Genomic DNA, 270,027 nt, shown 5'->3' with positions numbered 1-270,027 from the left:
AGCTTCCCCCTTCCAGCACACACACTAGATTAGAGGAGAAGGGGCCTCTCAGACCAGATTCCTTTCTGTCATGTCACTCATAAGCCTTCGGTGGCTCATGATCAAATCTAAATATCTAGAAGCTTGAGGTCTTGCTGGCTCACTTGACAAACTTGAGTGCTGCTTTTGAGTGTTTCTACCTCCTCAGGCCTTCCTTCTCTTCAGTCTTTCCCATCATCCTCCAGGCACTGAAGAAATCAGGTACTGAGTGCACAGGTGCACAGCCCTGTTGTGCCCTCAATTTGCTGAATTCCCTCCTGGACCTTTGTACCTGCTACCTCCTTCAGGTAGGCGCGTGACTTGCCTCCTCTCTTCCCTGAGCACCCACCTAAATAGCAGTCTTCACTACTCTATATTCTATGCTGTATCGTTTTTCTTCATAGTACTGACCACTTCACATATTTCTATTTGTCAGTTTGTCTATCTTCTCTCCTTCCTTACTCTTTGAGAACAGGAACTTATTCTGTTCATTGCTATATTCCCAGTGCCTAAAAGAGCACCTGGCACATTGTAGGCACTTGTGCCCAGCCGGTGTGGCTCAGAGGTTGAGCATCAACTTATAAACCAGGAGGAGGTCACGGTTCAATTCCTGGTCAGGGCACATGCCTGGCTTGTGGGCTTAGTCCCCAGTGGGGTCATGCAGGAGGAAACCAATCAATGATCCTCTCTCGTCGGTGATGTTTCTAGCTCTCTCTCCCTCTCCCTTCCCCTCTGAAATCAATAAAAATATAAAAAAATAAAAAACGGCCTAAAGCCCTGGCCAGTTTGGCTCAGTGGATGGAGTGTCGGCCTGCAGACTGAGGGGTCCCAGGTTTGATTCCGGTCAAGGGCATGTACCTCGGTTGTGGGCACATCCCCAGTGGGAGGTATGCAGGAGACAGCTGATCGATGTTTCTTTCTCATTGATGTTTCTAACTATCCCTCTCCCTCTCTGTAAAAAAAAAAATCAATAAAATATATTTTAAAAAGATGGCATAAATACTTGTTGAATGAATGGGTGAACAAATTATCTCCTAAACTAGGTTCTAAGCACCGTAAGGGAAGGCACCCCCATTTTATCATCTTTGTGCCCCACGGTGAACACTTGTGAACATTGACAGCTTATGTAAGTGACTGAAACAATTATAAGTATCTTGTATAAGCCAATTTAGCCGAACATAGTGAAATAGGGATTGGGAACACTGCAAGAGCAAAGTTCCTAACCAGGCTGTCGCCAAGGAATTGTGTGGTCTGGACAAATCTGTATTAGCCTCCATTGTCTCATTTGTAAAGGCAAGGTTTGGCCTGGATTTTGAAATCTCTTTTAGCCTTGACATCCTGTGGTTGTAAGTTTAGGGTAACTGCACAGTCATTTGGCAAATATTTACTGAACTAGGTTCCGGGCACTAATTGAAAACACAAGACCCCAATCTCAGAGCTCCCAGATTGAAAGAGCAAAATAAAATAGGGTCAGCTGGGCTGCAATAGGAGCTGAGTCGTAAAGAGGCATGGCCTGGAGTGGAGGCTGGGAAGGGCATCTAGACTAAAGAAATGGATGTGCAAAGGCAGGAGGCATGGAGACAAGGGATATTTTTTTTTTTTAATATATTTTATTGATTTTTTACAGAGAGAAAGGGAGAGAGATAGAGAGTTAGAAACATCGATGAGAGAGAAACATCGATCAGCTGCCTCCTGCACATCTCCTACTGGGGATGTGCCCGCAACCCAGGTACATGCCCTTCACCGGAATCGAACCCGGGACCCTTCAGTCCGCAGGCCGATGCTCTATCCACTGAGCCAAACCGGTATCGGCAGGATATTTGTAACTAGAACATAACAATTTTACACGAAGAATTGTTTGTGACAAATGGCTGTGGGTGCTGAGAGTATATCCTGCATCCAACAAAGCTAAGGGTCAGTTCCAGCCAGGAAAACATTTACGACGGAAACAGCCAGATCAGGCATGCCCACACCTTAAACTGTTCAAGTTTAGGAAATGACCCAGCAAGTCCTCTCAATACTTCCTGTGAGATCTGAGTTTTCCCCCCACCAACCTGTGGTGACTCCCAGGTCACCTCACACCGTGTCTACCTGCCAGCTCGCGACTGGCACAAAGACGGACCAATCGATTGCTGCCTGGTGGGGTTTGGGGGGAGGGGGCAAGGTCTAAGCCGGTCAGCCTCGGAACGCGGCCCCGGCCGTGGCCCCAGGCAGGCCCTTTCTGGTTGAAATGCCCTGTTACCGGGCTGGCTGCAGGCGAGGCTGGGATTTGCTCTCCTCTCATTGGTCGGCCGAGAAGCGCGGGGGAACCCTTGTTACTAGAGAAGAGAACGAGAGCCCATTGGTCAGGTCACCTCACAATGGTCGGGCAGCTCGCAGGTTCTGCCAATTGGTTCTTTTCTGCCTGGGGGGAGGGCTGTCGCCTGGACCCCAGCAGGCAGCTTGGCGCCCTGGAAGGAGCTCAGCCGCGCCGACCCCTGTTCCCATTGGCCCGTTGGCTGCCCTGGGACCACCCCCTGTGCCGAGGTGGGCGGAGCATCCGAGCGCGTGCTCCTGCGGCGCGACCGAGGCCGGCGGGAGGGCGACCCGGTTGAAGTTGTCGCTGCCCGAGCTGAGAGCAAAGGCCCGAGAGCCTGGCGTGTCTGCCGCGGGCAGCCGTTTCCCAGGAGCTCTGCATCCCCGACCTGCTCCAGTAAGTTCGAGGCCCATGTGGCGTGCGAACCCTGCAGGGGAGGCGAAGGGAGCATCCCTGTGTACCTCGTCTGCGTTTCCTTGTACCTGTCCCTTAATCGTTTATCCATCACGTGCGTATCGGGTCCTTTACTTGGCATTGGGGTCCATCTGCTGCCCCACCTCTCCAAACCCTTATTTCTCTCTGACGGTGCTGGGAAATACTGTGCCCTAAAGAATCCGGATCGAGAGCCAAACGGAGGAGCGGTGAGGACGAGAGGGTGAGACCCCGGAGGCACGATGTTCTACTATCCCAATGTGCTTCAGCGCCACACGGGCTGCTTCTCCACTATCTGGTAAAGGCGGCTGGGCCGGGGGGAGGGGGGGCAGCTGGGAGGGGCGCCCTGGGATCCCCACCTGACAGCCCCCTCCATCCCCACCCCCACTCTGTCCAGGTTGGCAGCAACGCGTGGCAGCCGATTGGTAAAGCGTGAATACCTGAAGGTGAATGTGGTAAAGACCTGGTAAGGCCCAGAAAAGGGAGGGGTGACCTGGTACTGGTGTCGGTTAGGGGTGGGCAAGGTGGTGGGGCCGGTTCTTAGGGCAGGCACAGCGGTGACCAGGGCACGTTGTTTCCCCAGCGAGGAAATCCTCAGTTATGTGCTGGTACAAGTGCAGCCCTCGCAGCCCGGCCTGCCGCGCCCCCGCTTCTCCCTCTATCTCTCAGCCCAGCTCCAGATTGGGGTGATCCGGGTCTACTCACAGCAATGCCAGTACCTCGTAGGTAAGGCTGGGAAGGCTGCACAGAAGTGGGGCAGAGCTGAGTGGCCCTCTAGGGTGGCTCCCCACCTTGCCCTCCCTGCCCACAGAGGACATCCAGCACATCCTGGAGCGCCTGCACCGAGCCCAGTTGCAGATCCGAATAGATATGGTCGAGGCTGAGCTGTGAGTGTCCCCTGGGACTGAGACCACCCAGCCTTTGGTGGGGAACCTCACTGCTGGCCTTCGCCCATCTCAGCCGCAGTCCTCGACAGCCGCATTCTCTCTCAGCCCCAGCCTGCTGCTTCCTAACTGCCTGGCCATGATGGAAACCCTGGAAGATGCTCCAGACCCCTTTTTTGGGATGATGTCTGTGGATCCCAGGCTTCCCAGCCCCTTCGATATACCTCAGGTGGGGCCCATTCTCCCAGGACACCCTCAGAAGGGTGACAGTACAGAAGGGGAATGCTATTCCTGGACCAGTCTGACACTGGGGTTAGGGGGAAGGGAGCTGCCACAGCTCTGCCCCACAGGAGTCAGTGCCGGGGGCTGTCCTGGTGGACCAATCCAGACAAGCCTGCTCCACTTACGCAAGACCAACCTAGAGGCAGCTCTTATCCTCACTCATCTCCACACTGTTCCCACTGCCGAGGCCCTAATCCAGGCCTTCGTTGTCCCTCGGCACTAGGTTTCCCTACCCATGTCCTTCTCCATTTATTCCTAACACCCCCCGCAACTTAGACAATCTTCCTTTAAAGACATCTTCAGTGATTCCCCACTGCAAACAGAATACTGGCATGTAGGGCTCTGTGCCCTGGCCCAGAGCTAGCCATCCCCAGACATCTCAGCACATTCTCTGGGCATCTTTGTCTCCCAACACACCAGTCTGGCCCCTGGTCCCAAAGATGCCACATTCAGTTCTTTGCTTAAGTCCATAATGGTTACCCTGTTCTCTACTAGTCAAAGCCTACATATTCTTATAGACCTCACTTGGGTGCTACCCTTTTCCATGAAGCTTCTATCCCACTCCCAGCCAGAACCAAATGTTCTGGAACTCAGCCTTGTTTTATCCTTTGTGTTGGCCCCTGCTAGGGTCATATACAAACTTGTCTCCCCTCTGGACCATATGCTCCTTAAGAAGAAGAACACTTTTTTTCCCTTCTGCCCCCCACAACTTGATATAAGGGTGCTTCTAGCACAGATTAATTGACAAAGGCTAAGTAACTGGTGGGGGGACGGGGATCATGTGGGCGGGAAGGGAGGAAAGGAGACCAGATGGCGAGTGGGTTCACTGCGTGCCAATACAAGAATTAGGCATTAAAAGGTATGACTGTCCATGTGTGAATGAGATTGTGAAAGTGGGAAAACGGGGTTGAAGTTGAGCCCTATACTTTGTCTCCGATCCCTCTCCAAAGATCCGACACCTTTTGGAGGCTGTGACCCCAGAGAGAGTCCCTGAGGAGACCCCTCCCGAAGTCCCCATAGAGCCTGGGAAGCCAGGTGAGCAGAGAAGGACTTCTTTCTGGTGAGAGGCATAGAAGCTCTAACAGCTTAAGAAATAACCTTCTTTGAGCCTTAGCCGGTTTGGCTCAGTGAGTAGAGCGTCGGCCTGCGGACTGAAGGGTCCCAGGTCCGATTCTGGCCAAGGGCACGTGCCTGGGTTGCAGTATCGATCCCCAGTGTGGGGCATGCAGGAGGCAGCCAATCAATGATTCTCTCTCATCACTGATGTTTCTATCTCTCTCTCCCTCTCCCTTCCTCTCTGAAACCAATAAAAATATTATAAAAAAAAAGAAAGAAAGAAATAACCATCTTGGAGCTTCTCTTCAGGCCCTGGCCCTGGCCGGATGGCTCAGTTGGCTAGAGCATGGTTCTATACATAAAAAAGTTGTGGATTCTATCCCTGGTTGGGGCACTTACAGGAGGAAGCCGATCCATGTTTCTCTGTCTCTCTCCTTGCCTTCCTTCCCCCCTCCCCTCACTCACTCTATAAAAATAAAATAAAGGTATCCTTGGGTGAGGATTGAAAATACATTTTTTTTTTTAAAAGCCCAGCCAGTGTGGCTCATGGTTGAGTATTGACCTATGAACCAGGAGGTCATGGTTCAATTCCCAGTCAGGGCACATGCCTGGGTTGCAGGCTCGATCACCAGTGTGGGGTGTGCAGGAGGTAGCGGATTGATGATTCTTTCTCATCATTGATGTTTCTATCTCTGGGGCCAGGACCTGGACTGGAAGTAGCTCTGCTGCTTCTTCCACCCTGAAATCAATAAATACATTTTTAAAAAAGAGCCAGTTCTATGAGATCAGAATTTTTTTTTTTTTACTTTAAATATACATTTTTTATTGATTTCAGAGAGGAAGGGAGAGAGAGATAGAAACATCGATGATGAGAGAGAATCACCGATTGGCTGCCTCCTGCACGTTCCCTACTTGGGGGGATCGAGCCTGCAACCTGGGCATGCGCCCTTGGCCAGAATTGAACCTGGGACCCTTTAGCCCGCAGACCAACGCTCTATCCACTGAGCCAAATGGGCCAGGGTGAGATCAGAATTATTATCCCGATTTTACAGATGAGAAAGTGAAGCCCATAGTGGTTAAGTAACGTATCTAAGGTCAAATGGCCAGTGACTAGCCTGGGCCTGACTGGAACTCAGGTTGACTTGACTCCCGAGTCCATGCTTTTGCCTCACATGGGTATGGGAACTTGGAAAGAAGCAGAGAGGCTGGTGTGACTTCCCTGCCCCTTCAGACAGGACCCTGGTCACTGTGCTGACTCCGGAGGCCATCACCCTCCAGGAAGCAGAGCCCATACGCATGCTGCAGATCGATGTGAGTTGTACCCAGGCATACAGAGCCTGAGTCCTGCTTCTCAGCCCAGCCCTCCTTGCATCTACTTCTCTCTGCCCAGAGTCCTGCCTTCTCTGTCTCCATTTCCCCTCTCCCTGCCCCTGGCACTTGAGTGCCCATTGGGCTACCTCGACCCTGTCCTGTGGCATGCTTCTCAGACTCGCTCTCTTGGATCCACTTTCTTTTTTCAGAAATGGAATTGAGTTCCCTCTCCATGTTCTTCCTCTCACAACAGGGTGAACGAGACCTCCCAGAGGTTAGCCGTCGAGACTTGGACCTGCTCATTGCTGAGGAAGATGAAGCTATCTTGTTGGAGGAACAAGGCAGGCCTGTCTAGCAGTGTGGGACGTGCCTGGTGCTGGACAGTCAGGCCCCGGGCATGGGCAGTCTGGGCTTGGGCAGTGCTCCTATCTCATCCCTTCTGTGGTCTGATCCCTGATCCTCTCTCTCTGCAGTGTCCAAGGAGGAACCTCGAGCCCCAGAAGTGGAAACTATCGTTCCCCCTCTGTCACCTCTAGCTCTTCCACAGTAAGGACAGGAACGCCTGGGCCTAGTAGGGGGTCAGTGCTGGGAGGAGTGTTCTCATCGCTCTTGCCATTTCCCGTCAGGGTGGAAGAGGCTGCAGAGCCACTTCCAGGCCAGGTCCTGGCCCCAGAGGAGGTGAAGCCAGCAGCCTGGGAGCCGGAGGCCCTGCTTGCTGGTGAGTAGCCATCACGCCTGGATCCTTCCTGGAGGCACCTGCACAGCTGTTGCAGACGGGCCCTGCATTCCCTCTTGCTAAAGGCAGGGCCCTCTAGCGTCTTGCCTGGGTGGCTGTGAGGGCAGAGGGTATGGGGCAGAGCCAGGACCTAGCATGTTGTTGCAGAGGTGACGCCCCCGCCCCCGCAGGAGCTGCGTCTCCCAGCCCCACTCAGCCCAGAGGTGAGTACGAGCCCTTCTAAGCCTTCTTCTCTTCACTCTCCTCACCCAGAGCCGCTCACCCATAATCAGCTTCCCCAAGCCCCAGGCTACTGCTAGCCTACAAAAGCCTTTGTACATCCCTAGCCAGTTTGGCTCAATGGATAGTGTGTTAGCCTGGGGACTGAAGGGTCTCGGGTTCGATTCTAGTCAAGGGCACATGCCCTGGTTGTAGGCTTGATCCCCAGTAGGGGGTATGTAGGAGGCAGCCTATCAATGATTCTCTCTCATCATTCATGTTTCTATCTCTCCCTCTCCCTCTCTGAAATCAATAAAAATTTATTTTTAAAAAAGCCTTTGTGCAAATTAGTAAAAGGTGGCGCTGCTTATACCACAATTTAACCAGCTGAAGGGTAGGAGCTGCACATGCTCCTGGAGTGCCCACCCAAGCCCTTTCCTAGGGTACCTCGGGGGCCTGTTTGCAGTCCCACCAGGATGTCAGAAAAAGGAGTAATTGGTAGCTTTGCCCCCCCCCCCTCCCCCTCTGCAGAGGAGGCCCCCAGCCTCCCCACCTGCTCGCCGCCGCCGCAGTCGCCGCCGCCAGTTATTGTTCTGGGACAAGGAGACTCAGATCTCCAGGGAGAATTTCCAGAAACAACTGCAAACCAGAGCTCATTGCTGGGAGTGTGTGAGTGCAGCCCAGACTTTGCAGGGGCTGGAAACAGGGAGGGCCTGGGGTAGGTACATGCTGGGCCTTGTAAACTCCTGGGAAGGCATCGGGAACATCCCCTTAAGTGCATGCATTGGGGTCTGCCCAGCATGTGTTGGCACCAGTTAAAAATCCGACTTTTAGCAATGAGCACGGCAGGCAGGGGCATGAGCCTGGAGGTTGGAAGGCCAGAAGCACTGGCATTGAAGAAGTAGAGAGGGGCAGTGTGGAGCGACTCACTCTTAACTGGGCTCTGACCTTCCCTATCACGCAGCCGATGGTGCAGCCCCCTGAGAGGATCATCAGAAGCCCCACAGAGCTGTTTCAAACCCCAACTTACTGTAAGAGTGATGGGAGTTGGCATGTGGGATCCTCATTCTTGGTGTTCCTCGTGCCTCAAACCCTGTCCCTGCTGCCACCTTGTCCCCACCCAGCTGGCTGGCTACCCCCAGAACTGCTGGCTTTCTGGACCCGCTGTGCCCAGCCACCCCCAAAAGCACTCAGACGAATGCCCCTGGAGCCTGAAGAGGAGGCTGCCGAGAGGGAGGCAGCAGCTGAGGAGGAAAGGAGAAAAATGGAAACCCCGAGTGATATCGAGGTAACTGCGCCCTCACTCCTTCCTGAAGGACCTGCTTTGCTTAAGCTCCAGCAGTCTGCCTTCTGCCCAAGTGAGCCAATGGCATCAGGCTCGGGTGGCCTGTCCCAGAGCCAAGGCCATTTCAGGGCGGGGACTGTTTCACTTCTGCCCCAAGTGCTTCTGTGATGCTTGGGGTCTTAATTCTTTCTTTTGCCCCCAGGTCCTGAGGGAGGCCCAAGAGCCCAGTGGGCCCCTTATGCTGTCTTCAGGTAAGCACCTGAAGGGGCGGTGAAGACCACCACCCTAACCACTGTTCCAGGAAACTGGTATCCCAACTGCTGACAGTTTTTGTCAGAGGGAGTATTTAACACAGAAAGCATAGGTTGGGTTTCAGTTCTCCCTCCTGGGTGCTTGTAACAAGTCACTGCACAGCCCTGACATCCAGTTCAATCAGGTGGCCCCAAGGCCCCAGCTGCTCAGATCCAGGCAGACTGAATCAGGACCTTCTCTCCCCCAACAGAGCTCTCCATAGAAGCAGCTGAGGAGGAGAAGTCTCACATCAGCCTCATTCCCCCGGAGGAGCGATGGTAAGCAGCTAGGCCTGGTGAGCTCAGGCACAGCCCTGGCCACGTGGGGTAGTGCTAGGATGGGCATGCCCCTGGCCACCATCAATCACAGCTACTTCCCTGCTCCACCTGACTCCCCGTGTTCTCCTAGGGCCTGGGCTGAGGCGGAGCAGCCAGAGCCCCCTGTATTGCCTGTGGTGCCCGAACTCCCCGAGGTGCCCATGGAGATGCCTTTGGAGCTGCCTCCGGAGGCAGAGCTGCTCTCACTTGAGGCTGTGTACAGGTAGGTACCAGGGAGGGGTTGCCTCAACTGGGTGGGCCTGGTGGGGGCCTTAGCTAACAGTTCTTGACCCCTACAGGGCAGTGGCACTGGAGCTGCAGGCCAACAGGAAGCCAGATTTCAGCAGCCTAGTGTCACCTCTTAGCCCTCGCAGGATGGCTGCCCGGGTCTTCTACCTGCTCCTGGGTGAGTGTGGGCATGTGTGTGTGGGAGACACACTGGCTAGAGGCCACTGTAGGGACTCCCCCTGACCAGCTCCCTCTTTCTGCCTTGACAGTGCTCGCAGCCCAGCAGATCTTTCGCATGGAACAAGAGAAGCCATACGGGCGCCTCCTGATCCAGCCGGGGCCCCGATTCCAATGTGGTTAGAACAATTTAGAAGCTGCCAAGAAACCAGCTACGTTAAACCCTGTCTTGCCCTAGACTCTGCCTGTCTCCTTTCTGGAAGTCACCTTTGTTCTTCCTGCTCTCAGAGCAGAGCTACTGTTTAAGCAGAAAATGAACTGCCTTTATTACAATATGTTGTCGCAGGTCAATTTGTATTGTCCCACAGCATAGCAGATCAAGCCCCAGGGACAGCTCCATAAGGCAGACAGTAAGCAGGGCTGGGGCCCCAGGATCTGGTAAGGCATGAGGTGGAACTGGGCTGAGAGGTAGTCTTGGGGCCCAGGCAGGCTGTTCTCTCTGGCCCAGCTGCAGCCCACAGTCTAGATGAGGCCCAGGATGGCCTGGAGTTCCTGAGCCTTGTCCCCAGGCAGTGAGCCCAGTGCTGTATGGAAGCTGTCGGTGTGCTGTTCAGCCAAGAATGTCAGGAGCAGCAGCAGTGTGGCCTTGGTGTCTGGGAGGGGTAAAGAGAGAGATCCAGGGAGGACTGGCCCCCAACCCCTAGATGCCCCAGACCCTCTGAGCCTTGCTGCTCCTTGCCTCCCCATCCTGCCCATGAAGGCCACCCTCACCTGGTGGGATCTTGTCATCAGCCTGAATGAGGCTGCAGATGCGCAGGAGCTCAGGAGCCACATCTACAACCTGTGGAAAAAGAAGGGCCAACTTGGACAGCAGCACCCTGAGCCCCAGACTGGGTTGGGTGTTAGGGGCCAAGGAGAGACAGTCTTTCTCCCACCAGGGCTGCTGGAGCCCGACACTAATTCACAAGAACCCAAGATAATTGTAAAGCATGAGAAGGACCCATGAAACACTATGATGATAATTTCAGGGGTGGGGAGTGGGGAGGATTAGGGAATTGTGATTAAAGATGATTGAAATCATGGCCTCAAGATCAAAAGCCCAAACACCCAGGAGCTCTACCAACACAATATCTAAAGGGGAAAGACACAGGAACACTAGGACATCAGTCCAAACCTAGCTACTTGGTGCAGTCAAATCTCAACAGAACTGGACTGGATGATGAGTGGCCCAGACTGGTACCCAAGCTCCATGAAGCACAGCCTGACAGGGCCCTGTTCTAGGAAACCAGCCTAGTCAAGTTGTGACTTCTGGATCAGACCAGAGGATGGAGGCTCCCTGGGGAGAAATGCCATGTGGAGAGAGGAGCACTTCCTCTTCATGGCAGGCCTGCCTATCAATCCTTGCAGATCAACGAGAAAGCAGAAAATGGAGTGTCAAAGGGCAGCTTAAACCACCACTCTGCATCACCTACAGCTGAGGCCAACTCTGCCTGTCACTGGGAAGGGAGCATTAAGACCCCTGACGCTCCAGCACTGGGGTTACCTGCTCAGGGCTGCTCTGGTGCAGGAAGCTGAAGAGGTGTCCTATGGTGGCCCACTCCTCCAAGTCCTCCTTCAGTGGCAGGGCGTGCAGCAGAGCAGCCAGCACCTGGACAGACAGATGGCTTTGGTCTCTTGCCCTGCACCCTCCTCAGCTTCCTACCACTGCCCAATGCCCCTACCCCTCACCTGGGGCTCTGGTTTCCTTGTGGGACTGGCCATCAGTAGGCGGGCCAGCGCCCCACAAATGTTATCATGGACACGATTATGGCGCTCCCGTGCCAGGAGGGGCAACAGGAGCCCCACCAGCTTGGAGAAGTATCTGATCCAAGGTCAAGGAAAAGGCACTCTCATCCCCAAGCCCAGGGGCACTCCCCCAACCCCACCCCAGCCACTTTTGGAAGCTGAGGATACTCCTGGGCAGGACGGCCCCCATGCTCAGCCAACACGCCCAGTCCAAAGATGGCATTGCTCCGCACTTCAGGGTCTGTCTCCCGGGCGGCGTTCAGCAGCACGGGGAGCAGGCGGGACACAAACTGGGCTGAGGCAGCACCCAGGCCCTGAATGGACTCCGCCAGCGTCCCCACTGCAAAGGACTTCTCTGCCACTGTGCAGCCCTGTTTCTGATGGGAGGAGTGCAAATCAGCCTGGGACTGAGACAGAATGGGGGCGTTGGGCAGAATGGGGTTTGAGCACTCACTGTCTTGCAGAGCAATAATGGTAAGAACCCAGCGAAGAAGGGGGCAAAAGCATCTCCCCCTGCTGCAGCTGCCAGGGCAGGAATGGCCTCACCAGCGTACTCTAGCAACATGGCATCGTATTCAGCCTGTGGGGCCAGAGCACCAGGGCCAGCTCTGAGACTGTGGCACCTCCCACCATGCTCCTCCACTGCTGAAGGTGGTCCCTGTGAAAGGACTGGCCCCTCCCAGGCTGGGCTTGTTTGTAGCCCAGCTTTTTTTCTTGGCCCTCCTACTCTCACCTACCAATCCAAGCCCGCCCTGAATCCCCCACTCCAGGAAGCCTTCCTTGAATCCCCACTGCCTGAGTGGGAGCAGGGTTGTATCACTCAGAACCATTACCAATCTTTTAGTAGCCCTGGCTCCCCTAGGCCAAGTCCAAGTGCACTGTCCACCCTGCCCTGTGGAGACTACCAGACAAATTACCTGGTCTCACAGTTTGCATCCATAGCTCTCACCTGGTCCTCGTCCTCCTCCTCCTCCTCAGTGTCCTGACAGGCTGTCTGTAGGACGAGGTAGCTCAGCTCAGCCTGAGCTTTCTTGTCCCTTCCCCTCTCCATTGGGTGAGGGCATGGGGAGCTGGACTTGCAGCCTCTGACCATCCCCACCTGGGGCTGGGCCACCTCTTCATCCTGCAGCCCCCACTGCCTTGCTCACCTTCCTCTGCAGCACAGCCTTGAGCATGTTGCAGAGCTCAGCAAGGCGCCCGGGGGGCTGCAATGTGAGGCTCCCACAGCTGCGCAGCACCCCAGTCAGGGACTCCAGCACAGCCATCACCACTTGGCGCTCCCGCTCCCCGTATACTGCCTGCATGTAGGACGGTACCACCTGGCCCAGGATGATCTGCAGAGCTGAGGATATGACTGGCTGAAGTCCTGGTCAGGCCCTGCCCCTCTACCCCCCAACCTCTGGTACCACAGGCCCCAGCCTGGCCCCGGCACCCTTCTCACCAGCAGTATTGGGTTCTGAGAAGCTTTGAGAGGTCTTGTGCACCGCACAGCAGAACTGTCCCAGAGCCTCATGGGCTGCCTTTCGCACATTCAGGTGAGGGCACTGCAGGATGAGGAGTGGAATGTGCCTGCTCCGTGCAGGGGGAACACAGGGCCCCTAACTCTCAGTCCCCACCCACTTCACCCACTGTCCACTCACCTCCAGAAGTTTAAGTACTTCTTCAAAGACACTCTCCATGTAGGGAAGGAAGGCCACACTGTGAACAGACACATGGCCATGGGGAAGAGGCTCCCAGGCAGGGTACCCAGTGCCAGGGAAGGGCCGATACTCACCTGGTGTTCACAGAGATCTCCCCCAGGGCAGCACAGGTGTCTTCCTTCTCATCAAAAAAGGCATTTTCCACACTGTACCTAGAGTAAGGTGGGGAGTTAGCAGTGATCAGGCACCAGCAGGAGCAGGTCTGGCACTGGCCCCTTGTCCAAAGCTAGGATTCCTCTAACCATTCCTACAATGGCACCCCTCCGCACCCTGAGATCTCTGAGTCGTCCTCCTCTTCCTCGTCCTCATCCATGAGTTCCTCCTCCTCCTCTCCACCACTCTCATCATCAAACAGAAGAAAGGAGCTGCTGCTGTCGTACTGAGGCTGGACAGAAGAGGCACGGCAGGGATTTTGCCTCAGCTGGTTTAAGGAGATAAATCTCACCCTCCGGCCAGCCTTCCCCAACCACCTAGCCCTCCCATTCCGCTCACCACAATGCCCTCCGTGGAACGCAGTGACAACAGCATGAGTCTGGTGATTTGTGGCAGGTAGGGTGCCAGGCCCTCACCCATCAGCCCTGATAAAGCTGCAAACAGGCTGTACCTGGTGGAGGCAGGTGGAAGCTGTACAGTCCTGCCTACTACAGCCAGACAGGATGGGGGAGCCAGGGGAAACCTATGGTCCAGAACCAGAGGACTGAGGTCTGGAGTGGGGACAAATGAGGGCTCACTCACGTGCAGCGCCGTAAGTCAGGGTCGTCTACCTGGTCACACAGGCCAAGCCCCAGCTGGCAGCATTCCTCAGCCAGGGGCCTCATGGGCTCCCCAACTGCTCGTGCCAGCACCCCCAGTGTCTCTGTGGGGGCAAAGACTTGGTTAGCACTGGGATGTGGAGCTGGTCAGAGGAATGCATGGCCAAGGCCTGGGACCAAAGGTGGCAGCTGGAGGTAATTCAGAAATCCCACCTACTCTTAGATACAACGGGAATGCCTTCTTCAACGAGCAGGAAGACACCCGGGCTGCCCTGGGGAGACCTCTGTGAACACCAGGTGAGCACCAGCCCTTCCCTGGCACCGGGAACCCTGCCTGGGAGCCCCTTCCTTACCCAGGCTCTGGATCCGCAAAGGCTGAAAGTCCTCATGGCCTATCATCAGGAAGCCCCGCAGGTGCTCCATGACGGTGGGGAAGTAGGGCAGCAGGGAGGCCTGGGCAGCCGTGGCTGAAGAACAGAATCAGGTGTGGGATGTGGGGGGTTCCGGGATCAACTGCTACAGGCTTTCTGGGTGAACCCCGCGCCCTCTTTCCTGCCTCCTTCTCCTCACCAATGGCCCCCAAGGCGCTCACAGCCAGCTCCTTGGCCCGGGGGCTGCTGGGGTTCCTCAGAGGCTGCAGCATACATTCCATAAGCTCCGGGAGGTAGGGCTGCACTTTCGGCCCTGTGGGAAAGGCCACCCCTCTCACAACCAAACCAGGTCTCCCCTTCCGGGCGTCCAACTGGTTCTAGGCTGACACTCCTTGTAGCTCTGCCACACCCTTTTCCCCACCACAGGCCACAGTTCTAGGAGTGGCATATCCTGCCCTACTTCAGCCAAAGCTATAGCTTTGTCCCCTACCTCGAACCCCCAACTGCCATCACTACCTAGGTTCTCCACGAAATTCTCAAGGGCATAGCAAGCCCTGGCTAGATGGTGTGTATGCCCAGGAGACACCGACTTCAGGTAGGCAAGGAGCAGTGGCATCACCTCCCGTGAATAGCTGCTGATCTGAGGCTGTGGGAGAGAGCGAGTCCTGAGTCAGCTCAACCGCAGGGCACGTACCTATACCTAAGTGCCAAAGGCAGAAGACATGAGGCTAGTCCCCGGGACGAGTGGCTATCCACATGCAGCCCCGCTGACCTGTAGGTTCTCTGAGAACTGGCCCAGGGCAAACAGTGCAGCATTACGCACAACTTGCGACGGGTCCTCTAGGCCCTTGCACACAATCTGCAGTAGTGGAGGCAGCAGTCTGGATGAGGCAGGACAAGAGAACATATTCTGAGAGATCTAGGCTGAGCTGTTCTCCTGTTTCCCCTGGGAAAACCAAGGGTTTTTCCATCATTGGATGGTAGGTACCACCCCCTGGTCCCTGTAGCTGGGACAGCAATTTATTTTTCAAATCAGAATACTTCTGAGATTAGAGGGTAAACATTACTGATAATTAGGCACGAATGACAAGCATAGACCAGGACTACCATGGGCCACGTGGTCCTCCTTCCCATGGTCTACCCTCACTGTAAGACGGAAATAAACACCTCTGCCTGATGTGGTCGCTAGCTCCATCAGACAGCACAGCCAGTACCAGGAGCCCAGCCTTGCGCTGGTATGGGTTCTCACTCCGCAAGGCCTCTTCCAGCATGGGCATCTAAGGGAGCACAGGACATTCTCCTGAAACCCCAGCACAAGCCTGCCCATTCTTGTGGCAATAGGCCCTCCACACCCATAAGGGCCTAAATATCCTCCACCTTGGGGGACTAGGCACTCCTGGGGGTAGGGACACTGGGGCACCAAAAGAATGGAGCCACACTTACCAGCGGGGTAAAGAGCTTCTCAGGGGGCAAATGTAGTGCCAACATGTCCACAACCTAAAAAATGACAGGGAAACTTTGCTGGACTCCATCTCTGCCCCCCAACCTCCCACAGCCACCTAAGACCCTGCCCCCCTGCCCCCTTTGTCTCACATCCCACCTGTACAGCAAAGTGCTTGGGTGTCTCTCCCACCAGCCCAATCTCCAGTTCTTCCTCCTCTGCATCCCGGTCCTCAGGATCCAGCTGGCCCAAGGGGGGCTCGGCAGCCATAATGGGGAAAAGGGTGTGCAGCAAGTTGGGCAGGAGACGATTCTTCAGTAAGGCCTTGAAAGGGAGGGTGGAAAGGTGTCCCTGAGAATCTGCTCCCCAGATGGACTCACATTACAAATTCTAGCCTTCCAGGCCAGAAAGGGGTCTAGCAGGAGAGTCCAAATCTCCCAGCCAGGAGCCAGGATGAGGACAGGCCAAGTCTTAAGCATCTTAGCTACGGTACTTTAGATACTCCAAGATGGTAGAAAAAAAAACAAGAGTGAGATGAGGGATGGAGGTGGCATTGTGTGTGTCAGAGGGCACTCACCTTGCTCTTGACTTTGACCAAAAAAGTGAGGCTGCAGAGAATACGCACACGAACTGCATCACCCAGAGCCACGTTTCCAGCCACCTGTCCAGAGACTAAGGCGAATCAGAAACAGACACACACACAAAAAATCCAGAACAAGCAGCAGGGGCCATGCCCACCCAGGCTCACCCCAAGGCAGAATGTGAGGATCTCAGAGAGGTGGGGACTGATGATAGGCATCTCTGACTCCAGCAATTCATCCAGGGCCTCCAAGGCCTCACAGGCCTTTGCCTGCCACACAGACAGACAAGTCATAGGGTTACCATACTATTATTCAGTGGACCAGGCTGGATGCTCCTCTTCCCTTCCAACAGAGGTCCTCCCAAATGTCCTCACCTCATCTACAGAGATCAGAGTCTGCACGGCCGTGATGAGCTTAGGCACTAACATCCGTGCTAGAAGCTGGAGGACAAAGGATGAGTTGAGTCACAGAAAACATGATGCAGCCTAGTCTTAGGCCCCAGAAGCTGGCAGCTGCCTTGAAATCTGGACACAGGAGCAGCCCAGGTATAGCCACCCAGTCTCCCCTCTCAAGTTAGGAAGGACAAAAGGCAGAGAAAGAATCTAAAGTAGCTCTGTGTCCTGCAAGGGTAAGGACATAAAGGCTTGACGATAGGGGGCCAGGGAAGGCGAGGGACCACATCTCACCACATCATCAGGGCCGAGATAAGGGGCCATGGCGGTCAGAGTGCGCAGAGAGTAGAAGAGCAGCCCAGGAGAGCCCGCCTCACCAAGGGTCTCCTTCAGAAGCCGAAGAAGCTCCCGGTAATGGAGTCGGAAGGCCTCAGGCCGGGAGGTCACCACTACACTTAGCAGCATAAGCCCCATCTGTCCAGGAGTGGGGGATGAGAGGGAAAAACTTAAGTGGTCTATCCAGCCTCTTGGCCCCTCCCTCCTGCCAACCATGTGACAGTACCTCTCTCTCAGGGACGTGGGGACTGTGGGTACTGTGCTGAAGAAGCTGCATGAGCTGAGGCCAGGCCTGCAGGCCTTCCTTCCGAAAAATAGTGGCTGAGAGCTGGGCCAGGCTAAGGCTCACATTGTGCCTGTGAACAGGAGAGATTCCCCAACCCCAATCACCCTCCAATACCCTCCCCTGCACATGCTGGCCCAGCCTCCATGGGGTGGCCAAGAGAGAAACTTCCCGGTGGGGACGCAGGGTCTTTGCCAGGTTGGGACACATAAGACAGAGGCTCAGGGCGAATCAACAGCATGGTGGGGGTATAATCTGGTGAGCTTGACTTCATCCATACTGAATTTCAGTTCCATTCTTCGGCAGAACATCATGGCACATTCTCAAGAACTTCCGTCTTCAACACACCTTTAGAATTCTTGCTCTACCCTTGGACTAAAATTGAAGTCCCTGCCCCCCAACTCCCAGCCTGGAGTTGAAAGAGAGGGCAGAAACCCGGAGTGGGTGTCAGCCTGGGGCCAGTCAGGACCCGGGAGGAGGTGCGTGGGTGGGGCAACTTACTCTGTCTCTCTCTGGAGGGTCGTCAGGACCAGGGACTTGAGGCTGGAACACAGGGGCCAGCAGGTGTTTGGTCCTCTGCCCGCCCGCCCCGTCCCGCCGGGCCCCGCCCCGCCGCGCCGCGCCCCGCCCACCTCTCCCGGTGCTCCGCCGCCAGCCTTCGCCAGCGGGTGTTGAGTCGTCTGCGGGTCAGCACAGCTGCGAACTGGCGGATCTGGGACGAGGAAGCAGGCACGTGAGGGTCTGGGCAGGGGCAGGGCCCTGACCAGTGGGCACAGTGGGGAGCTCGGCGGGAAGCGGAGGGGCCTCACCTGGGGATCGGTCGCCGAGGCCAGCAGGTCGCAGAGCGCGGGCAGTGCGGCGGGGTCCCGAAGGGCGGTCTGAAGCTGTTCGGTGGCCTGGGGGAGGCGGGGGGTCAGAGTCGGGTTTTCCCCGCAACCTCCCGCTCGCCCCGGTCTGGCTCCGCCCGCCCTGTACCCGGCGGATGCGCTCGGTGTCTGGCAGCAACAGCTCCCGCAGGATCTGTTCCAGGCCCGCGGGCTCCATGGCAGCAGCCGAGCGGCCGTTACTTGGCCGGGAGGTGGGAGGGTCTGCACGTGGAGGCTCTGAAACCCACTTCCGGCGGAAAGGGCGTTGCTCCGCGACCCTCCCGTCGCCAGGGTGATTCAACTTGCTTCCCCACGGGAGCTCAGGCTCCTCCACTTCCGTTGGGCTAAGCGCGGCTGAGCCGCGGAAACTGCACCCAGCCGACGTAGGTTCCTCCTGCCGAGAGTTCCCAAGCTCCGTGGAACACGGAATTTCGTGAATTCCGGGGCCAACCCGGCTTCCTAAGGAACGCGGCCTGTAAAGCCAGGGCTCGAGTTCCTATATCCAGACCAAACCTTCCAACTACAGGATCCTTTTTCTTAATAAATTTTATTTTGATAATTGTAAAAAGAAAAATCAGGACCAAAATGAAAGGCAACTTAAAAAGTTCAAATATATACTTCTTATATAATAGAGATTTATAATTTCTGGAACTTCCCGCGGGAAGGGAGGCGCAAAGGGCAAAGGGAAAGGCAACAATGCCATCACACTATTCAGTCAATCAGGAGAGATGTTGGTAAGAAATAAACGAAACGTGAAGAAAGGGAGAGAAGAGCAGTTTTGCCACCCAAAACTAGTCCATTTTGAGGTTAACATAGATATAACGGATGAACTTTAGGGAAGAAAAAAAGGAGATGGTGCCCAGCATGAGGAAGAAGATGTAACCAGTGAGTAAGGAGTAGCCAAAGAATTCCACTGTCTGTACGGGCCCTGACATGTTGGAGCGCCTGGCATAGTAGAAGACTGAGTAGAGGAAGATGAAGAGCCCAGTGGAGCCAACGCTCAGTACAGATCGCCACCACCAGCGGTAATCCTCTCCTGACAACTGGAAGTAGGTGAGCGCAATGGAGATGCAAGCCCCCACACTCAGCAGGATGGCAAAGACAAAGAAGAGGATGCCATACAAAGTGTACTGCTCCCGACCCCATACTGTGGCAAAGATGTAGTACAGCTCCACAGAGATGGCACTGTGAAGAGAAGAGACAAGACACTGCATTAAAGGGCTGTGCACTGGCAGCACAGTGGCCAGGCCAAAACCTAGCCATCACCCCTCCATGTTACTGGGTCACTTGTGGCAAGTGGGTCCAATCTACTTTGCCCTGGAGTTCATAGTTTGTTGGGGATTCTTTTACGTATGATCAGCTGCTTTCATTTTAAGAACATCTTGACTATTTTATTTTCCATTGTATTATCTGCCCACCACTAAGAGGTACTCAACAAATCGAATGAGTAATCAAATGAGCTTTAACTCACATAGCATTTGCAAACACTAAAGTCAGAAATCAGGAAGAGTGTGAAAGGAGCAATTTCTCTAGAGAGCTTTACAAGTGAGACACCTCATATTTGTACTGATTCGAACTCAGTCCTGCTTGGAGAAAGGAGGAACCCTTTAGTGATCTCTTAATGGTACAGCTGAACCAGAGATTATCACTGACATTGGGTTAGGGCATAGGGTGAGTGGGGAAAGGAAAAGTTCAGGTCAGAAACCTGAAAGTGATGGCCATAGGATAAAGGGAGGATACCTGAAAGGCAGGAAGCCTCCAACAGTCATATGGATGAGAGTAGACTTGTACCAGGGCTGAGGCGGGATTTCCCGGGCGATGTTCTTGGTGCGACAAGGTGCATCAAAGGGGTTAGCATTGTTCTTCCCGAAGATACCACCAATGACAGTGAGGGGAAAGCCCACCAGCAGCCAAACCGTCAGAAGCAGCAGGATGGTGGTGGCTGGCAAAGCCTGGGTCGAACCATTGGCCCAATGTACTGAGTTCACCACACTCCAGGTCAGGAAGAAAGGCACTGCAAGGATGGGCCCCCAGAGAGAGGGTCAGCATTAGGAGCTACATCCCTGGGGCACCCACCCAGACTGCTCCCAGGCAGATGCAACCCTTTCCTATTCCATTCCTTGTTCCTTATCTTACCAACACCCCCATCCATTATCATTAAGGATCAAGGCAGCTTTACATAATGACCTAAGAGTGACACAAGTCCACCTGCCCCCCAAGGGCCTGTCCTGCTGTGGCATCAATGAGTCTCAACATGAAACATTCCTTTCCTTCAGAAAGCCCTGGTTCAACCATAAATGTGATGGAATATGAATCAGACCTTCAGCATTGGGAACATGAAAGTTTTAGAATGCAAATTATTACTGCCTTTGAAAGGATACGCCAACTTGAAGGCTAGAGTGCGGTAGCCCACATCAAAAATAAGAAAATTAAACCCTAGCCAGTTTGGCTCAGTGGATAGAGTGTCGGCCCGTGGACTGAAGGGTCCTGGGTTTGATTCTGGTCAAGGGCATGTACCTCAGTTACAGCCTCGATCCCCATGCGGGAGGCAACCAATCAATGTGTGTCTCTCACATTGATGTTTCTCTCTACCTCTCCTCCTCCACTCTGAAAAATCAATGAAAAAATATCCTTAAGTGAGGCTTGACAAAAAAATAATAATAAAATAAAACTAAAAAATAAATGCGAGTATCAAAAAATAAATTCAAGGTCTTATCTCACTGTAATAGTTGAGATTACAGGCTGGAGTTGGAGTTGGAGATGAAGAGCCCAGTGGAGCCAACGCTCAGTACAGATCGCCAATTGGAGTTGGAATGCGTGGGTCTGAAACCTGGTTCACTACTTTTTAAAAAATATATATATTTATAGATTTCAGAGAGGAAGGGAAAGGGAGAAAGATAGAAAAATCGATGATGAGAGAGAATTATTGATTGGCTGCCTCCTACATGCCCCCTATTGGGATTGAGCTGCAACCCAGGCATGTGTCCTTGACCAGAATCGAATCCAGGACCCTTCAGTCCACAGATTGACGCACTACCCACTGAGCCAAACCGACTAGGGCTGGTTCACTACTTTTTTCGTTAATCCTCACCAGAGATATACTTCCATTGATTTTTTTTTTTTTTTTTTTAGAGAGAGTGGAAGGGAGAGGAAGAGACAGAAACATCGATCGGCTGCCTCCCGCATGTGCCTCAACCAGGGCCGGGATTGAGCCTGCAACTGAGACATGTGCCTCTGATTGAATCCAACCCGGGATCCTTGAGTCCACAGCCCAACGTTTTATCCACTAAGCCAAACCAGCTAGGGCTGGTTCACTACTTTTTAGGAGTGTAATCTCAGACAAGCTACTTAATCTGTCTGAAATAAAAAATGGGGGTAATATTAACTACCTCATAGAGTTATTGTGAGGATTAAATGAGATGAAAGCATGCTGAATACTTACCACACTGCCTAGGACATTTTAAGGGCTTCATATTTTTAACCATGCAAAATAAATGCATTCTTGTCTTTTGAATGGTTTTCTTATTGTTTTATGTGTTTTTTTGTCTTCCTATTTTCATTCCCTTTGAGCCTCTGTTTCTATCCCAGGTTCCATGATATATTCTAAGTTCCTAAGTTGGCCCAACAGGGAAAGGGCAATTCTCACCAGAGAAGAGACTGGTGGTAAGAATGATGTTCCACACCCAACGCTCGCCTCCGATCTGCCGGTAGAAGTGGCTGGACACATAGCCAGAGATGCAGCAGGTCAGGGCATACAACAAGATGGCTGCTGAGTTAATGGCCCCATGATGGTGCACATTGAACATGCCGAGCAGCGCCATGACAATAATGCCTGCAGGGTGGTAGTGGAAAATCCGTGTTAGGGCTCACCTATCCCTCTTCTGGCAATTTCAGAGGAATCAGCCCCCTTCTCCCAGACCCAAGGCCTCCAACAAAACACTATCTCCCAGTTCTGTCGTCCAGAAAACCCACAATTAGAATATACACATCCTTGCTAGAGCCATCCCACCCTTAGTCTGCCCCTCACCTTAGATCTGCAGATTCTTTCTGAAAAAACCACCTACTTGGATTTAATCCTTTAGAAATATCTCTGGTTAATTTTTATCACCTCACCAGTGCCAAGGGCCAGGAACTGGGCACCCACACCAAGCACAGCGCAGAGCAGACCACGGTATGGAGGGAAACGGAAGACATCTGTATGGATGATTTTCCAGCCATTGTCACCTTGGTCAAAGTCGTCACCAGAACCTGCGGAGGTTGTCTCCTCATCCAAGTTGTACCGAGCCAGGTCATTCCGAAGCACACGCATGAGAATGACGGCCACAAAACCCACCAGTAAAAACACAAGCACCATGGAATTAATGATGGATAACCAATGGATTTCCAGTGTTCGGGGGAAGAAACCACCATCATCACCACGGCGCCTGTCACTCCGGCGCTCCACTGAAGTCTCAGACCAGCGCACACTGTACGTGTGGGTGAGGCCCAGGAACTCATCAGGTCGTAACCCATCTAAACTGTGGGGCTTGACGTCCCGCACTGAGACATTGGCAAATATAATTCGATCTCCATGGAATTCCAGGTGAAAATCCAAATGGGTCCAGAGTCCTATCTTGTGGCTGTGAGGCAGGAAGCCACTCTCCTCCATGTAGCCCACAAAGCCACGGAGTGGCAAGTCGTCCACCACAAATTCAAAATAGTACAATTCCTCGATGGCCTGGCGCAGCTGTTCCACCTACAAAAGCAAGACAGGAATCAGACAAGGCCTCCCTAGCACAGGGTTAGAGAAGGGTTTTTCAACTTTGGCACTGTTGACATTTGGGGCTGAATAATTCTTTCTTGTTGGATGATGTAAGATACATCATCCCTGGCTTCTTCTCACTAGAGTATCATCCCTCGATAATGACAATCAAAAATATCTCCAGGCAGTGCCAAATGTCCCTTGGGAGACAAAATTGCCCCCTGTCTTGATCCACTGGGTTCGACCCTATAATGTTGTGATTCTCCAAAAGCAAGTATGACTTGACAGGGTTAAGGCCTAGAAAAAGGAGAGAGGCAAGGTGGAAGAAGGTCTAGAGTAGATTAAGGAAAACTGTCCAAATAATAAGATTTGCTAAAGAAAATAGTATGACAGCCCTGGCTGGTGTTGCTAAATGGTTAGAGCATTAGCCCACGCACCAAAGGGTTCGATTCCCCGTTCAGGGCACATTCCTGGGTTGTGGTTCACTCCCCGCCCCCCACCAGGGTTTGTGAAGGAGGCAACCGGTCGGTGTGTCTCTCTTACATTAGTGTTTCTCTCTCCTTCCTTCCTTCCTTTCCAGTCTCTGAAAAGCAATGGAAAAAAATACCGAGTGAGGATTAACAAAAAGAAAGAAAAAAGCACGACAGGGAAGTTTAAGTAGAGTGTAAAGGAGCCAATTACGGAAGGGCTGAAAGGTGAGTATGGACGGAAATAACTGTAGCAGTGGTAGTTGGGAGCTTACTACCAGAGAAGCTTGAGTCAGGAGCCCGGGGCTCCAATATCAGCTCTGCAATTCCCTATCCATGTAGTCTTGAAAAAGTCACCTCTGCGCAAAGTATGTTCCTTCATCAACTGAATGCAAATAATACCACCTGCCCTGCCTGTCACATGGGGCTGTAGTTAAAATCAAGTCAGATCTTTCCATAAAGATGCTTTGAAAACCATAAATGTGATGCGCTGTTATTAGTCCCTGGGAGGGAGGGCTAAGTTCTAGCCAATGCAGAGAGACTGACCTGTGCAGAACTGAGCTGCATGTGGCACAGAATTCTCTTTTCCACATTCTCCCGAAAGCGAATCTCGTACAAAGACTCGGCCATTCTGTCACCATCCAGCACTTCACCCAGGCTAAGGCTTTTGTGCCGTATCTTCTCAGGGCAGCAGACTGGAAGCTGATAGTAGTGGTAAGTCTCCTGAGGGTTATGGTAGGGTCCCACTTTGTTGACATACAGAATGACAGGGTCGCCGGCTTTGTAATGTGTCACACCTGCCACCCCCGTTGTGCTCAGCAGCAGCATCAGGAGTGGCAACCACTGGCAGCTCCAACTTCTCGGGGGCCCTAGGACTGTCATCCTTAAGGCAGTGGAATCTGTTTGGGAGAGTGCTGAGGTTATGGAAACCAGCAATCAACTCATGACGCCCCAAGTCAAGAGCTCAATGATTGAATTCCTCCCATTGGCGCATCCGACCTTCTCTCAGAAAGCCATCTCCAGATCCCCTACACCACACCATGCTTCTATCCCAAAGACTGGGCTGCACCTCTGCTCTCTTGTCCTCAACCCGGGCTTCCCCCGCTTCCCGCCGCCCACCTGCTCCGGGCTCCCCTTCCCCCTCCCCCCTCCCGCCCGCGCGCCCAGCCCGTTGCCATGACAACGCCGCGCTGCCTCGCACCTCCAGCACCTTCCCGCCGCAGTCCCGGGGTCCTCACCGCGCGGGAAGGGCTGGCCGAGGCGGCGCCAGAAGCCTCAGCGGCCCCGTAGCTGCCCTTGGGCTCCCGCTGGGGTCTGCCCCAGAGCTGCGCGCTAGCGGTGGCCTGCTGAGGACCTGGGGACCGACCTCCATGGGGTTGGCCGCCGCTGTGCCTGATCGTAGCGACTGCGGTCACACCACGTGAGACCCCGCACTCCGCTCAGCGAAGTGCTCGCTCAGGAGCTTTGTGAAGCGGCAGGCCCGGCCCAGCTCTGGCGACCGCTCAAGGCTCAGCCTGCCTCTCCCCCGGCCGGGGGCCCTCCTGGCGATCGGGAGAGCAGCCCAAGACACGTCAGTCTTACCACTTCCGCTCTCACCCGCGGGGCCCTCAGCCCGGCTGGAAGCGTCTTCCCAGACGTTAAAGGGGACTAACCCCGCTGACGGTTCCTGAGCAGGGGTGCGGACCGGGCCTGGCTATCAAGATCAAGGCGTCGTTTCGGGAAAAGAGTCGTCGCCGGGCCGCCCTCCTGTCCCCGGGAAGGTTTGGGCGGAGGTCTTGAGAGCAGTTCCCGCGTGCGCTCCCAGTGACTGTCCAGGACGTGGAACTCGGGCGGCGGCCGTGCCCACACCTAGTGGGCGCCCCGAAGCGTTTGCCGGCTGCACCAACGGCCTTCGCCACCGGCCTAGACCTGAGCGGTCCACGGCCCCCAGCCCGGGCCTGGTGAGGCTGTGGGCACAGCCCACACAGGGTCCTCGAGCCTGGATCTCACCTCCCGCCCCCCGTCCTGAACGGCCTGTCTTCCCGAGGCTGCAGTGGAGGCCTCCGTGGCCGTGCAACGACCGTTCATGTTTGACGATAGGCAGGCCTGCGCGGGGGCCGGTGCGGGGGCGCAGAGAGGGTGTCTGCCCGGTCCCCCTGTGAGCTGGGCAGTCCGACAGGGTTTTTGTTAATTGCAGGTAATGAACCTTGCCATGCGTTCGTCTCCTGTTTTTGTTCTTATCTATGTATATGTATTTGGACTGCTCTTAATTTTGTGTTGCAGACTATTCAAGGGTGTCTACCTGTAGGGGCGTTTCCCTGGAGATCGGGCCCAGGGGCAGAGACCTTCCTTTGGCCACCTGGGAGCAGCATGTGAGGAAGCTGCAAGTCACAAGTGGCTTCTGGCCTGAAAAGTCCTTCATTTGCCTACATCTGTCCCCTCTGACCCAGCCCTCCTTCCTACGGGAGGTGAGGTTCCAGGAAGTAGGGGGTTGAGTTTAGAAAACGATTCTTGCAATTAGAAAAGTAGCTTAAGCCCTAGCCTGTTTGGCTCGGTGGATGGAGCTTCGGCCTGCGGACTGAAGGGTCCCGGGTTCGATTCAGTTCAAGGGCACATGCCGGGTCTGTGGCTCGAGCCCCAGTAGGCGGCGTGCAGGAGGTGGCTGATCAGTGATTCTCTCTCATCATTGATGTTTGTCTCCCTCCCTTCCTCTCTGAAAAAAGTAAAAATGTTTTTTGTTGTTGTTTTTTTAAGTAGCTTAAGTGGCTTTGGAATAGTTTTTAAGCAACAACCTTCGTTCTCTAAAGCCAGAAACCTGGGCCTCTTTCTCAATTACCACGCCCCCCTCCCCCCAATCCCCAGCCCCCAGATCAATGCCACCAAGTCCCTTCTGCTTATTTCATGAATATCTTCCAAATACTTGCTCTCCCTGCCTGTCTTGATTCAGGCCCACCCTCTCACCTAAATTACCATGACAGCAGCTTATTAAAAACATAGCTATCTGGGTACCACCAAATCAGGATCGTGGGGGAGTGGGCATCACTATTTTTTAATAAGCTCTCATTTTGGTGCACATCAAAATTTGATCATGAGTATATAAGGTGAAGTCAAAAAAGCTTGGCATGGCCTGGCTGCCATTGCTTAGTGGTTGAGCATTGACCTATGAGCCAGGAGGTCATGGTTCCCAGTCAGGGCACAGGCCGAGGTTGCCGGCTCAATCCCCAGTAGGGGGCGCATGCAGGAGGCAGCCAATCAGTGATTCTCATCATTGATGTTTCTATCTCTCCCTCACCCTTCCTCTCTGAAATAAAAATTTATTAAAAAAAAAAAAAAAAAAAAAGCAAAAAGCTCGGCATGTAAGGTCACTCAGACCTGGACCTTAATTGTTTTTTTAGGTACATTCCCCTTCTGTAATCCTATCCTGTATTCAAGTTAAAATTCTTTTTTCCTTGTTTAAAATTAATTTTAGAGAGATGAAGGAAGAGAAACATCAATTTGTTGTTCCACTTATTTATGCATTTATTGGTTTCTTCTTATATGTGTCCTCATCTGAGATAGAACTGGCAATGTTGGCGTTTTGGGATGATGCTCTAACCAACTGCTCTCTGGCCAGGGCTCATATTGAAATTCTGAATGTCATGTTCTCTCAAGCCTGCAAGCCTCATGTGGTTCCTTCTGCCTAAACTGCCCAATCTACCATTCCTGACCTGCCTGGAGGCTTTTGAACAGTGCAAGCGCCATCTTCTCTATAAAGCCTTCCCTTTCGTCTCCTTCCAAGCATTGTTGGTAGCACTTTAACTGTACTGTTATTTCTCATGTGTGTCTCCCTTGTTAACTGCTAACTCCTTACAGAAGTTTATCCATTTCGCGATCCTCTGGACCTAGCAGTGCTCTTGTATATAGTAGGTAGCTTAATGCACGTTCTTCAGATGAAGTGGGTAACTCCTCCCACCCCTGCCTCCTTACCCCAGTGCCCTGGACAATGCTCATCTTGATAGAGTAAGGATATGTAGGCCAGGTTGTCAATAAATGGGGATTTACCAGTAGCCGATGGCATAATCTGTTGTTGAAGTTTTTGTTTTATTTTGGAGGATGGAAGATAAAAGACATCTGATTGTTCCCTTAGTTTTTCCTCTGCATGCCCCCGTTCCTTCCCCCCAAATCTCAAATCCAGACAACCCCTTTATGATCACAACCTCTTGTCCTGGCATTCCCACCAAATTTGTTCTTCCATTTCACCGAGACCTAGAACCCCTCCCACTACCCCTTTGGCTTTTTTCTATCTTGTTTTCCAACCCATGCACCTTAGATTCTGCATTCCATTATTTCAGCCACATTCTTGTCTGTGTTTTGTTTGTTTGTTTTTAATATATTTTTTATTGATTTCGGCGAGGAAGGGAGAGGGGGAGAGAGATTAAAAACATCAGTGATGTCCTGACCGGTTTGGCTCAGTGGATAGAGCATCGGCCTGCGAACTGGAGGGTCCCGGGTTCGATTCCAGTCAGGGGCACATGCCTGGGTTGCGGGCTCGGTCCCCAGTAGGGGGCGTGCAGGAGGCAGCCGATCAATGATTCTCTCTCATCATTGATGTTTCTCTCTTTCTCCCTCTCCCTTCCTCTCTGAAATCAATAAAAATATTAAAAAAATAAATAAAAAAATAAAATAAAAACATCAGTGATGAGAGAGAATCATTGATCAGCTGCCTCCTGCATGGCCTCCACTGGGCATTGAACCTAGAACCCTTCAGTCCGCAGGCCGACACTTTATATACTGAGCCAAACCAGCTAGGGCTGAAAAAATCAATTTTTAAAAAATAAAATTAAAAACACAGGCAAGCCCTAACTGGTTTGGCTCAATGGATAGAGCATCGGCCTGCGGACTGAAGGGTCCTGGGTTTGATTCCGGTCAAGGGCACATGCCTGGGTTGTGGGCTCAATCCCCAGTGGGAGCCATGCAGGAGGCAGCCAATCAGTGATTTTCATCATTGATGTTTCTATCCCTTCTCTCCCTTCCTCTGAAATCAATAAAAATAAATTTTAAAAGGTCAAGGTGGGGGGGAAGGAGACATATGTAATACTCTTTGTAATACTTTAAGCAATAAAACAAAATAAAAAAATATATTATTGTTATAGAAAAAATAAGAATAAATAAATTAAAAAAAAAAGAATTTGTACTTGATTCTAAGGAGAATGGGAACATATTAAATTGTTTTAAATGGGCCTAGCTGGTGTGGCTCAGCAGTTGAGCATCAACCTAGGAACCTAGAGGTCCCTGGTTTGATTCTGGATCAGGTCACATGCTGGGGTTATGGGTTTGATCCCCAGTGGTGGTTGTGCAGGAGGCAGCTGATTGATGATTTTCATTATTGATGTCTCTCTCCCTTTCTCTATGAAATCAATAAAAATATATTTTAAGAAATTGTTTTGAATGGATTTAAATCAGGTTTATGCTTTGGACTTTAGGGTGAAGTAGAGTTTAGGGTCATGGAAAGCCAGATAATGTATTTCAAGGTTAAGAGGTGGAGTCTACTTCTCCACACCTTCAATCTGAGTGATCCTTGTAACCTTGTAATTGTCTTTACTCTTATAAAGATGTTGAAGTGATGCTTTGTGATTTTAGAGCCTAGCCTTAATTGGTCATGTGACTTGTGATTTTTTTTTTTCTCTTGAAATTCAGTGCCACTGTGTGAGGGAACTCAGGCTTGTCTGCTGGATAATGAGACCATATGAAGCAGAAACAAACCATCCCAGCTGAGATGAGACCAATTAAGTCTAGCTCAGTTTGCAAAAATAAAGTTGTTTTAAGCCCAAAACAGAAAAATGTATGAATTTTAAAATTAGATTCTTTAGAATTGCTTCTACAATACCTTGCAATTCTCTTTAATATTCTCACACTCATTGCCCTAGCGCCAGTTTGGCTCAGTGGATAGAGCGATGGCCTGTTGACTAACCGGTCCCAGGTTCAATTCCTGCCAAGGGCACATGCCTGGGTTATGGGCTCTATCCCCCGCCCCCCAGTAGGGGGCGTGCAGTAGACAACCAATCAATGATTCTCATCATTGATATTCTATCTCTCTTCTTTGAAATCAATTTTTTTTAAAATTCTCACACGTTTTTTACGCTGGATATAAAGTCTGGGAGCACAGGGTCTACTAGCCTTGTTGCTTACTTTATCCCAGTACTCAGCACGCTGCCTGGCACATAGTAGGTGCTCAATAAACCTGAGTGGTTGGCCCTAGCCGGATTGGCTCAGTGGACAGAGCATCGGCCTGAGGACTCAGGGGTCCCAGGTTCGATTCCGGTCAAGGGCATGTACCTTGGTTACGGCACATACCCAGTAGGGAGTGTGTAGGAGGCAGCTGATCGATGTTTCTCTCTCATCGATGTTTCTAACACTCTATCCCTCTCACTTCCTCTCTGTAAAAAAAATCAATAAAATATATATTATAAAAAATAAATAAACATGAGTGGTTGAAGTGACCATATCTATGGAGGAGTCTCACCAGATTGTGAAGGTGCTCCAGGAATGAATATGTTCCAAACCACTTCATTCTCAAGCCTTGTGGCCAGTGGTGAATAGGTGAATTGTGATGTGTGCGGAACATGGGACCTTGGGGAATTCCGTAATCAAGAGGAGAATGAGTAACAACAGCTAGTGGAGACAAAGAATTCTCCCTTTTCCCCCCTCCATGTTCCCAGTGGAGAGCTGAACCCAGCATCCCAGATTTGTGTGACTGCACAGGCAAGCATTTGGAGACTAACTTTATTTTGGTACCCTAGCCCTCAGTGGCTCAAGGTGTTGGTTTTCTGAGCAGACAGGAGGCTCTTAAGTAGCAAAGCTCCCTGCTCTCAGCAAGCCCAGCACATGGGGAAGGGGGACACCCAGGAGGCGGCACCGCCCACTTCAGCCTACCGCTCTGTCATGGAGGAGTACGGTTATGAAGTGGGCAAGTCCATTGGCAATGGCTCCTATGGGACAGTGTATGAAGCTTACTACACAAAGCAGAAGGTCATGGTGGCTGTCAAGATCATTTCAAAGAAGAAGGCCTCTGAGGACTATCTTGTCAAGTTCCTGCCTCGTGAGATACAGGTTAGAGAGGGTACAGGAAGAGGGAACTGGTACCAAGCTGCTTAAGGCTTCTCAGAAGAGGTATGGCTAGGAGGGGATGGGGCCAGAAACCCCCAAACCAGAACTGATATAAATTCCATCTCTTTCCACTCATTCACCTTCAGCCCCTCAAAAAGGAGACATGCAAAGCACAGGGTTTGCCCACAGGCCACCAAACCCTCTTTTGTTCCTGTTGCAAAGTTCTATGAAAGTAGCACTGAGAGAGCAGGGGGCTGGGAGCACAGCCAAGGTTCTCCCTTCCCAGGCTTGATGGGTCCCTCTTCTGGGGCCAGGTAATGAAGGTCCTGCGACACAAGAACCTCATCAACTTCTACCAGGCCATCGAGACCACGTCCCGAGTGTACATAATTCTGGAGTTGGCTCAGGGCGGCGATGTCCTTGAATGGGTCCAGCGCTACGGGGCCTGCTCTGAGCCCCTTGCGGGCAAGTGGTTCTCCCAGATGTCCCTGGGCATCGCCTACCTGCACAGCAAGGGCATCGTGCACCGGTGAGTGTGCTGCCACCTGGACTGGGGCCTTTGGGCTCTCAAGGGGGTTTTATGCACATTTCTGCCGTTTTTTTCCTCCTTTGACCTCCCTTCTCAGTATCTAGGCCCATTCATCCATATTTTTTAGCTGGTCAAGAACATTTATTAAGTACCCACTGTGGTTAGAGCACTTTATGCAATGGTGAGCTCCCAGGGTCCTCAGATACCATCCTCTTACCTCTTTGGGCTCTGCTCACAACTCCATGGCTTTCCTTCTACTTTGTTTTCTCACAATGGCATCTCTCTCGCACTATGCCTTTCCCCATCTCTAGCCTCTGACCCCTGGCCCTTCAGTTCTGAGTCTAATACTAAGTCCTCTCCCTGACCCCCAGCTTTTCTGCTCCTTGTAGGGACTTAAAGTTGGAGAATTTATTGCTGGACAAGCGGGAGAATGTGAAGATATCAGACTTTGGCTTCGCCAAGATGGTACCTTCTAGCCATTCTTTGCGTAATAGCCCTTCTTTACACCAAAGGAACTATTTTACCCACCTCAGCCAGACCTACTGTGGCAGCTTTGCTTATGCCTGCCCAGAGATCTTGTTAGGCTTACCCTACAACCCTTTCCTGTCTGACACCTGGAGCATGGGTGTCATCCTCTACACTCTGCTGGTTGCCCGTCTGCCCTTTGATGACACCAATCTCAAGAAGCTGCTGAAAGAGACTCAGAAGGAGGTCACTTTTCCACCTAACTTGTCCGTCTCCCAGGAGTGCAAGGTGCTGGCTCTCCCAATCATACTGAGGACTCCAGGGACCCACAGGGAGGGAACCCAACCTAGGCCTCCCAACGCTAGAGAAGGCTCTTCCCTACCAGAGCCATCTTGCACTCTAGCCCCTGCCCTAGAATAGTGGGAAGGACTTAAAGGGCCAACCACTGGGTTCTGCACCTTAGATGTGAGTGGTGAGCAGGATTCACCTATCTTTTTAGGCCAGAAGAGGATTATGCAAGGGATCCCCCCAATGAATCCATCCTTCTCTTCCCCTCCAGGGAGTTAAAGGCTTGGTTCTTCAGGATAAAATCAGGGCCACAGCCCTTCCATCAGAGTGGTGTGATGGGCTATCCTGCTTCTTTCTTAGGTCCCCTGTTCAATGCCTGTGTGGCATAATGGGAGGCTCAGCCAAGACCCCTCTCTCCCCTGCCTAGAACCTGGTCTTCCAGACGCTACGTCAACCCAACAAGCGTGCCACCATCCTGGACATCATCAAGGATCCATGGGTGCTCAAGTTCCAGCCTGAGCAACCCACCCATGAGATCAGGCTGCTTGAGGCCATGTGGCAGCCGCTCAGCACGGCGAGTCGTCGCACATCCTTGGAAATCAATATCTGAAAGTGGCTGAGGCAGGGGTTGAGAGAGGAGCAAAGCAGGAAGGGTTTGGGGCTAAAAATCTTTTATACCAAAAATAAATCTAATTCTGATTAGTTTCATTAGTTGGGGTCAAAGATATTCTTTCCTTAGGGAACCTTAGCAGGGAACACTGCTGAGGGTAAGAGGTGATTTCTGCCCAGAGCCTGTGACTAGTAATCTTGATAGCTGTTAAGTCCACATTGTCATTCACAGTGTAGCTTATATTTGGCTCATGGGGGAGGGTGTGCTCAGATGAAAACATGCTTTAGAGAAGTTCATTATTCTGGCTAAGTACATGTTCACTATTTTACATTTCTTTGCACTTTAAATGGTCAAGTCATAGGGTAGAGGCCCTGGTTGCTCTGTTTGGTCATGGCTCTGCCTCTGTCTATAGTCTAAAGGGATAGCATTGTGTTATCAAGCTTGGCCAGTGGTGCTCAGTGGTTGGAGGTCACAGTCCGATTACAGTTTGGGGCACATGCCCAGGTTGCAGGCTCAATCCCCAGTAGGGGGCAGCTGATCAATGATTCTCTTTCATCATTGATATTTCTTTCACTCTCTCCCTCTCCCTCCCTCTCTGAAAGCAGTATTTTTTTAAAAAAGAAAAGTAATGGTTATCAGGATATATGAAGTATCTTGTTCTTTGTCACTCCTCTAAATTCACTATTGAAACAACCCTAGTGAATCATAGCCACATACACTATTGCTCCTAGACAGAAAAGTGTCAGTTCAAACCAAGTCTACTAACTGTGGGTTCTGGATAAAGGAAAGCTACTTTCCCCTTTATCCCTGTATTCTCCTTCCCTATCATTAATAATGGGCTTTGCAAAAAAAAAAAAAAAAAAGGGGGGGGGTAGTAAATTATGGGGCTGTCTTGTCAGACGCTGACAAGGGAAACTGATGAGGGAAGATGCAGAGAAAGCTCCAGTTCTAAGATAAGCAATAGATGGCAGTTTCCTCAGCCACAGCTCTAGCAACTCTAGGACAAACCAACTTGCAAGATGAACCTAGTAGGTAAGATATTGGAAACATTTATTCTATGTTACAATGCCCCTTCATTACTCCTGTTAGTATTCATTGCCTGAAACAGCTCCAAGTTTCAGGTATAGACAAGGCCGTATAAGCACTAGGATTCCATCTGCCCAATTTTATTGAAGACAAGGGCACTGTAACTGCTATCAAAGAGAAGGGAGCCCAGGGGCTCCTCCCACACCAAGATCCTTCTTCAGAGTTGATACAAGCCAGGGACTGGAGGGCAGCAGACCCTTTCTCAGGCAGGGCTATACCACCACCCTCAGCAGTGCCTCCCAAAAAGGCTATGTTCCTTTAGCTCAGCACTTGGCACTTAAGGAAAAGAGATCAACGAAGGCAGCATCAGGAAGATAAGCCCAGACTCATCAGGATACCCACTCAGCCAACTGCTTTAGTGCGTCCTCATCTTCATCCGCCTTGGGAGCTTTGGGGACAAGGATATCCAGAGAAAGACATGTTAAAGCCTCAGCACCTTCCAATCACCCCTTGCTACAGCACTCAGAACCTGCTGAATTCTCTCTCCCCAGCAAAGAACCTAAAGGTTTGGCTTCTGCTTGCTGGGCTGCTGCTAATCCTGTATCTTTGTGCACATTTTTAAAAGGTGCCTGTTTTGCACAGCATCTGCAGCCCTAAACCAGGGTACACAGTTTGCTGAGTGGAGCACAGACTGGATTTCGGTCCCCTTTCCCCTTTAGCCAGGTGCCCTTACAACAACCTGTGCAACTTTAGCAGCAGCCCTTTCTGCCTGGTTCCTTAAAGGCAGGATAGATGAGGAACTCTCTCCCCATATCTATCCCACCCTCTCAAGTTCTTGAGACATCAGAACAGCCCTGAGTACCTGGCCCTGCAGGCAGATGTGTAGAGGGTACACTGGGCAGTTTGACTGGGGGTTCTTCCTCCTTGTCGCCCACATGTAACAACTCCCGAGCCAATTCCTCTTGTTCCAGCTCCTCTAGTTCCTCCAACAGTTCATCCTAGATAAGATTCAAGACGAAGAAAGGAAACTTTTGCTTCTAAAAACATATCATGTTCCCCTCTAAACTTGCCCCCCGATTCTCTTGGACATTGTTTTTTGGATGGTCCCATGCCTCCTCCAAGACTTCCTGACCCTCACTCCCAATCACCTCATCCACATCATCTGCAAAGCCCACAGGCCGAGAAATGGCATCAGAAATCTGCTGGGCCACCTCCTGTTGTTCTGTGATGTCGGCCATCAGTTCATCCACCTTGTCAATGTCCCTGAGAAGAAGATATATAGCCCAGAAATCAGGCAACTGCCCCCCTGACTTTCTGATCTCACATGAATGAAGCCCCTTGTCTGTGGCCTCACTGATAAATCCATGGCTAGCAGGTATAAGAGATCCCTGGAAAATTGTAACTAGGCAAGTTACAATGGCAAACTGAAAAATGGCAAGAATCCACATGGGAATGGGGGTGGGGCTGGGAACAGATTACACTCCCTTTTCTGAAGAACCTTTAGAAAATTAGGAAAATCATTTTTCCTTGCTAGAAAGCTCTGGCCAGAAAAGAGATATTCTGGCAAGAAGAAAAGGAGGCGGACAGAGGTCTAGCCATCATAGGTGTCTATACTCTAGATTCACATTCGGAGAGCTTTTACGATCCAAAGCCTAATACCAAGCTACTCTCCTGTGCTTGGGCCCCCTCCCCCCATACCCACATGTCCTGGTAGGCTTTCTTCATGCCATGGGCAGCAAGCTCCATGGTGCGAAGCACTTCTGCATTGGTGGTGGCATTCTCAATGGCTTCACGCTGAAACTCCAGGGTGGATAATGTCCCATCCGTTTGTGCTAGCTGCTGTTCCAATCTTTTCTTCCTCCGCAAAGCCTGTAGGGCAGCTGACCCAGCCCACACCTTGAACATCAGAGTCAGAAGCCCCTGCTTCCCACCTGGGTCCTCCCTATTGGCACCTTTCCCGTCACCTCTCTTATTTTTGGTCCCATGCTTCTTGGCTGTTTGGAGCTCCTGTTGAATCTTCTTTTCCAGAAACTCCTGTTTCTTGATCAGTATCTTCTCCGTTTCCTTCAGTTTCTGTATCGCCTCTTCGGGGGTTGGTCCCTTCTCCTTCTTCCCTGGAGTCCAATAGAGAAGGCCCATATTGTGTGAAGGGGAAAAATTAACCACCAATCATGGAGTGCACGGTATGTGCTAGGCACTTGACTGTGTTATTTTAATCCCAAAATGACTCTACAACAGTGGTTCTCAACCTGTGGGTCGCGACCCCTTTGGAGGTCGAATGAGACCCTTTCCCAGGGGTCTCCTAAGACCATCCTGCATATCAGATATTTACATTACGATTCATAACAGTAGCAACATTACAGTTATGAAGTAGCAACGAAAATAATTTTATGGTTGGGTCACAACATGAGGAACTGTATTTAAAGGGCCAGAAGGTTGAGAACCACTGCCCTACAACGAACGGACTATCTTCACTTTACAAATGTGAAAACAGGCACAAAGACACTAAACATTTTTTGTCTGAAATCACAACTAGTAAGAGATTGAGCAGTGATTGAAATGTGGCAGTATGACTTCCAAAGCCAGTATTCTTTTGCTGTCCAAGCTGCCTTTTCAAGTCATTTCCAGCTTTCAAAAAAGTTTTATAGACTTTATTTCTTAGAGCAGTTTTAGGGCCACAGCAAAATTGAGTGGAAGGTACAGATATTTTCCATTTGCCCCTTGCACCCACGTATGCATAACCTCCCATGATCACATCCCCCACCAGAATTGTCACTTTTTATAATCACTGTTCCATTTGCTATCCTAGGAGATACCCAAGGTCCTGACACCACAGGTTTAAATGGAATGAAGTACAGGGGGCTAGAGAAAAAAAAAAATTAAAACCTGATCTCAATTTTTCCTTTCATCTTCTGCACTTCTCAGTTCTTGCCCTCCGCCCACAAATCTGATGGCCCTTGCCTGCTTAAAGTCCTTCCATACTCTCTACTGCCCACAGGATAAAATCCAAAGCTTTAAAAACGAGACACACAAGGTCCTCTCCCACTACACTTCCTTCTGCTTTCTCTTCCCCTTCAGCCCACATATTCATGGAACTACTCTTCCAGCTAAATATCCTCTTTCCACCTTTGTTTTGCGCACACACGCGGTTCCCTCTTCCTGGGGCAGCTCAGTTCCGCACCTGGCATGCTTCTAGCCTGCTGGACCCGGACACCTGCTGCTTCTATGCTTCCCTGGTTCCACGAACATCACCGTGTAGTGCACACTCTACTGTAAATGCCAGTTTTGCTTGTCTTCCCCCGTCAGAGAGGAGCTTTGAGAAGGCCCCTTTCTTCAGCACCGCAGCTCCCCTCTTGCCCAGCACCAGGAGAGCACCAGAGTTTTGGAAAGGACTGGAAACTGGCGTCGGAACCTAAACCGTGGGAGCCGGCACTGCCGCCGTCCTCCACCCCGAGCCTTCCCGGACCCAGAGCTCTTCCTTCCGAGGTGGCGGACGGCGGGCCGGCGGCGCCTGGCGCTCTGACAAGGCGGGGCCTCCTGCACTGCAGGCCTTGCGGGCCATCACCGGGATTTTCGGGAAAGCCTGTCCCTGGGTTTCTTCCCCGCCTGTCTCCCCCACCCCGTCCCCTTCCCCTGTGGCCCGTGCTCACCCCTCCCGAAGAGTCGGCCGAGACCACTCATGGCCCCTGCCCGTCCGGCCTCTGCCCCACGGCGTCCCGCACACTTCCGCCTTGTTCCTGGGAGCCTGCATCCCAGCGCTCAGAGACCCGCCTCGGCCAATCCCTTCTTGGGGCTCCGCTGCGACATCACCCGGCGCCAAGGAAGCCACTGCTGTCACGTGACGCGAGCCACCAGCCCCAAACCCGCAAGCTCGGTTCGAAGCAGCCGCTTCAAACAGACTGTCCAACCTACGAGGGAAGGGGGGCGGGGGGAGGGGTAAGAGATCAACCACAGGACTTGTATGCGGAAAAGGGGCGCGCCCTACGAAACTCTCCGCAGGACCTTGGTATGGGCTTAACCAATGGACACAGACAGGGGTGGGGGTGAGGGCATGTGCGGGGGGGGGGGGGGGGGGGGGGGAGCGGGGAGCCGCCTGGGAGAGATCAATGGGGGGAAAATACTTATGTAATACTTTAAACAATAAAGAAATTTTAAAAAAGAAGTACAAATTAGTAGTTACAAAATGATCATGATATAAAGTACAGCAAAGGGAATATAGTCAATAATATAAGTATGTATGGTGTCAGGTGGGTACGTGAAATATTGGGGGGATCACTTTGTAAAGTATATAACTGTCTAACCACTATGCTGTACACATGAAACCAAAACAAAATAATATTAAATGTAAACTGTAATCAAAACTAAAATTTTAAAAATAAAAAATAAATCCACACACAAATAAAAAAAATAAAGCAGCCACTTCACTTTGAAGAATAAAAAGGCTGCCCCCCCCCCCGCCTCCTCCCCCCAAAAAAACTGTTTCCTGGAAGGAAATGTGCAGGGGACAGTGGAAGACTTGGCTCTTCATGCCCTGGACAGCTCAGGAGAGGGAGTGGGGACAGAGTCCTGGGTTTGCCACAGGCTGTAAGGCAGAACCTGGTGCAGCCTAACCCTCACACTCTGGTAGCCAACCCTGGTCCACACGCGAGAAAAACCACTCCACGCTGTGAGAAGATTTCTGGTCACACAAATACACTTTATAATTTACACGTGCACCTGAAAATGCCTTCCTGGTTTCCTTGAGTTTTATGCCTCAAAGGAGGCTCCTCCGCAGGACTGGACCTCAGGGTCCAGCGTGGGCCTTTGCAAATGTCTCTAGTCCTTGAGTCAGGACTTGAAGACTCATTCCATTCTGAACATGAATGCAGGTAACACCTAGAGAGAAAAGAGATATTTTACCCCTCGTTTCTCCCAGGAACCCTTTCTTCCCCCTTTCCCAAATGGTTATTCTCACCACTCAGTACCCAGTTTGCTGACGTCTACAATATTCCGCTTCTCATCATCAAAGAAGATCATCTGGGAGAAAGGAACTCCAGTCTTCTGCTGCAGCCTGTGCAGGGCAGGGCAGGGGAGTAACCAAGCTGGCTTCTTAGTTCTTCCAGTCTCTCTGCTCTTCTCTCCCCCTGCTTCTACCCTCATCTCCCTCATACCTCTCAAAGTGTGTGACCTTGCTGCCTTGATAGATTTCCCTTTGAACAAAGTATCTGGCAAGGTCAAAGAGCTCCAGTAGCTGGTTGGCCCCTTCTATTTCACCTGTCCTGCAAAAAGGTGTAACAGATGCAATCAGGAGAGTGGAGGGCCCGAGCTGCAAGTGAAGTTATGTATCACCAGCGGGAAATCAACTTGCTATTTCCCCAGGATGGACGGATAGGCTTTCTAGGTCCTTATTCTACTTCCAATACTTCCTGACATAGGTGGCGCTAAGCCAACGCTGAATGAATAAAAGGCACAGGGGAAGTCATAATTTTAAAAATGTACAATACCTGCAAATTTTCCACCGCCTACATTTTTGTAACCAAGGGTCTACACAAGAAGTCTCACGCATGCATCTGTCAACATTAGATTGAGGGTTTTTTTTCAGTTGTTCTTACCGTGAAGCAGCTGCCATGGGCACCCCAAGGCCTCGAAATCGGTCCAGGACCTCGGGCACCTCTGGGTACAGTCGGATGGTCCTGCCTTGCCTATCTCGTACAGTCCCATCACTGGAGAAGGCGAGAATGCACTCAGCTCCGGCGCAACCCTCTGGCCCGTCCTCCCCAGCCCGCCCTCACCTGCTCTTGTGGAATGGGGGGTCTACGTGCGTGTCCACCCAGAATGGCCAGAGCGTGTAATCTGCGCGGGGAAGAAAGGGAAGGTTCAGCCTGGAGGGGGCAGGGACTCGAGAACTGGAACTGGGGTTTGGAAAAGGAGCGCGCCCTACGAAACTCTCCGCAGTAGGGCCCCTCACCCAGATCGAAGACAGCGAGCTTAGGGAGCGGCGCCATCCCCGGCGCCCACGGGCTGCGCGCAGGGAGGCGGGGCCTTCTCTGGGGCCACGGAGCAACCCTCCGGCAGCGGTCGCCTGAAGGCCGTGCAAGGGTGCCCTCTGATGGTGGAGGGCGGGAAGGACGGCAGCCAGCGCCAACCGACCGCGCGCGGGACCACAGCGGTGTTTCTCCTTCCCTTACTTCTCTGCTTCACGGTCTCCCGAGGTTCTACTAGAGGCAGACCTTTCTCTGGCACCGGTCCCTCACCTCACCTCACCAACTAAGACAAGTGGTCCATCATGGCTGTGCCACTCCTCACCCAGCCTCTGTTCTTATCAGCGTCTCTCCACAGGATTGGGCCCAGAGCCCTCAGCAATACTCCAGCCATAAAGAATGTATCTGTAACACCCTTCAGGCCTTTCTCAGGTCAGGCCCAAATGTCCAGGAGGTCCACAACAGGAGATAATTCACTCTCCTGGTTCCGACCATGTCAGCAGGATGATAGATGTACAACCAGTTTGGGGGGAGAAACTGATTTTCATTGTTTGCCAATTACTATAAATATTCTACCATGGCCAGTTTCAAGCTACCAACATGAAGTTACTTAATTTGGGGTTGTAAAGCGATGCCAATAGTTAGCTCTCATGAACTGGTGAGACCTGGCACCACTGACAGTCTGGTAATCATTCTGAGGGCACATTCCCTTCCATTGTCCTACTCTCTCAGCCTGGTATAACTGGGTGTGCATTGAGTCCATTTTGACTTCAGTCATGTTTGTATAACAGAAGAAAGATTCCAGGAGGCCAGGAAATATTTTATTGGCAACCAGGGACATAGCCATAAGAGAGGGAAGTACACAGGACTGCAACTAAAACCCAACAGCCAGCAGGGGCCATTTGGGACAGGAACACTGCATCCTGGGGTCCTCACAGTCTCCTACCCGTAGACACACAAGACTGGGCATCCAGGAAAGGGGGCAGTGACTCTGGTGTCCCAGAGAGTGACAAGGATATATGATGCCTCATCACGAGAGACAAGGTAAGGAGGTAAAATGGAGAGAGGGTCCATCACTGCCTAAAGCCACCTCCTCCTCTTAGAGCCAACACCAGGTGGAGGACTGAACCACCTAGGATTTTATAATCAGCTGCTGTCTTCTCATCATTCCTGCAGGAAAAGAAGGCATAAAAAGGATTAGAAAAATCATCTAGAACAGGGCTTAACCTGGGTTTCATGGATCTCTCGGGGGGGGGGGGGGGGGGGGCTGGGGCTGTCTATAAACTCAGATGAGAAAAAAAAGTTACATCTTTATTTTTACTAACTCCTACCTGAAATCTAATATTTCTTTAAATTGTGAACATAGGCAAAATCCATAGTGGTATTAGCAATATGGGTAACCTATTAACAATAGAAATTAGATATTTTCACACATTACAATTATTTGCAGATATCTTGAAAATATTTTCAATATAATTTGCTTCTGTAATTCTATGTATTTTATTTTATGTCTGCAGAAATCTGATTCGGAGAAGGGGTGCATAGGCTTCCCTAAATTGTCAAAGGGTCTAGGCCCCAATAAAGAGAAGCAGGCCGTCTCCATATTGGCTCCCTCACCTTCATTAAGATTGCCACACCCTCATTTCCATTCCAAACTCACATCTGTTTACCACTGTAGATAAGCCGCTGCTGCTGTGGAGGGATTCCCTCTTTCTCTTCCACACGTTCCTTGATTCGTTCCACCTTAAGGAGTACAAGTAGTCAGGGGCTACCCGTGGTAGATACGGGTAGGGCCATGGAAGTGGAAAGAACAGAGCTATGCAGACAGCATGAAAGCAAAGGACTAAGTTCATCAGCATACCCAAACAAATGTAGAGAGATAGGCATGAAGATGTGTTGGGGTATTACCTTATCTGTGGGTTCAATGTCAATCTCAATCTCCTTTCCGGTCAGCGTCTGAAACAGGCAAGGGTTTCATGAGTCCTACAGGCCACTGTATAATATTTTTCTTAGGTAAAAATGTCCTATCCTGGTCTCTGGGGATCTACTACCTTCTAAGAGATGTACATTCTTGGCAAAGCTGCTCTGAAGAATTGGAAGGCGTTGACCACATCTAAATTCATCAAACATTTTTAGGCTGTGGAAATGTTTGAGAGGGCAAGATTCTGTGAATCATTTGACCTTAGTCCCACAGGTCATTTCACATCCCCCACCCCACCCCACTAGAATCCATGGTATTTTTGCTTGACATAGCAATGAGAGGTATCCTAAAGATAGCATTCCTTTGAGTCAGAAGGATGTTGTTGTATATCAGGGTAGAAATTAACATTTAGAGAATTCAAAGAATTCTCAAGGATATCAGAGATCACCTCTGATTAACTTAATACTAGAATTCAACATTCTATTCTCCCATATCTTCTCCAGACTTCTGTGTAAATCCTAAATTGCAGCTCTGGTCTTCTTGACTTCTTCCATAGGCTAAGGGCTGCTGACATCCAAATACAATATACTAACTGTACACTTAAAAATGATGCCCTAGCCCTAGCAGGTTAGGCTCAGTGGATACAGCGTCGGCCTGCGGACTAAAGGATCCCAGGTTTGAATCCGGTCAAGGGCACATGCCAAGGTTGTGGGCTCGATCCCCAGTAAGGATCGTGCAGGAGGCGGCCAATCAATGATTTTTTTCTCATCGTTGATGTTTCTTCTCTCTCTCCCTCTCCCTTCCTCTCTGAAATCAATAAAAATTTATTTTTAAAAAATCTAAAAAAAAGAAAAAATGTTGCCCTAGGCTTAGTGGATAGAGCACCAGCCTTTGGACTGAAGGGTTGTGGGTTTGATTCTGGTCAAGGGCATGTACCTTGGTTGCAGGCTCGATTCCCTCCCTTCCACTCTCTCTAAAAAATAAAAAATAAAAAAATCAATGGGAAAAATATCCTCGGGTGAGGACTAACAAAACAACAAAAAAGTACTTACCGTACCAGTACCTATGAATTATTTTCATAGATGAACACACAGAAAAGACTAATCAAGGGTCTAGATCTTATTACCAATTGACAAGAAAAACAGGTAGAAGAGGAATGTATTAAAAGACAACATGGAGATGTAATCAGCAAAATCCAAACAGAAGGAAACTCTATGGGACAAACAATATAGTTTATTCAACAAGAAAAAAGAGAGAAAAGGGTGCTTTACAGGTTTGAAGAGTTTAAAATACATATCAACCAACTGTAATGTATGACTTTAGTTTAGATTCAAACTAACTATAAAAATAAATGAGACAAAAAGAGTATATTTGTTGATAGTAAAAAAATCACTGTTAATCTTTTAGGTGTGATCATTATGGTTATATTAGGAAAAAAGTTATTTTTTACAGCTAAATACTGAAATGTATGAGTAACATGCTGGGATTTGTTTCATAAAACATCAGCTAAGGAGGATTGGTGAGTGTAAATAAGATGGACCATGAAATTATAGTTTTTGAAGCTGGGTAAAGGGTGCAGTATGTCTTTCTCTATGCTGTGATATATGTTTGAAGTTGTCCATAATTAAAAAGTAACTGAACAATTTTAAAAGATATTCTTTATATATCATGCGATACTAGCTTCTTCCCTCAGATCTGCTCACTGTGACCCAGGAATGCATTCAATGCTATTTAACAAGTCTATGATGAACTTAAGCCCAACACACTGCTTTAGGTGCTGGAGGGGATATAAAAGAAATTAAGTGATCCAGCCTTTGCCAACAATATTTTCAAGTGAAGATTTACAATCAAGAAACACTGAGCCATATAATTAATAGAACCAGCCTATATATACAAGGAAATGCCATATTGAATACTACAGTCCAAATACAAGGTGCAATGTCAAAATGCTATGGTGAGTGAAAATCAGCACTGATTAATTTAAACCTAAATACAATAACATTTCACACTCACTATTATAACTAAAATAAAAATGGCTGATATGACTAGCAAGGGTGCAAAGCAGCTGAAAAGTTCATTCATTGCAGGTGGGAACGTAAAATGGTGCACCTGAAGAACTGTTTAGCAGTTTCTTTTAAAGTTACATTATCAAGCCCTGGCTGGATAGCTCAGTTGGTTAGAGCATTCTTCCGATCAAGGTTGCAGATTCGGTCCCCAGTCAGGTCGCTAGAGGAAGCAACCAATGAATGCATAAGTAAGTGGAACAACAAATCAATGTTTCTCTCTCTCCCTAAAATAAAAAAAAGAATACATTTTATATATATATATATATATATATATATATATATATATATATATATATATATATCTCACATGACCTACTAATTCCATTCCTAGGTATTTATCCGAAGGGAAAACATATGTCCACAAAAAGACTTGTATAACAATGTTCATAGGACTCTTATTCATAATGGCCAGAAATAGAAACAACCAAAATGTTCATCAACAGTAGAATGGATAAACAAACTGTGACACTGCCATCCAAAGGAGTACTACTCAATTATAAGAAGGAAGTAGAGACATACTCAACAACAGACATAATGCTGAGTGAAAGAAACCAGACACAAAAATTATGCATTGTAATTCATATGAAGTTCTAAGACAAGCAAAACTAACCTATGGAAACTTTTAGAGAGTAGGAGTGGAAATGTTCTAGATCTTATGGTTACATGAGTAGAAACCGTGGTTAAAAACTCACTGAACTGAACCCTTGAGAATTTTGTGTTTTATTCTATGTTAAAAAAAAAGATTTGAGCCAGCCAGCTGTCAACCTATGAACCAGGAGGTCATGATTAGATTCCCAGTCAGGGCACATGCCCAGGTTGTGAGCTCGATCCCCAACGTGGGGTTTGCAGGAGGCAGCCAATCAATTATTCTCTCATTAATGATGTTTCTCTCTCTCTCTCTCTCTCTCTCTTTCTCTCTCTCTCTCTCTCATTCTTCCTTTCTCTCTCTGAAATCAATTACAAAAACATATTTAAAAAAATATTTGAATGAGAAAAATAGGGCTTAGATAGTAAAGATGATTGCCCAAAGTTATCTGCTAAGAGGGTACTAATGCAGGATCTGGGGTTAGGGAGCAATATGATGAAGAAGTTTAAAGATCTGTACACTATGATTTTGTATATTATGTCTCAATTTAGACTCTAGACTTTAGAGAGGGCATGGCCATATGAAAACCTGGTTGGAGGCATCACACATGAATAAAGACATAAGTTAATGAGACCCCAGACCAGAATAAGTGTAATGGGAATGAAAAGAAAACCAAGCAAAAAGAAATATCAAAGGAAAAATTAGGTTCTAAAAGAGAAATTACTCTAAAGAACTGAGTTCCAGATACCTGGTAGATTTGCAGGATCAATATATGAGTATTGGGGAGCCAGCTTAAGAGAGATGATGTATTTAATTTTAGAAAGATGACGTATCAAGAGAAGATTTAAATCAGAAGGACCTGTAAAGGGCTGCAGAAAAAGATATGGAAGAAGTCAGCTAAGGGAAGAGAAAAGTTGAAAAATTAGTAATTTATAAAGGAGTCCTGCCAATAAAACCTATCATTTATATAACTCACAGCTAACTAACCACTTTTATATGTATTTAATGTATACAGAAATGTAGCAAACAACCACCAAAAAAGAGAGATGAAGGACAGAGAAACCCACTTAAAGGTAAAAAGGAAAGTGTTTCAGGAAAGGAAAATGACAATTTCAGAGAAGTACTAAATAAAAATTAATTCAAAGAGACAAAATCTAGAACCTTGCTACTCAAGCAACATCAGCATCACATGGGAGCATGTTAAAACGCAGAATCTCAGGTCTCATCCCAGACCCACTGAATTAGAATCAGTATTTTCACAAGATCCCCAGGTGATTCTTAAACACTTTTAAGTTGAGAAGCCCATCTATAACAGTATACTTTTAAACTGCAGGTCTCAACCATCAATGGGTTATGAAATCAACTTAGGATAGGATTGAAATGTCAAAGCAGATCACACATAATAAGGTGTGTGTTTTTTTTGGGGGGCGTGTCTGAGACATGAGGTGAAATTTTTAAATGTAGATTGAGATTTTAAAAAGAGTTTCCAAAACACTGAACATCAAGTATAGTAATAACCGTTTGTTGGGCTAACAGTATACTCAGGGGACACAAAAAACCCTATGCATTGAAAAGAAGATAAAAGCACTGATCTGCTAGTGTTCTTCACACTTTTTGACAGTGACCCATATTAAGAAATACATATGAACTAGTAACGCAACACTTTTACCCAGAAGTATACCCTGACATTTCTATTTTCTTCTTCTTTTTTTTAAATTATTGCTCACGACCCACTGAACTCTTAAATTGACTTCACAATTAGCGACTCTTTTATAGGCCACTCCTCAAGTCTGAAAAACAATATAGTTTGGCCATGCCGTTTGGCCTCAATCCGTAGCTAAGAGGTGGTTTGGAAGAACTGAAGAGGTTAAGAATGGCTATGATATACAGCAAATACACTAAGGAGCTGATGAAATAACGATAGACTTACTCAGAAGTAAAGCAGTCAAACTAATGTTGCACTGCATCGATTGTTAATTTTTGTCTGTCTGCAGGTACAAAAGAGGAAATAGCAGGTAGGACTGGTGAGGGTTGGGAATTGAAAAATAATGGGAGTTGAGAGAAGATGAAGTTAACCCTGCCAGTACAAGAACTGGGGCACTGGTAACGAACCAACCCGCCCCCGTCACGGAAGGCAGGCTGGCCCAGGATGCCTGGCTCAGAAAGGCAGGTCCTGCCTAACACTCCCAGTTTGGGTTCCTGAAGGCTGGCTGAGATACCAAACCTTGACGACAACCAGCAAAGACTAACGATCTAGCCTTGGAACCACCCTCTCCCCCTTCCTCCCCTCACCCCGGTTCCCAGGCTGACGTTTTTGTGCTGTGCTCGGACTGGGAGAAGCAGGTAACCTGGGCACGAAGCACGGAGATCTGGGCTTATTCCAAGAATCTAAGGGAGAGTGGAGCCAAGCTGCTGCTAGGTCTTCTCCCTGGGCGCGGGGGGGTTGAATACAGCGAGAACCCTGGCAAAGGAGGCCTTCAGGGTCATGTCACGTCTGGCGAGAAAGCAGGAAAGACAGAAACCCCGCGGTCACTTAGCTGGGCCAGCCCCTCGCCATCAAAGACGTGAAGAGTCCCCCCACTTCCCATCACCCCTCGCGCGGAGCCCCGAGGGTGTCAGCGCCCTCAAGGCTCGGGAAAGGCGTGGTTTCCCTTCCCCGCTTCTCCCGTAAGGCACAGCGGCCAGCCCAGTACCACTGCGTCTTGGCAAAGCTGGAGATGCTCCCACCTTCACTTTAATTAGCATCTTCTTCCGATATTGGGTCTGCACACAGATAAATTGCTGCTTCTACCGCTGCGGTGGCTGCTGCCGCTCCCCAGCACTCTGTCGGTGGGAGTCACTTCTGCTTCCGGGTCATTGGCTGGCTCCACCCCCCCTTCTTTCCCCGGGGTTCCCCAAAGGCTCAGAAATGCTCCCCGCGTTCCCTTTCGGTGGCGTCCTAAAGAAAAAGAAGGTGGCTAGCTTAATTAGAGCAGAGGTGACGCCTCCGCGACTCTGAGAGTCCCCAGCGAGCAGGGTCGTGGTAAGACGGGGCGGAACGAACTACTTCTCCCATCCTGCCTGCGGGCAGCTCCGCGCGTTGCACCCTGGGAGTTGTAGTCTCCTGCTTCTCAGGCCAACGGCAACCTCAGTGTGTGAGTTCCGTTAACAGAAGACCTCGCACAGCCGCCGCCGAAGCTGGAATTCCTCAGTTAATCGTTCTCGCCCGCAATTAGCGGAACCTGTTGGCGTGGCCCACAAGGCTTAGCGGGGCTGCACGAGGATCGTTGCTAAGCAAGGGGAACTTCGGTCAACTGCCACCTTGGCCACGGCCACAGGAAGTGAGTACCCCTATTCCGGAAGCAGGTTGTGGGACCCCTTCCCCATTCCTCTCGCCCCCAAATCACTCTCTTCCCTCATTACTTATTTGCCTGGAGAGAGAAGGAGAAGTAATGTAAAGAATGTACCTGTTTGGGTCACTCACGATTCCATCCCGATTTTTCTCCCCTGGGATGGAGACCCCGAGGGTAATCGCGACTGTGGGACCGGTCGAAGATGGCAGTCTTCAGGGACCGACCACGCCTCGACCAGTGCCCCGACTTTGCACGATTTAAGCGAGGAGAGAGATGAGCCCTGCCGCCAGCCCTAACAGGGCCTTAAGGCTTGTTATTGACTCAGCTCCCCCGTCTCGTCTTTCCTTACCTTCCAACCCTCAGATTCGTTGCTACCCCGAAGCCCCCGCCATGCCTCACATAGACAACGACGTCAAACTGGACTTCAAGGACGTCTTGCTGAGGCCCAAACGCAGTACCCTTAAGTCTCGAAGTGAGGTGAGCCCGCTTCCCCTGGTGGGCCAGGACTGAGGAAGATTCCTGGCATTTTTCCTCATGCAGTTCTTGTTTCTTGGTTGAATGAAATGCTCATTTTTCCTGTTCGTATCTGCAGGTGGATCTCACTAGATCCTTTTCATTTCGCAACTCAAAGCAGATGTACACTGGGATCCCCATCATTGCTGCCAATATGGACACTGTGGGCACCTTTGAAATGGCCAAGGTCCTCTGTAAGGTAGGACTTCTCTTAAGCTGCTTCCTCAGTGATGTCCAGCTGTTTAGACTGAGTGCAGAGTTATTGGCGTTCCCTTCCCCATCCCAGATCAACTCTCTGGCAGTTAACAATCTGGATGCTCTAATTTACTATTTTCTCCAGTAAGTTCAAAGAGCCATGTAAGTTAATGAGATTCAAAGCTAAGTTTTGATCCTATTTTTCTGATATATAGGGTGTCACACTTTTTTTCTGATCAATTGATATGTTTTTATTGATTTTTAGAGAGAGGGAGAAACATCAATGAGAGAAAAACATTGATCAGCTGCCTCCTCCATGCCCTCTGCTGAGGATTGAGCCTGAAACCCCCAGCATTTGCCCTGACCAGAACCGAACCAGTGACCTCTTGGTGCATGAGTTGATGCTCAACCACTGAGCCACATTGGCTGGGCCTGGGCGGCAGTTTTAAGCACCTTGCCAACTTTAGCCCCAGGTCACCCCCTCCAAATCACATGCATCTCTCCTGTTACATCATTGTTAGGAAACTAAGCATTCACTGTTTTAGTCCAGAAACTAAATACATGTTGAGCATTTAAAAATTCCTAACTTGCCAAAACCGGTTTGGCTCAGTGGATAGAGCGTCGGCCTGCGGACTGAGGGGTCCCAGGTTCAATTCCGGTCAGGGGCATGTACCTGGGTTGCGGGCATATCCCCGGTGGGAGATGTGCGGGAGGCAGCTGATCGATGTTTCTCTCTCATCGATGTTTCTAACTCTCTATCTCTCTCCCTTCCTCTCTGTAAAAAATCAATAAAATATATTTAAAAAATAAATAAATAAATAAAAATTCCTAACTAGAAGATCCTAGAGAGAAGCTTATTAATTTTATAATATGCCTATTCTTTTTTTTTTAATCTTCTTAATTTTAAGTCCTAGGTTCCTTGGAGTTTCTGGGATGTGCCCAAAATGGAATGTGTTTTTCTTTTCTTTTTTTAAATATATTTTATTGATTTTTTTACAGAGAGGAAGGGAGAGGGATAGAGAGTTAGAAACATCGGTGGGAGAGAAACATCGATCAGCTGCCTCCTGCACACCTCCTACTGGGGATGTGCCTGCAACCAAGGTATATGCCCTTGGCTGGAATCGAACCTGGGACCTTTCAATCCGCAGGCTGACACTCTATCCACTGAGCCAAACCGGTTAGGGCTGTTTTTCTTATATACAGGTTATTGTTCACTTTCAAAGTAGAAGATGCTACTCTTGTCAGTAATATTACCTGCTTCTATATTTGTAGTTGAGAAGGTAGATAGTTACTTTGGGTACTCTTGAGAACATGCACTCTTCTGGTTAATCCATGTAGCCCTGGTTGATGGGATTCTGTTGCTGCTTGAGGCTCTTAACCTTCAGGACTTCATCTCCCTTTCTTTACTTCTGAGTCTCTGTGGAATGTCTGCTGTCGTTTCTCCGAGGTTGGTAGTTATGGTTTTAGCACTGTACTGCTGTTGCTGTGCACTAACTATTTAGGAGTCCTGCTGTTGCCCTGTTGAGTTGAGGAATGGTGAATCTGACTGCAGTATTAGTAGACATGCTGTAACACATGGAACTTGTGGGCATCGTTTTAATGTTTTGTGTTGAGACTGGCTTTTAAATACTACTGAGTGCTAAAGAAATCAGATTTTAGAGATAGAGTCAAGTCTCACAGTAATAATTAAAAGGTTGGATGCAAGCATGCATCTTTTTTAGATCTTTAGTTTGGTATGTAATTGGATGTGCTTATCATGTGACACTATGCCAGCATATCTCTAAGGTCTGCTGACCTCCTAGAGTGATTTTCCTTTGTCAGCATGTTGATGGCAGAGTGTTGCTGAGAATTCAATACCAGCTAGGTAGTGTTGGTGGTGATCTTTGATTGAGTATAACAGTAACACTTCCTTACTGCTGGCTGATGCATAACTTCCTTGGATTTCTTGCCAGTTGCAAGACTTGTGCTGTCTTAGTTAACTGCTGTCTAATTTGTTTGCATGCCTGCACTTTTAAAGCACAAACACCAGCATTCACAGTGGCTTTTGAATGCCTTTCTCAAAGTACTCGGATATTCTGTTTGCAATTTGTTGAGCTAGAAAATACAAGTCCAGTGAGTCATTATGTCCTTGAACTTGGTTGACTGAAATAGATCAAAAGAAATAAACTTTTCAGGTTGGTCCATGTCTCAAGAAAATTTGTCCTTTACTCCAGTGGAGATGGAGAAAGGATGGGGTAGCATCTAATTGGCTCCATTAAACTTAAGGCCTTACCTTTTGTGAGCATTTAATATATATACATATTTTAGGGGGAGGAAGGGAGAGAGGGAGAGGGAAGGAGAGAGAAACATTGATGTAAGGGAGACACATCGATTGGTTGATTGGTTGCCTCCTAGGTATGCACTGACCAGGGGATTGAACCTGCAACCCAGGTATATGCCCCAACTGGGAATTGAACCCCCAACCTTCCTGCATATGAGACGATGCTCTAACCAACTGAGCCACCCAGCCAGGGCACCTTTTGTGAGCATTTTGACTCACTGAATTGCTGTGGGTAAACTGACCAGAGATTAGGCAGACACTGGCTCTGTCTGGCGTCTTCATGGTTCTTGTCTATTCCTTGTCCTCTTGCACCAACAGCTTGTCCTGTCACTTTTTTTTTTTTTTTTTTTTTTTTTTATCCGTCACCTTTTAAGTCAGAAGCACTGTATGTGCTGGCAGGTGAAATCCAAACCAGGTAACTTAGTACTTTGGTGGAAGTGTTTGACAGTACTAACTATGGTAAGAAGGCCTACTGAGATTTGTAGGGAGACAAATGGTTGAACAAAAATCTCACCTCAACCCCTGAGTTCTTTAAGTTTCTCTTTCCAGACCTCAGTCCTTTTCTCCCTCAGATAGAATAGTGTAAAGGCCTACTTCTAGAAAAAGAAATCCTAATACAGTTCTCTCCTTTTTGATGGCCCTTTCTTCTCCTCAGTTCTCCCTCTTCACTGCTGTCCACAAACACTATAGCCTGGAGCAGTGGAAAGAGTTTGCCAGCCAGAATCCTGACTGTCTTGAGGTAATACTGGCCCTCCCGTGATCCCTTCTTATCCCATTTTCCCACAATTTTTTTCTTGGCTTCCTGGGGATCAACTCTTAGACTGCTCTTCAGGTTTTTCCAAACATGCCACAGCTGTCTAATGCCTCCCATGCCAATGCCCCTGCTTCTCCCACAGCATCTGGCTGCCAGCTCAGGCACAGGCTCTTCTGACTTTGAGCAGCTAGAACAGATCCTGGAAGGTATTCCTCAGGTGAAATATATATGCCTGGACGTGGCAAATGGCTACTCTGAACACTTTGTTGAATTTGTGAAGGATGTACGGAAACGCTTCCCTGGACACACCATCATGGTATGTTTCTATTACCCTGTAGATGGTACATTCCTCTCCTTCTTTCCCTTTTGTGCCACTCCTTTTTGTTACATCAGTTCATTTCTCCTCTGCTGCATTTTGATTTTCCTGGTCTGCTTAATCATGTCACTCGGTGATTATCCAAGGTGCCATGCTTAAAATGCTTATTGGTCATTGCAGTCTCTGACTCTTGATACATTGTCTTTGTAAATCCAGTGTTCCTGATGTTACTCACCAAATCATGTTGTGCTTATGCATTGTACATACCTGTGATATATGTCTACCTGCCTACTGAAATGAACATACTACAGTCCTATTAAAGGGATCACATGTAACGTATTTTTTTACAAGCTTAGGGGAATGACTACAAGACCTCATTTTCTTCACAGCATTGAGGGAGCTCTCTTTTCTGTTCATCAGAAGCATATACACACACACACACACACAAAAACAAAAGCAGCAAATGCAGCTATGTAGATGGGTATATAGTCTGCATCATCATGTCTTCCCCTTTCCCCTAAGCCAGAGAGGTTTTATCACTTAACAGCTTAAGGGCAGGACATTTTTGGGTTTCTGGTAAATCAGAATTCATCTTGGTCCAGTTGGATCCCAGCTTTACCCTAATGCAACAGTGACAGTGGTGACTAACCCTCTTACCTCACCTGGGGAAGCAGGATCCTTTGAAGTGGCTGATCTAAAAGCTCTCAGAGGGCCCAGCAGAGGGAAGCCAGTACCCTTTGTAATAATGTTGGAAGGACCTGGTCCAGGCCTGCTACATATGAGAGCACACAACTTCTTCATTTCTGACCCTAAGAATGCTGTTTTGATTGCTCTGTCTTAGGCAGGGAATGTGGTAACAGGAGAGATGGTGGAAGAGCTGATCCTCTCTGGTGCTGACATCATCAAAGTGGGAATTGGACCAGGTAAGCTGGCTTATTGGGGGACATTGGCTCTTTTCAGTGGCACAGAGCTATGGAGCACTTCTCTCTCATCCTTGTCATTCTTCTCAGGCTCTGTGTGTACCACCCGGAAGAAAACTGGAGTCGGGTACCCACAGCTTAGTGCAGTGATGGAGTGTGCAGATGCTGCTCATGGCCTCAAAGGCCACATCATTTCAGTAAGGTCCAAGGGGAGAGCAGGGCATGAGGCTGCCAAACATCTGGGTTTTCTACTGGGTATGGAAGCTCTGATAGAGGTGGATCAGGACTCCCGGGTTCCTGTCAGCCTTGAGGTGGACTGTTGGGACACTGCTGAGAGGGCTTGGGAAATCCATGCTGTTTCTTCACGTTGCTTCTTACTTTGCAGGACGGAGGCTGCAGCTCTCCTGGGGATGTGGCCAAGGCTTTCGGTAAGGACACTGGGAGGGCACCGGAGGAGGATCCTATAGAAGAGGATGCATCACCTTTGAGGGTCTAGGTCGGATCAGGCTAAGGCTGAGGAAGCCATTCAGGTTCTTTCATAATATGAACTCATGGCCCGGAAGCCTGTGGTGGTGTCATCTGGGCGAGCCAGCTGAAACTCTGATATGGACTCTCCCAAGTGTGGGCCAGGACCAACCATCTGCACCAGCCCCTGGGCTGTTGGGCAATGTAAATGCCCCTCAGAGTTACAAAATCCAGCTCTGGAGAGTGGGCTGTAGATCTGCATTTTCTACAGCTTCCCAGGTGATCCTTGCTCACACTACAGTTAGAGACCTTTGCTCTTGGAATACTTGAAGTGAGTCTTGTTCAACTGGGAAAAGTAAAGAGAAAGACAGCAAAAGCAGCAAAAAGAGAGAGCAAAGCCAGGCAAGGAATCTCTAGTGGCTTTAGAATTTAGTGTGAGTTGCTTCTGAGGGTGGGTGGGCGGGCACGTGAACATCTGGGCCAGATTCATCTCTTTTCCTCTCATTGATAGGGGCAGGGGCTGACTTTGTGATGCTGGGTGGCATGCTGGCTGGGCACAGTGAGTCAGGCGGTGAGCTCGTCGAGAGGGATGGCAAAAAATACAAGCTCTTCTACGGAATGAGTTCTGAAACAGCCATGAAGAAGTATGCTGGGGGCGTTGCTGAGTACAGGTACGTGTAGAGGCCCAGGAGCTGAGAGTTCTTGGAAGGTGTGGCTAAGGAGGGTGGTGGCAGAACCCAGGGCTGCTGAGAGATGGATGGTATAGTTCTTGGGAGAAAAGTGGTGAACCAGGGCTTAATGCAATGGACTGGGGAAGAGTCATTTGGCTTAAGGAATCCAGAAGGAAAAAGAAAATTTTTCCTCCTTTAAGGTCCTCAGAGGGAAAGACGGTGGAGGTGCCCTTCAAAGGGGATGTGGAACATACCATCCGAGACATACTTGGAGGCATCCGTTCCACATGTACGTATGTAGGAGCAGCTAAGCTGAAGGAGCTGAGTCGGAGAACTACCTTCATCCGTGTCACCCAGCAGGTGAATCCAAGCTTCAGTGTTGTGAGCTAGGTCTGAGCAGGTCTGCCCTCCCAAGGCACCAGCATCAAACTGCAGGGCCTCCCACGCGGGCCCCTCACCCATCCCAGCTGCTGTGACTGTTATGTGATCATCTCACTCCTGAGAGTTCCTGCAATAATGTGTCTGTCTGCATCCACAAAACGCACTCACTAGGGAGGAAGCAAGGAAGGCAGGCTGAGAAAATGAAGTTGATAATCAAATGGGAATCTGGAGACTCACCTTCTGAAGATTACTAAAAGAAAAAGATAGTGATTCATACAGTACATAAAGGTTTTAGATATGGCCATGGTCTTAAGAGGCAGGCTTTTAGAATCATGTTTTGCTAATCAGCTTCATTAAATGCAATCTTTGAATATCTAAAAAGCTCTTAAGTGTTTATATTTTTTAAGTGTCTCTATAAAGAGAGATCCTAGTGACTGTAAAGAGATTCTGGGGCTTTCTACACAAGCCTGGCGTCTGGGTGCTGGCTCCAGGAAAGTGGAGGTGGAGATGGCACTGACCCAGTGGAGTCGAGGACAGTAAGTACTTTTTCTGTGAAGCATCTCCATTCAAGTGCTAACCCTCTAGATAACCTGGCAGCATGAAAATTTACAGAGTATATATTCTGGCATCAGGACACACAGATATTTTCAGAATAGCAAAAGGAAATTTCTCATCCAGGCTCTCAGCCCTGGTAATCTCTCTGATACACCTGAACAACACTTTCCAAAGGAAGTAAAAGAGCAAAGGGATTCTTTTAGCCTGGAGAGGCCAGTTATGTTTCTAAGGAATGATTTATACTGACCTTATAGAAGTCTTAATTCCCCTCCCTCACAGCAACACAGTGTTTTAACAAACAGAAAGTTTAATGATCAAGCATTACAAAGTAATTTGGGCCATATCGTCAAACAACCCAAGCCTGGGCTTCCACTTTATCCCCACTAAACTGCCTGTAGAGGTGAGGAGGAAGGAGACAGGCAAGATGCAGATGGCATTCTGGTCCTATCAGAAGAGTCTATATGGTCATGGGAAGGGGCAGAGACAGCACTGGGACTAGAAGAAGGGAGATATTCACAGAAGGTGGGGATTAGGGTGTCAAACTTTGTCTTCTCATAGTTTTCCAGAGACAACTGCAGAGAAAGGAGCAGGGAGATCCTGTCACCTGAAACATTCCCTGAGCCCTCCGTATTCAGGGAGCATGGGTTTCTGTCTTGTTCTGCCCCATCTCCTTTCCCCAGCTTTCTGTTCCTCCCTACTCACCATTCCTCCCCTCTGGCCATTTTCTTCCTCATCAGAGTCCAAAACCAAGTCCCCTATGGTAATGACAGGGCTGCACAGAGATGGGGGACACACTGCAAGAGGGAAACCAGAATCAAAGTACTCCTCTAGGTGAACACAGGCCCTCAAGCGTCCCGAGAGAGGAGGCTGTCTGATCCAGGCCTGACTCAGTATACCTACCTGGCTTCCTGGCCCTAGGAGGTGATAATGACAGTCTCAGGGGCTCCATGGGGCAGTCCCAGCAATCCCTGGGGTGGGAACAAGCAAAGAAGAGAGGATGGAGGGAAAGCAGGCAAGGCATGTGCTGTCAGTAGGCAGAAGCAACTGTTCCACTCACTCCTTTTGCTCGGAGGCTGACAAGTCAACTGGGTTCTCCTTCACAGTCCCTCCGCCCAGGGTCTGGGGTGGACTCCTAGACTTTCCAGTGGAGGCTGTTCTTGTGCTGACGTCACCTGCTGGAACTGCCACGTGTGTCCCTTGTTCTTTCCTGTTCTCAGGTTTAGATATGACCTGGGTTGGTGAACCGAGATTCCTAAAGGGGAATAGCATGACTGTGGGGCGCTCCTTATGGCCTACCCTACTGGATGCCCACTGGGACTGGGTTCTTCGCTGGCCTAGAGGGGCCAGATTGAAGTGGTGGCCAGCCAAAGGTTCTGGGTGCTTTCTTGAGGCTGCTCCGTGAGGAAGGTGTGGGCCAGGCTTGGCTTTTGGCACAGGCTGATGGAGTGCTGGTCTTGGTTGCTGAGGAGGACTGGGCTCCATGGGCTCTGACATGTTCACTGAATTAGTAACAGAGCACTCTAGAAAGAAAAGAATGTTCCTTATAAAGAGAAGAGATAGTAACACATAAACTCAGTCTGGTTTCCTGGGTCTTAAGCCAATGTAATCCTTCCAAGGGGCTGGCTGTCTCAAAAGGCCTCAGCCTACATATTCCACCCCCAAATTCCTAATTTTTTCCAGATGGCCCTGGTACCTGGAAGTGGCCACCCCATGTCCACACTATATTGGCTCAAAGCAAAAGAAGAAGTGATAGAAATTCCAGGCTGCATCCAACTCAGCACATCCTGAAGCTGTGGGCAGGGAGAGAGCATGAAGACCACAGACCTTGGTCCAACCACCCCGCCGCCCTCCGCCCTCTGTGTTTAAGCCTAGGAAAACCTGCTGTGTCTGTGGGGTAGGCAGTGCTTTTTCCAGCCGACACAAGTATTCAAAAAACAGCTTTTCCATAGCAGCCAGAAAGGGTTCCCCATACTCTTGTTCAAGTTCCTGCAGACAGAAAAAAGCAGGTCAGGAGGGGACTAGAAAGCCAAATCATAGCTTCCAAATTCGCTAGTCTCACCTGCAACTTCCAAGCCAGATCCACAGGGGCCTCTGCCAGCAGCTTCACCTGCTGGCAAAAGGCTTCCCGTGCCTCCGAGATCTTCTTCAGATCCTGCTCTGTCTGTTGAAGGTAAAGCGGGCAGACACATTAGGGGCACCGAGGATTCACTGTGGGTGGGGACGGTTCCAGGGATTACTTACAGCTTTGGGGTCCCGCACTACAGGTCCAGACTCTGGAAAGTGGTGATGCAAGACATTCAGAACCTGGGCCCAAGGCCGGCCCTGGAGGATCAGGTCCACCACCACCTGTGAGTGGGACTGAGCTCAGAATTCCCACTTCGGGGCCAGCTCCCCTTTTGCAACCGCTCCCACCCCCTCAAGCGGTCTGTCCTAGTCTGATCCTTGCATCCCGCCCCTTCCCCTCTTCCTGTTCTCGGTCCCACCGGCCCCAATACCTTGGCCTTCAGGCCCATACACAGGCGCTCGTGGTGGCGGTAGCGAACCAAGCCAGGAGCTGCGGCGCGCAGACACCGCAGGAACTCCAACACTCGTGGGAAATGTTCCACGCGGCGTCGGCGCACGACCAGCCAGTTGGCAGCGGCAGCTACGCGCAGGGCCGCGGGGCCGCACCCCGGGGGCTCGGCCATGGCCGGCGCGCTCGGCTGCGGGGGCCGGGCTGAGGTCCTTCCCCAAAGGCCTCTGGCTCCGCCCAGGGGCGGGGCTTCCGGCGCCCCCAGGCGCTCGGCTGTGTCAGGGGCGCCGTGCGCTTCGCCGTCCGACTCAGCGCCCTCCCACAGGCCGCCAGAATTTTGTAGGTTTTCTCCAATTTGGGCGGGAGCCGGGCTGAAGAACCTAGCGGCCCCAATGGTTCCAGGGCGCTCGCTCTGCCTTAAACGGCGCCGTTGTCTCGAACCCGAGGGCTGCCGCGCTTCCGGCCCAGCGACCGGTTTCTCTTGCCCCGGAAAAGGGCGGTAATGGGAAACCAATGGGTCACGGGCGGGGGGAGAGGGGAGAAGACGGGGAACGCGACAGCACGTCATAAAGCTCCGCCCCGGCGGCCGCCCCCGCCCCGCCCCCGCCGTCCCTCTCTGAGGCTTGCCTGTCCGGTGTGTGAAGCGGGGCATGCGCTGTCCTCTCCGTCATCTTCACCCCAGAAATCCCTTCAACCCCAGGCCGCCGCCCGGCGCTGCGAAGCCTCCGGCTGGGACGCCGCTGCCGCTGAGACCTGAGCTGTTCCTCCGACCCAGCAGGAGAGGGCGCCACCTTCTCAGAGTTCGAAGGACACATCGGATTGTTACCTGGTTTTCTTTGGTTGGTGACACTAGTAATTCATGTGCTTTTCTGTATTTCTTTTTGTATCATGTAATTTAAATTTTTTTTTAAAAAGTAAAATAGTTTCATTTTTCTGTTTTCTGCTGTGCGCTTAGTCCAGGCAGCCCCTCACGGACCGTTTTACTCGTCTGTCCCCAGTGTCTACTTATTTCCACCGCCAAGTACAGAACCTGGCACACAGTGTATATTTTTTTGTTGCTCGAATGAATTACCTGCCCTGACTACCTTACAGGGCTTCAGTGAAACTACCCTTTCCTTTGAAAAAAAATATATATATATATATATATATATATATATATATATATATATTTTGTTGATTTTTTACAGGGAGAAGGGAGAGGCATAGAGAGTTAAAAACATCGATGAGAGAGAAACATGGATCAGCTACCTCCTGCACACTCCCTACTGGGGATGTGCCCACAACCAAGGTACATGCCCTTGACCAGAATGGAACCCGGGAGCCTTCAGTCCGCAGGCCAATGCTCTATCCACTGAACCAAACCGGTCAGGGAGGAAACTACCCTTTCCATGGGCTAACTCCTTCCCTAGAGCAGCGGTTCTCAACCTTGGCTGCACATTAGAATGACCTGGGAATCTTTAAAATCCTGATTTCTGGGCCCCATCATCTGGAAATTCTGTTTCTTTGTTACTAATGTTGTGGCCCCACCCCATAACAAAGAAACAGAATTTCCAGAGGATGAGGCCCAGAAATCAGGATTTTAAAAAGATTCCCAGGTGATTCTAATGTGCAGCCAAGGTTGAGAACCACTGCCCTAGAGGAATAGCTTCCATATCCCTCCGATCCCAAGGTCTGAGGTGATTCACATATTCGACTGTCCGTGGGACATTTAGTTGGAGGTCCCCAAAGTACCCAAATTGGATATGTGTAAAATTCTAATAATCTCCTTTTTAATCTTACCTTTATTCTTTCTGTAAAGTTCTTCCTTTACGTAGATCTGAGTTTCTGACCTATATCATTGTCCTTGCTGAGAAATTTTCTTTTAACAAATCTTGCAAGTCAAGTCTCCTGGTGACAAAATTTTTGTTTGCCTGAGAAAGTATTTCTCCACTTTTAAAATATAATTTTGCTGGATACAGAAGTCTAGGCTGGTGAGATTTTTTCCCTTCAATATGCTAAGCATTTCATTCCATTCTCTTCGTACTTGCCATGCTTTCTGGAGAGAAGTTTGTTGTAATTCTTACCCTTCCTCCTCTGTAGGTAAGGTGTCCCCTCTTCTACCCCCAGGCTTCAAGGTTTTCATTTGGTGTTTTATTTTCTGCAGTTTGAATATGATATGCCTAGGTGTAGATTTTTTATTTTTATCCTGCTGGGTATTTTCTGAGCTTCCTCCATCTGTGTTTGGTGTCTATCATTAATTTTGGGAAATTCTTGATTATTATTGCTTCAAATATTCTGTTCCTTTCTTCTCCTTCTGGTATTCTCATGTGCATTTTGTAATTGTCCCACACTGCTTAGATATTGTTTTGTCTTTTTCTTTACATTTCTTTGCATTTTCTAAACATTTTGGAAATGTTTATTGACATTTATTCAAGTTTATTGATTCCCCAGCCATGCTCATCTATTGATCAGCCTGTCAAAGACACTCTTCATTTTTGTTACAGTATTATTTATTTCTAGTATTTCCTTTTGGTTCTTAGTTTATATCTTTCTGCTTATACTATCCACCTGTTCTTAAATGTTGTCCACTTTCTTCATTAAACCCATTAACATATTAATAGTTTTAAATTCCTGGTCTGATAATTCCAATATCTCTGCCATATCTGAATCTGGTTTTGATAGGGGGAAGGGCATATAAAAGGAAGGGCATGTAATAAGAATAGAACCACTGCCCGGCCAGCATGGCTCAGTGGTTGAGCATCTACCTATGAACCGGAAGGTCATGGTTAGATTCCCAGTCAGGGCATACGCCCGGGTTGTGGGTTCAATCCCCAGTGTGGGGCTTGTAGGAGGCAGCTGATCAATGATTCTCTCTCATCATTGAGAGAGGGGGGGGGGTGGAGAATAGAGCCAGTTGTTTAATAGTTATTCATCTTACTAACTATAGATAAGAGTTTTCTTACAGGCCCTGGGAAACTGGAGGATGAAACAAGGCTATAAAAAGATAAGATGCCTCTATGGGTCCATTACTCAGAAAAGAAATACATTTTGAGAACAGACCAAGGACAAGACTCGCTTTGATTTGGTTGCTGTGCCCAGACCCTGACCCCCTCCGGGAGTTTGCCCCGGGAATGCTGACCATTCTCTGGTTCCAGGAACGGGCTGAGCTGTTTGTAACATCATAGAAGATTAGCCAACTTGTTATCAGACTTTGAGCTCCTGAAGGCCAGACTGCAGACCCTACCCCCCTCCTTTCCCTCTTATACTCGCAGCTGCACGTAGTTAACTTCTCCTTCACCTGTATATAATCAGTCAGCAAGCCAGGGGGATGAGAGCAGAATTTCCAGGGTGACCGACTGCCCTCCCCATACTGCCAGTATTATTGGAATAAACGCTCATATATGATTCAACCTGTCTCTTCTTAATTTGGTTCAAGTAGTGACAGGCAGCCTCGGACCCGTTGTGTCCAGTATCAGTTCTGACTCTTGGTCTGTCTCTTCACAGTGTACGTTTTGTCTTTTAGTATGCCTTGTAGTTTTTTGTTGAAAGTCGGATGTACTGGTAAAAGGAACTGAAGTAAATAAGCCTAGTCAGTGTGACGTTTTAAGTTTACCTGGTTTGGCAACCGTGCCGGAGTACGCCAGATGGCCAGGGCCTGGGTGTCCAAGGACTATATACAGAAGCAAGGTTATAGCAATCTCAGTACACTGTGCCCTTCTATAACCCAAATTAGTGAGGTCACTACTTGGAAAGAAGCTTCTTTTGTCTAAATAGTATAACACATGTTACTGACCAGCTGGTGTGCTAGAGAGAGGCTGGAGAGGCTACTGAGGTTAGAGAGCTCAGGTGCTGCTGCTGTGTGAGGCCGTGGCAGCGGCTGCCAACTGGTCTAGAGGCAGCCCACGGTTGCTCAGATAATAGCTGTAGGTACAGAGGCTGCTGCTGCTTTGTGGGAAAGATGATTTGTTAACTAGCTGGTGTGCGGCTACCTATTGTATAGGACTTTACTTTGGAGAACTACTTTGTCTAATGGCTCCTTGTTAGCAATGGCTACATGGCCACTAGCTTCTACAATAAAGATTCTCTTATACATCCACACTTCTCATGGCTTCTCCATCTACTACCCGGCATCCGTGAAGGTCCAGTCCCTGGCAGAGGGGCTCGGACCCAACAGTGGAGGAGTAGAGCAGAATAAAGGAACTGAGTTCCCAACAGTTAGTCTAGAGAGCAGGGTTCAAAGAAGGACATGCTCTCACAATTCACACTATGAGCAGGATTCAGGAGTAAGTACTGCAAAAATTAGACCTTTCTCTGACACCTGGCTAGGTGTTAGTCTGTATAGTTTACTGTTAGCTGTAGGAATCAAAAGCTAAAATTTCCTCTGGTGTTATTGTTCCCCTTGTTGTTTTGGGGGTTCTCTAGCAATGTCTTAAATAAGGTCTGAAATGTGCAGGTCTTTCCATAGTATTCCTGTTATTATCCAGGTAGATCATCATAATAGTAACTGTCAGGAAAGAGTGAAAGGTGGCCTGAGGATTAGAAGGAATAAGAGATTAAGATGGAGCCCGGTCGGTGTGGCTCAGTGGATGAGTGTTGACCTATGAAACAGGAAGTCACGGTTCAATTCTTGGTCAGGGTACATGCTAGGGTTTGGGGATGGGTCCCCATTAGGGGGCATGCAGGAGGCGGCCTATCAATGATTCTCATCATTGATGTTTTTGTCTCTCCCTCTCCCTTCCTCTCTCTGACATCAATAAAAACAAATTTTTTAAAAAAGAAATCAAGATGGAGAGGTAAAGGAACAAAGGGATTGTCATGGCAATATGATTTTGACTACATGTTGGAGCTGTGATCACATTAAGGAATTTTGAGGTATTTATTTTTTTAAAAAAAGAGGATATTTAACATGGAGAGTATTCAATATTTTTACTCTGGAAATTTGTTTTTGGTTCTATTGACCCCATCTGGCAAAAGACTCTTTCTGACATTGAATTGATGGAAGAAATAAACTTATCTGTTCCTTACATCATTACGACCTAAAGATATTTCCAAAGTACACGGACAGGCTGACTCACACTACCACAGAAAGCTTTTATAAAATGGCAGTGATATTTAATACTTGCTAAGGTAGCTCCTGTGGACCTGTGTCTTGTACAGGATCTTAGTCCTCAACAGAGAATGTACAGTAGTGTACTCTGAAGACCATCAGCTAGGTCGGGGGCCTCTGAATATGCAGCACTGGGGGGCAGGCGCCTCTGCTGAAACGGGGCAGTGGCTGACTGAATGGGATGTAATCTGTGCAGTCAAAATTGAGGTGCTATAAGTGAGAGGAAATCTATTGCCAAACCTCTCAGATATTGCTCCCATCAGAGAAAAAGTTATTCCTTTTGAACCACATATCCTTACATTTCTTTTTTTTTTAATTAAATCTTTATTGTTCAGATTATTACATTTGTTCCTCTTTTTCCCCCCATAACTCCCCTCGTCCCAGTTCCCACTCCACCCTCCGCCCTCACTCCCCACCCACTGTCCTCATCCATAGGTGCACGATTTTTGTCCAGTCTCTTCCCGCATCTCCCACACCCCTTTCCCCCCCAAGAATAGTCAGTCCATTCCCTTTCTATGTCCCTGATTCTATTATAATCAACAGTTCATTCTGTTCATCAGATTATTTATTCACTTGATTCTTAGATTCACTTGTTGATAGATGCATATTTGTTGTTCATAATTTGTATCTTTACCTTTTTCTTCCTCTTCCTCTTCTTAAAGGATACCTTTCAGCATTTCATATAATACTGGTTTGGTGGTGATGAACTCCTTTAGCTTTTCCTTATCTGTGAAGCTCTTTATCTGACCTTCAATTCTGAATGATAGCTTTGCTGGATAAAGTAATCTTGGTTGTAGGTTCTTGGTATTCATCACTTTGAATATTTCTTGCCACTCCCTTCTGGCCTGCAAAGTTTCTGTTGAGAAATCCGCTGACAGTCGTATGGGTATTCCCTTGTAGGTAATTGAGTTTCTTCCTCTTGCTGCTTTTAAGATTCTCTCTTTGTCTTTTGCTATTGGCATTTTAATTATGATGTGTCTTGGTGTGGTCCTCTTTGGATTCCTTTTGTTTGGGGTTCTCTGCACCTCCTGGACCTGTAAGTCTATTTCTTTCACCAGGTAGGGGAAGTTTTCTGTCATTATTTCTTCACATAGGTTTTCAATATCTTGCTCTTTCTCATCTTCTGGCACCCCTATAATTCTGATGTTGGTACGCTTGAAGCTGTCCCAGAGGCTCCTTACACTATCTTCGTATTTTCGGATTCTTTTTTCATTTTGCTTTTCCAGTTGGGTGTTTTTTGCTTCTTCGCATTTCAAATTTTTGACTTGATTCTTGCGCTCCTCTGGTCTGCTGTTGGGTGTCTGTATAATATTCTTTATTTCAGTCAGTGTATGCTTAATTTCTAGTTGGTTCTTTATCACAACATCTAGGGTCTCATTAGATTTCTTGTAGATCTCATTAAGTTTATCAGCAGTTTCTAGAAAATTATTGAAAGACCTTAAAAGTGCGATTTTGAGCTCTATATCCTCCATTTCTGTCATGTTTCTTTGTCTCCGCATTTTTTATGCTTTCTTGGTGCACCCCCTTGTGGTCTTCGTGCGCAGTCTTGTTGTAGTTAAGCCTTGATTGTTGTAGGTAATACTGGAGGGGATTTGACCTCCAGGCCAACTGGCTATGAGAATCAGCTGTGTCTGCAGTGGGAGAACTTCTGTGCTCGATCTCTAGGGCAGTGCTAATCTAGCCTTTGCCTGAGGCTATCCGGCAAATGCCTCTGTGCAGGGCTTGGGCGGGGCGGGTCCCAGGGGAGCGAGCAGTTATGGCTGCTCTCAGTCCCGTCCCCAGGGGCTCTGCCTCTCAGAGTCCCAGTAACTGCTGCAAACCTCAGAGAGAAAGCTGCCTTCGTGTTCCAACCGAAGCCAGACAGTCCCGCTTCTCCCATTTGAGTCTGGGTCCCTAGAGACTCGCCTGGATCTGGAGCTCAGAGTCTGAGACTTCCTCCTGATTGAAACAGACAACCGTGCCCTCAGCCGCCAGCCCGCTCTGCATGCACTCCGCACCTTAGTATTTTACTTCCGCACTGCGCCTCCTCTGAGTCTCGGTATGCTATTCTCTTTCCTCCTAATTGTAGAACTTCCACTCAGCCAGCCTTCCTGTGGTTCTGGATGATGTCCGTTCCATCTTTTAGTTGTATTTTTGAAGTGGTTGTTCGAGGCAGCAAACTCTGGCGTTAACCTATGCTGCCATCTTGGTTTTTTTCCACATATCCTTACATTTCTTATAAGAAATTCAGCTCAATTATAATATGGGACCATTGTCATAGATATGATCCTTCATTGACCAAAATGTCACCACGTGGCATGACTGTTGTCTTGTTTATTCCTCTAGACTCCGTTGTACCACAGGGTCTTTGCACAGGCTGTTCCTTTTGCCTGGAGTGATCTCCCTTCCCTCTCTGCCTATCCTTCAGGGTTACCTATTCAGGTAAAGCTTTCCTAACCATCACCAGGAGGCTAGGTCGCACGCCTTTACTGTGAACTTCAGAGCTATCTTCTCTCTTTGTCTCATGCATTTATTCATTTAATCTGTTTTTTCTCAGACTCTTAAGTTCCATAGGGCAGGAACTAGGTTTGTCCTGTGTTCTAGTACTTAGCCCATTCCTTGGCACATGTTATTAAATATTTGTTAAATTGGATGAAGGAGTGGATCCATTAGCTAATCACCATGGCTGGACCCTACCAATCAGAGTCTCTGAAAAAATTCTGTGGACAAAATTTCTTCCTAGAGTGGACCTTAGAACAGTGGAAGCTAGTCATTATTTAAAAAATTAACTTTGTTTAAAATGAAGTGCAACCACTGTAGTCTGATCCATAAATTTGAGAAACATTTATGTCACATTTTGTAAAAAAAATTTTTATGTTTGTGATTAGTTTCACCTTACTTGCTTATTATCAGGAAGATTTGGTGTGTTTTTGTTGTTGTTGTTGTTAATCCTCATCTGAGGATATTTTTTCCATTGATTTTTTTTTTTTAGAGAATGGGAGAGAGGGGGAGAGACAGAGAGAGAAACATCAATGTGAGAGATGCATCGTTTGGTTGCCTCCTGCACGCATGACCTGGGCCAGGGATTGAGCTTGCAACCAAGGTACCTGCTCTTGACCAAATCGAACCCATGACCCTTCAGTCCTCAGGTGATACTCTAACCACTGAGCAAAAATAGCTAGGGCCCTTTTGGTGTTTTTTCCTCGCCCAGAATTTCCCAAGAAATCTGACCAAAGGTGCAGGCCTTGTAGCTTCCATGCTTGTTAGGGGTGAGCTCTGCTGTTCACAGAGTCTGCCATACTTTTTCCCCTCACTCAGTGTCCCCTTAGAAAACCAGCTGCAGGGGTTGGTACTTGAGCTCTCAAGATTCCACACCTATTTTTATTTTTTGTGCCTGTGTTCCTTCTTCCTTTTTTACTTCTTATTTTTACACCAGTCCTTTTAGCATTTCTTGCATTGCTGACTTGGGGGTGATAAACTCCGTTGGCCTTCTTTTGTCCGTGAAACTCCTTATTTCCCCTTCAATTTTGAATGATAGCCTTGCTCGGTAGAGTTCTTGTATTCAGTCTCTTGCTTTGCATCACTTTGTAAACTTCATTCCATTCCTTTCTGGTCTGATGTGTTTCTGTTGATAAATCATTTGATAATCTAATGGGAGATCCCTTGTATGTAACTTTCTGTGTCTCTCTTGCAGCCTTTAAGATTCTCTCTTTGTCCTGAAAGTTTGCCATCGTAATTACAACGTGTTTTGGTGCGGGTATTTTCGAGTTCATCTTGTTTGGGACCCTTTGTGCTTGTGTGACTTTTTTCTTCCCCACATCAGGGAAGTTTTCTGACATCATTTCTTCAAGTAGGTTTTCTAACCCTTGTTTTTCTTTCTGTCATTCTGGCACCTCTGTTATTCGTATATTGCTTTGTTTCATGTTGTCCCAAAGCTCCCTTAGACTCTCCTCTTGTATTTTAATTTTTTTCTCCAATTGCAGTTCAGTTTGGGTGTGTTTTGCTTACCTGACTTCTAATTCACTAATTCTCCTCCACTTCGCCTAGTCTACTGTTGAAACTTTCCATAGTGTTTTTTATTGCAGCAATATCACTCTTTATTTCTTCTTGATTCTTACATAAGTTGTTGATTTTTTTCATCCATCCGGTTTATGAACTGTATTACCCTTATTCTGAATTCTTTTTCTGATGTATTACATGCCTCCGTTTCACTTAGTTCCTTTTCTGGTCATTCCTCCTTTCCTTTCCTTTGGGGGTTTCTTTGTCTCCCCATTTTTTTAAAAATATATTTTATTTATTTTTTACAGAGAGGAAGGGAGAGAGATAGAGAGTTAGAAACATCGATGAGAGAGAAACATTGATCAGCCGCCTCCTGCACATCTCCCACTGGGGATGTGCCCGCAACCCAGGTACATGCCCTTGACCGGAATCGAACCCGGGACCCTTCGGTCCGCAGGCCGACGCTCTATCCACTAAGCCAAACCGGTTGCGGCTGTCTCCCCATTTTTGCTCTAAATATATCCCAAGAAACTAGAAACACCAATCTGAAAGGATATATGGACCCCTATGTTCATAGCAGCACAATTTACAATAGCTAAGATTTGGAAACAGCCTAAGTGCCCATCAGCAGATGGGTGGATTAAAAAACTACACAATGGAATATTACGCTGCTGTAAAAAGGAAGGAACTCCTACCATTTGCAAGAGCATGGATGGAGCATTATGCTAAACCAGTGGTTCTCAACCTTCTAGCCCTTTAAATATAGTTCCTCATGTTGTGACCCAACCATAAATTTTTGTTGCTACTTCATACCTGTAATGTTGCTACTGTTATGAATTGTAATGTAAATATATGATATGCAGGATGGTCTTAGGCGACCCCTGTGAAAGGGTCGTTCAACTGCCAAAGGGGTTGCGACCCACAGGTTGAGAACTGCGGTGCTAAGCAAAATAAGTCAGTCAGAGAAAGATAAATATTACATAATCTCACTCATTTGTGGAATATAATGGACAACATAAACTGATGAACAAAAACAGATCCAGAGACAGAGAAGCTTCTATCAGACCGTCACACCTCAGAGGGAATGTAAGGAAGGGTGGGGGGAAGGGGGAAAGATCAACCAAAGGACTTATATGCATGCATATAAGCATAACCAATGGACACAGACACCAGGTGGGTGAGCACATGGGTGGGGAGGTGGGGGGGGGGGGCAAAGGGGGAATAAGGACACATATGTAATACCTTAATAAAGAAAAAAAATAATTAAAAAAATATTCCACACCCAGATCCACACTTTGCTCCCTGAGCCAAGACGCTATAAGAGCTTCCAGCATTAGCCACAGGTTTCGCTAAATCAAACCCATCCACATGAGGTTCAGGGATCCTCATATCCAGCTCAGTTCTCCAAGCCCAGGATGGCCCCCTTCCCTGCTCTTGAGCTTCAGTTGAAGCTACCATAGTCCACACTGATCTTCCCAACTTTAAATCTTGAGGCAGGAAGTAGTCCAGTGTTGCTTTACACTCTGGAAACCCTAGGCTACTGATGCAAAGACTCATCTTCTCCCTAGTGATTACCTTTGATTTATTATTTATTTATTTATTTTGTTAATCCTCACCCTAGGATATTTTTCCATTGAATACACACACACACACACATTATTACTTTTCCATTGATTTTTTAAAATATATTTTATTGATTTTTTACAGAGAGGAAGAGAGAGAGATAGAGTTAGAAACATTGATCAGCTGCCTCCTGCACATCTCCCACTGGGGACGCGCCCTCAACCCAGGTACATGCCCTTGACTGGAATCGAACCCAGGACCCTTCAGTTCGCAGGCCGACGCTCTATCCACTGAGCCAAACCGGCCTTGGTTCCATTGATTTTTTAGAGAGTGGAAGGGAGGGGGAGAGGCAGAGAAACATTGATGTGAGAGAGACACATTGATTGGTTGCCTTCCACACACATCCCGACCAGGGCTAGGGATCTAGCCTGCAGCCAAGGTATGAGATACGTGCCCTTGACCAGAATCAAACCTAGAGTCCTGCAGTCTGCAGTCTGAGGCTCTATCCCCTGAGCCAGAACAGCTAGGGCCCTAGTGATTAGCTCTGTATACCAGGTGTCCCAGGAGAATAGAAACAGGTTACTAACACTCAAAGTAAATAACTGCCTCCTCATTGTCCAGGGACACCAACTAAGAGAGCACCTCTAGTAGATTTCTTGAAACCGAGACAACATCTTTTCATTTAAAAAAAAAAAGTACAGCCCTGTTGGTGTCGCTCAGTGGTTGAGCATTGACCTATGAACCAGGAGGTCACAGTTCAATTCCCAGTCAGGGCACATTTTGAGTTGTGGGCTCGATCCCCAGTAGAGGACATGCAGGAGGCAGCTGATCAATGATTCTCTCTCACCATTGATGTTTCTATCTCTCCCTCTCCCTCTCTGAAACCAATAAAAAATATATTAAAAGTAATAAAAAATTAAAAAGTGCACTTGGTTATATAAAGGATGATGTGAAGGAAATAATCATCTAAATAAATATAAATGGCATGAAATAGGTTTCCCTCGGTACAGTTTCCTGAGGTACCGTCCCAGTAAGAGCTCTGCTTGCATAGTTGTTACTGAGCCCCCTGGGTGCCCATTTATCTCTCCCAGAGCTGCTCTCATCATCCACTGTGCATTCTTCCTGCAAATGCCCCAAAACAATCCTCCATTGCGCGTCCAAGTTTTCAGACCCTCCATTACCCTCTGATTAGTTAATCTTTCATTTAACAGATACTTATTGAGCACCTCCTACATATTGTAGACTGTGAATCAGCCATGAATAAGAGAGAGAAGGTCCCTGCCCTCACAGGGCTTACATTCTAGCAGGAGGAGACCTAGAGGCCCGAGGCCAGAACAGATTAAGCTGGGACAGCAGGGATTCTAATGCCTACCTCCAGAGAATTAAAGGAGGTGATACCCATAAAGCACCCAATTTGAGCTTAACTCATCATGGGAACTCAACATGTATTTCTTTCCCTCTAACTATTTGGAGGTTAGCATTGCCTTCCCATTGTTTTTTGTTTGTTGTTTTTTGGGGGGATTTCAAGCATTTTTTGAGCTGTAATAAATATAGGGAATGAGGGTAAAATGAACAAATATGAAGCAAGTTACAGAGTTGTTGGAATCTTAATGTCTCACATTTTCTCCCAGGTGTTCAATGAAAAGAGAAACTGTTGTGTTGCTGCTCAATCTTTCTGGAAACCAATTTAATAAAATGTACCAAGCATCTTAAACATGCCATCTCTTGCAAATTATTGCTTTTAAATTTGTAAGTAGCAAACATTTTCTGTGCACCTCTGTGCTAGGTCCTGTTTTAGGGGGTGTGAACAAGACAGATAAGGTCTTAACTCTTATGAAGTTCACATTTTAGAGAAAAGAGACAGCATGTAATACATAAATAGACACTAATATTAAACAATACGTGCTAGGCAGGACACAAAATAAAACAGTGGTATGCTAAAGAGACGGGGAGGTGGAAAACGAACCAGATTGATGGTCAGGGAAGTGCTCCCTGAGGTGGTGACAACTGAGCTGAGACCCAAATAACAGGAGCTCCCCACCCCCTGGGGGAGGGTATTCATCCAGAGGAAGAGCAGGGGCTAAGTTTTAGGTAGGAGGTGGTGAAGCTGAGAAGCAGAAGGACCCCGGGGCGGAGGCAGAAGAGCCAGGGCATACAGTGGAAATGAGCTAGAGAGGTCTGCAGGCCAGGTACATCAGAGTAGGACTTTGGGTTGTCCAAGGGTGATGCGAAAGCAGTGGAAGGTTTTAAGTAAGATAGTACCAGGATTTAATTTAGAGTTTAGAAAGCTCATTGGCTGTGTAGAAATTGGATTGTTCAGGTTCAAGAGTGGAAACTCACCAGGAAGCTGTGACAGTTCTGTAGGGAGAAAGCACAGTGATAGTGTAAGTGGAGAGAATGACAGATTAGTAATCTTTTGGAGGTGGAGCTGAGAAAACTTGCTGATGAATAGTGGAGGAGAGGAAAGAGGAATAAGGGGTGACTTTATGGTTGAACAACTGGGTCATTATAGTAACAATAAGATGGGACAAATTAGGGGGAAGAATGGTTTGGGGTGGGATTATGAGCTCTGTGGGATCGCTTTTAGTCTGAGATAGAATATAGGCTATGGAGCCAGACTACCTGGTTTCTAATCCTATTCTAGATTGTTGAATGATTTTGGACAAACTACCTAACCCTTTGTGCCTCAGTTTCTTCATCTAAAGAGGTTTTGTGAGGGTGACATGAGTTATTACAGATAGATTAATGCCTACGTTCTTACTCACTCAGCAGGCATTTAGTATCTGAGCATATAGCAAAGAGCAAATCAGACAAAATCACTGCTCTCGTGGAATTCATATTTTGGTTAGGGGAGGGGACACAAACGCAGTGTTAAAGTATTTGGTATGTTGGATGAAAATAAGTACTAAGGAGGAAAATAGAGCAGGGAAAAATGGTAGTGAGGAGTGGGGTGAATTGCAGTTTAAAATAGGAGGCCTTACCATGGTAGTTGAGGAAAGATCTCAAAGGAGGGAGGGTGCCAGCCATGTGGACATGGGGAGGGAGTGGGGAGAGTGTGCCCGACAGGGGCAAGAGCAAGTTCAAAAGTCCTCAGGGGGAAGTTTCCAGAAACAACAAGAAAGGTGAATCTGAGTGACAGGAGGATAAGGGGGTAAATCAGAGGGCTCTGAAGGCCACAGGGAGGACCATGGCTATTATTGTGAGCCCCGAGGGGTCACTGGAGGTGGTGAGCAGATCAGTGACATGATCTGACTGACATTTAAAAACATCTCTCTAGCCTGGCTGGTGTGGCTCAGTGGTTGAACGTCGACCTATGAACCAGGAGGTCACAGGTCAATTCCTGGTCAGGGCACATGTAAGGGTTGTGGGCTCAATCCCCAGTAGGAGGCGTGCAGGAGGCAGCCAATCGATGATTCTCTCTCATCATTGATGTTTCTATCTCCCTCTTTTTAAAAAAAGCATATTTTATTGATTTTTTTTACAGAGAGGAAGGGAGAGGGATAGTTAGAAACATCGATGAGAGAGAAACATAGATCAGCTGCCTCCTGCACACCCTCTACTGGAGATGTGTCCACAACCAAGGTACATGCCCTTGACCGGAATCGAACCTGGGACCCTTGAGTCCACAGGCTGATGCTCTATCCACTGAGCCAAACCAGCTAGGGCTCCCTCTCTCTCCCTCTCTGAAATCAATAAAGATATATTTAAACAACAACAAAACACAAACAAAACATCTCTCTGGCTGCCAAATTGAGAATAGACAGGGCAGGGGAGGGCTACTGAGAGGGCTGGTGCTTCACTCCAAGTGAGGGAGGACTAGGATGGGGCAGTACCAGTAGAGAAAATTTGATAACAAATAATACAAAGAATTCAATATAGAGAGCACCAGATGGTAATATGTGCTATGCAGAAAGACAAAGAAAAAAAAGGAGTATGCGCTATGGAGGGAAATAAAGCAAGAGGAGTATAGAGAGCATGGAGGATGTTACAACTTTATTTCTAATTTTTAGTTTCTAGTTATAAGACAAAGTTTATTTAGAAAGTTGCAGAGATAGTAGAAGTGAGCCAGCTGGGCTTCTGGAACAAGTTACCGCAGCAAAAGAAGGGCCCTTGGAGCTTAGGAGCCAGAAAGGCAAAGGTAATGCGCCTGAGGGAAGAAGAGGAAGGGAAAGTGCAGGCATGTTCCCGAGAGGAAAGGCGGGAAAGCCAGTGAGGACGGTGCAGCTTCAGGGTGGGATGGTGGGGAAGACCTCACCAAGATGGTGGAGAAGAGGGGGCAAACCACGGAGCTGTCTGGGGAAGAACTTGTCAGGCCAAGTGCCAAGTCCTGCAAAGGCCCTAGAGTGGGAACATGCTTGGCACTGTGGGAAGGAAGGAGCAGAGGATTGACACAATCAAATTCACCTGCTTATTCTGGCTGCTGTGTGAAGAGCAGTGTGTCAAAGGGCAGGCGTGGGTGTGGGGATACGATTAGGAAGCAGAGGCAGCGATGCGGGTGAGATAGGAAGGCAGCTGGGCAGTGCGGAGCTGTAGAGGTGATGAGGAGCAGCCAGATTCTGGACACGTGGGCATGGGAGACAGACCCAACAAGATTGGCTGACAGGCTGAATGTGGGATGTGAGAGAGAGAAAGGAGTCAAGGATGACTCCAAGGTAGTGGGCCCAAGAAACTGGAAAGATAGAGCTGCCATTTATTGACATAGGGGTGGCTGTAGGAGAATATACGAGGGGAGGTCAGGAGTTGATCTTAAGAGTTGTTTTGCTTGGGGCCGTCTATGAAACACACTGTAGAGATGTTGAGAAGGCCGAAAAATTTACGAGTTTGAGGTTCAGTGAAAACAAATACAATTTTTGGAGTTAGTGGTCCTTAAAACCACAAGACCAGCAGAACTCACCTAGGCAGAGTGGAACTGGAGGAGCGAGAGCCTGGGGTGGAGGCTGGACTCACTCCAACACCCCGAGGCTGAGCAGCGCGCTCAGGAGGCCCAGGAGGGCGGCTGGAGGTGAAGACTCTCACCCAGTCTTTACCCAGGATGCCAACCACTGTTTACCGCTGGGAGAAAGTGCTCATCAGAGGTGACTTGGGGGGAAAGCAGCATATGAAACACAATGTTAATAGTTCTTTACTGTACATGGTAGTGGTTGAAGACTATTACTTTCTTCTTTACAATTTTCAATATTTTCTTAATTTTCAACTGTGGACATGTATTACTTGTATACTAATTCTTAGACAAGGATATTTGAAAATGAACAGTGGAAAGGAGCTTTGCTGCTCAGTGAGTTCTCCAGCCTATTTCTACCCAAGCATGTGCGTACAAAAGGGAACTCAGGCCCTTCTCTCCCTAGGGGGTGCCGTGGAAGGGGCAGTCCCGGGCCTTCAGAAGGGCTTGGCCGTAGAAGCACCCTGGGGTGAGGGGAGATTGGTCAGATAGGCACTGGAGGCCCAATCTGAAGAGCTGCTGACCTGCCAGCCATGCTTCTCAGAGCCAGGGGCGCCAGAAATGCCGCGGGTGTCCCTGGGACAGACAGTAGGTTCACACTGCTTGGCCCAGCGTGGACGGACAGATGGACAGAACAGCACTTCATTAAAAAAAGGTTTATTAGTTTCTGTGCTGTCCAGTGCAAGTGGAGATAGGCTCCCTCCCCGGCCTCCCCGCCCGCGCCCCTGGGGAGCCGCTCTACAGCAGACCCCCGCCTTGAGGCAGTGTCCTTGTTCATCTGACTCCAGTCCCGTGGCTCCTGGCCCAGGGCTAAGCCCCGCCTCGAGAAGCCATAGGAATAGTTTCTCCTGAGCGACTGCTGCCTCCGGCATCTGAGAAGACACCCCGGCTGCCGGAGGCTGGGGCCACGTCCACCTGGATGACACCGTGCACCTGCGAGAGCTGTGGGCTGTCCAAGCTGGCGATGAGCTGGCGGGGCCCTGGTCGCACAGGCACGAACGTCTGGCGCAGCGTCACTGTCTCGTTGCCCCCAATGTCCCTGTGGGCAGAGACAGGGTCATGGGCCTGGGGTGACTCGGGGCGGAGTGGGGAGGAAGGACTGGCGGGGCAGCCAGGAAGGAAGGAGCAGAAGGTGGAGCCCTTCAGGCACAACAGGGATCCCCACACCCAGGACCAGGACAAAGCCTGAGTCCCAAGGCCACCTCCACACAGATCAGCAGTCACCCACACAGCTGCCTGAGTTAGAAATGTCCCAGTCATCCCGGCTCCTCCCTCCCCCTCCCACAGACACCTGGGCAAACTCTTGCACCACCTCCCCCTCATCTCCATTGCCAGCTGCTGCTAACCAGACCATCCCCGCCCCACATGGGGTTTCTGAGACCAAGGACACTTCAAATGGAGACTTTGGGGCTCAACGCAGTCTTGCCAAATACTTTCAGTTTTGCCAAGGAAGAAAGTGGAGGAAAATTAATTATCTTCTGCCACAATCATCTTTCCAAAGGAGCATTTTAATCCCCAAAACATTGGGAAAATGTTATCTCAGAAAAAAAGGGAAGTCTTTCCCAAGAACATACATGTTTGTGTGTATGTCTGTGCATCACACACACACACAACACACACACACACACACACACACACACACACACACACTACAGTGCTTTTATTTTCTCCCTTCTTAATGGATCTCTGAAAATCTATTCCCAGACCACACCTCTGAGAATCAGTTTCACCAGCCTTCTAACTGGCCTTCTTGCCTTTCATCTCATATTTCCATTCTATTCTCTGACCACTCGAACTTGAACTGAACCCTTCAAGGGCTTGGCTTCCTTGGTGCTTAAGGAATGAGACTGCAGCTCCCTAACCTGACACACAGGCTCACTGTGACTCAGCCTGCCGGCCTGCACGATCTCATCATCCCCCACCATTCCTCCTGCCCACCAGCCTCCATGGGCTCCTTCCCTGCCCTGAACCCACCTCCTCTTTTATGCTTTGCCCTGGCCGCCTGTGCAGGCTCACCCCACCTGCTCAGTGAGGGCTCCTTGAGAACCTCCTGCCCTCAGGAAAATGAACCTGGCCCTTCTTTGCAATCTGCATGTGTGCTTTATTTACTGACTGTGATTGTACTTATATCACACCTGCTCATGCCTGTTAGCATCTATCCTTTCCTGCCTCTGCCTCAATCCTTACCTGTGGCCCCCACTCAACTCACGTCTGCCATGGAGACCCTCCCTGGAGCCACACGGGTGCAGACACCCCAGTCCTCCAAGAGAATGAACCAATATCCGAACTTCAAGGATAAGCTCTCCTTGGGGCAAAACATTTAGCTTGAAGCCCGATTGCTTGCAAGAGGTGTCCCTGGGCCATTCTGTACTCCTTCTTGTACCACTGCCGGTTGTGTGGTTTAGGACATGTTACTGAACTTCTCTGATCCCCACTTTCTGGTCTACAGATTGAAGTGAATATAAAATAAGGGGTGGTAGCAGATGGTCTTGAAGATGCTTCCAAGCTCCATGCAGGAGGAGAGCAGGGGGAGGCAGGGAGATAAAGTCTAACTGTTACGTTACAGACCTAATTGCTAGACCTCCTATCATAGCAGGTAACTAGCAATTAAGTCTATAATTTAGTAGGTATGTTATACTCTGGCTGGTTACAAATTTGTGTTTTTAACTTGTGCCCACTTTTCCATCAATACAGAGGTAAAACTGTTTAGGCTCAGACCAGTCTTTAAGGTCTACTTGCCCTGCACTACAATCAACCTGTACTATTCCAGAACCTGGCCTTTATTTGTAACGTTATTTCCAAGAGAAATTGCTTTGCAGTTTCCAGCATGGATGTCAGGATTTCTCCCTGCCCTGGGCTCAGTGTCAGGTGAGCCCTTTGCCACACCCCTGCTTCGGAGTTTAAGCTCAGCGCATCAGCTGCTAACGCTGGAATGTGCCTGTAACAATGAGTGCAGGCACCGAAACCAACTCCCTTAGACATCCCGAGTTAGCACTGTCCTTCCATTATGCACGAGGTCAGCCATGGTGCCAGTGCTCGCAACACCTTTTAAAACTTCTCCTGGGCTTTTCTTCAGAGTCACTGAAAATCACACACATGCCACGAGACCCAGACGCCCGTGTCCCCGGCCCCCTTACAGCCAAGCTTCATTTCTGATTGAAAGGGCATTATTCCCCACCCTGTTTGCCCACCTGATTAACTCATCTTAGCTCTAGATGACTTCAGGCTGTTTCCCTAAAGTTAAATGCACCCCCAGGGAGACCGCCCTAGGAATATTCTGGAGACTAGGATTCAGGCTCCGGGGAAATTCCCGAGAAGGGTTTGAAAGAGACTTTCAGCCTGTCCTGGTGCCGGGCTGGTGGTGACAACAGCCATCTGGAGGAGTAAGTCCTGGAATGTTTATTAAATGGCTAGTCACCACTCTGGGTGGCACACCTTATGCTATAATGGGGCTCCATACCACAGTCTTTGATGTGCAAACGGGAACAAAGTAACACCCATCTTGGAATCCAATGTATCTGAACCAGCAGCTCAGGGACTTCCCCTCCGGTTCTCCATTGTCCTGGTGGCCCTGGCCTGGGCCAGCAGCAGCTGAGGAGCCACGGGCCGCCCAGGGAGGACCTGCCTTGAGAAACCACCTTCCAACCCTCTCATGGGGGGGAGGCTGGGACCTTTAATGGGAAGGGGGCCTTATACAAGCCCGCAGGGAAGAGATGGGGCAGGTCTCCGTGCTTAGCTCGGTGGCCCTCTCCTTCTTCCCAGGAGGAGGCAAGACTCAAAAGTCTGGCAGGGCTGCCGAGGGGCGTCCAGCTCTGGGACCTCTCAGAACAGGGGAATCTCCTTCCATCACTTGCAGGTGAGAGACGCCTGCAGGGAGGAGCTATCTGGGAGCCCCAGTTCCACTCTCTTAGCTGCCAGAGACTCTTGTGGGGAGATAAGGGGAAAGCGCTCCTTTGTGACATATGACATCATCCAGGGTTCGGGCTGGGGCAAAGATCATGTCTGTTAGCATCTATCCTTTCCAGCTTTGGCCTGTTGGCAAAGGTGGAGGCCACCACCACGCAGAGCCTGCTGTGACTGAGAGTGCGTGCGTGTATGCGTGCGTGCATGCGTGAGTGCGTGCGTGTGTGCGTGCGTGCGTGCGTGCGTGTGTGAGTGCATGTGTGCGTGCGTGCGTGTGTGTGTTGGGGGAGGGATGTTCCGCAGGGTGGGCAGGGACCCTCTGCTTCCCGCACCCAGCCCCTCACACAGGCCATCTCTCTCCCTCAGGCCCCCAGAACGCTGATCTGAAATGTCAGCCTCTGGCCTTCTCTGCTTTCCCTCTGTACTGTTCCTGGGGAGGGACAGGGCACTTGGGCGGGTCTGTGTCAGAGATGACAGCACAAGCCCAGGAACCTAAGCATGTGTGAGGCCCTCACACAGCCTCGCCTGGCTCAGGATCAGGTCCAGGAGGCTGGTAAGGGCCTGGGGTGCAGGGCCTTCGCCTCTGGAACTGCTGCTCAGCCCTCATGGCTCAAGCCAAGCAACAGGCTTAAGCGTGTTAACGCGACGTGCGCCACGCAGAAGGGCGTCTGGCCCTTACAAGCCATGGGGCCTTGTGAGACGTGGCCATTAGGGCCCCCATCTGTAAGGTGGGGGTGATAGTGGCAATAATCAAATGAGCACTAACTTTGCTCCAAGCACTATGCTAAAGGTGTTAGTGCAGCATCTCATTCAGTTCTCAGGATGACCCTCAGAACCAGGTACTATTGTTTTCCCCACATTACAGCTGAGAAAAATGAGGCTCAGAGGAGCAGTCACCCGCCCAAGGGCACATAGCCAGTGAGTGATGGAGGTGGGACTTGAACCTGCTCTGGGATCCCAAAGCTTTGCTTTTAATTATATGATGATCTCTAACGCACCTTAAAGGGTTTTTATGGTCTCCTAAATGAGAAAATATTCCTGAAAGTGCTGGTCAACTCCTGAGCGCTGGGCAATGTGAGTGGTGAGTTACTAATAATTTCTATGTGAGTTCTAGCTCCCAGTGAGACGGTGAGGCAGGGCGGGGACACAGCACAGCACTGCACACGCAGCAGGTCATCTTAGACCTGCTTGGACTGAACTGAGTCAGATGGTATTGCTGGCTGGCCCCAAGCTGCTTTCTCGGACCCTGACAGATGGTACCATCCTGACCATCCTGAGAGGAAGCAATGTGGGGCCCAGGCTGCCCAGGAGGCAGACAAGGTGGCATCAGACTCACCCAACGTTGAGGATCTTGGGTCTCTGTAACCCGGAGCCCTCGAGCCGGAAGACTACGTTGGTGAGGGTGATAGGCAGGGGGTTCTTGAAAACAATCTGTACTTCGCACTCCTGGCCAACCATAGCTGCTCCCAACAACTGAGAGAAAAAGAGACCCGTCCCCACATCAGAGACTCCGGTCAAGTACATGGGGTCCATACACCGCATCAGAGAGGGGTCCAAACCTTCTCGAGTCCCACACGTCTGCCCCCGAGAGGAGGCTCTGCATAAGCCGAGAAGCCACCACAGAATCGGGGAGATGCGATCTCACTTTACAGAGAAAACGGAGGTCTGAGAACCCAGAGCCAACCTCTGGTCTCTTCCTCCTAGAACTGCTCGTCAGGCCGTCATGTTCCTGACTTAGCACCCTGTCCCCTTCCGCTCTAGTTTCCCTCAGCCCCAGGCCACCCCTCATGCTCTAGCCAGCCGCCCTCACCGTGAGGGAGAGGTCCGGGGTGCGCAGACGGAAGGTGTGCTGCTTGGCCAGCACCTGCCCGCTCTCCTTGACGTGGCCTGAGACATTGAGCAGCATGGCCCCCTGGTCCACAAGGTGGGGCTTGTATTCCTGGTAGGCCACCGGCATGGTCACACGGTCCGCTGGGGAGAAGAGGCATGGTGTCACGGAGGCCTGCCTCCCCAGACACGGCCTCCCTGGCTATCTAGGGGGCAGGGCTGGGGAAGGAGCACTTACAGGCCCCTGGAGCCAGCACCACTTCCTTCTTGTTTTCCTTGAAGACGGACCCGGTGACACCGGTGTAGAAGGTGACCGAGAGGTAGAGGTGCAGCTTCACGGTGCGGCTGCTGCTGCTGCTGCGATTGGTCAGCACCACGCTGACCGCCAGATCCTGCCCCATCACTGCATCCTGGGCCTCCACCTGTATCGCCACGTCCTCAGCTGAGTCCCGGGTGGCGTACACATTGGGTTTGCTGCCATGGGCGGTTGCTGTCTCCACTGCCTTACGCTCTGCTTCTGAGCCTGGGGGTTGAGGGTCAAGGGTGAGGTTACGGCTCCTGTGAGGGTGGGTGAGTGCTCAGTGGGCACATGCGGCCTGGGCCTGCGCTGGCCGGGTTGGGGGATGGTACCTTCTGGGTGCTTATAAAGGTGGGTGACATCCTCCTGCATGTTGGAGCCAATGGCCTTTGTGACGATGAGTGTGCCAATGGCCTTCTCCTCCACGTACACAATCTTGAAGCTGCCATCGTCCTGTCGCTGCCAGTAAACCTTGTCACTGTTCACCTACGGGGAGAGGGCAGGGGGGTGTGAGCTGCAGTGAGCGAGCCACAGGGTCTGAGGTTGGACCTTCCCTGGATCCTCCAAGCAGCAGGGAGGGTTAGGTGTGAAGGCGGGGAGCTTCTTGGCAGAGCCAAACAGGGAGGCTTTCCAAGCTGAGCCAGACGAGGCCAGAGAGCAGGGAGGCTGGTCTGGGAGGCTCCTCGCAAAGCACTTGGGCATTAATAACAGTAATCCCTTACGCTCGTTTGCTGACTTTATGACTTGTAAAGCCGTTTCATACCCATTATTTCTTTTGATCCTGAATACAGGAAGCACGACAGCCATTATTATTCCCTTAGTGGAGGAAACGAAGACTCTTAGAATGACTTTCCCAAGGACACACAGCTGATCAGTCAGCGGTGAAGTCAGGAGCAGAGAACCCACGACTACGCCGGGCCTTGGCCTGCAGAAGGCATGTGGAGCACAACCCTCACCTCGGCGAAAATGAAGGGTGTGTCGTACTTCATGTAGACCAGGCCATTCTTGATGGACTGCAGGGAGCAAGGGCCACAGCAGAAGATGCCTAGGGGAGACAGGGCAGGATGGAGGTGAGAGGTGCAAGGATCCTGGGAGGGGCCCACCCACTCAGGCCTAGTGCCCACTGCCTTGGGGTCAGCTGCCAACCAGTCTACCCAAGGGAGGGCAAACAGAAGAGTGAAGTTCCATTTGGCCTCAGTCAGTGGGGGCAGGGGCGGGGCAGGACCAACCCTGGGGACAACCAAATCATTGACACACTCTTCTTCCATTGGCTGAAGTTGGCTGTTGGCTGTCTGTGATCCCCAGAGGTCAGAACCCTTTACATCAAGACAATTCCAGAGCCCACGGTAACTCTGCTTGCAGTCTGGGAGACCAATGACACCCCAGACACCATTCCAGAACAATCCCTCAGCTCTAAGCCCAATGTGCCCTCTCTGGGGGCGCAGGGGGGAGCTGGTGGGAAGTAGAGTCTGGCCTCATCATGCTCAGGAGGGTTTTTTAGAGGAGATGGGCTAACAGGGAAGATGCTTGACAGGAGAGGACACCATCCAACAGGAAAGACTCTTAGAAAATACCTAGCACTACAGTCTTCTTTTATAGCTGGGGAAACTGCGTCTCAGAAAAGCAAGGTAGATGCCAGGATCTCACAAGACAGCTGGATACAAGAGAATGGAAGGAGCTAATATTTACTATGGTCTGGGAATGTGGCTAGTCTCTCTAACATATGACTTCTCATTTGATCCTCCCAACCACCCTGTATGGAATATATTACCCTCATATTACAAACAAGAACACCAAAGCCCAAAGATGCAAGGGCCTTTCCCATGAGGACATATCTAAGAAGTAATCAAGCTGGAATCAAGCCCTGGTCTGACTGGCCCCAGGGCCTCTGCCTGCCGCCCTCCCCACCACTTTCCAGAGTGGGGCCAGAACTCAGGTCTCGCCGTGTCCTGGGCCAGGCGTTTCCAGCATCGCAGATGCCTCTGGGTTGCTGTTCACTCAGGGGACACTGTTCACAGAGATGATGGAGCGGGAGAGGTCTGTCCAGAGACCAGAGGAGAAACGTAGGCTAGGTGAGGGCTACCTGACCCAGCGTGAAGAAGGGGAGGCGGAAGGAAGGCAGCAGGGGGGCAGGCTGGCTGCCTGGGGCTGCAGTGTTAAGGTGAAAAGGGGCAGGTCCTGTCTGAGAACAAAGTATATGACAGGCCTAATTTTTGCAGTCTTTTTTTGACTTTTGAACCATTTGAGTATATTAACCATTATCCTATCTAATAAAGAGGGAATATGCTAATTGACCCTCAGGCTGTTGCAAAGATGGCAGCGCCCACAGCCAATAAGAAGGGAATATGCTAATTGACTGCCCGCCCTCAAAGATGGCAGCACCCACAGCCACAAGATGGTGGTGTCCAGTCCCCTCAGCCCTGCTGGGGCCGGCCCGGCCGCTCCGTGCGCCTGCCTCTGGAGACCCCCTGTCCCTCAGCCCCCCAGCCGCCCAGGGCCAGTCTGAGACACAGGCAAGCCTTGGATGGCGGCTGCCCAGCTGCCCAGGGCCGACCAAGACTCAGGTAACCAGGGCCGGCCAAGGCATGTGCTGCCGGCAGTAGCAGTAGCAGAGGTGTGATGGGGTGTCGCCTTCCCCTGATTGCTGGTTCGCCTCCTGCCCCTGAAGGCTTCTGGACTGTGAGAGGGGGCAGGCAGGGCTGAGGGACCCCCTCCAGTGCATGAATTTTCATGCGCCGGGTCAAGCATATAGTTATGCAGAAAGGTAAAAATAAACTAAAGGCCACATGGCTAATGAGTCTAAGAACCATGGGGTTAAAGGACCTGGCTCCAAGGCCCCGTCCAGCGCTGACCCTGGAGTTTGTTACCCAGGTTGGGGATGTGGGGACAAAGCCAAAGTGGGGTTCAGGAGCCAGGCAGGGCCCCGACTCACCACTGCTGGTCTCCTGGGGTGTGGCATCCACAACCTGCCAACCATCAAAGCCCGAGGGCAGATCCGGCCTCTTCATCCAGCAGTCATTCCACACGTGGAAGTTCCTGGGCAGACATGGAGGGAGCCTGGGTCTGAGCAGCCCGCCCGGCCACCCCGCACCCTCTCAGGGTCCAGGTCTCAGGTCACTGTTCTTTTTTTTTGTTCCTTTTTAATCCTCACCCGAGGATATGTTCTTATTGACTTTTAGAGAGAGGATAATTTTGAGAGAGAGAAAGAAACATCGATGGGCCATGGCCGGTTGGTTGGGCATTGTCCCATGCACCAAAAGGTTGCTGGTCAGGGCATATGCCCGGGTTGTGGGCTCGATCTCCAGCAGGGGGTATATAGGTGGCAGCACATCCACGTTTCTCTCTTACATCCATGTTTCTCTCTATACCTCTCCCTTCCTCTCTCTAAAACTTGATAAAAAAAATCTTTCAAAAAAGAAAGAAAGAAAGAGCCCTAGCTGGTTTGGCTCAGTGAATAGAGCAGGGGTCCTCAAACTACGGCCCGTGGGCCACATGCAAATACAAATATTGTATTTGTTCCCATTTTGTTTTTTTACTTCAAAATAAGATATGTGCAGTGTGCATAGGAATTTGTTCATAGTTTTTATTTAAACTATAGTCCGGCCCTCCAACGGTCTGAGGGACAGTGAACTGGCCCCCTGTTTAAAAAGTTGGAGGACCCCTGGAATAGAGTGTTAGTCTGTGGACTCAAGGGTCCCCAGTTAGATTCCTGTCAAGGGCACATGCCCTAGTTGTGGACTCGACCCCAGTAGGGGGTGTGCAGGAGGCAGCCAATCAATGATTCTCTCTCATCATTGATGTTTCTATCTCTCTCCCTCTCCCTTCCTCTCTGAAATCAATAAAAAACAAAACAAAACAAAAAAACATTGATGGGCTGTCCCTCCTATGTGCCCCGACTGGGGATTGAACCCAAAACCTAGGTAGGTGCCCTGTCCAGAAATTGAGCCCAAAGCTTTTTTGGGGTACGGGAGGACATTCCAACCGAGACACCTGGCCAGGGCTCGGCTCACTGTTCTTGGCAGGGGCGAGCAGTCCCCCAGCCCCAGCCCCAGCCCCAGCCCCAGCCCCAGCCCCAGCCCCAGCCTCACCAGACAGAATCGTGGTTCAGGTGCTCGAGCGGCTTCATGTTCTCATCGAAGTAGATGTCCATGGTGAGGGACGTGTCTGTGTCATGCGCTGAGTTGAAGTTGGTGACGGTACGAGTGGCCAGGCCCAAGCAGCGCAAAACTGCAGAGAAGCCAGGGTTGGGGGTTCAGGGCCCAGGGCCCAGGGCCCAGGGCCAGGGCAGGGGTGGGGGGCAGGGCAGGCATCAGGTGAGGAATAGCAGGGGGAGAAGGGCAATGGGGTTGCCAAGCTGGGTCAGCGGTCATTGGGGTGAGGAGGCCTTTGGGTCAGGGTGTGTTGGGGTTAGGGGAAGCCGGGCCACCTGACTGGCTTTGCCCCTGCCTGCCTCTTCTCCCTCCCCTCCCCTAGGCTTCTCTCCGGTTGTTAACATTAATTAATGATAATTAAGGCCAGCCTACCATCCACCCCCACCTGCCCCTACACTGTAGCCACAGCTGGGCCTGGCTCATGAAGGTGTAGCCCGGCTCCCCACCCTCCTCCTTGTCCGGCCCAGGCCCCTCCAGTGCTAGTCCCTCCACTACCTGAGGTGGTCACACCGGCAAAGACCCAGCACTGGCCGTAGGGGACAGAAGAGCCGGTGCGCAGGTAGCTGAGGAGGATCTCCACGCTGCCCACCCACGCTGACGGGTTGGTGCCTCGGGAGTAATCGCCAGACCAGTTCCCAATCAGGACCCCATTGTCATCTAAGGAGTTCACCTGTCCAGGACAGAATGGGATGGGAGGAGCTGGAGGAGAGGCTCAGGATCTGCCATGTGGTCATGGCCCAGCCCCTGGCACTACAAACACTCTCACCCCTAAATGCCTCAGGATCTAGCTGAGCCACGCCCACCCCTCCCAGCGTCATTCCCCCCCTCCCCCACCTCTGGTCTGACACAAGAATGTGAATCCTGGGTGTGCCAAGTATTGGGTTTGGCCCTACATTCCATAAGAGCTGGGACAGGAGCCAGGGAGGGTGGGGTGGGGGACAGGCAAAGGAGAGAAAAGGAGTGAGACCCCTTCCCGGATACCATTTGCAAGGGCAGGGCAGGGCTGGGGTCCTGGAGGAATCAGAAAGGCCCGAAGAGGGAGGCCAGAGAGGCAGGAGGCAGACACACAGTAGGGCTCAGAGCCATGAGGGTGCTCACCATGGCAGAGATGACCCGGGAGACACTGACTGGGTCCCCACGGCCTCCATATGGCATGCCCCGCCGGTCCAGGATGTACAGGCAGGCATCCAGCACCCCATGGTCAAACTGGAAGGAGGGAGGGCAGAGGTGACCGCAGCCCGAGGTGGCCACGCTGGACCCTAGGCCAGCCTCTCCTCTCCCACCCCTCCCCACCGGCCTCTGGCTGCCCGAGTGCACCTGGCCCTGGCCCGCTGTACCTGACCGTAGTTCCACGTCCGCTCGCCAATTTGTGCCTCAGTCCCGTAGTAAATCCTCCCAGACTCATTGAGCACGTACTCCTGCCGCCAGTCCTCACGGTCCACGTACACGATGTCCTCTGCATCCCCAAAACACACATGCCTGGTTCCCTCCAGCCCTCTCCCCGGCCCCCTGCCCCGGGCCAGCTCTGCAGGACTCAGGTCCATGGAGGAAGAACAGGGACCCCTCTAGCCTGAAAGCGCCCCTCCCAGGAAGGACGGAGGGAGCATGTCAGACATGGTGGGAGGAGGGTGGCTGTAACTGGGGCCCTTCACCAGGAGAAGCGAGGCTGTGTGACCTTGAGGTGGTCACCTGTCTACATAGGACCTAGAGCCCCTCACCTGGAAAAAGGGAGGCTGGCTTCTCCCAGGGCCAGGCCCCCAGCTGGGTCCTCGGAAAGGAAGCCCGACCTTCCTTCTCTCCTGTCTACCCCCTGCCCCTGACTCCGGCAGGCTCACCTGGGCACCAGGGGTTGAAGAGGATGTAGATCTCATTGTGGGGGTCGAAGGGCAACAGGAACTCTCCAGCCTCTGAATGTGTGCGGACTGTGAACTGAAACTTGCCGATGATGGCGTTGGGGGAGGTGTGGACCCGCAGGTTCAGATTCTGCCCACTGGACTTGGTCACCTGGGCCTTCCAGCCTCCACTGCCCCCCTTGCCCACCGGGATGATCACATGGGTGCCCTTGCCCACCTCGGGGTTGTTTCCTAGAATGGGGAAAGCAGCAATTAGCTGGTGAGGCCTCCCTGCAGTTGGGGGGACGAAGCCTTAGACTTCTCCCAGCCCCACCCAGGATGTGTATGAGCCAGTGAGTGTGCCCCTGAGTTGGGCCATCGCCTTACAGTCAGAACAGCTCTGTCCCCGCCCGATGCTTGTCCACATGCCAGGACAGAAACCCAGTCCAACGTCCCAAACCTGTTCCCCTGACACTGAAGGCAGAGGTGGGCAGGAGAGACCAGGCCACCGTCACCCTCTGCCTGCCTCCTGGCCCAGCTCCTGCCCTGCCGGGCCCAGATGCCTCCACCTCATGGGGAAGGGCAGTCCAGATCCTGAAGGCCAACCCTGCCTGCCCCCTGGGCTGCCCCTTCCAGAGCCCAGGGCATCCCTGGTGGAGGTGGTGGGTACTTGGAAAATTAGAGGCGGGGTGGGCAAGGCCGGGGCCTAATCAAAGGGTACGAGGAGTCACCCGCCCCCGGCAGCATGGTAATCACCAGCCTGCGCAGTCAACGGCCACCAAGCAACGCGGTGAGGGAGGCACCTGACCTGGGCCACGGAGACAGAGGAAACAGAGGGACGGAACTGGGCAGAGAGGGCAGAGCAGGATGGAGAGCAGAACCAGAAAGACACACAGGGCAGCAACACCCAAGCAAACATCCGAGGAGAAAGAGTATTGAGAAAGATGCCCCTGGAGGCTTGGAGGTGAGCTTAGGAAAATGGGAACACCAAGGCTCCCCTCAGACACACCCCCAGGGACACACACACTTGCACCCGCCGGATCCAGCAGAGGGTGAGGAGTGAGGTGAGGGAGGAGCCCGAAGATGCCCCTCTGACCCCAATACCAGGACTGGGAGGCCCTGCTCGCCAGCCCCGATGTCCGAGTTTCCACCCTTCCCACTGCTGGCCCCACTGACCGATGTGCAGCTCCAGGATGACACGATCGGAGGACTCGTAGGGCCGCGACAGGAAGAGCACCATGTGGAAAGGCTGCCCGCGGCGCAGGATCAGCTCATCATACTCGAACTCGTCCGTGTGGTGCTCTCGGCGGTTCTGGTCCGAGCGTGAACACATGAGATCCACACCCGTCACCACCAACATGCCCTCTGCAAAGTCACAGCTCCTGGTCAGCAAAGCGCCCTGGGGGAGCCCAGGCCCCCAGCATTAGCCTCCCAGGCTCTCCCAGATGCCAGGGGGAGCCCCAGTCCCCACTGAGGCCTGCGGCTCTCAGCTCAGGCGGACAGGCCAGCCTCACCTCGGATGGCACCATCTCCGGCCGCGTTCACACCGCTGCCCCGTGAGATAGGCCGGGAGCCAGGCCTTCGTCCCCCAGAGCTGGACCCTCCACCCCTGGAGCCAGAGTCTCTGTGGGGCCCAGTCCCCCAGTCATCGTCCGCCCCACTCCGGCAGGAGCAGCAGCTGCAGCATCGAGCCCAGAAGGAACGGCTTCCTCTGCGGGACCGTCTGTCCGGCTCCGGCTCCGGCTCCGGGGAGGGTGTGGTGGGGGGCTGCCAGGGGCTCACGCCCCAGCGGCCCACATCGGAACGAGGACCGTCCGTCATGTCTGCGTGGAAGAGGCAGGGAGGCTCGGGTCAGTCACCTCTCAGGTTTCCTTTCCCCAGGACACCCGGCCAGCCCAGCCAGAAACCCGCCGTGCAGAGGGCTGCTTTGATGCCAGCCAGTGACAAAGATGGGCTTATTTTTGATCCAGAGATTCCCCCAGACCCAACCAGAGGCCCTCCCTGAAGGCCCCGCTCAGGCTTTACCTCGGAAACCTCCGCCCTGAAGGGGGGAGGCGCCCCCCTCCCCAGACACCCAGCAAACCAGATGCCCAGCAGAGAGACCTGCTCAGACCATCCTCAAGACCCAGCAGGCCACACACACCCCCCTCCCGTCCTGCTCCCTCCAGACTCCACTCCTCAGTCTAGAGTAGACCAGCGATGGCGAACCTATGACACGCTTGTCAGAGGTGACATGTGAACTCATTGTTTTGGTTGATTTTTCTTTGTTAAATGGCATTTAAATATATAAAATAAATATCAAAAATATAAATCTTTGTTTTACTATGGTTGCAAATATGAAAAAATGTCTATATGTGACACGGCACCAGAGTTAAGTTAGGGTTTTTCAAAATGCTGACACGCCAAGCTCAGAAGGTTCGCCATCACTGGTCTAGATAGAGGTCCGTGGACCAGCTGACCACATTAGGAGTCCTCCCTCCCTCCCTCCTTCCCTCCCTCCCTCCCTCCTTCCCTCCCTTCCAAATATATTTTTATTGATTTCAGAGAGGAAGGAAGAGGGAGATAGAAACATCAGCTGCCTCCTGCACGCTTCCCCACCAGGGACCAAAACCACAACCGGGCATGTGCCCTGGACTGGAATCAAACCGGGGACTCTTCAGTCCACAGGCTGCGCTCTACCCATTGAGCCAAACTGGCTAAGGCTCTTTCCTTTCCCTCCCTCCCTCCCTTCCTTCCTTCTCACTAGAGGATACTAGTATCCTTCCATTACTTTTCAGAGAGAGAGAGAGAGAGAGAGAGAGAGAGAGAGAGAGGAAAGAAGAGAGAGAGACGGAGATGAATTAGTTGCCTCCCACCCGCGCCCGAGCCGAGAATCAAACCCACAACCTTTCTCTCTACTGGGTGATGCCCCAACCAACCCAGCCACCCCGCCAGCGAGGACCCATTTCCTAGCAGAGATTCCCCACCCAACGCTTCTGGCAAAAGACAAGCGGGCGGGGAGTGAGGCTTGGGGTCCCCGGCATTCCCCACGTCGGTCAACCCGGCGCGGGCACCCGGAGCGGCGGCTCGTGGCGCTGGAGCCCGCGCTCTCCCGCACATCGGAGCAGCGTGGCTGCGCCCGCAGGCTGGGGCTGGCCCGCACCCCCTCCGCGGGGGTCGCATCGGGACGCGCGCGGCCCCCAGACGGCGTGGTGGGGCGCAGCATCCCAGAGCCCGTCGGGGCCTCACCTGGAGGCGGTGCTGGCGAGGGCAGCGCGGAGCGGCGGAGTGGCGCGGCCCGGGAGGAACAGGTCCGGACTGATGGGGCAGGACAGACGCGCCGGACGCCGCCGCACGAGTGGAAGGTGTGGGGCGGGCGGGCGAGTGGTTTATGTGGGGGGAGGGCGGGGCCGGCTGCTAATAAGGGGAAGCTTGATTGCTCCATCGAGGCCCAGCCCCTCCGGAGGTAGGGGTGAGAAGTAAAGCCCCGTCAAAACCTCGTTGGGGAAACGGGGTGGTGCAGGCTAAGGGTGAGGCCAGGGAGGGCTGGGGTCGGGGTCTGTCAGGGCTGAAGCTGGGGGAAAGTGGAAGGCTTTGGGGGGACCCTCACTCCAGGCTGACTCCTGCCAGACTGCGAGCTTAAGGAGCCCCTCCGAGGGCAATGGGGCGGAACCCTTTCACCCACACCCCTGTCCAGCTGACCCCCTGTTGTCCAGCTCAGGCTGCCTGCCGGTGGTCTCATAGCCCCTATGAAACTGGCCTGGTCCTGGTATGCATCCTGCCCAGGGAGGTCCCTGAATCCCAAGGTGACATCAGCAACCGGGCCCTCAGACTGGCTCCACCAGCCAATCCATGACCTGCAGGCTCCACCAGATCCTCTGACCCCCGCCCTCTTCCTCCACGGCCCCTGGCATGAGTGGGCAGCTACCAGCTTCCTGTGTCTCTCTCCAAGTTTGGGATTGGAGGGTGGTCAGAGTAGTTTTCTCCCCTCGGCCTGGGGGTTTGGGGGAAGCGGAGACCTAACTCTGAGGTTTGGGTGAGAACTGAGGCCCCCTCCCCAGGTGGCAGAATACCTCCCTCTCTCACTGAGAGGAGTGTCTGGTCAGCTGGAGTCCTGGGTTCTCCAACCCTGAATTCTTCCTGGGAATCCTGACCAACCAGCTCTAGGAACCTGCCCTGTGTCCATCCCAACTCCACCCTGGCACAGGGGAGACACCCAGTAGAGGCGGCCAGATGTCTTCAGGGAGGCTTTCTTGGAGGTTCTGCAGGTTGGGCCCCTTTCTTGGGGCCTCTTCCCTCCATCCCACCCGTGTCCCAGCTCTGCCCACCGGCCACTGAACAGAAGACAGTGAAAACAGGGTTGGCAAGAAGACACAAGGAAGTCAATCGAGGAGAGACTGAGTTTGATGATGCATCAGGCAGGGAGGTGCCTCAGGGAGTGGGGACAGAGGCAGGGAGCTCTCCACACTGGAGCTGACCTTATTCAATCCACCTTCAAGCCCCAGCCCTGCAGGGAGTCTGCCCCACCTCCAACACTTTCAGACAAACCACCAGGGGAATCAAAATCCCAGGCAGATGTGAGGCAGGTCAGCCAAAGGACTTTGTCCAGGGGCTATTTGTTCATCACTACAGGTAAGGAAAGGGGCAGGACCCTGAGGGCCGGATGTGAGCAAATGTGGGCCCAGACAAATTTCCAGGGAATCAGGAAATTGTCTTGTCACACTCTCTCCCTCTTGTTTCAATCGATTTTTCTCTTTCCCCACCCAGCCAGGTTGACTCAGTGCCCTAACCCAAGCCACTCCTTTTCCTCCCTCCAGGAAGCTCAAGTGTCTCAGGGATTTCAGTCAGGACAAGGTGTGTGTGTGAGAGTGTAAATGCACAAAGGTACATGTGTGCATGGGCCTGTGTATTGGGGGTCACCATGGGAGCAGACACTGGGTTCAGTACCATATCCATATCCATACAGAAGCAAGAGTCTGGAATCCCAGAGCAAGGTGTACAGGCAGCTTTGGCTCTAGCACAGTGGTTCTCAACCTTCCTAATGCCGTGACCCTTTATTACAGTTCTTCATGTTGTGGTGACCTCCAACCATAAAATTATTTTCGTTGCTACTACATAACTGTAATTTTGCTACTGTTATGAATCGTAATGTAAATATCTGATATGCAGGATGTATTTAGGCGACCCCTGTGAAAGGGTTGTTCGACCCCCAAAGGGGTCGCGACCCACAGGTTGAGAATCGCTGCTCTAGCACTTGAGCTCAGCAATCGTGGGCACTTCGTAACAGCAGTTTCCTCGCCGGTCCAATGGGCCTAATCATCTCATTCTGAGAGCTTATGAAGATCAAATGGGATCAAGTATTTTCAGTGGCTCTTCAACCAAAGAATGGAGACGGATACTGTTGTTCTAAGAGGGTGGAGCAAAGCCGCTCTGACCCACTCCTCTGGGAAACAGCCTTCTCAGCTGTGGTGAATGAGAGCCAGAGCCCCTGGGCAGAGCGCACCTGGGAGGGGCAGGTCATGGAAGGGACTTTTATGAGTCCTTCCATTTGGAGACTTAGAGCTGGTTTGTAGCCTAACACCAATCAGAACCTGATCCTAAACCTGGTCCCAGACTGGAACCCAGACCCAGCTCCAGCCCCAACCAGAATGTAAATTCAAATCCAGACCTCACCCTGATTTTGCCTAAACACGGAGACTCTGATTCTCCATGACAGGAAATAGCAGGACCGAGCATAAAATAAACAGGGTGAGTCAACACACCCTAACTCTCTCCCTTTCTTTTCCAGAAAGGTGGCAGTAATGGTGGTGGCCGCGGTGGCAGCAGCAGCAGCTCAGCAGCCTGAGACGCCTCTCCATTCTTTATTCAGTCCTAATAAGGTAGAGGATGAGGACGGGGGCAGGGTCTCTTAGGTGAGGATGCTGCTGACGGAAGGTAGCAGCTCGGCCAGGTGCTCCAAGGTGCCCACTGTTTGGCACAGTGGGTTGCCCTGCAGGTTGAGGAGCACCAGCTTGGGGCAGGAGGCAACAGGCTGAAGTGCTGCAGGCTGCTGGAGACCTTGGGCAGGAGAGTCAAGGAAAGGTTGGCAGGTTCCCCCAGATCTGGTCTGCTCCTCTGTACCCATCACTGTTTTCCCTCAGAGCGGGGACTGCTGCCTGCCATCCTGGTTGGTGGGCATCTCAGACACTTCCCTGGAGGGAGCAAGGCTCTGGGCGGGGACTGCAAACACCTGCCCACAGGGACCAGGCAAGAAGCACAGAGGAGGGCTGGGTGTGGCAGTAGAAGGAATGGTGGAGACTGTGGCCAAGGAGAAGGCTAGCCCTGGCTAGCGGCACCCATGTCTCAGCAGTGAACCAAGACTGCCGAGTGAAAGTGCAGTGAGGATAAAAAAATGCTTTGTTAAAAATCATACTATAAATAAATAAATGGCACCTAGAAGGAAGGATACGGTTGTTGCACAGTAAGAGCTCCTGCAGCCGGGGCAGGTTAGTGACACCGTCCAGGGACTCTATGGCATTATCGCTGGCTTGCAGCACCTGAGGAGCAGGGAGGGTAGGGAAGACAAGGCAGGCAGGCAGGCAGCTATCAGCCTGAGACTGATACAAGCAACTGGGGAGCCCGGGGTGAACAGCTCACAGTGCATGGAAGAGCTCCTAGGGTCAGGCTGGGTGACAGAAGGGGGAAGGCAGGGGTCATCTGCAGGGGCTGGGAGGACTGGGCAGTCTTTGTAGGGCGAGTGAATGCTTTACCTCAAGACAACGCAGGGCAGCCAGGGCAGGGGGCAAGGCTCGGAGACGATTGTGCGACAGGTCAAGATGAGTGATCAATAGCAGCTGTTCCAGATGGCAGAGCACCGTCAGGTCCTGAGGAGATGGAATGATATCCCCAATGGGGAGGGGCCTCAGCCATCATTTATGAGGTACTTGCCCTCTGTGCCCCACACAGGCCCTGAGGAGAGGATGGGGCAGGTGGGAAGCTTACCTTACAACCCACCACAGTACATGCTACAAGTCAAGGATGTGGGACAGATGTGAGTGCTGTGGGCGACGTGGCCAGTGGAGTGAATATTCGGGGCAGGTACAGGGGACAGAGGAGGGCGCTGGGGGAGACACAGACACTGGCAGGAGTGGGCCTGGCGAGTCCGGGGCGGGGTGGGGAGGTGGGTTTGGTGGGAGCAGAGGTGGACTGCAGTGACGGGATAAAACTGATGTGTTGGGAAGATTGGTTGGGAAGGACTTCAAATGGAGGAAAGCCAGTCTGGACCGTTAGTTAGGAATCTCTGGGAACTGTTCAGGCTTTAGGTGCTGGCCTGTTCCAATGAGCAGAGAAAGAAATGTCCAGAAAGGCATCTGAGCCTGAAGGCCGGACAGACAGGGCCTCAGCGGAAGCCCCGGAGTGAATGGAAAAGCTGGCGAGGCCATGGGAAGGGTGGGCCAGGGGATGAGGGCCCAGAGCAGGCACACGCACAGTCCATACCTTGTGGCTCAGGTGCAGCACGCGCACCTCTGCATACTCCATCTTGAGCACGCTGTTCTCCAGCAAGAACTTGCTGCGCAGGTCGTCCAGGTATGCTGCCCGCATTGGGTCCACAGCCTGGCGGAGACGGGGCCGGCAAGGCATTTGTGTCAGCTGCCTCCCTCCTGCCCATGGGGCCTCCCCCGTGTCTGTTCCCGCAGGCCCGGCTTGCCTTGAGGGTCTGGAAGTACTGCAGTGTCTCCTTCTCATACAGGAGGGGGTCCAGCGCCCGCATCAGCAGGATGATGGTGAGCAGGCACCCTGAGGAGAGGGTGGGAAGAGGAGCATGTCTCCTGGACCTGCCTTTGCTCCCATACTATTTTTTTAAAAATACATTTTATTGATTTTTTACCGAGAGGAAGGGAGAGGGATAGAGAGTTAGAAACATCGATCAGCTGCCTCCTGCACACTCCCCAATGGGGATGTGCCCGCAATCAAGGTACATGCCCTTGACTGGAATCGAACCTGGGACCCTTCAGTCTGCAGGCTCTATCCACTGAGCCAAACCGGTCAGGGCTGCTCCCAAACTACTGAGACCCTCCCTGCTCCCTGTCCCCCCAAGAGACACAGAAAGGGGCTCCCTGAGAGGAGCAGGATCTCAGGAAACAGGGCCTCACATTTATTCTCGGGCTCCAGCTCCTGTAGCTCCTTACAGGATTTAAGCTCAGACTGTAGCACCGTGGACTTCTCTATCGACAGCTCACACCTGACGGTGGGCAGGGGTGGAGGTGGGGAAGGGATGATGGCCATAGCACTGGGGTCTGGGCCATCCCCCTCTCCAGGCTGAGACCATCTGCCCGAGAGCACCCTGCCTCCCATCCCAGTTGCCTGATGCCCAGAGCCCTTTCTTGTAGGCGTGCTTCCCTGTCATCACCTGAAGAGCTGCTCATCGGTGGCCGAGTCCCGGCACCAGCCCTCATGGTGGCCTGAAAGAAACAGTAGGTGGTAGGAGGGGAACACCCATGAGAGGAAGAGGGGGCAGGGGGCTGCTGCAGGTTGCGTCACCTTTTAAGAGCACACACTCCTTCTGGACATCGCCTGCTGTCCAAATGACACGAAATGTATGTTGGGGCAACTGGTCGTTGAGGGAGGCAGCGGGCAGGTCACAGAGCTGGGAGCACTGGGTCAAGGAAACCCCCAGCCGTACCACTTTTCTGACTGTCCCACCCCAGCCCTGCCTCAGCCCCCACTATGCCCCATCAATCCTGGGATACCCAGACAGGGCTGGGCCGGTTCCTGCCATCTGGAGTCCTCCACTCCACAGCCAGGGGTGATTCATCAACTAAGAGCAGCAAGGTCTCCATCCCAGAGTCCACCTGGTACAGGGGACAAGGAGAGACCCTGTCAGCCCAACAGCACGAAGCTCACAATCCACAATGTTCTCTGGCAAAAGCTGTAGGACTCACCAAGAGGGGCCGGGAGAAGGAGACCGTCAGGCAGGCCTCATCCCGGCTCACGTGCAGGCAGCGCAGAGCATCCTGGGGGTCAGCTGGGGTGGAGAGATAGCTTCGGGTCTCCTGTAATCCTCTTCCATTCCTTCTAAGCCCTAAACACCCAGCCTCCTCCCCCACCGCTCACCTCGTCCCAGGAGCCAGCGGTGATAGAACCAGGCGCTCTGATCATTGGGGTCGGTGAAGAAGGCGTTCTGCACCAGCTCCAGCTCTGCAGAAGCCAAGGAGGCACAGGGCTGTGGTTAGGAGCCTGGTGGGATCCTGGCTGTCCCAGCATCCCACCCTCTCCTTGGAGTACCCCCAGTCCTCAGTTGCACTAGATGCTGGCTTTGTACAGCGGCTGTACACATCAGGTTTATTTTCCCCACTGGACACTCAAGCTCCCTGCTGTCGGGGGCTGAATGTTACGCACCCCCAGAGCCAGGCACGAAGCAGGTGCTCAACAAGCCGAAGCGCAGGCTCAGGAACAGGACTAGGCTGGAAGGGCAGCGCTGCAGTTCCTCCCCAGCACCCTGACCCTGCTTACCTTTGAGCAACACATCCTCAGGGAGGCGCCCCTGTGGTCCAGAGTCTGGCTGGGGATGAAGCTGGGGCAAGAGGCAGGAGCGGTAATGCCAGGAAGAGTAGTTGGAGAAGTTTCGAACAATGAGGCTGTCAGTGAAGGCAAGCTCCTCTGCAGGGGGCACAGCTGCCTGTGCAGCCACAAAACGCCGGTAGTCCCAGCAATGAACTGGGGGGAGGGGTTACAGCACAGCTCAGAAACAGGGCAAGAGGAGCTCCCTGGCTCGTACCTCTGAAGTTCCCAAGAAAGACCTCTATGCATCCCATGCTGTTTGGCTCCATCATTCCTTTGCCATCAGCTTAGTGGGCCCATCCTGGTCATCCCTCCCCACTCTGGGCCTTACTGTGGCCCCAGTACCAGGATGTGGGGCAGGTGAGGGCTGTGGGGACAGAATCTGCAGGCACGTACAGTTCCGTTCATCAACCTCGAGGAAGCGGGCACACAACTCCAGCTCCCGCGCCCAGTTGGGCTCTGGCAGGCGGCTCAGCAGCCAGCAGCGATGGTGCCAGGTACCATAGGACTTGGGGTTCACCCTCAGGCAGCTCTCCAGGAAGCCCAGTTCTGCCTTCACCAGAGCGGCCAACTCCTCAGGGGACCTGCGCCCAGAGAGGAATAGGGATCAGGGCCCTCCAACACCCAACTTCAGCTCACCCCTGACTTTCTGCACCCATCCTCCACAGCCCTCTGGTTATGCCACTCCTACTCTACCGCTGGGCCCAGGCAGGGCAGGGGTAGGGCTAGTGTCATCTTCCCGGGGCCCTGAACCCCTACACACTTCTGAGCCTCCAGCCGCTGGAACACCTCGCGTCGACAGTTCCAGAGGGTAGCGAAGTCAGGGTTGGCTCCCAGAATCTGGCTTGTCAGTTCCAGCACTGACTCATCCAGCTCGCCAGCCTGGCGCTGAGAAGATAGGTAGCAGGGTCAGAGATGGTATCATTCACCCACCACAGGGCTAAGTAACATAAACAGAACTACATTCCATAAATCCCATGCCATACAACAGGTAGTATGTAAAGCACTCCATGGGTTTACATGTATTCTCATTTAATTTCCACAAAAGCCTTATTGCAATTATTAGGCTTATCACAATCATGTGCCCCATTTTACAGATGAGCAAACCTGAGGCCCAAAGAGATTGGGTAATTTGCCCAAGGTCACACAGTATTAAGTGACAAAGCCCAGATATAGGTCCAGACAGTCTGATTCTGAGGCCCAGCTCTTGGCCTCTGATCTATATACTAGGAGTGGCCACGTGGAGAGAGGGCTACTTCTGCGGGCCCCACCTTCTGGAAGACGGTCTGGGTGGCCGACCGGTAGAGCTTCAGCTTCTGTTCCCGCTCTAGCCTTTTGGCCTCGGCCTGCTCTTCTGAAGTCTTCACCTTCAGGCGCCCGTGCTACAGGGATGGGCGGGTTGGAAGGGAGCAGGCTGGCTTGCAGGAGCAGAGCCACCGAAAACCCACTGCAAAGCCCCAGGTTGACACAGGGAAATGGAGAGGCAAGGCCACTAGGGGCAAAGGCATGGGCGTGCTGAGGTGAGCAGCTGGGCTCAGGGTTCTCACCATGGTGTCGGCTCAGGGGCTCAGGGTTCAAGACCAGAGGGGTCCAGTGGCCGCCTGTGAAACCTGGGGGAAGAAGTGTCAATCATGGGAGCCCCGCCCCCGGTTGTCTCCCGGAAGCCGCACGCGGGCCTGGGCAGAGACCCCCCGGGGTGTAAAGTAAGGGGTTCCGGACTGCCATTGCACGTCCAGGAGGAGTTGCCCACCGGACTGGGACTTGCACCGGTGCGGCCCTGCCTACAGCCCTACCCCCCGGGGCTAGATCCGAGCCCAGGCATGGAGGCGATCGGAACCACTCCGCGCCGGGAGGCTCTGCCGCCCGCCCTCCCCACAGCTCCCAGGCGCTCCCGCCCCCCGCGGGCGGACCCACCTGCGCCGGGAGGCCGCTTGGGGGACTTGGAGCAGCGGCACCCGCCACCGAGCCCGGACGCTGGCTAGAGCGGCGCCCCGCCCCGGCTCCCCGAGGCGCAGCGCCCTCTGCAGGCCCGCTGAGGCCCGAGCTGAGTAGGTGGGCTCAGAAGGCGCGTGCGCGGGGTCCCACACCGCCAAGTCTTAGCCCTCCGGTGAGTACGAGTGCGCATGCGCGGCTGTCGCCTGCGCATGAGAGCAGCGGGCTCTGTGGTTCGTGTCAGCTACGCCAACAGCAATTCAGTCGAAGAGGTTTCTCTCCAGCAGAGAAACATGCCCACACCTCCTAGTTGCCAGGTCTAGTGGATGGAGTTTCCTGTCCTTATCTTCCATGACCTCTGCAGCATTTGACGCTACTGACTTCCTTCGACTTGACACTCTCTCCTGGTTTCTCCTCCAGCACCTTTGCCCCTCCCTTCTCCCCTAAAAGTTGTCGATCTTCAGGCCCTTTCCTCACCCCCTTTTCACTTTACATACTGTTACCAGGAGAACGTTCACAAATCAAGCCTTCACTGCTAGGAGTTGGAGCTCCCCAGAGCTCTGTCCTGGGCCCACCAGGTCTTCTGACCCCACTTTTCCTGGGTGACTTCACCCACACGCATGGCTTCAATTGCTACCCGTAAGCTGATGTTATTCCAACTTATATCTCCAACCCAGATGTCTTGCAAGCTTAACAGATTCAAAAGCCTACTAGATATTACATGGGTGTCCCAGAGACACCTCGAACCCCAAATGTCAAAAGGTATCATTGCCTCTCCTCCATCCAGGCTGAATTTTGGCTTTTATGTTTCCCTATTATACTGTGAATGGTACTATTCCCTCCACCACTTTTCCTTAATACAGTATCTCTTAAATACCATCTCTATTCCCACTGCACTAAGAATTTAAGCTCATTTCTTCCCTGGATTGTTGAATGTCTTTTCAATGTTCCCCCATCTCCACCTTGTCCCCTCTATGATCAGTTCATCCTCTGTGTTGCTGGATCAGTCCTTCTAAAATGCAGATTTGATCATGTCACATTTCTGCCTAAAAGACTTCCATGTCTCCTGACAAATTTTCAGGACAGACTTTGGATCTCTCAGGGTAGGACAATAGGCCTTTTGGCACTTGGGCCCTGTCCCTCTGGCCTCATGTCCTACCTGTCCCTGTTAAAAAAGTCTTCATCACAGCCGAATGCACTACTTGCAGTTTCCCAAACATATTAACCTATTCCCTCTTCTTGACCCTCCTTCCTTTCCTAGGTAACTCCTGTTCATCTTATAGATTCATCTCAAATGTCACCCCTAGGAAGTTCTCCAAAATACCCCAGCCTGATTTAGAAGACCTTCGTATGTGTTGTTAAAGATAGTGCTTATAGCCTGGCTGGTATGACTCAGTTGTTGAGTGTTGACCCATGAATCAGGAAGTCACCGTTCAATTCCCGCTCAGGTCACATGCCCAGGTTGTGGGCTTGATCCTCTGTAGGGGGCATGTAGGAGGCAGCCAATCGATGTTTCTCTCTCATCGATGTTTCTATCTCTATCCCTCTTCCTTCCTCTCTCTCTCAAATCAATAGAAACATTTTTTTTTTTTAAAAAGATAGTTCTTATATGCCCTGGGCCTACTTGGTTTGTACACCAGCCTTTCCTATCAGATTCAGAGTTCCTGGAGGACAGGAGCAATATGTTTGGTCTTGACTCTTCGATACCTAGCCCTAGTTCTTAGGAGTTATTGGATACTTATTTGAAAGAATGAACAAAACACCACAGAGGGTGAGGGCTGGCTTGGCTGGGCCTAATAGTGAGTACTGTTGGCATTTAGGGATGGAATTTGTGTGGCCTGGACCAGTTCAGGAAGGTTTCCTGGTCGAGCCTTCATGGGGTTCAAGGTGACAATGTGTATGTGTGTGTGATGTATTTTTGAGAAGTGTATGTCCATGTGACATATACATGTTTATAAATCACATTTGGGTAAGAAAGTATGGCTTTAAATTCTTTATATTTCTTCCACGCCATTTTTAAAAACAAGATATTTTTTATTGATTTCAGAGAGGAAGAGGGAGAGAGAGAGAGAAACATCAGTGATGAGAGAGAATCATTGATCGGCTGCCTCCTGCACGCCCCTTATTGGCATGTGCCCCTGACCTGAATCGAACCTGGGACCCTTCAGTCCACAGGCTGAAGCTCTATCCACTGAGCCAAACCAGGTAGGGCTTCCACACATTTAATAATACCTACCTGCTAGGGTTGGAGTGAAGAGGAAATAAAATAATGTATGTAAAGTGCTTAGAACAGTGCCTACACTGAGTGAGGGCTCAGTAAATAGTAATAGTCGTAATTTTCCAATTTTTGTGACAAATATGCAAGGAAACTGAGACTCAGAAAGATTAAGTAACTTGCTAAAGGTCACCAACATAGTGGCCAATTGGGACCTATGTCTGGTCTGGTCCAGCCCTCCCATATCACCAACAGCCTTTTTTGGTCACCACCTGCTTTTGCTTCCTGCTCAATACACATGTGTGCAACCAGCTACCCGGGAAGACAGGTGCCAACAGGTGCAGATAGGCCAGGTATGGTCTTACATCATAGTCACGAAGAGAAGCGGAAAGGGGTGGGTGAAGGCTGAAACAGGCATGATATATTTTTTAGTAATCAGCAATCTTAAAACTGGGAAAGTTGAGTCAACCAGGCTTAAGGAAGGAAGTGAGTGTTATGAACAAATCTGCTTCTGAGAAGGTAGGTCCTGTTTTTGGAAAGAGGGCAGGAAAGGCATTTCAGGCATGTACTATGACAGGAAGGTGGGGAAGAGAAACCAAACAAACTTAGCTGGCTGGCAGACGGAAGGTGAGCCAAGTACCTTTAAGAACAGTGGAAGCAATGACAAGCCTCTTGCTTAAAGGCAAGATGAGCTGTCAGGAGTTATATTTAGCCTCCTGTGTAGGATAAGTGGGAAGCATGCAGGTGTCTCAGAGCTATGATCTCAATGATGTTTGAGGAAGGAATTTTACTGCCTTCTATGTAGAGAAAGGAATGAGTAATAAGTGAGTTTCGACGGAGCCCCAGACCTCTTATTAACGTACTCACTACATATGTGGAGTAGGTATTGTTATCCATATATCACAGGAGGAAACAACACATACAGTGGGTTCACAGAGGTTACGTTGCTTGCCCAAGGTCACACAGCTGGGAGGAAACACAACCAGAATTCAACCAAAGCCTGGGTCCCCGCCCACTGCATAGGTGGGAGCAGCCATTGCCAGAGGCTCAAACTTGAACTTCTTATGGCCTGGAATCACCTCCTGCCCTACCAATCCTTTCTCTACTCCTACTCCCCAACACACACACACACACACACACACACACGCGCGCGTGCGTGCATTTACAATGCCTCTGGGACCCTGAGTCACAGACCAGAGATGGTTTGGAGGGAGGAAAGAGACCATGAGCCCTGGGTTAGGCCCTGGAGGCAGGCGAGTAAGGAAGAGGCAGGTACCAGAGCTGTTTGGGGGCCTGGTGCAGTGTGTGTGGGGGGTGTGTGTGTGTGCATTAATCAATTCAATCAGCTGGTAGGTATTTAGCATCAGAGCTGGGCCTGCGGGCCCAGGGATGCAGTGCCAGGCCCCAAAGACTCGGTCTCTGCCTTCCTGGAGCTCACAGCTCCGTGAAGAGTTGTGCTCGACTAGAGCTTTCTGCGCTGTGGAAATGGTATCTGCACCGTCTCATGTGGTCTCCACGAGCCCCATGTGGGTGTTGAGCACTTGAAATGTGGCTAGCGCAACTGAGGAAGTGAGTTTTTAACTTCATTTAAATTTATTTATTTTTTATTTTATTTTTAAACGATATGTTTTTATTGATATTTTAGAGAGAGAGAGGAAGGGAGAGGGAGAGAGACATAGAAATATCGATGAGAGAGAAACGTCATTGATTGGCTGCCTCCTCCACGCCCCTCACAGGGGATCGAGCCTGCAACCTGGACATGTGCCCTGACTGGGAATCGAGCTTGCGGCCTCTTGGTTCCTGGGTCGATGCTCAACTGCTGAGCTACACCGGCTGGGCTAAATTTATTTAAATTTAAATAGCTACATGGGGCTGGTGGTTAGTATTGGACAGGACAGGTCTCATGGGTGAGACAGACATGTCAGCATATAAGCTAGAGTAAGACGGGGGCCCATGGGGGCCCATGGAAGTGGCCCCTGACTCAGACTGAGGTTAAGAGGAGCTTGTTCTAGATCTGGTGATAGGTAATGGTTTACATTTTTCCTTTAACTCCTGATGCTCTTTCTCTTCCTGTAAAACTTGTCAATGAGGTACACATAGAGACTGAAAGTGCACAAATCGTAACCGTACAGCTTTGATCCTCCTATTCTAAACTTTCCAGCCAAAGGGCTGTGAAAGGGGGTTATCAGGTCCCAGAATCCAGGGAGTGGAGGTGAATGTGAGAGGGGGTCAGAAAACCCCTCCTCAGGGGCATTCAGGCAGACCCTGAAATCCAGATATAAGTCCCCACAACCTTACTGGAAGGAGCCTGGAGTTGAGGAGGGGGCTCGTGAGAGGAGGGGATGGTGAGAGGAGGGCTACTTTTTAAAAAAATATATATTTTATTGATTTTTCACAGAGCGGAAGGGAGAGGGATAGAGAGATAGAAACATCAATGAGAGGAACATCGACCAGCTGCCTCCTGCACACCTCCCACTGGGGATGTGCCCGCAACCAAGGTACATGCCCTTGGCTGGAACTGAACCTGGGACCCTCCAGTCCACAGGCCAACGCTCTACCCACTGAGCCAAACTGGTTAGGGCAGGACTACTTTTTTAAAATATATTTTTACTGATTTCAGAGAGGAAGGAAGAAGGAGAGAGAGATAGAAACATTAATGATGAGAGAGAATCATTGATTGGCTGCTTCTTGCACACCCTACACTGGGAAGCAAGTCTGCAACCTGGGCATGTGCCCTGACCTGAATCAAACCATGACCTCCTAGTTCATCGGTCGATGCTCAACCATGGAGCCACACTGGCCAGCCAGAGAGGAGGACTATTTTTGAGGAACAGTAGACGGGACTTGGTAGCAGTTGGGACTGAAATCTAGGGGCAAAGGTGACTTTGAAGCAGATCTGCAGGCAGAAGAGCTTCTGGAACATGGGTGGGGGCAGGGAGTGTTAGGTGAGAAGAGAAAGGCTACTTCTAACATGTTTGGTTTGCTGTGGAGCTGTCCTGAGGCAGCAAGAAATAACTTGCCTGCAGAGGGGTGGGGGGGGGGGCAGAAGTTGTCAGTGTGGGGGCAGGTAGTACTTATACCCATTGGGAAGGGGCACTCCAGGAGGGGGAGATGAGAGAACCCACAAACAAGCTGTGGTAGAGTCATGGCGAGGGCTGGACAAGGGTGCAGGGCGGAAAAGCCTCAACGGGGGAGCAAAGGAAGAAATGGACTCTGAAGAGAGGACCTTTAACAATATTACTTAGAAATAATAGGAGAACCAAGATGGCGACATAGTTAAACACCGGAGAATGCTACAACCACTTCAAAAATACAACTAAAAGACGGACCGGACATCACCCAGAACCACAGGAAAGCTGGCTGAGGGGAAATTCTTCAACTAGAAGGAAAGAGAACAGCATACAGAGACTCAGAGGAGGCGCAGTGCGGAAAATACAAAGGTGCAGAGGTGGCTGAGGGTGCGGTTGTCGTTTTCAATCGGGAGGGAGGCTCAGGCCCTGAGCTCCAGTTCTGGGCAAGTCTCTAGGGACCCAGACTCAAACGGGAGAAGCGGGACTGTCTGCATCTATCAACAAGTGAATCTAAGAATCAAGTGAATAAATAATCTGATGAACAGAATGAACTGTTGATTATAATAGAATCAGGGACATAGAAAGGGAATGGACTGACTATTCTTGCGGGGGAAGGGGGTGTGGGAGATGCGGGAAGAGACTGGACAAAAATCGTGCACCTATGGATGAGGACAGTGGGTGGGGAGTGAGGGCGGAGGGTGGGGTGGGAACTGGAAGGAGGGGAGTTATGGGTGGAAAAAAAGAGGAACAAATGTAATAATCTGAACAATAAAGATTTAATAAAGTGAAAAAAAAATAATAATGACTGATGCTTTATAGTCTTGTTGAGGAGAAACTGAGGTTCTGACCAAGATCATGCAACTCATAAGCAATGGAGCTGGTCTCACGTCCTGGCGGTCCGATTCCAAAAGACACACCCTCACACACTTTCCCTCCAGCCTCGAGTTGCCCACCGGTGTCCGCTGTACCTGGCAAGGACAGTGTGGAGGAGGGTGAGAGGAGAATGGAGATGCCTCAGACCACCAGGAAGCTGGGGTGGGTGTGCTGGAGGGTCTGGTGGGGAGGGAGCCAGCAAGGGGAACTTGGGCCCGATGGTCCAGATCTTCTTGGAGCCCTAGATCGGCAGGCTATCACGTGACCAACGCTCAGCTGCCTGCATGTGGACAGCCAGGCACCTGAGGGGAAATCAACGTTGGGTAAGTCTGAGGGGCAGCCTAAGTTGTGGTAAAAGAACTGTAAGTTGCAAGAGCCGCACAAGGCCTGGGTGGAAGTGCCCACTTCTTATCTCTTGTAACAGGGGCCCGCTTCTGCCCCAGCTCCTGACTGTAACCCTGACCTTCGAGAACAGGATGTTAGAGCTGGCGAGGGCTTGACAGATCATCTGGCCCCTGCTCATTTCCCAGCGGCCCTGCAGTGGAAAAACTGTTTCCCACCTTTGTAGGGAAAACCCAGTTCTTCCTTGCCATGAGGCTTTCACCGCTGGGTCTCCTTTACTACCCACACAGAACACTTCACTTCTTCTTCTTTCTTTTTTTTTAATAAATCTTTATTGTTCAGATTATTACAGTTGTTCCCCTTTTTTCCCCCCATAGCTCCCACCCCACCCTCTGCCCTTACCCCCCCACTGTCCTCATCCATAGGTGTACGCTTTTTGTTGCTGGGTCAAAGGTCATACACATGGAAAATGTAGCTATTTCCATCCGTGACGTGTCCCTGTGTTCAGAAAGTTCTCTCACAACTTGTTCACGCTCTACTCAGAAAGGGTACGGAGACACGTAACGGCTTTTAAAAAAAATAATGTGTCCTCTTATGTTTAAAATGAGGATTTCGCTACCACAAGTGAGGAGAAAACAACACTACAGCTGCTCTCGCCCTTCTCGCCCTTCGGGTGATAGTTGTGTGTGGGGCTGCGCGCTGGTTCGTGGGTCGTCGAAGCCTCACAGGGGCCGTTTCAGCCTCACAGGGGCCGCCTCAGCCCCACAGGGACCGTCTCAGCCCCACAGGGACCATCTCAGCCCCACAGGGACCGTCTCAGCCTCACAGGGACCATCTCAGCCCCACAGGGACCATCTCAGCCTCACAGGGACCGTCTCAGCCTCACAGGGACCTTCTCAAAACACTTCACTTCTGACACTTTGGTCACCAAATGTGTGGAGGTTTTTCCCCACAGCAAGCAATTCTCTGTGACACCCGCTGGGTGTCCTACAATTTAACTGCCTACCTGGAGGTAGCACCAGAACCCACAGGTTAAGGGCTCAGTACCACAAGGGTACTATTCCCCCCCCCCCTTCCTCCTCAGGTACTTCAGATCCCAATTAAAGGCCCAAGTTATCACCTGTGCCTCTGACCAACGGGCTATAGATTGGAGGTTCCAAGGGCCCCCCTCCTTGAGTCCGATTAATTTGCTAGAGCGGCTCACAGAACTTAGGGAAACACTTGTGTTTACCAGTTTATTATAAAAGGATATGATAGGTCTGGCTGGTGTGGCTCAGTTGGTTGGGCATTGCCCCTGCACTGAAAGGTTGCCGGTTCGATTCCTGGTCAGGGCACGTGCCCCGGTTGCAGTCTCCATCCCAGGTAGGGAGTGTGCAGAAGGCAGCTGATCGATGTCGTGCTCTCATGTCGATGTTTCTTTCTAAAAGAATCCATAAAAACAATTTTTTAAAAAAGGATATGATAGCCAAAACCGGTTTAGCTCGGTGGATAGAGCGTCAGCCTGCAGACTGAAGGGTCCCAGGTTCGATTCCGGTCAGGGGCATGTGCCTTGGTTGCGGGCACATCCCCAGTGGGAGGTGTGCAGGAGGCAGCTGGTCGATGTTTCTCTCTCATCGATGTTTCTAACTCTCTATCCCTCTCCCTTCCTCTCTGTAAAAAATCAATAAAAATATATTTTAAAAAAATAAATTAAAAAGGATATGATAAAGGATACAGACGAACAGCCAGATGAAGAGATGCATAGGGTGAGGTCTGGGAGGGTCCTGAGAACAGGAGCTTCTGTCCCTAGAGTTGAGGCGCATCACATTCCGGACGTGATGTGTTTGCCGACCTGGGGGCTCTCCGAACCCCATGCTATTGGGGTTGTATGGAGGCTTCATGTGTAGGCATGATCAACTATAACTCCATTTCCAGCCACTATGCCCTCTCTGGAGGATGCTGGGTGGAGCTAAGCATGCCAAGCTTCTAATAATGGCTTGGTCCCCATGCCACTGGCAACCAGTCCCCATCCAGAAGCTCCCCAGGAGCCCCCCAGAATTGCCTCATTAGAACAAAAGATGCTCCTAGTGCTCTTATCATTTAGGCAATTACAAGGCTTTTAGGGGCTCTGTGCCAGGAACTTGGTACAAAGACCAAATATATATTTCTTATAAATCACAATATCCCACGCTCATGAAATCGATATACGTGGTGGCAGAGTCAGGGCTAGAAACCAGGTTCCCCAATGATCATCGCAGTGCTTCTGCACCCATCGGCTCCATCTCAGGAGAAGTTTAGGAACAAAAGGGTGACCTGTGGGTGGGATGATAGGACAGTAGATATAGTTATAACTGATAGGACATTCACCTCCAAATAAAGTTGATTAATGTGCTTAGGAAATTCCCTAGATGATCATATAGGTGCCATTCCAATATTTGAAAACAACTAACACATGGCTGGGAGAAATGCTGGGTGATGGGACCTGATCTAAACATAATTTGAGAGGCCAGATTTGCCCAGATGGTATTGACTATGGATAGAGGTAGAGTCTGGGGCTTTGGTCCCCAAATAATCATCTGCATAAGAGCAAGGTTTGTGGGAGGTGGGATAACACTGGTGTGTATAGACAGGGAGATTCTGTTTGGCACATGGCTGGTCAGACTCGATCCTGTGATTTGCTTGCCAGAAGCACTGACATGGCTTTGAGCTGCGTGGAGAGAGCTGTAGGACCCAGAACGATGGCGCCCATAGGCCCCAGATCTGTGATGGGCAGGCCCTGTTGGGAGGGTAAGGTCTATTTTAAGAGGATAGGGACAAACTTCAGGGTCCAGAGGGAGAAATCAGGCTGGTGAGGAGAGCCCATGCCCAGAAGGAGGACATGGAGATGTTGAACTGGGGGACAGGACTCACGGGGCAGGTGATAGTGGTCTTCACACTCCTGAAGGACTACTAGCTGGAACAGAAACTACATTGATTCTGTGTATCTGAGAGCAAATAAGAAAGACCAGTGAGTGGATATAGACTCACGAGGAAAGACTTTCTAATAATTAAAGCTGTCCAAAGGTGGAATGGACCTCAATGAGTGGTGGTGAGCTCACCATCACGGGAGGTAATCAAGCATGTGTTGGTCAACCAATTTGTGAGAATGTGTTAGAGGGCATTCAAGGATCAGAGTCTCCCTACTCTAGAGTTCTGCAAGGTTTTGATTTTGGGGATGGACCAAGAACCAAAATAACTCAAAGTGCAAGAAGATCCTTTATACCAGCGATCGCCAACCAGTGGTCCGCAAGGTCTGAAAGGTTGGTGACCGCTGGTTTAAGGAAACCTTAGGGAAACCTTTGGAGCGGCCGCCAACCAGTGGTCTGTGAGGTCCAAAAGGTTGGCAACCGCTGCTCTACAGTGCCTGTCCCCCAGGGTTCCTTGGGAACTTGATCTGAGTGTTTGGATTTTTTCTCTCCTCCCTGCTCCCCAGTTCCTTCTGCCAGGCTGGGGAACTTCCTCAGTGGCCAGCGGTGCCACCTTGTGCTCATAGCACACTTCTTGGCTGGGGAAGAGGAAGGAATAGGCTGGCTGCTGAGAGGGGAGGGCGGGGCCCCAAGGCTGGGCCCCAAAGAAGGGCCGCAGAGGGAAAGTCCCCACAATAGAGCATCTGATCTTACCCAGCGAGGTGGGTGCTGACTCAGGTTGGCATCTCTGAGTAAGGAGATGCCGGAAAAGCAACCAGGCAGTGAGGCTGAAAATCTGGTAAAACTTCTTGAGCCAGGGCTGGAGCCTCTGTTACAGGAGTCAGGCACCGCACTGTGGGTTTTGAAGATGACAGTGTTGCCTTAAAATTGCTGAGAGCACTGGTGGGCTGGGAACATGGCCAAAAAGCTTGCTGCTGGCACAGCTGGAGTAGCAACCACTGCTGCACACCTCCGGGGACACTTTGAGTCTAGGGAATACACAATGTGAGTGGTGCCAGCAGACAGCAGCCCTGAGGTTCTGTGCCCACATGAGAAACAAAAGCCTTAGGACAAAGTGAGACTGTGGGGCCTGGGGTAGGCAGGGGAGCTCTGGCTGGTAGATGAGCACAGGGGCAAAGGACCAGTCCAGGAAGGAAGAGCTCTCCGCTGGAGGAGGACCCAGCCTCTACCCCTTCCCTGTTCCATTCATCCATTCACCATCTGGGGGCTGAGTGCCCTCTGTCCTGAACACGGTGCTGGGCCTGGCGGCCGTGGCTGTGAGCCAAGCACAGACATAGGCCTTGCCCTCATGGAGCTTATGGTCCGGAGCAGGGCTGTCCGATAGAACTTTCTGGATGATGGAAATAGTGCCGAGAGGTAGCCAAGCCTGCATCAGGGGTGGGGGAGGTTTCCTAGGGAAGTGAGCTTAGAGCTGGGGCCTAAACGGAGGGGAGGAGCCCTGGCTTGTCCTCCGTGCCTCTCCAGCATTGGGGCCTGCAGTGCCTGCATTCAAGCTCATTCCATGGCGTGCAACACCCCCTTTCCAAGCAGTCTCAGCCGGCTGCGGACTACCCAAGGAGGCTTGTTTGACTGCACCTCCCCTCCCCTGGCCTGGTGTCTGCACCAGGTGCTCAACAAACATTTATATAATTCAGCCAATCACCAAGCAATAGGCATTGAGCACCAATAACAGCTCACTCTACAGCAGTGACCCGGACTGCCAAGGCCCCACTCTCACAGAGCTTCCACACTTGAATCAGGGATACAGACTCTGTAGAAGCAAGTGTACACAAAAGATGATTTCAGAGCGTCATAAGGGCCCCGAGGAATTGAAACAGAGTATTGAGATAGTGTCACTTTTGTTATTGGTGGTGTTGGGGTGTCCTGGGAAAGAATGAATGAGTGAATGAATGAATAAATGAATGATAAGAATGGAGGCCAAAGAAAGGTACACTGCACCCCTAGGCTGAGTGGGGATTAGGAGGGAAAGCTGGGGACTCTTAGATCCCAGGGTGGGGCGCTTGGGGTGAGGTGGAGAGGGAGTGGACAGGGGACGGGTGGAACCTCAAAATTCAGTGAAGAAGGAGAACAACTGGAGTTGCTGACACTATGTCCCCTTTGCACCCAATCATGACTCAGGCTTGAGTTCTGAGAGGAGGGGTGGGGCAGGGAGGACCTAGAGTTGAGGTTCAGGGAGCTTGCCTTAGTTTCCCCACCTGTAAGAAAGTACTTACATTATGCGGCAGATGAATAAGGATTAAGTAAGACCTAGAAAGAGTGTTTAGGTCATTGCTGGCGCTCAGCAAACACGAATTCCCTCAGTCTTGCAACATTGCGAGTCTCTGGCTGGCTCACCGTGTTCCAGTGACGAGAAACAGCCCACAGCCCAGTCACCTTTGCTTCCTCTTGCACAAGCCCCTCTGCGGATGGTGGGGTATTGTCTGCTTTGCTTGTTTCTTCTGGAACCACCTCTTCAAGGAAGGGGGAGCCAAGGGTAGGGGCATATGTGTTCAGACACGCTTATGTCTGAGAAATGAAATAGAGCTGATCCACTTCCTTCCTCGGCCTCCGTTTCTAAGGGTTTAAGGAGGGTTCCTTTTGTCCCCCAGATTCCCACCCAGCACAGGGGGCTTCCAGTTCCTCTCCTCTTCTGGCACACAAGTCCAGGCAGGCTGTGGATTGTTGACCTTGCTGGGGGGAGCCTGCTTGGGCCCTGGCTAGAGACAGGATAGACCGAGATGGGCAAGGATGCCCTTATTTCCTGGAGACAGGAGCTGAGACAGAGGTGAGATTTTGCAGAGAAAGGCAGGGATTAGAATGTGGTAACACTCCCAGGAAGGTGGAACCTGAAAGGAACAAGAGTTGTGTGTGACCTGGCGAGCAGCCTGGCCGCACTGACGCCTCCTGCTCCTGTGAGTCCCACCCAGGGTCTCACCGTGGTTGTCTAATTGTTTTGTGACGATGACTGAGCTGGGCCCTTGTTTTATAAGGCTGGCCTGTGCCTGTCCGCCTGCCATGCCTAGGGCACAGCAGGAGGCTGCAACAAAGGCCAGCTGATTAGGAGATGGAGGGGGAGGGGGAAGATCCTGTGGAGAGGTGGGGCTAGAGGGCCGGTGAGGATGGGCACAGGGGCCAAGAGGAACAGTGGCAGGACGGGAGGCCTGAGAGGGCACAGGCAGAAAGGTCCGGGGAGGACAGGCTCTGTGGAGTAGTCGACCAACTTGGGGGTAAGGACCAAGGACAAGAGTGATGGGGGGCAGGCTGTGGCAAAGTGACTTCTGAGATATGGTGGGGGTCCTCCCCAGGGATGGGGAGGCCAAGAAGCTGAAGGGACATCATTCAACATCTCAGAGACCGTGTCAAGGCCTTTGGGGGCCATGGTGGGTAGCAGCCAGGATGAGGAAGGAAAAAGGACAAGTGTGGGCCCAATCACCTCACCTTGATTTGTCTATTGGTAGCACTAGTTGTCTTGCCTCTGAGTTGGAGACTGGGCACTCAAGGGCAGGGATAGGAGGGGACTTTTCACTATTTTTCACTGTACACTCTTCTATACCTTTTAGATTCTGAGCCACATAAATATGTGACCTTTAAAAAATGTAAATTAAAAATGCAGCCCTAGCAGGTTTGGCTCAGTGAATAGAGCATTGGCCTGTGGACTGATAGGTGCCGGGTTTGATTCCGGTTAAGGGCACATGCTCAGGTTATGGGATTGATCCCCAGTGGGGGACATGTAGGAGGCAGTTGATCAATCATTTTCTCATCATTGATGTTTCTATCTCTCTCTCCCTCTCCTTTCCTCTCTGATTAAAAAAATAAAGAAAAATTTAAAAAATGCACATAAAGCCTTGGCTGGCATTGCTCTGTGGTTAGAGCACCAGCTTGCTCACCAAAGGGCATGTACCTGGGTTGCACTTTCAATCCCCAGCTCCTGCTGGGGAGCGTGCAGGAGGCAACCAATGATGTTTCTCTCTCACTCTCTCCCCCTTCTTTTCACTTTCTCTGAAAATCAATGGAAAAAATATCCTCGAGTGAGGATTAAAAATAAAATTTTTAAAAAAGAGCAAATAAAAATTCTCTTCTCACTCCCTCCCGGGGATCCTTTGGGGGACTGGTCATATTCTGGGGACTGGCCACGCTGGTGAGGGGAGGGGCTGCCTACACCTCAGCCAGCTCCTCAGTGTCCCACTCAGGCAAGCTGGCATCTCCTTCACAGCTCAGGTACGTTCTTTCTTTCTCTGTGCCTGCTGCTGCTTTTGTGGTTCCCCATGCCAGTGGTAACGCCACAGTAGTCCGGCTATTATAGCTTCACTTCCCTTCCCACAGGCCCCAGTCTGTTGACTCTGCCTCTTGCCATGTCTCCTTAGCCCACACCTCCACTACCATCACATCCTGAATATGGTATGTTGGCTCTTCTGATGCCTGCCTCTCCTGGTTTATCCTCCCCATACCTCAGTCCCCGTGAGCTTCCTAAATACAAATCTTATCACACTGCGCCGCTGCTTAAATCCTCCTGAAGCCGACAGTGTTAGTGCTCTGCCCACATCCCCCTGGATGCCCCTCTCCATTTTCTGTGCATGACACTCCCCTCAGTGTGCTTTCAAGGTTGACACCTTCGGTTCTTGGAGGATTGCTCTTGGCCTCCTGGAGCTCCTCTACCCCCTGGGCCACAGCATAACCAGTGACTGCCCCAGGCTGGGCTGCCCTGAGGCCTTACACTCCAGAGCTGTTTGGGTGACTGGCTTGCTTATCGGCCCACAGCCCTCACTCACCCACTGGGAGTACTTCTGTAATAGTACGTCACTCAGCATCTAAGATGAATCCCTCGCCCCGGCTGGTTTGGTTCAGGGGATAGAGGGTCAGCCTGCGGGCTGAAGGGCCCCAAGTTTGATTCCGATCAAGGGCACATGCCTGGGTTGTGGGCTTGATCCCCAGTAGGGGGTGTGCAGGAGGCAGCCGATCAATGATTCTCTCTCATCATTGATGTTTCTCTCTCTCTCTCCCTTTCCCTTCCTCTCTGAAATCAGTAAAATATATTTTAAAAGAATGATGAATCCTTCAGTGGAAACACATTGTCCACAACTTAAAGTTCAAATCACCTGTCTTGACTCACCTTTCTCTCTGGAAATCTATTCCATATCACATCTAAATTTAACACACACCAAAGTTCTGGCTATTCTGTTCTGTCACATTTTTATATCTTAGTACCAGCCTTTTTTTAAATTAAAAAAAATTGAACCTCTTTATTCCTCTCCCTCCATTCTTTATGTCTCTGGTCAATATCATTTCCTTTAACTCTCTAATGGAGCTAATTGCTTCCTCAGGATACTGTGTGTAAACTTTATTATAAGACCCATCTTGCTAAATTTAACTAGTCTTCCCTGGTGCCTAGCATGGTGCTGGGCACAGAGTAGGTGCATTTAAATGTTTTTATTTTTTATTTTATTTTTTTAAATGTTTTTAAATGGATATCAATTCCCCAAATGTCCTAAGACTCTCCACTATTGGGCTTCTCAGTCTTGAATCTCTTCAACCTCCAATCAAAATTCACTGTCCCTGCTTCATTCTCAGAGCTCTGTACTCTATTGCTATGTTGCTAAGATTAATTAAATCTTGTTGGAGGAAAGCAGGATGGTGGACTATAAAGAACACTGTTCCTTCTGGTATCTTGGGATACCAGAAACTCAAAGTCTAACTCTGTGTGGTGTGGACTCTTGGAGGCCCAGTTTGCTCACTTCTTTCACTAAGTGGAAGGTATATATGACTTCTAAGATCATCCAGGGCTGAAATGAAAGTCCTTTGTAGGCTGGGGCCTGGTCTGTCTTATTCTCCATTCTCCCAATACCAAGAATGGTGCCTGATGCAGAGGATGCTCTTAATATTTGTTGAGAGAAGAAACTATTTCAGTAGCTATATATTGCTTGGTGCTTTTTAAAAATACATATATTTGTATTGCTTTCAGAGAGGAAGGAAGAGAGATAGAAACATCAAAGATGAGAGAGAATCCTCCTGCACACCCCCCACTGGGGATGGAGCCCCCAACCCGGGCATAAGCCCTGACCGGCAATTGAACTGTGACCTCCTTGTTCATAGGTTGATGCTTAACCACTGAGCCATTCCAGCTGGGCTGCTTGGTGCTTTATATGATATTCTATGTAATTCCCAAAGTGGTAGAGTCAGGATTTATATGTAGATTTGGATGACTTTAAGATCATGTTCTTCCCTAAATACCTTGTGGCCTTTAGGAGACAAGGCCATCACACAAGGATTTGTTCCATTGATGGCTTTTTAAAAAATATATAATTTTATTTATTTCAGAGAGGAAGGGTGATAGAAACATCAATGATGAGAGCAAATCATTGACTGACTGCCTCCTGCACGCCCCCTGCTGGGGATTGAGTCTGCAACCCAGGCATGTACCCTGACCAGGAATTGAACCATGACCTACTGGTTCATAGGTCGATGCTCAACCACTGAGCCATGCTGGCCAGGCCCATTAATGGCTTTAATGGTGGCTGTGGAAGGGTGGAGAAGATCCTGAGGTCCTTATTCTTCTTACTATAGCATATAGGCAACTGCCTCTTCCCTCACAAACCTTGGGGGATAACAGGAATTTTTTTTCCCCACTGCTTGTCAAATGATCTTTAATTGAAACATTTTCCTTTGTAGTTCTTAACGAGCGGGACATTCCACTGCACCACTGTTGATACCATCTATGATGTCATGAGGGTGGCGGCCATCAACATTGCAGCCCTCCAACTGGGCAGTCCCCAGGATCTCTTTAATGGTTCCAGAGAGTTCTCTAGCTAAAGATCAGTGCTGTATCTGTTGGGCAATGCTGACAATCTCATCAAAAGTGATATTTCCACTGTGCTTAATGTTTTTTTGCTTCTTTCTGTCTCTTGGTGGTTCTTTGAGGGCTTTGATGATCAGGACAGAGGCAGAAGGCACTACTTCAGCCTAGGCCTGTTCTGAATGGTCAGTTTCACTGTAATCCTCAGACCCTTCCTATCACTGGTTGCTTTGGCGATGTCATCACCAACCTTTTTTGGAGACAGGCCCAGGGGGCCGATCTTGGGGGCCAGGGCAGACGTGGCACCCACTTCCCCACCGGTGCACCTCAGGGATACGACTTTGATTTCGTTGGGGTCGAACTTCGGCAGCATGGTGGAGGCAGCTGGTGTAAGATGAACCCGGATTCAGGACGACCAAAGAAAGCTGCACCTGAGCCTCCTCTGAGCCGAAAGCCGAAAGGCAGTAACAGGAATTTAAAGTTGTCAGTGGAAGTGGGTGAGAGTATGGTGAGGAAATCTGATCAGTCATCTAAATGTGGTGCCTGGGCAAATGGTGGGGTTTAGGTACACAGTTCTAGCTATGTGCTGATAAGCCAGCTCTCTCTCTCTAAAAAAAGGCCCTGATTAATTGCTTTGTTGATGTCTGTGGTATATATTCCCACTATGGCTGACTTCAAGCAACCACCATGCAGTCACTGACTGCAGACTTGGCAGAACTGTGCATAGTCAGCTCTCACAAGCCAGTGAGCTGCCGCGGCAACCAAATGAACAGTAAGCAGGCTGTCCCCAGAGAGCCACAGGAAGGCTGCAGCTGCTGCAGATACCACGGGCAGCCTCGGGAGGCCTCAGCTCTTACCCTGCCTTTTCTGAAGACTGGCATTGGTCTCTGCCCCTGCTTTACAGCCGCTATCCCTTTACCTCCATGGCCATCCCGGCTGCTGGCTGGAGGGCTCCCCCCCGCCAGTGGCCCTTGGCTCCTCTTTGGAACACAACCTCTGTTGCCTTGCCTTAAAGGGCTCTTGATATCATCCCGAGAGGAAGGATGGGGGTGCTAGTTCCATCAGTTATTCCTCTGCCCCTCACTTGAATTCAGGCAGTAGTTCCCTCCCAAATTCCAAAAATCCTCAACACCGAGGAACGTGCGCTCACTGGGTCAGGCCCAGCTGGAAGCAGCAGGCATCTCTGAAGAGGGTGGACTGAAGGGGCAGGGAAGCAGTGTGAGGCTGAGAAAGTCTGCTTCTGGTTGTGAGAAACAGGCCTTTGGGCCAAGGGCAAATGCCCCTGAGATGGACAGATCTGGAGGAAGGGGCCTTGTCCCAGGGACCGAACTCCATTTTGGGTACCTGTGAGTCTTTCTCTCAAGTAGTTATCAACTGGCCCAGTACAGAATCAGCACACAAATGTGTTGGAGAAATGAGAACTTTATTAGTACCAAGAACATTTTTCAAAACTTAAGCAAAAAGTAAAACGTAGGGACAAAGAAAACCAAGGCACAAAGAAGGGCCTATGGGGCCCCAGGGCTCACCAGGGACACACACACAGAGACCTTCTCTTTGTATCAGGGGCACTTGGTGGGTGGGAAAGGCTGCCTGTTCCACTGAGCTGGGCTCAGCCGCCCATAACAAATGAAAAGACAGAGTGGTGGCCTCAGGCCAGGAGGATTAGAACTTGCTTGTGTAGAGGGTCATAATCCACTTGGGCATACGGAGGAAGCCAGGCAAGTAGGAGGCCAGCCAGCTCAGGCTGGTGGCTTGGGAGAGAACCGAACTCAAAGACAAATAGTCCTGGATGGGGCGGCCTGAGAACAACAGGGAGGAGGATTAGACCCTCATTTCCCACTCCTTGGCTGAAGAGACTGACCGAGTGGGATGTGAGGGAGGAAGGAACGGGGTGAGCAGGAAACAGAAGGAAGAGAGGTCCAGGCTGGATGCTGGGGTAGAGCTCTTACCATCCACATCCCGAAGGCCATAGCGTCGAGCAAGGTCACAAGATGGCAGCACCTTCCCGCTCAGGCTCAGGATATTGGGGTCTGTGGGCACATACAGCTGATATGGCATGGCAGTGGTGCAGGGTGACGAGGTTTGGGCCCAATGGGACAGGGCACTACTGAGACAGGCTTAGGAGACCAGAATTGTTTCTCTCTGTTCCCGAGCCTCTGGCTTCTGGCCATACCTCCTAGGAGCTAGTTCTTGAAGCACCCAATCCTCAAAAATTGGGAATCCTGACCCTGTGGGACTCCAGAAGCCAGAGAAAAGAATGGTTTATTCCCCAACTACCTCCTGAGCCAGGGCCCAGAACTGGCTGCCACCACCCTGCAGATAGTGGTTCTCAACCTTCCTAATGCCGTGACCCTTTAATACAGTTCCTCATGTTGTGGTGACCCCCAACCATAAAATTATTTTTGTTGCCACTTCATAACTGTAATTTTGCTACTGTTATGAATTGTAATGTGAATATCTGATATGCAGGATGTATTTTCATTGGTCGCGACCCACAGGTTGAGAACCGCTGCAGGCCCTTCTTGTTACCAGCTGCCCCCAACCTCTTCACCTGTTGCCAAAGCCACCACGCATTTGCCACTCATTTCCGTGGTCTCCGCGGATGAGAAATTAATTTTGAGCTGAAACATAGGAGCAGAGAAGCGAAGGGTTAGTTTCTCAGAGCACCGCCCAAGTCTCTCCTCTGCTTTCAGCTTCTGTTCCAGAGCAGAGGCCCTCATCGCGCACCTGTAGGACTCAGCATCTCGGAAGGTGCTGGAGCCATTCCTCCCCACATCCCTGTGACCTTGTATCCCGGCACTAGGGCCCACTGTCTTTCCTAAGTGGAAGGATCTGGGGAAGCCAACTCTGTTGACCTTCTAGGATAGTACACTGTGGGGTCACGGCCATGGGCTATGGAGGTGGGTAGTCTTTCCACTTAAGCCATCCGTGGCCTTAAGCAAGTTTCTTACTTCTCTGGGTTTCAGTTTCACTATCTATAAAAAGGAGATACTGTCTCCCTTACAGGAGTAGAGGACATTCCGTGTGTGCAGTGCTCAGCCCCATAATTTGCTGCCATGGTGAGCACCCGGGTATTTGCTCCTTGCTGTTGTTACTGTCTTGACATTAAGGAGGGGGAGCTGATTCCCCTGCATTCTCTGCCACCTCGGCCTCCCCTTGCCAACCTGCTTAAACAGGAGGTCCTCGCCAGTGTCACTCTTCTCCAAATGATCCCTCAGCAGCTCTGTCTGCACCAACCCTGGCCAGAGAGACACGTAGCTGACCCCGTGGCGCCGCAGCTCCTGGGCACAGTCTGCAGCCATCCTGTCACACTGCAGAGACAGGGCAGGGTGAGAGCCGGGGCACTGGCCACGTCACCTTCCTCCCCTGCCCTCCCTGCTTCGGCTGAAGATGTCCCCGTCCCATGCCCTTCCTAGGCGCTCTGTCTCAGCTGGCCATCTCTCCTAGTGCACTACTTACTCTGCCCAGCAGAGGAGCCCAGGTGAAGGAACTGTCCATGGAGGGGCAGGAGGAAAGGTGAAGTTGGCCTCCCACTCTGATCACTGGGGATTTAACTCCCGAACTAACTGGGTACCGTCACTGTCCTATACAGCCCCAACCCCTGTGCCCCTGGGTTCTTACCGCAGCTTTGCCCACGCCATAAGGAACATTGAAGAGATACTGCAGCCCCCCAATGGAGGAGATGACCACGATGAGCCCCCGGCCGGCTGGTACCATCAGCCGAGCCCCATACACTGAGCACAAGTAGTGGCCTCTAGAGGTGGGACAAGGAAGGAATGGACTGTGTTCAGTGCTGGGGAGGGTGCTGTAGCCTTGACAGCTCCCACTGCCCTCTAGTGGCTGTGGTCAGCCAGGAGAAGGCAGCATAGGGGTGGCCACAGACCTGAAGAACCAAGGACTTGAGGCCTCCTTCTGAGAGGAATACTGGTAAAATTAACCACTGAAGGAGGGAAATGGCACTCTCTAGGAGATGTAAAGGAAGAGCTCTGTCATAATAGCAATTACAAACCTAAACTAGCTCAGGGGGAACGTAGCTATATATAAGATCTACATGGAAAAACTATAAAGTGCTGTCTAATGTAAAAGGCCAGGTACAGGCATAATTTTTTTAAAAATATATTTTATTGATTTTTCACAGAGCAGAAGGGAGAGGGATAGAGAGTTAGAAACATCAATGAGAGAGAAACATCGATCAGCTGCCTCCTGCACACCTCCTACTGGGGATGTGCCCACAACCAAGGTAGATGCCCTTGGCCGGAATCAAATTTGGGACCTTTCAGTCCGCAGGCCGACGCTCTACCCACCGAGCCAAACCGGTTAGGGCTAGGCATAATTTATTTGGAAGGAAAAACATGTAAAACATCAGTTCTACTTAAATTAATCTATAGATTCAGTCAATTTGAGTTTTCTATATATATAAAAGCCTAAGCGCCCCTTATGATCAAATGACTGGTCGCTGTGATGTGCACCTACCACCAGGGAGCAGACGCTCAATGCAGGAGCTGCCCCCTGGTGGTCAGTGCGCTCCCACAGCCAACCTCCCACTGCTGGCCAACCTTCCGCTGTCCCTCACTGGGCCAGCTGGTCAACCTCCCTAGGTCACTCTCCCCTGGCCAGCCAACCTCCTGCGGTCCCTCCCCCTGGCCAATCGCCGGCCAGGCCGAGGGACCCCACCCATGCACAAATTCGTGCATTGGGCCTCTAGTATCTCTATAAGACTTTTGGAGGAATTGACAAAATAATCTAAAGCTCCATTATAATAAACATGGAATAGCCAGGTAAATTCTGAAAAAAAAAAAAGAAGAGTAATATCTGTGGGTGGGGGATATGCTCCCCCATCTTACCACCCCTTATTAAAATGTACAATGACATACTAGTTGAAAGAATGCAGTACTGCCGAAACCAGTTTGGCTCAGTGGCTAGAGCGTCGGCCTGCGGACTGAGAGGTCCCGGGTTCGATTCCAGTCAAGGGCATGTACCTGGGTTGCGGGCACATCCCCAGTAGGAGATGTGCAGGAGGCAGCTGATTGATGTTTCTCTCGCATCGATGTTTCTGACTCTCTGTCTCTCTCCCTTCCTCTCTGTAAAAAATCAATAAAATATATTTTAAAAAAAGACTGCAGGACTAGTATAACAATATACAGAGAGTCAGTGAAACGAGATAGTCAATAATTAGATCCACATGTAAATGAGAATTCAGTGAATTATAAAGGGAACACTTCAAGTCTACAGGGAAAGAGGGGTCATTCAATAAATGAATTTGGGATAACTGGCTATTTATTTGGCAGGTGGGATTGGCTACCTACTTCATTTATGTTTTCAAAATGCATTCTAAAAGGATAAATTGTTTGACTATTAAAAAAATGAAGGCACAAAAGCACTAAAAGAAAGCATGACAATGTGCTCATAAACTTGGGGTGGGGAAGGCTTGTCTTAGCATCACAGCAAGATAGAAAATATAAAAGCAAGTCAGGATGGCCGAGCGGTCTAAGGCGCTGCGTTCAAGATAGAAAATATAAAAGATTGACTTCTTAAAATTAAGACATATCCTATATAATAAAGCCTAATATGCAAATTGACCAAATGGTGGAGTGACCAGTTGCTATGACATGCACTGACCACCAGGGGGCAGACGCTCAATGCAGGAGCTGCCCACAGGCCCCAGGCAGCCAAGGTGGGTGCCAGCGGGGGGCCCCTGATTGCCCCACAGAGGGAGGCTACCGGTGGCAGGGGCAGGGCCAGCTAGCAGGTGGTGTCAGGCTGGCCAAGGTGGGTGCCAGCAGGGGCCCCCCAATTGTCCCTCCAGTCACCCCACAGATTGGCCCTGATCACCAGACAGGCCTAGTGGCCCTACCCGTACATGAATTTCATGCACCGGGCCTCTAGTATATATATATAAATGTATAAGTACATACATCTATATATGTTTATGTGTATAGAGAAAGCTGGGGAGAGCATGTATGCAAAATGATGAGTAGTCAATTGGGAAAAATATTTGTAAAATGTATCAAAGGAACCTATTCCACAGATATCTTATAAACTGATGTAAAAAGAATATGTTAATAATACAAACAACTCCCAAAAAATAAAGTGCTAACTGAAGTGAGTGGGCAGGGCAAGTGTGCTCCTCAGGGCAGTGAGTGCACCCGGGCCTGGCCTGGCCTGGCCGCTCAGGTACCTGCCCTGGGGCCCACCCCATCTCCATCCAGCCCATAGGCTCCAGACCCAAAGGTCAGTCCTGGTGGCTCATCCTAGCAAGCAGTCACCACTGAGAGGAGGCAGCATAAGGAATTCATCTTATTACCAGTGGCATTTAAATATTTATGGGATTTGAAAAATTGTAACCGCAGTTCTGATTCATGGATTGTCAAAGAAAGCAGAGAACATAGGATTTACACACGGGGCAGGTTGGGTAGATTTGAAGACTGATACTAAAATAGGAGCTGGAAATAAAATGGTGGACAAAACAGTTGGTTCCTGCTCTCACAGAACTTAAACTTTAGTGAGGAAGATAAAACCAAGCAAGTAACAAAAACCTGTTTGAAATATGGTGGTTTCAGCAAGGCCTCAGTTTCCCTCTTTCAGCCCTTATAATTTGGGTGGCAGCTGCTTTCTCCAGGGTCAACTCTCCGCCATGTTGACCTGCTTTGTCTTATATCAGGTACATCAGCTCCAGAAAAGTGCTTGTTTGGGGAAATGTTAAATTTCGCTGCAGTTTTATGCCTTGCTACCATTTATGTTCATTATAAGCAAGTTCATGCTCTGAATCCTGAAGGAAAATGTATCACCAGATTAAACGAGGCTGGCTTTGTATTTGGATTGCTGAGTTGTTTAGGACTTTCTGTTGTGGCAAACTTCCAGAAACCACCTTTTTTATTGCACATGTATGTGGAGCTGTGCTCACCTTTTGTATGAGCTCATTGTGTATGTTTGTTCAGACCATCCTTTCCTACCAAATGCAGCCCAAAATTCACGCCAAACAAATCTTCTGGCTCAGTCTTTGGTTGTCTGGTGTGGAGTAAGTAAGTGCATGTAGCATGCTGATTTGCTCATCACTTTTGTAGTGGTAGTTTTGGCACAGATGTAGTACAAACATTCCACTGGAACAAAGGTTATGTGCTTCATATGATCACTACTGCAGCAGAATGGTCTATGTCATGTTCCTTCCTTGGTTTTTTCCTGACTTATATACATGATTTTCAGAAATTTCTTTAGGGGTAGAAGCTAATTTAATGGATTAACACTCTATGACATTGCTCCTTGTCCCATTAACAATGAACGAATGTGTCTACTTTTCAGAGATTTATGATGAAAGGATAAAATATTCCTCTGATGATTATGATTGGGAAAACATTCATAAGCTACTTCTGCTCTGAAATTTTCCACCAATTAATCAAGGCTGACAGTGACATTGAAGGGTCCTGATAACCAAGAGACACAAATTAAGCCATTTTATAAATTACTTTAAAGGATGTCTTCAAAGCTCTCCCTCCCAGGAGTATGCCCGCGCCTATGCCTTTTCCTTTCCCCTTCTCCCCCCGCACCCCTCCCCAGGCATGTTACCAAAGCTTTCTCACTCCAAGCTCCAAGGACCCTTCCTTTACCTCCATAACTTGTTTCCTAAGCCCATTTCTTCTAGGAACTACTTTTTCTACCTCTGTAATTTACCAAATAAATGTTCTCTTACAAAATAAAATAAAATAAAATAAAATAAAACAAAACCTACATAGAGGTTATCTTCAAGAGGATCACGTAAAAACATTTATGCTTATACTTTTTTTAGTCCCAGAAAATAAACCAAAGGACTATAAAAAAAGAATAAAGAGCCAATAAATAAATGGATAAAAAGCTCAACTTGCTCTAGCCAGTTTAGTTCAGTGGCTAGAGCATCAGCTTGTGGACTGAAGGGTCCTGGGTTCGATTCTGTTCAAGGGCACATGCCTGATTACTGGCTTAATCCCCAGTAGGGGGCATGCAGGAGACAGCAGATTCTCTCTCATCACTGATGGTTCTATCTCTCTCACTCTTTCCATTCCACTCTGAAATCAATAAAAAATAAAAACATTAAAGTTTTTAAAAAAAAGCTCAACTTCACAAATAAAAAAATATGAATTAAAACCACCTTAGCCCGGCCGGTGTGGCTCAGTGGTTGAGCATTGACCTACGAACCAGGAGGTCAGGGTTTGATTCCTGGTTAGGGTACATGCCCAGGTTGCAGGCTCATCCCTAGTGTGGGGCGTGCAGGAGGCAGCCAATCCATGATTCTCTCTCATCATTGATGTTTCTATCTCTCTCACCCTCTCTCTTCCTCTCTGAAATCAATAAAACAACAACAAAAACAAAATCCCCACCTTATGGTATCTTTGGCCTATCAGAGTGGCAAAGCTTGCATGACTGAGTGACCTGATTGTTTAGCATGGCTGAGGGCATAGAAAAGATACCCCCCTTCATTGTCATGAGTTTATGAATTGGTGGGGGTTTTTTTGAGGACAGTTTGATAATGTTTATTAAATCTTTAAGAAGTACATATTTTTTCCAAGATTCCACTACTGCAATAGATAAAGGGTTAGGTAGATAAATTATGATACGTACACTGAGTCAACTATTTAAAAGTATGGTAGAATACTAGATTATCAACAGTAGCTATAACTCAGTCAAGGGAGGAAGGTGGTGATGACAGAGTAAGATAATACCGATTTTCACTTTTTTTTCAAAATTTTAAAAAATAATATACACTAACTTGGTAACCAAAAAAAAAATTCTTTTCCATGGGAAACTTGAACTTCCAAATGAAAACAAGTAGAGAGACCTATGGTTTCAAAAGGAAGCCCAGCCTAAGGTAATGCAAAGGAAAGGCAGTAAACATGTATGTGAATGTGTGTTGGGAGGTGAGAGGAGATGGTGGTGGGCCTTCAAGAGGCTCACAAAGTGATCTTTACCTTGGAGAATTCATCAGGGCTGGCCTTTGCCCCTTGTAGGCTGGAAACGCCGATCAGCAAGAGAGGAGGTGAAAGGCGCTGTTTGGAGGACTAAGGATGTGGGCGTTGCCTTTTCCAGCTGTTTGAGTTTTCTTTTCTTGCTTCTTGGCTAACCACCCCTCTCTGTCCTCATAATCTTTCTTCTACTTTGGGAATCACAGTTGGATTCTCATTCTGCTTCCTTGGGATTGCCACTAGAAACCATGGGTGTTCTTAAACACTTTAGTCTCAGGTTTTCAGATAATATCTTAAGTTATTCCCACAGGTCATGTTCAGGGAGTGTAGTTTATGAGACTACCATAGTTCCAAAAATAATAAACACAGACATGACTGGTGTATATCATGTCGAGCAAACTAAATGCTGTGTTTCATCTCACTCCCGTACCACATGTACATGTAACCCGTGACACCCCTGCCCTCCCAACTCTGACCTGGGAGTGCCCTTGCCTGTGGGTCTGGAGTGAGGATCTGGAGGCTAGGAAGACTGACAGTCACTCTTTCTTATTGACTTTCTTTTGATCTAAAACAAAACAATTTCTGCCCTAGCTGGTTTGGCTCAGTGGTTACAGCATCAGCCTGATGACTGAAGAGTCTCAGGTTCGATTCTGGTCAAGGGCATGTGCTTTGGTTGCAGGCTTGATCCCCAGCCCCAGTCGGGGCGTGTTCGGGAGGCAACCAATTGAAGTGTGTCTCTCACATCGATATTTCTCTGTCTCTTCCTCCCTCTACTCTTTCTAAAAAAATCAATGGAAAAAAATATCCTCAGGTGAGGATTGATAAAACAAAACAATTTCTCCCTCTAATTTTTTTGGAAATATTGGCTACGGGTGGTGTGCATTATTGAGGGAAGCAAGTTCCCTTCTGGGTCATGCATTTGGATGGGCAGAGAGTGAGGCAGGAGAGAAGCAAAGGGCACGGCCAGATGAAAATTACTGACAAAAACAAGACAAAAGTTGACATTCCCAGGTACAGATTCACTTGGATGGAACTTCTCCAGAGGTGAGTGGGATAGATGGGACAAGAGGGAGAAGAAAGAGATGGGAGGTCAGAGAGAAAAGGAAAGGGCATATGGGGAAAGATCGGGGCCGTCAGCCTGGCTAAGTGGGTGAGGGGAGCCCAGGTCCTTGCAGTGAGATAAGGGGGACACTTACCTGAGTCCAACATTGTTGACATCATCCCACATGGAGGCAGGGCTTTCCCAGAATGCCTTCTTACGGTTGTCTATGATTGTCTAGAAAGTACAGGGAGAGTGATGAATTGGATGGCCTGAGGCAGGAAGGTCTGAGGGGCAGGATAATGGAAGGACAATTAGTGGGGATAAAAACTCAGGGGTCACAGGAGGAGGTCATGAGTGCGGAGTTGGGATCAAAGTTTAAAGAGTACCTGAACCCCAGCATAGGCATTGTTGACCAGCACATCCAAACGTCCGTTCTGTTCTCGATCAACCTTCTCAAATAGGTTTCGCACTTCACTCTCCTGGCCTGAATCACACACCACAGGCACACACTTGCCCCCTCGGGATTGCGCCTGGAGAGAGACAGAGAGGATATGAGCTCACAGTCGCACAGGAGTGTAGACATAATGCAGCTTCCCTCCACTCCCAGCTTGGGAGCTGGAAGGCCATCATAGGAATCAGTCAGCAGCTGAGGGAACATGGTTGGCAATATCGCCCTCTGATGTCTGGGTGAGGAATTTCAGGAGTGCTAGGTCCTCCCTTTTTAGAGCAAGGTGGATTGGAATCTCAGCTTTAAAAATACTAGGATACAAACATTTACTGAGGCCTTGTATGCACAAGGCATTGTACTCTGCATGTGGAAGGTATGAGACAAACAAGACACGGAGGCTGCTGTTAAGAAATGAGTATTCATCTTTTTCCTTGCCCTTGGCTACTTCCATCTCACATGCCCTTAGTTGAAATTCCAAAGTCCCTAAAGCTTTCAAACAGAACTTTTTTTCCCCCCCACTCATGTGGAACCCCTACTCAATCCCAGTCCTCTTACCCTCACTCCACCTGTGCTCCTTCCTGGTAACAAGGAAATAAAAGCTGTCAGGCATGAACTATTTCTACTTCCCGTTCCATCTCAGCGTCTACAAATGTGCCCCATCCTCTAACTTGAGAGGAAGAAGAGTACCTTATTCAGGAACAGGCCTCCTATTCTCCAAGTCCAACCCCCTTGCCTACTTGCCTACTAAGTGCTCACTGGACTTCCTGTCTTTCTGCCTTAAATTAATTCTTCATATCCCAGCCAGACAGTATGAACTATTTAAAACACAAATCTGTTTTAAATCCTCCAATGGGATCACCATCTCTTAGACTGCAGTGGTTCTCAACCTTCTGGCCCTTTAAATACAGTTCCTCATGTTGTGACCCAACCATAAAATTATTTTCGTTGCTTCTTCATAACTGTAATGTTGCTACTGTTATGAATCGTAATGTAAATATCTGATATGCAGGATGGTCTTAGGCGACCCCTGTGAAAGGGTCGTTTGACCGCCAAAGGGGTCGCGACCCACAGGTTGAGAACTGCTGTCTTAGAGAATAAAGCCAAAGTTATCTACCAGTGTTGGGCGCCAGATGTAAGCTGGCAAGGTCCTTGCACCTGAAGGGGCTAGCAAGGCTGGGACAACTTACCCACACAGTTTTCCCATACTTGTTTGGATGGCGATTATCAGTAGAATGGGAGTAACATTTGTAGAATGAGAACAGCCTTTCATAGCTTGCCAAGAAGTCTATAACTATTTACTGAGATATGCTGTACTGAGAACTTGTCCTTCTGCTGTATCTCTCCCTCAGAGATTAAGAGGAACAAAGAATACATTCCTCTTGACAGACCTCCGATTCAGTGTGTTGTGTATAAATAGGATTGTATAGCTAATAAACTTGCTTCAGTTCATTGAGAGAACTGGGGTCCTCCCGACCCCGCTTTCCTGTCTTTCTTTCTTTTCTCAATTCCCACCTCCCTGCCTCAGCCCAGCTCAACCCTGTCAGGCTGGCCCTGACAGATCTGGCGCCCGAGCTAAGGGACTGAGGAACTGGGAAAAAGACGGTGAGGAACTCAGTCGGGCTTGGAGAGACGACGTGAGGATCTCCTCCGGATAAAGAGTGCACTCGTTAAGGTAAGGGAGGAGCAATTTTTTGATAATCGGGAGTAAAGCATGGGGCAATTAGAATCTAGAGAAAATGCCCTTTATGGGCAAATGTTAAAGTTTATGTTCAATAGTAGAGGAACTAAGGTTAATGACAAGCAAGTAGAACATTTTTTAAAATTCAGACAGGAGGTCTGCATTTCCTTATCGAATTTAATACGGGATTATTTAGATCCCACGCATGACCATAATCAACCATCTCTTAAGCCAGAAAAAAAGGAGAAGCAGCGTGATAGCACAAAACAGGAGTCTAAAAGAGACAGTATATTAAAAAGAAATAATGTAACTTTTAAAGACAATTTAACTCCTCAAGATGAGGAGGATTTTGAGGAAGCTGCTGCTCTTTGTCATGATGATAATACAGGTATTGTTCAGGCAGAAGAGGAGGAAGAATGTTTTTCTGCTGGAACTGAAGATGGCAGTGATATAGAGGATGTGCTGGAATGCTTTGTAGAAACATTAAAGCTTCTTGGCAAGAAAAAGAGCAGCCGCGGGGGGCCGTTCCCGCCGCTCTCCGCTGCCTTGTGCAGCACCAGTTCCACTTTCCCCTCTCCAGCTGGCCTTGCAGGAAGCACGAAAGTGTGGTGAGGAATTGGGCATTCACGCCTTCTCTGTTATGGAATGGGTGAGCCCTCACACGGGACAGCGTGAGCGTGCTTATGACCCGCTTCCTTTTAAAACTTTAAAAGAGTTAAAAACAGCCTGTGCTCAGTATGGGCCCACTTCCCCTTATACTTTAACCATCTTGGAAACTATGGCCTCAGAGGCTCTCCCACCTAATGATTGGAGAGCTATTGCCAAGGCTTGTGTATCAGGAGGGGATTATCTCTTGTGGAAATCAGAATATGATGAAAAGGCTAAGGAACAAGCTTCTCGTAATCGAGCGGCCCAGGTTAATATTTCTTATGAAATGCTGGTAGGTGAAGGAGTCTATGCTGATACCCACAATCAAATTCAATACCCCCAGGAAGCTTATGGACAGATTAATGGAGCTGGGGTCAGAGCCTGGAAAAAGTTACCCACCTCTGGTTAGAAAACAGAAGAGCTCTCAAAAATTATTCAAGGGCCAGATGAAAAGTATCAGGATTTTGTCTCTCGGCTATTACAGGCTGTGGCCAAGTAGTGGTGGATGAAGAGGCTGGCATGTTAATAGTTAAACAGTTGGCATATGAAAACGCCAACACTGCCTGCCAAGCTGCACTGCGGCCCTATCAAAGACAGGGGACTCTCTCAGATTATATCCGCATTTGCGCAGATATTGGTCCCTCATATATACAAGGAGTTGCCATTGCGGCTGCATTAAAGGGAACCACCATTGAAGGAATTCTTCAGCAACAATTTAGCACAGGGAAAAGTCAAACATACAAGTGCTACACTTGTGGAGGACACATGGCAAAACAGTGTCCTTCTAATAAAGGGGTTAATAAAGGAAATGGCAAAGGTCCCAAACAACCTGGACTATGCCCTAAATGTAAAAAAGGAAAACATTGGGCAAATGAGTGTAAATGTAAAGCAGATATCCAGGGAAATTCTTTGCCTCAACACCAGTCGGGAAACTACCAAAAGGGGCCAGCCCAGACACAGCAAATAACAGGAGCATTGTCTATTTACCCTCCTGTCCTTATGCCGTCTCAAGGCCAGCAGACTGCACAGCACCCAGTCCGCCCCAGAGAGCAAAATAGATACAAGAGCTATTCCGAGCAGCCCCCAGAAGTGCCGGGCTGGACCTTGGATCCATAGAAATAAGACATTCTGTCTGCCCAGGGTGCTGCCCTTGCCTACTGAAATAAACAAAATATCATTAGATTTAAAACCTCCCACATAGAGAAGAAGTGATGATTTCCTTGCATTTCCGATACAGCTACAGCAAATGCCACCGGATCTGAAATTTAAAAACTGGCTTGGAACTAAGGTGCGCAACGTCCAATTTTGGACATTTAGATAGAGTTTTGAGCTGAAATCTCTTTACAAATATACAAAATAGAACCTAAGACTGATTATTTCCTAATAAAAATAGCAAAATTTAACTCAAAGAAAAAAAAAGATGCTGGCTAGATTCTAGCAGCAGGATTGGCATTTCCATGATAAAGAACAGTTTTTAAATACTAATTAAGAATATTAAAAAGTTAATTTCAAGGCCGAAAAGGAAATTCAGTAAAATTATCTCTGTTACAAAAATTTGCTAAAGAACATGCCTTAAAATAATAAATTGAATTTAAATCTCAAGAATTATTAAAATATATTAATTATAAAAATCTAAGTAGCCCAGGTAAAAGACGGCTACGCCCTTTAATTAAGGCTGGCTTCCCAAAGCAATTTCTTTTCTTTTTTTTTTTTAATCTTTATTGTTCAGATTATTACATTAGTTCCTCTTTTCCCCCCCCATAACTCCCCTCCTCCCAGTTCCCGCCCCACCCTCCGCCCTCACTCCCCACCCACTGTCCTCATCCATAGGTGCACAATTTTTGTCCAGTCTCTTCCCGCATCTCCCACACCCCCTTCCCCCGCAAGAATAGTCAGTCCATTCCCTTTCTATGTCCCTGATTCTATTATAATCAACAGTTCATTCTGTTCATCAGATTATTTATTCACTTGATTCTTAGATTCACTTGTTGATAGATGCATGTTTGTTGTTCATAATTTGTATCTTTACCTTTTTCTTCCTCTTCCTCTTCTTAAAGGATACCTTTCAGCATTTCATATAATCCTGGTTTGGTGGTGATGCAATTTCTTTTTTTTTAAAAATATATTTTATTGATTTTTCACAGAGAGGAAGAGAGAGAGATAGAGAGTTAGAAACATCGATGAGAGAGAAACATCGACCAGCTGCCTCTTGCACATCTCCCACTGGGGATGTGCCCACAACCCAGGTACATGCCCTTGACCGGAATCGAACCCGGGACCTTTCAGTCCGCAGGCCGACGCTCTATCCACTGAGCCAAACCGGTTCCGGCCCAAAGCAATTTCTAATAGAGGAAGGGCTCTATTAGAAACAGAGCAGGTAGGCCAAAAATTTCCTGCCAGTGACAACTTTTAAAGAGAGGCTTGCTTCCCAGTTTCCCATCCTTGGTAGAAAGAATGTAACTAATTTGCATTTTAATGGTTACCTGTTTTCAGTGAATGGCACCCCAAGGCTTAGGAGTTTACTAAATTAAATTAGATATTCTGAAATAACAAAATGCTAAAATATTAATCTAAATGTCCCTCATGAAAAATCTAGAGGACAGAATTAAATCTATTGATTATGTCATGTATTTTTGAAGTTTATTCTTAAAAATGTTACTGATTAAGAAATACTAAATATTTAACTTGCCAGCTAAGAGTATAAAGTTCTGGTTACATAAATTGGGAGAAATCATATAATTATAATAAAATTTCAACATTTATCTAATTGAAAAAAGAGGATAAATTCTATAATCCCAACCAAAATTTTTAAATACAAAGATCAGTTTTAATTTAATTGATATCTCTTAATAATTATAAAAGGTATATAATCTTTAAATTATATATACACATATATATTTAATAGTTTTTTAAGTTAGATTTCAAAACTATAATCAAGGAATGACTTTAGGACATTTCATGGGCACTGAAATGTTTTCAAAAGTTTATTCTCTTTTCTTTTTTTTTTTTTTTTTTTTTTAAATATATTTTATTGATTTTTTACAGAGAGGAAGGGAGAGAGATAGAGAGTTAGAAACATCGATGAGAGAGAAACATCGATCAGCTGCCTCCTGCACATCTCCCACTGGGGATATGCCCGCAACCCAGGCACATGCCCTTGACCGGAATCGAACCTGGGACCCCCCAGTCCGCAAGCCGACGCTCTATCCACTGAGCCAAACCGGTTTTGGCTATTCTCTTTTCTTAAATGATTTTTTAATAAAGCCAATTTAATATACTTGAAATCACATAGAAAGCTTTATAAAATAAATATTAATAAATATATATTTTAAGTTTTTGCCTCTAAGAAAGGGCAAAACAAGTTATCTTATTTAATATTTCTTAAAATACAGCAGTAGAATATTAAGATATAATTTAAAATAACAAAAGCTCATTAATAATTTTTAGACCCCTGGTATTGCCGACAACAATCAAGGCTTAACTACAACAAGACTGGGCACAAAGACCACTAGGGGGTGCACCAAGAAAGCATAAAAAATGCGGAGACAAAGAAACAGGACAAAACTGTCAATGGAGGATATTGAATTCAGAACCACACTTTTAAGGTCTCTTAAGAACTGTCAAGAAGCCGTCGATAAATGTAGTGAGATCCTCAAGAAATCTAATGAGACCCTTGATGTTATGATAAAGAACCAACTAGAAATTAAGCATACACGAACTGAAATAACGAATACTATACAGACTCCCAACAGCAGACCAGAGGAGCACAAGAATCAAGACAAAGATTTGAAATGCGAAGAAGCAAAAAACACCCAACCAGAAAAGCAAAATGAAAAAAGAATCCGAAAATACGAAGATAGTGTAAGGAGCCTCTGGGACAGCTTCAAGCGTACCAACATCAGAATTATAGGGGTGCCAGAAGATGAGAGAGAGCAAGATATTGAAAACCGGAGAACCAAGATGGCGGCATAGGTTAACACTGGAGTTTGCTGCTTTGAACAACTACTTCAAAAGTGAAACCAAAAAACGGAAGGGACATCACCCAGAAACACAGGAACGCTGGCTGAGTGGAAGTCCTACAACTAGGAGGAAAGAGAAACGCATACGGACACTCAGAGGAGGCGCAGTGCTGAAGTCAAATTCTGAGGTGCGGAGTGCGCGGAGCGGGCTGGCGGCGGAGGGTGCGGTTGGCGTTTTCAATCGGGAGGGAGTCGCAGACTCTGAGCTCCAGATCCCGGCAAGTCTTTAGGGACCCAGACTCAAACAGGAGAAGCGGGACTGTCTGGCTTCGGTCAGAGCGAGTGCAGCTTTCTCTCTGAGCTTTGCAGCGGGTGCTGGGACTCAGAGAGGCAGAGCCCCTGGGGACAGGACTGAGAGCCGCCATAACTGCTCTCTCCGGCCCACCCTGTTGATCCTGTGCGACCCGCACCGCCCAAGCCCTGCACAGAGGCTTTTGCCGGATAGCCTCAGACAAACGCCAGATTAGCACCTCCCTAGAGGACAGAAATTCTCTCACTGCTGACACAGCTGATTCTCATAGCCACTTGGCCTGGAGGTCAAACCCTCCCTGGAATTAGCTACAACAATCAAGATTTAACTATAAGACTGCGAACAAAGACCACTAGGGGGTGCACCAAGGAAGCATAACAAAATGCGGAGACAAAGAAACAGGACAAAATTGTCAATGGAAGATATAGAGTTCAGAACCACACTTTTAAGGTCTCTCAAGAACTGTTTAGAAGCCGCCGATAAACTTAATGAGATCTACAAGAAAACTAATGAGACCCTTGATGTTATATTGGGGAACCAACTAGAAATTAAGCATACACGGACTGAAATAACGAATATTATACAGACTCCCGACAGCAGACCAGAGGAGCGCAAGAATCAAGCCAATGATTTGAAATGCAAGGAAGCAAAAAACACCCAACTGGAAAAGCAAAATGAAAAAAGAATCCGAAAATGCGAGGATAGTGTAAGGAGCCTCTGGGACAGCTTCAAGCGTACCAACATCAGAATTATAGGGGTGCCAGAAGATGAGAGAGAGCAAGATATTGAAAACCTATTTGAAGAAATAATGACAGAAAACTTCCCCCACCTGGTGAAAGAAATGGACTTACAGGTCCAAGAAGCGCAGAGAACCCCAAACAAAAGGAATCCAAAGAGGACCACACCAAGACACATCATCATTAAAATGCCAAGAGCAAAAGATAAAGAGAGAATCTTAAAAACAGCAAGAGAAAGAAACTCAGTTACCTACAAGGGAATACCCATACGACTGTCAGCTGATTTCTCAACAGAAACTTTGCAGGCCAGAAGGGAGTGGCAAGAAATATTCAAAGTGATGAATACCAAGAACCTACAACCAAGATTACTTTATCCAGCAAAGCTATCATTCAGAATTGAAGGTCAGATAAAGAGCTTCACAGATAAGGAAAAGCTAAAGGAGTTCATCACCACCAAACCAGAATTATATGAAATGCTGAAAGGTATCCTTTAAGAAGAGGAAGAGGAAGAAAAAGGTAAAGATACAAATTATGAACAACAAATATGCATCTATCAACAAGTGAATCTAAGAATCAAGTGAATAAATAATCTGATGAACAGAATGAACTGTTGATTATAATAGAATCAGGGACATAGAAAGGGAATGGACTGACTATTCCTGGGGGGGGAAAGGGGTGTGGGAGATGCGGGAAGAGACTGGACAAAAATCATGCACCTATGGATGAGGACAGTGGGTGGGGAGTGAGGGCGGAGGGTGGGGCGGGAACTGGGAGGAGGGGAGTTATGGGGGGGAAAAAAAAGAGGAACAAATGTAATAATCTGAACAATAAAGATTTAATTAAAAAAAAAAGAATTAAAAAAAAAAAAGATATTGAAAACCTATTTGAAGAAATAATGACAGAAAACTTCCCCCACCTGGTGAAAGAAATAGACTTACAGGTCCAGGAAGAGCAGAGAACCCCAAACAAAAGGAATCCAAAGAGGACCACACCAAGACACATCATAATTAAAATGCCAAGAGCAAAAGACAAATAGAGATTCTTAAAAGCAGCAAGAGAAAGAAACTCAGTGACCTACAAGGGAATACCCATACGACTGTCAGCTGATTTCTCAACAGAAACTTTGCAGGCCAGAAGGGAATGGCAAGAAATATTCAAAGTGATGAATATCAAGAACCTACAACCAAGATTACTTTATCCAGCAAAGCTATCATTCAGAACTGAAGGTCAGATAAAGAGCTTCACAGATAAGGAAAAGCTAAAGGAGTTCATCATGGCCAAACCAGTATTATATGAAATGCTGAAAGGTATCCTTTAAGAAGAGGAAGAAGAAGAAAAAGGTAAAGATACAAATTATGAACAACAAATACGCACCTATCAACAAGTGAATCTAAGAATCAAGTGAATAAATAATCTGATGAACAGAATGAACTGGTGATTATAATAGAATCAGGGACATAGAAAGGGAATGGACTGATTATTCCTGGGGGGGAAAGGGGTGTGGGAGATGTGGAAAGAGACTGGACAAAAATCGTGCACCTATGGATGAGGACAGTGGGTGGGGAGTGAGGGCGGAGGGTGGGGTGGGAACTGGGAGGAGGGGAGTTATGGTGGGAAAAAAGAGGAACAAATGTAATAATCTGAACAATAAAGATTTAATTTAATAATAATAAAAATAAAGAACCTAGAGACAGAAGAACTTCACTGGAGAGAACATGGGAAAAGATCCTGGACAGAAACTGGAGACAGAACCTAGAGACAGAACCTAGCAAGAGAACATGGCAAAAGATCCTGGACAGAAACTGGCCACAGGACCTAGAGATAGAACCTAGCGAGAGAACATGGCAAAAGATCCTGGACAGATACTGGCCACAGAACCTAGAGACAGAACCTAGCGAGAGAACCTGGCTGAAGGACCTAGAGACAGAACCTGGCTACAGAACCTGGATAGAACATGGCAAGAGAACCTGACTAGAACCTGGTGACCGAACCTGGCTGGAGAACCTGGACAGAACCTAGCGAGGGAACATGGCTACAGAACCTGGCTGGATAACCTGGCTGGAGAACCTAGCAAGAGAACATGGACACAGAACCTGGCTGGAGATCCTAACCAGAACTTTGCTGGAGATCCTGACCAGAACTTGGCTAGAGATCCTGGCTAGGCTGCTGATCAACTGAACACTGTCTCCGTGTCATTCCTTCTTCACCGACTCTGTCCACACCTTTGGGGATCCCTGTACCTGCTGGGGTTGGACCCCAACAAAAAATGAAGAATGAACTAGAGGGAATAAATAGCAGGTTAGATGAAGCAGAAGATCAAACCCATAGTCTGAACACAAGTTAGGAGAAAATAACTATTAAAAAATTAACCAAAATAGTTACAAAATCAAGAATACTAATATTTGCATCATAAAGGTACCAAAAGGAGAGAAGAGAGAAAAAGTGATTAAAAATCTCTTTGAAGAAATAATGACTGAAAACTTCTCTAACCTGATGAAGGAAATGCACATACAAGTCCAATAACTTCAGAGAGTCTCAAACAAGTTGAACCCAAAAGGCCCACACCAAAACATATTATAATTTAAATACCAAAAGTTAAAGAAAAAGAGAGGATCTTAAAAGTAGCAAGAGCCAGACTGGCATGGCCAAGTGGTTAAGCATCAAACTATGAACATGGAGGTCACGATTCTATTCCCAGTCCTGGCACATGCCCAGGTTGTGGGCTTAATCCTCAATTGTGGGCATGCAGGAGGCAGCCGATTGATGATTCTCTCCCATCATTGATGTTTCTGTTTCTCCCTCTCCCTTCCACTCTGAAATCAATAAAAACATATAATATTTTTTTAAAAGAAAAAAATAATAATTTTTAATATTTTACAACAGCATATTAACATTTATTCCAAACAAGCTTACAAACTAATTGTTTGGCAGGAATTTAATAAAAACATAAAAGCATTTTATCCCTTCCACTGTGTGGAAGGCCCCCTGGGAAGGCACTTAAGCATTCTATATTGACCTCTCTTGACCCTTTTTACCAAAGGGGGTCTCTCTTCCAATTGCCCACAGCTGTTACCTAAGCTCTCTGTTCATACTGAGGTTGAAGCCTCATGGTGGCTGGTACCATGGATCTGTCTCTTGCCCAATGGCGTAAGCTGGGCCCTCTCTAGAGAAGAAATCTGGGTTCTCCATGATCAATGCCGGGGCCCCGCCAGCAGGCGAGGGGATTCAAAGGCAGTTACTGGGCATGGAGGCCACAGGGGCATACGCTACCAAGGAGACAAAACTAAACCTCACATCACCCTGCTTGGCCCCGGAGGATGGCTGGTTAGTCAACGACAGGTAAGACCCCTCTGGGAGGGGCAACCTAAGACAGGCACAGTCACAGGGGGCCTCAGGGGAGAACTTGGGGGTCAGCAGAGGTGGGGCAGAGATCCTCACCTCCCCAACTATGCAGGGGCTTGAACACTCGCGGAGGTCTCCTGCCCCCATGGCTGCTGCGCTTCCCATGCCCAGCTCAGATCAGGACCCAGATAACAGAAAGAGACTTAGCCCAGCCGAGATTGATACCCAGATAACAGAGACTTAGCTAACAGCAGCTACCCTATATATAAATCTAGCTTAACACCAGGAATGCTCAGGGCCTTCTCAAGGATGCAAAATAATCCTTTCCATTAATATTTACAGTATAAACTAAGATTGTTATTAAAGTATTAAATTTAACAGTAAAATAGTAGTCAAGTTTTCAGATTAATTAAATTTTACTAATTAATATAAGTAATTATTCATAAAGTATTAGCCAAAATTTTCATTTCATGGACAAATTGCTTAACATACTATAAACCTAAAGCAGTCATATTTTTATACAAAAATTAAAATTTAAAGTTATCTAGACTGCATTATATAATTTCCAAAAACCTCCTAATATTAAAAAATAAAAAAGGAGGGATAGTGGAATAATAACCTGTTAAGTAAATGATAACCTGTTAAGTAAATGCCTTAATTGCTTTAATATTTTTACTTGAAAATTAATTTTTTCATTTATAATGCTAATAGCAAGACACCCATGAAAATATACATGGTGTCAAAATAAGCCAAAGGAAAATCGTTTGGACAAAATTTAAAAGAATCCCAAGTCTAAATTATAGATATGATTCCTTTATTAACCTTTGGTCGAGAATACATTTGTATATTTTCAGAAAACAACTCCAAGACCATGTGAATTCCTGCAACAGAGAGGAATTATCAGGACTGCTCCAGCCACAGAATAGCAGTGGCCTCATGAGACAACAAGAAGAGAAGCAGTCCAGAAATAAAGATGGTGAAGATGCCTTATCATGCTAGCAGTCAGCAGCTGTGCATCGCTGCAAGTTGCCCAGGACCAAACCAGAGAGGGTCGGACCTGCATTGCCACCATTTGTCCACCATCCAGAACTGAAATATTACTGCTGACATTTACACATAAAAAACTGTCAGACACTGAAACATGAACTTCGCCTAAAAAACAAAGAAGGGGGATCTGTTGGGGGCCAGATGTAAGCTGGCAAGGTCCTTGCACCTGAAGGGGCTAGCAAGGCTGGGACCCTTACCCACACAGTTTTCCCAGACTTTTTTGGATGGTGATTATCAGTAGAATGGGAGTAACATTTGTAGAATGAGAACAGCCTTTCATAGCTTGCCAAGAAGTCTATAACTATTTACTGAGATATGCTGTACTGAGAACTTGTCCTTCTGCTGTATCTCTCCCTCAGAGATTAAGAGGAACAAAGAATACATTCCTCTTGACAGACCTCCGATTCAGTGTGTTGTGTATAAATAGGATTGTATAGCTAATAAACTCGCTTCAGTTCATTGAGAGAACTGGGGTCCTCCCGACCCCACTTTCCTGTCTTTCTTTCTTTTCTCAATTCCCACCTCCCTGCCTCAGCCCGGCTCAACCCTGTCAGGCTGGCCCTGACAGATACCAGGGTCTCCCAAGGCCCAGTCTGTTTCCTTTCCAGCCTCTCACCTCCGCCCCTACTTTGCACCTGTATGTTTTGCAATTCTTTCTCACAGTGTCCACACTCCTTCACCACTGTCCCTCTGCTTGCAAAGGCCCCTTTGCCAGTGTGTCTTAGCTTCTTTGACCCAACTCTTACCTTTGAACACTCCGTTCAAGAACCACTTCCTCCAGAACACTTTCCCTAACTACTCTCTGGTGTCATCTCAAAATCCACCCCTCAATCCCAGAGCATGCTGTGCACACACATTCACCTCTTATCATTCACCATCTCCACATTACATTGCCATGAACTGCTTCTACCGCTGGCTAGACCTAGCTTTTAAGAGCAGAAGTTATATCTTATTAATCTTGGTAACCCCAGTGCTTCACCCTGTGCCTAGCAAATCAAGTGTACCCAAGTATTTAACTGAAAACCAGTAGAAAAGTCAAGTGAAAATGTACAGTTGAATAAAGTCTTGCCTAAAAGGAAGGAAAGCACAGGTCTACAAATCTTTAGTTCCAATTCCAAAGTCCCTAAAGCTTTCAAACAGAACGTGTTTTTTTGTTTTTTTTTTCATAAAACTCACTTGGTGGTAACTGTGACCTGATCTGAAGTTTTGTGGGGTTCATTTATCCCACTTTGAGAAAATGTTCACGTTTTATCGAGGAATATTATGGGTTTTGGTAAGGGGTTGGGAGGAGTGGTTAACAGGAAGGGATCCCTTAGGTGGCTTCTCACCTCCTCAGCAGCAGCCCGCAGTGTGTCCAGATGCCGGCCAGTGATGTACACGGTGGCACCTGCTTGGCAGAGCTGCAAGGCGATGCCGCGACCGATTCCCCGGGAAGCACCAGTCACCACGCACACTTGGCCCTTCATGGCAGCTGCCATGCTTACTCACAAGCAAAGGGGTAAAAATCTGTGGAAGCAAAGATTTGCTCTGAGGGAAGCCTGCAGATAGTTGAGGGGGACCCCGGAGGGTGGTAGGAGGAGGAGCCATGGTTGCGATGCTTCAGAGGGAGACACCTGGGTCCAGGCCCAGGGCCAGGCAGCTGTCCGTTTGGGGACGCCCAAGTGAAGAAAGGGGCGGGTGGGGCTGTTCAGGGCAGGGCACCTACTGGGACTCGGAGTGAGGCTGGCTGGGCCCTCCAGTCCCTGGCGCAGCGTCCACGCCGAGCCCTGGGCTATCTGAAGTTCTGGCCCCGGCCTGGCCCAGTCAGGCCGAGCCCCACGCGGGTGGCGCGGGTTCTGGGGTGGGGGGGTGAGCCAAGGACGGGGACGCTGAGCCCTAACTGGGCGGAACTCGCGTCTGTTACCTGCCGCCCGCGCCGCTCCCGGAGACCTGCCTCACCTGGCTGCCAGGTTCTCCAATGGCGAGCTGCGACTGCGGCGGGGTGTACACTCGCCCCGCGCGGGGGCGGGGCCAGGCTGGAGACGGGGCGGGGCCTGGCGGGGGCGGGGCCAGGGCCGGGCTAGAGACGGGGCGGGGCCTGGCGGGGGCGGGGCTGTCGGGCCGTCGCGGGCCTATGACGTTAGGCGCCCTGAGCGTCGCGTCCCCACCCTCGCCTGGAGCCAGACCACCTGGCGGATAGCGCTCACGTCGCCGCCGCGGCAGCTTTCGCGGGCCGACCGGGACCGGAGCACCCATGGGGCTGGGGCCGCGCTCCCCCCACAAGGCCGGGCGCCGTTTCAAGGCTGGTGGCAAACGGGGGCGCGGTGCCAAGGTGTTGGGGCGCCCCTCAGGCCGCGAGCGACAGCCCTGCCCGCCCCCGGACGGGCGCTCGCCGCCGGCTCTGGACGCGCACCCTCACTTGAGCCCCGAAGCGCTGGGGTACTTCCGCCGGGCGCTGTCGGCGCTGAAAGAGGCCCCGGAGGCCGGAGAAGAACGAGGTGGGTGGGCTCTTCCGGGTGGGACCAGGAGAGGGGTTTGCTGGGCATAAAATTCAGTGCAGGCAAGGACCTTATGGTGGGTTCCCAGGGCGTGGGGACTGTTTCATCTCCCGTGTCCTCTTCCTCGCTCCCAGCCCCTGGGCTAAGTGATGGAACATAACCTCCTCTCAGTCTCTTTAAAATATTTTGTGAAATAAGCCAGTCAGAGAAAGATAAATATCACATGATCTCACTCATTTGTGGAATATAATGAACAACACAAACTGATGAACAAAATAGATCCAGAGACAGATGCATCGATCAGACCGTCAAACCTCAGAGGGAAGGTAGGAGAGGGTGGGGGTAAGAGGGAGAGATCAACCAAAGGACTTGTATGCATGCATGTAAGCCTAACCAATGGACACGGACACCAGGGTGGTGAGGGCATGAGTGGGGGGGGGGATGGGATTAATGTGGGGATAAGGACACATGTAATAACTTAATCAAAAAATAAAAATAAGTAAATAAATAAAATATTTCTTTGTCTTCCCAGAGCTGATGGTGCACAATGTTTTGAAGGAAGTGGAGGCTCAGGCCCTCGCCTTGGCCACAAACAGGACTGGCAGTGAGATGCTGCAGGAACTGTTGGGGTACAGCACCCTGAAACCTCTGTGTGGAGTATTGGCTGCTCTGCGCCCCAGCTTGCGCTCTGTGGCCTGTCACCGCTGCGGGGTCCACGTATTGCAGAGCGCTTTGCAGCAGCTGCCCCGATTGTTGGGGAGCTGTGCAGAGGAGGAGGCAGAGGAGGAGGAGGAGGAGGTGCCTCCCTTGGAGACCCTGGAGGAGCTGGTGCTGGGACTAGCCTCTGAGGTGTGTGATGATTTCCTTTTCTACTGTGGAGACACACATGGCAGCTTTGTGGTCAGAACTCTGCTGCAGGTGTTAGGAGGGACTCTTCTGGAGCCCGAGAGAGCCAGACACCGGGGCTCCCGGTCACCTGGTAAGTATTACAGGAGAGGGAAGTGGGCCGCGAGGAAAGGAGAGTTTAGGAAGTTCAGGAGGAGATGGTGGCAGAGGAGTAAGTCTTCACAACCTTGAAGAACTAACAGAAGTTAGGACAGGGTTAGCTGGCCAAAGATTAGTGTGCTACAGAGGCCCAGAGGCAGGGTGTGTTTAGGGAAAGCTAACCATGACTCATGTACATGTGGATGTAGACACATACTGGATGTAAGCAAACGATCAGGAAATAATACCCTTACTACATGCAACCCACTCTAATATTTTCTTTCCTTTTTTATTCTGTTCTATTCCATCACAAAGGTGCTGGTTGAGACCCATGGAATTGATTTCGTGATTCATTCATAGGCAGTGACCTACATTTTTAAAAACTGGGAAATAAGGTTAGAGAATTTAGATAAGGCCTGATTTTGGGAACATTTTGAATTTCTGGCTGAGGAGTTTGGACAATCTCCCATGGTCCATGGGAAAGCTGGTTGAAGTGTCTCAGACAAATTGAAACAGAAATGTGGTCTCGAGTCCATCATCTAGATGGGAAGAGAAATTCAGTTGTGTTCTGCATTTCTAAGCTAAACCCTTGTTCATCTCTGCCAGCGATTTTCAACCGGTGTGCTGTGACACACTGCAAGAATATTTAAAACATGTGATACCTGTTACTTAGTCAGGGGCACTGACCTCTTTTCCCTTAGATTGTCAAATAAAAAAAGGCACCACCTAACACAACAATAGCTGTCCAGTGTGACTGAATCAAAACTTTACTTATATTTTTGTCAGTTGGCAAAATACATTTTTTCTGGTGTGCTGCAGAATTTAGTAATTCGTTTATGGGTGCGATGAAATGGAAAAGGTTGAAAATTCCTGACCTGTGGAATTCTTCTCCCTCTGGCATGGTTTTTTTGTGGTCTTGCCACTTGATCTTCCTTCAGAAGCACAAAGAACTCCAGCTCGGGAATGTAAACCAACTGATTTTGAGGTTCCTGAATCCTTCTTGAATTGTCTTCAGGACCTGAGCTCCTGCTTTCTGAAGGACATTGCTGGTAAGGAGGGAAGTAGGAGGAGGGTCTACTTTTCTGGAGGTGATTATCTTCAAATAAGGCTCTTATTTAGATCAGTCTTCTTTTCACATCTGATCTGATTTGTGTTGCAAAGACTTTATAGACCCTTTTTCCATGGTCCCTTGTCCCTTGTTTGAGGTTGTACAGGTCGTCTGGATTTTGGGAAAGCTGCTTTTATTATCTCTGCTCTCTCACAACAGTGTTTATCACTGACAAGATCTCCAGTTTCTGCTTTCAAGTGGCCTTACAGATCTTACACCGCAAAGTGCCCCCGTTGTGTGCCCACCTCTGTAATGCTGTGATTGACTATCTGAGTAACCGCAATTCCTCAGCAGATGGCAGGTAAGGTCTGGCCTCCGGATTGGTCAGGATTGATGGGGTGTGCATGATAAATGAGGTGTGTAGGTATCTTGGATGGAGTGGAGTTAAAACTTCCTTCTTGTCTTCAGCCCCCTACTGCTATTTCTGCGGGATCAGACGAGCTCCAGACTTCTGGAGCAGGTGCTGCTGGTGTTGGAGCCCCCGAGGCTCCAGAGCCTTTTTGAGGATCACTTCCAAGGGCAGCTGCAGACCATGGCTGCACATCCTATTGCCAACTTCCCTTTGCAGCGTTTACTAGATGCTGTCACTACCCCTGAGCTCGTGAGTCGGGAACTTGGCTGGGTCTGTGTCTGTACGCTGTTGCTTCTACTAGTTCTTGTTCATTGGGCCTTATGTATGGTGTGCCTATCTCTGACTGTGTGCTGGCTCTTCCCCTTAAAAAGTTATTCCTGGGAGTTTCCCAGAGCATAGGGTGAGGGTGTCTTCTTCCCAGAAAGGATTTGTTTTGGCTTCTCTCAAACGCCAATACCAACAGGAAACTGACTTAATCCAGGTTAGCAGCTTGAGGTTCCATGGCCCACCCAGACTGGGCACTTGACTACAAATCCAGAAAGTCCTGACATTGGCCATGCTTTTTGTCTTATCTAGCATCTTTAGTTGTTTTTGGCAGAAAGATTTCTCTGAATAACTTAGCCCAAATGCCAAAGATTCTTTACCCCATGTCTCCCCTCAGCTGTCCCCCGTATTTGAGGAGCTGAGCCCTGCCCTGGAAGCTGTGCTGGCACAGGGTCACCCAGGGGTAGTCATTGCCCTGGTGGGAGCCTGCCGCAGAGTTGGAACCCACCAAGCCCAGGTTCTGCAGCTGTTGTTAGAGGTGAGTGGGTGTTACTTGCAACCCATTTATGCCCTTGGTTCAAATTCTGTCTCTTAAGACTTATCGAATCTTTGGTCATTGTATCTCTGGCCCCAAGAGAGTTAATGCTCAGGGAGTTCATAGATAACAAGGGGAAATGAGGCCAAAGCCATCTCACAGCCCTAGAATGAAAAATTGTCTCCCAGAACAAAGAGAGAAGTTTATTGAAGGAATAAATATTTATTGACCCCTGTTATATGTATAGAGGCTGGGGATACAGCAGGGCAGACGAGATCCTGTCCTCATGCAGCTTATATTCTTGTGAAGTTAAGGCAGTCTCACCACTCCTGAATGCTTTCCCTAGTCTAGAAATTCAGGGTTAAAATCGGTTCTCAGATTCATTATGTTTTGTCTTCTCATCTAGGCATTCCACTGTGCAGAGCCCTCTTCCCGGCAAGTGGCCTGTGTGCCTCTCTTTGCCACTTTGATGGCTTATGAGGTGTACTATGGACTGGTGGAGGAAGAGGGGGCAGTGCCTGCGGACCACCAGGTGAGGTAGGGGAAAGGCCAAGCCAGTGACTGATTGGGGACCAGGTCTCCCGGGGCTTAGGGAGCCTCTCACCACAGAGGTGAAGGTGGTGAGATCTCTGGCTTCATCCAAGTGGAGGTGGCATTTTGGTGGCTACCTCCTGATTTCCTATCCCTGTCTTCAGGTTGAAATGGGCACAGCCAGGGCCCTGGGAGAAGTGACAGTCCTCGGATCTCTACTGCTCCAGCATCTGCTGCACTTCTCCACTCCTGGCCTTATACTTCGAAGTCTGGGTGCCTTGACGGGACCACAAGTTCTGACTCTGGCCCAAAGTCCTGCTGGTTCCCATGTGCTTGATGCCGTCCTGACCAGCCCTTCTGTGACGCGCAAGCAGCGCCGCCGTGTGCTTAAGACCCTAAAGGTTAGACTCAGGCTTCTGCTTTGATTCCTCTACCATTATCTATTTAGAGAACATGAGCTTCCCCCGGACTGTCTTTCCTAGACTGTTTTGACTCAGTCTTTAAACGGAAACTCCATTCCCTCCTGCCCTCCCCAGCATATTTTCAAGAACTGCCCTAGAGGGACCTACCTTGTCTGTCTCAATGCAGGGACAGTATGTGGCTCTGGCTTGCAGTCGCCATGGCAGCCGTGTGTTAGATGCCATCTGGAATGGAGCAGCCTTGGGGGCCCGGAAGGAAATTGCTGCTGAGCTGGGTGAGTACCGGCAGGTCTCTCGGACCTCCAAACTTCCCTTTCCTTACTCCAGTAGCCGGGTGGCTGGGGGATGGATTTAAATTCAGCAGAGACTTCAGTTGCAAAGGGTGACTTGGCCATGGTGCTTAGCAGCCTCCTCTCCCCTTCCCTCTGTTGATTGTGCAATTCTGTGTTCTTACCCCTCCTCCCAGTTTGTTCTTTGGAGAATGAGGGGTTAACTCTATCTCAAGGCAGACCCAGGGTCCAGGTAAAATGGAGAGACCTTCACCCCAAGTAGAGTCTCTTCAAGCATAGGTGGTGACTGCATGCTGATACTGAACATGAATGGTTCCCTTTGCAGGAGAGCGGAACCAAGAGCTGATAAAAGACCCTTTTGGCCACCATGTGGCTCGAAATGTGGCCCTGACTACCTTCCTGAAGCGTCGAGAAGCTTGGGAACAGCAACAGGGGGCAGTGGCAAAGCGGAGGCGGGTTTTGAACTCAATTCTTGAAGACTGAGGCCTTGAGATCTGGGACTGGGTGTTGATGGGGGAGGAGGAAAGGGCATATTTATCCTGTTCCCTTACTAATTTAAATCGAAGTCATTGAAGTCAAAAGTTTTATTGGTAAACATTTTTATATTTGTATTGGAAATGTCTTTGTTATTCTTGGGGGGGAAAGGTATGGAGAAATAGAGATCTCAAGGTAAAGTTCAAGAGGGCTGTCTTCAGTGCTCTGGGGAGCTCAGGGAGAGGAGGAGTTGTAGGAACTCTAGAGGCAGCAGCAATCAGAGTGCTATCAAGATGCCTGGGGCAAGGTTGTGGATTTCAGGGTAGGTGGGAGGCTGAAAAGATGGTTAAGAAGGGACAGCATTCTTCAGGAATGGGTATAGGCTAGGGGTGTAAGGCACTATGCTGATGGGGTCAGAGGGCAGTGGGAAAACCAGGTGAGTTATCTAGTCTGCACTATCTGCGGGTCCCTAAACGGGATGTTGTCACAGTCCCTACAGCCATCTCCAGGGGCAGAAGCTCCGAGCCCCTTCTCAGTAGTGATGGAGATGACCCTGCTGCTGCCACTGTGTAGCTCCTTCTACTACATGGCGAAGGGTAGAGGAAATTCCCAGCAGCATATGGCCCAGGCCTTGCAGTAGTGTGGAGGTCCATCGGAGCAACTCCCTGAAGGGCAGAGACAAGAGGCAGTCAGATGGCCGGGAGAAAGCCATAGAGCTGGTGGGGAGGGGGAGGGTGGGGGCTCTCCATAATTGAGAGCTAATGGGTTAGGCCAGTGCAGGAGAAGGAATTATGGGACTGAAACTGTGGGGATGGGGAAGTAAAACATTTTGGTCTCTGACCTGAGTACTTTCTTCGGGCCAAGTCCTTGAAAGTCACAACTCATGGAGTAGAGCCCATAGAATGTGGCTTTGACGTTCAGGCTCCCAAAGAGGTCTCGAGGGTTTTGCTTGTACACGTCAAAGGTGATGCGGGCGATGTCCTTGCTGTGCTTGGGCTTCTCCCGGCCCAGGCCATAGGACAGCATCCCACTCTGTAGAACACCCCCGTGAGTGCAATGGCCCCTCACACCCACCACTAAACCCCATCAGTAGTGGGACAGACCCACCCTTGCCTGGACTGGTAGTCCACCATAAGGTGTCTTTAAAAACTCCTTACCTCTATCATCACTCCTGCCCTCAAGATGAGGGTTAGGCAGGAGGAGAGGCTTGGGAGAGAGAAAGGATTGGTGGCCTATAGCAGCCCAGTACAGGCCTCACCCTGCTGGGACTCCAGCTCTGCCCAGACTCCAGCACCATCAGGCATGTGTCATCCTCCAACAGCTGGAAGAAGTCTTCGCTCTCCACGGCAGTCCCATCCTCCTCTAGCACCAGGGTTAGCACTCCGCTCAGCAGCAGCGTCTCCAGTGCCTGCCCAGTGGCAAGAAGCAGGAGGGAAATGGCAGAGCTTGTCTCATGCCTTCCCTCTCCAGCTGCCCAGCATCCACTGGTTGGCCCAAGACACTGGTTGCTATCCCACCTCTACTTCCTGGTGTTTTGCCATCCCTTCAAACAGCTCCACCTCTCAGTGTTCTTTCACTGGGGGACCCTCACTAGGAGCTGACCTTTCTTCCTATTTGCTCCTGCTTTGCTCCTACCATGTCATTGTTATTTCCCCCTGCTTCCCTCCAAGCCACTCCTGATTAGGAATTGGAAAGCTAGCCAGGCTCCCTTGAAATCCATCTTTTGGGAATGGGCATAAGGCATTATGCTGATGGGGTCTGATGCAATGGAATCTTATCCCCCACCTCGCTTCCCTACCCCCTACATAGAGTTCTCCAGAGCCGTTTTCAGTAATAATGACAATCCTTTTGTCTTTACTAGTGCCAGATAGCACTTTACATACACTATCCTCTTTTACTTTCTTCAACAATCCAAGGAGGTGTATTATTACTCCCTTTTTATAGATGAAGAAATTGACATTTTGACTTTTCCCCAACCAGAGGGTAAATAGCTTAAATCACCCTACTTAAGGAGACAAATTCAATTAGTGCCATTTGCCAACCACACCCAAGGGCAGATGAAGTTAAGAGAATAAATTTCAATTTGGTAGATCAACATAAAGCTGATGAATATTCTATTGAGATCTGCCCCTAAGATCTCCCCTAAACATCCAACCTTTACAAACCCCTCAAAAATGAAGGCATCAGTGGGTGCTCTCCCTCCCAGGAGCACTCCAGGGCCTCCCTCCCGCCCCCCCCCCCCTTTCCCAACAGTCATGCATCTCCTAAACTCTAAGGGACCCCACCAGGCTTGCAAACAGGGCAGCAATGGGCAGTGGCAATTCATCCCAGGCAACCCCCCTGAACCTGTCCCCAAGGCCCCCTTTTCTCTGACTTCTTTTTTTTTTTTAATTTTTTTTTTTTTTATTGCTTAAAGTATTACAAAGGGTATTACATATGTGTCCATTTTATCCCCCCGCCCTAGACAGTCCCCTAGCCTCCCATCTCTGACTTCTTAGTGAGCCAAAGCAGACCAGCCCAGGCTCATTTCCCCAGGCCTTTCTTATTTCACATCCCCAGCTTTAATGTCCTCTAAAATTCAGAAAAGAAAGAAATTGACATTTTTATAGGTTAAATAACTTCCCAAGGTTTGACAAAAGGAGGTGACAGAAGCAGGACTTGAACTTGATTTGTCACACAAATTGCCAGTCCACACTGTCTTCTAAATCCTATCCCTCCAACCCTCCCTACTCCTTCCCCTATCCCCAAAGAAATGCCAACTCCTTGGGGGAAAAATAGATGGACCCAAATGCAGCAGAGATCACTGGGCTCACCTTCCTGCTTTAGTCTTCAGAAGGGGGGGTGCATAACCTCAGCCCTTTCTGCTGGTCATTCCAAGTTCTCACTCTTTTTGAGCCCCTTGGCTGCCCCTTGGATAGGAACCCAGGGACTTGGCTCACTCACCTTGTCTAGCAGTTCCTGGCGGGTGGCAGCTGTCAGACCTTTCCGCGTGGTCCGTTTGTGATCACAGACGCGGAAAGGTCGCTGTGGTGGTGGAGCTGAGGTCCAGACCCTACGGCCAAACTCAGAGCTCATATTGGATACTGACCTGGTAGTTGGGAAAAAAGGTCAAGGAGTGAGGGGTTTGCTGAGTGTAATGGAGATGATGCGGGTGGGGTGGCTGGAGTGTTAGAGAGTGAGGGATTTAGGTTTTTGGATTAGGGTAGCCTAGGGAGAGAGGGAGGGACAATGGAGTGGAGGTGGGTGGTAGAAGCTGGACAAGCCCACTGTGGAAAGTGGAGGGGGAGGGGAAAGGGGTACAGATTCACGAGTTTCCAAGGGGCGGAGTAGAGATTTGTTGCCCTGCCGCTATCCCCAGAGTTAGTGGAGAGGAAGATCAGTAATCACCTGACCAGGCTGCTGGGGCTCAGGGCAGAGAGGTACTCCATGGTGTAGGGAAAGAGCAGAAAAATTCTGGGCTGGGTTGTTCTCCGCTGTGCTGGGCTGAAGTGATGTTTACTGTTACAGAGCTGGGACCTCAGCCCCAGTGAGGTGGAGGATGAGTCAAGCCGGACTCTGGCCCCCTGGAGGGCCTGTAGGAAGGGCAAAGTCCCAGGGGAGGGAGAAGAGGAGGGGCCTAGATGGGGTCCTGGGAGAAGGATTAAGGCCCAGAGTTGCCAGGCAGAAGCCGGGGAAGCTTTGTGTGGATGTTGTCTCTGGTGGCAGCTTGTGATGTGAGGGTTAATGGTAACTACGTAAGAGGATGGCGATTGTCTTTGTACGGAGGGCATTTCTAGGTATAGAAGCTACAGTATGTGACTTGTGCTGTACATGCTGCCACCTACTGAAAACTCCATAAACTGCCGCATTAGGAAAAGGGAGGCGGGGCTGAGGGTGAGATCATGGGCAGGGCTTGGAGAAATGGGAGGTGAGGCAGTGTGTCTGGGTGGGGCGTAGAAGAGGATGGGTCCTGATCCATGGACCGCCAGGATCCTGTGGCAAGGAACTTCTTGCTTTCCTGCTCTTTCCTTCGTGGTCTAGGGGAGCAGATGGCTCAACATTTCCCTAATTTAATTCTGCAGAACTGCCTGCTTCAGCCACTCTGCATTTCTCACTTTTCTCCTTTGGCCACTTAATAAGCATGAAGGAGATGTGAAGAGGGAAGGGGGAGTGTCCTCTGATGGCATCAGGAATTTAGCTTCCGGAGCTCCATGTCCCATCCCTGATTTCAGCTGCAGTTGTGCTGGACAGTTGTGTGGAAGCTCAGACTCTCACTGACAATGAACTCACTTGAATGCGAGTCTCTGCTTTCCTGCCCAGAAGTCTCGTTTGCAGCTTTGGCAGCTAGTCTGCCTCCTGGCAAGTGCAGGCTACAAGTGTGTACAGGAGCGTCAATGCCTCCTTTCTCATTCTGTGCACTTCTTAGACATTCCTGATGCCTACTGAAGGAGTGCAATCATGCTCTTATTGGCTTTCCTCTTCCCTCTCTTCTCTCACTCCTGCTTCCCAAACTGTGTTGCTGTGTCTGAGTTTGTTTGTTTGTTGCTTCCTGTTTTATATCCGACATATGAGTGAAATCATATGGTTCTTGTCCTTTTCCATCTGACTTTCTTCTCTTCTTCTGGGACTTCCGTTACACTTCTGTTTGATCTCTAATATTATTCCACAGGTCTCTGAAGTTCTGTTCAGTTATATTTAATGAGTACCGGATTACCTGTATCATGTCCTTAACTCAGACTCTGCTTTGGGGGGAACCCAAATGGAGACAGTACTGGTGTCCTAGCTCTCAAAGAACCCCCAGTTCTGGCTGTTGACTGAGGGATCAACTTTATCAATGAACCAGGTCCCCTCAAATTTTTTCATTTCCAAGTTTTGCCTGACTTCTCCACCAGAGAAGGCTTCTTTTCAGCATGTCTCTACCACTACAACCTTTCCCTTTTTCTTGTCTTGTATATTGGTGCAGCCTAGTAATGTGGTCTCTTCATGGTTGTGTGTAACTCGTCAGCCAGGTTAGATGCTCCTTACACCTCCATGCATTCCCCTAGACCCCACAGGACTTAGCACCATGCTTTACACTGAAAGCGGTCATTGACAGCCCAGTGAGAGCCCCGAGGGTGGAATGACTGGGGCAGGGCCCAAGGCAAGAGGCAAGAGGGGTAGGTAGGAAGCTGAGGAAAAAGGAGGCTCAGCAGGGTCAGGAGTCTAGAAACAGGCAAAGAAAGAGCAGTAGGGAAAGTGAGTAGTTTGGGTCACCTTTCCTACTAAGTGCAGACCAAGGAGGCCAGAAAGCATAAGGCCGCAGGGTTAGGAGGGTTGGGACCAGAGCTGGGGGAGGGATCAGCACAGAAGCAGGACCCAGGTCAGGATTCAGCAGTGTCCCTACTCACCCACCTACACAGCCAGGGAACCTTATCTGCACCCCTTCAGCTTATCCTGTTTCCTGGGAGGCAGGACCTCACATGCCTGGACGAGTTAGTGATGAGAAGGAATATGGTGAGGGAGGGGCCCCGGGAAAGGCCCCACCTTGCCCCTCCCCATTCTCACCTCACCCTCTGCAAATCTGACAGGCACGGGACAGGAGTAGGCACCAAGACCTTTGCTGCTTTGCCTTGCAGCCTCCCCAGGTCCCTTGCGGGCCCCTCACCCTTCTAGCTCACAGCTGGGTAAGTAGATCTGCCCAAGGGCCCTTACTCACCACCTCTCACTTTTGCCCTGAGGTAGAGGGAAGGGGCTGGATAAAGAAGGGTAGAGGAGTGGAGGTGGAGGTGGTGACAGCCTGGGAGTCAGGACTGGGGAGCTCAGCTGACTGAGAGCAGGGGACCTGGGTTCCAAGAAGTAGTGTTTGAGTTGGGGCTGGGGTCCCAGAGGAAACCAAGGCTCCCAGACAGAAGAGAGGCAGGCTTCAGGGAAGCGAGGGGAGGCACAGTTTCTTCTCACCTGGCCTCAGGGGTAACGTTGGCTTTTGCCCCAGCCCCTGAATGCGCCCCATGGCCCTTTCCAGCCCCCTGTAGGTACAGAAGGATGACTGACTGCTACCGCCCCCCAGGGAACGAGACGCTGCTGAGCTCTCCAGCCTCACGGGCCACAGGCACTGCCTTCCTGCTGCTGGCGGCGCTGCTGGGGCTGCCGGGCAATGGTTTCGTGGTGTGGAGCTTGGGGGGCTGGCGGCCGGCGCGGGGACGGCCGCTGGCGGCCACTCTCGTGCTGCACCTGGCGCTGGCCGATGGCGCCGTGCTGCTGCTCACGCCGGTCTTTGTGGCCTTCCTGGTGAGGCAGGCGTGGCCGCTGGGCCAGCTGGGCTGCAAGGCCGTGTACTACGTGTGCGCGCTCAGCATGTACGCCAGCGTCCTGTTCACCAGCCTGCTCAGCCTGCAGCGCTGCCTCGCCGTCACCCGCCCTTTCCTGGCGCCCCGGCTGCGCAGCCCGGCCCTGGCCCGCCGCCTGCTGCTTGCCGTCTGGCTGGCCGCGCTGTTGCTCGCCGTCCCGGCCGCCGTCTACCGCCACCTCTGGGGGGACAGCCTGTGCCAGCTGTGCCACCCGTCGCGGGCCCACGCCGCCGTCCACCTGAGCCTGGAGACTCTGACCGCTTTCGTGCTGCCCTTCGGGGTGGTGCTCGGCTGCTACAGCGTGACGCTGGCGCGGCTGCGGGGCGCCCGCTGGGGCTCCGGCCGGCACGGCACGCGCGTGGGCCGGCTGGTGAGCGCCATCGTGCTGGCCTTCGGCTTGCTCTGGGCCCCCTACCACATGGTCAACATTGTGCAGGCGATGGCCGCGATGGCGCCACCCGAAGGGACCCTGGCGAAGCAGGGCGGTGCGAGCCAGGCAGCGAGAGCCGGAACCACGGCTCTGGCCTTCTTCAGCTCCAGCGTCAACCCAGTGCTCTACCTCTTCACCGCGGGGGATCTGCTGCCCCGCGCAGGTCCCCGCTTCCTCACGCGGCTGTTCGAGGGCTCTGGGGAGGCCCGAGGAGGCGGCCGCTCCAGGGAGGGGACCATGGAGCTCCGAACTACCCCTCGGCTCAGAGTGGTGGGGCTGGGCCTGGGCAACGGAGACCCCGGGGGCGGGGCGGCCAAGGACAGTCAGGAATGGGGCCCTTGACACCAAATCCTGCTCTTCCCTGTCCCCTTCCATCACCCCTCAGAACTCAGCACTCGGGGGCGTTTGGGAAGCCTCTGACCAGTTTGGAACTGTGGGGGCAGAATTATGCACCTGGGGCAGGCCCAGGTCCTCCAGACTGAGGGATTGCCAGGGGTGATGGTTCATGCTAATGAATATTGTGCACTTGCAGGTTGGCATGTGCCCATGTGCCAGAGCTGCTAATTTGTTGCCAATAGTCATTGTGAAAGACCCGTGCAGCCGTTACACCATGGCTTAAGTGTGCTCTCCCGAGGGTCAGCATGCCTGAGGTGTACTGAAGCCACCTGGTTTCCCTGCGGGGTCAGGACGGCTGGGCAGCGGCAGCCTTCAGTGGCATCTTGACCCGTCCTCCCCAGCTCGGGTGGCCTACTTCCCTCAGGCCATACAACCACTCTGTAAATCAAGGGAGAAAGAGGAAAGAAAGGTATGGGTGCTTGGGTGTGGGCTGCGGATGGGATCCGTTCTCTGGGGTCTATAAGAGCCAAGAAGGGGGTGGGGGTGGGGAGACTGGCCCTGGCAGGTGAAAGTCAATCTGTGGGATTGAAAGGAGAGTTTTCCTGTCTGCCTTGTGGTTGGTGCAGCGGGGGAGGGGCCCTGGGAGTCTGAGACTTAGCTTCCTCTTTGAATCCACCTCTCCCCCCCAAGGTCACCTGACTCAAAAGGAGCAGGCACTCACTTAGCCAGAGGACGTTTGGGGCTTGGGGATGAGGGAGTATGAGGAAGAGTGTGGGTGTCTGGAGGACAGGAAGAATTTTTCAGGGAGGTACCACCTCTCCTTTCTCCTTTTTCTCTCTGCCAAATCTTGACTCCTCCTGACGGCTAGCTGTTCCTCATCTGTCCTCCCCGATATTTCCCAGACCCCGTCTTTTGGAATTTCTTTACCTCTAGGCCTCAAAACTGTTCTGGATCCTGATACTTTTGTGTGTGTTTTTTGGATCCTCATACTTTTGAATTTGGGGTGCAGGATGGAATTCTTTTTAGGAGGACATCCACGTGCACACACATGTGGTTACTAGGGTGACCAACTCGCGGTTTTGTCAGTGGAAGCCTTTTATCCCGGTCTCCTAAGTCCCTGGCAAACCAAGATGGTTGTTAAGTTCTGGTCAACCTGACTGTTACCCCATGTTCTGCCTTAGTGACTGTTCACACCACCCAGGTAGATGCAGACATAGCAAAGGAAACCCAGTCCTCAGGGTCACGCCAGGGCCACCAAAACGGGTTGGGTTGGGGTTGGAGCTCTGGACTTGGGGGACAGGTATGCTTAGAGTGTCTAGTCTAGGGTGGAAGAAGGAAGGTCACTGACAGAATGGAAATGGGGAGCAGCTTGGGAGAGGAGGCAAAGACTGTCCAGTTTGTGTCAGAAGGAGCCTCTGATTGACCCCAGAGCTTCTTGCAGAGGCTTCCTCTTGTCCTCACGCATGGGGGAAGAGGGTCCCTAACTTCCTCTGTTACATATTTCCCGACTCACACACCCTCTGTGGTCAGAAAGCTCTTCCTCAACTCTGCCTGCTTGCTGTGGTTTCAGTCCATTTCTTTTCGTCATATCCTCCGCCTGACAGCTACTGGGTGAACTCTGCTCTGGCTTTTCTCAGAGCAGACAAAGTGGGGGCACTGCAAAGGGTGAGGAACTTCCGTGACCACTGTTACACTCTGCACATTTCCTGAGAGTGACAGAGTTGGAAGGGAAGCAGGAAGGCTCATGGTCAGATCAAAGGAAAGACTTCAGTTCTTAGTTTCTGCCGGAGAGTTCAAGAAGAGGAGAAAAGGGAAGAGTGACTCTTGCCATGGCCCTGGTTTCCCCTCTTGGCAGGGCAGGCATGAAGCACCATCTCCCTCACTCCCTCATGCCTGTTCCCTATGCTCAGCCTCTACTTCTATACGGTGAGACTGGACAGTGGCTGTGGGGAGGTAGGAAAAAGGCGGTGCTGACCTTGCCCAGTGCCCAGATCTTAAATCCAAACTCATATGTCAGGGTAGTCACATGGGCAAGCACAAGGCAAATGGTTGGGGGAAGGGGAAGAAACTGGCATTCTGTGTGATACTAAGGAGACCCTTTGGGCTTTGGCGTCTACCAAGAGAAGGGAAATTTGATTGCCCTAGAATGGAACCAACCCTTTTCAGTGAAGGGAGCGATTGGGGTGCTGGAAGAGGGACTTCTCCCTCCAATTCCACTCATGGCTTGAACCCAAGCCAAGAACAAGGTGCTGACCTCTTTAAGTCATGATGTTACAACCCAAACCTGGAACCTAACCACAGCTGTAACCTACATTTCCTATTACTCTAAAAATCTACTTGTTCATACAAATTATCGTATAAATATACTCAACATTCTGCCATCCCAATCCGAGCCAAATCCCCATTCTGGCTTCCCTCCCTCCTCCTCCTATATGACACAGGTTATTATTCTGTTCAATGATCCAGTCTAGACCTGCATATGAGGCCACACCCCAGCCTACTCACTCCTGCACCCCTCTTTCCCCTCTCCCTTCCCCTTCTTGGGCGCTTCTCATCTGGTCCCACCCCTGAGGGTCCTCCTTCCTACTGGCCTTTTCTAGAATACAAAGACTATCCTCCCTCCTACTGAAGGGAAGGGAGGGGGCAGGAGTTTCAGCCCCACCCTCAGGAAGATGTGTCTTCCCCCTGCCCTGTGGTACTTCCTCTCCGGCTGACTTAGCTGACAGTATCCAGACCTGGGTCCAGACCCCTGGCACCGAGACAGATCTGGGGATAGGCTACACCACTCTGCCCTGACCCTGGGATTGGCGCCAGCTTCCAACCAGTACCCAGCAAAGCCAGTAAGTAAGGACCCTGGGAGTAGGGGATTTGGTGGAGGGCTGGGGTGCAGCCATGAGAGAAGGTACAAAGGAATTTCCAAAAGAGCCTGACCAGTGGTAAAAGGACTTGGGAGGATTTGTCCTTCTCTCCTCTCCATGAGCTCCTGCCCGTCCCTGTTATTCCTGGTGGACACTGGGCATCTCTGGGAGAGTGGGTAGGGGATTGGAGGACACCAGTGGGACTGAGGGGACTAAGGACCTGGCAAAGGACAGAGCAGTTAGCCTTTTAAGGGGTGCCGCACTGTGAAGGAAATCTCCCCAGTTTGGCTCTGAATCTGAGGGTCTCCTAAGGGAAAGAGGCAGAAAGGGTCCAGACACGCTACTGCTGCTGTTGCGTTGTATTTTGCAATTGGGTCTGTGGGCAGGAAGGAGCGCTGTCGCTCAGTTAGGCAATTCGTCTTTCTACTCAGCCAGATCCCTAAGATAGGTTAGTGGGCAGTGACGAGGACAGTATATTGTGAAGGTGCACCTGATGCTGCCGATTTAGAGAAAGACCTGAATACTCAGGCTAGGTGTGTCCAGGGTGTCAGAAAGCCCTTGGATCCCTACCCTCATGCACATGTCCACCTCACCCTCCAGATCCTTGCAATGGCCACGAACACTACATCTCCTGCAGGACCCTCCTCCCTAGGTGTCATGGCTATCACCCTACTGTCAGTGGCTCTGGCGGTGGGGGTCCCCGGCAACAGTTTTGTGGTGTGGAGCATCCTGGTAAAGATGCGAAAGCGCTCTGTCACCGCCCTGCTGGTGCTGAACTTGGCCCTGGCTGACCTGGCCGTCTTGCTCACTGCCCCCTTTTTCCTCCACTCCGTGGCCCGAGGCACCTGGATTTTTGGAGTGGCTGGCTGCCGCCTGTTCCACTATGTCTGCGGAGTCAGCATGTACGCCAGCGTCCTGCTGATCACGGCCATGAGTCTGGACCGCTCGCTGGCGGTGGCCCGCCCCTTTGTGTCCCAGAAGCTGCGCACCAAGGCGGTTGCCAGGTGGTTGCTGGCAATCATCTGGGCGGCGTCAGTCCTCCTGGCCACGCCCGTCATCGTATACCGCACCGTGGTACAGGTCCAGAACAACAGGAGCCTGCTCTGCTTCCCGAAATACGACACGGAAAGACACCGGGCCTTCCACCTGCTCTTCGAGGCCGTCACCGGCTTCCTGCTGCCTTTCCTGGCCGTGGTGGCCAGCTACTCCGACATCGGGCGCCGGCTGCGGGCCCGGCGCTTCCGCCGCAGCCGCCGCACGGGCCGCCTGGTGGTGCTCATCATCCTGACCTTCGCGGCTTTCTGGCTGCCCTACCACATGGTGAACCTGGCCGAGGCCGGCCGCGCGCTGGCGGGCAAGGCCGCGGGGACGGGGCCCGTGGGGCAGCGGCTGCACCTGGCCCGCAATGTGCTCATCGCGCTGGCCTTCCTGAGCAGCAGCGTGAACCCCGTGCTGTACGCGTGCGCCGGGGGCGGTCTGCTGCGCTTGGCCGGCGTGGGCTTCATCGCCAAGCTGTTGGAAGGCACCGGCTCCGAGATGTCCAGTACCCGACGCGGGGGCACCCTGGGCCAGACGGCGAGGGGCGCCCCCGCCCCCAGTGAGCCTGGCCCGGCTGAGAGCCTCACTGCCTCCACCAACCCTCTCGAGTGAAGCAGGCCCGGGGGAGGGGTGGTGGTGGAAGGACACTTGCTTTCCTCCTGGCGGAATTCCCCACGCTGGCCTGACCCAATTCTGCACCTCCAGGAGAAGGCGTGTCGGGGTGGAGCGGAAGAAGAGAGAGGGGAGGGGCAAGTAGGGGCAGAGTCAGCGCCTGGGCAGCTTTGCAATTAAAACTGGTCTGAAATTGGGTTAACCCTGTGTGTGGGACATGTGTATTATGGGGGATAGGTGTCTTTCTGGGGGTCGGTCTCAATAGTGGAGAGGCACATCCTTTAGTTTCCCATGATTTTCAATTTTGAAAGGGACACGAAGACAGACATTACCCCCGTCCACCACCACTTCCCCCATTGGGACACAGGTGGCTTGCAGATCACACTTAGAACAACACAGGTTTGCAGACTCCTGAAAGAGCCGACCAGGGAAGACCACCCATGTGGACTCACCACTCCAGACTTCGATTTAGCCTACTTTCTGAGAAAATTCAGCACTGCCTGTACCCTGACAGCTAGTGATAGTTATCTTTGTTAGCATGACTCCAACTTCCTGCTTACTAACCTTCATCCTCTCAGTGGTAGGTATTCAAGGGGATTGCCTTCCTTCCCTCCAAGTCCCAAGAAGGCCTCACTTGAGAAACCAAGTCAGCGGATCTTATCTCCTAGATTTCACACCAGCATTTCGCTGGTCCCCAAAACACACTCTGGCACAGGGTGGGGCTGAGGGTACTCTGTGACTGTGGTCACCCTCAGGAAATGAAGATGCCCCAAAATGAAAGGGATGCGTCATTCTTTTCTAGGGATAAATGTTGTCTTAGAGCCCCTATTCTGATAACATTTTAGGAAGATGGTAGCAGCAGTGGTAGTGGTGTACTTTTTTAATCTTTCCCATAACCCCCTCCTCCACCCACACACACACAAAAGAAAGAGCAATTAGGAAAAATATAAAAAATCCATGTGCAACATCTGCAACAAAGCCTCATGGACCCCAAAATATGAGCAGTTGGGAATGAACCATCGATGCTTCAAGACCCACATAATATCAGCAGAAAGGAGCAAGGGGGCATCTAAGGGGCCTGAGAACAGGAGAACCCCAAACTGTCTACAAATCCTCACTGGAAAGCATCGTGGGTTAATTTTAGAACAGCAGCTGACATTGGGAGAGACCTAATAGATTATTTCCAAGTCCTCTAATCCATGCTGCATAGTAAGCACATCATAAAAAGTGTCTGTTTAGTGTTGAATAAAGGTCAAATGACATTTTCCCTGGAGATTCCTTCCAATATTTGTGGGTGGAGAGCAGGAAAAGACAAATCCTTGTGTTGAGTGATGTGGCTAAAATTCTTCATACTTCCAAGGTTTACAAAATACTGGAATCAGGTTGGCAGGCAGGCAGGCAGAGAGGCTGAGGCAGTTCTCTTCCCGAACTTGTGAAAACAAACACACCCTCCATACATTCATGCTCATGCTTGCACACACACAAACACTCACTTCGGCCTGGGAAAAAGCAGCCCTGCTGAGAAGTAAGAAGGTGATCCCAGAAGCCATATCAGCAGCTTCTGGCATAAATTGGCTCCAGTCATACCAGTCTCTTTATCGAGGACTTTTGAGGTGAAGAGTAGGGAGTGGGGTCTCAGCCTAGGGCAGCTGAGGGAGGTCCAACTCTTATCAAATCTGTGTTGAGGAAGTAGGTACACAGCTGCCCTTTGCCTTTGACCTTGATAACACCCCTGCTGTAGCAGGTGTAGCCTAAGGACTGCAGGGCCCGGGCTGTCTCCTCAGTCACCTGCAATTGGAGGAAGATGAGGGAGTATGGAGATGGTCCCAACCTTAACCACTGCCCCCATGACTCCAATGTGGCTTCCTCACTTGTATCTTGCCCAGGACTCCTGTACTCTCCATGCGACTGGCCACATTCACTGTATTGCCCCAGATGTCATATTGTGGTTTCTGGGCTCCTATCACTCCGGCCACTACAGGTCCATGGTTTAGCCCTGACAAGAGAAAGGATGGGGGAGATATGGGGAGGGATAGGGGAGGGAGTGGGAGCGCCTCATAGCTCCTGGCCCAGCAGCTTCATGCTCCATCTCAAAAGGTGAGTCTGGAGGGAGGTCCAGGGCTGACCTGGAAAGCAGTTTACCAAAAATTTGGGGGAGGGAGAGCTTGGGAAGATGTGGAGGAGGTCCCAGACTGACCAGCAAGGGAAGGCCCTTACCCACACGCAAGCGGAAGTTGTTGAATGAATGCTTGTTGATAACGTCCAGCTTAGACCCAAGGGCCACTGCAAATTCCACCATGGTGCCGAGGTGGCTGCAGCTTCGCTCAGCATCCTGGCAATGGGATGGTCACCAGAATGAGCCAATGAGAGCCCAGGATTAAGGCCCATTCACAGACCCACCAATAAGAGCACAGGTGAGGGATGGTAAGTAAGTAAGGAATGCTGTACCTGCTGTGCATCCTGTCCAGAGGTGGCATTTAAGCCTGTAGCTGCCATGTAGGTGCTGCCGATGGTTTTGATCTTCTCCACCCCACTGAACTTGGGCTTAGAGAGCAGCTGTATAGAGAGGAGGCTGTGTCCCCATTCTCTCTTGCTTTCCCACTCCTCTCTCCCCAAAGCCCAGCCCCAGGCTAAAGGACCGGTTATGGGTTTAGGAATGGTGGCAGGAGGCAGAGTGAACAGAGTTGCTGGAGAAGGCAGAGCTGAGGCATCAGAGGAGGAGTGGGAAGGCTAGAGAGGGCAGAAGGGCTTATGGCCAGAAGAGCAAAGTAGAAGGATGGACTGGTAGGACATTCTAGAACTCTGGACATAGGATCTGGGGAACCCTCAGAGTTGTCACCTCATCAAAATCAGCAATGATCTCATTGAGCAGCCGCAGACACTCTAGCCCCTCGTGGTTGATGTTGGATTCAGAGTAAAACTCCTTGAAGTCTGGGACTGAGGCGAAGAGGACACAGACACACTCATAGGACTGGTGGTAGAGGTCCTGGGAGGGTGAGAGGCTGGGGTGAGGCTGTAGGCCACATTCTTCCCCTTCCTGTCCTGGTATCCCCATGCCTTCCCCTCTGTGTAAGAAGGATTGGGGAGGAGGGGAAGGAGGAAAGCCAGGTTATCCTAGGGAAGTCACTTCTAGAACTGGGATCATGCCAATGGGAATTATCTTTATATCCTTTCTATTGCTGAAAGTTGTTAAGTAAGTTAAATCAGCTTATAAAGATCTATAATTTGCAAAATCACATAAATAAATAATAGGGAAAATGAGGCCAAGAGAAAATAAGGGTAAGATTGTAAAGATGGAGTCAGATCTGAGGTTGGTTCACTATATGGGTGCCATTTTAGTTCTATATTCTGGCTTTTGAGCTTTCTAGAGCCAATATGAACACAGAAACAGGATCAGTTATAAGATACCCAGAGCCTATAACAGAAGAAACCAGAAGTAGAGCTACTTCTGATCTTGAGAGCAGAGAGCAGGTGGTGGGGATGTAAGGCTGTGAAATAGTCCCTGAACTGTTTCTTTCAACACCCCTTGATATAGCCAAGAGCATTTCCATAGCACAGGATGGGATGGTGGTGCTACAAAGAAGGTGGTACAAATATGTGGGTAACCTTCTGATGGTCTGACTGTAGAAAGATATTTGAGGATCTAGAGCAGCATCATCCAATAGGAATTTCTGTGGTGATGGAAATGTTCTGTGTATGTGTTGTCCAATATGGTGGCCACTAGCCACATGCAGCTGTTGAATACATGAAATAAGACCAGTGTGACTGAGGAACTGAATTTTCTCCCTCTTTTTCTCCTTCTCTCTTTTTTAAGATACAGGTTTACTTACAAGACCTGAAAATTATACAGCACGCCTGAGGCCACACAGCAAGGTCATGGGGAGAGAGAGAGAGAGAGAGAGAGAGAGAGAGAGAGAGAGCCCATGGACCTGGGCCTGGTATTCTGCTTTCAATTGGGGTTAAGAGTGGGAGCCTGGGGTTTCTCAGGTCCACTTTTTAAAAAATTTGTCAATTACAGTTGACATTCAATATTATTTTATACTAGAGGCCTGGTGCATGGGTTCAATCCCTCCCAACTGCCAAACATCAGTTTGTTCTTTACCAGTATATCTATGAGTCTATTTCTGTTTTGCCATTTATTTTCTTCTTTAGATTCTACACATAAGTGAAATCATATGATATTTGTCTTTCTCTGTCTAACTTATTTCACTTAGCATAATATCCTCTAGGTCCATCCCATGTTGTTGCATTAATTTTCCATTTAGTTAACTTAAATTTAAAAGGTCACACATGGCTAATGGCTACCATACTGGATAGTGCAGGCCTAGAGAGATGGGTGGACTGTGTCCTCCACACAACTCTCATCAACACTTGACAAAGCTTCTGAAGGTATGGTGTGGTCATGAGTTGGAGAAGACACTCTTTCTAAGAACTTGGAATGCAGAGCCTTTTTGCTCACCAAGAACAGAGCCTAAGATCTTGTGAAAATGGGAGGTATCTGACAGGGATATGGAGGGGCTTGTGGGGCTGCCTGACCCACTCTGGGGGAGTCCAGAGAGGCTGGACTAAGGGCCAAGACTTTCATCTGAAATTAGTCCCTATGGTATCTGAGACTCAGGAGTCAGGGGTAGGGAGTCACCTCATTGCGCCGGTTCTGGCCAATAAACTGGGGGGCCACGTGTGCAGGCAGCACGTTCTCCAAGAGCAGCCGAGTCAGATTCTCCATTGTCTCTGTTTCCTCCCGCTCCTGCCTCAGCTTCTTCTTCCATAGGAAATCCAGGCGGCAATAATATTCATTCTGGGAGGGTCACCGGGAGCCATGGGGAGACACAGTGCAGGAGAAACCCCATATTCTGAGTGTTCACCACCCCCCACCCCCCACCCCTGTCCCCGGACTCCATGATGCCTAAAACTACCCCACCCACAGTTTAAATACCTTTTTATTGATTTCAGAGGAAGGGAAGAGGGAGAGAGAGATAGAAACATCAATGATGAGAATCCCATTGATTGGCTGCCTCCTGCACACACCCTGCTGGGGATTGAGCAGGCAACCCTGGGCATGTGCCCTGACTGGAATCCAACCGTGGTCTACGGGTTCATAGGTCAATGCTCAACCACTGAGCCATGCCAACCAGGCCCACCCCACAGTTTAGAGATAAGGCTTAACATGAAATTAGCCCTGGGGAGACTACCTTGAAACTAGATTCAAACTATGGTGGGAAGAATTGACAGCAAATTTTTTCTTAAGCATGGGCATTCCTAGATTGGTTGTGGGAGGGAGAAGGGAACAGGGAGAAGACAATTTGAGGGCACTCTCCTTGGGGAGTGAAGAAGAAAGAAAGGGAACAAGAAATTTTACTTAGAAGCTTTCGATGGGTATACCACTGGGACTCAACCCTAAAGACACCAGATTAGGAAAGTGTAGGAGAGACCAAGTCACAAATATGGGGACCCACACCGCACCCTTCATAGGGAAGAACTGGGTAGCTTACCTGCCGAGCCAAGACAAGGAGTGTGAAGAAGAAGATGAAGAAGGAGATAGCTCCCATCAGTTTGGGCTCCTTCAGCACCCCTGGCCTGAGGAGGCCATGAATCAGGGTTATCTCTTGTCCTGCCCCTTCACGATAGCTTCCCCCTGCCCCTAGTGCCCAAGGAGTCCCCAGCCTCCCTCCTGCTTTGCCCTGGGGGTGGCTGAGGTCAGTGAAGTAAGGACAGTTCTGCCCTGTCCTATCTCACCGGAGCTCCTAGGCACCTCTCTCCAGAGGCCACACTCACCTGGAGTCCAAGGAGCCCAGATAGAGGCGGGCGACGAGGCAGTCGGACAGCCAGGCATGGGAGTGTAGGAAGAGGCAGCAGGAGGCCACCAGCCATAGCAGGAGCAGCAGCAGCTTCAGTTCGAAGCTCATGTGCAGAAAGAGGGAGCAGGAGAGGAAACCCAGCACGCAGCAGTGCATGGAGTACTGTGGGGCCAGGCAGGCTGGTCAGGAGGTGGCGCATGTCCCACAGGCAGGGGTGGGGGGACACCTGAGAGCTTCTGTCCTGCCCCTCCCAGGTCCTGTCTGGGGACAGGGTGTTTCATACATACAAACACACACCAAGTGTGACTTATGTCTGTCCTAATCATAGGATGGAGTGTTTTTCAATTAAGGAGGCGGGTGAGGAGCCAAGGAAAGTTCTGGGGAAGGAGATTCAGGGCTGTTCAGGACACTCACTGGAATACTGATGAGAGGCAGGGACCCAGGGAGCTCCCAGGAGAGGTTGAAAGCCATGGAGGACACATTGGTAGCCTGAAAAGGGCAGTTTGATGCTGCCGGTAAGAAGAACTGCAGAAAGAGATGAGGAGCTGAGGTGATTAGGCAGCTCCTTGGGCACAATGGTGCTTGTGCTAGGTTTCAGCTGATCCAGGGATAAGTCAGGGACAGACTCCAAAGGAGCAGATTCCACTATTTCTGGTTGGTGAGGCCCATCACTGGTGGGGGGAGCAGGGATTAGGGGGGTGGGTGTCATGAGCACTAGGCTTCTAGGGATCCGCTGTGTGATCTCTTGCCAGTCACGCAACCTCTCTGGGCATGAGCTTCCTCTTCTCGGCTGGGGGATGATTCTTAAGGTGCCTTTCAGGGATAGAATTCTAGGAATGATTCTAAGTTCTGAAAAATCAGCCAAACTCCACTACAAAATCATAGTGAGTGAGCAAAGTAATATATATGAAGGATGTCCACCTAAGAGTTCATAATGATTATGCCCAGATAGTAGACCATGAATGATTGTCATTTGTTTCATTACTTGTCCAACACTTTTAGTATCCCCTAGCCTTAGTCTAGCTGTCCTCCCAAATCCAGGGGTTCCCTTACAGATTTGGCATGCCCAGCATGCCCTGATGGGGGTGCGTAGGGCCCCCTCTGCCCTCACCAGGCTGGCAATGGCCATGGCAAAGATGAGGAGGATGGTGGCACTGCCCAGGGCGATTCGCAGTCCAGGCCGTGTGGCCACCAGGCCAGACAATGCGGGCAGCCAGTGCAGCATCTTGGGGCCTTTCAAGACGCACCTCTGTGGAGGGAGCATGGGAGTCTTAGCCATGGGGTGAGAGCAGGTTGTGGTCAGAGCCCCAGTTCTCCACTTCCACCCCACAGCCCACCTCACCGTCAGGTGCTCTGAGAAGCAGACGAAGAGGAGGAGGAAGAAGAGGAGGAAGGTGATGCTATAGGTGATGGCCAGAGCTGGGGGCCTAAAGGGAGACAAGAGTGAGGCCTTGAAGAACCACAATAGGTCCCCTGTGTATGAAAAGGTCACTGTATCATCTGGTTGGAAGACATGGGGAGAAGTGGTTCTGGGGATCTGAACTGGCTGCCAAGGGGGTCTGGGCTGATAACAGGCATTAAATGATGATATGAGAAAGCTGAGGGGTCTAGGGCAGTGTTTGGGTGGGACAGGAACTAATAAGATAGGAATAATATTGGAAGGGGGCAGGGGCCTCACAAAAGTGGCTGAGGCTGCATCACACTGGTCTCTGACCTTCAGGCCAAAGCTCTTTCACCTGGCTGAGTTTTGAACAAGTCCTCACCCCTCCGAGCAGTGGACTGGGAGTGAGGACCTACTTTCTATATTTGTTCACTGTGAGATTTGGGCTTCTTAAGGGAAGAAAACCTCCTTCATGGGGATGTTGTTAGAATCAAGGGACAGGCATGTGAAAATGCTCGGGTCCACAGGATATAGAAAATCCACAGGACGTATGATAGTAAGTTGGGCTGTGATTATCATGGTTCCCAGAGCACATATTTCCATTTCCTCTGTGGGTTAGTGCCAAGGGGAAGTAGGCAAAAGAAGAAAGTGGGTATCGGGAATCAGAAAGACCAAGAGGGTCCATTTTTTGAGAATCAGAGCTTCCCTTTCTGGGCTCTCTTACCTGTTTGTCACCAGCATCTGGATGATGAAGTTGGAGAGAAAAACTAGGAATGTGCAGGCTGCATAGTATTTAAAGGCAGGGAGTGCAGAGAGTCGATACTGCAAGAGAGGGGGTCAGGGTGGAGACAGGGTCACCAGTGCTGCTCATCACCTTGAAGGTGTCAATCCCAGGCAAGGAGTGGGCCCCCCAGGTTCAAGGCCCCACCCTTCAGTTCAGCCCCAGGTATTTGCTATGTGGTCTCCAAGGAGTTGCCGTCCCCTCTCCCATCACCACTCAATAATTCAATCTACAGGGTGACATTCCTTTCAGAGAGAGGCATATGCCCTCCATCACCCCCAGAATCACAAATTAAGCAGACCTGGGGAGGAGAGATGGGACCACAGGCCATTCTCTAATACTCTCCCCCGACCTGCGCAGCCTACCTCTTTCTCCATTTCCTTCTCTCGGAAGTAAAGTGTCAGTGGGTTGAAGTCCTTTGACTGCTTCCACTGTCTGGTGGGAGATGGCAGGCAGTAAGACCCAGAGAGGAAAGAGCAGGGCAGGAGGGAATGGTCAGGCGGGTCTTTCCCAAGGCTGGAGCAGGAAAGGTGCTCCCTTCCCTCCAGGTCATCAGGGGAACACCACCCCTACCCTACCACGTGAGCCCAAGACCTGCAGCCCTCCCAGCCCTCTTTTTTTTCTTTTTCCATACTTCTGAGAGTTGAGCTGTTCGATGACCTGGAAGAACTTGGCATCCCCAGTGTCCATTTCATCATCTAGTCCCCGGGGTGTACGGCTCCTGTACAGTGAAAGCCTGGCTTGTCACCATGGAGACCTTCAAAAGCATCTGGGCAAAGCATGAGCCACCCCCACTCCACCCTGAGGATGGAGGTAGATCACCCAGACAGCCCGCCCCACTGTCAAAATTGCTTGGGCATGTCTAGCCGGTGTGACTCTGTGGTTGAACATTGACCTACGAATCAGGAGGTCACAGTTCGATTCCCAGTCAGGGCACATATCCTGATTGGGGGCACGTAGGAGGCAGCCAGTGGATAATTCTCTCTCATCATTGATGTTTCTATCTCTCTCTTCCTTTCCCAATCTGAAATCCATAAAAAATAATTTTTTAAAGAATTGCTCAGGCCTCCTTACCGGTCCAGGCTCCACTGGGGGCTGAAGGAAGCCAGGGTCTTCTCCTGTTGAGACAAGACAGGGAGGGGAGAAGATGGGAAGATGGTGAGCATCCTTGGAAGCTCTCTGGAGCGAGGCATTCATATCTACACACATCTTTGACCTTGAGCATTTGATCTGGCTGTTCCCCCTGCTTCTAATAGTCATTAGAAGAAGTTCAAGCCACATTTGCCCAGTGATTCTTCCTGTCTCTTTATTTTATTATTATTTTTAAACTTTTTTATCAGAGTTTATTTGAGCCAAAGGCCTCTGTTTCCCTCTTTCAGCCCTTGTAATTTGGGTGGCAGCTGCTTTCTCCAGGGTCAACTCTCCACCATATTGACGCTGCTTTGCCTTATATCAGGTACATCAGCTCCAGAAAAGTGCTTGTTTGGGGCAATGTTAAATTTTGCCACAGTTTTCAACCCCCCTCCTGATTCTTTTGACTCCCAGGGTGTTTATATTCTGATTTCCTCATAGTTAGTTTCTATCACTTACAAGACAACCCCGTATCTTCTACAGGCTTGAGTGTTGGTTCCCTTGTGTTGCATTTTCCCTAAGGACTACACAATGCCAAAGTTAGGGACTTTTCTATCACCCTGGGATGCCAAAAAATACTTATTGGTGCCAATTGAAGTGACAATGCAGAACATTCTGACTCCCCTCTGACCTTTTGTGATGGTCAGGCAGAGTTGGGAGGTAGTGGGGGTGGAAAACAAATAAAATTGAGAAGGAAAGAGAAAGAGAAACAAACTTGGTTGCAGTCATTTCCTTCTGCACCCTATGGACTGCGTAGTGTGTGCAGAGATAAGAAAATGAACAGCAAGAGAAAAGGTGAGGACAGGCACAATGGAAGAGGATAAAATGCTGCAGCCATGACCCAGGGTAAGCAGTGTGGTGACCTTCTTCCCTGCTCCCCTGGCCTCATGTGAAGGGAGAGGGTCACAGGGGTCACATCCTCCTCCTCAATCAAAAGCTTACCTATGAGAGGCAAGGGAGAGGCTGAGACCAAGACAGAAAGACTGAGAGGTACGTTTGAGGTATGAGTCCATCTATGCATCTAAGCATGGGCCTAAGCTTTTCCAAACTTCCTACCTGCCCATCCCCCCCCCCCCCCCCCCCAATGCCTGTAAGTTATTTGAAGGCAGGGAAAATATCGTATTCACTCCTGTCTTCTCAAGAACTAGCCTAGTGCCTGCCACATCGGAGTTGCTCAAAATTGTGGAAGGAGTGACTGGATGAATGGGACCTACCAGCACAAGCATGGCCCCTCCACCCCAAAGTTCCACATTGTTTAAGAGTAAGCCGGTCGTGATTCCCAGGATTTCTAACATGTGACTGGGATCCTGGAACTTTTGGGGCTGAGAAGTGAATTTCTGGGCTGGTGAGGTCCTGCCTATAAAACAAGGGACTCCTACTCCTCCACCATGATATTTCTTAGCCTGCACCTTAGTTGGGGTTGTGAATGTCTGATATGGGTCCTGGGGGGCATCCCCACAATGGAGATTGCACCCAATGTTGTCTCACTTCCCTGGGCTCCCAGCACCCTCACCCCTCCCCCACCCGTTACTCCATCCCCACCCTGGAGGCCTCATCCTGCAACAATCAGCTCAATCAACTGGGTCTTGGGTTCTTCCTTCCTCTCCCTCCTGCCAACTTTGCCCTTCTGACCTCTCCCCTACCCTAAGTTGAGGCTTGAAATTAAGTACTCAGCTGCCAATGCCCCCTCACTCTCCAGTGGTGACTGAGCTCTTGCCTGCTTTCCTGATGAATGGGAAAGGAGGGGAAGGGAACATGGAAAGGGCACTCTGGAGTCATCCCATAAATCCAACCAGCTGTTCTAGTAGACAAGATCCTGGGAAGATCTGCAGAAAGGGGGCTGTAAATGCATACCAGGTTTGGGGAAGATCAGGGAAGGTGGAAGAGAGCCGGCAGAGGAACCTAATCCTTGAGGGACATAGCCTGACTCCATGAACGAGGGTTCTGGTCACTCATCATCAAGCACCATCCTCAGAGCTAGAGGTAAGGAAGATCCAGGCTCCTCCACTAGCTGGGGGTCAGTGATTACCTGAAGGTGCTACGCATAGGATCAGCCAGTAATTGGCCCTGCCCTAGCTTCCGCTAGACAAGGCTCAGGTCCACGCCCTGCTCTCCCTCCATCACTCCTGCCTGCTCATGGTGACTTCCTTCTTCAAAGCTATGTGAGATTTTCACTGTCACCTCATTTTATCTGTGTACAAGTGCTTAAGAGTGGGGGTAACAACCAATTGCCCCACTTCCCCAGTCCTAGTGGGGATTGAAAAAAAAGAGCAAGTAGTTGTAGGAATTGAGTTAAAAAGAGACATATCCTGGTGAGAATGGGTACGAGCACTAGCTTCAGAGTCAGGAGGACATGGGGCACCAGGGGAAAGGGCTTCCTGAGTGGGGGTTGGAGAGCAATGGCCATGGTGTCTATGGGAAGCTCACATCTTCTCTGTGGTGAGCTCAGAGGGCAGTCATCTTTGCCTTTTCTCTGGAAAGAGTGGCAAGGAAGGTCCAGAGTCAGCGACGGGGGTGACCAGGGAGTTCAGGACCTTGGGATATCGTCAGGTGACTGTGGTGGGGGCAGGAGGCTAGGAATGGGCAGTGGGGGTGGGTTTATGTAAGTGCTGGGGCTCATGGTGGAGGTGAACATACCGGGAGAGGAGTGGAGGTGGACACAGGGCTCTCTACATGGCTCAGGTGGGCAAAAGGCTTGGCTGCACCCCAGGATTCCAGGTAGCGGGTCATCAGCAGTGATGGACGCATCTTGGGGCCCTCAAGAGAGGACAGCAACCCTCCTGCAGTGCCCTTCTCATCCTCTTCCTCAGCCTGGGGTATATGAGGGCTGGCAGTCAAGATTACAATCCCCCCACCTCCCGTTCTCCCCATACCCTTTAGAGGCTTGTGTCCCTTCCCCTGAGACATATACACACTAGGACCCAGGAACTCAGGTCTGGCAAAGAAGAGACCAAACCTGTGGCTGTGGGTGGTTAGGGTGGGCCAGCCCTTGGGTTCCAGGTTAGGCTTTTACCCGGGGATCGATGACCAGGTATGTAGGCTCCCCTAGCTCCCGAAGGTATGGGTCCCGGTGTACTATGGCTGCATCCTCCACAGCGTAAGCTCCTGCCAGCAGGGCCAGGGTAGCCCCTGTGATATGTACTCGTCTGGAAGGACAGGACAGTGGGAGTTAGGAGGCAGCACCTCCAACCTCTCATTTCTTTCCAGGATCATTCCTGAAGTTCTAACTTCAAGCAAGGCCCTGTGCTACAGGAGGTCTCTTCCAGCTCCCCTTCCTGCACCCCAGGGTCTCCCTGAGCCCCACATGGGACTGTGCTCATTTTAAGGAACTATGAAAAAGGAGGCAGCAAAGGGGAGACCTGGTTGGCCTCCTGCTGTAGCCTCCTGGAGCCCCAGGTCTCACCCTGGCACGCCACCTGCCTCCATGTGGTTGGCCAGTGTGACGTCATGGGACCAGACATCATACTGCCACTTCTGCAGCCCGATGACTCCACAGAGCACGCTGCCCGAGTGCACACCCACGCGCATGTTGATGTCCACACCGGTGGCTGCTCGTAGTTTCCTGAGCAGGGCATGTGAGGGACAATCTGAGTACTGTCTTCAGCCCGACCCATGCCCCACCCCTCCTTTTCTCCCGGAAGACTTCCATTGCCCTGCCTGCTCCTCTCCCACATCCATCCCTCAGGACTCCTGCCCGCCCACCTGAGCTGACCTGATGGCCCGGCACATGTCCAGCCCCATGCGCACGCAGTTGATGGCGTGGTCTGGTAAGGAGAGGGGCAGCCCGGAGACACAGTAGTAACAGTCTCCCAGGATCTTGATCCGCATGCATTCATGCTCCTGGGAGTGTGTGTGTGCAGGGGGGAGAGGGGCACCCGGTTAGAGGCCAGAGGAGGCAGGAAAAAGTTAGAAAAAGAGTAAATATGGTGTTCCTGAAGAACTTCTAATGTTGGGAGTGTCTAGGTCAGATCTAGGGCCTCCCTTAACTTGACATGGGACTACCTGAAATCTCCCATACTGGTGTCTTACTCAGAAGGTTTTTCAAGGGTTGGGATGCCTGTGGGTCTCCACCTTTGGCACGTGTAGGGTGTATTCAGATTTGTGCCTATAAGTGTAGCCTCAGCACTGAGAGTTTTGGGGTGGGAGATCCAAGTTTAAGTTGCTTGGGTGCAGCCCTAAGGTCCAAGCAGGCGGCTGGGAAGGGCCTCCAAAGCCTAGAGCATCTGAATGCCTAGATTTGGTTACAGTATCCAGAGACAACTGTGTTGGGGTTCTGAGCATATTTGGGGGCTGTGGTTGGGGCACCTTTGGAGCTCTGAGAGACCTTTCCAGACTTGAGCTATGTGGTGAATGGGATGCTTGCAAGGCTTTCCTAGTTCCAGTGGTGTACCTGGGAGCCCACACGGGTTCTGAGGTGGGACTGGGATCTGATAAGGTAGGGATTCCCTTGGAACAGGTTCTCCAGAGGGGGTGCTTGATGCGGGGAGGCAGGCTCCCTTTACCTTGGCGATCTGGTCAAACTTGCCAAAGAGCTCATTGAGCATGAGCACCAACTCCTTCGGGGAGCACTCACTGGCCAGCCGTGTGAAGCCCACGATGTCAGCATACAGCACGCTGGGCAGAGCAGACTACAATTAGTGGGGCCATGGTCTCAGCCTGTGCCCCGTCCCTTCCAGCCATCCTTGCCCATACCTGACTCCCTGGTGCCTCTTGACATAGAGGCTGTGGAAGTTGTTGGTGCTCTCCGGCCTTGACCCCTGTCCAGCCTGCAGCCGTGCCATGATCTCTGCCTTCATCTCTCGGGCCAAGTAGGCAGGAAGGATGGACAAGAGAAGGTGTTCCTGGGAGAGATCACTATGAGAACCAACCCTCTTGCACCCTAAAACCAGGAGCCCGGCTTCCCAAAGCCTTAGGAGCCACACCCTTTCCCAGCCCCACTGGGGGTTACCCAGGGCACTGTCCCAGGGCCTCCTCACCACATATACTAGATGCTCCAGGACCCCATCCTGCACTGATGACCCTTAGGGACTGAACTCCCAGCACCAAGGTCGGAATTAGAATTCGTTTAGTGTCATAGGGTTCTAAAGGGTTTTAACAAACTTCAGTTTGTTTGAGCCTCCCAGCAACCTTCCAAGCAGGCAACAGCCACTTTTGACAAAGGAAGAGACGGTCAGGGGACCCGCCCAAAGTCATTCAGCTTGTGAAGGAGCCCAGTTGTGTGAATAAGTGACCGCTCTCTCAGAGCCCAGGCCCCACCCGGCCCCCACTACCAGCGGACCTGGTGCTTCTTCTCCGTGTCCAGCCGCCGGCGCGAGTGCAAGGAACTGAGCGCCTCTCGGAAGGTGGCGCGCAGCGCGCGCTCCATCAGCGCCTTGTGGTACGCTCCCGCCACATTCCCGCACAGGAACAACACCGCGTTTGCTGCCAACTGTGGGTGAGGGTCACCTCAGAGGGCGCTAGACCAGGCAGGGGTGGGGGTGTCTATGTGTGTGGCTGGAGCTGGTCTCCAAAGGGGCTGGGGAGGGCGCTACCATTAGAGACCCAAGAATTTCTAGGCAATGCTGCCACACGGTGGGATCCACAGGTGGCGCTTCTCCCCGACCCTGTTTCCTCTGCTCCAGACTCTTGGCTGCTGAACCAACATGGCTTCGTAGGTCTAGAAACCTTTGCATATACTTCTCCTCTGCCTGGAATACCACTCCATCACCACCACCCCCATCCTACACACACCATAGCACAAAACTACTCAAGCTCCAATTTTTGCATTCTCTGTGAGGGTTCTATCATCTACATCTGTCCCCAGCACCCTGGTCGCCTGTCCAACTCCCTTCCCCGGGGGTGCAGAACCCTCTCCTGGTGTCTGCAGGCATGGCACCGCACTGGGTGCCAGCTCCACCAGGGCACAGTGGGGACCTATCTGTGTTTGTGTCCTGTGCCTAGCGTTGCATGCTGCCATGGAGTCACAGCTCGTCATAGGGTTGGTGAATGCCCTGATGAACCCAGCAGTGCCCAGCGGAGCCGCCCCTGGGCGCAGCCTGTTCTGCATGCATGCTCACCTGCGGCAGCAGCGCAGGTCTTGAGTCTAGTTGAGGCCCAAGATACAGCCCGAGTACCAGCAGGTGTGAGAGGGAGGAGGTGAGGCCCGCAGCTGTGGCGTCCCGCATGCCCAAGGGCAACATGGCATAGGTAGTGAAGATGACAAAGAGGAAAAAGGACACCTGGGGGAGGGAGGCGGGAGGCTGCAGGCTGACACTGCTGCTCTGCTCTACAGAGTCCTGGGTGCAAGTTCAAGGCCTGGCGTCCCTCTCCCCCCTGCTCCACCTGCCGCCCCTCTCACCTGGTCCCAGGCGCTCACCACGCCCCCAGTGAATAGGAAGCCATGGCCCAACGCAAGCAGCGCTGCCCACACGAGGCCCGACAGCGGACGCGTCCAGCGCTGCAGCCGCTGCTCGCAGGAAGCCAGGCCCAGCAGCAGCGAGAAGCCGCCCAGCGCGCACAGCACTGTGGTCAGGAAGCCCGGGTCTGCGGCCAGCTCCTGTGGGGAGGGGCGCGTGTGGGGTTTGGGGAGCTCCTCCAGGAAGGGAAAGAATGAACAGCCCCTCAGGCCAGTTCTGAAAAGTGTCTCAGACCCAAGTACAAAATAAGGCAGGGCACCTCCGCTTGCCATTTATATTAGGTCGAACCGTAGGAATTGCGGATACTCTGTCATCTACACAGCCAGCAATCTTATATGGTTCAACCTAACATATCACTTGCAGGCTGCAGAGGCCGCTCCGTCATAGGCCATCTACCCAGAAATTCTGGCTTCTGTCCCAAATGGGCCATTTGTGAATCCCTGATCATTCTGAGCCTCAGTTTTCTCATCTGTCAAATAGGAATCTTAGCACCAGCCTGGGCTTGGGAAGCAAGTAATAAAACCCTAGCTCACAGAAGTCGCTTAGAGATGAATGCATCCAAGTTTGACCAATTTGCTCGGGAGAGTCCCGGCCCGGCACAAACCTCAGGATTTCCGGCCCCGCAATCAGTGCTTTGGCAGCAGGGGGCGCCAGGAACCTCCCTCGCCTCCAGAGGCTGTGCCTCGCCACCCTCCGCAGGGCGTAGAAGTCCCGCTAGTGTCTTCACCCTTTGTCCCCCGCTCTCCCCTAGACTGTGAGGTGGTCTCCCCACCTTGCCTCTGAAGAGTGAGAAGAAAACTTGGAGCAGGATGTTTCCAGAAATGGAATGAAAAACCCCTTTTCTGCCATAACCGGTTTGGCTCAGTGGATAGAGCGTCGGCCTGCGGACTGAAAGGTCCCAGGTTCGATTCCGGCCAAGGGCATGTACCTTGGTTGCGGGCACATCCCCAGTGGGGAGTGTGCAGGAGGCAGGTGATCGATGTTTCTCTCTCATCGATGTTTCTAACTCTCTATCCCTCTCCCTTCCTCTCTGTAAAAATGCAATAAAATATATTTTTAAAAAAACCCTTTCTCCCCCCCAAAAGAAACTGGAAACGGGCTTAGTTTGGGACTAAATGAGAGTGGGACGGAGGGTGCCTTCTGGGAGTCTGTGAGTACAACTGCCCCACAACCCCTAAGTGGGAAAGAAAACCAGGAAACAGATTCCCACAGGGCCCAGTATAATTCTCTATCCTTTCTCCCCGCTCCACTCCCTGGAAAATCGCAAAACCCGGTGTTGGATTGACTCTAGAACTAGTAGAGCACAGAAGCTAGTCCGGTCTGTCAGCGCCCCGAGGGAAACTGGAAGCCTCCAGGGCTCAGCTACCTCCCCGTGTAGACCCGAGAGGTGAAGTGACTTGACCAGGGTCACCACAGTTCCTAGTAAGGTTCAGCGCTTCTTTCCTGGGTCCCAGCAAAGAAAGCACATGTAAAGGAGACCCCACAGGTCTCACCACCGAAAATGCCCCCTGGCCGGTAACCCGCCGGCGCCCGTGAGGCTGGGGCCCCGGAGGCCCTGCTCACCCTGCCGCTGGCCCAGGCGACAGCCAGCAGCGCCAGGAGCGCGCAGAGCACGATCACCAGCAGCAGCAGCAGGAGCGGGTACTGTTGGCTCAGGCTGTAGTAGGTCTCATAGAAGAGGTCTTCGCTGGGTGGTGGCCGGGGACTGAAGAGTCGGGCCATGGTCTCCCCTAGTCCCGCGCTGCACCGCCTGGACGCAGGCACGGGGCTGGGGAGGGTCGGTGTCCGGGTTACCGCCCGTGGCTCCAGCCAGCCCCAGACGCGTCCCCCTCACCAGGTACAAGCCGCTGCCATCCCCACCCCCAGCCTCAGGCCATCCCATCTCCTTCCAGGCACACCCTGTGGCTGCCAGTGTTCTCCTAGTTGGCGGCAAGGGCTCTGCTCAATCCTTCGCTCCTCCTCCCTCAACCCCGACTCCGGAGGTGCCCGAGCAAAACCTCACCTCCAGGGGGACAGGATTTGGGGTTGAAGCAACGGGTTCCCTCTTTTCCCCAACTCACCGCCTGCGAGGCTGCTGCAGCTGAGTGTGCCAGGCCAGGGAGGGAGCTCGGGGAGTTAGCTGCGGAGTCTCTCCTCCCCGCTAAGTTAGTGGCTCTGAGCCCCGGGCGACAGGCGCTTCCCTCCCGGCGCCGCGGCCCCCTCCCACTTCCCCGATGAAACAGCCCGGCCCTTCCCGTGCCAGAGCGGGCCTCCCCAGGCCTCCTCCCCCACTCTGATTGTCTCTCCTGACAGCACTGCCTTTCCCCTGCCCCCATCTAGGAGAGAAGGTGACTACACGAGAGATTCGAGGGGGTGGGGTGGGCCCGCGGAGTGGCAAGTGTTAAAACAGAGGTGCAATGCTTGGATGCGGGGAGGCTGAGAGAGGGCTGGAGAGACGAAGATGGGGGCTCATTTCCCCTTCCAACTCTTGGGCCTGGACAGCCATCGCTGTGGCCCTGGCCAAATAATTGTCTATTCTCCCGCCATCGCCAGCTCCGTGGTTGGGGGCAGGTCTGTGCATAGCTTTGAAAAGCCATAGCTTTCCACTCCCAGACACAAGCGGAGACCCCAAAAGACTCCCACCTCAGAAGTAGCGTGCATGTGAGTATGTGTGATGAAGGAAGGTGATAGTGTGGGGGCTGACCTCGGAGAAATTGGAGGGGTCTCTCCTGCTGAGCACAAGGTCTGCAAATTCCCATGGAAAGCCCCTCCCAGGACCCCACAGCCCAGTCTTTGTAGCCCAGAAGAAAAGCAGGGACAGCATCTAACCCCAGAGTTTGGTTTAGGGTCAGGTCTTGCCTGCTCTAGAGGAAGTGCCCTGCCCTGAGATTAGAGTGGGCCCCAGGAGCCAGGCCTCTGGGATTCCTTCCTGCCACGGCTGGGCCCTGACCTTGTGTGCCATGACATTGCTCACCCCCAGCTCTCAGCACTGTGCTTCCGGTCTCAGGGAGACTGCATTGCCTCCCCCACCCTCAATGCCAACTCCCCAGCTTCCCATCCATGTCCCTTCCCTCCTATGGCTGACACCTTAGCCTCCTGCGTGGTACTTTGGTTAAAATACCACCATTTTCATAGGCAGCAAAATAGCAGACAGATGTCTTGGCAATATCTTTACCACTACAGCGCCTAGGGCAATGGAAACTAAGGAGAAAATAAATAAATGGGACTACATCAAAATAAAAAGCTTCTGCACAGCAAAAGAAACCAATAACAAAACAACAAGAGAGCCCACTGCATGGGAGAACATACAGAGTGGACAGATTATTATGACCACCCCATCAGTAAAATGAAGTGAATTAGTTATGCAAATAACAATAATAATAAAACCTTGAGAGTATTTGCTTAGGAGGTTTTCAATATTCAGTATTTTTGGAAGTGTCAATGAAGTACTGATGGGGTGGTCATAATAATCTGGCCGGTCTTAATAATCTGGCCACTCAGTGTATTTGCCAATGTTATCTCTGATAAGGGTTCAATCTCCAAAATTTACAGGGAACTCATACAACTTAACAAAAGGAAGATACACAATCCAATCAAATAATGGGCAAAGGACTTAGACACTTTTCGAAAGTGGACATACAGAAGGCCAAGAGACATATGAAAACATGCTCAAAGTCACTAATCATCTGAGAGATGCAAATCAAAACAGCAATGAGGTACCATCTCACACCTGTCAGAACAAATCAACAAACAGACAAGTGCTGGAGAGGATGTGGAGAAAAAGGAACACAGGTGCACTGCTGGTGGGAATGCAGACTGGTGCAGCCACTGTGGAGAACAGTATGGAGTTTCCTCAAAAAGTTAAAAATGGAACTCCCATTTGACCCTTGATCCCACTTCTAGGAATATATCCCAAGAAATCAGAAACACCAATCAGAAAGGACAGATGCACCCCTATGTTCAAAGCAGCACAATTTACAATAGCTAATATTTGGAAACAGTGTTAAGTGCCCATCAGCAGATGAGTGGATAGAAAGCTGTGGTACATCTACACAAAGGAATACTATACTGCGGTAAAAAAGAAAGAATTCTTACCATTCGCAACAGCATGGATGGAACTGGAAAGCATTATGCTAAGGGAATAAGCCAGTCAGAGAAACATAAATATCACATGATCTCACTCATTTTTGGAATATAATGAGCAAAAATAGATTCAAAGACATAGAAGCATTGAACAACCATCAAAGTTTAGAGGGAAGGCAGGGGAGGGTGGTGGCAGGGGAGTAAGAGACCAACCAAAGGACTTGTATGCATGCATATAAACATAACCAATGGACACAGACACTGGGGGGGTGAGGGCCTATGCAAGGAGGGGTTCCGGGGGGGGGGGGGGACCGGGGAGAGGTCAATGGGGGAAAAAGGAGACATATGTAATACTATATGTAATACTTTAAACAATAAAGAAGTTTTAAAAAATACCACCACTTTATTGATTCCTGGGAGCACAAAGTCAGTTTGGGTGCAGGCCTGGTGGCCTTCAGAGAAAACCTCAGCTATTTGCTTCAAGTCCAGGAGTCAGTTTAGATGCTTCCTCCATTTCTGTCATTATTATACTGGCCCTGTGGCCAAGTGCAGGCATTATGTTCTTCTGGCACTTCTTTGGAAGCCACTTGTGGTGGTGGGGGTGCTGCCAGCTCCATCCGAGACATCAGATATCACCATGTGGTTGTTGTTTCCAACCTGCACTCCTTGGAAACAGCAGTTATTGATGGAAAGGAGCCTTATCCCTTGAAAAGAAACAGAGGTGTTAGTGTGAGGGTTAAGACTTCAGCAACTTAGTTAGGAGGAGCAGCAGAGTGGAGGGGCAGCAGCACCTCGTGTTCGCCCCGGGGAAATGCAGAGATGGGGTCTCAGGGCCTCCCAGGGAAGGTATCAAGGATGTCTTTGCCTTTCCCGGGCAGGCTGCCCCTTCAGAACTGGGTGTGCAGAAGCTCAAGAGTGGTGGCAGCTGACGTTTCTGACCCGGGTAATTGGATCTTTTCTGCTTGGAAGCCCTCAGTACTGACATAGCCACAATGGAATTTGGGGGTTCACAGAGTTGGTGCTGGGAGCTAGAAGGCCTAGGACAAATCCAGGCTTTGCTGTGATCTCAGCAGGATCCAATCCCAAAGAGCATCAGTTTTTTCATTTATGAAATGAGAAGATTAGAGTAACTGGCCTCTAGCCCTTTCTTTCCCCTTTTCTACCCCTCCTTGGGTAGGAGCTGGCAGCACCCCACACAAGGAGCTTCAAAAGGGGGCTTCTATATATGGTCTAGATAGAGGATGGAGCTGGTGGAGGAATTGAGGGGAGGGTGAGGGGGGAGAGAAGGAGTGGGTATGGTTACCTGGTATTGGACTTGGTCCTGGCTCCTCAGGAGGCCAGTTGGTGCCACCTCTCTCAGCCCCCTGTGAACAACACAGAGCTCTCAAGCTCCCTGTCTTGAGGCCTCTTTCCAGAGCATACTTCCTCAGTCCCAAGTTTTCCCTGAAAAGGAGACAAAATTGGCTTCCCCTAGTCCTGCCAAAGTCTCACCTGAGTTCCTTGGGGTCCAGGACCTGGGGTCCAAGCCGAGGTGGGGTTGGGCACCCGGTTTCTGAATGGTGAGGTCTCTGAAGTTGGGGGAAGTTGGGCAGTTGAATCCGAAGGCGCCCCTGCTGCCCAGGCATGCGGAACATGCTTTTTCTGTGCCTCAATCTTCTCAGGAAGGTTTCCACATTTTTCAGAAACAGAGCTGGGGGGCCCTTTCAGATTCAGGTTTTTCAGCATGTCAGAGACCCTGGAATCAGGGATTGCCGCACGGCCATCCATTTCTGTCCCCCTTGAGCCTGGCTCAGGGGCAGACAACCTGTTGCTGCTCCTTTGCTCCAACAGGAACTTCTTCACCTGCAAGGACAGGGAGAACTTGCTGGGTGTGGGGGTGGGAGAGCCAGTGTACACCCTAGGAAGACGTCTCTTGGCCCATAAACTGCTGTCAGGGAATCAGGAATGAGGTGGGGAGAGTGGGATGAGGGCTAGGACATAAAGAGCAGTGGTTAGTGGGGAGTCACTGGGTACCAAGAGAGCCATGTGGTGCCATTCCTTCCCAGCTCTCAGATTGGGGCTGGTGTTGGGTACTCACTGTGGAGACTGCAGCATCCATTTTTGTACCAGCTTCATCTCGTACCAGGTGGAGGGCTTTCTCAGTGTTTGTTCGGCAGTCTGGAGAGAAGGCAGAGTGGGTGGCAGGTAAGCAAAACTTCTTTCTCTGGGAAAGTCCTCTGCTGACAGATTGAGGCCCAACCCAGCTGCCAGTTTAGTGGCCAGTTTACCTTGGAAGGAAGGCCTGTCCTCGGGATCATGGCTCCAGCAGCGCTGAATCAACTCCAATAGTCCCTCCAGGCCAGGAGTCTCAGGGCCGGGCTGGGGCAGCTCTGTCAGTGGGGGCCGCTTCTGCTCCTCACACACAACTTGCTGCACCAGTGATGGCTGGTTCACTACTGAGGTGGGGGTGGGGACATGAAGGGAAAGCATTCGGAGTAGGAGGGGCGACCTGCTCCCTCATAGAACGGGGCAGGGAGTGTAGTCCAAGGGGAGAGGAGGGGCGGGTAGGACAGTCTGAGCAGGTAAGCAGGAAGTGGAGGGCTTGGGGGCTTTCAGGAGGAGGGCGCCTGGGTTAAGGATCCAATAGTCTGCTTGAAGTCTTACTCTCAGCTTCTCTTCCTGCAAGCACTGCCCAGATTAGGATCCCAAAGCTGCAAGAGACAAAAAGCTGAGGCCTCTCCCAACCTCTGGCAAAACTTCTCTTTCATACCCTTCCCCTAGAAGGGCCCAGAGAGGTGTAAAAATTGGGGGGGTGTGTTCGGCATGGGTGTCTTACCTGTAGACATCACTGGCCATAGTAGCTTTCTGGTTTACATCAGCCAATAGTTCTGGGGCCAAGTAGGCTGGGGTGCCCCCTGACACCCCAGACCCTGCCCCTGACTGTGAGCCTCCCAGAAATGTGGACAGGCCAAAATCTGCCAGCTGCAAAGGAAGGGAAGGAGGAGGAAGTAGGGGATGGATAATGCCAGGCAGCTCCAGAATCCTCTTCTTTCCCCCACCCCCACCCCCACCCAAGGTACAGGTCCAGCCTTGTAAAGGGGGTGAGGAGGGTTAGGAAAACAGTAGGACCAATTGGGCCTTGGTTTGAAGGTCTGCGTCCCCTCTGAGGGTGGGTCAAAGTCTGAGTCTCCTGGGCGGCCAGCCATGGGTCTTTGGAGAGCCTAGTGGGTGGGCAGGTGGAAGTGGCTGTGTCAGCCCTGTGTCCAGAGGGAGATGCTGAGGGTATTCAGTAGACAGAGCTGCAGCAGATGCTTTTTCAGTTGGTGGGGCTGGAGCGGCTCTGGGGCACAACCTATCTAGAGACTGGGCTGGGATGTGGACAGGCTGACCTTGGCATGCAGGTCTGGGTCCAGCAGGACGTTGGAGGGCTTCAGGTCCCGGTGCAGAAGCACGGGGTTCTGGCTGTGCAGGTAACACATCCCGAGCACCAACTCCTGCAGCAGGCGGCAGATAAGTGGCCAGGGCCGAGGGCATTCGGGTTGTAGCAACCCTGCCAGGGAACCGTTCTCCATGAATTGAGTCACCAGAGCCGGCCCCAACACATGGTCCCACTCCAGCTTTTCGGTGATCCCCATCAGGGTCAGCACATTGGGGTGACGCAGACTTGCCATGGCCATCACTTCCCTGGATATCATCTTCCTATATTCCAGGAGAGAGTTGGAGTCTTGCTCTGCTGGGCAGATTCCTCCCTTCCCCACTCAGACCCCCCACCCCCACCCCCAGGACAGCAGCCTGCTGCCTCAGCAAGACCCTGGCTAGTCAACCAGCAGCGGGGACACTCACGAGTCAACGATCTTGACTGCCACATTGTAACCCCATGTCTGGTGTTGTGCCTGGAACACTGTGCCGAACCCGCCTTGGCCGATGAACTTCGGGTTTTTCAAGTCCTCGATGGACACCAAGAGGGCTGGGGTACCTTTCTGCCTGGGAGAAGGGGCCTCTTCACCAGCTGGTATTGGTCCCAAGTCCCTGCTGCTTCCCACAACCCCTCTGCTCCATGGCCCCCCGTGACTCAGTAGGGTCAGTACAATCCACAGCCTCCCCCGTGAGCCCCACTGTCCCCTGGCCTTAGTACCGGCACAACGGCAGGCCCAGATGAGTCCACGGGGCATCCTGTATCTCATTCTCCACTCACCATAACTTGCTGCAAGACATCAAACTGGAAGGTGCCAGGGGCTTCTGGAAGTTTCGAGTTCACACGGATGGAGTGACTTCTGGGAATAGGGTTTGTGGTTGAGAGGGGTCTGGGGTTGAGGAGAAGGGTAAATCTCTAGGCCACCTAAGCCACTGAACTGATTCCGCTTCCCCGCTCTGAGTGACTGAACAACTTCCTGTTACAAGGGCAGCTGAGGTTCCTCCTGCCTCTGCAGTTCCCGCCCCAAAGGGGCTGGGCAGAATAGAAACTAGTGCTTGTCTTTTCTAACTGGCATTTCCTTGAGCAGCCTGCTACATGCCACAGCCTGGTTAGGGGTCACTTGCATTTATGGTGCCATGAAGGAGTCCTCACGTTCCAGGAACCCACAATCAACCCATTCCTACAGCCAGTGTCTCTCCCTTCTCCCACAGGCCTCCCAGCTCTAGCACCTGCCAGGCCTGGGCTGGGCATGGGATGGTGCTGAGGAGGATTTCGTGGACCTAAGGCTCATCTCTCCCTCAGCTCCTCTAAGATCAGAGCTAACACTTCTGTCATGCTCACCATTTGCCAGATACAAAGATGAGCTTATTTATTCTCATGTTAACCCTAAGGGCATGGGTACCGATTTCATTCCTTCTTCTTCTTTTTAAAAATATTTTTATTGATTTTTTACAGAGAGGAAGAGAGAGGGATAGAGAGTTAGAAACATCGATGAGAAAGAAACATCAATCAGCTGCCTCCTGCACACCCCCTCCTGGGGATGTGCCCACAACCAAGGTACATGCCCTTGACTGGAATCGAACCTAGGACCACTCAGTCCGCAGGCTGATGCCCTATCCACTGAGCCAAACCGGTCAGGGCTCATTCCTTCTTTATGGATAAGAAAACACAGGCACTGATAGTTTACCTCGCCCAAGCCAGTGTGGAACTTCAGAGCCTGGCTCCCAACCATCAAGCTTTCCTATTTTCACATCGGCTTCAGGGCTGTACCACTCAGGTGGTGGTGAAGGTGGTTGAGGAAGGTGTGAAGCATCCAACTGTGTGCTGAGGGGGCCCTGTCTGTATTCCTACCCAGTCCCTGACAGCTGCTGTCACTGAGGCCAGGCCCTGGCATTAGTAGTGACTTGTCTTCTGTCAAGATCAAGACCCACTCCCAGGGCCTTGTGGTATGAATGGCCCAGCCAGCGGCTTGCTGACATGGAGGTGTCGCCACAGTGGAAACACCTCAGAGCGTCCCTGCCCTCTCCCCCCCATGCCAACTCCTTCATGCTTTTCCCTGGTTTATACACCTTCCTCACAAGCCTATGCTCTGGACAAGGGCTTTTCAGAACTCAGGAGCTCCGGGAGCCTTAGGGATTTGGGTAGACAAAAAGTTATTTTACCCACGCAATGCCTGACCAGGGCTGGAGCTTGTGGGGAACAGATATAGCCAGCTCTGGGCACCCAGTCCTTCACAGGGAGACCATAACTTCTAGGGCTTCCTTAAGAAACCGATCACCCCAGCTGGGGCTCCATACTCTTTGGGAGAAAGAGGAGGTTGGGCTTCTTTATGGTTTAGGGGCTCTCACCTGCACAGCTGACAGAATCAATCTGAAACAGACTTTATTGCAGAGATATGACGGTATCTCACAGACTATAAAGGCAAGTGCATCAGGTCCTCAAAAAAGTGTAGTCAAGAGCAAAGAGCTATCAGAGAGGGCAGCCATTCCCTTCATGATTCTCTTTTGGGAGAAGACCCTGGGCTCAATATCTGGGCTGCACTCAAGGGAAGCAGGCAGAAAGGAGGTAGAGGGGTATTTAAAGACGTCCCCCCCTTCCCCCCCCCCCCAAAGAAAGGCCTTTCTATGGTAGAATTTCTTAGATTGGGACAAGACCCTGAGAATCATGGGTAAGCCACTATAAAGTATAGGGCTGGGAATAGTTTCAGAGCTAGTACTGCTTTTTTTAAAAAAATAATTCTTTTTATTGATTACAGAGAGGAAGGGAGAGAGATAGAAACAGAAGCAATCAATGATGAGAGAGAATCATTGATCAGCTGCCTCCTGCATATCCCTTACTAGGGATGGAGCCCAAAACCAGGGCATTTGCCCTTGACCAGAATTGAACCAGGGACCCTTTAGTCCACAGGCTGATGCTCAATCCACTGAGTCAAACCAGCTAGGGCCCTGTACTGTTTTTTTTTTTTTTTTTTGAAAAAAAATCTTTATTGTTCAGATTATTACAGTTGTTCCTCTCCCCCCGCCCCCCTGCCCATAGCTCCCCTCCACCCGGTTCCCATCCCACCCTCTGCCCTTATCCCCCTCCCCCACCGTCCTCATCCATAGGTGCACGATTTTTGTTCAGTCTCTTCCCACATCCTCCACACCCCTTCCCCCTCGCCCAGAGAGTAGTCAGTTCACTCCCTTTCTATGCCCCTGATTCTATTATATTCACCAGTTTATTCTGTTCATCAGATTATTTATTCACTTGATTTTTATTTGTTTTATTTTTTTAATAAATTTTTATTGTTCAGATTATTGCAGTTGTTCCACTTTTTTCCCCCCATAGCTCCCCTCCACCCAGTTCCCACCCCACTCTCTGCCCTTACGCCCCCCCACTCCCCCACTGTCCTCATCCATAGGTGTACACTTTTTGTTGCCTGATCAAAGGTGATACCTGTGGAAGATGTAGCTATTTCCATTTGCGTTGTGTCCCTGTGTTCAGAAAGTTGTCTCATGACTTGTTCACGCTCTACTCCGAAAGGGTACAGAGACACGTAATGGCTTTTTAAAATAATGTGTCCTCTTATGTTTAAAATGAGGGTTTTGCTACCAAAAGTGAGAAGAAAGCAACTCTACAGCTGCCCTTGCCCCTCTCACCCTTCGTGTGATAGTTGTAGGTGGGGATGCGTGCTGGTTCACGGGCCGTCGACCAAGCCATCTGGGCGGCACCCATGGTTCCACCGGCTTCCCAGGGACTGTCTCAGTCTCACAGGGACCGTCCAGGCCTCCCAGGGACCGTCTCAGCCTTCCAGCCTCCCAGGGACCATCTGGGCCTCCCAGGGACCGTCTCAGCCCCCCAGGGACTGTCTCAGCCTCACTGGGACCGTCTCTCACTTGATTTTTAGATTCACTTGTTGATAGATGTGTATTTGTTGTTCATAATTTGTATCTTTACCTTTTTCTTCTTCTTCCTCTTCTTAAAGGATACCTTTAAGCATTTCATATAATACTGGTTTGGTGGTGATGAACTCCTTTAGCTTTTCCTTATCTGTGAAGCTCTTTATCTGACCTTCAATTCTAAATGATAGCTTTGCTGGGTAGAGTAATCTTGGTTGTAGGTTCTTGGTATTCATCACTTTGAATATTTCTTGCCACTCCCTTCTGGCCTGCAAAGTTTCTGTTGAGAAATCCGCTGACAGTCATATGGGTACTCCCTTGTAGGTAACTGAGTTTCTTTCTCTTGCTGTTTTTAAGATTCTCTCTTTATCTTTTGCTCTTGGCATTTTAATTATGATGTGTCTTGGTGTGGTCCTCTTTGGATTCCTTTTGTTTGGGTTTCTCTGCCCTTCCTGGACTTGTAAGTCTATTTCTTTCACCAGGTAGGGGAAGTTTTCTGTCATTATTTCTTCAAAGAGGTTTTCAATATCTTGCTCTCTCTCTTCTTCTGGCACCCCCATAATTCGGATGTTGGTACGCTTGAAGTTGTTCCATAGACTCTTTACACTATGTTCATATTTTTGGATTCCTTTTTCATTTTGCTTTTCCGGTTGGGTGTTTTTTGCTTCTTCGTATTTCAAATCTTTGACTTGATTCTTGCGGTCCTCTAGTCTGCTGTCAGAACTTTGTATAATATTCTTTATTTCAGTCAGTGTATGCTTAATTTCTAGTTGGTCCTTTTTCATATTCTCGAGGGTCTCACTAGATTTTTTGAGGGTCTCACTAAATTTATCAGTGGTTTCACTAGACTAATTGAGGGTCTTACTAAATTTATTGGCGGTTTCTAGAAAATTCTTGAAAAACCTTATAAGTGTGGTTTTGAACTCTATATCCATAGTTTTCTTTCCTCCATTTCTGTCATTTGTGACTTGTTTCTTTTCTCTGTATTTTTTATGCTTCCCTGTGTTGATAGAGTGGCTTTCTGTGCTAGGTGTCCGATAGGGCCCAGTGGCTCAGTCTCCCCAATTACCTAAGGTGGACACTCTTGATGCACCCCTTTGTGGGCTGTGTGCACAGTCTTGTTGTAGTGAAGCCTTGATTGTTGTAGGTATCACTGGGAGGAATTGACCTCCAGGCCAATTGGCTGTGAGAATCAGCTGTGTCTGCAGTGGAAGAACTGTGCTGGAGACACCCTTCTGGGGCAAGACTTGCCTCAGTGGGGCTTTGGTGCTCACTGAGTCTGCCCCCTGAGTGTGTCCCTTATGGATCTGAGGAGTTGTAATCTGGATGGTCCCACTCTGACCACTGGGTACACTGGCTCTTGGATCGCTAAGGAGGTGCTAATTTAGCCTCTGTCTGAGGCTACCCAGCAGGAGCTATGGATAGATCTGCAGATTCCTTTTCTTTGTTTGCGGTTTGGAGGTGCCCAGATGAGGCCCAGCTGTGAAGCAATGCAAGCTGCTGTGGGGCCTTGGGCCTTCTTTTGGAAGTTCTGGGTCTCTCTGACCCAGCTGCAGTTTGTTGGGTAATTTTCAGATTGAAAAGGGCTGGGCCTTTCATATGCAAAAGCCTCTGCATGCAGCTTGGGTAGGGTGGGGTCTCTGGGGATCAACAGGTTGGAGCAAGCAGCTATGGCTGCTCCTCAGTCCTACCCTAAGAGTCCCTGCATCTCAGTGTCCTGGTAATCGCTGCAATCACCTCTGAGAGAAAGCCGCCCTCAAGTTCTGACCGATGCCAGACAGACCAGTTTCTCCCCATATGAGTCTGGGTCCCCAGAGACTCACCCTGAACTGGAGTTCAGAGATGTCGGGAGCCTGTGTCTCGCTCCCGATTGAAAAAGACAGCCGAGTCCTCAGTTGCCAGCCCTTTCCACGTGTGCCTCTGTACCTAAGCACTTTACTTCCGCACCTCCTCTGAGTCTCAGTGTGCTTTTCTCTTTCCTTCTAGTTGTAGAATTTCCACTCGGCCAGCCTTCCTGTGGTTCAGGATGATGTCCGTTTTGTCTTTTAGTTGTATTTTTGAAGTGGTTGTGCGAGACAGCAATTTCTGGTGTTTACCTATGCCGCCATTTTAGTTTCTCTGCTTTTTTTGACTCAAAATAAACCAAACCCATTTAAAAGAAGGAGGGCAGGGATGGGAGCCTGGAGGAGTGGCTGAGAAAACCCTCTGCTTCAGGCAGGGGGGGACAGGCGAGGCAAGATTTTGAAGCTTCAGTCTTTCCTGAGGCCTGGTGCCTCTGACCACAGTTGTCCCAGGCTTTTGGATTCCACTTGGTGTCTGCCATCGCTTCAGCTCTCTGCTCCTGATGGTCCTGCTCTGGCTTCCTATCCCTAGTTGTTGGGGTGAGGGGTGGAGAGCAGAGGGTGTGGTCTCTCTTCATATTCTAGCCCTAACTACTTCTCATCTGTTGTTTGATTAAGAGATTCCAATTATAGACCAAACAGTATTAATTAAGGTGACAGCAAAAAAGATTGTGGATAATTTTAATTTTCCTTAGTGTTTGCATACATTATTTTTACAAACACTTGAAGAAGGAAGAAGATTGTGCTTATGCAAAGATTTAGTTATAAGGATATTCACTGAAATGTTGTTAAAATAGTGGGGGGAAAAACCCAGAACCCTAAATATCCAATAATAAGAAAAAGATTAAATATATTATGCAATAGAAGACTATGCTTCCTCAATTTTTGTCATTATTATACTGGCCCTGTGACCCAGTCCAGATGTTAGCTTCTTGTGGCACTTCGTTTGAAGCTACTTGTGGTCGGGGGGTGCTGCCAGCTCCACCCAAGACATAATAAGGTATCATCATGTGGTTGTTGTTTCCAATCTGCACTGCTTGACTGTTATAGATGGAAGGGTACCATGTCCCTTGAAAAGAAACAGAGGTGTTAGTGTGAGGGTTAAGTCTTCAGCAACTTAGGAGGAGCAGCAGAGTGGAGGGGCAGCAGCACCTCGTGTTCGCCCCGGGGAAATGCAGAGATGGGGTCTCAGGGCCTCCCAGGGAAGGTGTCAGGGATGCCTTTGCCTTTCGGGGCAGACTGCCCCTTCAGAACTGGGTGTGCAGAAGCTCAAGAGTGGTGGCAGCTGACGTTTCTGACCCGGGTAATTGGATCTTTTCTGCTTGGAAGCCCTCAGTACTGACATAGCCACAATGGAATTTGGGGGTTCACAGAGTTGGTGCTGGGGAGCTAGAAGGCCTAGGACAAATCCAGGCTTTGCTGTGATCTCAGCAGGATCCAATCCCAAAGAGCATCCGTTTCTTCATTTATGAAATGAGAAGATTAGAGTAAGTGGCCTCTAGCCCTTTCTTTCCCCTTTTCTACCCCTCCTTGGATAGGAGCTAGCAGCACCCCACACAAGGAGCTTCAAAAGAGGGCTTCTATATATGGTCTAGAGCAGCGGTTCTCAACCTGTGGGTCGTCACCCCTTTGGGGGTCGAACGACCCTTTCACAGGGGTCTCCTAAGACCATCGGAAAACACATATGTAATTACATATTGTTTTTGTGATTAATCACTATGCTTTAATTATGTTTAATTTGTAACAATGAAATTGGGGGTCACCACAACATGAGGAACTGTATTAAAGGGTCGCGGCATTAGGAAGGTTGAGAACCACTGGTCTAGAGGATGGAGCTGGTGGAGGAATTGAGCAGGGGGTAAGGGGGAGGGGAGAGAAGGAGTGGGTATGGTTACCTGGTATTGGACTTGGTCCTGGCTCCTTGGGAGGCCAGTTGGTGCCACCTCTCTCAGCCCCCTGTGAACAACACAGAGCTCTCAAGCTCCCTGTCTTGAGGCCTCTTTCCACAGCATACTTCCTCAGTCCCAAGTTTTCCCTGAAAAGGGGACAAGATTGGCATCCCCTAGACCTGCCAAAGTCTCACCTGAGTTCCTTGGGGTCCAGGACCTGGGGTCCAAGCCGAGGTGGGGTTGGGCACCCGGTTTCTGAATGGTGAGGTCTCTGAAGTTGGGCAGTTGAATCCGAAGGCGCCCCTGCTGTCCAGGGATGCGGAACATGCTTTTTCTGTGCCTCAATCTTCTCAGGAAGGTTTCCACATTTTTCAGAAACAGAGCTGGGGGGCCCTTTCAGATTCAGGTTTTTCAGCATGTCAGAGACCCTGGAATCAGGGATTGCCGCACGGCCATCCATTTCTGTCCCCCTTGAGCCTGGCTCAGGGGCAGACAACATGTTGCTGCTCCTGTACTCTGACAGGAACTTCTTCACCTGCAAGGACAGGGAGAACTTGCTGGGTGTGGGGGTGGGAGAGCCAGTGTACACCCTAGGAAGACGTCTCTTGGCCCATAAACTGCTGTCAGGGAATCAGGAATGAGGTGGGGAGAGTGGGATGAGGGCTAGGACATAAAGAGCAGTGGTCAGTGGGGAGTCACTGGGTACCAAGAGAGCCATGTGGTGCCATTCCTTCCCAGCTCTCAGATTGGGGCTGGTGTTGGGTACTCACTGTGGAGACTGCAGCATCCATTTTTGTACCAGCTTCATCTCGTACCAGGTGGAGGGCTTTCTCAGTGTTTGTTCGGCAGTCTGGAGAGAAGGCAGAGTGGGTGGCAGGTGAGCAAAACTTCTTTCTCTGGGAAAGTCCTCTGCTGACAGATTGAGGCCCAACCCAGCTGCCAGTTTAGTGGCCCGTTTACCTTGGAAGGAAGGCCTGTTCTCGGGATCATGGCTCCAGCAGCGCTGAATCAACTCCACTAGTCCCTCCAGGCCAGGAGTCTCAGGGCCGGGCTGGGGCAGCTCTGTCAGTGGGGGCCGGTCCTGGCTCTCACACACACCTCGCTGCACCAGTGATGGCTGGTTCACTACTGAGGTGGGGGTGGGGACATGAAGGGAAAGCATTCGGAGTAGGAGGGGCGACCTGCTCCCTCATAGAACGGGGCAGGGAGTGTAGTCCAAGGGGAGAGGAGGGGCGGGTAGGACAGTCTGAGCAGGTAAGCAGGAAGTGGAGGGCTTGGGGGCTTTCAGGAGGAGGGCGCCTGGGTTAAGGATCCAATAGTCTGCTTGAAGTCTTACTCTCAGCTTCTCTTCCTGCAAGCACTGCCCAGATTAGGATCCCAAAGCTGCAAGAGACAAAAAGCTGAGGCCTCTCCCAACCTCTGGCAAAGCTTCTCTTTCATACCCTTCCCCTAGAAGGGCCCAGAGAGGTGTAAAAATTGGGGGGGTGTGTTCGGCATGGGTGTCTTACCTGTAGACATCACTGGCCATAGTAGCTTTCTGGTTTACATCAGCCAATAGTTCTGGGGCCAAGTAGGCTGGGGTGCCCCCTGACACCCCAGACCCTGCCCCTGACTGTGAGCCTCCCAGAAATGTGGACAGGCCAAAATCTGCCAGCTGCAAAGGAAGGGAAGGAGGAGGAAGTAGGGGATGGATAATGCCAGGCAGCTCCAGAATCCTCTTCTTTCCCCCACCCCCACCCCCACCCAAGGTACAGGTCCAGCCTTGTAAAGGGGGTGAGGAGGGTTAGGAAAACAGTAGGACCAATTGGGCCTTGGTTTGAAGGTCTGCGTCCCCTCTGAGGGTGGGTCAAAGTCTGAGTCTCCTGGGCGGCCAGCCATGGGTCTTTGGAGAGCCTAGTGGGTGGGCAGGTGGAAGTGGCTGTGTTGGTCAGGGCCTCTATCACTTGGTGTGGCAGGAGCTAAAGCTTCTGGATAGGCCTTGACATTTGGGCAGCCCTGTGTCCAGAGGGAGATGCTGAGGATATTTAGTAGACAGAGCTGCAGCAGATGCTTTTTCAGTTGGTGGGGCTGGAGTGGCTCTAGGGCACAACCTATCTAGAGTCTGCTGGGCTGGGATGCGGACAGGCTGACCTTGGCATGCAGGTCTGGGTCCAGCAGGACGTTGGAGGGCTTCAGGTCCCGGTGCAGAAGCACGGGGTTCTGGCTGTGCAGGTAACACATCCCGAGCACCAACTCCTGCAGCAGGCGGCAGATAAGTGGCCAGGGCCGAGGGCATTGGGGTTGTAGCAACCCTGCCAGGGAACCGTTCTCCATGAATTGAGTCACCAGAGCCGGCCCCAACACATGGTCCCACTCCAGCTTTTCGGTGATCCCCATCAGGGTCAGCACATTGGGGTGACGCAGACTTGCCATGGCCATCACTTCCCTGGATATCATCTTCCTATATTCCAGGAGAGAGTTGGAGTCTTGCTCTGCTGGGCAGATTCCTCCCTTCCCCACTCAAGCCCCTCCCCGACCCCCCACCCCCTCCCCAGTACAGCAGTCCGCTGCCTCAGCAAGACCCTGGCTAGTCAACCAGCAGCGGGGACACTCACGAGTCAACGATCTTGACTGCCACATTGTAACCCCATGTCTGGTGTTGTGCCTGGAACACTGTGCCGAACCCGCCTTGGCCGATGAACTTCGGGTTCTTCAAGTCCTCGATGGACACCAGGGGGGCTGGGGCACCTTTCTGCCTGGGAGAAGAGGTCTCTTCACCAGCTGGTATTGGTCCCAAGTCCCTGCTGCTTCCCACAACCCCTCTGCTCCATGGCCCCCCGTGACTCAGTAGGGTCAGTACAATCCACAGCCTCCCCCGTGAGCCCCACTGTCCCCTGGCCTTAGTACCGGCACAACGGCAGGCCCAGATAAGTCCAAGGGGCATCTGTGTCTCATTCTCCACTCACCATAACTTGCTGCAAGACATCAAACTGGAAGGTGCCAGGGGCTTCTGGAAGTTTCAAGTTCACACAAATGGAGTGACTTCGAGAATAGGGTTTGTGGTAGAGAGGGGTCTGGGGGTGAGGAGAAGGGTCAATCTCCAGGCCACCTAAGTCACTGAACTGATTCTGCTTCCCTGCTCTGAGTGACAGAACAACTTCCTGTTACAAGGGCAGTTGAGGTTCCTCCTGCCTCTGCAGTTCCCGCCCCAAAGGGGCTGGGCAGAACAGAAACTTAGTGCTTGTCTTTTCTAACTGGCATTTCCTTGAGCAGCCTGCTACATGCCACAGCCTGGTTAGGGGTCACTTGCATTTATGGTGCCATGAAGGAGTCCTCACGTTCCAGGAACCCACAATCAACCCATTCCTACAGCCAGTGTCTCTCCCTTCTCCCAAAGGCCTCCCAGCTCCAGCACCTGCCAGGCCTGGGCTGGGCATGGGATGGTGCTGAGGAGGATTTCGTGGACCTAAGGCTCATCTCTCCCTCAGCTCCCCTAAGATCAGAGCTAACACTTCTGTCATGCTCACCATGTGCCAGATACAAAGATGAGCTTATTTATTCTCACATCAATCCTTAGGGCATGTGTACTGCTTTCATCCCTTCTTTATGGATAAGAAAACACAGGCACTGATAGTTTACCTCGCCCAAGCCAGTGTGGAACTTCAGAGCCTGGCTCCCAACCATCAAGCTTTCCTATTTTCACATCGGCTTCAGGGCTGTACCACTCAGGTGGTGGTGAAGGTGGTTGAGGAAGGTGTGAAGCATCCAACTGTGTGCTGAGGGGGCCCTGTCTGTATTCCTACCCAGTCCCTGACAGCTGCTGTCACTGAGGCCAGGCCCTGGCATTGGTAGTGACTTGTCTTCTGTCAAGATCAAGACCCACTCCCAGGGCCTTGTGGTATGAATGGCCCAGCCAGCGGCTTGCTGACATGGAGGTGTACGCCGCAGTGGAAACACCTCAGAGCGTCCCTGCCCTCTCCCCCCCATGCCAACTCCTTCATGCTTATTCCCCGGTTTATACACCTTCCCCATAAGCCTATGCTCTGGACAAGGGCTTTTCAGAACTCAGGAGCTCCGGGAGCCTTAGGGATTTGGGTAGACAAAAAGTTATTTTACCCACGCAATGCCTGACCAGGGCTGGAGCTTGTGGGGAACAGATATAGCCAGCTCTGGGCACCCAGTCCTTCACAGGGAGACCATAACTTCTAGGGCTTCCTTAAGAAACCGATCACCCCAGCTGGGGCTCCATACTCTTTGGGAGAAAGAGGAGGTTGGGCTTCTTTATGGTTTAGGGGCTCTCACCTGCACAGCTGACAGAATCAATCTGAAACAGACTTTATTGCAGAGATATGACGGTATCTCACAGACTATAAAGGCAAGTGCATCAGGTCCTCAAAAAAGTGTAGTCAAGAGCAAAGAGCTATCAGAGAGGGCAGCCATTCCCTTCATGATTCTCTTTTGGGAGAAGACCCTGGGCTCAATATCTGGGCTGCACTCAAGGGAAGCAGGCAGAAAGGAGGTAGAGGGGTATTTAAAGACGTCCCCCCCTTCCCCCCCCCCAAAAAAAAAGGCCTTTCTATGGTAGAATTTCTTAGATTGGGACAAGACCCTGAGAATCATGGGTAAGCCACTATAAAGTATAGGGCTGGGAATAGTTTCAGAGCTTGTACTGCTTTTTTAAAAAAAATAATTTTTTTATTGATTACAGAGAGGAAGGGAGAGAGATAGAAACAGAAGCAATCAATGATGAGAGAGAATCATTGATCAGTTACTTCCTGCATATGCCCTACTAGGGATGGAGCCCAAAACCAGGGCATGTGCCCTTGACCAGAATTGAACCAGGGACCCTTTAGTCCACAGGCTGATGCTCAATCCACTGAGTCAAACCAGCTAGGGCCCTGTACTGCTTTTTTGACTCAAAATAAACCAAACCCATTTAAAAGAAGGAGGGCAGGGATGGGAGCCTGGAGGAGTGGCTGAGAAGACCTTCTGCTTCAGGCAGGAGGGGACAGGCGAGGCGAGATTGTGAAGCTTCAGCCTTTCCTGAGGCCTGGTGCCTCTGACCACAGTTGTCCCAGGCTTTTGGATTCCACTTGGTGTCTGCCATCGCTTCAGCTCTCTGCTCCTGATGGTCCTGCTCTGGCTTCCTATCCCTAGTTGTTGGGGTGAGGGGTGGAGAGCAGAGGGTGTGGTCTCTCTTCATATTCTAGCCCTGACTACTTCTCATCTGTTGTTTGATTAAGAGATTCCAATTATAGACCAAACAGTATTAATTAAGGTGACAGCAAAAAAGATTTTGGATAATTTTAATTTTCCTTAGTGTTTGCATATATTATTTTTACAAACACTTAAAGAAGAAAGAAGATCGCGATTATGCAAAGATTTAGTTATAAGGATATTCACTGAAATGTTGTTGAAACAGTGAAAAAAACCCACAGAACCCTAAATATTCAATAATAAGAAAAAGATTAAATAAATTATGCAATAGAAGACTATGTAGACCCTGGCAGGGTAGCATGATTGGTTAGAGCCTAGTTCTGATACACCAAGGTTGCGGGTTCAAACCTGGGACAGGACACATACAAGAATCAACCAATGAATCTATAAATAAGTGGAACAATAAATTCATGTTTTTTTCCCCTCTCTCCCTGTGTCTCTCTCTAAAACCAATCAATAAAAAAAATGTAAAAGAGAAGACTATGTAACCATTAAAATGATGCTCTAGATCAGCGGTTCTCAACCTGTGGGTCACGACCCCTTCACAGGGGTCACCTAAGACTATCAGAAAACACATATATAATTATGTATTGTTTTTGTGAGTAATCACTATGCTTTAATTATGTTCAATTTGTAACAATGAAAATACATCCTGCATATCAGATATTTACATTACGGTTCATAACAGTAGCAAAATTACAGTTATGAAGTAGCAACGAAAATAATTTTATGTTGGGGTCACCACAACATGAGGAACTGTATTAAAGGGTCACGGCATTAGAAAGGTTGAGAACCACTGCTCTAGACCTATATTTATTTATATTACAAGTGTTTTTCATATTTCAAGTGGGAAAAAGGCAGGTTAGAAAACAACATGTACCATATAATCACTTAAGAAAAATCTCTTCCAGTACTATGAGTTCTCAAAAGCTTCCTATAACAGAAAACTTAAATGCTATATAAAACACAACAAATACATATTTTTAAAATTCTTTAGTAAGTGCCCCCAAATAAAGGTAATCTACCAAGAGAATCCCCCTGACAATACAAAACAAAAGGTAAACGTAAATAAATGGAGAGGTCAACTAACTAGAAACCTAGAGCTTTAGGGACTGGGTAGGAGTATGGAAGGTTGGGGAGAACCAGACACTACCAGTGATGGCAAACCTATGACACGTGTGTCAGAGGTGACATGCAAACTCATTTTTTTGGTTGATTTTTCTTTGTTAAATGGCATTTAAATATATAAAATAAATATCAAAAATATAAGTCTTTGTTTTACTATGGTTGCAAATATCAAAAAATTTCTATATGTGACACGGCACTAGTTAGGTTAGGGTTTTTCAAAATGCTGACACGCCGAGCTCAAAAGGTTCGCCATCACTGCACTAAGCCCTAGGGTTGAGGAGGATGGAAGAGCTAAATGTGAGACACCATCTTCTGCCCAAAGCTGGGACCGTTAAAAAGATTACATTCTTAGTGCAAAGAATAAAGTCCACCTGCTTACAGAGGGAACCTACAAGGAAAACTGTCTAGGCTGCAGCACTTTGATTAAATAAACCATACACTGGAAAATTTAAGTAGCCCAGATTATTAATGCCCCCTAGAGTCCAGCAGGGGCAAACTGAATCCTCCTTAGAGGAAAGCAGCCTCAATCCAGGCTTCTGGTTTAAATTTAGCCAAATTTAAACTTACAAAAATATTACTAAATATATAAGGATTCAAATCATCATGAGGGAGAATCAGCTGGAACAATAATGAACAGGTTTAGACCTTTAGGGACTTCAGCGTTTGGAATAATCAGATAATCTAAAGAAGTTATTGTGAAATGTTTAAAGTATGAAAGATAGAGCAGAAAAACTGAATAAGGAATCCGAGATTATAAAAAAATGCCCAGACAGCTTTAGGAAAAAATAAAATATAAAAAAAAGTATGGCCCTAACCGATTTGGCTCAGTGGATGGAGCGTCGGCCTGCGGACTGAAGAGTCCCAGGTTCGATTCCAGTCAAGGGCATGTACCTTGGTTGCGGGCACATCCCCAGTAGGGGGTGTGCAGGAGGCAACTAATCGATGCTTCTCTCTTATCGATGTTTCTAACTCTCTATCCCTCTCCCTTCCTCTCTGTAAAATAATCAATAAAATATATATTAAAAAAAAAAAGTATGTAACCACTAAAATTAAAGTTGCAATCCTTGATTAAGCAGAAGATACAGCTGAAGAGAGAAAAGGTGCCAAGTTCACACTGTGAGCTTTGGGACTGGCTGAATGTTCTCCGAGCGCCCCCCCCCTCCCCCACCTTGCATGGGTCATTATTACCATCAAATCATCAACAATGATAAAAGCTAGTCTGTTTACAGTTCATAGTCCACAAAGCACTTTCACAGTATGTCATCACAAGCCTGTGAGGGGGGACCAATTGTCAGGTTTTGCAGATGAAGAAATAAAAAGACCTCACTTTTGTCTGGATGTGAAAGACAAACTTAAAGTGATAAGACCCTTTTTTACTGTGACCGTGCAGAACCCTCCCCCTGGCACAAGTCTGCTCTACTCATCAGGGAAACCCTTATCTCTGCTCCCAGCTGCGGAAAAACAAACCTTGACCAGAGAAGGACTATGCAACTATGAGCAAATGAACTGAGACTGGGCTGCACCAAACTTAGAAAAGTCAAACAAACAAACCCTAGGGTCTGAGCAGAGGGGTTTGAAGAGACTGTTCCACTTCGAAAGGGGTCTGTGATATTTCGATTTATAATAAGGAATATATATATTTGTCTTTGATCCCGTTCCTGGCAACAGACCTCCTGAAACCCTTGGAATTTCCTCTGAAGAAAGTGGGAAAAGGTGCCTTTTTTAAGATAATGAAGTGACTTTGGGGAAAACCCTTAGGTAAACTAAGAACTGGGCTGGTTGCCAGGGGAAGCAACCTGGTGTTTGGAGAGTTGGAACTTTCAGTCTCACCTGCTCCAAGGCGGGCAGAGGAGCAGCAGTTGGAATCCATTGCCAATGTCCAATGATTCAGCCACGCCCCTGTATGAAGCCTCCATAAAACCCCAAAAGGACGGGACTCAGAGAGCTTCCAGCTGGATGAACAAGTGGAGGTCCTGGGAGGCTGGTGCCTGAAGAGAGCCTGGGAGCTCCAAGCCCTCTCCCACATACCTTGCCCTATGCGTCTCTCCATCTGGCTACTCCCGAGTTGTTTCCTTTTATAATAAACCGGTAATTCAGTAAGTAAAATGTTTCTCTGAGTTCTGTGAGCCGCTTTCAAAAATTAATCGGACCCAAGGTGGAAATTGTGGGAACCTCCAATCTATAGTCAGTTGGTCAGAAGCGCAGGTGACAATCTGGACTTCTGATTGGCGTCTGAAGAGGGGTGTCAGTCTTGTAGGACTGAGCCCTGAACCTGTGGGATCTGATGTTACCTCCAGGTAGATAGGGTCAGAATTGAGTGGAATTGGGGGACACCCGGCTAGTGTCAGAGAACTTCTTGGTGTTGTGGGGACCCCTCCGCCACCACACACACGTCCATTAGAATTGGGTTCAGAACCGTTAGGATCCCACCTGCGGTGGCTTCTGCTTCTCTCTGCCCTAGGGGTTCCTTGTTGGGAGCCCCCTTCCGTGCCCAGGGCGTGCTCTTCTCCTTTAGCATTCCAAGCAGGGCTAAAGCCCTTTTAACTTGTTTTTCTGTAGCAAAGCTGAGAGACTGGTGCTTTCATAAGAAGCATGGTGCCCCTAGGGACACCTGCCCCAGCAAAATGGAATCCCTGCTTGTCATCTGTTTCTTCACAGAGCGCATTTTGAAGTGGTGCTCCAGTGGCAGCACCTAACTTGCTGTCTACGCACGCAGAGCAAGGGAGGCTGGGAAAGGTAACTTATTTTTATTCTGTCTTTGCACCATGGGACTAAAAAGGTTTTGAGCAGCTGTAAATGATATGTCCACACACATACGATGGCCACTGTGCACCGTCCATCCCCTTCATAGGGACTCCTGTCTTTGTTTTCTGTGCCTAATTAATGTGCACTCCCAGCCCCTCTCCTCCAGGCCACTGCTTCAAATTGCTTCCCTAGCTGGACAGCCTAATGGTCAAAGCACAGGCTCTTAGGTCAGGCTACCTGGGATTGAATTCTGGCTCTACAAGTTACTAGCTGTTGGACATTCAGCGATTTACTCAATCGCTCTGAGCTTCAGTTAATTGTAATACCTATTGGATTGGGTTGCTGTGAGGATGAAATGAAATGAGGCTTGAAAGAACATAGCGCATTTCCAGGCACATATTACATGCTTGATAAGTGATAGGCGTTAATACAGTAACCATAATGGTGTTTCTAATCTGAGGAACATTTCTAACTCTCAACTTATTTGTAGAGCAGAGACAAATGATTTAACTGCTGCTCAGTGAAATAGCCAGCATTTCCTTCTCTTGGTAAATTCCCAGCCCCACCCTTCCTCCCCTTTAATGACTAACCCCCTCAGGTATTCTCTCTCCTCTCTCCCAGACGCTTGTTCTGAGGGAACGGTTGAGGGAGTCAGTCACATCCCTGCTGTGGTCTTGAGGAGAGAGGGCTTTCATCCTGGGTCTGTAGGCACTGGAGGTTGTCTGCTTGGCACAGAGTTGCTCACCAGGATTGAGGCGCTTACATTGTTAACCCAGGCATGGTTCTGAGCCCGAGGCAGCTGCTTTTGGTGCCCCATGCCACATGTCCTCAGGCCACCTTTGACTTGAACTGCAGGCGTGGTGGATGGTCCCCACAACCCTGCCAGTGGCCCAGGCAGAGGCCTTGTCTCTGTTTTTCGCCCTCAGTTGACAGAGGTGTGGCAACAAGAGAGGAGAGTTAATGCTCTGAGTGTAATCCTACCAGGTTGGACACGGACACAGGTCAGCGTCCCAGCCTCCGGATCTTCAGAGGGTCAATTCTAAGGTGTATTCTACAGATCTGCAGAGAGGCTCTGGCTGGGCTGCGCTCCACGTCAGTGGTGAGCTCTTGTACCTTTTTATTGGCATTTCTCCTTCCCTGATTTACATCTTCTTTTCTTTTTAAAAATATGTTTTTATTGATTTTAGAGAGAGTAGAAGGGAGAAGAACAAAGAGATAGAAATCCTGATTGGAACTGAACCGGTTACCTCTTGGTTCATAGATGGAAGCTCGACCCCTGAGCCACACCATCCGGGCCCCTGAGTTGAATTTTCTGCCCCCTGCCTCCTCATCCCTGGGGCCACCCTCCAGGAAGTCTCAAGTTCTGGTCTCAGGCACTGTGTTCAGGGGAACACAATCCAAGCCCTCTGCCCTGTTTCCTCCTCATTGTTTCTCTTCTGAATATCTTGGTGACTAGGACCCCTCCCTATCTGGAAGGAAAGAGGAAAGGAGGGGAAAGGAAGGGGATAGAAAGGAATCTGACTACCTCAGAGATGGGGCATAACGTACTCTGCCATCTAGGATGGGCTAGGCACGCTCTCATCTGGTATCTCACTCAAATTTTAACGACAAACCGGTGAGGCAGATTATTATTCACCCTGTTTTATGGATGAAGGAACTGAAGAGGCTGTGAGCGGGCAGTAACCAGCCCTGGCCAAGGCCATAAATAACTTCGTAGCAGAACAGGGTTTTAAACCCAGATTTATGCTCTTTCAGCCACTTCCCTTTATGGGTGGGGTTCTTTAAAATTATCTGAAAGCAAGACTTTTTTTCTTTTCTTTTCTTTTTTACTATACTAGTACTTGTCAATCTATGAATAAGACAGGTATTCCCCTCCCCCCATGAAGTAATATCATTATATCTCCTTTCCTTCCTTCCTTCTGTCCTTCCATTCTTTCTTTTTAAATAACCAGAAGTCTGTTGGGGCTTTTGGAGAGTTTGCAATTTTCTCCCCTTTTTTGAATGTATTGGGGTGACACTGGTTAATAAAATAAGACAGGTTTCAGGTGCACAATTCCACAACATTTCATCTTTACACCCTATTGTGTGTTCACCACCTCAAGTGTCAAGTCAAGTTTACATCCATCACCGTTTATGCCCTCATATCCTCCTCCAACTCCCTCTACATCCCCACCCCCACAATCACCACACTGTTGTCCATTTCCCTGAGTTTTTTTTCTCTTCTCTTTTGCTCAACTTCTCTACCACCCCCATCCACCGATGGGCACTTGGGTTGTTTTCAATCTGCCATAACATGTGTTCACACATCTTAACTTTGAAAATGTAGCATTTCAAACTTTGCTCAGGGTAGATTATTCCTTTTTCACTTTCACAACTTTTATGCTGCTGCCAGAAGTCTTCTTGGCATTTGCTTTGAATTCTGTTTTCCGTGCGACTTTCACTGCTTTTGCAGAGATCTGGGAGTATGGGATGTAGCTGAGTCCAGTCTGTTGCCAATAGCCACCATGATGTTGGACCCAATCACGAGGATGCATCAAAGTCAGCTCAGTGGTGACCTGGGAAGGATTTTGAGTCATGTAAGACTATTAGCATTTTTAATTAAGTATGTTAATAATGTTATTGAAGTAGAGTTGAGATCTAGCTGGTTTTGCTCATTGGCTACAGCATCAGCCCATGAACTGAAGGGTCACGAGTTTGATTCCAGTCAAAGGCAGGTACCTTGGTTGCAGATTCCATCTCTGGCCCAGGTTATAGCACGTGCCGGAGCCATCCAATTGATGTGTCTCTCTCACATCAATGTTTCTTTCCCCCCTGTCCCTTCCACTCTCTCTAAAAAAATCAATGAAGTTTACTTTCAATAAACTGCACATATTTAAGGTGAACAATGGGATGAGTTTTGACATATGTATATGCCCATGAAACCATCACCACAATTAAGATAGTGAACATATTTATCACACTCAACAGTTTCCTTGTGCCCCTTTACAATTCGTCCCTTCTGCCTTTCTATGCCAACCCCCCTGTCTTGGCAACTACTAATTTGCTTAGTATCAATTTAGATTGGTTGTCTTTTCTATTTTATATAAATGAAATCACATAGTATGTATTCTTTACTGTCTGATCTCTTTCACTCAATGTAATTTTTTTGAGGTTCACTTACATTGTTGTGTGTGTCAATAGTTCATTCTTTTTTATTGTGGGATTGTGGGGTAGTATTCCATTGTACCACAATTTCTTCATCCATTCACCTGTTCATGGACAATAATTTTTGGCTATTACAAATAAAGCCCCGATGAATATTAATGTACAAGTCTTTGTATGAGCATACGCTTTCAATTCTCTTTGAAAAATATCTAAGAGTAGAATGGCTCAATCATATGGTAGATATAAATCTAACTTTTGAAGAAACTGTTAAAATGATTTCCCAGAGTGGTTACACAATCTTATATTCCCACCAGCAATGTGAGAGTTCCAGCTCTTCTCTTTCCTTTCCAGTGCCTGATATGCCCAATGCTAGCTGTTCTGACAGGCATCACATTATGGTTTTAATTTCCATTTCCATGATGACTAATGACATTGAGCCTCTTTTCATGTGTTTACTTGCCATCCACATATCTTCTTAGATAAGTGTCTGTTTAAAATTTTGTCCATATTTTATTGAATCGTTTGTTTTCTTATTATTGAGTTTTAAATTTTCTTATATATTTGTTTTTCTCTTTGGTGGACTGTGTTTTTTGGTGTCATCTATAAGAGATCTTTGCAAATCTAAGGTCACAATTATTTTTTTCTTGTTTTCTTCTAAAAGTTTTAGATAAAGATTTTTACATTCATATGTTAGTTTTTAAAAATATATATTTTTATTGATTTCAGAGAGGAATGAAGAGAGAGATAGAAACATCAATGATGAGAGAGAATAATTGATTGGCTGCCTCCTGAACACCCCCTACTGGGGATCGAGCCTGCAACCCAGGCATGTGCCCTTGACTAGAATCTAACCTGGGACCCTTCAGTCCGCAAGCCGATGCTCTATCCAATGAGCCAAACCAGCTAGGGCTATATCTGTTAGTTTTATTTATTTATTTATTTATTTTAATATATTTTTATTGATTTTTTACAGAGAGGAAGGGAGAGAGATAGAGAGTTAGAAACATCGATGAGAGAGAAACATCGATCAGCTGCCTCCTGCACACCCCCCACTGGGGATGTGCCCGCAACCAAGGTACACGCCCCTGACCGGAATCGAACCCGGGATCCTTGAGTCCGCAGGCCGACGCTCTATCCACCGAGCTAAACCGGTTTTGGCCTGTTAGTTTTATTTAAAAATAGATCTACTCAAATTTAAGGTTCAGACATCTCTGATTAGGGGATGTGTGTGTGTGTACCTCTTGGATCTTTTTTGACCTTTTTCCTCTTTTTTTAAAAAAATATTTTTTTATTGATTTCAGAGGAAAAGAGAGGGAGAGAGAGATAGAAACATCAATGATGAGAGAGAATCATTGATCAGCTGCCTCCTGCACACCCCTACTGGGGATCAAGCCCACAACCACGCCATGCGCTCTTGACCAGAATTGAACCCGGAACCTTTCCGTCCACAGGCCAACACTCTATCCATTGAGCCAAATCGGCTAGGGCTCTCTTGGTTTTTATAGAAATTTATTTTGAAAGTGTTAGATTGACTCACATTTGATAAAGGAACTACAGATGGGGAATTTGTGTAGCTTAGGCCAGTTTTTGGATGGAAGAGGGTGCCTTCCACACCTGAAGCTTCGGTGTGGAGGTAGACAGATAGCTCAAAGCATGAAGGATGTTAAAGTGACCACTAGTCTCACCGAAAGATGTGCCTTCTCTGGCAAAGGTTTAAAGGGTTTTGCTTTGTTTTAATATTGGAGGCTGTGGAAAGGTTCTGATCTGTGTTGCAGCATGATCAGATTTGTGATTTAGGAAGACCAAGCCAGTGTCTTCTTGGAGCATGGATTGAGTTGGGGAGATCTGGAGGCAGAGAAAACAGGAGACCACAGAGCAATTTAAGAAAGATGATGAAGCCCTGAACACAGTTAATGACAGTGGGGATGGAGAGGATGGAACACAGACTGGAGATATTTCAGGGGCATTAATAAAGGATTTGGAGGATGAGAGATAAGGAATATTAGAAGTTCCTATTCTGGGACATTGAGGGAATAATACCATGAACGGAGATGTGGAACATAGAAAGGGCACATATTATGTGTGGGAATGGATTCTGTTAGGATGTGGGCACATTTGTGTGAGAGCCCAGTGCTGCAGCCTCAAGGGATCCCCAGAAGGCAGGAGGAAGCCTGCGACTAGAGCAAGAAGAGTGGCAAGCACTGGGCTGAAATTAATGGCATCAACCAAGAGAGTCTATGGAGGGAGAAAGGAAGAAGGTAGAGGACAGAGAACCCCGCATTATGAAGGTGAGGCCAACAGAAGAGAAATTACTGAGAGAAACAGAGGTCAGGGAGGCAGGGGCAGAATCAGGAGAGAATCATCAGAGTCAGCTGCTACTGAGAAGGCATTAAGTTTGAGTTTCCCCAGAAGAAGAGCCAGAGCATGGATTTGGCACAGGTAGTTTTTTGGAGAGTGATCCCAGGAAGCAGGAGTGAGGAATCACAGAAAATGAGGTAGGGAAAGGGAAAAGTCAATAAAAGGGTGTTTTATTGAGATTGTGGTTGTAGGCAATGCAGGCTTCATTCCAGAACTTCCAAACTTAGAGAATGACTCCCAGAATTGTCCACATGAAAGATGGGAGTCTGGAATATCCATCTGCCAATGTCTGTACTCATTAATTGAGGATCGCACCTGGATACGAACTGCCTGCACTTCCAGACTATGATTGCATCAGAGTGCACTAGGAGAGGAGTGATGTGCAAGTCCCATTGCATGGGAGAAGGACTTTATAATGGTTCATTTTATTTATCAACTGGGAGGGTATTTTTGGATGAGATTAACATTTACATTGGTGAACTTTGAGTAAAGCAGCCTTCATAATGTAGGTGGGCCTTATGTAGTTAGTTGAAGGAATTATCCAGCAGACTGCCTTCAGACTTCATCTGTACCATCAGTTCTCTTGGGTCTCCAGCCTGCTTGCTTTTGGACTGAAACTGCACCATTGGCTCTCCTCAGTCTTGAGCCTGCAGGCCCACAATGAAGATTATAGACTTGGCATCCTCCATAGTTCTCTCTCTCTCTCTCTCTCTCTCTCTATATATATATATATATATATACACACATATATATATACATATATATACATATATATGCATATATATGTATATGTATATATACATACACATATATGTGTGTGTATATATATATACATACACATATATATGTGTGTGTGTGTGTATATATATATATATATACACACACACACACACACACACACACACACACACACAAATCCTACTGGTTTTGTTTTTCTGGAGAACTGTGACTAATACAGACCTGAAGTAGGATGTGAAGGTTAAGGTGCAGACCTAAAGTAGGATATTGGCAGTGCAAGGTGAGTATGAGCTCACACAGAACTGTCCACTACAGCTGTGGCTGAACTCAGGATGTGACCATAGTCATCTGCTAAAGATAGTAAATAGGAGAAGACTCACACAGCTTGTGGGGTTTGAAAGTAAAAAAGAGACTATGGAGAGGAGTTCTGTGTTTCATTTTGAGTGAGTTAATGAGTGTGTGCGATCTGCAGAAATTACCATTGAGAAGTTTGGTAGTGAAGGGAAGGAAAACAAATGAATGTTAGGTTAAGCAAGGAAAAGGATCAAGGGATTTTTTTAAATCTTTTTCTCTTTCTTTAGGATGGATGACTTGAGACTGTGGAGAAGAGGGAGTAGCAGTAGAGAGGGGAAAGTTCCAGGCCTAAGAGCGGGAGTGAGGACCCTGAATAGTGGGTAAGCACAGTTTCAGAAGGTAAAAAGATTAGCCTTGCTCAGAATTAAGAATGTCTTTTTATGAAAAGAAAACAGGAAATAGGAAATAAGTTAAGATACTGAGTTACACAGAAGAGATAAGAAGGAAATAGTTTCTATATGCTCAGACAAGCAGGGAAGAGAGAGGTAATGTGTAGTTTAGTGTCAATAATGCAGGTTTGGAGTCAGATTGATAGACCTCGGCTGGGATTTCAGTTTCAACATTTCAGCTGTTTGTTTTGGGGAAAATTCCTTAATCTCTGTGTCAATGTCCATATACTGTATATATAATGTGGAACTAATTAATATCTACTTAACAAGGTTAGTGGGTGGAGAGAAGTATATGACATATGTATTACAATGTCTGTCACATAATAGACACTTAAAAGAGAATAATGATTATTAAGTAAAGCAATTTCCTGAGTGGGAAAAAATAAGTGGGGCTTGGGTATGGATGAACTCTTATGAAAAGTGGGAAATAGAGACAAATCTATTATTTATAGGATTTTTTCAGTTCTAGATTTTACACTTAATTATTTTTATAGATTTCATTTCTCTGCTGAAATTTTCCATCTTACCATCTACTTTCTCAAACTTATTAATTGCAGTTATTTCAAAATCCATGTCTTATAAGTCTAATATTTGGATCAGCTGTGGGTCTGTTACTATTGAGTATTTTTTTCCCTCTTGGTTTTCAGTAATTTGATGATATCTCCTGAGGCATCTGATAATTTCTGAATGAATGACAGTTATTTTGTCTAAAAAATTGTAGAGATGGTTGTGTCTGAATAATACTAGATTTCTTCAAAGATAATTCACTTTAATTTCTGGCAGGCAATTAAAAGAGGGGAAAATCACTTTAATCCAATGTGGGGTTGAGTTGATTTGAAGCTGAGTTTCAGCCTTAGTGTAGGCTGATCTATTTCCAGATTGTCCTTTGTGCCAATTATCAATTAACCCTAGTCCTAGCCCCACCCTTCACTTCCTGCTTTACAATACAGGAGCTGAATTCTGTAAATATTTTTCTTTTGCCAGCTGGCACAATGTTAAGCATTGTCAGTAGAGGGTGCTGGAGAAACACTGGAGGAGGAAGAGGTCTCTCCCTAGTTCTGATGTTCCTTTGGCCAGGCTCCAGTGGCATGAACCACTTCTTTAGTGCATGGCAGTCAGCAGTGCTCAGCAGCCAACAGCTTCGCCTGTCACCTCCTTGGGTAGCTTCTCAGCGAACTGCAAATGATGAGGCACCTCCCCATGAATGACTTCCCCTGGCATCTTCTTGGGCATCTCAGCAACTCCTCACACCAGCTAGTGAGCCAGGTCCTCTTAAACTAAGTCTGGATCTCAGCCCTGGGAGAAAGTTTGGGACAGGATGGGTGGTCTTTCTTGGATATTTTATTTCAGTTCTAGGAGGGGGAGCTTTTTTTTGTATCTGCTATTCCCCCTTTCTTTAGAATTCTCTTTTCTTCTTACTAGCCAATCTCTCAGGAATTCAGTGACCTATTATAGTTAACTAGAAGCCTGTTGCACGAAGATTTGTGCAATAGGCCTTCCTTCCCCTGGTTGCTGGTACCAGTTTTCCTCCGGCACCTGGGACCCAGGCCTTTAGTCTGGCTGCAGCAGAGAAGCCAAGCCTCTTCAGTTTTTAGTCTTCAGTCTTCAGTCTTCATTCAGTCTTCAGTCTTCACTCCAGCCAGAGCCTTCAGTCTTTGCTCCTTGCCTGCGTATGCAAATTAACTGCCATCTTTGCTGGGTTAATTTGCATAGTCACTCTGATTATCTGGTGGGTGTGGCAGAGTGACACCAATTTGCATGTTTCTCTTTTATTAGTGTAGATACTTCTTTATATTAAACTTTACCAGTTCAGATTCCTGTGTGGTAGCTGCTTGATTAAGCCCTGACTGATACAGCTATAGTCCTAGGATAAAATTCTTCAGGGGCTCTGACTGAAATCTTGGGGGAATTTATAAGGGCCCTCCTTCTTTACAGGTCTTTAACTCCAATTTTTGTTTCCCCAGTACCACAAGACTGCTGAAAGTTCTCTGCAGGCTCTTACCTAATAATTGGGGATCATTATTCTGTCTACCACATCTTATTTCTTAGAACTATGGATCCTGGTAATAGATAAACAATACCATTTATTAGTCACTAGGTCAAAGTATAAAGAGACCTTAACCTCAATATGTATCTCCTTGATGGTGAATTAAATGATTGTTCAATAAGCCATTCCACTAATTGATTGGTAGGGTTGTATGCAGCAAAACCTTAGAGAATATGTGGGGCACGCACAATTGGATATGAATAAAGATCATGCAAAATAAATGTTCACATTACTTCCACATTATAGCAAGGCAAATTATGTGAGTTTCTGAGGGACCAGGTAGCAATTCCTATAGAACAAGTTAATGATGAGCAGTATGGAATTTTAGGGTTGGAAGTTTGCTTTCAATGCCATTGGATAGCTACAGATAGGAGAACAAAGAACTTAGAACACAGAATATCCACCTTGAAGCCCAGAAGAAAATATAGCACTGCTTCATGCAACTTTCTTTCATAGATGTCAGATATAAACTAAACTGATATTGCACATCATTGAACTGCAGATGAGTTTATAACCTCACCAGGATTCTGCAGTGAAAGTAAGAATAATGATTTGGAAAAATATCAGGAACTTGGCAATCCAAATATGGACATAAAAAAAGAACTAGAGCTCTAACCAGTTTGGCTCAGTGGATAGAGCGTCGGCCTGCAGACCGAGAGGTCCCAGGTTCGATTCTGGTCAAGGGCATGTACCTTGGTTGTGGGCACATCCCCGGTAGGAGGTGTGCAGGAGGCAGCTGATCAATGTTTCTCTATCATCTATGTTTCTAACTCTCTATCCCTCTCCCTTTCTCTCTGTAAAATATTAATAAAATACATTAAAAAAAAGAACTAGAAGTCTTGGGAAAATCCAATCCCATAGTCTCCTTTGAAGCAATTCACTGTTTCCTCCTTGCAGAGGGGAGAGTGGGACTCTGCTTTGCTATGCTCCACCCCCTCTACACTCACCCCCATGCACTCATCCTCTGACCAGGATGGACCAGGGAATGAGAAGCAATAACGTGTCAAAGTAAATAGGAATGCTACCCAGAAGGACCTGTAGGAATTTACTAAGGCAAAATCGAGGGAATTATATGTGATTATGAAATTGAATGTACTTGGCTGGGTGCTCAGTTGGTTAGAGTATCATCCAATATGGCAAGGTTTTGGGTTCAGGACACATATAAGAATCAACAAATTGAATGCATAAATAAGTGGAACAACAAATCTCTCTCTCTCTCTCTCTCTCTCTCTCTCTCTCTCTCTCTCTCTCCCTCTCTCTCTCTCTCTCTCTCTCTCTCTCTCTCTCTCTCTCTCTCATAAAAAAATTGAATGTATATGATCATGAATTTAATTGGATCATGAATTCATCAAAAAAGACGAGACCTAATTTTACCTGGAACCAAATTGATTGCAATAAAGGTCTACAACATATATTGCAAATGTTTAGCCTACAAAAATGCCTCAGTATCTGCAATTTTAAATGTCTCTTTGGTTTTGCCCTTTGCCTAATGATTCAGGAGAAGCATAGTTCTTCCTGAGAGCGGAGAGAAAGTGTCTCTGGTTACAGTGAAGACTCTGAATAGTTGCTGTAGACAACATCCTAGACGGCATCCTTAAAATAGGATAACCATAAAGCTCATAAATTGGCTTCTTAACTATGTAAAGAACTTGATTTTACTCTGCAATACACAGTGAGAATAATTACATGGTAAGTCAAGAGTATTCTATATTAGAGGAAAGGACAGTATGAGTAATTGGATTTATGGATAATCTCCAAATCCCATTTCTCTAGTTGGCAGAGGCTGCTAATCGACCCCATGACCTTTCTTCCCATCTTCCTTAGTAATAAAACCTGACATTTTTAGCTTCACATATGTGCACTTGGAAGAAATTCACTTCCCAGCCTCCCTTACAGCTATATATGGCCATATGACTAAATTTTGGCCACTTGGAAGTAAATATAAATGGTGGGGGTGGGGAGGGCATGTGTTCTTCTCTTATTTTGTTGTTCTTGGTTTAAATATGGGTGTGATGGCTGGTCCTTGAGCAGCCATTTTCCATGAAGTGGAATGCTAAGGATGGTGGAACAGCAAGCTAGAAGGAGCTTGGGAGCCTGAAGGTTGTGGAACTGCCATACCAGACCTTGACTGCCTACCTGGAGAGCCTTTGCATGAGAGAGAAGTAAACTTCTATTTCACTTAAACTGTAGGTTTAAGGTTTTTATGTCATACACAGCCAAGCCTAATTCTAATGGGTGCACCTAGTTATTTAAACACCATCTCCTACCAACTGTTCAATTAGTCAACCACTATCTTCTATCAATCTCTGTATCCCAGAGCTTAGCATGGTGTATGGTACATAATAGATTTTTATTAAATGTGAGAGATTGGATAGACAATGGACAATGGCCAGGCCATATATAACAATAGAACTCTGACCCATAATCTGCAGCAACTAGCCTGGGAAACCAACCCATTGTTTATACCAGTCAGCCCAGGAAGCTAGTCTACTGTCTGTAAGACAGACTTGTAGGAAGTCAGACCACTGTCTTCAGCAACCAGCCCAGGAAGCCATATAGTAAGGCCTGTAACAATCTCCCCAAAGCCAGATCTTGATTAATATGTGAAAACTTTCCTACTTTTTGTCCCCACTTTCAACTTAGGACCGATTGGAGAAAGCCAAATAGTGCACCCTTACCCAGTCACATAGGCACCCTGCTTCCACTCAGCCCACCTACAGTTTCCCTATCCAATCAACATACCCAATGCTTTCCTTTTTTTTTTTTTTTCACTATACAGCTTTCCCATTCTTTTACCTGACTTTGAGTCTCTGCCAAAATGCAAGTGATGGTGACTTGTTACAACTCCATTGCTGTAACAAGCTCTGAATAAATAGCTTTTGCCTGTCTCATTTAATTGGTCTTCATTTATTTCTACAAATGTTTGTTAAATAGATAAAACTTAAAAAGTAAGAGACTTTCGTAGAAAAAAAAAAAAAGACAAAGCCCTCTCAGAGAACTGTACACTCTAGTAAGGTACACAGACATTAAATAAATACATACATAATGTATTATGCATGTATTCACAGTGTTATGAATGCTATGAGAATGCTATGGGATTGTAGCTGAGATCTAGAGATGAATAAAAGTTAGTTAGACAAAGAGGATTGTGTGTAAAGAGAGAAGGAACAGTATCTGTGGAGTCCTGGGAACAGGAAGGACTTGGTACAGACCGGGAACTGAAAACATCCAGCACCATGCAGAGACTGTGCCTCAGGTTCTGAGGACTAGTTCCCCAGAACCACTGGTTTGCATCCTTCCTGAAGCCTCATTCTCCTTTTCTGTTAGTTCTGTGATCTCATCTTTCAATATGGCCCTCTTTTGCTTAACTTATATGGAGTCAGTTTCTGTTGCTTCCAACCAAACATCTCTTATTGATAGAATTGCTTTGTTATATCTCCAGAATTATTGTTTTGTTAAACTCTTTTATTAGTATATAACCTTTCATATATTTATGTCTTATCTCTCAATCATAAAATATGTACCTGGAAGGAGCCACTAACTTTGGGGGTGATTTGTTACACAGCATTTGCTCAGGCTTCAGGTTCAGGAACTAGGTCACAAAATCTGGTCCCTTGTGCCTGAGCTTGGTGTCATGATACTTGAGGGTCTATGGGGGAGGATAAATGTGGGAGGGGTGTTGGCCACATGTGTGTTTATACTGTTCTACATGCTCTTTTACAGTGTAACTGCTACTCTTTCCATCTGGAGGTGAGGTCTATGTTCCCATCCCTTAATTCTGGCCAGGGGCTTGTGACTGCCTTCACCAATGAAATACACATCATAAAAAGGATGTATTTCCTACCTGCAGTGCTCTCTCTCATGCTTGCCATGTTGTAAGGAAGCCCAAGCCACATGTAGGTGGTACAGCCAATTGCTCTAACTAATATCTTAGCCAAAAGTCAACATCAACGGCTAGACCAGGGGTGGGCAAACTTTTTGACTCGAGGGCCACAATGGGTTCTTAAACTGGACCGGAGGACCGGAACAAAAGCATGGATGGAGTGTTTGTGTGAACTAATATAAATTCAAAGTAAACATCATTACATAAAAGGGTACGGTCTTTCTTTTTTTTTTTAGTTTTATTCATTTCAAACGGGCCGGATTCGGCCCGTGGGCCGTAGTTTGCCCACGGCTGGGCTAGACAGATGGTGATTCTAGCTCCCAGCCTTCAAGTCCCCCACCAGATACTGGGGAGCAGATAAGAGCCTTCCTCACTGTACCCTGCCTGAATTTCTTACTCATAGAAACCATGAAAGATAGTAAATGATCATTGTGTTTCGAAACCACAAAGTTTTGGGAGTGATTTGTTATTCAGTAATCAAAACTAAGACATTATATAAAAAACTCATAGTGTTTATTTGTGTTTAAGTTTTTTTTTTCTTCAACAAAGGAGACAATGGAAAGCTATTAGCTTCAATCCTGGAGAAACAAAGATAATTGCAATTTTTGGAATTTATTATGAAACTAGAGGCCCGGTGCACAAAAATTTGTGCACTCGGGGGTAGGTGGTCCCTCAGCCGGGCCTGTGCCCTTTCACAGTCTGGGACCCCTCAGGGGTGACCACTTGCTGGCTTAGGCCTTCTCCCCAGGGGATTGGGCCAGGATGGCAATCAGATATCCCTCTGGCAGCCCGGCAGCCCTCGGGGGATGTCCACTTGCCAGTGGGGAGCAGACCTAAGCTGCAGTCAGACATCCTTAGTGCTGCTGAGGAGGCAGAAGAGGCTCCCACCACCACCGCTGTACTGGCAGCCATCAGCCTGGCTTGTGGCTGAGCAGAGCTCCTCCCATGTGAGAGCACCCTGACCACCAGAGGGCAGCTCCTGCATTGAGCGTCTGCCCCCTGGTGGTCAGTGTGTGTCATAGTGACCAGTCATTCCCAGTCTTTCTGCTGTTAGGGTCAGTTTGCATATTACCCTTTTACAATATAGGATAGAGGCCTGGTGCATGGGTGGGGGCCGGCTGGTTTGCCCTGAAGGGTGTCCCGGATCAGGGTGGGGGTCTTCCTTGGGTGCCTGGCCAGCCTGGATGAGGGGGTGATGGCTGTTTGCAGTTGGTCACATCGCCTTCAGGGTGGGGGTCCTCACTGGGGTGCCTGGCCAGTCTGGGTGAGGGGCTGAGGGCCGTTTTCAGGCTGGCGGGCAACTGAAGCTCCCAACCTCTCCTTTTTTTTCTTTCTTTTTTTATTCTGGGATTTCTTTACCTTCTATGGCTGTCACTGAAGCTGAGAGCCAGCTTTAGCTGGGTTCAATAAAACGATTTTTACTCTTTGCAGTTCTTGTTTCATATCATTATTAGTACTGAAAATAATTTTTTTTGTTATGGAGTAGAAGAGCTTTAAAAATGACACCATAACCAAGTAGGATTTATCCCAGGGATGCAAGATGGTACAATATCCGCAAATCAATAAACGTGATACATCACATAAACAAACTGAAAGAAAAAAAACACATAGTCATATCAATTGATGCAGAAAAAGTGTTTGACAAAATTCAACACCCATTTTTGATAAAAACTCTCAGCAAGGTGGGAATAGAAGGATCATTCCTCAACATAATAAAAGCCATATAAGACAAACCCACAGCCAACATCGTACTCAATGGACAAAAACTAACACCATTTCCCCTAAGAACAGGAACAAGACAGGGATGCCCACTCTCACCACTCCTGTTCGACATAGTACTGGAAGTATTAGCCATTGCAATTAGACAAGAAGAAGAAATAAAAGGCATCCAAATTGGAAAAGAAGAAGTAAAACTGTCCTTACTTGCAGATGACATGATATTATACTTAAAAAACCCTAAAGACTCCATCAATAAACTATTAGACTTAATAAAAGAATTCGGCAATGTAGCAGGATACAAAATTAACGCCAAGAAATCTATGGCATTTCTATACACCAATAGTGAATTTGCAGAAAGAGAGACTAAAAAAGCAATCCCATTTACCATCGCACCAAAAAAATTAAGCTACCTAGGAATAAACTTAACTAAAGAGGTAAAAAACCTCTACTCAGAAAACTACAGGACGTTGAAAAAAGAGATAGAGGAAGACATAAAGAGATGGAAGAACATACCATGTTCTTGGATTGGTAGAATCAACATCATTAAAATGTCCATACTGCCCAAAGCAATCTATAAATTCAACGCACTTCCCATTAAAATACCAATGGCATATTTCACAGACCTAGAACGTACTCTCCAAAAATTCATCTGGAATAAAAAAAGACCCCGAATAGCTGCAGCAATCCTGAGAAAGAACAAAGTAAGTGGGATCTCAATACCACATATCAAGCTGTATTACGAAGCCACTGTTCTCAAAACTGCCTGGTACTGGCACAAGAACAGACATATAGATCAATGGAATAGAATAGAGAGCCCAGAAATCAGCCCCAACCAATACGCTCAATTAATACTTGACAAAGGAGGCAAGAACATACAATGGAGTCAAGATAGTCTCTTCAATAAATGGTGTTGGGAAAATTGGACAGATACATGCAAGAAAATGAAACTAGACCACCAACTTACACCATACACAAAAATAAACTCAAAATGGATAAAGGACTTAAGTATATGACAGGAAACCATACAAATACTAGAAGAATCCAAAGGCAACAAAATCTCAGACATATGCCGAAGCAATTTCTTCACCGATACAGCTCCTAGGGCATTGGAAACTAAAGAGAAAATAAACAAATGGGACTACATCAAAATAAAAAGTTTCTGCACAGCAAAAGAAACCATCAACAAAACAACAAGAAAGCCCACTACATGGGAGAACATATTTGCCAATGCTATCACTGATAAGGGTTTAACTTCCAACATTTATAGGGAACTCATACAACTCAACAAAAGGAAGATAAACAATTCAATCAAAAAATGGGCAAAGGACCTAAATAGACACCTTTTAAAAGAGGACATTCAGAAAGCCAAGAGACATATGAAAACATGCTCAAAGTCGCTAATCATCCGAGAGATGCAAATCAAAACAACAATGAGGTACCATCTCACACCTGTCAGACTGGCTATCATCAACAAATCAACAAACGACAAGTGCTGGAGAGGATGTGGAGAAAAAGGAACACTTGTGCACTGCCGGTGGGAATGCAGACTGGTGCAGCCACTATGGAAGACAGTATGGAGTTTCCTCAAAAAACTACAAATGGAACTCCCATTTGACCCAGTGATCCCACTTCTAGGAATATATCCCAAGAAACCAGAAACACCAATCAGAAAGGATATATGCACCCCTATGTTCATAGCAGCACAATTCACCATAGCTAAGATCTGGAAACAGCCTAAGTGCCCATCAGTAGATGAATAGATTAGAAAACTGTGGTACATCTACACGATGGAATACTATGCTGCTGTAAAAAAGAAGGAACTCTTACCATTTGCAACAGCATGGATGGAACTGGAGAGCATTATGCTAAATGAAATAAGCCAGTCAACGAAGGAAAAATACCACATGATCTCACTCATTTCTGGATAATAAAGACCATTATAAACTTATGAACAAAAATAGATACAGAGGCAGAGCTGCCTTGAACAGACTGTCAAACTACAGCAGGAAGGCTGGGGTGGGTGGAAGGGCAGGAAGGGGATGGGTAAGAGATCAACCAAAGGACTTGTATGCATGCATATAAGCATAACCAATGGACATAAGACACTGAGGAGTAGGGGAGGCCAGGGGATTGTCAAGGGCGGGAAAAAAAGGAGACATATGTAATACTCTTTGTAATACTTTAAGCAATAAATAAATAAATAAATAAATAATGATATGTTTCAGTTGTCAAATATGTAAGGTATGCCATTGACATTAGAAACTGTTATTGAGAGTCCAAATCAGAAAAAAAATCAAGGCCTACACTGGAATGGTGGTGAAAGGAATAGAAAGGAAGGATAGATAGGTAGATTGATACTGAATGAATAACATGAATACACTGATAGTTCTCTACAGTGATGGGGGCAGGGAAGAGGGAGATGTCGAGTATGAAATATATTTTCAGTCTGATAATAACTGGAAATTCTTGGGGGGCTTGGTTTATAACTATAGATATCCAATGCCTAGAACTACCTCTGAACATACAGGTTCCTCAATAAATATTTTTTTGTTTGAATGAGTGAATGATCTTATCGATGAGTGGATGAGTGGAAGGTCACATCTTACCTGCCTCACATGCTCTCCATCCATCTTTTTACTTCAGCTATTACTGTGGAACCAACAGCTTGCAAGTGTTACCCGACAGTACTTGCTCCCAGCTATGGCTTCTATCTTTTGCCTTTTGCCTAGGGCCTTTTTTTGATGCAAACTTGTAGGACATCTACCGTTTTCTGACACTTGTGTAAACCTGGAAGAGTAAGGGAATTAACACTTAAGGGGCAACTTTTGACCATTGAGAGTTGGAGAGAGCAGATAAATATTCTCTTTTCTGCTTTTTTGAATCACACTGTATACGGGTCCACAGAAGGTCCCAAGTGGAACAATGTTCCAGTCTCTCAAAGTGGCTCAATACTGCACCCCTGGCCGAGCTTTCCCTCTTCCCATTTCACTCTTCATGGTCCCCCATTTTTTAATTTTAATTTTTAAAAGTGTTTTTTAAAATTTATTTTAGAGAGAGAGGGAGAGGGAGAGAGAAACATCCATGTGAGAAATATCTACCGGCTGCCTCCTGCACACCCCCTATTGGACATGGAGCCTGCAACCTGGGCATGTGCCCTGGCTGGGAATCGAATGATGCATAGGACGATGTTCGACCAACTGAACCACATTTTTGTCCCTTGGGATTGCATTCCACAATAAACTATGCGCATCTAGTTCTTGTCTCAGGCTCTGCTTTTTGGGGGAGCTCAGCCTAAGACAGAGATTTTTATGTATAATGGAATTATCTCTGAACAAGGACGCAGAAAGTCTGGGTTTCAGACAGAGGTCTATCACTAACCTCAAATAGAGATGGGCACTTTTAAAAAATATATATATTTTATTGATTTTTTACAGAGAGGAAGGGAGAGGGATAGAGAGTCAGAAACACCGATGAGAGAGAAACATCGATCAGCTGCCTCCTGCACGCTTCCCACTGGGGATGTGCCCGCAACCAAGGTACATGCCCTTGACCAGAATTGAACCTGGGACCCTTGAGTCTGCAGGCTGACTCTCTATCCACTGAGCCAAACCAGTCAGGGTGAGATGGGCACTTTTACCACAATTTTCAGACACACATGTGTTGACAGGTAAAGTTCTCCACGCCATTTGTTAACTGAGGGGGGAAAAAGCTAGGCCCCCCCCCCAAAAATGCTTGTAGTATGGTCTCATATGGATCTTGTGTGTGTACATATATGTTAGTAAATGTATACAAAATGGTGGACTCTCACGGTTTTCTATATATATTTTTATTATCCCACTTCTAGGAATATATCCCAAGAAACTAGAAACACCAATCAGAAAGGATACATGCACCCCTATGTTCATAGCAGCACAATTTACAATAGCTAAGATTTGGAATCAGCCTAAGTGCCCATCAGCAGGTAAGTGGATTAAAAAACTGTGGTACATCTACACAATGGAATACTAAGCTGCTGTAAAAAGGAAGGAACTGCTACCATTTGCAACAGCATGGATGGACCTGGAGAGCATTATGCTAAGCGAAAAGTCATTCAGAGAAAGATAAATATCACATGATCTCACTCCTTTGTGGATTATAATGAACAACATAAACTGATGAACAAAAACAGATCCAGCGACAGAGAAGCATAGATCAGATGCTCAAACCTCAGAAGGGCCGGAGCTGGTTTGGCTCAGTGGATAGAGCATCGGCCTGCGGACTGAAGGGTCCCAGGTTCGATTCCAGTCAGGGGCATGTACCTGGGTTGCAGGCACATCCCCAGTGGGAGATGTGCAGGAGGCAGCTGATCGATGTTTCTCTGTCATCGATGTTTCTAACTCTATCTCTCTCCCTTCCTCTCTGTAAAAAATCAATAAAATATATTAAAAAAATATTCCACCACCTTTAAAAAACAACAACAAAAAACCCTCAGAAGGAAGGCAGGGAAGGTGGGGTAAGGGGGAGCGATCAACCAGAGGACTTGTATGCGTGGATATAGGCCTAACTAATGGACACAAACACCAGGAGGGTGAGGGCATGAACGGGGGTGGGGGGGTGAGGGGGTGGGGAGTGGGGGTGGGGGGGGCAATGGGCGGATAAGAACATATGTAATGCCTTAATCAATAAAGAAAAACAAAAAAAAATAATTTTTATTGATTTCAGAAAGGAAGAGAGCAGGAGATAGAGATAGAAACATCAATGATGAGAGAGAATCATTGATCAGCTGCCTTCTGCACGACCCTCACTGGGAATCGAGCCCGCAACCCGGGCATGTGCCCTTGACCGGAATGGAAGCCCGGACCCTTCAGTCCGCAGGCCGACGCTCTATCCCCTGAGCCAAACCGGCCAGGGCTCTATATATTTTTGTATGCCTTGAATAATTTGCAAGAAGAATGTATCTTGTGTAATGAAAAAAAAAAAACCCACAAAAAACCGACCACCTCCAAGGCCGTGGAATTATGCTTGTGAAAGTGCAGAGCCCGAGGCAAACTGCTTCACCCTCGCCAGGTGAGAGAGCCGAGCTGTGCTCAGGTGCGCGCGCTAGGGGGCAGCGCAGCCAGGGCAGAGGCTGGGCGGGCCAGAAACCCGGAGCTGCGGGAGGGAGGGCCTTGGGTCTCCGTAGTCGCCAGCCGGGAGAAGTGTAGGGCAACCTAAGTTTACCGCTACCCGCTCTCCCCGAGGCAGGACATGGCAGAAGTCATAAATTCCATCCCTCTGCTGCCGCCGGGCAGACCCGAGTGGGGACCCTCCACTCCCCTGAGAGGAGCTTGGCACCCCCAGCAGTCTCCAGGCTCGTTGGTGCCACATTTGCGCTTCACAGCTCTCTCCTCGCCGCCCCCCCGTCCCCCCCAGCACCCGCAGAGGGGAAATTGAGTCACTGGGAGGCGAGGCCAGAGTCCCCAGGGGAATGTGCGCCGTCGCCAGCCCTCGGGGCCTTCCAGATGCTGGGAGGAGGGGCAGGTTCTCCAGGAAAATACACAAAGGGGGTGAGAGGGGGAGGCTGCTGGCTGAGCAGGAGCCCAGCCAGACACATGGAGAAACGCTGCCCAGGATCAAAGGAAATAATGACATTTGAAAAGAATGTGCGCGTCTGCCCGCGGCGCGGAGGGGGCTCGGCTGGCGGGGTGGAGGGCCGCGGGGCCGGGCCGGGCCGGGCTGCACCCCGCCCCTCGCGCCCCCGCGCCCACCTCCCTGGCCCCTCCTCCCGCTTAGGTGGGCGCCGTCGCAGGTCTCGGGTGTTCCTCGCTCTCCCTCCTCGTGCGCCTCTCCTCCCTTTATTTCCGAGTTGGGGCTGGAAGGGAAGTGTAACCCGAGGAGACCCACCAGAGGGGGAAAATCAAACCCGCCGCCTCCCGCCCGGCCGCGGAACATTCTTCTCTCCCCGCCGGCCGGCCTCTTCTCCCCGCCCCTCCCGCGTCGCGGCCTGGGCTCGGAGCCGGGGCAGCTCCGCACGTCACTGGGGTCCCCGGGGGCTGGGGGGTCCCCAGGGCGGGCCATAGGGAGGATGGGAGGGAGGGAGGGAGGGAGGGAGGCGAGGGAGGGGAGCTCGGGCCGCCCGGCCAGCCCGCCCCGCTTCCCCGCCCGGCAGCGCCTGTTTCTCATTAGAGTAGCGGGCGCGGTCCCGCCCGGCTCGCGAGTGTTTGTAAACGTCTGACCCGAGGGCCGTCGCTTAACCCTTTAGGTGCGGGGGTGGGGGGCGCCACGGGGGAAGCAGCCCGAGCCGGAGGGATTTACATGAAAGATCGCGTGTTAGAAAAGTTTGAAGTGGACAGTCCGCGCGGGGCGGCGGGGGAGGGGGTGACACCCCACCCCTTCCGCCGTCTGAGTCAGGGATTTCGGACCTAATTCCCTCTCACACACCGGGGCCCTTCCTTGCTGGCCCTTCCTAGAAAATCCAGTCCAAGTTTTTCTTCCTCCTCCCGCCCAGGTGACAGGTGTCCTACTAGGGGCCCTTGGAGTCGCCGGGCTCTGGGCCCCTAGTAAACCTGGCCGGGATTTTCAGGAGAGCCGGAGCGGGATGCCAAAGAGTCAGAGATTCATTCCGGGCTGCAGTTCTAGGGTGGGGGGAGCCGACTTCCCTAGGAGGCTAATTAATGGCCCCTCTGGGTGCCTGGGACAGGGGCAGCGGAAAAGCCCGGCCTGGATCCTCGCCCATCTGGGGCCGTGGACCCATGAACAGTTCTCCAGGACAGCTGAATGTTTCTTCACCTTTGGGGTAGGGTGGGGGGCTGGGGGTGGGGGAGAGACAGCCGGTGGAGGGGCTGCTCTGACTGAGCCAAGGCTTCTCGAAGGCCCAGGCAGGGCGGGCTCAGGCGAGGGACTTGGAAGGAAGGGCCTTTCCCTCTGCAGAGCAGCCTGCATCCACTCTGCACCCCGCAGTCCGCTTGGCCTGAGGCTCGGAGGGAAAGAGGAGGAGAGGGGGTCCTTTCTAGCTAGTTGGTGGCTGCGGAACTCCTTCAGAACGTAAGAAAGCGTCTCCGTGGGCCCTCCACCCCGCGAGCCCCAAATGTGGCCTCTTTAAGGCACTCGGACCCGGAGCCCCTGAACTTCAGCTAAGTTGGGGGTTGGGGGTGGTAGTGCTCCAGGCATCGGGCAGTGATTGTCACAACCGCGGGCCAATCGGCACCATTGTGGTCATCCCACGCTGGAGGGACCGTTTTCCAATTCAGTTTTGTTCTCTTTTTTTTTTTTCTTGAGGGGGAGGGGCTGGAGGGAGGACAGAGGGAGAGAGGGAGGGTGGGGAAGGACGAGGGGCGCGTGGTTTTCCCATCTCATCCCCGGAGGAGGGGCCGGAGCATCCCGGGCAGCCAATCAGGGCCGGGCTGGGGGGGCCCGCTTTGAAGAAGTTTGGGGAAAAAAGTTTGGAAAAGTTTCTATAATAACTAGGGGGCGTCCGGAGGGAGGCGGCAGCGGCGGAGGAGGGGGCGTCTCAGACAAGGGGCGGGAGGGAGCCGCGGGCGCAGCGACGGCAGCCTCCTGAGCGCCCCCTCCCACCCGGACCGGGACGGGGGGCTCCGGCCGGATCCATGGGGGCCGCGAGCTGCGAGGATGAGGAGCTGGAATTTAAGCTGGTGTTCGGGGAGGAGAAGGAGGCCCCCCCGCTGAGCGCAGGGGGCCCGGGGGAAGGTTAGTGCGGGGCTGGGAGGGGGTCTTGGGTCCGAGAGGGCAGGGCCCGGGGATTCTGAGTCTGGGGACCCCGGGGCAGCGAGCCTGGGGAGGGAGAGGACAGGGTCGGAGGTTGAAGGGAGTCGCGGGGCCGGGGGCTCTGTGGAGGTCTTCGGGGGGCCGGGCACCACTTTCTCCTTTTTAGGTGGTGACGGGGGTGGGGGCGGGGGTGCCGCTGGCTGCGCGCCGCCTCTCGGCTGGGCCGACTGTCACTGGGATCGGGGGCGAGCGGGAGCGGCGGTCCCGGGACCCCCGGCGCCGCCCCGGGAAAGGAAGGTTGGGCTCCGGAGCGTGCCCCTTGCAGACCGAGCCCGAGGCCGGCGGACCCGACGCCGGGGCCGGGACCCCGGGCACTCTCGGGGCCCGCCGGGGCGCCCCTCCCCCTCCCCGTCTGGCCGCAACAAGAGGCAGATGGCTGGGACCGTGCCGGGGGCGGCGGCTGCCGTTCGCACGGAATCCGTGCAGCGCGCGCCCCCCCCCACCCCACCCCACGGGCCGGGCGAGCAGCACCCCCGCCCCCAAATTGGGGGGGGGTGGGGAGCGAGGGAGGAGCCACCTCTCCTCGTCACCACTGCCCTGGCGCGCCCCCCGCCCCCCCTTCTTCCCTGGCCACTGTTGCGATAGCAACTGGGGCTCCTGCCAGCGCTGTTTGGGGGTTTGGGAACCGCTACTAATTGGGTTCATGTGTGAGTCGCCCCCAGCCCAGCCGGGCGCCTCTCTAAACGCGCCTCCAGGCCCCACTCCAGCCCCTCTCGACCTACATCCCTCACCTTCAGACCCACCCCGTCTGGTGCCCCAGGTCCCAGGGCAGGGGGCTCAGAGTGTGGGGTTTTCCGTGTGGGAACAGGCTTGGCGCTTCTGAATCCGTCTCTTCCACCTTCCGAGGTTCAACGGTGCTTCTGTCTTTGTGGCTCTGAAGGGCACCTTAGAGACCCCTCTTTGCTGAGGAGGGGGTGGCATACAAGACTAAGGGGGTTGATCTCTCCAGGAACCCAGACATCTTCTCACCTGCTTCTCTCTCTCCCCATCTCCCGTGGCATCCCTCTCTCTATCCCCCTCTCTCTGTCCCCCTCCCTCCCCATTTCGACAGAACTGGACTCAGAGGACACTCCGACATGCTGCCGCCTGGCCCTGGGGGAGCCCCCTCCCTATGGCGCGGCCCCTATTGGCATTCCCCGGCCACCACCCCCTCGGCCTGGCATGCACTCGCCGCCGCCCCGCCCAGCCCCCTCCCCTGGCACTTGGGAGAGCCAGCCGGCTCGTTCGGTGAGGCTGGGGGGGCCCGGAGGGGGCTCGGGTGGGGCCGGGGGAGGCCGTGTCCTGGAGTGCCCAAGCATCCGCATCACTTCCATCTCTCCCACGCCTGACCCGCCAGCCACCCTGGAGGACAACCCCGATGCCTGGGGGGACGGCTCTCCCAGGGATTACCCCCCACCAGAAGGCTTTGGAGGCTACCGAGAGGCAGGGGGCCAGGGCGGGGGCCCCTTCTTCAGCCCCAGCCCTGGCAGCAGCAGCCTGTCCTCCTGGAGCTTCTTCTCAGACGCCTCTGATGAGGCCGCCCTGTATGCCGCTTGCGATGAGGTGGAGTCTGAGCTAAACGAAGCGGCCTCCCGCTTTGGCCTGGGCTCCCCACTGCCCTCGCCCCGGGCATCCCCTAGGCCATGGACCCCCGATGATCCCTGGAGCCTGTATGGTCCAAGCCCTGGAGGCCGGGGACCAGAAGATAGCTGGCTACTTCTCAGTGCTCCTGGGCCCTCCCCAGCCTCCCCACGGCCAGCCTCTCCATGTGGCAAAAGGCGCTATTCAAGCTCCGGAACCCCATCTTCAGCCTCTCCAGCTCTGTCCCGCCGGGGCAGCCTGGGAGAAGAGGGGTCCGAGCCACCTCCACCACCCCCACTGCCTCTGGCCCGGGATCCTGGCTCCCCTGGCCCCTTTGACTATGTGGGGGCCCCACCAGCCGAGAGCATCCCCCAGAAAACCCGGAGGACTTCCAGTGAGCAGGCAGTGACCCTGCCTCGGTCTGAGGAGCCGGCTCCGTGCAACGGGAAGCTGCCTTCGGGAGCAGAGGAGACTGCAGCTCCTCCAGGTGGTGCTCGGAAGGAGGGAGCTGGCATGGACTACCTGGCAGTGCCCTCCCCTCTGGCTTGGTCCAAGGCCCGGATTGGGGGACACAGCCCCATCTTCAGGTGAGGGTTGTGCCCGGCACCACTGCCATTCCACTTTGGAGCAGGTCAAGGGATCAGTTTGAAGAAAGGTCCTAGTTCTGTGCCCTTGGCATTTCAAAAAGAGAATCTGTAACCAGCTTGGCTGCTATCATTTACCCACTTTTAGGGAGGATTAAATCAACAGCAACATACCCCTTCTACAAACTGATGATTTGCAAAAGGATAATCATTCCCTGTGGATCAATAAGAAAAAGCCCCGCCCCCGCCCCGCCCCCACCCCTTAGGCAAAGCGGGAGTTCCTCTAGAGCAGTGGTTCTCAACCTTGCTAATGCCACGACCCTTTAATACAGTTCCTCATGTTGTGGTGACCCCCAATTTCATTGTTACAAATTGAACATAATTAAAGCATAGTGATTAATCACAAAAACAATATGTAATTATACATGTGTTTTCCTATGGTCTTAGGCGACCCCTGTGAATGGGTCGTTTGAGCCCTAAAGGGGTCGCAACCCACAGGTTGAGAACCGCTGCTCTAGGGTCCTCCACACCTAGTTTTGGGCTGGCATGGTCTGGACATGGACTATGGAATGGATTTCATACTTACACGGGGTAGCAGGAAGTCCCCCTTCTCTAACTTTTAATTTCTAGGGCCCAATTTGTGCCTTAAAAGTATAGCTGCTCATTTGAATTAAAATAGCATATATTTGCAAGACAAAAATTCATATTAAAACAAGCAGTTCTTGCATTCTTTTATCCATTTTACCCTCAAAGAATCCTGTCCATTTCAATAATCCTGAATCTTGGGATGTCAGGTTGAGCTGGCTCCATCCAGGAAAGTTTCCCGGGAAAAGAAACCTTAACACCTGTTCTCCTTGGTTCCCCTAGGGCAGGGTTTCTCACCCTCAGCACTACTGATATTTTGAACAGGATAATTCTTTGTTGTGGAGGCTGTGCTGGGCTTTGTAGGATGGTTTAGCAGCATCCCTGACCTCTACCCACTAGGTGCTGGTAGTACCCCCTCCTCTAGTGTGACAACCAAAAAATGCCTCTAGACATTGCCAAATAGCACCTGGGGACCATCACCAGTTGAGGCCGCCCCTGGCCTCAGGTATCTGGGAGCTCAATAGAGGAATAACCCCTAGTTCCCTGACTGGACCTGTCCAGTCCCAACTAGTGGAATGGGCACTGACTGGGAACAGGGCGTGTGCTCAGTCCTGGCTTCTGTCAGTCACTGGCTTGCTTGGCTCACCATGTTCTAACATCTGGGTCTCAGTTTCTTTATTTGAAAAACAAAGGGGTTTATCTCCGAGGCCATGTTCAGTCTGAAATGGTGCTTCTTTCCTGGACTCTTTTCCCATCCAGGTCTAAGGATTAGGATGGGCTTTGGGTTCCTCTGTATCCAAGTGAACCATTGCCACCTCAGACTCTGTGCTCAGAGCTGGGAAGGAGGGAGTCTCAGGCCCGGTGCCATCTTCCACACCCTCATCTTGAGGGGTTCTGAGGGCCCTTCCCCTCTCACCCTGCTTCTGGGCTTTTGGACTATTTTATTCCCACACCCAAATCCCCTCCTCCCTCACATGCCAGGGAGCTGAGACTCGGTGCTGCCCTGACCAGAGTCTGAGGCTATAGATCAGTGATGGCAAACCTTTTGAGCTCAGCGTGTCAGCATTTTGAAAAACCCTAACTTAACTCTGGTGCCGTGTCACATATAGAAATTTTTTGATATTTGCAACCATAGTAAAACAAAGACTTATATTTTTGATATTTATTTTATATATTTAAATGCCATTTAACAAAGAAAAATCAACCAAAAAAATGAGTTTGCGTGTCACCTCTGACACGTGTATCATAGGTTCGCCATCACTGCTATAGATGATCAGTGCTCTTTTCTTCTGTCTAGGACCTCTGCCCTACCCCCACTGGACTGGCCTCTGCCCAGCCAGTACGAGCAGCTGGAGCTGAGGATTGAGGTGCAGCCTCGAGCCCACCATCGGGCCCACTATGAGACAGAGGGCAGCCGAGGTGCTGTCAAAGCTGCTCCTGGTGGTCACCCTGTAGTCAAGGTAAGGGGCAGAGGCCTGATAGCCTTCCTCTTCTCCAGTCCCAGATCCCTGCAGATGGGCTCCAGCTGTGCAGACCCGTGGCACTGCCCTTTCCCACACTCCCTCTCAGCAGTGACCCTGTAGGCAGACTGGAGTTGGGGGAGGAAGGGTGCCTTTCAAGGACCCGGATATACTTTCTACTCCTCTATCCCTCCACCCCCACTCCCTTCATCCCATGGGACACCAGCCTCATGTCTACTGTGGAAAATGATGGCCTGCCAGATGTGGGGGAGGGCTTAGGCTGAGGCCAAAGTTCACTGGGAGTTAGGTTGTCTTCATTGAGTTGGGCCAGTCTCTCTTGGGAGATTTTCCCCTTTGCCCAGCTCAGTTTGAGCCTTATTCCAAGAATAACACTGTGAACTCCAGGCCACATTTTCTCCACAACAGATGCCCAATCCCCCCTGGGAATCCCTTCCAGGATATCCTTTGTCTTTCACTAGCCTTACCCTTTGGAGGACTGAAAACCCTGGGATGGATGAAAGATCAGACAGCGGAGATTTCAGTTGTGTTGCCTGTGTCTCCCTCTGCCAGCTCCTAGGCTACAGTGAGAAGCCACTGACCCTACAGATGTTCATCGGCACTGCAGACGAAAGGAACCTGCGGCCTCATGCCTTCTATCAGGTGCACCGCATCACCGGCAAGATGGTGGCCACGGCCAGCTATGAAGCTGTAGTCAGTGGTACCAAGGTGTTGGAGATGACCCTGCTTCCTGAGAACAACATGGCAGCCAAGTAGGTTCCCACTCTACTCCCCCTCTGTCCTCAGGCTTTAGGACCAGTCTTTCCCATGCTTCCTCTTCCCAGGAGAGCTAGACATCATCCAGAGGAGCAGTTTCAGGCTTCCTCACCATCTAGAAGAGGACTTTTGGGGCTCGGGAGCAGTCTGCAGAGGCCACCTCTGGGTTAAAATAGTCCTCCTAGGCTCCCAGACCAGGTCTTCAGGGCTTTGGATAGAGGGTTGGGGGGCTTCCCTCTTGGGGTGCGGGTATTACCATGCTGGCTTCAGCTGGGAAGGCTTGCCTTCCATTCTTTGCCTTCAGCATTGACTGTGCTGGAATCCTGAAGCTTCGGAATTCAGACATTGAGCTGCGGAAGGGTGAGACGGATATCGGGCGCAAGAACACACGTGTGCGGCTGGTATTCCGGGTACACGTGCCCCAGGGCAGCGGGAAGGTCGTCTCTGTGCAGACAGCATCAGTGCCCATCGAGTGCTGTGAGCAAAGAGGCCCTATGCCATCTCTCTGTCTCTGTGACCATCTTGTCTGTGTGTCTGTCTGTCCACCTTATCTCCTCTGCATAGTGTCCTGTGCCCCATCTTTCTTGGGTAGCGCTGCAAAGGAGTTAGCCCTCATTTCTATGGTGGGAGGAGTATTCTAATTTGCCCCTGCTGCTGACTCTGTCTCTGGGATGGACTAGAGTGCCCCTGTCCTCCCTCTGTGGTCGGTGGCTCTGTGCACTTGTTTGATTAACTCTCTGGCCTGCCCTGCTGCTCACTGTCTGCCTGGGTGTCTCTCTACATGGTGTGTGCCACCCCAGGGGCTCCGTGGGTTTACTTGTGTGTCTGCCACCGAGGAGGGCTCCTCCAGGGCCCTGTGGCAGTTATTCCAAGGGCATGGGGCAGAGGAGGCTGTCCTCTCCATATGCAGTCCAGCCAGGCCTTTCCTGCACTGCTCTGCAGCCCAGCGCTCGGCCCAGGAGCTGCCCCAGGTGGAGGCCTACAGCCCCAGTGCCTGCTCCGTGAGAGGAGGAGAGGAGCTAGTGCTAACTGGCTCCAACTTCCTGCCGGATTCCAAGGTGGTGTTCATCGAGAGGGGCCCCGGTGAGTACTCACTGGGGAAGGAAGGGCAGTGGGGAAGAGTTGGGACAGGCAGGTGAAAGAACTCTGGCACTGCCACTAAACTAACTTCTCTGTAAAACAGGCAGATAGACTATCCTTCCTCTTGGACTTTCTGCTTCATGGGCATGACAGCAATCTGTAATGCTCAGGATGGTGAACAAGTGTAAGAAATACACATTCCATTTTTTAGGGAGAAGTTGGTTTTGAGATAATTGACCCCATGTGGATAGGCTGCAGGGGTGGTCAAACTTTTTGACTCGAGGGCCACAATGGGTTCTTAAACTGGACCGGAGGACCGGAACAAAAGCATGGATGGAGTGTTTGTGTGAACTAATATAAATTCAAAGTAAACATCATTACATAAAAGGGTACGGTCTTTTTTTTTTTTTAGTTTTATTCATTTCAAACGGGCCAGATCCAGCCCGTGGGCCGTAGTTTGCCCACGGCTGGGATAGGGTCAATGAGGAGAAGGGAAGAGGTAAACTTCATAGTCCCATGCTCAGTCCCTCCTGAGTTATGAGCCAGTAGCACAGCTATGATTACGAGAGCCTGTGACATACCCCAAGATGGAGCCTCAGAGGGAGAAGGGAAGACCGAGGGGCCCAGGTGCACCCACCAGCTTGAGGCCTTTGTCCTCTCCCAACCCTGAACACCAAGAGCCCTAGCACCGGTGCTCATATAGAGCAGATTTTGAGATGCTGGATCATGAGACTTGAGGTCTCATTGCCCTCCTTCAAGCTAGGACCCTTTCCTATCCTTGAACTTCCTCCCAACACTATCATGGGAGGGGATGTTTGGAACAGGATGGGAGGGTTCACGAGTTGCTTTTGTCCCCCACTCCCTTTGGTTCCTAGGCTGGTCCTGCTATCTCTGTTGGTCTCAGCTTGCTGCTCTATTCTTATAGACAGTTTAAAACCCTGCCTTTTCCATTCAATTGAATAAACATGCAGCAGGCTTCTTTGTGAGTGAAGCCTTGTAGAGGCCTTCTGAATCTGGCCTCAGCTCTAGCAGGAGGGGAAGTGGCAGAGGACTGGGTATGGGGTGGGGGCCCTGGAGCTGGGCTGGAGTAGTCTGTTCCCCCTGCACAGATGGAAAGCTGCAATGGGAGGAGGAGGCCACTGTGAACCGGTTGCAGAGCAATGAGGTACAAGTGTCACTGGGGTGCCCACCATCTGGGCGGGGCGGGGTGGGGGCGGGGAAGACGGCAGGGAATTCCCAGGAGTGGCCCTTGACCAGGGGAAGGGACTCCAGGAGTGACCTGTTCTTTTCTAGAGGACACATTCTGGCCCCTTGAAGCAGGTTCTTCTCTAGGGGATGAACTTCACTCCTTAGCAAATGGAAAAATCCAGGAGGTGGAGTTCCGGTCCTTGGAAGGGCTGGGCTGAGCCTAGGTTCCTGAGGGCTCCCTGCCTATCCTCTGCTCCTTCCAGGTGACACTGACCCTGACTGTCCCTGAGTACAGCAACAAGCGGGTGTCCCGGCCCGTCCAGGTCTACTTTTATGTCTCCAACGGGCGCAGGAAGCGCAGCCCTACCCAGAGTTTCAAGTTCCTGCCTGGTGCGCTCTAGGACAGCCCACGGTGGGGTGTGGGGGTGAGGGGAGCGTTGGCAGGGCAGAGGGATGCCATGCCTTCATCGTGAGGGATCTTGGGATGGGAAGGTAGATGGAGGGTGTGCAGTGTGTGTGTGTGTGTGGGGGGGGGGACGGGGGGTGCTGCCAGTCTTCTCACCAGTGTGTCCTCCTGCTTCATATCCACCCAGTGATCTTCAAGGAGGAGCCCCTACCAGACTCATCTCTCCGGGGCTTCCCTTCAGCCTCAGGCCCCTCCTTCGGCACTGACATGGACTTCTCACCCCCCAGACCCCCCTACTCCTCTTATCCCCATGAAGACCCTGCTTACGAACCTCCTTACCTGTCAGAAGGTTTCAGCTATGGCACACCCCCTCTGTACCCCCAAACGGGGCCCCCACCATCATACAGACCTGGCCTTCGGATGTTCCCTGAGACTGGGGGTACCACAGGTTGTGCCCGTCCACCAGTCTCCTTCCTTCCTCGGCCCTTTCCCAGTGACCCCTATGGGGGACGGGCCTCCCCTTTCCCCCTGGGGCTGCCATTCCCTCCTCCAGCCCCTTTCCAGCCTCCACTGCCTTCCTCCCCACCGCTGGAAGGCCCCTTCCCTCCCCAGAGTGGTGTTCACCCCCCACCTCCTGAGGGGTACAATGAGGTAGGGCCAAGCTATGGCCCTGGGGAGGGGACTCCGGAGCAGGAGAAATCCAGGGGTGGCTATGGCAACGGCAGCGGCTTCCGAGACAGTGTCCCTATCCAGGGTATCACGCTGGAGGAAGGTGAGTGTGGAACTGGCCGCTGCAAGTGTGAGTGTGTGTAAGAGATTGCTCTGCATGTTTGCTGAGGGCTGGCGCTTGATCCCTTGAGACCAGTCAGGGGGTCTCAGGAGGCAAGTTCGTGGTGCATGCAGCCACATGAACCCCGTTAACTTAATTCTGAAGGGTGCATGGAGTTCCTGCCTCTGCCCCAGATCACAAAATCACAGATTACAAGTACTTTCAAGATCACTTAATATACCTCCCCCGTTTGCAGATTGAAGCACTGAATTTCAGAGAGGAGCAGTGGCTTGCTGAGGTCTCAGTCAGGCATGCTTTCCCTTGCCTCAGCTTCCCCCTAAACATGCTGACTGTGGTCAGGATTGGTGATGAAGAACCTTGATATTTTGCCTCTTCCTCCCACTGACTACACCCACCACTGGCCCTGCTGACAGCGATTGTCCTGACATTGCGGGCTGCTGAGCCAGCAGGAGAGGGCTACGATGGGGGCCCGGGAGCCCACATGAATGGAGCTGAGCAGATTTGATTGGGAGCAGGTGTTAAGATATATTGGGGAAAGTGAGGCCCAGTGGAGGAGGAGCCTAGAGGCTTCTTAGACTAAAGCCTGTCTTGCATGGGTTGGGGGTCTCTGGAAAAGGAAGGGAGCTGCCCCTAGCCCAATCTCTCCATTGTCCCTCCATTACAGTGAGTGAAATCATTGGCCGAGACCTGAGTGGCTTCCCAGCACCTCCTGGAGATGAGCCTCCTGCTTGAACCATCACCTGGCAATTCCAGCTTCCTGGCCCCTCCAGCCCTGCCCACTTTCCCTTCATCCTGGGGTGGTGGTTCCAGAAGCTTGGGGCCAATCTGGTTCTTCTTTCCCCAGCTTTTGCCTCTTTCCCCCTGGCCCCCTCCTCCTCCCCTAGCTGAGATGTGGCCCCCTGGGCCTGGTGCTGCCAGGGAAGGCTCAGTGAGGGACAGCACGGAGGACGGAGGCTGGGTGGGAGGACTGACTGGAGTGAAGGCTGTGTCTAGATTGTGTACGGGCCCTGGTGCTGGGAGTCTGGGACGGGTGGATGGATAATAAACTGCTCACTGATGAGTGCTTCAGGCTCCAGAGCTCTTTGGCAAGAGAGGAGGGGCAGCTTACCCTAGCCTGAGGTGGCTTAGAGGTTGGAAAGAGATGGGATGTGGCTGGGATCATTGTAACCCAAAGAGCTTCTCAGAGTAGGGGGCTGGGGATAATTTAAGGGGCCCCAGAGGCTTCCTAACTGGGTTGGGGTTGGGGGCCAGAGCTTTAGTAGGCCTATCCTCCCTGGGATGCAAATTCCTGTAGGCTCTTTGGGATGGGACCCAGGAATCTGTATTTTCAAGTTTCTTTTTCTTTCTACCACCCAGATGATTCTGATTCATAGGCAAGGTCAGGAAACACCAATCTAGCCCTTATCCCTTATTTGCAAAGGAGGGATCTGAGACTAAGAGGGAAGGGGCTTGCCCAAGGTCACACAGCTAATCGTAGCAGGTTAAATGTATACTCCTGGGCTCCTGCCTCCAGCCCACCCTCAGACACCCTGACTCATCAGGTTCAGGCCCCTGAAGCTTATCTTCCTGGAGTAGGGTTGGGGGTGAGGGAGGGCTGGCATGGGTCTATCCACAGTCTGGATTCTTGGGGACAGTGAAAACATTCTGGAAAGATCTGTGCTTTGGAAGTAGATTGCAGGAAGCCATGCAACCTCTCTAGCGGGTCTGAGTGCTACCCTGGGGCTCAGTGCATTGTTTGGCTCCTGGCCTGTCTTGTAGATATGCCCACATATCACCAATGACAGGCCCATGCTCAAAGCCTGGTTTGTCCTGTCTTGACAGCCAATGTGGCCAAGTCCCCAGGGGGCTGGGCATTTAGTACCATTAGCCTGCGATGGCTAGGCTTGGCTGCTGGGGCTACACCCCAAATACATTCAGGGAGTTGGTACTCAGGAAACTGGCCTCACCTCCAGGCTGGTGGGGCCTCTCTATATCCAATGGGTTCCAACAGGCCTGGCAAGAACCCATGTGTTCAGAGGTGGGGGTGAGAGAAGCTGGCTCTGAAGTGGAGAACAAGAGAACCAGGATGACCCTCAATAACAAGGAATTTTCTTTATCTTCCTGAATGCAAACTGCTGTGCACCAAACTGACATCAAGTGATCAGCTCATTGGGCTGTGTCCTTGGCTGCTTTTCAAAGATACCCTCCAGTAGGGGCCAGAGTCATTACCCTGTAATTTCCATGTCAGGCGGGACCTTGGGATACATGTGTTATAACCAGCATTCTACAACACTCCCCACCCCACCTCATACCCCAAGATCTCTAACAAGGGATATCAGCTTCTGTGAATGAAAAGCGGTAGGGGACTCACTACCTCCCAAGACAGATGATTTCATTTTCTGCCAGGGCACTGCCATTCATTCATTGCCAGACATTTATCAGGCAGCTAAGTGCCAGCCAATGGGTCCTGGAGGACCTCACGAGGCCACAGTAAGTCAACATCTCATTGTAACTCAACAGTTCAACTCAGTAAATATTTCTCGTAGAATGTAAGGTTTGGGGGACAGGCAGTGAACAATTTTATTACAGGGCGCAGAAGGAGCAGAGAGCAGGGGCACTCCGTCCAGCTGTAGGAGCTAGCGGGAACTTCAGGGGTGACTTCTAGATTGAGACCTGCAGCATGACTGAACTGACCAACCCAGGAGTAGGAAAAGGCAGGCTGGGTGGAGCCACCAGAATGGGCTAGATCCTGCAGGAGAGCTTACTGAATTTCCTTCTCTGGCTGGAACTCTGAGCCTCCAAGGAAGGCTGACAGATGGAGGGCTTACTGCACTCAAAGGGCCAAGGGAGGTTCTGTGCGATGGGGATGGGGAAAGGTTAAGTTCTGGAAGAGGAGGGATTGGAGAGGAAAGCACAGGCTACATTCTGGGGGTCTCATAGTCATGCCAGGGAATTTAGAGTTATCCAAGGATGATGGGTGCTTCCTCACTAGATGGGAGTCCTCCTGGGGTGAGCTGAAATCTGCTTTCCTGTGGCTGCTCTGCAAGGCGCTGTGCTAGGCCCTCACTTCATAGAATCCTCCCGATTAGAATCTTGAGGTGAGTTAGCCTCCCAGGTTCATTGTCTCTTCCCAGGATCCCCACAGACATCTCACTCCCTGAGGCTGGGGTTGGGAGAGGATAAGGATGCTGGATCTACAGCTGGTGTCAGAAAAGACTTTCTTGGCCAGGGCTTCTCTGAGTGCAGTCTGAGGATTACTTGCATTTGAATCACTAGGTGGTGGTGGTGGTGGGGGGGGGGGGGGAGTGGTTTGCTTTGTTTTGTTTTGTTTTTTAATGTAGATTCCTAGGCAACCCCTGACCTTCTCAGTTATATTTTCAGAGGGGGAGGAGGAGGAGACTGCATTTTATTTATTTTTATGACTTTAAAAATTATTTATTGTTGAAAGTATTTCATATGTCTCCTTTCCCCCCATTGACCTCTCCCTGCCCGCCTGCCCTCTCCCCTCCCCCCAAGCACAGTCCCTCATCCCCCTACTGTCTGTGTCCCTTGGTTATGCTTATATGCATGCATACAAGTCCTTTGGCTGATCTCTTACCGCCCCCCCCCCCCGCCCCCGCCCCCACTGCATTTTAAAGAGCACTCTGGGTGATTCTTCAGAACATGAAAGTTTGAGAACCAGTGTCATTTGTCAAATAAATGTCAGTTCTTCCCACTCCAGACTCTATAATAGCTCCCTACCCCGTCACAGATCTTGTCTGGGCTGCTGTGGGTGGAGGATCACCTGGAGAGTGTACTTAGGGGAGGAGTAGGGCACACACATTCCTGACATTGCAACTCATCTCTTCCCTCACCTGGCTCTACCTTGCTGCTTAGGGAGTAGAAGATGGTGTGTGTGTGTGGGGGGGGGGAGGGGGGCAGCCCGGAAGCCGGGTGCAGTAGTTTCCCCTGGAGCTTACTGAGTCTCCTTCTCTGGCTGGACCTCTGAGCTTCCACGATGCCTGGAGAGGGCTCAGTGAGGAGCCCTTTAGCTGGGTTTCAGGCTGTGCTTGGAGCAGGAGCCACGGTACCTGGGAGCCTGCCGCCAGGCCCTTGCAGAGGAGCAGCATCTTTCTCACTTCCTGGAAATTCCAGATGTGGGAAGTGCATGGGGTTTGGCTGTTCTTTTAGAGCTGGTTTTAGTAGCCTCGTGTCTGATTGCTCACTTAGCCAACTCCCCACAAAGCCCTCCAGGGCCCTTGGTCTGTACCAAACCCTGTGCTGGGCGTGAGGGCCAGGGGCATCACACTGGGGCCTTGCCCTAGAGGAACGGACAACGCAATCACTAGTGGGAGAGACCTTCCTGCCTGGAGATTGGGGGTGGGTGTTGGTCTGAGCTGTATGAGAGGCAGAAATGATAGGTTGCTATGGAAACACTGGGACTAAGCCCAAGTGGGAGGGTAAAAAACGTTTTACAAAGGCAGGTGATTTTGAGCTGGGTCTTTAAGGGAGAGTGGGAGTTTTTCGTGTAAACAAGATAGGGGTCATGACTAGGGGTTAAAGTGTATGAGGTCAAGACCAAACAGGTGTGTAGAAATCAGACTTGGGATGCTTGAACAGGCCATGCTAAGGAGTACAGATAACAGGGAGTCATTCACTTAGTTGGTCAAAGGGTCTACAGTTGTGTGTGTGTGTGTGTGTGTGTGTGTGTGTGTGTGTGTGTGAGATTTAAGATTTAGAAGCTGTGTGGAGAGATAGTGGCAGGGAGATCAGAAAGAAGGGTTTTGAGGTAGTTCAGGCAAGAGAAGTCTGGGCTCTGCCTACTACTTAGCTCAGCTATGTAGAATATTCTTAACAGGGAACAGAAAAGGTCCTGGGCTGGAGTTCTAGCTCTGCGAACTAGCTATGTGATCTCTAGCACACCCCTCACATACGTGGGCCCTAGCTGCCTAGCTGTACTCCTACTACGTGCCAGCCTCTGTGCTAGCTACAGGGGATAGGACACTGAATGAAACAAACATGGTTCATTCCCTCATGGAATGCAAGAATTAACAGGCAATTGCAATTGCAGAACCCTGTGTAATGTGGGGAAATACTGGGGACCTCATAGGCACCTCATAGGGAGGTCACTGAGCCTCTTCTCTCCTGCTGCTTGTGTATCTCTTGTAGCAGTGGTGGTCGGCTGTATTTTGATATAGTTTGGATCCATCACTTTTGGGGGGATGGGGGAGGGGTGGACAAGACATTCTCTGAAACGAAGGGAGATTTCCATTGTCAGTGTTTTATCCTGGATGAAAAGCATCCAAGGTCAGGAAATGTGGATTTGTCACAGAGGCTCTGGGAAGAGTTAGAAGGAGCAGCTCTCTGTGCTTCTCTCTCTTGGGCTTGAACCTGAGCAATCTAGTTAGGTCCGTGTCTAAGCAGCCTCTCCTGCACTGAGACAGGATCCTGGGAGGGCAGGATGCCAGGGGCCAAAGTTGGGGAAGGGGGCAGCTCCATGACTAGGTGGCATTCCACTTTTATGTTCTGCTAATTCCTTTTAGCCCTTTTTGAAATCTTAGTTTCCTAAAATTTCATTACAAAGCATCACAAACTGGTGGCTCTCATAGTTCAGGAGTCTGGAAGTCTGAAGTGGAATTGTTGGCAGCATTGGTTCCTTCTGGAGGCTTTGAGGGAGAATATGTCCCAGTCCTCTCTCCTGGCTTCTGCCGGCTGCTGGGTCTTTGGTACTCCTTGACTTGTAGAAGCATCGCTCCAATCTCTGCCTCTGTCATCACATGGAATTCTTCTCTGTGTCTCCTCCATGTCTCTGCTGCCAAATTTCCCTTAATAAGACACCTGTCATTGGATTGGGGGCCCATCGTAAATCCTAAAGAAGAGACTCCCCCTTCCTTCCCAGTGGGATCGCTGAGCTTCAAGTCTTGCTTGGCTGTGCCCTGTGGTAGGTGACAGCCCCTCCCCCTAGACTGCCCAGCATGGACAGTGCTGAGGTTATCACCCAGGAATGCTAGGAAGGTGACCAACACCAGGGGGCAGCAATAACAAGGTGAAGGGTTGGGGGTGGGGGAGAGGTGGAGAAGGTTAGAAAAGTAATGCCCCTGTTCCCCTGTGAACTTCACATCCAGACCCTCTTCTGCAATTGCTCAGCTCACTCCTTGAGGACTGGTTCTCCTCAGGATCAGCAGTCATTTGGCCCTTAGTAATCGTAGATTTGCCTTGTTCACTATATTTTTAGGGAGCCTTCCCTGTCTCCCCTACTAAATTGTAAGGTCCTAAAGAGCAGAGACAGTGTTTATGACTCTGTATCTCCTTGAACAGATACAAAGAGTTATAATCTATATATATAAAAGCCTAAGTGACCATCCTACCATTCGATTGTCTGACCAGTAGCTATGTCGCCCAATAACCACCAGGGGGCAGACGCTTAACGCAGGAGCTGCAGAGCTACAGTGACTTGGCAGCTGCGCTTCTCTTCTCGGGTGAAGCATCCGGAACCAGAGAGGAGGGAGCCTGATTCCAGGGTGCACCACCCGAGAACCACCTTCTTGCAATCCGGGACCCCTTCGGAGATGTCGGCGAGCCGGTTTCGGCCTGATCCCTGCAGGCCAGGCTGAGGGACCCCACTGGTGCAGGAATCTGTGCAGCGGGCCTCTAGTGAATAATAAAAGCTGCCATTTTTGTGATGCATGTTAGGAGAGTGCTTTACATGTTTTACTCCAAGTTTGCTGCAATCCCAAACCAAAGGTCAGAGATGTTTGTTAAGAGCAACAGCAACAGAAGGGCGTGCTCACCTCCTGGGGCATCATCATACCCTTTATATAGCTCACCTCATTTAAGCCTCTCCCAACAATCCTGAGATGCTGCTCCTATTACTGTCCTCATTTTATAACGAGGAAGCTGAGGCAGAGAGGCCTTAAGTCATGTTATATAGTCACAGAGCTCCTTAAGGACAGAGCTGGCATTTGAAGGCTATCTTCTAATGCCAGGTCCAACCGTATTTTCTACAATACTGCATCCAATTTCTTATTGCATGGGTAAAATTAGGTTGAAAGTAAACATCTAGTGAAGTACAGCATAGGGAATGAAGTCAATAATATAATAACTATGCATGTTGTCAGATGAGTACTAGACTTATCGAGGTAATCACTTCGTAAGGTATATAAAATGTCCAATTGCTATGTTGTACACCTGAAACTAAGCCAATATTCTATATCAACTGTGATTGAAAAATAAACTTTAAAAAAGGAGAAAAGTAAACACCCAGGGCTGCCTTCAAATAAGGCAGCCAGACAACCCAAAGCTTGAACTTCAGACTTTTAATCAAAGGCTCTGGGCTTCGTGCTCCTGTTTGGAAATTGTGCACTTCTATGTAGCAAAATGCAGGGGTTGGACTGGTCCAAACAGTGCCTGAGATCCCTCCCAGTTCTAACACTCCAGGAGTTCATGTCACAAGCAGCAGTGTACAGAGGAGCCTGTAGAAGTGGCCCCCACTCAGGGTTGCTAGATAAAATACAGGATGGCCAAGTCCTACCTCCCCAGTCTCTGGCTGAAAGGGTGGAGTGGGGAAGGGGTAGATGGGCTGATTGGGGGCAGAACTGAGCCCCTTTCCTCTTCATTCTTTAGGCTCTTTAAGGATGTTGTTCAGCCTCAGAGAGAGGTCTTCTTCATTCCTGTCCCCCTGGTGGCAGAGGGCAGAGGAAGAAAGTAGGCCAAAGCCTTGACCTGCCTGGTACCTGGCCAGCCCCACACCCTGGCTGTGCAGACAAAGCTATAGTACATAGATTCAATCAGGCGCTGAGACACTTGCTTGCTTGCCCCTAACGTGAGTGATTGTGGAGAGCACAAAAGGCTTTTGCAAGGCAGGGAAGATTACGTTTCTCTTCCATTTTGGTTTGTTTTGTATTATTTTCTCTAGCCTGAAAATTCTAACATTTCCTGACTGAGCACCCCACCGGCTACTGACCACAGTCTCGCCTGGTTTTGGAGTTTCCCAGTTTTGGGTGGATGGCCTTACACAGATTCCTGCCTTGATCAAGACTCCCCACTGTTGTTTCTTTGAGGTTGTCATTGGTCAGAGTGACCTTCTCTTACTGTCACTAAAATTCTTGTTGGCTTAATTATTCAGTAGCCATCCAAAATTCCATTTTTTATGCAGTTTACAGTACTAATTCATTATTTATCAAACATTCTTTTTTTTAAAAAATATATTTTATTGATTTTCTACAGAGAGGAAGGGAGAGAGACAAAGTCAGAAACATCGATGAGAGAGAAACATCAATCAGCTGCCTCCTGCACATCTCCTACTGGGGATGTGCCCGCAACCCAGGTACATGCCCTTGACCAGAATCGAACCTGGACCTCTCAGTCCGCAGGCCGACGCTCTATCCACTGAGCCAAACCGGTTTCGGCCAAACATTCTTTTATATCTCTATCTCTACCTCTACCTCTACCTCTACCTCTACATCAGTGGTTCTCAACCTTCTGGCCCTTTAAATACAGTTCCTCATGTTGTGACCCAACCACAAAATTATTTTTGTTGCTACTTCATAACTGTAATGTTGCTACTGTTATGAATCATAATGTAAATATCTGATATGCAGGATGGTCTTAGGTGACCCCTGTGAAAGGGTCGTTTGACCGCCAAAGGGGTCGCGCCCCACAGGTTGAGAACCGCTGCTCTACATCTACATCTACATCTACATCTATAACTATCTATATCTATATCTGATATAATAAAAGTGTAGTATGCAAATTGTCCCCTCGACCAGAGTTCGGCTGGGGGAAGGGAGGAGGCCCTGGCCAGCGGTGGCGGCAGCAGCCAGGGGAAGGGAGGGAGTACCAGGCTGGCAGCTGGCAGCTGGCAGCTGCTAGGGACCCTACCAGTGCACGAATTTTGTGCACTGGGTCTCTAGTGTATATATATATATATATATATATATATATATATATATATATATATATATATATATAGCTTGCGGGACTACTGTTAGTCTCTGCTGGCATGAAAAAGGCATGTGTGACAAAGACCTGTCCTTAAGGGGGCTGCAGCTGGGCAGGAGTTTGTCACAGAGCCACATTTACTTATTCACAAGGATTTACTAAGTAATAAGTACCACGAAATGGTAGGCACTGCAGAAACCAAGATCAATAAGACACAGTTCCTGTCCTCTAGGGCTTCACAGTTAAGAGATCACTAGCTAGTGACTTGAGGTGTTTGGTGGGCATGGTGCTTTAAAAATTTCTTCCTGCTATCTATTTCTGTGTAACAAACCACCCCAATTTAGTGGTTTATAACAACAATGATTTACATTTGCCCATGATTCTCTGGTTTACTCTGGAGGTTCTTCTGCTGGTCTCACCTGGGTATGCATAGGTGGTTGCATTCAGTGGGCAGTTCAGCTAGTTGGTCCTAGATGGCCTCACTCCCATGTCTGAGACCCCAGCTGAGACAGCTGGAACGGCTGGGATGACTTGCCTTCTCTCTGACCACATGGCTACTCTCCACGTGGGACCTCGCTCTCCTTCAGGTGGTCTTGGGCTCTTCTACATGATGGCAGAGAATTCTAAGAGGGTGAAAACCAAACTTTGAGGTTGTGGCTCAAAGTTGCAAATGTCACCCACACTGAATCCTATTGGCCAACACAAGACACCAGACAGGGCCAGACTCCAACCTCTGATGGGAGGAATGGCAATAGTGTCACATTGCAAAGGGAGAGGAATTTGAGGTTATGTTTTGCAGTCTTCCACAGTTGCCAACATAAAAACAAAATTCTATTTCATGTAAAGATCAGGCTTACTATTTTTTCTTAAAAAATGGGGAGATTTGGCAACAAACTGCTAGAGCTGAGTAACTACTGGCCCACTGAGACTGGACGTCCCATCTCCAGTTCATCAGACTTCCTATCACTGTCTACTGCTTATCTCAGGTCCTGCTGACCAGGCGGGTCTCCTGCCTGACTACTGTTTGTGCTCACTGTCTTTTAGCATTTCTGGCAATAACTATGGAGGACAGTATGTGATGAGGTCAAATACGTCCTACACATCACTCACCCATTTGCGCCAGTGGAGTGATATGAGTGGCATATAAGTAATTTTTTACTAAATGTAGTTTAAATGTTGAAGCTAATTATATTAGTTGCCCTGGGCTGCCATAAAAATGTCCACAAATTGGGTGGCTTAAAACAACAGAAATTTATTCTTTAACAGTCTAGAGATCAGAAGTCCAAAATCAAGGTGTCAACAGGGCCAAGTTCTTACATGCTCTGGGGAAGGATCCTTCCTCACCTCTTCCAGCGTCTGAGGGCTCCTAGCCGTCCTTGGCTTGTTCCTTCCTGCATCGCTCCAGCCTCAGTCTCAGCCTCCATCTCCGGATGGTCTTCTCCTCTGTGTCTCTGTCTATTCTTCTCTTCCTATAAGGACACTGGTCAATATTGGATTCAGAGACCACTCTAACCCAGTATGATCTCATCTTAATTACATTAGCAAAGACTCTATTTCCAAATAATGCCACATTCTGAGGTTCCAGGTGGGCACTATTCAACCCACTATATCAGGGAATGATTCTTCCAGATGAAATAGAGCACCTTGAAATTTATGCCTATATAAATGTCTCTCACACGCACCTGTGATCTAATAGACTTTATTGCATGAGAGACCAGAGATTTAACTAAGAATTTGTTCAACTGTGGTCATACTCAGAGAGTGTATCTAGCAAATAAATTCACCAGGTTGGGAGGAGGAACAAGAAGGGAAAGGTTGAGTGCAGCTGGTAAAGCTAGTGAGTGCTACTGGGTCAGAGAAGTGGTTGGAGAGAGGCTTCAAAAGGAAGTGGGAAGTAGTGTTTGATTGAAACCTCAGACTGCAGTAGGATTTACCTGGGTAAGAGGAAGTGAAGGAATAGTGTGGATAAAAATTTGAGATTCCATGACATATTGATGCAAAGTAAATGATCAGTATGGTCTGGAATGTTGTAATGGTGAACAGTGAATTTTGGGTTGGGGAGTGCAGACAGGGCTGAGAGGTGAGACAGTCCTGTAAGCTGGTAGAACTATGGTGTTCACATCATATCAACTGATATCATAGCTCAGATTTTAAGATTTCCTTTTTTGTTGTTGTTGTTAATCCTCACCCAAGGATATTTTCCCACTGATTTTTAGGGGAGAGTGGAAGAGAGAGGGAAAGACAGAGAGAAACATCGATGTGAGAGAAACACATTGATTGGGTTGCCTTCTGTACTATCCCTGACCAGGGCCCAGGTGGGGGAGGAGCCTGCAACAAGGTACGTACCCTTGATTGGAATCGAACCTGGGACCCTTTGGTCCACAGGTTGAAGCTCTATCCAAATCGGCTAAGGCTTAAGATTTCCTTTGAGCAGTAACAACAACAACGACAACAACAACAACACTAACAGCTAATGATTAGAAATGTGTATTATACACTCTAGTAAGCACTTTGTATGCTTTATCTCATTTAATGTCCCCCAATCTCCCACCTCTTTGACTAGGTAGTATTATTATCCTCTTTAAAGATGAGGAAGCTGGGATTCTTAGAGCTGGGATGTAGTCTCTGGGCTCCAGATGTCAGAGCCTATGCTTTTAATCACTATATTCAACTGCCATCACCAAATGGGTTCCATGGATAATAATATTGGAAAACCTCATAGACACAGACAATAGTATGGTGATTACCAGCGGGAGAGGGTGGGGGCTGGGGGAGGTAGGCAAAGGTAAAGGGGTGATAAATGGTGATGGAAGGAGACTTGACTCGGGGTGGTGAACATACAATACAATATACAGATGAGGCTATAGAATTGTATACTTGAAACCTATATAATTTTATTAACCAATGTCACCCCAATAAAGCCAATAAAAAATGAAAAAATAATATTTAAAAACCACTGCTAGAGAGTTACTGAAAATGCCTGAGCAAGCTTATGCCATGGAGACAGTAGTATTCTTCACTTAACGGGGGGTCTGGAGTCGGAGGTGAATCAGGGGTGGCGGTGGTGGGGGGGGGTTGGGATGGTCTGGTGGCTGGCAGATCAATTTAAAGTTAATTCCAGTAGCCTGGGCAGGGTGGTTCCTGTGGCTTCTGAACCAAGTAAATCTCAGAAGATAAGGACACATTCATGGATCAGACAAGGAGAAGCAGTGAATGAACTGCTTGTGCAAAACACTAATCTAAGTGCTCAGTTCCCTCTTAGAACCTGTAAGCTTTCTACTGCATAGAGCTGCGACTTTCAGTGTAATACAGTGTTATTATATTTTTTAAAAGGATGAAGAAAGAAGGGCCCTACTGTAAACTATGGATTTTGGTTGGTAATGATGTGCCAACGTTGGTTCATCTGTTGTAACAAAAGTACCACACTGGTGCTGGATGCTGATGGTGAGGGCGGCCATGCATGTGTGGAGGGAGGGGGCCTGTGGGAACTCTGTACTTCCCACTCAACTTCGCTAAGAACCTAAAACTGCTCTAAAAATAAGGTCTGTATGTACAGGGAAAACATAGAGAGGAGGGGAGTGGTTTCTGAGGTAAGTATAGGAAGCACAGGTAAATAAAGTTAATTATTTTTAACTGCAGGACTTACAGCATTCCTTTTCTTCACAACACAGTAAAATTACAATGATTAATTATGCCATCGTTTGTCCAGCTCTCGGCATAGGCTCCATGAGAGCAGGACCATGATCACTGATGTAGCTCCGGCACTTGGAACAGTTTGGCACATGGGAGGCACTCAGTACTTACCACTGAAGAAAGGAGAAATCAATCGTGTCTTGTAAGACTTAATGATTGATTGGATGAGTGAGGAGCAGGAGAGGGAGGAGGGCTTTAATTAGTCATGCACCTGCTAAAGACCCCTCTTTCCCAAAGATCCCCACTGACTACTCTGCTTTGCTTGACTTGTGATGGCCTCTGACCTCGTTTGACCAGCCCCCATTTGACCAGCTTTGTCCCACATCATTCTCTCAGGGGCTGCCAGGCAAGTCTCTGCATATGCCCCAGCACACGCTGTGCTCACTGTCCCCCCACCAGACCTCCAGCCTCCCCGCAGCCACTTACTCTCCACGCCCTTACAGCCAGCGTCCAAGCCCCGGCTCAACACCCAGAGAGCTCTGAAATGTTGCTCTTGTGTTTTGTGTGTGTGTGTGTGTGTGTGTTTTTGCAACAATTTCCCAAAGTGCATCGGTGTTTTGTGGCAGTAAATATGGGGTAATTGTGGGAGCCACCAGTGTCCTCTGGTGTCCCTGGGAAACCAGGGAGTAGATCCCCATGGGTCCCACCCCAGGCTTCTTCTAGGAAGGGCTGGCAATATGTCAGGACAGAGACAAGGCAGAAATCACCGTATCTGGTATGATGTCAGGGACAGAGGCCCTCTTTGCCAGCTCAAGCCAAGATAAACAGTAATCCTAAATCTTAGGGATGGTCTTTTAGAATGAGCTCAGGAGAGGTGGGCGTAGCCGCTTCATGTCAGTTGGAACAGAAAGAAGAATTTCCTCTTGGAGGTATTGATATATTTGTATAAGAACAGGTCTATCTTCCTCCCGTTAATTCTAAAAAATTATAAAGGCAGTACCCGCTTATTAAAAATATTTTAAAATATTAAAAGACTGTAAAGCACTAAGAAGCAGAAAGTGGAAGTGGAAGTCTCATCCCGCAGTCCCTACACACTTCTACCCATCCTCATTTTAAAACCATGTCAGGTGTCTTGTTTTGCAGCCTGCGTGCCAACCCCCCCCACCCAGTCTAAGAAATTGATAAATCATCTACCTCATTATTTTTATTGGCCACATAAATTTTTAGTGTGAGTGCACCATAATTCTGGAGAACAATCTAAGCATGCAGAGCCCTTAATGCATCAGTTCTATGGAAGTTTGTCCTATGGAAATGCCAGCACCACTGTGAAAGACTATATCACCCCAGTGTTTGCCAACAGTGAAACAACAGAGTCAAGCTGTTAATTTGTAATATAATTGAAAAGAGACAGAGAGCAAACCACTTAGGTATGAGAAACTCTGGCTTTGGGAACTCTGTGGGGGAAACAAAGGGCCATTATGAAATAGAGGATGTGTTTCTTACTAAGAAGAGTTTCCCTTTTGGGGGTACAACCTGGGTAGTTAGTGTCAGGCTACCTGGACTCCTGAGGTCTAAGCCAATTGGGGAGCATATAAGAGGCAACCAATGAATGCATAAATAAATAGAGCAATGGGTAGATCTCTCTCTCTCTCTCATCAATAAATAAAATAAAATAAAAAAACACATCCAAATGCTGACATTGTCCAGAAAAATTTAACAGGTTCATTTATCCTATATAATAAAAGGCTAATATGCAAATAGACCGAACAGTGGAATGACTGGTCGCTATGACACACACTGACCACCAGGGTGAAGATGCTCAACGCAGGAGCTGCCCCCTGGTGGTCAGTGAGCTCCCACAGGGGAAGCGCTGCTCAGCCAGAAGCCAGGCTCATGGCTGGTGAGCGCAGCGACATAGTGGGAGCTTCTCCCGCCTCCGTGGCAGTGCTAAGGATGTCTGACTGACGGCTTAGGCCCGCTTGGGCCTAAGTCATCAGTAGGACATCCCCTGAGGGCTCCTGGACTGCGAGAGGGCGCAGGCTGGGCTGAGGGACCCCACCCCCCAGTGCACAAATTTTGTGCACCGGGCCTCTAGTATTGTTATAAAGTTGAACTGCTGAGATGTGTTCACTAAAACATTTTGACTTGCATTAATGCTTTCTGTCCTCACATTTATATTTAACAAATTTACACACAGATGAAAATGGAAAAACTGCCAATATTTGATTTCTGGCCACTTTTTCCACTATTTTCCACTTGCAATCATATACTTAGGTACCTTTTAAAAATATATATATATTTTTATTGATTTCAGAGAGGAAGGGAGAGGGAGAGAGAGATAGAAACATCAATGATGAGAGAGAATCATTGATTGGCTTCCTCCTGCATGCCCCCACTGGGGGTCAAGCCTGCAACCTTGGCATGTGCCCTTGACTGGAATTGAACCTGGGACCCTTCGGTCTGCAGGTTGATGCTCTATCCACTGCGCCAAACCAGCCAGGGCCTTAGGTACCTTTTGACAGCATGGGAAAAAATATCTAATGTTCAAGAATATATGCATGCACCCTATGTTCATAGCAGCATTATTTACAATAACTAAGATCTGGAACAGCCCAAGTGCCCATCAGTGGATGAGTGGATAAAGAAGCTGTGTACAGTGGAACAGTATGCAGCTGTAAAAAGAAGGAGCTCTTACCCTTGGAGATAGCATGGAGGGATGTGGAGAATATTATGCTAAGCCAGTCAGAGAAAGACACATATCACACGATCTCACTTATATGTGGAATCTAAGGAACAAAATAAATTGACGAACAAGATAGGACCACAGACATGGAAGCATGAAACAGATGGACAGATCTTAGAAGGAAGGCAGGAAAGAGAGCAGGAAGAAATTAACCAAAGAACTTATAAGCATATATTCATAACCCATGGACACAGACAATAAACAGGTGAAGGCCTGGAGTTGGGGTGGGAGAGGGAAGGAGGAGAGCAAAAGGGGGAAATGGGGAACATCTGTAACTCAACAATAAAATAAATTTTTAAAAAAGAAACAAAAAATATCTAATGTTCAGAACTACCAATAACAGGAAGAAGAGAATTTTTCTTTTAAAGAATGAAATGTTTCCCATCATAGTGGATTCTTAAGCACATTCACCCCATATACAACATGTTAGCGGGACGTCTTTTGGCATAATTGTTACACGTTTGGTATGGATAGCACACAGATTGGTGTGTTCAAAAAGGCCAACCAGATAGGCCTCACTTGCAAAACACCGATAGTTGCATTCTGGAAGCGCAGTTCTGTTTTGAAGTTCTGAGCAATTTCTCACACCAGATGCTGCAAGAGAAGTTTTCCAATCAGAAGTTCAGTGGACTTCTGATAACATCTAATTTCACGAAGAGCCAGGGTACCAGGCCTGTAACATGAGGTATTTTAGTAGGGATTGCATTGAATCTATAGATTGCTTTGGGTAGTATGGACATTTTAATGATGTTAATTCGACCAATCCATGAAGACAGTATATTCTTCCAATCATTTATGTCTTCCTCTTTCTCTTTTTTCTTTTTCTTTTTTTTTTTTTTTTAAATATATTTTATTGATTTTTTACAGAGAGGAAGAGAGAGAGATAGAGAGTCAGAAACATCGATGAGAGAGAAACATCGATCAGCTGCCTCCTGCACATCTCCCACCGGGGATGTGCCCGCAACCCAGGCACATGCCCTTGACCGGAATCGAACCTGGGACCCCTCAGTCCGCAGGCCGACGCTCCATCCACTGAGCCAAACCGGTTCTGGCCTCTTTCTCTTTTTTCAACGTCTCATAGTTTTCCGAGTACAAGTCTTTTACCTCCTTGGTTAAGTTTATTCCTAAGTATCTTATTATTATTATTATTTTTTGCAATGGTAAATGGGATTGTTTAGTTTCTCTTTTTAAAATTCATTATTGGTGTATAAAAGTTCCATATATTTCTGGGTGTTAATTTTGTATCCTGCTACATTGCCGAATTAATTTATTAAATCTAGTAGTTTAGGGTTTTCTATGTACAATATCATGTCATCTGCGAATAATGAGAGTTTTACTTCCTCCTTTCCAAGTTGGATGACTTTCATGTTTTCTTCTTGTCTGATCACTGTGACTAGGACTTCCAGTACTATGTTGAGTAAGAGTGGTGAAAAGCGGACATCCCTGTCTTGTTCCTGTTCTTAGGGGAAATGGTTTTAGTTTTTGCCCATTGATTATGATGTTCGCAGCAGGATTGTCATATATGGCCTTTATTATATTGAGCTATGATCCCTCTATTCCCACTTTGCTGAGAGTTTTTATCAAAAATGGGTGTTGTATTTTGTTGAATGCTTTCTCTGCGTCTATTAATATGATCATGTGATTTTTGTCTTTCAATTTGTTTATGTGGTATATCACATTTATTGATTTGTGAATATTTGTACCAGCCTTGCATTCCTGAAATAAATCCCACTTGGTCATGGTATATGATCTTTTTAGTATCTTGCCGGATTCGATTAGCTAATATTTTGTTGAGGATTTTAGCATCTGTGTTCATCAGGGATGTTGGCCTGTAATTCTCTTTGTAGTGTCTTTATCTGGTTTTGGAATTAGGATAATGCTGGCCTCATAAAAAGAACTTGGAAGTAGTCCTTCCTCTTGGATTTTCTGGAATAGTTTGAGGAGTATAGGTGTTAGTTATTCTTTGAATGCTTGGTAAAACTCCCCTGTGAAGCCATCCAGACCAGGGCTTTTGTTTACAGTACATTTTTTGATTACTGCTTCTATTACATCAGTTGTTAATTTAGGTTTTCTGATTCTTCCTGATTCAGTTTTGGGAGATTGTATTTTTCTAGGAATTTGTCCATTTCATCCCCATTATTCAGTTTGTTGGCATATAGTTGTTCATAGTATTTTCTTACAATCCTTTGTATTTCTGTGGTGTCAGTTGTTACTTCACCTCTTTTGTTCTGATTTTATTTATTTTGGTCTTCTCTCTTTGTTTCTTGATGAGTCTGGCTAAAGGTTCATCACTCTTGTTTATCTCTTCAAAGAACCAACTCTTGGTTTCATTGATTTTTTTGTTTTTGTTTTTTTAGTGTCTATGTTATTTATTTCTTTATTTTTATTTTTTAAAATTATTAATTAAGGTATTACAAATGTGTCCTCATCCCCCCCATTAAATCCCCATCCTCCCCCCTCTCTCCCCCCCCCCCCCCCAACTCATGCTCTCATCCCCCTGTTGTCCATGTCCATTAGTTTGGCTTATATGCATGCATACAAGTCCTTTGGTTGATCTCTTCCCCTTGCCCCCTCCCTCCCCTACTTTCCCTCTGGGGATTAATAGTCTGATCGCTGTTTCTCTGTCTTTGGATCTGTCCCTGTATGTTATTTGTTACTGCTCTAATCTTTATTATTTCCTTCCTTCTACTTACTTTTAAGGACTTTCTTGTTGTTCTCTTTCTAGTTCTTTAAGTTGTAGGGTTAAATAGTTTGTTGCTGATATTTCTTGTTTGTTTTTTTTTTTTTTTTTTTTTGAGGTAGGCCTGTGGGGCTATGAACTTTCCTCTCAGGACTGCTTTTGCTGTGTCTCATAGATTTTAGGTTGTTGTATGTTCATTTTCATTTGTTTCCAGGAAGTTTTTTAAATTTCTTCCTTGATTTCATTGGTAACCCATTCATCTACACTAATAAAAGAGAAACATGGTAATTGGCGTACGACCACTACCCTTCCCATTGGCTAATCAGCGAGATATGCAAATTAACTGGCAGCCAAGATGGCGGCTGGCAGCCAGGCAGCTGATGCGAACAGGGAGGCTTGCTTGCCCCAGCATGAGGAAGCCAAGGTTCCCCGTCTGCAGCTGGGGGGCTCTGAGCTCCTGAAGCAACAACTCCAAAAGATACAATGTTTCAATTATAGAAGCTAAAAGATGGCGGTTAATTTGCATACTCAGGCTCCAAGCAGAGCAAAGCCAAACAGCCCTGAAGCGGCAGGGCAGAGAGGCCTCAGGGCCCCAGGAACAGTGGAGCAGACATGCCTCCTGGCCCAGGATCAGCGGAGCTGCGAGGCCTCAGGACCCCGGGATCAGCGGAGCCGAGAGGCCTCCTGGCCTGGGATCAGTGGAGTGAGAGGGGTCCTGGCCCCGGGATCAGTGGAGCAAGGAGACCTCCCAGCACGGGGATCAGCGTGACAGGGGGCAGCGACCAAACCCCTGATCGCCCTGCAGCTCTGTGCATGACAGGGGGTGGCGCCCCAACTCCCCAATGGGCCCTGCTCTGAGCCAGACCAGGGGCTGCACCTAGGGATTGGGCCTGCCCTCTGCCACCCGGGAGCAGGCCTAAGCCAGCAGGTTGTTATCTCCCGAGGGGTCCCAGACTGGGAGAGGGCACAGGCCGGGCTGAGGGACCCCCCCTCCCCGCACCCCCCTCCCCCCAGTGCACAAATTTTTGTGCACCGGGCCTCTAGTTGTTTAATAACATGCTATTTGGCCTCCAGGTGTTTGAATGTTTTTGAGTGTTTTTACTGTAGTTGATTTCTAATTTCATTCCTTTGTGATCTGAGAAGATGCTTGATATGATTTCAATATTTTTGAATTTGTATAGACTTGTTTTGTGTCCTAACATGTGGTCTATCTTTGAGAATGTTCCATGTGTAACACTTTAGAAGAATGTATACATTTTGCAGCTTTAGGGTGAAATGTTCTGTAACTATCAATGAAATCCATCTATCTGATTCAGTGTGTCATTTAGAGTCACCGTTTCCTTGTTCATTTTCTTTAACCCTGCCCACATCCCCATACAAGATCTATTCTTTAGCCCTGGCAAGTTTGCTCAGTGGTTAGAGCATTATCTCTCAGACAGAGGGTTGTGGGTTCGATTCATCATCAAGGGCACATACATTAGTTGCAGTTTCATCCCCGGCCCTGTTTGGGGTATGTGCAGGAGGCAACCAATCTACATAAGTGTCTCTCACATTGATGTTTCTCTCTTTCTCTTCCTCCTCCTCCTTTCCTTCCACTCCCTCTAAAAAGCAGTGGAAAAAATATCCTTGGGTGAGGATTAATAACAACAACAATCTATTCTTTAAAATACCATCAGCCATCCCTTTGAGAGGACCATGTGTTTCCTACCCAGATCCTGACAACAGGGGGTGTCACCATCTCCCCTCCTCCCCCAACCCCCAGAGTAACTCTAGTTTCCTTGGCTTTTGCCTCCACCTGCTCATTTGGAACCACATTAAGTCTTGACCATTCTATGTGCCTCTGGGAAACCACTTCTGCTCTGGTGAGAGCTCTCCAGGAAGGCAAGGTGCTCAGGAACTCTGGCAAAGTCAGGGAGAAGCCTGTCTTCCCTCTGGGTTACACCACACAAAGTTTCCCAACTGGCTGCCTGGGTCCCAGGGCTCCCCACCCCCATCCCCAGGAACTGGGCTAGGCATGGTCTGGGCTCGGTGGGGAGGTCTAGTGACAGAACTGCCTGTCTCTCTGGAGCCTGGCGGGATAAGATCTATTACTGTCAGGATCACAGAGAGCCCCCTCCTTTAATCACAATGAGTTTTCTCCCAGAATTTTCTCATTCCTTATGCAAGCAGGCTCCTGGCAAGGTGTGCTGCCCTGTTGACAGACATGCCTAGACATATCTAATTCTATTTGGACTTGATCTGGGATCTTTCCATACAAGCTTGGGAAGGTAAATTTGGGTCAGGGAGAGGAAGGCCTCCAACATAATCCAACAAGTTTTAACCTAATATTCTAGTCAAGGAATGGCTAAATGTATTCAAGCTGGGGAGAAACTTAGATCAACACTTGTTAAGAGCGTAGAGTGTTCCATCTCAGAGCCCATGTTCTTGCTCTCCCTCTAGCGAAGTATCACTTCAACCAGAGAGTCTCCATCAGAGCACTCTCCACCACCACACCTCGTTTTATTTCCAGCAGAATATGTATCTTTCTCTGAAATCACAGCTGTTTTCTTCTTTTTTTTGTCTATTCCATGAAGGCAGGAGATACCTGTCTTAGTCAATGCTACATTCCCAGGGCCTGGCTCATGGTAGGCACTGAATAAATATGTGTTGAATTTGTTGAATGAGCGAATGAATTTGGTCCAATGAATGAATTTAGATGAGAAAGCCTGGAGAGGTCAAGGGATTTAGCTATCTGTTTTAGAGTATACAACTCATCACTGGCAAAGCTGGGACTAGAAACAGGATATCTAATTAAGCCCACTACATGCAGGTGGAGAGGCAGGAGGGGAATGGGGTAGCAGGAAGAGTAAGGAGAGTCTGATCTAGGAGCTAGACCCGTGGTATCTCCCAGACATTGAGGTTCAAAAGGGAAGGAAGGAGGGGCATCTCTGGGGAAGTATGGTGACATAGTGGCCAGAGCTGAGGTGGTGGAGAAGAGACAAGATCTAGGAAGAAAAAACTAAAATGTGCTGAAACCGGTTTGGCTCAGTGGATAGAGCGTCGGCCCGCGGACTGAAAGGTCCCGGGTTCGATTCCGGTCAAGGGCATATACCTGGGTTGTGGGCACTTCCCCAGTGGGGGATGTGCAGGAGGCAGCTGATCGATGTTTCTAACTCTCTATCTCTCTCCCTTCCTCTCTGTAAAAAATCAATAAAATATATTAAAACAAAACAAAACTAAAATGTATTGGATGTTTACTCCTTGCCAGCAATGTGCCAGGTGTAGTACCTGTACCTGTGTGGTATGATTTACAACTTGTGCTGTAGGTAATATTGCCTCCATTTTTATGAGCTAAGGAAATGGAGGCACAGGAGTTTTTTAAAAAAATATATTTTATTGATTTCTTACAGAGAGAAAGGGAGAGGGATAGAGAGTTAGAAACATCGATGAGAGAAACATTGATCAGCTGCCTCCTGCACACTCCCTATTGGGTATGTGCCTGCAACCAAGGTACATGCCCTTGACCGGAATCGAACCTGGGACCCTTGAGTCCACAGGCCAACGCTCTATCCATTGAGCCAAACCAGTTAGGGCGAGGCACAAGAGTTTAAATAAATTACCCTCTTTTTCCCATTTATCAAGTACCTGACTCTAAGCTTGACCTCTTTCCACCCTCCACATGCCTCTTTGAACACAGGGTTAAAGCTGAGACTTTTCCTTTAAGATGCTTGAGGTCCACAGTTAATTGGAAGAGAGCAGCAAGAGTTAAGTATTTATTAGTAGGGAGCAGGGGTAGTTGGTTGGCACCTTGCTTCAGAGGAGAAGCATAATAATAAGGCAGGGGCTTCTTTTGCTAAAGGGAGAGCAGATAGAGGTGTGAAGAGTGGAGAGATAAGTTCACCCCAGGGTCTGTTCAAGGTGCTCTAGAGAGGCAGGTTAGGAACGCGCAGGCCTTGGAGCCAGAGGTTATACAGGTCACCTTTTCCCTTATCTGGATTCCAATCTAGGGAGAAGCAGAGTGGGAGCGGGACTGGTTGGGCAGAGTACAGTCCAGACTAGAAGTGGTGTCAGCCCATCTCCCCTCCCCCAGTTGGGCCCCTTCCTTCCAGGGGGCACTCTTGGCCCCTTGCCTGCAGGCACACAAACGCAGATGTTCCAGGGCAGCTCTTATTGAAACCCACTGCCCTTTGTCTCCATAGGTACACTCGTGCCTGTCAGACAGCAGCGCTGGGGTTTGGTATGGAAAATAAAGGTCACGGCGGCCCAGACGACCCAGATTGTGCCCTCCACAGAGCCGGGTTCTGTTCAGGCCGCAGGGCTGCATAAGGTGTCCTTTGTCCTGGGGATGCCTCAAGGGCTTGTGTTGGAGGTGGCCCCAGCCCAGGGCTAGTCGCTGACCACTGATGCCAAGCAGCTGGCTGTGGGTCAAGGTCAACCCTTTCTCCACGGGAACCCTCAGAGGCTGTGTTACCCACCAGACCCTCGCTCTCATCTAAAGCCTCAGGGTATAACTCAAACTTGCTAAAAAGGGCTTTCATAAACAACGCAAGTCTGAAAGCTCGGGCGGGGAGGCCCCTCCAGCCTTGGGGGCTTCAGGAGGGTCTGGGCTGCCTGCCAGCGCCTGGCTGTCCCCAGACTTGGGGGGCGGGAGGCGGTGCTGTTACGGTCTCCAGCCCGCCCGCCCGCCCGGTTTCCAGCCCAGAGTTTCCTGGGGCCCTCCCCACCCTGCCCTCGCTTAACCCTTTCCTCGAGAGAGGGAGTGGCACAGGTCCCGGTTCTCCAGGGAGGCCTGGGAGGCGGCGGGGCGGGAGGGAGGAACGGAGAGAAAGGCCGGGTCCCTGAAAGCAAGCCACCTCTCCCTCGCCGCCGGAATGCCCCTCCTTCCCCTTCCTCTTCCTTCCACTGGGGAAAGGGGAACGTGGAAGGAAATTAACTTTGACCCCCGGATTCTGGCTCAGGGCCCAAAACTTGGGTGGAAGAGGCAGAGGCTTCCAGGACCCTCCCCGCCCCCTCCCGCCCGCCCCATTCTCCCTCCCGCGTCCCTCCCCGCCCCGTAAGCTGCCCAGACGGAGGAGTCGGTCCCGGAGGGGCTGGCGGAGGGGCGGAGGGGAAGGCTGGGGGCGGAGGGAAGGGCGGCGGGAGCCCGACCGGTCCCACCCCCGGCTGCAACCCCTGGCAGGAAGAGATTGTGGCGGGAGCCGCCGCCGGAGGGACGAGCTGCGGAGGACGGGCGCCTGGGCGGCGGTGGGTGGGTCGGCGAGCCCGCAGGACCCGCCGAGGCGGGGGGCGCGCCGCAGGGAGCAGGGGGCGTGGCCTGGGCTCCCTGGACCGGGGCTGGGGAGCCTCCCGCGCCGGGACCGGGTGACACTTCGGGCTCCCTCCTTCTAGGGGCAGGGGGGCAGCCATGCTCCTGGCCGGGGGCGACCCTCCGGCGCAGGAATGGGTCATGGTGCAAACCAAATCCAAGCCCCGCGTGCAGCGGCAGCGCCTGCAAGTGCAGCGCATCTTCAGAATCAAGCTGAACGCGTTCCAGAGCCGCCCGGACAGCCCCAATTTCTGGCTGCAGCTCGAGGGGCCCAGGGAGAACATGGGCAAAGCCAAGGTAAACAGCGTCTCCCCGCCCCCACCCGTCCCTTCCTGCCAGACCCCTGGCCCGCCCCGCTGCCAGCCGCGGAGACGAGGGCCCCCAAGGCCCCTGACCTGGCTTCGGCCGTGTGAAGGGCAGGTACTGGACCTCCCTCTCCAAGCCCCCCCTTTCCAGATCCGCAGCCTTGGTTCCTTCCCTCTGGCTCCTTTCTTTCTGCTCCACCCCTCTCTTGAGTGTCACTTCTACCCCTCGAGTGTCCTGAGAGAGGCTCCGCGGGTGTGTACCCCATGAGCCTTCCTTGCCCTGGGCCCCAGCACCCACAGCTCCCCTCCTCCACCGGGGGAACAGCTTAAGCTCTTGCATTTCTGTGGCCTGTGCAACACACCTCTTTGTTCTCCACCAAGACGATCCTTCTGTCTCTTTTTAAGTCTCCTTATATCTTTGGAACCTCTCAGAGTGCCGGGACTCGAGGGGCCCTTAGAGATGCTACTAAAGCAGTGCCCGCGTTTACCCAACTAGCTGTCGGGACTGGGGAGGGTAAGGGGCCTGAGGGCTCAGGCCAGGTAGGTGGAGGCGGTGGGGGCTGGGACAGGAGCCTAGAGCTCTGGGCTCCCTGCTCCGCACTCTTGCAGGGGCTCAGGGTGGGGGTGCAGCTGCCCTGGAAGGCACCAGCCCTCGGATGGCTTGAAATCTGGGAAGAGCGCCGTGGGCTTTCAGATGAAATGACTTCGGGATAGGCAGGTCATAGTGCTCCTCTCTGTATCCTCCCTGGCTTCTCTCTCAAGCTTCTCCTCCATTCTGGTCTCTCGAGTTCCCTTGGACCCCCCCCCCCCCCCCCCCCCCAGTCATGGCCAAGGTCTCCTTCTTCCCCAGGATTCCTTTATCTTATCTTTTCCTGGTAGGAATGCTACAGCCTCCCTCTCCCCCAGACTGCACCAACGCACACTTCTTCCCCAGCTGCATCTACACCAACATCCTAATTGGTCAAGGCCATGGGTGGGGGAGGCCCTAAGCACTGGCCAGCAGGCAGGCAGGCGGGCAGACGGGCTGGAAAGTTCCTCCCTCAGCCCCTCTGTTGAGCTGCTGTCTCAGCAGTTTTTCCAATTCTGACAGAGGTGCTGGGGGAGGGGAGGGGTGCCTGCCCAGAGAACAGATGTAGGAGCCCCTGAGATGAAGACTTTCAGGGTGGGTTAACAAGAGGAGCCTTTTGGGTTGGTTGTTTTGGGTTCTTAATCTTTTTGTTAATTTGAACTAAAACAGCTCACCCTTGTAACTAGCGCGTTCTGAGGTGCCCAACTCCCCTGCTCCCTGCTTAAATCCTGGATCACGTTCTCCAGGCCTGTCTGCTCCTGTTCCCACTGCCTCCTCAGGGATCCCTCCCTCACACCCCAGGCCCTGTTAATGTGGCTCCCTCAGTTCCCCCACCCTGTTACCTCCTTCCCCTTTGTCTTCCCCTGGGGAGAGGCACTGTTTAAGATGGAAACTGAGCATGAGGGGGTTCTAAGTAACTCCCTCCCTGACTTCACAGAATGAGCAGAAGGGCAGGGCGTATAAGGCGTTGTCCCAGGAGTTAGGAGATCTGGGCTCAATTTGCTATCACCAAGTCACACTGGGACCCAGGGGTATGGTGGAGAGAGTTTGAGATTGGGGTTTGCTACCTTCTAACTGGGCCAAATCATTTACCTTCCCTTGAGCCTATTTTCTCATCTATAAAATAACCTAACACCCACTTCATGGAAGGGTTGTAAGAATCAGCTGAAATAATGCATGCTTACGTACTTTTGCAAAATGTGGAAAGCTACAGAGCCAGATGTCAGTTATTGTTGTTAACTAGCTGTGTAACTTTGAGCAAGTCCTTTTCTCTCCCTTAGTCTCGGCTTCCTTGTTTGTAAAGTGAGAAGCTTGTATTAAATCTCTCTAAGGTCGGCCGATCTGACACAGGAAAATTTCCCAAGTATAAGGATGCATCTTGGTTTCTGTGTGGAGGTGCTGTGGCCGACCCCAATTCCAGCTGTAGGGACACAATCATGCACTTTGTTAATGGGACGCCATACACAGGGCGACTGGCAGTGAGGTCTCAGTGAGACTGGAGGCTGCAGGATGTGGAAGGGTTGAGGACGAGGATGGCATGTTGGTGAAGGGAAAAAGGATCAAGAAGGATATAGGCCTATTTGGAGATGGGCCGGGTTGTGTTTCTGTATCATATGTGGCTGGTTTTTCAGGAAAATCTCTGTAGAACTCTAGAGTGCCTTTACATTGTTTTGTCGTGGTGGGATTTTAAAAAATAAGGACATTGCCCTAGCTGGTTTGGCTCAGTGGCTAGAGTGTTGGCCTGCGGACTGAAGGATCCCGGGTTTGATTCCGGTCAAGGGCACATACCTGGGCTGTGGGCTTGATCCCTAGTTGTGGATGTGCAGGAGGCAGCTGATCAATGATTTTCTCTCATCATTGATGTTTCTATCTCTCTCTCCCTCTCCCTTTCTCTCTGAAATCAATAAAAAAATATATATATTTTTTAAAAATGAGGACATTGCTGGAATTACATTCCCAGGCAGCAAAAATAAATACTAGGGATGACTGACCTCCGGGGTGAAATCAGCAAGTGGAAAGGAAGGTCTTTTTTTGTTTGTTTGTTTTTTTAAATATATTTTACTGATTTTTTACAGAGAGGAAGGGAGAGAGAAAGAGAGTTAGAAATATCGATCAGCTGCCTCCTGCATATCCCCCACTGGGGATGTGCCCGAAACTCAGGTACATGCCCTTGACCGGAATCGAACCTGGGACCTTTCAGTCCGAAGGCCGACGCTCTATCCACTGAGCCAAACTGGTTTTGGCGAAAGGAAGGTTTTAATAATGATCCGAGTTGCTCAGGGACAAGCCCTCTGTCCTGGGCAATGATGTGAGGAAGGATTGGACTCACAGAGAAGAGATGACATGTTCGCTTCTCCCGTTCTTGGAGACTCTTTTTGAAGATGGGGGAGGGAGGTGATGGGGAGCCAGAGATTGGGTTCAGGGAGCTGGGGAACAGGGTGTGGTTTGCTGTCTTTTGGCCTGGCTGTCAGTTGGAAGTTCATCTATTCCTACTCCGCACTAACCGTAGAGCACAGTACCATGGAAGTGGCCAGGGGAATGCTGGAGCTGGCCCTATTAAAATTTCAGGAAGTTTGCAAACCAGTAGCATTCCATTGGTAGTTTGAAATCAGCCATGGGGGAGTCTTTACATCCCAGAAATTGGCAAATGCTACATATCAGAGCTACCCCCAAATTGTGTTGTGGGCATCTTACCCTTCTCCTTTATTTTAAACTTTTTTCTTTTATCCAAGTAATTAACAATTTAAAAGTTCAATAATTTTGAAAAAGTTCACAGTAGAACACAGTGAATCCCTGCCTGTCTTTCCCAACTCTCTGTCTTCAGTGTCCTTTCTTGTAGACAAAGGACAAAATTGTAGATACTGTTATCTTTGATCAACCCATTTTAGATAATTTTTTTACTTCCTATTATTGAAGGTGAAGATTTGATTATTTCCAATATAATTATTTTTAAATTTTCTGTTCAATTTCTATTAGTATTTGCATCATTATGCCTTATGCAAATATTAACATCTAAGTTTACTATGATTACATTTTCTTTCTTTTTTATTTCACTGAGGTTTAGAATTTCTTGTTTTTGTTTTTTTAAAAAAATATTTTATTGATTTTTTTACAGAGAGGAAGGGAGAGGGAGAGGGATAGAGAGTTAGAAACATCAATTCAGTTGCCTCCTGCACACTCCCCACTGGGAATGTGCCTGCAACCAAGGCACATGCCCTTGCCCAGAATCGAACCTGAGACCCTTCAGTCTGCAGGCCCATGCTGTATCCACTGAGCCAAACAAGTTAGGGCAGGAATTTCTTGTTCTTTAATATGCTTGTTTTTCTTTGTATCTATTGCTGATTTCTACAACTTTCAGTGGACTCTCACTACAGTTTTCTACAAGGTCAATTTATGGGTTCAAAGTGTTTTTTTCAGGTCCAAATTTTTTCTTAGAGACATCCTTCCTTCTGTCCTGTCTGGCCTGCATAGCTGTCATCCTGAGACTTCTGTTTGCTGTCATTCTTGGCATCCCTTTGCCTTTTGTTGTTGTTGTTAAATGTCTTGTTTCCTGGGCTGAATATCTTTATTTTTCTTGGGTTGCTAGAGCACATCCATCAATAGCTTCATCAAACCCTAGCTGGTTTGGCTTAATGGATAGAGCTCCGGCCTGCGGACTGAAGGGTCCTGGGTTTGATTCTGGTCAAGGGCACATGCCCAGGTTTCGGACTCTATCCCCAAGAGAGGGAGTGCAGCTGATCAATGATTCTTTCTCATCATTGATGTTTCTATCGCTCTCTCTCCTCTCCCTTCCTCTCTGAAATCAATAAAAATGTGTTTTAAAAATTAGCTTCATCAAGTTGAAAGATGGAGCAGTGGTAAAGAGTTTACTGATCACTGCTCTCAATGTGGTTGTTTCTTGAGTCCTTTCCTCCAATCTGAACTAGTTTTTTTCTATGCCTGCAGACAGTTGTTATCCTAGAACAGTGTCTGACACATAGGTGCTCAATAATGATTTCTTGAATGGATAAATAAATTCTGAAAATTCTCTTCATTATCATCCTGGAGATTGTCTTTGTTTTTTTCCAATGTTGGTCTCCTTTCTTGTTTGCTGGCAAGTCTCTCCAGTAGCTTCCTGAGAAAGATTAGGAAGTAAAATGTTGGAATTGTGTATCTGAAGGTCACTTGATTGATAGTTTGGCTGGAATAGAATTAGAAATGGGAAATTATTTTCCTTCAGAAGAGTAAAGGCATTACTCCAAAGACTTCTTGCTTTTTAGATGTCTGAAGCTATTCCAGGTCCCTGGTCCTTTGTATGGGAAGTTTTTCCTCTCTGAAAGTTTGCAGTTTCCCCCACTGTTCTAAGGTTTGCCAGCGAGACCCCCTTTGTGTAGATCTGTCTTCATCCATTGTTAGTTACTATTGTATTCGATGGGCCCTTCCATCTGGATACTCATGTTCTTCAGATCTAGGGCATTTTATGGAAATACTTTGTGGATGATTTCCCCCTGTGTTTTCTATGTTCTCTCTCTTCCTGGAACTCCTATTCAGACACTGGACTTTCTGGACTGACTGGTCCACTTTTCTTATTTTTTCCAACCTTGACTTTTTGCTTTGCTTTCTGGAGATTTCCTTAACTTTATTTTCCAGTCCCTTTCTGGGTCTTTAATTTCTGCCATCATATTTTTTAAAAAATATATTTTATTGAATTTTTGCAGAGAGGAAGGGAGAGGGATAGAGAGTTAGAAACATCGATGAGAGAGAAATATCGATCAGCTGCCTCCTGCACACCCCCTACTGGGGATGTGCCCACAACCAAGGTACATGCCCTTGACCGGAATCGAACCTGGGACCGACCCTTCAGTCCACAGGCCGACTCTCTCCACTGAGCCAAACCAGTGAGGGCTCTGCCATCATATTTTTAAAGTCTAAAAGTCATTTATGTTCTCTCTGAATTCTCTTTTAAAAAATAGTATCCTATTCTTGTTCAGTGTGTACAATATTCTCTATTATCTCTCTAAGGCAGCGGTTCTCAACCTGTGGGTCGCGACCCCTTTGGCGGTCGAACGACCCTTTCACAGGGGTCGCCTAAGACCATCCTGCATATCAGATATTTACATTACGATTCATAACAGTAGCAACATTACAGTTTTGAAGTAGCAACGAAAATAATTTTATCGTTGGGTCACAACATGAGGAACTGTATTTAAAGGGCCACAAGGTTGAGAACCACGGCAAGGAGAATGATAGTAAACTTTCTGAAGGTTTCTTCTCCCTCCCTACTTTCTTTTTCTTCAAGTTGCTCCCCACCTCTTCCTATATATCTTTTGCATATTTACCTCACATTAGTTTTCTTCATATGTTTGGTAATCTTTGCATGGTTAAGAGTAAGACCCAAAAAGCCAACTGGGAACGAATACTGAGGCTTACTGATCTGGAGCGTGGCTGCACGGGTATCTGGGGGCACTGTCTGTTAGGGAACCTGTTTGGTGGTCTTTGCTCTTGAGCTGGCTGGATTTCTAGAGTGTATTTCTCTATTCTCTGTCCTGGAGCGTCAGGGTCTGGCTGCTGAATCTCTGAAAGAGAAGAATGAGTTTCTCTACACTTGGCCTTCATTGTAGACATCATATTTGGCCCTCTTCCCTTTACCCAGCACATCTCTTTGTGTTTACGTATTGCTTTCATGTGGTTAGAATGTGGGGCGTATGGGATGGGAGAGCTTGTTTATTTTTTATGGTACCTACACTCTCAAGTATGCTGATAAACCTCTAATTCTAGGACCTGTTTTCAACTCTCTAGAGAGCAAACCTCCTGTGGGTAGGGAGGTACTTGCTAAGCCCGTGTTATTCAAACAACTTTACCTCAGTTTGCCTTAAAAATTTTTTTTTCATGTTCCCCTTCAATTCCAATTCTAGAGTTTCTTGGTGTTGCCATTTTCTGAGCCTTTTGTGTACTCTGCAGTGTAATTTTGGATGGTTCTGGAAAGTAGACGATGAATGATAACGAATTTATGAGAAAGGAGAATCCTAAGTCCAGTGTTAAATAATAAAGCAACTTGATCAAGTATAGAGCAGTATTAAATGATTTAGTGGTGTTTTTATTTAATTTACAATTTGACAAAGGACCTGTGGGACATTGGGCAATATGTTTTTACAAACACATCATTCTTTTTATGTGCTTATTTTGTTCCTGCCTCGTCTCTACTTTTTTCCTCTTGGAGGAAAACGGTCTGGGTAGGCTTTATGCAGAAAAAGTGCTCCAGGTATTTCCTGGATATAAATGCCTGTTGTATACCTTTTCTTCTTTTTATCTTTTTTTGCTTGAAACTATAGACAACATCATGGTTATACATTGGAGTCAGACTGGCTGAATGTCCCAGCCTACTATCTGTGTAACCTTGGGCCCAACCTTGCTCCTCTAAAATGGGGATGACAGCAATTTCCTTACAGGGCTGAGAGAGGAATACATGGGATAACGTGTGGCACATAGTAAGTGTTCAATAAATATTCAGATTTATTATTTTGAAAATTGTTTCAATTCCTATATATCTTTTAGTTAAAAATATTGAACAATTATTGGCACAATAAATACTTCAAGCTCTTTACACAAAGAGAAAGAAACCACCCACCATCTTCTAACCCAGTACATCTCTTTGTGTTTACATATTGCTTTCATATGGTTAGAATGTGGGGCGTATGGGATGGGAGAGCTTGTTAAGGAGAATGATCCCGTACCTGGTCACATTCACCCTTGCCTGGTAGTCGGTCCAGCTGAGGTCCTGTGGGATGATGTTTTGAGATGGTTTTGGACTGATTAGAAAGGGGTTAGACCTGGGTTTAACTGCTGGGGTGCATTTCAGTCCCTGTGGGGAAGGGTTGGCAGTTCAGGGTCAGATGGAAGAGGCAAGAATAGGCCATAGTAGGGAAGAATGGGCTGGGCACTGAGCAGAGGGCCTGGAGCCGTCTTCAGAGTAGCTGCTGGGGACCCAAAATGGAGCATTTATTTTCTTTTTCTTTTTTTAAAATATATTTTATTGATTTTTTTACACAGAGGAAGGGAGAGGGAGGATAGAGTTTGAAACATTGATGAGAGAGAAACATCAATTCGGCTGCCTCCTGCACACTCCCTACTGGGGATGTGCCTGCAACCCAGGTACATGCCCTTGACCAGAATTGAACCTGGGACCCTTTAGTCTGCAGGCCGACACTCTACCCACTGAGCCAAACCAGTTAGGGCTGGAGCATTTATTTTCTAATGGAACTGTCAGGGGAGAGCAAGAAGATGACCATTATCAACATGGTGATATGAAGTGACATGAGGGCGAATGTGGTCAACATGAGTTGGCTGATTAAGAGGGAATGCTCACACTCCCTTGGAGCTCATGGGATTGTCCTGGTGGAGCTCAGCCATCTAGTGGAGGAACCCAACCTCTCCCATCCCAGCAACTGCTAAAGACTGAGTGAGTGCACCCTGTAAACAGGAGGATTTGGTCTGCCCAGAATGCTAGAGACCTTTCTTCTGGTTCAGCCATTGTGTGTATCTGTGGGGTTTTCCTGGGTGCTGGCCCAGTGACTTATCTCCTCCTCTCCTTCTCTGTCTGCTCTGGGTAACAGAGTTACCATGGTTACGGGTACAGATTGTGCCACAGACCTTCTGAATGGAGATTAAGCCAGAATCCCACAAGATTACCTTGTTGTCACTGTGTAGTCAGCCTGAGGAAGTGGAAAGAATCCCTGGTGTCAGGGTCAGACAGATGTGGCTTATGACCCTGGCCCAGTCACTCTCTAGTGTGTGTTCTTGGACAAGTTGCATAGCCCTTCTGAGCCTGCAAAATGGGACTAAGCTGTGCCAGGCACTAGGCTAAGCACTTCCTTTGTATTAACTCATGGAAGCTCTGTAATAGCCCAATGATGCAGAACTGTTATCCCCGTTTTACTGCTGAGGGAATATAGGCACAGGGAGGATAAACAACTTGCCCCAGGTCACATAAGTTCCTGGTACCTAGAGGATGCAATACCCCTCCCCGTAGGTATTTCACAATTCTGAATGCTCGGACCTTAGGAGTACCTTGTTTAACTTGTCAGACAGGTGAGGTGGCTGAGACCATGCTCTGCTCATTCCCTGGAAAGATGACACATTTCCTCAATTAACCTGACCTACTGAGGTCACATTGAAAGTAGAACCAGGTCCTTGTCTCCAAACCCAGGTGCTCCCTTCCCTCCAGGCCTTCCCCATTCTGTCAGAGTTTCCTGTAAAGAAATGAGTGTGTGAGGGGGCAAAACCAGGGAGAGAGGGGCTGGCCGTGGAAGTCATTGGCTTCTGGTAGCCGGGAAGGGCACCTGCTTGGTGAGGGATGGCCCTTCTGGGTTGGGGAGTGTGAGCCAGTGGCCGCTCCCTAAAGGAATGACTTCCTCTGTGTTCTCCCCACTGTGGCTTCAGGAGTATCTGAAGGGCCTGTGCAACCCAGAGCTGTGGAAGGAGGTTCGCTACCCACCAGCCCTGCACTGCGCCTTCCTCGGGGCCCAGGGCCTTTTCCTCGACTGCCTCTGCTGGAGTACCCAGGCTTACCTGGTGCCTGGCCCCACTGGCTCCCTAATGGTGGGCGGGCTGACCGAGTCTTTCATCATGACCCAGAACTGGCTGGAGGAGCTGGTGGGGCGACTGCGCTGGGGCCCTGCCCCTGTTTGCACCCCCCGGGGCATCTGGGAGGCTGAGGTGACCCGGGCCTTTGGGGCTTTGATCTGGATCCGTGGTGACCAGTATGCAGGGGACCTGCTGCAGCTGCCCCCAGCAGTCCAGGAGCTGCTGCTGAGTCTGGTGCGGGATGCTGCGGGCAAGGAGGACATCATCGAGTGGCTCGGCCGCCTTGGCACCTCCAACGCCCGCTCCGACCCGGAGGTCCTGATCTGCCCTCCGCAGCAGCAGAAGGAAGGCTCGGCCATGACGTCTGTGGGCGATGGTCCTGGGCCTTTGCTGGAGATGAGGACCCTCCAGAATGGGAACACAGAAGATTCAAAGAGATTAACCAGCCTGGGAGCCAGCCCAGGCCAGAAGGCACAGCAGGAGACAGCAAACCAGCTGGTACGGTAAGTTTTGGAGAATCAGTCTGGCTTCTCTGTCCCTACCCCGTTCCTCCACCCCAAAGAAATAATTTTGCACCTAACTGGCCGCCCCACCTTTCCAACAAACCCCTCCAGGGTCGGTTCCAACAGTCAAGGTGGTACGGACAGTATTCACAAGGAAGGGCCCGTGCCAGCTGCCGGCAGCCAGGATCCTGCGAACCACTCACAAGCCTTGGCACAGCAGCGGCAGCTCCAGAGGGTGGAAGACAAACTCTCCTTCCAGCCTCCGGTGACGACCCTGGGTGTGTGCCCATCTTGGAAGGCCTGGGCTCCGGGGCCAGCCTTTGGGCCCTTGTGGCCAGGGACCATTGCTACAACCTTCTGGAGGATCAATGAACTGCATTCTCTCCACCTGGCCTGGCTGCTGTCCCAGGCGTGCTTCAGTTTCCCGTTCTGGCAGAGGCCTCTGGGCCCCATTCAGTTCAAGCTCCCAGGGCAGAGTCCTTTGCCCTTAAACCTGGAGTGGAAGCAGAAGGAGCTGGTTCCTTTGCCCAGTGTGGAAAGCCCAGATGGGGGACCAGGAGGAGAGGCAGACCTACAGAATTGCCCAAGGCCAGAGACCCCCCCAAAAGTCATGAGTTTATTGGTGGTCTCAGGGGGCTCTGGTATAAAGGGCAAAGCTAGCCCAGGACTTCCACAGGTAGGGCCATCTTTGACCTCCACACCCCAACTCCAAGCTGGAAGTGAGCTGGGGGATCAAGGAAGTGTACAGTGGGATTGTAAGGGGCCAGAAGAGGGGCCCTTACCAGCACCACCCACAGGGCAAGGGGTGCCTACTGCTCAAGGGAGGGCCATGGGTCAAGGGGAGCCGACGGCTGAGTCAGTACCTGACACTCAAACAGTGCCTGAGACTCTCGAAGTGCCCGTGGCTGCAGCAGTGCCTACCGCTCAAACCCCACCCCAAAATCAAGTGCTGTCTGCAGCCCCCAAAGTGCCTACAGTCCAGATGATGCCCGCAGGCCACACAGAACCTGCAGCCCCCAAAGTGCCTACAGCCCAGATGATGCCCGCAGGCCACACAGAACCTGCAGCCCCCAAAGTGCCTTCGGCTCCAACAAAGCCAGCCGTTCATGGGGGACCCACAGCTCAAAAGGCAGCTGTGGGTCAACCGGCACCAGCAGCGCAAACAGTACCTGCGACTCCAAAAACCCTCACAGCTCAGAAAATCCCTGTAGCCAAAACATCACCTGCAGGTCCCAAAGCACCCAAAGCTCAAACTGGGCCTGTGGCTAAAACAGGGTCTGCAGCCCCCAAACTGCCTGCGACCCCCAAAGCGTCTACGGCCCCCAAAGCCTCCAGAGCTCCGAAGACGCCTGCAGCGCAGAAGGCGCTCACAGATCCAGGGCCAGCCGTGGATGCAGCCAAACTCCTGAGAGAGGCGCAGCCTTCGTCAAGGGGCAGTGCTTCCTCCCCAAAGGGCCAGGGGGAGGCCAGGAGGCAGGGTCTCCAGCCCTGCAGCACCGCGGCTCCCAGTAGTAAGCACCAGCCTCAGGTGGGTGGGCTCCTGGCGGCTCCGGAGGGGACCCCGAGGCAGCCACCGCGACAACCACAGGCGAACAGCACAGTGACCAGCTTCCAGAGGTACCACGAGGCCCTGAATACGCCCTTCGAGCTGAACCTGTCGGGAGAACCTGGGAACCAGGGGCTGCGGCGAGTAGTCGTTGATGGCAGCAGCGTGGCCATGGTGTGAGTAGCATGAGGGCAGGCTGGGCATGCTGGGGAGCTGGGACGGGGCATCCCTGGGGCAACTGTGGGCACCCCTTTCTGACCTCTCCTCTGTGTAAGGGTGACGTGGTTCAGATGGGGCAAACTGGAAGTGGCCCATGGTGAGTGGCTACTGCATGCCAGGCAGCGTGTGCGACATTGTCACAGCAGCTCTCAGCCCTGCAAATGTAGGTTTCTGTTCGCCCTCTTTGACAAAAGCAGAAAAGAAAGGTGACGAATCTTGCCCAAGGTCCCAGAGCCTGTAAGGGCTCCAGCTGGTCTTTGGGTTCAGATTGTCCACTGCCGGGGTGCACACTCTCTCCACTGCAGCCTGCCTCACGTAACATGGCGTCGGCCAACCCGCAGCCAGGTTTCAAATGTGTAGCCCGAACCCTAAGGCCCAGCACAGACCTCCTCTGTGGAGCTTTTACTGATCAAGCCTTAGAGGTTGCCCTCTCTGCACAGCACTTACTGTGTGTATGTGTTGGCGTGAATATATGTAAGACCACTCAATGTGCCAGCATGGTAGAGAGTTATCTGTGCTGAGCACACTCCCAGCACACGGCTGGTGGTCAGCAAATGTTTGCTTCCAGTTCTAACCTGAGCTCTTTGGGTGTAGAGGTTGCCTTCTTCCTCTTCTTGCCCTGCAGGCCCCTGTACACCCGTGCACATGCACACCCACGTAAAACACAGGAGGTGAGCTCACCCAGTAGGTGCTCACAGAATGTTTAATGATGGAGGGAAGGGAGAGGGCATTGTCGGTGTCTGTGGTGCTGATGCTGGTGCCCTGGCATTGCCCACTGTGCTGCCCAGGCTTTGAGGGAGGGGTGGAGGCAGGGCGATTCCTTGGCAAGAAGTTGCTTCCTCACTTCTCATCACCCCCACAGACACGGCCTCCAGCACTTCTTCTCCTGCCGTGGCATTGCCATGGCAGTGCAGTATTTCTGGAACCGGGGACACCGGGAGGTCACTGTGTTTGTACCCACCTGGCAACTGAAGAAGAACCGGAGGGTGAGAGGTGAGCTGTCCACTCCCCCAGCCCCCCTCAGCCCCTCCAGCAACACCCAGCCTCTCTGCACCACGGCCTTTCCCACTTAGCCCTTCCTCTGACGATCTCTATCTTCTGCCTCTCGCCTCCAGAGAGCCACTTTCTGACGAAGCTACATTCCCTCAAGATGCTTTCGATCACCCCCTCCCAGCTTGAGAACGGCAAGAAGATCACCACCTACGATTACAGGTGTGCCAGGCCCCAGCCTGCTCTCTGCGGGGCTCTGCGGTTGGGCTGGTGTGTCAGGTGGAGTCCTGCCTCCTCTGCTCTGTGACCGAGGGGGCCATTTCAGAGGGGATGGCACATGGCCTCTGCGCAGAGGGACACAGTGAGGAAGGGGCTCCCAGGTCGGCTCTGCCTGAGGCCAGGGGCACTCCTGACTTTGGGTCTCTGCAGCTCCATTTCCCTAGTTCACAGGCTCTCCCCCCACGACCTGCGGACTGAGACCCACTGCTGCGGGTGGGCTAGCCCAGGTGACTCCTGGCGCCTTGAGTGCGTTGCTCCCCCAGGCAGCGGGTTGAAGTTCAAGTCTCAAGGAACTGCTCCAGTGTTTCCCTTCCCCAGCCCTGGCGCTGGGAGGAGGTGTGTGTGTGGCTGTGTGTGGCCGGAGCTCTGGCTGGCCTCTGAAAACGGTTAGACTGGCCCCATTTCCTGGCTAAAGCCCGAATGCCTCCCTACTTGTCAGCCCCAAGCACCCGGTCCCCCACCTGGCGGCACACAGTGCACAGGGGAGTCTGCGATGCTGTCTCTGCGGGGGCAGGGAGGCCCTGCGGTAGTCACGGGTCCTGGGCTGGCGTCCAGGCCGGGCAGACACAGGTCTTGGCGTCACTTAGGCTCCTCCCATGCCGGGCAGGGAGAAATTCTGTTCCTCCTCACTTTTCCCAAAACTGACACCCTAAGCATTCAGGCCTGGGAAGGGCTGGGCAGGGCAGCTCAGGCATCTCTCCTTCAAGGCAAGCCCCCTGGGTGAGGTGTGTAAGTGCCTCTAGATGCAGGCTTGGGTTCGAGGGAGGACGGCTTTTCTGCAGAAGGCCCCTCTGCTGGGCACTAGTGGAATAGCATGCTTTCTGGTCACAGCGATTGAGAAGGGATCCTTGGGAAATAGGTTTGTTTCTTCGGGTATGTTTTTATATGTGTATACATGCACACACACATATATGCCTTGGCATGTACATGAATGTTATGTGTTGGTGAAGAAGAATAAGGGAAAATGTGTGTGTATGCTGTGTGGCAGAGGCTGAGCTAGATGCTTCCATGTGTCGTCATTCAGTTCAATCCTCACAGCAGGAGAGGGAAGGCATTTATGTTTTACAGATGCAGAAACTGAAGTAGTAAAATGCATGTGTGGGTGGGAATGAGTGTGTGGGTTTCTGTGGGTGTCTGCGCATGTGTATGTGTTTGTGTAAAATAGGGTCTGTGTTTGAATAAACAGTTGGGAGGTGTACATTCCCAGTTCACCCTCCCAGGGGCTAGTGGTGACCCCAAATAGCTGCATAGATGAGGGGATGGGCTCCTGAGCCCTGGCTTCCCAGTGACCAAGGGCAGCCTCTGTCCAACACAAAGTGAAGCTGCACGTTCTTTTCCCCAGAGGCCCAGGGGAGGGAGGGGCTGGTTACTGGGTCTCAGTGACTTTCCCTCTCCTTGCAGGTTCATGGTAAAGCTGGCAGAGGAGACAGATGGCATCATCGTCACCAATGAGCAGCTCCACATCCTGATGAATAATTCCAAGAAACTGATGGTCAAAGATCGGTGAGGTGGCTGAGAGGGGGGTGGGCTGTTCCCTCCCCTTGGATGTCAGGCAGCCTGTGGCAGTGGGGTACTGGGGCAGTGAGAGGGTCCCTGGGCCAGTGCCCACCAGCACCTGCCAAAGGGGAGATGTGGGTCCTGGCCCCTGTGGAGACACCCAGGCAGCAGTGGGGTGTGGGTGGGTCACGGGGTCCTCTGTGATGGTGCCTCCTCTCTTCTGAGTCCAGCCTGCTGCCCTTCACCTTTGCGGGGAATCTGTTCATGGTGCCCGATGACCCCCTGGGCCGGGATGGCCCTACGCTGGATGAGTTCCTGAGGAAGCCAAACAGGTAAGGGGCCTCCCCTGCATCCAGCCCCTCCTGGGACTGATTAGAAACTTGCCCTAAGTGCTGGCCGGCATTTGTTTAGTGTTTAACAGTGAGCAGAGTGACTTGATTCATCCAGGTTTTCACAATTCTCTCATTTGCACATCCACGAACCACTTCCAGTATGGTTTTGCACACGCACTTTAACACTATATGTGCTAAACAGGCATTGTACTCAATTTCTATTGTTTTTTTTTTCCAGTTGTTAATCCATGTGGCTCACTTTAATGGCCATGTGGTATTCCATTACAGGAGTACCCAACAGGTATCGGATCTCTGTGGAGGGCCATTGACGGTTTTCTTGTTATGCCATTGGAACCAGTGCTGCAGTGAACAGCCTCGTTCTTGTTCCATTGTGTACAAGGGCAGCTGTGTCTAGAGTCTATGCCAAGTAGAAATTATTCCATATTTATTATCCCCTTCGGTCCTCACAACCTGAGTTATACATACATGACCACTATCCTCATTTTACAGATGAGAAATCTGAGACTCTAGTACTTTCCTAAGGCCCCTTTGCTGGTGCCAGCAGAACTGGTTTGCAGTAACTCCGATCCTGAGGCCTTCGCCCCTCCGAGCCACCTTGCTGCCCATCTCCCAGTTCTGGGCATGGCACCGCTTCCTGGGCCAGGTCCTCCCAGTCACACTTTCCCTGTTCGGAAAAAAAAAAAAAGATTTGGTTGAGGTTTGTCTGCTGGCTTCTCCCAAACCTTGTCAGACCTCCTTTCCTCCCCTCCCCGCCCCTCCCTGCCTTTCTCTCTTTTTTCATGCACATCCTACTGTGTCACCATGTAAAATGTGTTTGAGTTGGGACCAAAGTTTCAAAGCTTCCACTCTCCCACCCTTTTTTTCTCTGAGATCACTGGGGTCCCTTTCCACCCTCTCTTGGTTTCTTTCTTTAAAAACATTTTTTTAAAAATAATTCTTTGTTGTTGAAAGTATTACATATGTCCCCCCTCTTCCCCCATTGACCCCCTCCAGCCCACCCTGCCCCCTGCCCCAGGCCCTCACCGCTCCATTGTCTGTGTCCATGGGCCATGCATATACGCATACAAGGTCCTTGGTTGATTACCCCTTGCGCACCTTCCCTCTGAGATTCCGCACTCTGTTCCAGGCTTCCATGTCTCTGGATCCACTCCGTTCATCAGTTTATTTTGTTACTTAGATTCCACATATGAGTGAGATCATGTGACACTTGTCTTTCTCTGACTGATGTATTTCACTTAGCATGATACTCTCCAGGTCCCTCCATACTGCCTCAAAGGGTAAGAGATTCTTCTTTAAAAAAAAATAAATTTTTTATTGTTGAAAGTATTACAGATGTCTCCCTCCCCCCCACCATTGACCTTCTTCCCAGACCTTCACCACACTATTGTCTGTGTCCATGGGTTATGCATATATGGTTAATCTCTCCCCACCCAACTACCCCCACCCCACCTTCCCTCTGAGATTCATCAGTCTGTTCCATGCTTCTATGTCTCTGGATCTATTTTGTTCATCTGTTTACTTTGTTCACTAGATTCCACATATAAGTGAGATCATATGATACTTGTCTTTCTCTGACTGGCTTATTTCACTTAGCATAATACTCTTCAGGTCCCTCCATGCTGTCGCAAAGGGTAAGAGATCCTTCTTTTTTACGGCTGCATAGTATTCCATTGTGTAAAAGTATCACAGCTTTTTTATCCACTCATCTACTGATGGGCATTTGGGCTTTTTCCAGATCTTAGCTATTGTAAATTGTGCTGCTGTGAACATAAGGGCACATATATTCTTTCTGATTGGTATTTTGGGTTTCTTAGTATATATTCCTAGAAATGGGATCACTGGGTCAATGGCAGTTCATATTTAATTTTTGAAGAAACTTCATACAGTCTGCATCCCCACCAGCAGTGTACTAGGGTTCCCTTTTCTCCACATCTTCACCAGTACTTGTAATTTGTTGATTTGTTGATGGTAGCCATTTTGACAGGTGTGAAGTGATACCTCATTGTCATTTTAATTTGCATCTCTCTGATGATCAGTGACTTTGAGCATTTTTTCATATGTCTCTTGGCCATCTGTATGTCCACTTTGGAGAAATGTCTATTTAGGTCCTTTGCCCATTTTTTTAATTGGATTGTTTGTCCTCCTTTGTTAATTTGTATAAATTTCTTATATACTTTGGCTATTAACCCCTTATCAGATGTATCATTAGCAAATAGGTTCTCCCATACAGCAGGCTCCCTTTTCATTTTGTTGATGGTTTCTTTTGCTGTGCAGAAGCTTTTCATTTTGATGTAGTCCCATTTTATTTTCTCCTGTGTTTCCCTTGCCCTAGGAGACATATCAGCATGAGAGATGTCTGAGATTTTGTAGCCTATGGTTTCTTATAGGATTTTAAGGGTTTCACTACTTACATTTAAGTATCTTATCCATTTTTAGTTTATTCTTGATTGCATTAAATCTATAGACTGCTTTGGGTAATAGTCTATTTATTTTTCTTTTAAATTATTTTTTTAAAATATAGATTTTTATTGATTTCAGAGAGAAAGTGAGAGAGAGATGGAGAGATAGAAACATCTCTGGGGATCAAACCCACAACCCAGGCATGTGCGTTGACTGGGAATTGAACCGTGACCTCTGGTATATAGGTTGATGCTCAACCACTGAGCCATGCCAGCTGGGCAGGCCATTTTACTGATGTTAATTCTACCAACCCATGAACATGGAATATTCTTTTGCTTGTTTGTACCTTTTTCTATCTTTTTTCATCATCCTGTAGTTTTCTGAGTACAGGTCTTTTACCTCCTTGGTTAAGTTGATTCCTAAGAATCTTTTTTTTTTAGTTTCTCTTCCTGAGAGATCATTATTGGTGTATAAGAATGCCATTGAATTATGGGTGTTAATTTTGTATCATGCTGTTGAGCATCCTTATAGTCATTATTCTGAACTCTCTGTCTGATAAATTACTTATTTCCACTTCATTTAGCTCTTTTCTGGATAATTCTCTTGTTTCATTTGGGGCTTTTTTTTGTCTCCCCATTTTGGCTGCCTGTTTGGGTTTGTTTCTATGTATTAGGTACATCTGCTGTGACTCCCAGCCTCTTCGGAAGGTCTCTGTGCAGTACAATTTCAGATGCTATTTGTGACTGGCCCTGAGAACCCTATTTGTAGGTATAAGCAACCCACCACTGTGACTCCCTCTGCCAGGGCTGGATGAGTTTGGAAAAGACCAAGATGTGCACCAAGCTTGGCTTTTACTAGCCCTGGATCCAGAAGTAGATCAGGCAAAATCTCAAAGCACCCAGAGATCCACCTCTGCTGGCAGGCTGATTGTTATTCTCTTAATTAGCCTCAGGCTGTGGACCACAGCAAGATGTAACCTCAGCAGGTTTTCCCAACAGGGTGGAGAAATTGCCCCCCCCCCCCCCCCAACAAAAGCTGCCTGGATGGTTAAGGTCTGCCTGAGAAAGGTGTCCTCTGCAGTGTGAGGGAATGACTCAGCACAGGAATCCAGGTGGCTGCCCTCTGAGCTCTAGCCCCAGAGCCCTGAACCCTGGATTCTCCTCACACAGCTCTAGTTCACTCTGTCGTCCCTCTGCTGAAGCCTAAGGTGAGTGGCTACACAGGAAATTTTATGCGTTGGCCTTTTAAGAGGGTGCCTGCATTTCCAGCTGTCTCTCCCTGGCAGACAGCAACCCTGCTGCTTTTCGCAGCCAGATGTTATACGAGCACCTTTCTTGGTTTTGGTCCTCTGGGCTGGGGAGCCCAGCTTGGGGTTTAGCCTCTAGAGTTCTCAGTGGGAACCCCTCACAGCTGAGATATCCCTCTGGAACTTCAGCTTCTGTCTATGGGAGCCCAGCTTGCCCTTTTGTGCCTCCACACTTCCTGCTAGTCTCTATGCGGTCTCCACTTTCCATCCTTGGTTATCAGAGTTCTCTCAAGCTAGTCTTCGGTTGATTATTCAGGATGGTTCTTCTATAGTTTAGTTGTATACCCAGTTTGGCCCTGGGAGAGCGTCAGTGCAGCTTCTGCTTAATCCGCCACCATCTTGGAATCCTCTCCTTCTCTTTCTTGACCTCTCCCTGGCTTGCTCAGCCTGGGGTCAGGTTGGAAGCACCTGTCATCTAATTCTTATCAACCACTGACTTAAACCCGACTGAAAATGTCACTTGGTCAATGAAGTTTTGACTGTATAAGCCTTCAGAGCAAGGCAGAATCTCACATTGAGGCCTGGCACATGGCGGAGGTAGGGGAAGTACTTGCAGGCATGGTCCTGACTGAGGCTCTGCTATGTCAGAGGCTGGCACTCTGCCCAGCTTCAGGGATACTGAGCAATGGGGTGGAGCTCCAAAGGGTTTCCACAGGTGTGCTTTCCCCCTTGGATGACCTCTGGGGGCAGGCTTTCTCCCTCCCGATTGCATCGGTCCCTCCGCTCTGCTGTTTCCGTGCAGGTTGGACACTGACATTGGCAACTTCCTGAAGGTGTGGAAGGCTCTTCCTCCCAGCTCAGCCAGGATCTCTGAGCTGAGCGATACCGCCAATTCAGGGCCCCTGGAGAGTCCTCAGAAAGTGGAAGAAGTTAGGGAGGAGAAGGAGGAGAGGCAGGACGAAGAGCCAGAGCTGAGGGAGAGACAGGATGAGGAGCAGAGGGAGGGGCAGGACACACAGGGGCCAGCCGAGGAAGAAGACCAGGACTCCTCGCTGGCATCGGTGTTCAAGTCTGAGTGCCCCACCCTTTCAGAGGAAATCCTCCGGTGCCTCAGCCTCCACGATCCCCTCGACGAAGCCCTGGACATCGATCTCCTTCCAGTGGTGGCTTCTCCGTCCCTAGGTATCCCCTGGGATGGGAAGGCTCCCTGCCAGCAGGTCCTTGCCCACCTGGCCCAGATGACCATCCCCAGGAACTTCACCGCACTCTCCTTCTTCATGGGATTTATGGACTCCCACCGGGAAGTCATCCCTGACTATGAAGCCCTTGTGGGCCCACTACACAGCCTCCTCAAACAGAAGCCAGACTGGCAATGGGACCAGGAGCATGAAAAGGCCTTCCTGGCGCTGAAGCGAGCCCTGGTGTCTGCCCTCTGCCTGAAGGCCCCTGACTCTCAGCTGCCCTTCTACCTGGAGGTGATGGTGAGCCAAGTGGCCCTGACGGCCACTGTCTATCAGGAGAACTCAGGGAGAAAGCACCTCATTGCCTATACCTCGAAACCCCTCCTCCCCGACGAGGAGAGTGAGGGCCCCCAGTCGGGGGGAGACAGCCCCTACGCTGTGGCCTGGGCCCTCAAACACTTTTCCCGCTGCATTGGAGACATCCCAGTGGTCCTGGACCTTTCCTACGCTGCTCGGACCACTGTGGACTCTGAGCCATGGGAGGACCGCAGGCTTTCCAAAGCATGGTTGATCCGATGGGCCCTCTTGGTACAGGACAAAGGCAAGAGGGCGCTGGAATTGACCCTTCTCCAGGGCCTGCTGGGGGAAAACCGACTGCTGACACCCTCATCCTCCATGCCTCGTTTCTTCCAGATCCTGCCTCCTTTCTCTGACCTGTCCACTTTTGTCTGCATCCACATGTCGGGCTATTGCTTTTACCGTGAGGATGAGTGGTGTGCTGGCTTTGGCCTCTATGTCCTGTCTCCCACCAGCCCACCTGTCTCCCTTTCCTTCTCTTGTTCGCCTTACACACCCACCTATGCCCACCTGGCTGCCGTGGCCTGCGGCCTGGAGCGCTTCAGCCAGTCCCACTACCCCGTGGTTTTCCTCACTCACTGCCACTGGGTCTTCAGTGTCCTCTGGGAGCTCCTGCCCCTGTGGAGGGCCCGGGGCTTCCTGTCCTCTGATGGGTCCCCACTACCTCACCCGAGCCTGCTCTCCTACATCATATCCCTCACCTCTGGTCTCCCATCCCTTCCATTTATCTACCGAACCTCCTACCGTGGCTCCCTGTTTGCTGTGACAGTGGACAACCTGGCCAAGGAGGGTGCGCAGGGGGGTGGGGAGTTTTGGAATTTGCCAACGGATGTGCCAGTCCCCATAGTGTCCCCCCATACCATGGGCAAGAGGCCCAACTTGCTGGCATTACAGCTGAGTGACAGCACTCTGGCAGATGTCATTGCCAAACTGCGGGCTGGGCAGAAATTGTCCAGTTCCTCACCCTTCAGTTCTGCCTCTAACTCACTCAGCCTGGATCAGGAGAGCGGCTTGCTTCTGTTCAAGGGAGATAAGAAGCCCAAAGTCTGGGTAGTCCCGAGGCAGCTCCGGAGGGATCTGATTTTCTCTGTGCATGACCTCCCTGTGGGGGCTCACCAGAGGCCTGAGGAGACCTACAAGAAGTTGCGGTTGCTGGGGTGGTGGCCCGGGATGCAGGAGCATGTGAGAAATTATTGCAGGAGCTGCTTGTTCTGCATCCCCCGAAATCTCCTAGGCAATGAGTTGAAGGTTATCGAGTCCCTGTGGCCCCTCAGGTCGACTGCCCCCTGGTCGAACCTGCAGATCGAGGTGGTGGGCCCAGTCACTGTAAGTGAGGAGGGACACAAGCATGTTCTGATTGTGGCTGACCCCAATACCAGGTGGGTGGAAGCATTCCCGCTGAAACCCTACACACACATGGCTGTGGCCCAAGTGCTGCTTCAGCATGTATTTGCAAGGTGGGGTGTTCCCGTGAGGCTGGAGGCCACCCAAGGCCCCCAGTTTGCCCGGCATGTTCTGGTGAGCTGTGGGCTGGCCCTGGGAGCCCAGGCTACCTCCCTGAGTAGGGACCTCCAGTTTCCCTGTCTGACAAGCTCAGGGGCCTACTGGGAATTCAAGAGGGCCCTCAAGGAGTTTATCTTCTTGCACGGCAAGAAGTGGGCGGCTTCCCTGCCCTTGCTGCACCTGGCCTTCAGAGCCTCCTCCCCCCAGGCCACACCATTCCAGATCCTGACTGGGGGCCAGGAGAGGCTGATGGGACCCTTGTGGTGGGAGATGAGCAGTGCCAACATAGAAGGGCTCAAGATGGATGTCTTCCTGCTACAGCTGACGGGGGAGCTGCTGGAGCTCCACTGGAGGATGGCTGACAAGGTCAGTGAAAAGGTGGAGAACAGGCGTTTCAAGCGGGAGAGCCAGGAGAAAGAGTGGAACGTGGGCGACCAGGTCCTCTTGCTGTCCCTCCCCAGGAATGGCAGCAGTGCCAAATGGGTGGGTCCCTTCTATATCGGGGACCGGCTGAGCCTGTCTCTCTACAGGGTCTGGGGCTTCCCAACCCCAGAGAAGCTCGGGTGCATCTATCCGAGCAGTCTGATGAAGTCCTTTGCCAAGAGCGGCACCCCCCTGTCCTTCAAGCTCTTGGAGCAGTGAGCTGAAGCAGCGGGGGAGGCCCCACTCCCAGGGTCCTGGGCCGCTGCTGCTAGGCCTCCCCCTGCCCTCATCAGTGCTCTCAGAGCCCCCTGGGGCCCCCTTTGTGCCTTTTGTGGAGAAGTTACTCATAAAGCTTTGCTGAATTGCCTTGAACTGGGGACCAGGGTCCCTATGGAAATGTCCCCGGTGCGGGGTATTGCGAGAATCTGCTGTCAGATATGGGCCTCTGGCAGTCTCCCCTTACTAAGGTAGGCCAGGCTCAATGTCTTTCCCCAAGTATCCCCTTCACCCTGTCACACATGTGCAGGTGTACGCATGCACGCACGCATGCACACACGCACGCGCGCACGCACACACGCACACACGCACACACACACAGAATTTGACTCCTGGCCACCTAACCATAAAACAGTGTGGTTCGGGACCTCAGAACCAGAACCACATTGCACTCTCAAACAGAAACCTCGAATGTAGACTCCTCTCCCCCGACCTTCATTTGGGGACCTTTTGCCCTTGTAGTTGTCACAGTTGACACAAATCCACACGGGCTGTGGAGAGGCAGCCTGTTCCCATTCTCATGGCCAGCTTCTCGGCCAGGCTAGGCCTGCCCCCTGTCCAGGAAGGGCTGGCAGTCCTGGGCCCTGAGGCTCGGAGCTGGGGTGGGAGGGCGGGCTTGTCAGCACAGAAAGGCAAGGGGGAGACTGAGTCAGCCTACCTCATTTGACTCCAGCTAATGGAGATAACGCTGACCCCTGCTGTAATGGTATTAACCCCACGGGAATCAAGGATCTTGATGCCAAGTGTGGCATCTCTACCTGAAGAGCTGCTTCAACTAGACCAAGGGGCCCAGGCCTCTCTTACAAGGGGGGAGGGTGTCTGAAATGAGCAGTGTGGCAGACAGTGAGGCGCTGATGTGGCTCTACCTCCCAACCCCACCCCAAAGCCCACAGCCCTCTCCTCCTCCTGCCTCCACTGTGCCCTGCATCCCCAGCCCCCATAGTGTGTGACTGCTGTGGTTGGATCACCCCCATCCCCTGGACCTGCTTTCTGTGTAGAGCAAAACCTGGGCTCTGTCTGAGCACTCTGCAATGATTGCTCTTATAGCAAGAGTGAGTTCTCATAGGTGTGTGTGCTCACACTC

The 270,027-nt window shown here is 49.8% G+C and overlaps 21 protein-coding genes, 1 long non-coding RNA gene and 2 pseudogenes across 52 annotated transcripts; 10 read left to right on the top strand and 14 right to left on the bottom strand.

The window, feature by feature from the left end:
* Positions 1-2,988: 2,988 nt before the first annotated feature.
* On the top strand, positions 2,989-9,724 carry REC8 (REC8 meiotic recombination protein). Its single transcript, XM_036354842.1, has 19 exons — positions 2,989-3,044; positions 3,144-3,212; positions 3,330-3,472; positions 3,558-3,633; positions 3,739-3,859; positions 4,863-4,947; positions 6,200-6,279; positions 6,533-6,620; positions 6,753-6,825; positions 6,906-6,997; positions 7,163-7,218; positions 7,745-7,882; positions 8,178-8,244; positions 8,338-8,501; positions 8,701-8,749; positions 9,001-9,067; positions 9,198-9,329; positions 9,406-9,512; positions 9,604-9,724. Exons 1-19 carry the CDS (start codon positions 2,989-2,991, stop codon positions 9,693-9,695), a joined length of 1,755 nt encoding a protein of 584 aa, XP_036210735.1. The 3' UTR covers positions 9,696-9,724.
* A 96-nt stretch (positions 9,725-9,820) lies between these two features.
* Positions 9,821-18,731, bottom strand: IPO4 (importin 4). Of its 5 annotated transcripts, none has more exons than XM_036354757.1 (30): positions 18,128-18,731; positions 17,962-18,048; positions 17,785-17,864; positions 17,654-17,695; positions 17,096-17,225; positions 16,828-17,007; positions 16,516-16,581; positions 16,309-16,410; positions 16,138-16,221; positions 15,720-15,884; positions 15,563-15,616; positions 15,287-15,396; positions 14,892-15,000; positions 14,636-14,765; positions 14,319-14,432; positions 14,102-14,215; positions 13,732-13,852; positions 13,489-13,600; positions 13,266-13,381; positions 13,071-13,148; positions 12,937-12,994; positions 12,738-12,840; positions 12,445-12,638; positions 12,246-12,290; positions 11,751-11,876; positions 11,465-11,673; positions 11,240-11,372; positions 11,055-11,159; positions 10,283-10,352; positions 9,821-10,164 (listed from the first exon to the last, which is right to left on the bottom strand). In XM_036354757.1, the coding sequence occupies exons 1-30, from the start codon at positions 18,194-18,196 to the stop codon at positions 10,034-10,036; spliced, it is 3,237 nt and encodes a 1,078-aa protein (XP_036210650.1). In that variant the 5' UTR covers positions 18,197-18,731; the 3' UTR covers positions 9,821-10,033. The 5 variants fall into 5 exon arrangements, with proteins under 5 accessions (XP_036210650.1, XP_036210643.1, XP_036210660.1 ...); XM_036354750.1 differs by having other exon boundaries at positions 13,266-13,417; positions 18,128-18,405; XM_036354767.1 differs by lacking the exon at positions 11,751-11,876 and having other exon boundaries at positions 13,266-13,417; positions 18,128-18,405.
* TM9SF1 (transmembrane 9 superfamily member 1) lies at positions 18,547-24,938 on the bottom strand. 4 transcript variants are annotated; one of them, XM_036354820.1, is made up of 6 exons: positions 24,808-24,938; positions 23,773-24,125; positions 22,132-22,753; positions 21,665-21,850; positions 19,759-20,032; positions 18,547-19,203 (listed from the first exon to the last, which is right to left on the bottom strand). In XM_036354820.1, the coding sequence occupies exons 2-6, from the start codon at positions 24,106-24,108 to the stop codon at positions 18,810-18,812; spliced, it is 1,812 nt and encodes a 603-aa protein (XP_036210713.1). In that variant the 5' UTR covers positions 24,109-24,125; positions 24,808-24,938; the 3' UTR covers positions 18,547-18,809. The 4 variants fall into 4 exon arrangements, with proteins under 4 accessions (XP_036210713.1, XP_036210722.1, XP_036210702.1 ...); XM_036354829.1 differs by lacking the exon at positions 24,808-24,938 and adding an exon at positions 24,593-24,732; XM_036354809.1 differs by lacking the exon at positions 24,808-24,938 and adding an exon at positions 24,465-24,605.
* Positions 24,939-25,260: 322 nt separating this feature from the next.
* Positions 25,261-27,251, top strand: LOC118678812. Its single transcript, XR_004975028.1, has 2 exons — positions 25,261-25,402; positions 25,489-27,251. It is a non-coding gene; the product is annotated as an uncharacterized LOC118678812 (long non-coding RNA).
* Positions 27,252-29,633: 2,382 nt separating this feature from the next.
* On the top strand, positions 29,634-32,688 carry TSSK4 (testis specific serine kinase 4). Its single transcript, XM_036354737.1, has 4 exons — positions 29,634-30,294; positions 30,606-30,820; positions 31,192-31,573; positions 32,001-32,688. The coding sequence occupies exons 1-4, from the start codon at positions 30,070-30,072 to the stop codon at positions 32,181-32,183; spliced, it is 1,005 nt and encodes a 334-aa protein (XP_036210630.1). The 5' UTR covers positions 29,634-30,069; the 3' UTR covers positions 32,184-32,688.
* A 528-nt stretch (positions 32,689-33,216) lies between these two features.
* On the bottom strand, positions 33,217-39,821 carry LOC118678732 (charged multivesicular body protein 4a). Of its 11 annotated transcripts, none has more exons than XM_036354608.1 (10): positions 39,157-39,821; positions 38,981-39,041; positions 38,801-38,911; positions 38,360-38,467; positions 38,164-38,259; positions 37,926-38,084; positions 36,860-37,117; positions 34,358-34,472; positions 34,072-34,207; positions 33,217-33,657 (listed from the first exon to the last, which is right to left on the bottom strand). In XM_036354608.1, exons 1-10 carry the CDS (start codon positions 39,191-39,193, stop codon positions 33,599-33,601), a joined length of 1,140 nt encoding a protein of 379 aa, XP_036210501.1. In that variant the 5' UTR covers positions 39,194-39,821; the 3' UTR covers positions 33,217-33,598. The 11 variants fall into 11 exon arrangements, 9 of the variants coding, with proteins under 9 accessions (XP_036210501.1, XP_036210520.1, XP_036210529.1 ...); XM_036354627.1 differs by having other exon boundaries at positions 38,360-38,462; positions 39,157-39,248; XR_004975005.1 differs by lacking the exon at positions 33,217-33,657 and adding an exon at positions 35,174-35,323 and having other exon boundaries at positions 34,180-34,207.
* A 155-nt stretch (positions 39,822-39,976) lies between these two features.
* Positions 39,977-46,638, bottom strand: NEDD8 (NEDD8 ubiquitin like modifier). Its single transcript, XM_036354722.1, has 4 exons — positions 46,470-46,638; positions 41,078-41,125; positions 40,830-40,912; positions 39,977-40,339 (listed from the first exon to the last, which is right to left on the bottom strand). The coding sequence occupies exons 1-4, from the start codon at positions 46,485-46,487 to the stop codon at positions 40,243-40,245; spliced, it is 246 nt and encodes an 81-aa protein (XP_036210615.1). The 5' UTR covers positions 46,488-46,638; the 3' UTR covers positions 39,977-40,242.
* Positions 46,639-46,855: 217 nt separating this feature from the next.
* On the top strand, positions 46,856-54,364 carry GMPR2 (guanosine monophosphate reductase 2). 2 transcript variants are annotated; one of them, XM_036354703.1, is made up of 10 exons: positions 46,856-47,062; positions 47,438-47,551; positions 47,667-47,786; positions 50,758-50,841; positions 50,999-51,172; positions 52,014-52,095; positions 52,183-52,289; positions 52,478-52,520; positions 53,069-53,228; positions 53,429-54,364. In XM_036354703.1, the coding sequence occupies exons 2-10, from the start codon at positions 47,465-47,467 to the stop codon at positions 53,616-53,618; spliced, it is 1,047 nt and encodes a 348-aa protein (XP_036210596.1). In that variant the 5' UTR covers positions 46,856-47,062; positions 47,438-47,464; the 3' UTR covers positions 53,619-54,364. The 2 variants fall into 2 exon arrangements, with proteins under 2 accessions (XP_036210596.1, XP_036210604.1); XM_036354711.1 differs by lacking the exon at positions 50,758-50,841.
* Positions 54,365-54,453: 89 nt separating this feature from the next.
* TINF2 (TERF1 interacting nuclear factor 2) lies at positions 54,454-57,198 on the bottom strand. Its single transcript, XM_036354593.1, has 9 exons — positions 56,660-57,198; positions 56,406-56,510; positions 56,224-56,325; positions 56,043-56,150; positions 55,858-55,954; positions 55,222-55,684; positions 55,065-55,132; positions 54,867-54,958; positions 54,454-54,736 (listed from the first exon to the last, which is right to left on the bottom strand). Exons 1-9 carry the CDS (start codon positions 56,849-56,851, stop codon positions 54,548-54,550), a joined length of 1,416 nt encoding a protein of 471 aa, XP_036210486.1. The 5' UTR covers positions 56,852-57,198; the 3' UTR covers positions 54,454-54,547.
* Positions 57,199-72,883: 15,685 nt separating this feature from the next.
* TGM1 (transglutaminase 1) lies at positions 72,884-87,635 on the bottom strand. Of its 2 annotated transcripts, XM_036354547.1 has the most exons (15): positions 87,482-87,635; positions 85,768-86,076; positions 85,430-85,618; positions 84,257-84,505; positions 83,759-83,877; positions 83,520-83,627; positions 82,917-83,091; positions 82,359-82,497; positions 81,203-81,306; positions 79,227-79,315; positions 78,603-78,756; positions 78,211-78,495; positions 77,956-78,116; positions 77,482-77,618; positions 72,884-73,281 (listed from the first exon to the last, which is right to left on the bottom strand). In XM_036354547.1, exons 2-15 carry the CDS (start codon positions 86,072-86,074, stop codon positions 73,053-73,055), a joined length of 2,445 nt encoding a protein of 814 aa, XP_036210440.1. In that variant the 5' UTR covers positions 86,075-86,076; positions 87,482-87,635; the 3' UTR covers positions 72,884-73,052. The 2 variants fall into 2 exon arrangements, with proteins under 2 accessions (XP_036210440.1, XP_036210448.1); XM_036354555.1 differs by lacking the exon at positions 87,482-87,635 and having other exon boundaries at positions 85,430-85,652; positions 85,768-85,933.
* A 2,438-nt stretch (positions 87,636-90,073) lies between these two features.
* Positions 90,074-95,866, bottom strand: RABGGTA (Rab geranylgeranyltransferase subunit alpha). Of its 2 annotated transcripts, none has more exons than XM_036354569.1 (17): positions 95,687-95,866; positions 95,320-95,382; positions 95,044-95,154; positions 94,536-94,660; positions 94,169-94,356; positions 93,725-93,928; positions 93,326-93,409; positions 93,154-93,236; positions 92,962-93,063; positions 92,753-92,867; positions 92,622-92,673; positions 92,365-92,453; positions 91,920-92,008; positions 91,709-91,825; positions 90,982-91,095; positions 90,681-90,768; positions 90,074-90,289 (listed from the first exon to the last, which is right to left on the bottom strand). In XM_036354569.1, exons 2-17 carry the CDS (start codon positions 95,320-95,322, stop codon positions 90,141-90,143), a joined length of 1,713 nt encoding a protein of 570 aa, XP_036210462.1. In that variant the 5' UTR covers positions 95,323-95,382; positions 95,687-95,866; the 3' UTR covers positions 90,074-90,140. The 2 variants fall into 2 exon arrangements, with proteins under 2 accessions (XP_036210462.1, XP_036210471.1); XM_036354578.1 differs by having other exon boundaries at positions 92,753-92,858; positions 95,687-95,863.
* Positions 95,867-111,755: 15,889 nt separating this feature from the next.
* LOC118678712 lies at positions 111,756-112,307 on the bottom strand (annotated as a pseudogene).
* Positions 112,308-113,323: 1,016 nt separating this feature from the next.
* On the bottom strand, positions 113,324-136,116 carry DHRS1 (dehydrogenase/reductase 1). 4 transcript variants are annotated; one of them, XM_036354504.1, is made up of 9 exons: positions 136,002-136,116; positions 135,392-135,569; positions 122,281-122,424; positions 122,049-122,128; positions 115,541-115,673; positions 115,084-115,230; positions 114,471-114,540; positions 113,869-113,949; positions 113,324-113,718 (listed from the first exon to the last, which is right to left on the bottom strand). In XM_036354504.1, the coding sequence occupies exons 2-9, from the start codon at positions 135,539-135,541 to the stop codon at positions 113,582-113,584; spliced, it is 942 nt and encodes a 313-aa protein (XP_036210397.1). In that variant the 5' UTR covers positions 135,542-135,569; positions 136,002-136,116; the 3' UTR covers positions 113,324-113,581. The 4 variants fall into 4 exon arrangements, with proteins under 4 accessions (XP_036210397.1, XP_036210390.1, XP_036210406.1 ...); XM_036354497.1 differs by having other exon boundaries at positions 135,967-136,072; XM_036354513.1 differs by lacking the exon at positions 136,002-136,116 and adding an exon at positions 135,769-135,898.
* On the top strand, positions 117,394-119,286 carry LOC118674040 (annotated as a pseudogene).
* A 69-nt stretch (positions 136,117-136,185) lies between the features above and the next one.
* On the top strand, positions 136,186-141,634 carry NOP9 (NOP9 nucleolar protein). Of its 3 annotated transcripts, none has more exons than XM_036354468.1 (10): positions 136,186-136,540; positions 137,073-137,519; positions 138,463-138,573; positions 138,792-138,933; positions 139,041-139,233; positions 139,646-139,786; positions 140,190-140,315; positions 140,479-140,715; positions 140,851-141,008; positions 141,349-141,490. In XM_036354468.1, exons 1-9 carry the CDS (start codon positions 136,297-136,299, stop codon positions 141,001-141,003), a joined length of 1,794 nt encoding a protein of 597 aa, XP_036210361.1. In that variant the 5' UTR covers positions 136,186-136,296; the 3' UTR covers positions 141,004-141,008; positions 141,349-141,490. The 3 variants fall into 3 exon arrangements, with proteins under 3 accessions (XP_036210361.1, XP_036210372.1, XP_036210355.1); XM_036354462.1 differs by having other exon boundaries at positions 136,188-136,540; positions 140,903-141,008; positions 141,349-141,634; XM_036354479.1 differs by lacking the exon at positions 139,646-139,786 and having other exon boundaries at positions 136,187-136,540; positions 140,903-141,008; positions 141,349-141,634.
* On the bottom strand, positions 141,593-146,875 carry CIDEB (cell death inducing DFFA like effector b). The gene is made up of 5 exons (XM_036354496.1): positions 144,885-146,875; positions 144,441-144,585; positions 142,756-142,905; positions 142,339-142,529; positions 141,593-142,162 (listed from the first exon to the last, which is right to left on the bottom strand). Exons 1-5 carry the CDS (start codon positions 145,265-145,267, stop codon positions 142,030-142,032), a joined length of 1,002 nt encoding a protein of 333 aa, XP_036210389.1. The 5' UTR covers positions 145,268-146,875; the 3' UTR covers positions 141,593-142,029.
* A 109-nt stretch (positions 146,876-146,984) lies between these two features.
* On the top strand, positions 146,985-150,118 carry LTB4R2 (leukotriene B4 receptor 2). The gene is made up of 2 exons (XM_036354491.1): positions 146,985-147,139; positions 147,478-150,118. The coding sequence occupies exon 2, from the start codon at positions 147,498-147,500 to the stop codon at positions 148,572-148,574; it is 1,077 nt and encodes a 358-aa protein (XP_036210384.1). The 5' UTR covers positions 146,985-147,139; positions 147,478-147,497; the 3' UTR covers positions 148,575-150,118.
* A 988-nt stretch (positions 150,119-151,106) lies between these two features.
* Positions 151,107-153,278, top strand: LTB4R (leukotriene B4 receptor). Its single transcript, XM_036354495.1, has 2 exons — positions 151,107-151,408; positions 152,027-153,278. The coding sequence occupies exon 2, from the start codon at positions 152,036-152,038 to the stop codon at positions 153,074-153,076; it is 1,041 nt and encodes a 346-aa protein (XP_036210388.1). The 5' UTR covers positions 151,107-151,408; positions 152,027-152,035; the 3' UTR covers positions 153,077-153,278.
* Positions 153,279-153,941: 663 nt separating this feature from the next.
* Positions 153,942-170,726, bottom strand: ADCY4 (adenylate cyclase 4). 4 transcript variants are annotated; one of them, XM_036354430.1, is made up of 26 exons: positions 170,623-170,726; positions 170,126-170,330; positions 168,505-168,702; positions 168,224-168,385; positions 167,446-167,595; positions 166,860-167,008; positions 166,670-166,781; positions 165,880-166,007; positions 165,571-165,729; positions 165,181-165,313; positions 164,805-164,978; positions 162,111-162,154; positions 161,671-161,757; positions 161,402-161,471; positions 160,980-161,077; positions 160,217-160,301; positions 159,986-160,123; positions 159,289-159,399; positions 158,852-159,036; positions 158,569-158,653; positions 157,716-157,874; positions 155,916-156,062; positions 155,525-155,632; positions 155,294-155,408; positions 154,948-155,072; positions 154,712-154,864 (listed from the first exon to the last, which is right to left on the bottom strand). In XM_036354430.1, exons 2-26 carry the CDS (start codon positions 170,282-170,284, stop codon positions 154,712-154,714), a joined length of 3,234 nt encoding a protein of 1,077 aa, XP_036210323.1. In that variant the 5' UTR covers positions 170,285-170,330; positions 170,623-170,726. The 4 variants fall into 4 exon arrangements, with proteins under 4 accessions (XP_036210346.1, XP_036210338.1, XP_036210323.1 ...); XM_036354436.1 differs by having other exon boundaries at positions 170,565-170,701; XM_036354453.1 differs by lacking the exon at positions 165,571-165,729 and having other exon boundaries at positions 153,942-154,864.
* Positions 170,727-173,025: 2,299 nt separating this feature from the next.
* On the bottom strand, positions 173,026-176,993 carry LOC118678603 (receptor-interacting serine/threonine-protein kinase 3-like). Of its 2 annotated transcripts, none has more exons than XM_036354412.1 (10): positions 176,799-176,993; positions 176,447-176,587; positions 175,993-176,302; positions 175,440-175,585; positions 175,268-175,314; positions 174,892-175,059; positions 174,702-174,781; positions 174,116-174,466; positions 173,928-173,988; positions 173,026-173,328 (listed from the first exon to the last, which is right to left on the bottom strand). In XM_036354412.1, the coding sequence occupies exons 1-10, from the start codon at positions 176,816-176,818 to the stop codon at positions 173,180-173,182; spliced, it is 1,473 nt and encodes a 490-aa protein (XP_036210305.1). In that variant the 5' UTR covers positions 176,819-176,993; the 3' UTR covers positions 173,026-173,179. The 2 variants fall into 2 exon arrangements, with proteins under 2 accessions (XP_036210305.1, XP_036210310.1); XM_036354417.1 differs by having other exon boundaries at positions 176,447-176,583.
* A 5,338-nt stretch (positions 176,994-182,331) lies between these two features.
* LOC118663992 (receptor-interacting serine/threonine-protein kinase 3-like) lies at positions 182,332-186,737 on the bottom strand. The gene is given in 11 exon segments (XM_036323901.1): positions 182,332-182,806; positions 183,633-183,693; positions 183,821-183,906; positions 183,909-184,161; positions 184,397-184,476; positions 184,587-184,754; positions 184,963-185,009; positions 185,135-185,280; positions 185,757-186,066; positions 186,221-186,361; positions 186,572-186,737. Coding segments are annotated over 11 exon segments (1,503 nt in total). The 5' UTR covers positions 186,592-186,737; the 3' UTR covers positions 182,332-182,615.
* Positions 186,738-195,046: 8,309 nt separating this feature from the next.
* On the bottom strand, positions 195,047-195,271 carry LOC118672074 (ATP synthase subunit epsilon, mitochondrial-like). Its single transcript, XM_036341476.1, has one exon. It carries the CDS (start codon positions 195,269-195,271, stop codon positions 195,047-195,049), a length of 225 nt encoding a protein of 74 aa, XP_036197369.1.
* Positions 195,272-214,702: 19,431 nt separating this feature from the next.
* NFATC4 (nuclear factor of activated T cells 4) lies at positions 214,703-226,728 on the top strand. 2 transcript variants are annotated; one of them, XR_004974940.1, is made up of 11 exons: positions 214,703-214,992; positions 216,122-217,217; positions 219,097-219,259; positions 219,830-220,029; positions 220,338-220,510; positions 220,976-221,116; positions 222,223-222,278; positions 222,565-222,691; positions 222,895-223,479; positions 224,162-225,966; positions 226,469-226,728. XR_004974940.1 is itself a non-coding variant. In XM_036354399.1 (10 exons), the coding sequence occupies exons 1-10, from the start codon at positions 214,893-214,895 to the stop codon at positions 224,227-224,229; spliced, it is 2,709 nt and encodes a 902-aa protein (XP_036210292.1). In that variant the 5' UTR covers positions 214,703-214,892; the 3' UTR covers positions 224,230-226,728. The 2 variants fall into 2 exon arrangements, 1 of the variants encoding a protein (XP_036210292.1); XM_036354399.1 differs by having other exon boundaries at positions 224,162-226,728.
* Positions 226,729-246,663: 19,935 nt separating this feature from the next.
* NYNRIN (NYN domain and retroviral integrase containing) lies at positions 246,664-269,537 on the top strand. The gene is made up of 8 exons (XM_036354382.1): positions 246,664-247,032; positions 256,027-256,673; positions 256,785-258,395; positions 259,301-259,431; positions 259,554-259,650; positions 261,109-261,210; positions 261,435-261,536; positions 266,006-269,537. Exons 1-8 carry the CDS (start codon positions 246,835-246,837, stop codon positions 268,884-268,886), a joined length of 5,769 nt encoding a protein of 1,922 aa, XP_036210275.1. The 5' UTR covers positions 246,664-246,834; the 3' UTR covers positions 268,887-269,537.
* The last annotated feature ends 490 nt before the right edge of the window (positions 269,538-270,027 follow it).

Source organism: Myotis myotis, unplaced genomic scaffold, assembly GCF_014108235.1.
Source record: "Myotis myotis isolate mMyoMyo1 unplaced genomic scaffold, mMyoMyo1.p scaffold_m19_p_1, whole genome shotgun sequence".
NCBI classification, from domain to species: domain Eukaryota; kingdom Metazoa; phylum Chordata; class Mammalia; order Chiroptera; family Vespertilionidae; genus Myotis; species Myotis myotis.
This window is presented reverse-complemented; position numbering and strand designations above follow the sequence as displayed.

Excerpts from the sequence above, each read along its gene's own strand:
- REC8 (XM_036354842.1), top strand. The coding sequence starts at position 2,989 with ATGTTCTACTATCCCAATGTGCTTCAGCGCCACACGGGCTGCTTCTCC. Across the intron at positions 8,502-8,700 it reads AAACCCCGAGTGATATCGAG|GTCCTGAGGGAGGCCCAAGA; the intron begins GTAACTGCGCCC and ends TTTTGCCCCCAG. Across the intron at positions 8,750-9,000 it reads GCCCCTTATGCTGTCTTCAG|AGCTCTCCATAGAAGCAGCT; the intron begins GTAAGCACCTGA and ends CTCCCCCAACAG.
- IPO4 (XM_036354750.1), bottom strand. The coding sequence starts at position 18,196 with ATGGAGCCCGCGGGCCTGGAACAGATCCTGCGGGAGCTGTTGCTGCCA. Across the intron at positions 18,049-18,127 it reads ACACCGAGCGCATCCGCCGG|GCCACCGAACAGCTTCAGAC; the intron begins GTACAGGGCGGG and ends CGCCTCCCCCAG. Across the intron at positions 15,617-15,719 it reads CCAAGCACTTTGCTGTACAG|GTTGTGGACATGTTGGCACT; the intron begins GTGGGATGTGAG and ends GTCATTTTTTAG.
- TM9SF1 (XM_036354820.1), bottom strand. The coding sequence starts at position 24,108 with ATGACAGTCCTAGGGCCCCCGAGAAGTTGGAGCTGCCAGTGGTTGCCA. Across the intron at positions 21,851-22,131 it reads GTTCCTGGCCCTTGGCACTG|GCATTATTGTCATGGCGCTG; the intron begins GTGAGGTGATAA and ends ACCACCCTGCAG. Across the intron at positions 19,204-19,758 it reads GGAGGCTTCCTGCCTTTCAG|TGCCATCTCTGTGGAGCTGT; the intron begins GTATCCTCCCTT and ends TTCTCTTCACAG.
- TSSK4 (XM_036354737.1), top strand. The coding sequence starts at position 30,070 with ATGGGGAAGGGGGACACCCAGGAGGCGGCACCGCCCACTTCAGCCTAC. Across the intron at positions 30,295-30,605 it reads TCCTGCCTCGTGAGATACAG|GTAATGAAGGTCCTGCGACA; the intron begins GTTAGAGAGGGT and ends TTCTGGGGCCAG. Across the intron at positions 30,821-31,191 it reads AGCAAGGGCATCGTGCACCG|CTTTTCTGCTCCTTGTAGGG; the intron begins GTGAGTGTGCTG and ends CCTGACCCCCAG.
- LOC118678732 (XM_036354608.1), bottom strand. The coding sequence starts at position 39,193 with ATGGCGCCGCTCCCTAAGCTCGCTGTCTTCGATCTGG. Across the intron at positions 37,118-37,925 it reads AACCAGGAAGGCATTTTCAG|GTTGGACAGTCTGTTTGAAG; the intron begins GTGCACGTGTAA and ends CTTCCCTCGTAG. Across the intron at positions 34,208-34,357 it reads TTGCAGATGATGTGGATGAG|GATGAACTGTTGGAGGAACT; the intron begins GTGATTGGGAGT and ends AATCTTATCTAG.
- NEDD8 (XM_036354722.1), bottom strand. Across the intron at positions 40,913-41,077 it reads ACATTGAACCCACAGATAAG|GTGGAACGAATCAAGGAACG; the intron begins GTAATACCCCAA and ends GTACTCCTTAAG. Across the intron at positions 40,340-40,829 it reads ATCTACAGTGGTAAACAGAT|GAATGATGAGAAGACAGCAG; the intron begins GTGAGTTTGGAA and ends CTTTTCCTGCAG.
- GMPR2 (XM_036354703.1), top strand. The coding sequence starts at position 47,465 with ATGCCTCACATAGACAACGACGTCAAACTGGACTTCAAGGACGTCTTG. Across the intron at positions 47,787-50,757 it reads TGGCCAAGGTCCTCTGTAAG|TTCTCCCTCTTCACTGCTGT; the intron begins GTAGGACTTCTC and ends TCTTCTCCTCAG. Across the intron at positions 52,096-52,182 it reads CAAAGTGGGAATTGGACCAG|GCTCTGTGTGTACCACCCGG; the intron begins GTAAGCTGGCTT and ends CATTCTTCTCAG.
- TINF2 (XM_036354593.1), bottom strand. The coding sequence starts at position 56,851 with ATGGCCGAGCCCCCGGGGTGCGGCCCCGCGGCCCTGCGCGTAGCTGCC. Across the intron at positions 55,685-55,857 it reads CATGGGGTGGCCACTTCCAG|AGTGCTCTGTTACTAATTCA; the intron begins GTACCAGGGCCA and ends TTTTCTTTCTAG. Across the intron at positions 55,133-55,221 it reads TCAGCCTCCGAGCAAAAGGA|GGATTGCTGGGACTGCCCCA; the intron begins GTGAGTGGAACA and ends TTCCCACCCCAG.
- TGM1 (XM_036354547.1), bottom strand. The coding sequence starts at position 86,074 with ATGACGGACGGTCCTCGTTCCGATGTGGGCCGCTGGGGCGTGAGCCCC. Across the intron at positions 83,628-83,758 it reads GGACGTGGAACTACGGTCAG|TTTGACCATGGGGTGCTGGA; the intron begins GTACAGCGGGCC and ends CCCTCCTTCCAG. Across the intron at positions 79,316-81,202 it reads ACCCCAGGAGACCAGCAGTG|GCATCTTCTGCTGTGGCCCT; the intron begins GTGAGTCGGGGC and ends TGTCTCCCCTAG.
- RABGGTA (XM_036354569.1), bottom strand. Across the intron at positions 93,237-93,325 it reads CCGCTGGCTCCTGGGACGAG|CTGACCCCCAGGATGCTCTG; the intron begins GTGAGCGGTGGG and ends TCTCCACCCCAG. Across the intron at positions 90,769-90,981 it reads CTGCCCTGCGTTGTCTTGAG|GTGCTGCAAGCCAGCGATAA; the intron begins GTAAAGCATTCA and ends CCTGCTCCTCAG.
- DHRS1 (XM_036354504.1), bottom strand. The coding sequence starts at position 135,541 with ATGGCAGCTGCCATGAAGGGCCAAGTGTGCGTGGTGACTGGTGCTTCC. Across the intron at positions 115,674-122,048 it reads GTCAACAATGTTGGACTCAG|AGGCCACTACTTGTGCTCAG; the intron begins GTAAGTGTCCCC and ends TCCCACCTCTAG. Across the intron at positions 114,541-115,083 it reads AGGACCTCCTGTTTAAGCAG|CTCAAAATTAATTTCTCATC; the intron begins GTTGGCAAGGGG and ends CCTATGTTTCAG.
- NOP9 (XM_036354462.1), top strand. The coding sequence starts at position 136,297 with ATGGGGCTGGGGCCGCGCTCCCCCCACAAGGCCGGGCGCCGTTTCAAG. Across the intron at positions 138,934-139,040 it reads AATTCCTCAGCAGATGGCAG|CCCCCTACTGCTATTTCTGC; the intron begins GTAAGGTCTGGC and ends TCTTGTCTTCAG. Across the intron at positions 140,316-140,478 it reads CAGTGCCTGCGGACCACCAG|GTTGAAATGGGCACAGCCAG; the intron begins GTGAGGTAGGGG and ends CCCTGTCTTCAG.
- CIDEB (XM_036354496.1), bottom strand. The coding sequence starts at position 145,267 with ATGCCCTCCGTACAAAGACAATCGCCATCCTCTTACGTAGTTACCATT. Across the intron at positions 144,586-144,884 it reads AGCCCCAGCAGCCTGGTCAG|GTCAGTATCCAATATGAGCT; the intron begins GTGATTACTGAT and ends CCCAACTACCAG. Across the intron at positions 142,530-142,755 it reads AGAGCTGGAGTCCCAGCAGG|AGTGGGATGCTGTCCTATGG; the intron begins GTGAGGCCTGTA and ends GGTGTTCTACAG.
- LTB4R2 (XM_036354491.1), top strand. The coding sequence starts at position 147,498 with ATGACTGACTGCTACCGCCCCCCAGGGAACGAGACGCTGCTGAGCTCT.
- LTB4R (XM_036354495.1), top strand. The coding sequence starts at position 152,036 with ATGGCCACGAACACTACATCTCCTGCAGGACCCTCCTCCCTAGGTGTC.
- ADCY4 (XM_036354430.1), bottom strand. The coding sequence starts at position 170,284 with ATGGCCCGACTCTTCAGTCCCCGGCCACCACCCAGCGAAGACCTCTTC. Across the intron at positions 168,386-168,504 it reads TGGTGAGCGCCTGGGACCAG|GTGTCCTTTTTCCTCTTTGT; the intron begins GTGAGAGGGGCG and ends TCCCTCCCCCAG. Across the intron at positions 165,730-165,879 it reads GACATGTGCCGGGCCATCAG|GAAACTACGAGCAGCCACCG; the intron begins GTCAGCTCAGGT and ends TGCCCTGCTCAG.
- LOC118678603 (XM_036354412.1), bottom strand. The coding sequence starts at position 176,818 with ATGTCTTGCAGCAAGTTATG. Across the intron at positions 175,586-175,992 it reads ACCCAGACCTGCATGCCAAG|CTGGCAGATTTTGGCCTGTC; the intron begins GTCAGCCTGTCC and ends CTTCCTTTGCAG. Across the intron at positions 174,782-174,891 it reads GGACAGGCCTTCCTTCCAAG|ACTGCCGAACAAACACTGAG; the intron begins GTAAACTGGCCA and ends CCTTCTCTCCAG.
- LOC118672074 (XM_036341476.1), bottom strand. The coding sequence starts at position 195,271 with ATGACTCAAAATCCTTCCCAGGTCACCACTGAGCTGACTTTGATGCAT.
- NFATC4 (XM_036354399.1), top strand. The coding sequence starts at position 214,893 with ATGGGGGCCGCGAGCTGCGAGGATGAGGAGCTGGAATTTAAGCTGGTG. Across the intron at positions 222,279-222,564 it reads ACCGGTTGCAGAGCAATGAG|GTGACACTGACCCTGACTGT; the intron begins GTACAAGTGTCA and ends TGCTCCTTCCAG. Across the intron at positions 223,480-224,161 it reads GGGTATCACGCTGGAGGAAG|TGAGTGAAATCATTGGCCGA; the intron begins GTGAGTGTGGAA and ends CCTCCATTACAG.
- NYNRIN (XM_036354382.1), top strand. The coding sequence starts at position 246,835 with ATGCTCCTGGCCGGGGGCGACCCTCCGGCGCAGGAATGGGTCATGGTG. Across the intron at positions 256,674-256,784 it reads ACAGCAAACCAGCTGGTACG|GGTCGGTTCCAACAGTCAAG; the intron begins GTAAGTTTTGGA and ends AAACCCCTCCAG. Across the intron at positions 261,211-261,434 it reads AAACTGATGGTCAAAGATCG|CCTGCTGCCCTTCACCTTTG; the intron begins GTGAGGTGGCTG and ends TTCTGAGTCCAG.